This window comes from Poecile atricapillus, chromosome 9 (genome assembly GCF_030490865.1).
Source record: "Poecile atricapillus isolate bPoeAtr1 chromosome 9, bPoeAtr1.hap1, whole genome shotgun sequence".
Lineage (NCBI taxonomy): Eukaryota > Metazoa > Chordata > Aves > Passeriformes > Paridae > Poecile > Poecile atricapillus.
The window spans coordinates 13302703-13591060 of record NC_081257.1 but is presented as its reverse complement, the minus strand read 5'-3'; the positions used below and the strand labels follow the sequence as shown (position 1 = coordinate 13591060).

Below are 288358 nucleotides of genomic sequence, written 5' to 3'. Positions count from 1 at the left end.
GTGCAGACGACCCAAAAACCTGATTCCAAAAAGTCATTGCTTCTTTTAAGCCAGACTCAGAGCAAGGACCCCAAGGACTAACACCGTGCTGCTGCCCTTCTACCATGGACTCAAAAAGCACATTTCACACTGGTGCAGCTCCCCATGCAGGGGCTAAGAGAGGCCATGGGAATTATCAGGGAGGCACAGAGGGTGCTGTGAGACAGGAATTCGAAGGCACTGGCACCACTAAAGGCTGACCTGCCCTCCTTCCCTCTCTGTTACAGCACAGATTGCAGGGAGGACACTCATTTGCCTCTTGCCCACATGGTAGCCACCAGCAGCCATCTCAGAGTGCTGCCTCCATGCCGTGAAAGCACATTGGCACAAACACCAGGGCTGGCTTGGAAAAGCAGAGGGTGAGCCCAATCCAAGCAAATCTGTTTGCAAATGCAGAGCGCAGCAGCAACATGCTGGCAGAGCTTATCCAGCATGATGGGCTGAGGGACACTCCCACCACACTAAAAGCATCTCAGTCTGTAATTATTAAAGCAGAAAACACAACAGATGCAGCCTGTGCTTCCAAGTCCAAGCTTTTGCTCCCTTGCAACCCAGGATGTTGCACTCTGAAGAGTTGATTCAGATTACTCACTCACCTAGAGAGGCCAGAAGTGCCGCCTCCTCTGAAAGAGTCAGGAGAAATCACACTTGCTGCCTATTTTTTGGATGGATCAGCTTTAAACCAGGCTGAGCTTACCACCCATGCCACACACAGAAACTCTGGAGGGTGCCAAGAATGGTAATGCAGAAGTCAAAAAAAGGAAGAATGGATAGAGAAAGGAAATATAACATTGTTGTAACTCTGCCAGAATAACATGCTGGTTTAAACCTATCCTTGGACATATTTTTATCTGGGACATCATGGGATACAGCCAGGGAGGCAGGGTTTGAGGTTGGATCCTTTGTGTGCGGTTGCATTAAGACTAAGATTCCCACTTTATTTTGATTTAATAAGCTAGTTAAAGCATGTTAACAAAATTAAAAGCCATTATTAAAGGCAGATGTACTGGTGTACAAATAGCTAAGCATCAGCTTTGACTTTAGATGATCCACAGCTTCAGTGCATGCTTCTAATAACCAGCTGTCACTTACCAGAGATGTGGTAACTCTTAGTAAATCCTAAATGGGCATATGGATGTTACATTTAAAGTAGTATTTTCCTCTCCTCACTTCTATCTTTTCCCACAGACAGCTGAGCCAACTCACAAATTTCCTGCATCATTTTTTTCCCTTCATTAATGGGATGCATGTTGAGATCAGAAGGGCCAAATAATGACCTGCCTTTTTTTTTTTTTTTGTTTACATCCCTTTGGAAAAATCATCCATATGATGCTGTGTGTGTCAGAAGAGTTATAACACATCCCAGATGCCTCGGCACTAATTGCATTTTTTATGCTCGAAGCCACCAAGGTCCCCTGAGAAGCCAATCAACCACAAGCCCAGTTTGTCCAGTGCTGCCATGTTCCTGAACAGCTTTGCAGTAACAGGCTGGTGAGCCCAGCCCTTGGAGGAGCCACCACCACCAGCCCAGCACAAACACCTCCTTCAACACAAAATGCACGTTCAGGGGATCCAGACACTGGGGCATTGATGGGCTTGTGAGAAGCAAAACCTGGTTCTAGGATGGGAGTAGGGGAGAAGGGCTAAGAGAGAAAATCAATCTCACTTGCAAGGTTCCAGTAGGACTACTGTCAAAGTGCCAACAAATTGAAACAGTGCTTGAAATCAGGACTACACTTCTACCATCCACTATTTTTCATATCTTTTGCTTTTTAACTGAGTTAAATGCACTCAGGAGTGCAGCAGTCAGTACCTTCCAGCATTGTGGTCTCTACAAGATGCCATCAGGGAGCTGCCTCTGCCCAGGGTCAGTCACCTGCACCAGGCAGGACATGATGCCAGCGGGCCCCACCACGCTGGAAAGCTTTGCCTTGGTCCTTTTTCCATGAGAAGGAGCTGACACCCTCCTTAGACTCTGTTTTTCCTGACATCAGCAGAGGAAGACAAGGCTTTGGACACACCACAAAAGAGCATCTATGAATATGTTGCTGTAATAGAAACAGACTTTTCTTGCTCCCCACAGAGATGGACAGCTGGACTGACTGCCCCAGGCAATGGTCACTGCTGCCCTGGGAAGTGGAGGAGAGCATCAGGGCACTTGCTCTCCTCTAGGTGCTGCTATCAGCCATAAACACAGGATATTTGTGGTCTAAACCTTTCCATCCTTATGTCTGAAGGTCCTGTACATTGTGCTATCAATCATTCAGAGAAATATTAAACTGCTGGAGAGCTGACGATATCATTTGCTATGTTCATTCCCTTGAGGATCAAGTGTCTCAGCGAGAGCAGGAGCTGAGTCCAAATGCAGAGCCTCCTCTATCCCTGATCTCATTACAGCCCTGCTGCTTCCCCAAACCCCTTTTCCCTTCAGGTCTCTCTTCCCACAGCATTGACCACAGCTCATAAATAAATAAGTGCATGGATTTTTTTAAATCAGGTTGGTGGCGAGCAGATGTTGAAGATGAAGGGGAAAGGAGAAGGAGGAAGAAAACAAAAACCAACATATACAAACAATTCAAACACTGTGAAATGTTTAACAACATGTAAGTCCTTCAAACCCACAAACCCCTTGGTCCCTGTCCCTGGCTGGATTCACTAATAGGTTTTTACTGCCAGTGCCAGTGTGGAAGGCAGGGGTGTACAAGGACCCAGAACCCTCTGTTTTGCCTCCAGTTATGTGCCAAGTTAAAACTCAGGGGAAAAAAAAATCAACTTAATCCACAGTCATTTTTTTAATCCTGTGCACCTTATTAAAAGCAAGAGGACAAGATAATCCACCCACACTGATAAACTGGAGGCTGCTCATTCCCTCTCCAGAAGAAATCAGTTCATGTTTTCTCCTGACGATCCCAAGAGGCTCAAGTCCAGAAGACACGGACAATATACTACAGAAAGAGAAAAAAAAAGTTAAAAGGAAGGTAATTATGGAAAAGGTTGAGAGGAAAATGTTTCTATAGTGCTGCTGAGGCCAAGCAGGAGCTGTCCATGCAGCAGGAGTTGCTGGCTCCCCACTCCTGGCCATCAGAGAATCACACTGGAGAGCTGTGACTGGAGCTGTTAGAGGATGGGCAGCTCCAGGGATTGGGCACCAACAAGCTACAAAAAAGGCTGAAGGAGACAAAAGAGACTGTCTCTCCTGCTGTGCAGACAAAGAGGCCAAGGCTGGCCAGGTCACACAGATGGGAAGAGCTGGGCATGGGGGACCTTGATGTAGGGCACTGACTCCACACTTACGTTCTCATTCCTCGCTCTGTCAGGCTCCCTTAGGCAGGGATGGAGGCAGTTCAGAGGGACAAACACACTCAGTCGAACACAGCAACTCTGCAAGTTGACCCCAAGTGATGGAGAGGTGTCAAAAGCCAGGAGGAACAACAAACCTGGTGGAGCAAAAGTACCATTGTCGCTGTTTCCCTCAGGAAAGGGGGAAAGAGGAGGTGTAAGGTCAGCAATGCTTCCACAATGTGATGGATAAAGACATATGACAGGATGGAAGAAGATAATTTTGGACCACCACCACTTGGACAAAAAAAATAGAAGTAGCTCCATTAGGAGAATGCCGAAAGTTTGGATGGACACTGAGATTTCTATTAACATTATTAATAAAAAGAGAAAAACTATGAAAAATGCCCCCTCTAGGAGACTAACTACAAAAATAAACCTAAAAATGCAACAGTAAAACTTGCACGTCCTAGCTACAACAGTAAAAGTCTTGAACACCAAGAGTAGATGCACCACCAAGACATGATTGTGATTTAGACTCAATATTTGTGAATGATAAAAACAGAGTGGAAGAGACAGAACCGGGAAATAGCCTTGGACAGACTGATTTATTTAAAACTCATGCCTCATTTTGATTTATTCTAAACAGAAGAGACAGATAGACAACAGCAGAGTGCTGCCTAAAGGTTCCTGGTTTCAAAAGGGCAAACCTAACCTTGCCTATAAAAGGTAGGTTCAAATGTCTTCGAACTAAAGGCAAAACTCCCTGGGGACTTCACCCCAAACACAGAAAAATAGTGAAGGAGTAAATCCTGAGTGGCTCCTAACTTCCTGGAATGAGTAGAGCAATGCAGATAAAAGGAATAAGAAGAGAGCTAAGAAAGAGAGATGATTAATCAGCAAAGAGCAAAGTTTTAGGGGCTGAAAACAGAAGAGATAGAGTGGGAAATAGCAAACATCAAAGGAACTAGGCCTGAGGAAGGATATTAAATAGTGAAAGGTTCTCTGGTCATACAAACACAAAGGTAATAAAGACAGAACAAGCAGTGCTGTGATTCAGTCTGTGGGAAGAGAGTTCACAGGAAATCCAGGTGAGGTCCCAAGACTAAGTGAATTCTTCTCAGCAGCTCTGGATAGTGACAATAATTACAAGCATATGAATTTAGCTGGGTGACTGATATGGAAAATGTACTTACCACAGCTGAGAAAGAAGTGAAGATCCAAGATCTTCTTGTCATCAAGCCACAAGGCCAGGTACCTCACAGCCCGAATTCCTGGAGGAACTATTCCATGAAACAGACAGATTGAGAGCAAGGGCTTCAATAAATCCACCAGTAAGGAGGTGAAGAACATAAAATGCAGTACCTGTAAGCAAGAAAGATGAAAAAGCAATCTGAGCATCTGTCACCCACAGCCATGCAAAAGGGAGGGAGCAAATCCCTGGCAGGGGGTGAAATGTGAGGGTTGCTGGACTACCCATTTGGGGTTTTTTTTATTTTTTATCTCACTTTTTTTGTTTACTAACTGATCTTCTAGATAAAGGAAAATGCACATTTTAGTGAATCATTTAATGAAGGGCCATGATGAGAAGTGATTTGTTGTGATAAAGAAGAAGAGGCTTATCCCAGGCTCTGTAGAGGCAGAGTAGGATTTGATGGAGGTGCAGCCGTGGACAAGGAGGGAGTACAACTTGCAGGGAGTTTGACAGTGGAGTTCCCTGCAGAGACATCTCAGAACTTGCCCTGGTCAACAATTTCCCTACTGAGTCCTTAACTGAGCTAGCCTGTGACAAGCAGGAGAAACCAGGGGAGACAATATGGATATCACAATGGAAACCCAGCTTGAGTATGGCTCAATCCCTGAAGCAAACCATGCAGTTTTCAAGAATTTCTGCTGCAAAAGGGGAATTCATAAGTTGAAAATGACTGAAGAGGAAGACTTTGATTGTAGGAGTCAATCACAAGCTGATTAGTGAGATAAAGCCACCAAGCAGGTAAATTTGATCCTTACATGTGTGCAGGGGAGGGTTTCCAGCAGAGGAGGGCGTCTCTCAATTCACAACTTAAACTGGTCAGCCACACTCAAGAGCTGCAATAGATGTACAGAAAGGCTGTCAGGATAACCAGTGGATGGAAAATGGTCCAAGGAGACCAGGTACATGAACTTTTTATTTATTAGGTTGAAGGAGATGTGATTTCTGTCTCCATTCCAACTGTAGTCAGTAAACATGGGAAAAAGCAATGGTGGTAGAAGGGTGACATAAGTACTAAAAATATATCAGCTAGAAACATATCTAAGCTCAAAATTATGTCTCACCAGAATAGGGAGGCAGCTGGGGCAAACAATGAAAAAACAAGGAGGAAGTATTTTTAAGATGGCTCCTGCTAGGAGTATGAAAGGGATTTTATGAGGTGGTTTCCAGCTGGGAATTTGGCCAAAGTACTGGGGTTAACACACCCACTACTCTGAGAAGTACCAAGGGATTTTCAGCAGCCCAAAATTGCCAAGACCTTGGTTTTAAATCTCCACTGCTGAAATGCAACTATTTATTCAGCGCAGTTCCACTTGAGCAACTATGTGAAATGCTGTTCTGAGACTCTCAAAAGTCTCCCAGGGAGCAGGCAAAAAATATATATATTTTCTGTCTAGAGCTGTTTCTCTTTCCACACTTCTGTCCCTCTCATCCTGCTTCACCACTAACAGGATTTGCTTCAGAGCAGCCCAGCTCTCAGAGCCAGGCAGCTCCCAGCCCCTCTCCCTGAGCCTGTCACACCAAGGAGACATCACCTTTGGACATTTGAGCACAAGTAGCAAGGTTCTGGGCAGCTGGGGAAGACATCGGCTACACAACAAACACCTCTGTGCCCCTCCTGGCAATCAGAGAATGAGTTCAGGCATCACAGAGTATTGTACAGTTTAGATATGTCCAAGCAATTCCAGCTAGGAGCAGATGCTTTCAGAGCCACTCAAGGCTTTCTCAATAACACAGGTTTACTTGAGCTGAAAGAAAACTGAGCCATCTCCATCCTAAGCCAAATGAGAAGATACCAGCAGCCTCCATGGTTCCCAGGTAGCAAAGAGCTCATTTTATCAGGCACCATGTCTTTATGCCAGCCACTGTTTGGGACACCCAGGTGTTCCAATGCCTGTGTATAATTTTTTATGAGCTCAATGCATTGTGTTTTCTTGCAACAACCACCAGACTCTGCAAAGAAAGGCTGATCAGCCAGGGCTCCCTGTTTTGGGGGGAGCAATTTTTGGGTTTTAAAACCTCATCCCTTCTTTTCATCCCTGTTATTTGTGCTGAATGATGCAGGTGAAAGGCTCCACACCAAAGCCTGGACATGAAGCAGGGAGCACTACAAGTCCTGCCCTGCCAGCAGTGACCAGCATGCACAGCACAGTGTGGAAATGCCAAAGCACCACAAAAGAGCAAACCTGAGTGCACTAAATCCTCCTCCAGCTGCTTGTTGTTCATCCCTTGCTGCTCAGTTTGGCAGCAGGGCTGAGCCAAGAGGGAAGCCCAGATGCTGGGAACGGGGCATCAGGCAGATGGGCGCTCTGCAGTGGGCTCTTCTTCCCACAGGTATTTTCATGCCTCTGAGCAGAGAGGCGGATGGAAGCAGACGGAGTTGTTGACACACACAGGTTTAGCAGCGATACCTCCTGTTCCTCTGAGCCTGTAGCTTGGCACAGGAGTGGCAGGTCAGTCCCTGGCACAGTGACTTCAAAGGTTGCCAACAACAGCTGACACTTACCTATCCTGTTCCGTGTCCCCAGGAAGCACCTTTCACCTTCCTCAGCTTTGGGAGGCTGTCCAGAGCCTAAATCACAACAGAGAAGGGCCAAGCAAACTGCATGGGATGGTGGGAGAAGTGTGCCCAGTGCTGATCTGTCCCACCCCACAACCAGCACTTCACACCCACGGTGAAACCAGGCTGCCACTGCCAGGCCACACACCCCACACTGCCTGGCACCCATCACCACCCCAGCCCCCTCGGAAAGGGGCCAGGAGGAGCCCAGGCTGCCCAGACACCAGTGGTCCCTCTCTCGCCCTCCTTGCTGCCCCCTGCACACACACACTCTCCTCTCCTCCCCTGCCCTTCCCTGCTTGTTGCACGAAGGGCGTGCTTGACCTCAATCTGTCTGCTCGGATTAGAGTGCGAGCTGTTCCCCTCTGCCGAGCACAGAGCCCCAGCAGGGCTGCGAGGCCACAGCTGCCACGGTGGCTTATTCCAGAGGGGCTCAGCCAGGGCTGCCACCGTCACAGGGCGTGGGGACAGAGGTGAGAAGGGGCAGTGCTGGCTGTACCCTGCCACAGCCACCGCTCCCAGCTGCTGGGGGGGACAGGAACAATCCCACCAAGCTCAGCTCGCCCTGAGTAGTGGAGGTGAAGCAGAAAGGGTTAAGTGGTAAAGGAGAAATGGGGGCTTCTTATTATAGTGGAGCGGAGATGGTTGCATAGGCCAAGATCCAGCTGTAGGGATATGGATCCTTTGGGTTTGCAAAAGTGTTTCTTCAGAGTACTCCAGACACACTCACAAATATCACAAATAAAAGTAAATAAAGGTAAATACAGAAAATGCAGCAGGGCACAGTCTTTGGCTCAAGGCAAGTGACTCAGCATGGCTCAAAAGAGCTGCACTCTACAACCTGTTCCCAAAATCAGAGTAACCTCACTCAAACTGCTCTCTGGGAGGCATTGTTGCCCATTACATCCCAAAAAATAGGCTGGTCAGGAGACAGGCTCCCATAGGAAGCCCCTTTGACTTCCCTGCATCTTGTCCCATGCCACAGGCACCTTCTGCTCTGGCAGAAGTCCAGCACCACACCAAAGATGTATCCAAAGGAAGGACTGGAGAGAGGTAGCAAAGTCCAGGAAGGACCAGAGGGAGGAAGGAAGGTGCCTTCCACCACCAAACAGACAAAAAGGACAGAGACATTTGCACAAGAAGCTGACTGGTCAGTCTGGGAAGAAGCAGGAGGGTGACAGTGACTAACAGTCCTCACATGCACACAGCCCAGCAAACTGTTCAGGAGGGAAGGGCAGCAAGCCCTGGAGGCTTCCACTGTGTTGGTCGAGGATGACAGGCCAAGTCTGACAGCTCTGTGTGCTGTCACCATCTATTGTGTTGCATTCCCTGAAGGACAGCAGGGCCAACACAGTGCCCAGAGCCCCAGAAAGGGCAATACCAGCCAAGAGCTGTCCCCAGCTGCACACACCTCTCCACATCAAGCCTCTCTCCTCTCTTTCTCTTAGGAGCACCAACCAAAGTACTTCCCCCTGTTCAGAGAACAGGTCTGCTGGCAGCCCCCAACCCATCACAGCCATTTCTGGCTGCATCAAAACCAGTCCTTCAGGAGGGACCATCATATCCAGGGCCAGGGTGGTCAATATCCTGGCAACACAAAGTTTCACTGCAGGGTGAAGGTTGCAGCCCATTGTACTGCACCAGTGTCCTGCACCACAGCAGGTGATTAACAGTGCTGGGACTGAACAGCAGCCTTGGACCCCTGACCAAGCCCAGAACTACTGGCTGTGGGGTTCATTCTGCTTACTCTGCAGAGCAGGGTCAGCTGAGAAGTGTAGATTTAGCTTGTGAAATGTCTCAAAAGCTCAGGTACCCAAGTTAGACATTTCCAGCCCAGCTCTACCCAGTGAGCAGAAGAGATATCAGTGCTGGAGGAGAAGCTCTAAGTCTTAGTTGTTTTGTCTGTGCCCAGAACTTCCAAGACTTTGTCCCATCCAGTGACAAAGACATATCACAAACACACAAGCTGTGGCTAAGATGCACATATCTCACAGAGGATGCCTTTCTGCATTCCTCCTTTGTAGGTGTAGAGGAAGGGATTACAGCTGACCTCACCCCAATAAATCACAGTTGTACTAATTACCAAAGAAGAGGAACAGCCTTGCCACAGCTATGACTAATAAAGATAAGTGTGACAAAGGGGGTGGGCTGGCTGGTCAGGGAGAACCTGGAGGTAGGAGCTCTGAGGAAGAAGGAATGATCCAGAGAGACAAAGAACAAAATAAGGAGGGGAGTTGCTGCTGAAGATCTGCTATGTGGTCATTCTGGCTCTGATGGAGTTAGAGCCTGCTGTTGGAGCCTGCAGTCATAGTAGAGCTGGGTAAAGCCTGCAGTCAGAGTCTGCAAACTAACACTTGCAGATAGAGTCCAGCAGGAAATAACCAGCAGTCAGAGTCTGCAGTTGGACCCTACAGTAGGAGCTTGCTGTAGTTAGGGTCAGGATGGCTAAGCTGTAAAGAAGAATTTCACATTGTTAAATGAGAGTCCGTGTCTTGACTCATTTCTATGCCTAATGAGAGGACTGCTGCAATACTCCTTCATTTTGTCTTGCTCTGTCTATCACCCAGTTTGGATTCACTGTCCACCAGACACATTGTTGATAGTCCCTAGGTGGAAATCCCAGCTGAGGGAATGATGGGTCCAGAACAGTTAGGACAATCCACACACCACCCGTTCTCTGCTCTCCTCCAAGGGGAGAAGCCACCAAACGCTCTGGAGTTGCAGCTCTGCAGGCAGAAAGTCCAGCATGTGCCACCCTGGGACTGCACAGCTCTGCTGCTGCCTGGCCTGTCTGCTCTGTCCCCGCAGCCACTGAAGCTCAGCCAGCAGCTGGGGGGTGTGGTGACACGACGGTGACATGACAGAGGCCTGGCTGCCGTGTCCTGGGGCATCAGCAGCAGCGAGACTGGCATCCCTGCAGCTGCCCTGATGGCTGGCCTGACTGTGCTCTCCTTCCTCTGCCCCCTGCCCTGCCTAGCCCACAACCCAAAAGTTTCCCTTTATTTCAGCCCAGTGACACAGAAAAACAGCCATCAGGATGGGGGGAAGGAGTCAGATGCCAGCATGGAGAAATCCTCCAAGTCAGACACACAAACAAGCCCAAATCACCGCTTCTCATGGATGTCACAATAAGTAGCACAAACTGTAGCTGCAGGAAAAAAATCCAATAGACACCAATTAAATGCATGACTTGACTGCCTCTACTGTGGCAGCCAGTGGTGGCTTGCTGGTGGCAGCAAAGTATCACTGGTCACTGCTGACACTGCTGAGCTGCTGCCTCTCCCAGGGGATGCCAAGGACAGTCAGTCTCACCGGTGTGACACATCCCTGTGTGCCAGCTGGCTTATTGCCAACTACACCATGAAGTCACTTATGTCCTGCCTCAAAAACAGGGGCCTGTCACTCTGCCATGACCCCTAATCTCCCTGGAGTATTAGCAGTGGATGAACCCAGTGGTAAAAAAACTCTTTTAGATTTTTCAGAGTCTGGGGTAGCACAGATGAGGGCATGTCTGTTGTTGCTAAGCAAGATGCTACAGGCAGGGCCAGCCCAGCAAAGGTCCTGCCACACCTCTTGACTTGACAGAGAACGGGGATCACCCCATGACAGAAATATCCAGAGCAGCTGTTGGGTAGAAATGTGGGACAGCCAAGAGAAAACCCACAGCCCATCCATGAGTCAGTTTTCCCCTGCCTACCCACAGTGATGCTGCCATCTGCTTTAGACATCCCAAAGACAACTCTGGTGTGATAGCCACAACAGCACAATGCTGTGCCAGGCAGCCTGGCCACAGCATTCCCAGCCACAGGCACTTCCAAAAACCAGCCCTTCTGGTGCTGGCAATCGGGCACCAGCTATCGAACTGCAGCTACCCTGGGCATCTGCATCACACTGCAACAGGTGCTCTTCCTGGGGGGCTCTGGGCCCCAGTATTCTCCATGGAACTGGTGCCTGCTCCGCTGCAGCCTCTGCTTGCCCTCTACACTGCACCCCTGGACAGGAGTATTCGGTAAATCAGAGCCACGTCTGCGAGAAATGCACATTCCTCCTTTATTTAATCTGCAGCCACTAGAGGGTAATCCAGTCCTCCGAGTTAGAACAGCTCTTGCTTTGATACACTGGGCAGCAGGTAAGTGCCTGAACCCCAGCAACTAATTACCAGGTGCCTTTCAACAGCTCCTGCCTCAATTAGCATCCGTGTCTCCATGGCTAGTCAGAGAGGCCTTCTGGCTACCCGAGCCAGTGCCACACGCTCGGGTGCAGTTGAGACTGTTTCTTCCAGCTGGCTGATGCCCCTCCTCCAAGCTGATTAACAAGAGTACAAGATAATAACAGAAATAAAGAAATAACATTTTAAAAACCCACCATAACCCTGAAATCTTCATTAATTATGAATTTTGCATGGCAACTGTAACTAAGAGAGTCTCCTCTGAAACTGATGTTCAAAGAACTTCATATCAAATCTTCAAACAGTCGAGAAGGTTCAAGCTACAAAGTCAAAACATCTGTTGCTTTCCATGCATTTTTCAATGGGGAGATCAGAGAGGAGGAAAAAAGTGTACAAAATAATCCTGGTTCTGCTCTATTATTTAAATACAATGACGGTCTATGATATACACTCTGTGCAGAGAGAAAGAAAAAATTAAGTCAGAATGTTATACAGTTCTACCTATTGGAGCCAAAACTATGATATACTTCAATTTGCTTTAAATTTAGCCATTCTGGGAAATGCTGCATTAACAGCCCTTGGGGATGAAGTCTAAAACAGGAAAAGAAGGGCAACTTCTCCAGCAGAAACAATGCACTCACATTCCCATCCTCCTCCCAGTGCCATGCAAAGACTGGCTGTAGTGAGGAAGTTTTGAGTCAAGACTATGGGGTGCAGCTCCCAGTGACACATATGCCACCTCACTTCACCCCTGCAGCCAGCAGGGAACGAGCAGAAAGGATTGTCCTCTCTGCTTGTGGGAAGCACCGAGCAGGCAGGACCATCTCCTAAATCTGCTTTCAAAACATACTCTCTGCACTCAGCTTTTTGCCCTAAGGGCAGGCAGAAATCAAGAAACTGGTGCCTCTTCACACCTGACCAGTTCCATCTAGTGAGGTCTTCACTAGACCCAGCTGTGGCATTTTTCAAACTTTTCAGCTGAGCAAAAATAGCATCATTTTAGCCCAAGCCAAATCTTTCAAGCAATAAAAACATAACCAACTTTCCCAATTTTTTTCCAAGACTTTGCAAAATATTTGGTGTCACACAGGATCGATGTTGCTTTCAGTATAACACTGACATTTTTTAGTTGAACAGTGAGAGGAAATTTCTAACAACATTTGGATTGAAGACCTCAATCCAACACTCGGCACAGAAACCTCTCACCACAGTACCCTCAGGAACACAACCCAGAAGTTCCTGCACTTGTGGTGTTTCCACAGCTTTCCCTGGAGCCCCAAGCATTGCTTCATCATAGGACTGATCCCTGAGGAGAGAGTCTTTCTTTAAATGGGAAAACTGGCATCAGCTTTCAAACCACGTGCTTTTGGGGAATGCTGCTCCTCTGAGAGTTAATGCTGGAAAAAACCTGGTCTGTCACAGGTAGGTTCATCTAATGCCAGGAGCCAATTAACAAACTTCAAGTGAAGAGCTGGACATCAAGGACATGTGTAACATGAAGCTGGGAACGGCTTCCTGGCTCACTGCATCAAATCCCTGCTGTCACAGACACTGTGATATACTATCCTTTAATAAACATAAAACTCCAAGCTTTGGTTCAAATCCCCCAAAAATGGAGGTGGAATGGGGCATGAGAGAGAAACTGAGTGGCTCCCAGAAGCCTTGTGAACCAGAAATTCATGTCTAAACCCTCCTCCTGCCTCAGACCCACCAAAACTTTCCTCAAGACACAGTCTACCCCTACAACTGTGGCAAAGGTGAGAGTTTCCTGCACTCATCCCTTCCAGTAGAAAGGTGTCAAACCCCTTCAAAGAGGCTGTTTCTGCCCCCAGAAACTTCTTTCAGCCTCTGATCATTTGGAGGCAGCTGAGAAATTCATCTGCTGCTGGCTTAATGCAGGCAGGGATGAATTATCAAATGCTGCTCCTGAAGGCATGTAAAACGTCCTAGTGGCAGCCACACTGAGCTCCTGGCCATCCTCTTGCTTCCTGTGTAATTTGTCATTTCAATTTGGGCCCCAACAGTTCAACAGCCCTTGAGGCTTGGATGGGTCAGAAAGATCAAAACAAGAGGAGGAACATGGAATTAACATTTTCAGAGAGCTCTGTCCCAGCAGCTTTCCCAGCTCCCATCTCATCCAAACCCACCTGGGCCCCAGGCAGCTCCTGCCCTGTGAATCCCATCAGGTTTTCTGGGTCCTGCCCATGCAGCCAGCCAGCAGTGGTCAGAAGTGAAGGCTGAAGCCAGTGCAGAAATTCCCTCCTCCCCAGGCAGTGTGTTTCAATTACCACAGCACGGGCTTCCAAGTGGATTTATCAAACTGGGCCTATAAAGAAAATTGAATAATCTCGTGCTTCAGACCTATAAAATTTAAGTATTATACTTGAAAGGACTTTGACAATGTAATAAAGATGGAGAGTGAAGGAAAGGAGTGAGATCAGCCAGCTCCTTGTTCATGTGTTGTAACCAAGCCCCTGGCTCTAAGGTGCCCCTCCATCATGGGAGGCTTCAGGGCACATCCTGCTGTGAGACTGCATGATCTGGATGGAAAACTGATAAACTCTAAAGTATAAAGGTGCTTGAGCACCCAGTTCGTCCAAGACTGTTTTCCTCACTGCTGAAACTTCAGACATCTCCAAAAACTGAAGAGTGCAGGGGGAAGTTGGAGATAAGTGAGACCTTGGAGTCAGATGTTCTTCCAAAACAGGATCAGTGAGCAATCTGGTCTTCACCTCTCCACTGAGCAGGACCAGTAGAAAGGGGATTATATTGCAATAAGATTTTGGCTGGTCAGAAGAAAAAAACATATTTAGTAGAGGAAGTCCTGTTTGATGAGCACAAACATATATTTGTTCCTGAAAAGGGAGTTAAGGAATATCACACCACAGTTTAGGATGGGGAGAACACTGATGCATTGGGCAGGTCCAACATGAGATCTTTCATGATACTAAATCACATGAAAATTGGGATGCCAGGCAACATGAAACACAGCAACACTAATAGCCTTTGGGAGTTCTGCTCCGCCCAGTTCTCCACACTAAAGGTCCTTCTTTTTAACTCCATCTCTGACTGTAACACTAACCCTCAACCAGGGTTGTCTTCCCATTCATCCTGATACTAAAAGTGAACACAGGTTCCTCCCTACAGTTGTGTTCTGTCCTTCTCCCTTTCATTCAAAGGGACCTCACAAATTTTGGCCACTGTAACAACATGGTACTGGGATTAGCTGCAAACACCTCCTCCCTCCAGCAGAAAAAACACCCTTACCCTGACAGAACTATTTTCATTGTTTGATAGGAGCAGTGGTAGGAACAGTGCTCCAAGTTTTGCTTTCCCAGTTCACTCCCTGCCCTTCATCAATCCCTTGTAAACTACACTAGCTCTGGAAACAGACAACCTGCAGTGATCATCCAGACAGGATCTGTAACCCCAAATGAGCAGCAAACCTCAGAAAGGGCTGAACTTCTTGGCTCTGCCTCCATCCTACCTCTCCAACACTTACGTGATCCAAGAGCATTAATCCAAGAAATGTATCCATAAAACCTCCTCCCTGTCTCCTCCCTGACACAAACACATGGGAGCCCACCTCTCTATACCATGTACAACTAGCTGGTAACTCTGGAGTAGCCTGCTCAGATTCCCAGACTGATGATACGTGTTGAGCCAGCTCATGGCATGTGCAGTCTGTTCCAGTAAGCCCCATTTTGGCATGAAGCTGTGTCCCCTGACAGGACACCAGCTGAGGGTCACCTTTCCACCCATCTGGGACACATGCCCAACCTCCCACTTCACAGCATGGGGTGTTTCCCCTGCTAAATCAGCACCCAGATCTGGGAGCTGGTGCTGGTTGTAAAATCATACAACCAGCCTTTCAGAAAATTAAAAATAATTATCCAGCCTATTAATTTACCCCTGTGATTTCCCATCACAGTTAAACCCCTCTGGCCATCGGCTGGAGCTCAAGCAGACATCAGACCCCTCTTCCTTGCTTATTATTTACTCTCCACTCGCTGCTTTTCTTCTGCCCCAGTGACTCCACTGTTCACACATCCCTGCTCTGCCTTTAACCCCATTTTCATTTAGGGTCTGATTAACTCTTGATGCTGAAGGTTTTCACCATCAAAAGGCTTTGTTTCCATGGCAACTCCTGGGGGGGATTATTCAAACCAACGGGTCTAGCTAGCACAGGGTCAGCAGGATGGAGGAACCCCCAGGGATGCTCAAGTCCTGCTCCACAGTGGTGACTGTGCCTCCTCCCACCACCAATTACTGCAGATGAGAGCCAAAATCCTGCTGCCCTCTTTAACTCTCTCTGCGTTAGCACTGGCTCACGGACATTTTTCCCTTCCTTTTTTTTTTTTTTTTTTTGCACCATGTGTCACTAATTTTACTCATTTTCTGAGTTTGTCTAGAATAGTAAAAGATTTGATTAGAGTGTTCCCGGTTTTAATTGTAATTAGGACAGTCATTGTACGAGCTATAAAAGGAAATTGGGCTACCGCTGAGTGGAAGAGCCCCTGAGAGAACAGGAGCTGTGAAGGGAGAATTTCGTTCATAAAAAAGGGGGAAAAAAAACAGTTTGAGGAAGAAATAAAACTCCAGCTCAGGATAGTGTGACAGCCAAAGTGGCCCAGGCATCTGGGACCATAATCAAAGCACATTTCCTGGGGATTTCAGTGTTGATTGTGAGCGGTTCCTTCCCCACTGCAACCTTCTGTACGACCTTGGGCCAAGCAGCTCTGCCTTCATGCCTCAGTTTCCCCCACAGGGACTCATCTGGGTGGTCTGTGAGCTATTGGCTTATTTTACAATGTGCACTGTGATCCCTTGTGAAATGGGAGAGGTGACCATTGGAATAACCCATTCCTTACCGTGTTAGAGGCACCACAGCTGCCGAGGGACAGCTCCTGCAGCAAGGGGACAGGAGATGCCCCTGGCTGGCATCCAGGTCCCCAGGATGGACACTGGACATATCTGCTTTTTTCCAGCAGAGGGAGGGAAAGGCCCATTGCAGCCCATCACAATGAGGTTACTGCTAGAAGAGCAGCCAGAAGCAGCACGTGCAGTGTCACATCAGTCACCACCTGAAAAGCACCCGGAGAGGTGCAACCCCCCCCACACACAGACAGCATCACCCCAGGGTTTGCCAACCCAGTGTGATGGCCACCTGTGCCAGAAACAGGGTGGTGAGCCACCAAACCATTGGGGAGCAGAGGAACAGGCAAGATGCCTGCAGCGATGTTTCTCAGCTGACTTCACTGTATGGAAAAATTGTTCCTGACAGTCGTGGCCAAGATTCCCAGAGGTCATTGTCTCCAGAATGGTCACTGGACCCCACTGCCACCCCCTCTAAAGGGGAACCCTCTGGAAAGGGGCAGCTGGCAGTGCCCAGAGCCATGTCACCTGCCCTCTGCCCCATGGCTCTGCAGGGGGGCAGCTTGCTGAGCCTGAGCTGTCAATCCAGTGCAATAAAACTCGAGACAAATCTATTTTCCCCCTTCCCCCTGCTTTAATTCCACCAGGGGAGATAGTCTTTTTCCTGAAGCAATAATTTGCCTCAGTTAAAAAAAACCCACACAGTGGAGCTCTGCTCATGGCACATTAATGTGTATCAGCCATCGCCTGCCACCTCCTAATGATCCCACCTCCGATCCGTGCCCAAAACTGTGGGCTTTTTACCACTACATTTAAAGCAAAGAACAAACATAAACCAGTTGCCTCCCAGTGTGGCCGCGATTTTCATTAGTCCAGGCAGGGAGAGGAAGGGGTTGTTGCTCTGCTCAGCCCTTACTGCCTTCAAAATTTATGGATTTTTTTTTCTTTTTTTTCCTCTTCCCAGCAGCTCAGAGGAAACTTAATCATCACCTCTGAGGGGGAAGAAACCCCCCGTCGTATCCTTCAACTTGCAGGGTCACATGATGCTGCTCTGGCCTTTCCTATGCAATGTCTCAAGACAGCACATGGCCTGGGACTTGCAGCCCATGCTAATGTTCTAGCTGAGTTTTAATTTCTATTCTATTCAATTCTATTCTGTTAATATACATAGTTATCAATTCTATATATACATTTAGATTATAGACTAATAATCTCCAGTGGAAAGTGGCTGCTTAAGGACTCCCCATATTCCCCTGAAGATGTGGCAGATCCCTTTCCTGCAGGACTACAGAGCTCAGGGGGTAATGAGGGACAGCCCAATTAGCCCAGCGGCTCTCTTCATCTGTGGGTCTCTGGGCCAAGGGGCAACAGCATAAGGACCAGGACTGCCCAGAGTGACAGTGCTGAAGAGGAAGGGAAGGTGCAGGTGGCCTTTGCTGGAATTTGGGGATGGTGGGAATGGAGGTATTCCTGCTGACCTTTAGGCTAAACCTGAAGAAGAGGATGAATCTAAAGTAATTTCTAATGACTCTAGGTTTCTGAGCACACCAGTGGTGACACCAGAAGCAAACACGCTGGGGGATATCAGTGGCAGCTCAAAGAGGTGTTGAACCCCCAGGCCAAGCACTCATTTCTTTCTGGAGCAAAGGTCACTAAAGGCAGGAGGAGCTTTACTGATGCCCGACCCTCTCACCACCGGCATGTGGCTGTCCATGGCTGTGCCTAGGGAGATGAGTGTGTCCCTGTGCTGCAGGCCATGGCTCCCCATCTCCCACACCCACCACAGCCCGAGGTGACACATGGCACTGAGCACAAAGTCCTGCAGGAGCAGAGTGACCATCTGCATGTGCTGGCCCCCACTGCGTGTGTAAGACAAGCAAAGGATTATACAGAGACCCAAAGGCAGGACAGCATCGTCTCCCAGGGCAGGAGGATGAGGAGCAGCACAGGGAAAGTACAAAACCACGGTGATGGTGAGGGGATAGAGGTTTTTGTACAAAGAGCCCAAGATGAGACCTTCAGACTCCACACTGGTGCCCTGGGATGCGCCACTCACGTGGAGCACGAGTTTGGATGAGATGGTGGCAGGGGGGTTTCCAAGACCCCCAGGTCAGCCAGGGAGGCCACAGGGTGGGCTGCCTCCACCTCCAAACCCCAGCCAGCTCCAGACACATGAAGACTGCTGCAGATTTGCTGGATTAGCGCCATCTCAGGCAGCAGCAGTGTATGATATTGCTGGAAGGTTCACATTTTATCATTTAATCAAATAAAGTGCATTTGTGGATTACACAATCATTTGCAGGCCTTGATAATCTTTTTCTGGTTAGCTCTGCACTAGGACTGAGGAGGCAAACAAAGACATTTGTAGCTGTCGTTGGAGGCCCTGGCTTCCTGCCAGAAGCTCTTACTCGTTGGGAAAACTGGTGCAATTTGTATTGAAGAATATCCTGGTGATGGGGAAATACTACATATTTATTTATTTATTTATTTATTTAGTCAGCCAGGAGGTTTTAAAGTTTTTGTTCCCTGGTAAAATAATAGAACAAATTTTAAAATAAAAATCCTGCTTGCAAAGGGCTCAGAGTAAAGTACCAAAGTGTAGCAAGGTCTTTTCAGGGAGAGACCCTCATCTCTATGACTTTAAAAAAGCAATGAAAGCCCCACCTATATGTTGTAGTGGACAACTTATTTATATACAGTTTCTGTACCCACCACAGTGCTCACCTGTTTAATGCTCAGCAGCTACCTGCTCCCACGTGGCCATGAGGATGGTGTTTCCAGCACAAAACTGGGGAAGATGAGGATATTTTTCCCACTGCCCTCAATTAAATCGTCCCTGAAACCTGACCAAATTCAGTTCAAATGTGATTTTCTTAAGCATTTGAAAAGTTGGTAAAAAAAAAACTTTATATTTTTTAAGATAGAAAAACAAGATCAAAATAATCTTTGTTTTATTGACACTATGGCAAAAATAGTGGATGTTTAATACCTGCCAATGATGTTCTTGCTGGAGAGTATGAAAACTGCAAGAGAAAACATGAAAAACATCCAGTTTATACACACACTAAATGCAGAGAAAATATGTATTCAGCATCCACAATACAACCAGCCCTGCCAGGCCAATCCCTCAGAAGACAGGCCCCAGGGCAGGAGTAGGCTAAGGAAACAATAAAAAACAAAAAGTAGCCTAATTTGTGTGACTTTGGTCTGTGTGCTGGGGTCCTGCTGAGGAGTCCTGGCCCAGACCCCACAGGCCAGGGATCCACCCCCTCCTCTCCAGGGATGTCTCCCCATGGCCACCCAACATTGCTGAGGAAGGTCCCCCTGTGAGGAGGGTGCTGAGGTGACGGCTGCTGCCCTGGGCTTCCCTCCTGGTGCTTCCCCTTGGGGCCCTGCAGACACTACAGTGCAGTTTGGAGGTTCCCAGAGTTGCAGGATGACACAGCTTTAAAGACAAGGATCAGGAGCTAGAAAAGATCAGGAGCTGGAAAAGATGTCCCTGCAGCGTGCAGAGCCTGCAGAGACAGGACTGGAGCATCACCTCACCACCGTGTGCTTCCTCCCAAGTCCTTGGCTGTCACCCCATTATGTCCCTACGGGAGGAAGGGCCAGGGTGTCCAAGAGGTAGAAGTGAAGCTGTCCCAGCCCTGCTGGGCTCCTGTGGATCCCAGTGAGTTGCAGAGCAGTCAGGCAGGTATCCACCTCTCTGTGCTTGCAGCGTGGCAGGTTCAGCTCCTCCGTGTCTGATCAGCAGCTCTGAGCAGTTTGAAAAGCAATGAGTAAAATCAAATGGTTTAAAGCAATTTAACATGAGCCACCCAGGAAAGGGGCTGCTGGGGAAGCCACCTAAATCCCCCTGCAAGCATCTGGAGCTCCTTTGGTGGGTGTTAACAATCACAGCCCAGGACCCTCACACGTGCACATCATGATGCTGTTTTGCGTCACATCGCCCTGGCACAGCCACGGATTTGCTCCCAAAGCTGCCTGCTCCATGCACCCACATCACCCCCAAAAACACAGGCAAAACACCAGCTTTAGCAAAAATGTTTAATCTCTCCTTGATGCATGTGTTTATTTACAAGTACTAAATCTGAAGAACATTAAAATAGGAAATAGCAGGATATTTACACGATCAAAGGGCGCTTGACCAGCCGCGCTGGCCTGTTGCTTCAAGTCTGAAACAATCACAGAAAGGGAATCAGGACTCTGGAGTGTGATTTCTTTTTCCCCATTTAATTTTCTGAAGCTATAAGAATTCTCTGCCTCTCGCCGGGTCCGCCTTAGGTTTCCCCCGCTTTCTTAAAGGACAGCTTGTTGTGCGCTTTGGTGGGGAGAGGGTGAGCCTGGGGGGTCCCCCCACCTATCCCCCTGTGCCCAGGCTGGGGCCAGCTCTGGGTGTGACACGGGGCTCCTGCTAAGGGAGACACCTCCAGGCTGGACTGCACATTTTTTAACCCCAAACTGAAGCGAAAGGCAATGAGAGCAGGGAGGGACCCCCTTGCTTGCAGTGGTGGGGGATAAACCCGCAGGGTCCTGCTGCCTCTGCTGGGGAGGCAGAGCAGGAGTGCCCAGAAATGCAGGCTCACAACAAGGGATGCTTCTCCATCTCACCCCACTCTGGGGCATGGGCTACACCAGCAATAAGAGGAGACTTGTGGATGCTTCCCAACTTCTCCACACCTTTCCCCCCTTCCAAGGCAGGGTCTGACAGGGCCAGTTCTGACCCCACCAGGCTGGTCAAGGGAGGGTGGGCAGCTGCCTGGCACAATTAAGGACGCTGGGCATCATGCGAAAGGCAAAGGTAGCACCAAGAAGCGCCAGAGGCTGCGGGCAGCACTGCAGTGCCCACCTCACTGACCACCACCCTCCCCATTAGAGGCAGCAAGGGGATGCCCGACTGGTGGGGAGCTGCTGGGGCATCCCTTGGTGGAGCAAACTGCAGACAGCCCAAGGGTCTCCAGGAGGAAGCCAACAGGAACCCATCCCTAGGATCACACCACGGCAGTCAGCATCACCAGGAGGCTGGAAGAGCCAGGTCCCAGCACAAGGGGAGCCCAGAAAGTAGAGACACACCACGACACTGCCAGCCTGCCCAGCATGACCTCCCCAGGAGCCTCTCTGCTGCCCAAATCCACCTCAGACCCACCAAACTCATCTGTCCCTCCAGCCTGGCCAAGGGAGCACCCACAGCACTGGTGCTGGGAAAGCAACAGGCAAACAGACCTCAGCAACCAACAGTGCTGCCAGCCCTCTGTTACGGGGGAAATCTTCAGGGAGGTGTTCTTAGAAACACAACTCCATCCCCTGTCAACCACCACAAAACCCATGTGCTTGGCTCCCTCAGCAGCAACCAGAGCTCCCCAAGACACTCTTACCACTGCAAGAGGCAGAACCCACACCAGGCCTGGACAGAGACCTCAAAGCCATTGCTCCCCTTCCATCCCACCTCAGTGATCACCGATGCATGGCATCATCCTCCAGGCAATATCCAGGACCTCCACCAGTACCACGCAGCCAGCAATGCCACAAGGAAGAAGTTTTGCACCAAAAGGAGCTGCAGGCAACCCTCAACCCCATCACAGCAGCAGTGAATTCTACAAAGGGACCCTCGGAGGCTTTTGTCCCACCGGAGAACCCAGGGAGATGCTGGCAGCCAGCAGTGGCCCCAGCACAGGGCACACAGCTGTCCTTTAAGGCTCTCCAAGTATCACATTTGAGATGTGAACCTCTAAAGTCTTTCTTTTTGCTGTTGGTTTTTTTTTTTTCCTTTTGGATGAAAAAGTGGCAAATTAATTTCAAGTTAAAAAAATAGGTAACAGGTCTAAACAAACCTCTAATATTCAATACTCGCAGTTTCTTTGTTTTATGGGTTTTTTTCTTCTGTTTCTTAAAAAGATCAACTCAGACTAAAATCTAGCACAGTCATGCAACAGCCCACAGCTCTCAGAAATCCAGCGACAGCTCAAGGTTCGTAGGTTTGGGAAACAATTATAAATTCTTTTTCAAACATAGTTTTGCTGTTGTGGTTGGATTCTTTTGTCGTCTTTTTTTTTCTTTTTTTTTTTTTAATCAGCATCTTCTCTCCTTTCCCTCCTTATTAAAACAAAACAAAACCAAACAAAATTACAACATAATGAGAGATGTGCAGGCTTCAAACGATTGTTCTGCATGGTGAGAAAGGCTTGGAAGTTCCTTCCAGACCATTTGGTATCCTTTTTTAATTTTTTTATTTCTTTTTTTGCAGTGGTTGTTTGTTTTGTTTTAACTGGCTGTGTAAATTCATCTCATTTTTATATTGGTTCAATTCTCCTTCAGTTAACTATACAGCACCCCACTGGGGCACGAGAATTAGATTGTAACCACATATATATATATACACACTTTTATTATTTTTTTTTTTTTTTTAATTAAAAACTTCATTATTTCTCCCTCTCCCCCCCTTAACTTGCAATTTAAGGGAATGGACAGAAATCAGCTGGGCTTCTCTCCACTTGGATTTCAACAGCCATCCGCTCCTGGCAGAGTGTGGCCCCATGTGCCATGGCCTGGGCAGTGACAGGAGTTCTCAGTACAGAAAAGGAAAGGGTTTTGCTCTTTTTTTTTTTTTTGGAAGTTTTTGGTCACCTGCTGCCAATCAGGGCAGCATTCAGCACCTTTTCAAATCTGGAAAGCACAAACCCACAAGGAACTGACATTTCCAAGGGGGAAGCTGAGGAAGAGACCTCAGGTCTCCAGCAAAGCCCTATCAGGGCAGAGGCAGCGGAGGGAAGATGGGGAGACAGCATGGAGAGAAAGGGGGAGAAAGAAGGAAAAGACAGAAAGAAAGGTCAGTCTTGGGTGGAAGGTCCTGCACACATTTGGGCTCCCCAGGTGGAAGAGCAGGTGCCAGCCCCATGGCAGCCAGAATCCCAGTCCCTCCATGGGCTGGGAACCCAGGGAGTTTGCTGGGGATCCCAGTCAGGAGTGCAGAGGGGCTGCCTTCCCTTTCACTGGGGATCTGCTCTCTTCCCCTGCATCAGCACAGGAAGATGATGGGGAAAAATAAATGTAGAAGGGTTTTGTTGAGGTGGCTCCAGTGCCAGAGAATCTGCCACAAAAGCCAGGCTAGCTCTCTATCAACCCCCCTGACAGCCCCCAAGGCCCCACAACCATCCTCCACCCCGCATCATCCCAGGACAGGCAGGAGCAGGCAGCACTGCCCAGACCACCCCACGGCCACTGAACCGGGAAAACAAGGACAAGATCAACAAAACACCGACCATCCCTCAGCAATCACCCAGGAAAAGAAAAACCAGCCTTGGGATCTCCCTTCCTCTCTGATTTTGACCTCCAGAACCACTCAGCAGCATTAAAATAACAGCATCTATCCAGCTAACAAAACTCCCAACTTTTTTTTCTTCAATTTTTTTTTTTTTCGCACTAAACAACATTCAAATAAAACATGGCACAGGACATATTTTAGAAATATCAAAGCTCAGGGATTTATCCCTTTCTTGCCCACCCCTAAAGCCCCAACCCCAAATCTCCCCAGCACCAGTCCTTTAGCTTATCTCTTAAAATTGTTTTTTGTTAGGTCATTGCAAAAAATTCTGAATATTTTTTCCCCTCCCATTTTTTGTTATAATTTTTTTTCCTTTAAATTAAAAATTTTGTTTGTCTCGTGTAAATTGTGCAAATGTAGCAGTTTACACTAGTGGCAGAAGGCCAGAGAGAGAGAGAGAGAAGGGGGGAGAGACAGAAAAAGAGAGGAGGAGGAGGAGAGGGGGTGGACAGCTGGGGGGAAGGAAGGGAGAGCAAGTCAAGTACAGTAAAAATAGGAGCCCACCCACCCTCCCTTCACCAAAGTAACAACAACATCCAAACGCCTTCCTAGAAAGCCCCGCGGTCCCGACCCTCCTTCCGTGTGGGCTCAGGGGCTCTGCCCAGGCAAGGGATGCCCAGCAGGTCCATGGGGCAGGCCAGCCCCTTCTCCTCCACCCAGCATCGCCTCTCTGCAAGGTCCCTGCTGCGTCCTGCTTGGACTGGGGGGTTTGTCTGTGGGTCAGGGAGTTCTAGCGACGCTGCTGCTGTCGTCGGGATTTGTGGTTTTTTCCGCTAAAGCGCGAGGTTTCCGTGTCCGTCCGTGGGAAGCGTGCGGAGGCGCGGCGGCTGCCGCGGGCCCGGCCGCTGCCAGCCCCAAAGTCTTGTGCCCACGGCTGCCGCTGGCCGCTCCTTCCTCCCTCCTGCCCTCCGTCCATCCGTCCTGCCGCCCCCGCTGCCGGACGCCGGCGCCGCCGCTGCCTTCTCAGCTGCTTAAGGCCATTGTGTCGATCGCCTGCTCCAGCTTACTCCGCAGTCGCTGCCTCCGGGCCTGCTCGTCCTTCTCCAACGCAGCTAAAATCTGGGGAGAGAGGTGAGGAGAGAGGGTGAGGAGGTGCCCACCTGCCCAGAGCGGCTCCTTGTGGCCAGCTGGCTCTTTGATGGCATCAGGACACAGGGACGTGGCGCCATGGGAAGTATTCTTGTGCCCCGACAGGGCTGAAGGAAGTGCAAGGTGAAAGACATCCCTGTGAGTGGTGCCATCCACAAACCGAGCCCACTGGGACCCCCAAAGGGTCTGCAGTAACACCAGGGACCTGCCTGACACTAATGAGGAGCCAATTTGCACATGGGGAAAGGAAGAAAACAGTCAAACAGAAGGTGAATCCCAAATCCAAGCCAATGACACCTCCCCACGACATCTGCAACAATCCTGTCACACCCCAGGGACGCAGGGGTTGTGTTTCAGAGGCCACAATCAAGCCATTAACTGGTTCCACATGGACAAAAACACCAAATCCACAAGGCTTTAGGTGCCACCAGTGTTAAAACCTGTCTCATTTCATCACAGCTGGGGGCAGTGGGGTGCTGGAGGGGGACATTAGATAGATGCACCTGCAAAGCCTGGGAGCCCCCAGTCCTGCTCAAGGGGTGCAGCCACAGACACCTGAGAACGACTTTCCTCCCTTGAAATCTTTTCTTTAAACAAGCTGCTGATAAGAATGACAGACTGCAGCTGGAGGGACAGTCCCCTGCCCTGGGCTAGATGTGACCATGCCCCCAGGGCTGAGGAAGGACTGGCAGCAGGAAGGTAGAGGACGAGACTCAGAGTGGGGAAAAGGGAGTAACAAAGTGTAAAACAAAGGGGCAATTGCCCTCCCAGCAGCCAGGAATCTCGTCTCACTAACATGATGCCAGCAGAGCAGAAAAGCCGATTTAAAAAAACAAACCTGACAGAAATCTCATCTCCTCGGGTGAGCTAGTTGAGGGAGCAAATTTTTTGCAATTATATATCAAGGCATCTGTCAAAGGGGACTTGATTAACCATTTCATTGGCTGCATAATTGGAAACAAACTGTTGTATAATTAATAGACTTACTAGGAGACAGGCAAAGTCCATCAGGAGCCCTACAGGTAACTTCTTAATGGGGAATCAGCTCCCTTTGATTAAGAGCTGCTGCAGCGCTGGTGAGTTGTGAAAAGGCAGGCAGAGTGTGCTGGGGAGCATCCACCACACTGCCACAAACAGCCTCTGACCATCACGAGACTGGGTCTCCCCCTGGCTTTTTTGGGGCAGGACCAGCTGCCCCCTGTCTCCTGGGGCAGCCAGAGATGCCTGATGGGGAGTCTCCTCCCAAAAGAAAAGAGAAAGCTACATCTGGGCACCGGTGTAAACTCCCGAGGAGGGGAAAAATCACCAGCAAGAGTTGGACACATCTGATTTACCTCCCCTGGCAGCAACAACCCAGGGCGGCAGCTGGACTGGCAAGAACTCATAGATTCTGCCACAAACCTGCTACTGGGGACACTCCCCCTCATCCATCTGCACAGATGCACTCAGCCCTCATGCTACACACAGAGTAAAATATCTGTAGTGACACTCACACGAAAATCAAAACCCCACATGCCTGAAAGGTGCCTGAGCTGGAACCTAATGAGATTGGTCAGAGAAATGAAGGGAAGTATATTCCCCCTACCTGCCTTCTCTGCCTCTCCCAACCAGACAGCTGTATATCCTGGAATGCTGAGGTGCCAAGTGATTCCCAAACAGCCCATGCATTTATTTACTCCTTTCTTATCTCAGACTTATGGAAACAATGCAGTCAAAGGAAACCTGTGCTGAGTGTAGAGACACCCAGGTTTGTCACCTGCTGTAAGGAGCCAGGACCACTGATTACCAAGATGCAAGTACCCAAATGAAAATTAATTATGATTTTCATTCACAGCCAATGACAGCATATTATTGCACTGAACAACAGGAAAAATTATTCTCTCCCATTTTGCATCAAAGAGGGTGCAATCGGGCTGCATATAATTGTGCTTAATGAATGAAAACAAACAAAGGGAACAGCTGCGATTTATTAATCCCATTACAAATAATAAAAGAAGTTCCTGAGAGCTGTGAACACACTTGTGATGCTCAAAGAGCGGGCAACTGCAAGACACTCAACATATGTCAGGCTGCTGTTAGCAGGCAAGAAGAGGACCCGTGCCCCTAAAGAGCAGCTCATTAATGCCACGGGTTCATCTCACATGGTCCCCTCCATGCTCTCACCCAGGGCTTGGAGGATTTATTTAAGGATCGTGGGACTTCTAGCCTGGAGGAAGCGAGCACTGGCTGATGGCTCAGGGATGATTGCTGGACCACAGCAAATCTAGCTCTTCCAGACTGCTCCACTTTCACTCATGGTACCTGCAGAACTGTATGCAAACTGTAAAATCCCAAAACCCCTTCAAACAGGGGCCTCTGGGATGTGCCATCCCAAACTGTCTAAGGACTGGCATAGAGGTCCCACCAGCATGGTCACCAGTACGTGGCCACCAGCTGCATGGTGACCACCACACAGCATCTACTCAAGAGCCAGGAAAGCCAGGATCTCCTCCTCCCTCCCGTAAAGCACCGAGTTCCACAGGATATTGGACACCACGATCCCAGTGCTGACCTTAAAGCCAGGAGCCAGGTCTGCTACAACCTGCCCATGGACCCCTTAAACTCACACCTCAAAGAGGCACTGGGAGAAGCCTCTCAGGATTGCTGCATGGTACAACAGTGACCCCATTTCTTCTCCTGGCTCTGAGTGAGAAGATGTTCTGGCACTCTGTCACCTAAATTAGCCATTGTTCAAATGTAGTCATCAACCCCTTTATTGGGACAATAAAACCTGTTCTATCGTGCTATGTGTATAGACCTATATTTTACTGTAGTTACGTATTTTATTGCTTTAATAAGATGTAGGCTGTGGATTTGAGCAGAGTTTTGAGAAATTAATTTGTATAAATTACAATAGAGGAGTTCCTAACCATCTTTACTGACATTCACAAAACAAGCACTGGAGAGGCCACCACATTCTCTAACATGCCTGGAGAGAGGAGCCAAACACCACCTGTACAGTTCCACAGCATTGCTACACCACCATGGTGCAGGGTTGGTGACAGTGGATAGGGGAAGCATACTGAGATAATGCTAGGAACTCTGCAGCCTCATGGAGCTCATGTGCCAAATGTGTCAAAAAATAGGTGTCTCCCACATTACTCACTGCAGAAAATATGAGGAATGAGTACTGCCCACTCCAGCTCTTGGCTTCACGCCTCCCAAACCTTTCTTTCTCCACCAGCCCAAGCACAGACATAGAATGTGCTATTATTCCACATTTCATGGTGTGTTTTTCTATAGGAAAAAGCAGGGGACTGCAGAAACAAGGACAGAAGGACCCAAGTGGCAGCTCAGGCCTGACTCTGCCTCACCATGTCTTACCTCATCCTTGTACTTGGTGATGTAGGAGTAGATCTCGTGCAGGGCGCTCATGCTGTTGAACTGGCTGAGGTGTAACCGCGACTGCTCTGCCAGGTATGCGCTCATGTCCTGGTCACTGATCGCTGGCATTTTAGCTATATCTGCATAATATCTGCCAGGGAGGAACAGAAGAGTGGGTCAGAGGTAGGCACAGGCAGGAAAGGCCGGGTCCCTGCCACAATGCTCACAGAGAAAAGCAAGTAAAGAGCACCTTTCCTCCAAGCAGTGACATACAATACAATACAATAATAACAACTGCTCACTAAGAGGTCTCTGAGCACTCCATGGAGCAGTCAGCACCATTAGGAATGTGGTCCTGATGGAACAGCACCCAGCTCAGTCCAATTCTGCTCACCATGCTGGGAATGCCAAGTAATGTTGCTCTAAGGGATTTTCCACCCTCTCCTAAACTATACATTTTTAGTTACTGCTTTAAAACCATGACACCTACCCATCCCATTGGCACGTTTTGCAACCAAATCACATGCACCAGGACCCTCCACACCTGCAGCAACACACAAGGTTTTGCTTCCTCTCTCCTAAGGTCTCCACATACCTAAAGTCAACAATGCCCTTTTGTATTCAATTAAATACTTGGGGTGTGAACAAATGACAAGGTGACATCCTGCCCCTGCAGCAACACACATGCTGTAGTAGTGGAAAAACAGAATATCCAACAGGATGTTCATCACAACCCTGAGAGGACAAAGCTGCAGCATCCCATTACAGCAGGAGAGTTTCACCAAGCAGACACACCAGTGGACCGGCTGCTGAGGACTTTTTGGAAACCAGGGTTATGTCCCCAGGCCTAGTTTTAAATGAAACCCTGCCCACAGCAAATGAGCTCTGGCTGCTCCCAGGGAGCAGTATTACCAGCATTTCCACCTGGAAACAGAGTGCCAGCCTCTCTCAGGTTTGCTGTGCTCCTCATGACTCCTCACTCAGTGAAGTTTCTGGTACAGTGATTAGCATCATTAGTGTCATCAGCTGAACGCCGAGATGGAACACTGCTGAAGCACTTGGCTAGGAGCAGAGGGCAGCAAGATCACTTGAAAAGATGAATATGAGGATCCATCCCACTGTACTGAACTCAGCTAGTGATAAACTACTTGGGCAGTTTTTACAAAGAGGCTCATTCATACCCAGAATGACGTAAGATAATTTCTGGATGCTGCTGGGAGAGCAGCGGCCTGAGGCGAGGACCTCTGACTAAACCAGGCATCTCCTACACCCCTAGAGAGATCACCCCAGACTGACATTTCCTTATGCAGCAGTTCCACGTTCCAGGTGTTATCGTGACACATAGGATGGGAAGAAACCATCATTTTTCAATACAAGTGTGCATGGCTCACATGGACCAAGATTCCAGTCACACCATGCATCTCCAGAGGACACCTGGGACCCCAGAAGTAGTCCCCTTGTGTTTCCCAGTTCCTAAGCCCTTCCCTGTTCTATTCCTGCCTCAGATTGGCAAGATGCCCTTTTTTCAGCTGGTGCCTGAGCCACAGCAGCAGTCAGACCTGTGTTGGGACTGGCAGTCCCACTCAGCCACCCCCACACCACTCCCATCCCTCCTCTGCAAAGCTTTGTGACTATAACTGTGCCAAAAGCCAGAAATGCTGATTATGCCATACATCCCTGCAGCAGAGGAACAGTAGTAGACATAGTCACCCCCTGCACAGGACATATCTGACCCCTGCTCATCTGCCTCTGGGACCATACTGAAGGTAAGCAATGGCAGGAACATCTGTCACCACTGAGATGTCCCACCTCCTCCCCAGGGATGCAGAATGTCTAGACCAATGTTTAACTCTGAAACAGTTTTATACTTTTTTCTTCCAGGCACATACACAGAGCTGAATATTTTTGTCATGGAGACGGCAAGGTCAGAGAAATTCACCTTATGAAGCTTGTGGAGTTCCTATGGGACCCCACTCCAAAGCCCCATCCAGCCCCATGCAAAGAACTTCCTCCTATTACAATGCAGCTCATCTCTCATCTCAGGCATCATATTTCAGGGGCACCTTTCCTTCTTATCCAAGCCCTAACTTCCTCGAGGGAAGACAACTTGTCTTTGTACTTGCCTGCAAAACAGCAAGCATGCTGATGGTGCAACAAAAATATCTGTGTACAAGGGAGTACCCAAGGATGATTTAGGCTACCAAGTTCTACCCTTACAAACTAGAGAATATGACATTTACTGTTGTCTGGACATCCTTCATTTAGTTCATTCTGTATTTGGTCAAAATGCTGAGAAAGGGCCCTCAGTTAAGAAAAAGCATCATCTTTCACCCAGCCCATCATCACAAAGGAAAAGTTGCATCAGTAACCTGAAATCTGCCATTTTTTAAGTTTTATTTTTTAAGTTCCATTTCACAAGATGGCAACATTTTAACTGTAGCTCTATTTGGAGGGCTTTGGAGGACATCTCCTAGGTTTCTCTCCCAAAAGGATAAAGCTAAACAGCATTATGCCTGAGTGTATCAATTTGCAATCAGTCTCATTCAAACCCTGAACCTTTAACACTACATTAATTCAGCAGGACAGAGGGACATCTCAGCTAACAGGGAAGGTGGAGGGTGTTGGAATGTGTCAGGGGACCTGCTCCTCTCCCTGCTCCTCAGCACAGAGACAGCAGCCTGAGCACTGGGAAATGATAATTTTCAAGCATTTCAACAAAACCTGTGTGTATTGTTGTGGTACAAAAAAGACACTTCTCTAGTCCAAGGCTGAGTTCTCACCGCTCTTCAAAAGCAATCAAGCGAGATGTTAGTAATTCCCTAGTACAGACCAAGTTTTTACAACAGAAAACATCAGACAACCTAATAGCAGAGGTTGCTTTTAGCACCCCTTAAGCAAGTCATAAACAGCTCCTCAAAACAGTCATTGCAAACTCATTCCAGAAGACAATCATGAGAAAGCATCATCCCCCAAACAAGAGGATCACCTTCTGCAAGCATTAGTACAGTCTTGCTTCAGTCACCTACCAAGAGGAGCCCAACAAGCCACATCCCCACACCCATGAGCATCCACTTCAAGTCCCCCAGGCGAAGCAAGGAGCTGTTGCCAAGTCTACTCACCTTTCTACCCAGCTCTTGTAGTTGGGGATGTCCTTGGCATACAGTAGTTTGTTGGAGGGAGAGTCCTTTCCTAGCTTGTGCTCAGAAGTTGAGCAGGAGTCCATGAATGTCTGAGCCACCACGGATAGGCAGGCATCAGTAATACTGTTCTTGTGAATGTCGAACACAAACTGGGGGTTCTTAATCACATTCACCCAAAAACGTAGAGGTAGACTGAGGGAGGAAGGAAATAGGAGTCAGCACCTGAACCACACCCTGCAGGCCAGCTGGCACATACATGCACCTCCAGTTGTGGAGAAGGAGCTTCCCATGACCAGAATTGGGAAGGTTGCTTTTCCCAGCTTTCCAGGGATGCAAACATCCTGGGTAAATGGCCATTCCCCCCTGCCCATCCCCACAAGACTGCAGTTCTCCATGAAGAAATTCCTCAGCACTGCCAGCATCTCCAAAGGTAAACCAGGGCAGTGCAGATCTGTGGTTTATCCAAGGATCCACTCACACCGAGGAGACCTTGCTGAGCCCATGGGTTAAACCAGACATGGTCCCTTTCTCTTACATTAATAATCCTTTTGAAGGTGCTGTGTGGCATTTCACACATCTCCCGTGTCAGAGGAGGGAGTTAGCCAGACTCCTCAAGGGATTCATTAGTGCATTTAACACCAGAGGAAAATTTAGGTGGCCTCAGATGCTGGAAATAAAGCTCTCAGCTATAGGAACAGCAGGTCTCCTGGCGAGCCATCAACTGGTTGTTTGCTGCATACTGACACATGTGCCACCCTCCATGGCTCCCTGTCCCAATCCTGCTGCCCCTCTCCTCTCCCAGGAGCAGCTCAGAGCCTCCCCCATCAGAAATCCTCCCTGCTCTGTCATCCCCAGCACCTACACTCAGTGAATGGCTTTATCTTAAACAAAACACACTTTGTTCCCCAGGACTTTCTTAATGAGGGTACTGGGTGCATGTACATATTTCATTTGTGAAGGGAATGGCCTGGAGAAATTAGCTCCACACGTCGAATTAGCGCTCAGAGATAAGCACAGGCATTAGTATGCAAGAGCCTGCGTGCCCAGCCCCTGAAGAGTGGGGCTTTTTTCCTCCCTTGCCTTTCACTCCTTCTTTTAATATAGGAAGCTGAGTTATAAATCAGTTCCAAGCGCTTCCACGCTCTCACATCTCCATTTAAAAATGTTTCTTTTCCTGCCCTGCTAATTGCAAACAGTTACTGAACTACACAAAAGCGATTTGGCTGCCATTTAACAAATGCCAGACACGGGGAACATACGTACCCATCGCCAGTCACAGCAAAATCAGAGAGATGAAATCGGTGAGGCAGCAGGAATGGAACATGCCAAAGGGGGCTAAGGAGCCAACACCTGCCACAGCCCCAGCACCCGGGAGGTCTCATGAGCTGCCCCGCCCCAGTGCTCAGCCAGGGATGAGCAGAGCAGGGGCTGGCTCTGCAGGCAAGGGCAGGGAGGATGTGCACACAGATCTGTGCTGACTTTGTTAGGGCATGGCTGAGTGACAGCAAGGAGTGTGGAAACACCTTCAGGACAGCAGAGATGAGAATGGGGGCTGGCATCCCTGGAGGAGCCCGGAGGATGGAGAGGCCAAGGTGAGATACGGCCCTCAGCGACTGCAGCCATCAGGGAGGAGCCTGGTGCTTGGGATCTGGGGAAGGGCTGAGGGAGCACTGCATTCCTGGGATTTTTTCTGCTAAGGAAGGCATGCAAGGGATTTACCCACACCAGAAATACAGAGATATGGGCCTCTCTTGTCCTGGATCATTTCCAGGTACATATTTCTGCTCCCTGTGGGAGGGCTTGGAAGCTGTGATGTTGTTAGCCCACCCCCCAGTCCACTGTCCTTCTCCATTACCAATTACTCTTCCAGGTGTGCCTGACATCATAATCATTGATCTGATGCTTATCAGCTTGCTCATCCAGGAAATCAAACATGTATTTGATGGCGAGGGGCAGTGCACTCCCACGGTGAGCTGTGCTAAAGATGGTCTCAAACAGGTCATCCACAAATTTCTGCAGGGTGCCCTGGGGAGAAGAAAGAGAAAAGGGCTGCTCAGCAACACCCCGGGCCAGCAGAGAGGTGAGTCTTTAACTAATGGTCAGCCTCTAAACCAATTTCACTTGCATTTCTACACCTGAAAGAGCAGCACAGTACAGTCTGTGTAACCCTACTGGTTCTCAGTGGTTTATACTGGGAAACAGACACTGCAGTGATGAGGTATCTCCTTCACTGTATGATCTGGCATGCTAAAAGTATACAAAGAAAAACACCAGACAAAACAAAAAAGTGCTGTATGTGCTGAGGGAAGTGGAACATGCTGCAATGCCAAATGCCTGGGGCAATCACCCTTCCCACCTCACCAGTTCTGCAGTTTTACCCCAAACACCAAAGAGACACCTATCCCAAGGCATCTCTGCTTTGCACACCAGCAGTTGCTCAAGGATACAGGAAACAGTAAAAGCAACAAAAGGTGCAAAAAGCAAATAAGAAAATCCACTCAGGGGATATTCACCGATGGTTTCAACACACAAAACCTTCACCTCCAGCTCAGTAAAGAGACCAAATGAAGACCTCTTCCTGAGCTAGAGCAGGAGACTAACAAAAAAGCAGTGCTTACCACTTTTGGACAGCCCAAATCACTACCCCTCCCCACTCAGATTTCAAAAGCCAGGCATTATCTCTGGGCCATACCTTGGTGGCTAACAGACGGGTCAGGTAGATCTCGGAGACCATCTTGCTGCCCCGGTCACCCTCCCGCTGGTCCATGTGGTCATGGTTTTTCACCAGGTGCCAGAGCTTTGTGCCACTCTCCAGGTCAGGGGTGATCATGGGGGTCCGTGAGCGCAGGCTGTCGGGGCTGCTGGCTGTCCTCAGCATGCTCTCTGCAAGCACAGGGGATGTTCCTACCCTGCCACCTCTGCCTCACCACCAGCCCATCATTCCCCTTCCCTCCATAGGAGCTTTGGGATTCAGCCTCTGCAGCCACCATGAACTGGGAGCTCTGCTGTGACCAATGTGGCATTTGGCCAGGACAGGCACGTGTCCCCATAACAGGGGCCAGGATAACCATGGAAGGAATTCTGCAGAGCCTGTCCTGCTCCCAGCACGCAAGTGCCAGGATTACAGATGCTTCCTGTGCCAATCTGAGCCGATCACACTATTCCCTTCCAAACCAAGGCTGCCACACCTGCCACCACATTCGTGGGAGTCTTCAACTCTGCTCTTTTAAGTGCTAAGTGCCTCTGTGCTTATTTTAATTAGATTTCAGGGGAATAAAAGGGAAAGGATCCCTTAACAGCAGCCATCTAACATTTGCCTTTTTCCCCTGAGTCCAACACACTGCAAAGAAAGATGGCTCTGAGGGCACCTGCTCCCTCTCCAACACTAGAATAAATAGCATTGTGCAGGAGAGCTGGGGGTTTGGAGGAGTTAGTTCGCATGAGTTACAGTTACAGTCACTTGCCCTGTGCCCTGGTCCACATGCCCAGCCCAGTGCCACATCCCCTACCAGCCCAGAGGAGGATGCCCATGTGCACTCACCATATCTGCTGAGGGACTTGGTGAAGGTGGAGGAGTTGGAGATGTTGTACGCTGAGTTCTGCTTGGGCACCAGGGCTACCGAGGAGCCATCCGTCACCTGTGGGCAGAAATGGGCTGAGCAGGCTGCCACACCAGAGAGACACAGGGGGAACAGCCCCAGCACGGGGAGAAACCAGCCCCAGAGGGATGCAGTTACACTGCCACTACCCAGGGACATCATCTCCAGCAAAGGAGCCTGACATCTCTGTGACAGCTGGGGGAAGGGGCAGAACAGGAACACACCAGAAAGCTCAGAATGAAAATGGTAGAGTAAGGTCAGAGTGGGAAACAGCCTCTATGAACCCTGGAAATACCCCATTTTAAAGGACCATAAACATGAGGTGCAGGCAGAAAAGTGACTGCAAACCTCCTGGCCATGGCCCCAGAGAGCTCAGCTCAGGCCCTGACCAAGCTGAGGAGGGAGAAAAGATACTCAAGCTCAAAGCAGCTGGTGAATGCTCAATGTTCTCCATCATGGTCAGCCTTACCTGGTAGTGGGCCAGGGTGTTCAGCCTCTTCCAGTCATTGTCAATCTTTGTGGTGACATCTTCATCCTGCAGTATGATGCGGGCCATCCTGCCCTGCCGCCACTCTGCCCCATTGGGGAGAAGGACTCATGGTTAGTGGATAATAGGAGCACAAAGCTAAGGCAAGGGTACAAGCACAGTCCCAAGGTATCAACTTAGGAGGCCTCTCACCCCTCCCTGAGCTCCAGGGCTGATGACTGGATGTGTTGGACAAATCCAAGTACTCAGGGAAAGACAACATCAGTTTGACGCTGATGGCTGTTACCTTTGCGCCTCTCCATTCCCCTGTCCCCCCTTTAAGAACAGGACTATTAACTGCTCTCAGCTACTGCTGGCCTCCTTGGATCTCATGACACCTCAAGCCTGCAATTCAGACCCCAGAAGAACCAAGGGGGATCTTCTCCCCACCCCCTCCACCCACAGTCTTTTGTGCCAGGGCTCCCCACACACAGTTAGTGCCACCAGCATGGAAGAAGTGGAATGAACAATATGCTTCTGTAGGATAGGTTGATTTTCCTGCCCTCCACAGATTTATTGGCACTCCTGCTCTTAGTCACATCCCTGTTCCCCACAGGAAAGTGCTTGGTCTCTCTCTTACCCAGGTCCATGTCTCCAGCTTTGGGTCGCTGGGAATAGGGCACACCCTTGTAGACAGCATCCAGCAGCTTCTCCTTCACCTGTGTGATGGTGTCGCAGTTCAGCACCTTGACAGGGATCTCTGGGGCGTTCTCATTCTCAGGGTTCACGCAGTTGAGGGTCTGCACAGGGTCAGAAAGGGTCGAGTGAGAGGCTGTGACACACTGGCTGCAAAGGCAAGTCCAAGGACACAAGGCTACAGCTGTTCACAGGCCGTGTCTTCTCACCTCCTGAGCTGCTGTGGAGTTGTAGCCACACGGCACATTCCTGCTCCCCTTTCCCCTTTCCTCACCTCTCCCTGCCCACTCTCAAATCTCCAATTCCCAGAAAGGAAGCACAGTGTCAGTGAAGGAATTCTGGGCCAGCAAACCATGTCCAGGGCACCAAAGCCAGTTGAGAATGAGCAATGCCCAGGCACACCCCACTCCCCTCCCAAACCATCCCCATGGAGACTGAGCTGCAGGTGAAGAACCAGCTGCAGGCTCAGCCAGGGGAAGGGTCTGGCTTATCATGTAGCTGGACAGAGGACATGGCTCAGAAGGAACTATCACCCATCTCCTGCAGTAACCTCAAAGCTCTAACTTTGATCCCCACTGAACATGAGCTACGGGCTGCTCCATATAGCACAAGCTCAACAGCATCTCTCACCCAAACCTGCCATTGCCAGGGGTTTGCTTGGAAAGATATTGAGCAGGATTCAGTTCGTTTGGCTTCCTTGGACCCAGGGCAAGACCAAACCTTGCCAACGAAATTCTCTGTTTCTGACCTTGTCTGAGATGGGCCCCATTCAGACAGGGTAAGAAGCACCCCAGGAATACTGGAGAGAACAACAGACAAAACTCTCTCTAAAAGTATTTTGTGTGCCTCCAAGATCCTGTTAAATAGCTGGACCTGACAGTCCTGGCAAGCATCAGTACCACTGAGGCTTCTGCTTGCACTAACCAGCATTTTGTAGTCAATCTGCTGCCGGATGAGCTTGTCCTCACTGAGGGAGTAGCGAGCCTCTCCTGTGATGGCATCAATGGGTCCCTTCTCCATCTGCTGCTTGATGGCACAGTAGAGCATGAAGAGTGGTTCTCCAGCACATTCCTGTGGGACAGGGGGATGGAGGAGAGGAGAGAGAGGAGTTAGAAGGTGCCAGGCACCAGCTTTGCCTTTCAAGAACCACCACCATGCCAGAAGTTTCCTGTGGCCCTGCAGCATCAGTCCCCAGACACAGCATTATAAAGAGTCTCCATCCCTTGCTCAAGACTGCAAGGAAGAGCATCCATGGTAAAATTCATCCTGTGAAGGAACTCACTCTCTCCTTCCAAGCCCACTGGAAGTTGTTTGTCTATCAACCTGTAGGCTCAGATTCCCAGAGCTGACAAACACTTCCAGGTAAATTCTGCTCATTCTGCAAGCCAAAGATGAGCTAAAAAGGGTAAATTAAGGTCTACTGAAAAGCAGATTGATCTGGGGACCTTGAGTACAGGACACAGTCTGACTTTTGAGCTGCTCCAGAAAAGAGAAGCACGTGAGGACCTGAGGAAAGGGCACACTGCAGTGGGACAGCCTGGGGGCTCTTGGTCAGATATCATGATGCAGCTCTGACATCTGCCAGGAGCCCAGTCTCACATGAGAGAAGTCAAAGGAGGTTTCTCCAAATGACAGCTGGGCACAGCCAGCCAGACCCACTGGAAAGGAAAAGCAAGGGAGCAACCCACAGGCAACCCTACCCTGAGTCTCCAGGTGATGGAGGGGACCAGGCAATGAGGTTTCCTGCAGTTAAACCATGTTTGACCTACCCAACTCCACTACCAAAGCCTTGTAGTCAGAGCCAGCTTTAGCTACCAGACAGAGCCACATCAGCATCTATCTCATAGATGTGAGGAAGCAAAAGGGAAACTAGGCCACTTCCCCCTAAAACATACTGGATGCTGGATTCGGAAATACTAAAGGACCTGCCAAGGCTGGAAGCACCAAACAGCCTGGAGCCAGGATTTGGCATAGCAGGACTGGGAGTGGACACCTGTTCATAACCCAGGGCCCAAACTTGTTCCCTGAGCTGCATCCCGATACAGGCATTAGCCCTAAGGGAGAGAAAAGAGTACAATGGGAACAGAGAGGATGGAGAGAAGTCCCAGCAGATTTTACCCCACTAGCCCTCATCCCTCCCTCCCGGCCGCCTCACAAATAAATTGTACTTTGGTTCAAAGTGCGGCTGCTCTCCCTGTCACCATATGCTGTTAGCATCTCGTTAGCATCTGCGATAATTAAAGAGACAGCTGCTAACGAGCAGGAACAGGCATACATCATCCCCAGACCTTCCGACAACACGCCTGTCTTTGAAATTATGTTTCATTTGCTAACTTGGCTTCATTAAGTCAGCTTGGAAAAGTGAGAGACCCAAGTGGGTGCTAGGCTGCACATCACCGGCTGCCTGGCAAGGCGAGGCTGGCTGCAGAGTGGTGAGAGCCCAGGGGTCCCAGGGCACTCCAAGCCTACCCTCTGGTTCTGGTGGAAAAACTTAAGTTGCCTTTTTTTGGTTGTTTGCAAAAGCTCCTTATGAAAATTCCAAGTCTATGGAAGTGGTATGGATGGAGGACAGCTTGGAGCAGGACTCCTGCTTCTATCTGCCATGGTCGTTACAGTCTCAGCCCACAGCTTTCAGCTCTCCAGTAAGGCATGGCTGCTGCCCCCACATCTGCAGCTCTGTACCCATCTCTACTAGGGATTCACACCAAGTCTCTCCTACACTGGCTTCTCTGTCTGTTCCTAGTGTGAATCCTACTCTCAAAATGCAACACCTCAGTCCCAGCCTCACTGTCCCCACTGGCTCTTGACAACCAGGGCCAAGGTGCTGCTGTGGGTCACAGCTCACTGAGACACTGCAGATGAGGATGGTTTAGGGATCATCTTTGACAGAGACCAACAAAATGAACAGGGACCAAAGAAACCAGTGCTGGGCAGTTGACTGAGTTGAACTCCATCAGATGAAATACAGGAGACCACTGAGATGTGGCCAGCTGGTCCCTCAGGTTGATGAAGGATGGCCTGTCCTCCAAATGTGACTGTGCCCACATTGCCAGCCCTTATGCAGTTTGCTCACTGCTGGGGACCTGACTGAGGGGAGCTTTGGGGGCTCTCCATGGGAGCCAAGCTGGAGGAGAACAACTGCAGACACCCTGTGCATGCCAATGTTGATATGCTGGGAGCAGGCAGAGACAAGCCAGCTAATTCCCAAACTGTCTTATTGACTAGATCTAGCTCATCAGGCACCTAATATTGTGCATTTTTCAGCACTTGTCTCAATTTATCCATCTCCCTTTCCCAGAGGTGTCTCATTAAGGGTCTGATAAACGCTGCTAACAGGGTCCTCCTGAAAGCACCAGCCTTTGCTGGCTCCCCACACAGCTGGCCCTGGACATGAGGGCCTGTCCTGTGCCTGTCTCCATCCTGCACCCCAGTGTATCCCTGCCTGGGGCAGGTTTGCTGAGAGCTGATCCAGAAGCTAGGCACGTGGCTGTCTGCCTCATTTACATGCACAAGTACTGCTGGTTGGGGCACTTTCCCTGGTAGCAAACTGTCTGCTGTGATACTCTCCCATCTACTCATGGCCCTCTTCTGCTTTTGCTACCACCTGTGATTCTCACTGTCCAGAGACAGGTGAGAACAGCCTCGTGGGTCTCCTTGTGGGACTGACCCAGAAGAGGACATGAGCACATCCTCAAGTCTCTTCCAGTTTAACTCAAGTGACTCAAGCAGTGGAGTTTCAACCACTTCCCAAGGAAATGAATCCCAGTGTAACAAATTGCACAACCAGCAAGTTCACCTCTGTGTACGTTTCTTTTGTAATGTTGTACCTAGATCAGACCTTTCTCCTGCTGCTGCCACCCAGAGACTGGAGGTGTTTTCCCATGCCTAAGGCATGGTATAGCCAAGGACTACAAAGAGGCATTGTCCTGGCTCCACCATCCCCACACCTCTCACCTGCTACTCCTTATCCTCAGACTTGCTCCACAACTGGTAATGTCCCCAGAAGCCTCTCTGAAGGGGGACAAGGGCAGATGCAGGACATTGGTGGTACATGAGCTAATCCAAAGTAGCTTCTGAACATGGCCCAGTCCAGCCAGGGACAGGTCAAGGATGCCAGGTCACACACACAAATTCAATGTCCCCAAAAACTGCTGTGGTGTTCGTAGCTGTGCACTGCACTTTGCTCAGCCAAAGCATAACCCTGTTCACTTCAAGGAGCCTTGATGTTTATCCACAAAGAGAGCCACTCCTGCCTGTCCCACCAGGTTTATAGAGCTCAAAGAGCCTTCTGCCAGTGTTCTACCCAATCCCACTGGGTACTGCTGATGCAAAAGGGCCCTGCTGGACAAAGCCCTGGCACAAAGGGGAGGTGGGAGGTTTGACATCTCCCTATGACCAGCACAGCTCTTTTCCTCTCCCACCCCTGGCAAGCAATCTCCAGCATGCTAGATAGATTTTTACAGATCCAGGCTATTCCTCGACAGAGGCAAAAAGCCAAGTGCATGTAAGTGATATTATAAATCACCTCTCGTTGACGATCACTTGAGTTCTGCTGAGACTCCTGCTCACTCTCATCACTTGGCTGGAAATAGTTCAAACCCTCTTTATCTTAATGAGGGATGAAATCCCACAAAAACAGCTGTGTGCCACCCAGCCTCACTGCACCGACACCAGGCTGGATCCCAAGGAACAGCCCTGCTGCCTGACAAACCAGTGGCAGGCCTGCAGGCACCGTTCACCCATCGGAGTCATCCCAAAGCTGCAGCAGGACTGAGCCTGGGGTCCACGTGCTGGAGCTGCTGCTGTCATCTGCATGGAAACTGGTGCAGCTGTAGCAGGTGGAAGCACTGCTGATGGAATAAATGTTCTCAATACTGGTAGATGTTTTTACCAGTGGTAAAAACAGAGCTTACACTGTGGCATCCTCTTCTGCAACCCCGGTGAAATTGGAAACAGGTGAATTCAAGCTAAAAGGCTCTGCAGCCTCATGCATGTGCAGTGGAGAGCTCTGTCCCTGGCTGTCAACAAGCCCCTCAAGGCATCCATCCCCATCAGGGCACCTTTGGCAGGGGAAGCAGCAGCAGAAGTGGAGATGCCTGCAGGAAACAATTCCCCTACCACAGAACCTCAGTGTTGGAGATGAAGGAAAAGTAGCAGCATTACATGAAGAGTGCAGCTCAGCAAACTACAACTCAAAGAGGCAGAAACAGCCCAAATCACAGCCATGCCTACAGAAGGATCAGCTCACAGGGCTTTTTCCTCCTGAGTTACACAAGCAAAGGCAAGAAGAGAGGAATGGGGACCACTCCAAGAACCAGTTTAGTTGCTTCAGATTTATCTTTCCTCAGGGCACCATTGTTAAAATCTCAAACCCACTATGCATTAAGCAATCCAAATCTGGATTTCATTTCCCAATTTCAGCTATTTCCCAAAAAGGATACCAGAATCACATCTCAGAAAACCAGGATGGAAACAGAGATCTGGGAAGCAATCTCTGCTGTGGGAGGGAGCAGCAATGCTCAAGAACATGTCAGCTTGGATTTTGGGTAGCATGCTACCTGGCCCAGCAAGGCAGGAACCACCTCCCTGTCCAGACTGTGCCACCCTTCCCAAACTCACCTTCAAAAACTTGTACAGCAGAAACGTGAACCAATTTGTCAGCATCTTCTCTGCCACCGACTCCGTTCTGTAGGGGAAGGTAGAGAGCAAAGCCATCAGCAGAGAATATTAAAGGTCTCTGATCTCACCCACTGCCACTTCACCCTTCGACTGTAGCTAAATTATTTTTGGCTTTAAAAGGCTTCATCTGGAAAGGAGGTTCAAAGCAAGGAGCACAAGCAGACAGCACAAGCTCTGCTGGAAACTCTGCCCACCAGCAGGCCCCCAGGAGAGAAAAGCAAATTTGTCTCCAGCATGTTTGGAGAGCTGCAACAAGTCAAGCTCAACCTTGTACCACTAGGGACACCAGGGGATGAGAAGCTTTCTGCTTCTCCCTGGTACCTTCTACTTCAATGAACTTTATTTCTTCTACGATGTCCTATTGGAACCAGGCAGATCTCCCCACAGGAGGATTGTATGAGGCACCTAAGCCAAGTACAATGTCCCCAAACCTACCTCGAGCTCCCCAGTGAAAGTACAACCTGAAGCGAGGGCTGAGGTTGCAATGCAAAGACAGATCTAGCTGGAAGCCCCTTTTCCCCAGCTGGGAGCTGCTGTTGCCTTCTGGTCCTGCAGAAGTACTGCCATTGCCCTGACACAGGCCACCACCACTGGTGACATGGGACTTCACTGCAACCCCTGAAGCAGCCCTTCATCTCCAAAGCACCGAAGTCCAGAGCCCATAGGAGAGCAAGAGGACACTGACCACCACCAGTCCACTGGTACATGGCCTTGGTTAAAGCCACCATCAGATTTAGGTCCGGAAACTTTGACCCAAATATGTTTTTGATCAAACTTATCCTCACTACTAATTCAGCTGAAAACAAGGGGATTAAAGAAGGAGGGAGTAAGAGCAGTGGTTGGAAGCTTAACCTGTTTTCCATGTACTTTTGGAACACAGACACTGTGCCAGGCTTGGAATTTAACCCTTCCATGCCTGCATGGTGAAGTTTAGGGTTGCTGTGTGTCTCCTTGCAGTGGAGTGGTGATAGGAGTTTGCAAGAATACAATGCTGCACCCACTTTCTCCAAAAGAAATTTAAAAATGGAGCCATGCCTCTCAGTTTTTGGATATGCAGTTAAAGGAAGCAGCCAAAGCTGCCTTGAGAAAACCTATATATTACCCCTAGTTTCCTAAAGCACAGTTCAAATTCAGATGCCACTGTGCTCCAGAGCAGCAGGGAAGGTCCAGGGAGTGGCCCGTGTCTGCTGGGGACCATGTACAAGAGGGAGAGCAGGATCCCTCAGGATGGGTGTGAAACGTGGTGGGTCCCAACAGAATGAGGGCCCTCAGGATGCTGGTCCTGCAGGATGTGCCACAGCAGCAGAGAGAAGGACATGGAGGCATGGAGGGAGCCGAGGGTGACACCAGACCCTGGTGAACCCTGCAGCCCTACAGCTGCAGCTTAACATGCCTGTCTCGGCACAACACCTTATCTCTCTGCCATAAGATTAAAACTCCCCTTAACATATCCATTATTTTTAACATGGCCTTCACTCCTAAAATCTTTAGCTTATCCACCCATTAATTACCAGATCAGCCACTTGCAAATGCAGATGGTCCTGAAAGCACAGGCAATGCTAATAACCTCAGGGACATGGATGCATTCCTCTTGCACCAGGGAAACAAATACAAATGATTGACTCAAGAAATAAAATCCAGAAGGAACCAAAATGTTAGAGCCACCAGAAGGAGTCCCACTGCCCAGTTCCATTCACTGCCCAACAGCAATGCCATGCCCAGCAGATGGGCCAGGATCTGCTCCCAAAGACCAGATGGCTGGGGCAGGAAATCTACTTTCCCAGAGTTTATTCAAGCTGACTTGGTGTCATATGGTCCATTCCAAGGTTTTCTCTTGTGCTAATGGGGCTTAGCCCTTTTTGCCCCTGGAATAGCACAGCCCTCCTTAAACCATTTGAGGACAGCATTACCTGAGCCTTCAGGGAAGGGAAGGCTTCATGTCCCTGCCAGGAAAGAATAATCCACCACAGGGAACAAAAAAAGGGAGCAGGAAAGGGACATGGAGAGAAAGCCAATGGAGAAGTGGACCGCAGCTATTCAGCAGACATCCTCCCTAACCCCAGAAAGGACCTGACAAGCCCATAATGCTTATCTGAAGTGCCACCACTCAAGCTCTGGCGGATGTTTGTCTTTATCCGTGATAGAGCCAGATGCCACAGCAATGGGGGGATTATCCAACAACCAAATAAATAAATAACAGCTCTCCCCAGTTAGATCAATGCTAATCCAGTTGCCCTGGGCAGTAAGCACACTCTCAACACCCAACAGCAAGGCTAATCAAACAGATAGAGAAGCACAGCTCTCGGCACCACTCACTCTGCACCGTGGCTTCAAGAACAGTGTCTCTTTGTTAAATATCACTCATGGAGGCAGAAGCAGGGCCCTGGCCAGGGGACTTATCCCTGTCCTAGCTGCAATGGCCCTTGAGCACTGTGGCTGGGGACTAGCAGTCTTTGGGCACTGGTGCAGGCTGGGCTCTGCCCCTGTGCCGCTGCCACGGCTCAGTCACTGCTGCTGCCGGCCTCCTCATGATGTCTTTTATTTATATTTTATTGATTTACTTCAGGGCTGGAAACGCATTCTAAATATTTCAGTGAACCCTGGTGTTATGGAGGAACGATTGGAAGAGAAGAGCCTAAGAATGCAGTCAGGGGAGAGGGATGGGGAACAGCGGCTGGCACGTCCAAGACCCACCCCACTCCCCGACAGCCATCATCTGCACAACACACTGCTAATGAGATGCTTTGAGATGTTAAGGGCACCCTTGTGATGTGATAAATGAAGCAGAGAGAGCAAGAAAGCAACGTGCCTAACGAGATGGGCAACACGGATGTAACTGGGACCAGCTCACACCTGGGTCTTCTCCAGGTGTTTCTCCAGGGCCAAGAGTACAAAACCTGACAGGCTTTGTCCAGCCTGGCCATGCCATGAACATCAATTGATCTTTGAAAGATGCCTGTGCTTCCTGAGCTTTTCTGGTGCCATGCCAGCCCTGTGCCTCTCAGCCATCCTTGCATCTCTGCCAAAGGCTGGTGGCACCAGGCTGCTGGAGGTGCGGATGGGGAGGCAGCGCCTGGCATGCAAAGGGAGAAGATGGCACGGAGAGCCTCGAGCTAAACCAGCGAGCTTATTAATAGTTTTTGTTCAGGACTTGGTGTATCTTTCAATATTCATCAGCCCGTGATGAAGGAGAGCTCAGAGCTATCGTTAAATATTGATGGGGCAGGCAGACTCACGGCAGGGCTTGGCAGGCTGCCTCCTGCTTGCACTTCCCCCGGCCCTGGTGAGACTCCCAGCCTGCAGAGATCTGAGTGACTTTCCCAGGAAAACCCCCGTGTGACTGGCAAGGCGGATAAGCCCTGAGGAGACAGCAGGGAAAGGAGGACTCCTGGCTGCTGCCCACTCAGCCCTCTCAGGCAAGGCAAGAGCTGCCCCACATGCCAAGAAATGTGGAGGACCACCTGGTCAGCTTCCTTCTCCAGGTGACCTACAGCAACACACCACAGTGCCTGACACTAGCATGTACCCTACCCACACCAGCTGCACAGCTGGTGAGCACCTTGCTCTCTCCTTCCCAGGCAGCATGAGCTCACACAAGCCAGACTGGAGTGAGAACAACCCACAGCTGCTCCTGTCTTGGCTGGGGCCACGTAGTTCCACATCCCTCTCACACACAGACAAGCAAGAAAATGCTTGACCACAGACTCAGTGCTCTCACTGCCACGGCCAACACCAAAGCCATCGCTGGTGGCATCCCCAAAGGACACCAGCTCTTGTCACTGCACTCAGAAGTGCCTGGGCACTGTCCCACAGCTCCAGCCTCTCAAGGGGACACTCACCTCCGCAAGAGCAGCTTGGGGTGGTTCTTGCTTTCCAAATTCTTCTCAATAAGGTCAGACAGGAGCTGTTTCAGCACCCCTGTGGCATACTCCATCTCGCCCTGCAGCGCCGTCATGATGAGCGAGGCCACGTTGCCGCGGTCCCGCATGGAGAAGCTCCGTTGGGCCTCCAGAGTTCGGATGAAAGTCAGCAAGAAGTGCTTCTTGTTCAAGAGCTGACCAAAGAGGGTCAAGGACTTCTCCACATTAGCCTGGACCTGCAAGGATAGAGCAAAGCTGAGAGACAGGCATGATGGGGAGGGTGATGAGAAGGTGGCTGGACTGAACCACACCCTCAATCCCAAAAAAGGAAATTATGAAAAAGGGTCAAAAAGTAGCTGGCCTAGGTCTCTCCCTGCTACCAAGCTTCCCCTTTGCTGATCAGTCTCAGTTCTTTCAGGAGAGTTATCTAGTGTGTAACACCCCAGTATCAGATTAACACAGTCTCAGGGCATCAATGTATATATATATATGTCTATACAGACACACCCTTCCATACAAAGACTCTCTCCCACTTGTGTGCAGACACATAAACACACTTCCCTCCCATAAACAAACACTCTTTCTCTCCCAAGCACACATACAAATTATAATTTTCAATTTCAGCTAACAAGCAGCTCACTTCCACCCAAGTCACTGCAATATGTGCTTTGGGTATTACACAGAAAGCAAATAAAGCCACAAGCCTGAGTTCTACCAGTACCAAACCTGCCTGGTCTGGGGGGATGGATTTCAGATAGGGAAATAATAGCAGAAATCTGACTGTCCCACTGCAGACACAGCCTAAAACAGTCCCTTTACTCATGAGACATTTGAAGTTGTATTTCTGGCCATATTTGGCCACGTAGGACGCAGCAGGGATTCAGCTCTGATGTATTCACACCTGCATTGCCATCAGCAGCCCAGCTCTGGCCAGCCCTGACCACATTTGTTATCAGAAATGAATATTTTTACAATTCTCCATTTTCCCATTAGAAAAGATAGTTTCCTCTGAATAAAAGCCTTCCTGTGATAAAACGTAATTTTTTTCTTTAACTTCCCCCTTGTCTTCCAAATTGGGAGAATGAGCATAAATTTTGCTTCATGTCGGTATTTGGAGACAAAACAACACTTTTCATTTCAAAACACCAACTCAAAATGAAGAACAGAGTTTTGACACATCAAATCATTTCACTTCAATCAAAACTTTGGATTGGTGCTCTTCAGTTCAGTGAAATTCCTCGCAGTTGTAACTTCCCTCTCCAAAATACTCTTTCCTGCTGAACAAAAACCCGTTTCCCACCAAGTCCATCAATTCCAAGCCCCTGTGTTCAACTTGCTGATCATTAATAGAAATGAATGAACAATACTGAATGAAATATTTAATCAGGCTTAAAGTCTCACAAAGCAAGCAGCCTCCCCCTAAGCCCTGCAGAGGAAAGGAGCTGGTACCGGTGCTCACTGTGGATTAGCATGTGCGTGAGCAAGCGCCGCTTCCTTCCGTCACTTGCAATAGCTAATGTTACACTCTGAGTAAAGAGACAAATAAAAGCAAACCTGATTAAATTATATGAAGCTTACACAACTCTAGTTGCTTTATTTAATCTCTTTTGGGGTTTTTTTTTCCCCTTCGCAAATTTAACCCCTTGCCTCCCAGGCCAGGCTGAGCTGGTGTGCTCTCAGGCAGGATATTTTGAGTTAGGAGCTGGAAGTGGACACAGTCCACCCAGCCTGCCACAAGAAATGCAAAATTCCTCCTCTGATACCCTTTTTGATGCCCTTTCCACTTTCCCTCTTTAGAGAAAATCTGTAAGAGCAAGAGCAGAGGTGAGAGGATCGCCAGGCATCTACACAGACAGGAAGGGCTGTGCCCCAGGGAGACCTACACGCCTGCTTTGGCTCTGAGCATCCGGAAACCTGAGCTGCAAGGGGAAATCCATGGAAACAGGGTCCCCACCACCCTCCAGAGCTGGGATTAGGGGCTGGGGAAACAGAGCAGGCAGAAGGCCAGGGCCCACGCCGTAGCCATGCTGGCGTACAAGACCAGCACGTGCACTTGCAGTTGGTAAGAGCTTGTTGTGCTGTAATTAGTGACCGTGCATCTTGCACCAGGGCCAATTACTTCTCCTAAATACATTGTGAAGCCCACGTCGACATTAATTACTGTGCTGGGTCAGCAGTGAGGGGAAGCGAAGGTCACCCCCCTCCTTCCTCTAATCAAGAGTGGCCTCAGCAGCCCAGCACACGAGAAGCAATTGCTGTGCAATTGTATGCACTAAATTATACTGAGGTGGGGAGGCCAGGAGAAGAGAAGGAGCTGGTTTGGGGAGCAGAGGAAGGATGCCAAGGATGGGCTCTGCATGGGGAAATGGAGCCAAACAAGCAGGCGATGTCAGACAACCCTGCTAAAAACAAGCGACCGGTCAGGCATCAAACAAACCCAATTGAATAAAGCAAGTGCTGTAGAAAATGACAGCAGCAATGATATTAATATAAATATTGATATTAATGTCAGAGAGCACAGTAACCATTTGGCAGCCGGTCCACATCCGCGCCGGCTGCCACGTGGAGAGATGCACCACGCCGGGCCAGCATCCAAGCAAAGCATCTCTCCAGCCCCAGGGCACAGGGGCTCATGCAGGGGACTGTGCAGGGGCACATCCCCAATGTGAAACACTACAGAGACAGACAGACAGACCCACACCTCCATCTCTTTCAGCACAGGGTGGTCTTCTATCCCCGGGAAGAGAACCCGCATGGCGTAGGTGCGGTAATCCAGAAAGGGGATGCCAGCCCCATCCAGGTCGTTGGTCAGCTCGTTGATGTCTGTCTGCAGCTCAGCAAAGGCTAGGGTCAGAAAAGCAGGATTAAACAATACATCCTGGAGTCTCAGCACACAGCACTGGCACTCAGCCCCTCACCACACCCCCAGCACCCCACGGGTGGACCCTCCCCAAGGCATGAATATTCTCAGCATTTCTCTTCCTGGCAGGCTGTGATTGCCGTCCCCATCTCACAGATGGGAGAAATTGAGCTGCAGAGTGTGGGAATGACATCCCCAGAATAAATGAAGTGGCAGATTTGGGAACAGAACTGCCAGGCCCCAGGGGGGTCAAATCCCCCCTAACCAGCACTTGCAGCCTCCAAGGGATTCTGAGGGCAGGGGAAAACAGCAAGGTTTGAACAAAAACAGAGCTTCTTGGGGAAGCCTAAACCACAAGATTGCCCTCATTTCTTATTGACCTAAATACTACTTGAGAGAAGAGCTTGAACACACCCACCCTGGAACCTCCCGATCCCAGCAGAGGCAGCTGTGACTCCCAGGGGAACATGATCCAGGGGGGTCCTGAACCTTTAATTGCACCTACAGGGAAAAGCTGATGGGAGAAGAGTCCTGGAAATGCACCAGGGAAGGGGGTTGGGGTGGGGGAGAAAACCCTCAGAAAAATCAAATTAACAGCACTTTAAAGGGAGCTGAAAGCCAGGCAGAGGACTGCAGGCTCGTCAGCCTGATGAGAAAAAACATACCGTCAGCTTGAAAGGCATGCTATCTTATCTGTAACTAGCGGGACTAGAAAAGAGAAAAGGCAGGGAAGAGATTGTGCCTTTTAATTAAAAGCAGATCCTTTTATCTGCCAGCTGTGGAAGACAAGACACCATCCCCTCCACCAGCTCCCTTCCCTCTCCCTGTCACCAGTGCCATCCACAGGCATGTGGAGGGATGGGGACTTGGGGGAGCAAAGGTTTGTCTTTCTTTCCCCTTTTTATTATCTTGTTTTCGGTGCCTGCTTCATTCGCAGCGTCCAGGCTGGTTGCGGCTGTGGCTGGCAGGGTCGAGGCCTCTGGAGCCAATGCAGGAGGATAATGGGCAATTAGGTTTTATCAGCAGTATCATACAAGGAATTCTGTCCAATTTCACAGCATCTGTCTGTCACATAATGAGAGATCCACTGCCCACTCACAGGAAGCCTTCGCTACCCTGCTTACTCTCTTTTCTCCTACTTCGAAAAATAGAGAAGAACTTCTTAACTGGCAAAACCCCCAAATCCCACCTAAAATGAGTTCACTTCCACTGACAAAGCAGCTTTTCCCCTTCCCATTCCCTCCCTGAAAGGCAGTAAGGAAAGGGTAGGAGCTCACTGAGCCTTGGAGCAGTAAGAAACACCCAAAGGGATCCCTCACCCTCTTTGCACTCCAGGGCCACCCGGGACTCCAGGTTGTCCATCTGCAGCTGGAGCCGTTTCAGGGTCCGGTCAGCATCCCGGGACTTGCGCTTGTAGGCGATGAGGACGATGATGATGATGAGGAGGAGCAGGCCGCCGCCGCCGCCGATCCCGATGATGGCGGGCAGGGTGAGCAGGCTGTCTGAGTAGATCTGCAGCGTCCCCGGCGAGAACTCGAACCCTCCAGCCTTGATCTGCACCATGGCAGGGGAAAAACGGACCTGCTGTCAGGGAGTGTGTGCCACAGGCAGCCCTCCCTGCTCACCATGCTGGGAACTGGGACGTGACTCCCAGCCCACAGCATGAATGATGTGGACAAATTCAGGTACGGCAGGGGCTGGTCCAGAGCAGCGTGAGGAGCTTTAATGGCATGCAGCACTCATGCTGCCAGTGCACGTGGAGCAGGCAGAGAGTTTGATGTCTCATTCAAACATTACAGTAACAGATGGGATGGGATGTAAAGCGAGTTTCCCCGTGGATGGGGAGCCTGGGGAGGATTGTGCTGGGTCCCTTTTAACATGGCAGAGTCCTGGAGCGCAAGCACTGCTGCGCTACAACCCCACAAACAAAGGAGCCTGCCTTGCAGCATGTGCCAGCACTGGGGGGCAGAGGTGGGAATCCCCCCTGCCTTGCACCCAGCACCAGCCAGGGCACAGAAACACCAAGCTGAGTGTGCAGGAGAGTGACAAAGTATTTAGTCCTACCAAGCATGTCATTAGGAAGAGGGATGCCTAGGGAGCAGGAAGATGACTCCTGAGGATGCTCCTGCACGTACACCTACTATCTGGTCCTCATTCAAGGATGAGCACACAGCAGGGCTGGTGCTGGGATAAAGACTGAAACTCTGAGACACATAAGGCACAAGGAGCAAAGGCACCGGTGTCAGCACTTACTGTGACTTTGTGTTGGCCAGTGAGGTTGGGGGACTCGCAGAGGAGCTGTGTCTCAGAGACCGTGAGGGTGCAAGGAGTGTCGCCGATCAGCACCGTGTAGTTGAGGCGGGAGTTACCAGCAGCTGGTGGGAGCAGGTTCCTGCCCTTTGAGGGAACAAGGAATGAGACTGTCAGTTCTCATGCAATGGGGAATGTTTAAAAAAAACCCAACACGCGGCAAAATCTTTGCTCCAGGAGAGACAAAATGCCACCTCCACAGAGGGACATGTCCCTACCTCTGCCCCCAGGCACAGACTCCTTACCTTGAGGATGAGGGGAGAGCTGGGCTTCAGCTCCAGCATCCCTGTGGGGCTGAGTGGCTCAAAGACAGGGTCTGGGTAGTAGACAAAATTGGTGGTGTTGATGATCAGCAGGGCCTGGACGTTATCCATGACAAAGCCGATCTCATCCGGGCGGTCACCAAGCTCCGGAGGGCTCCGCACGGGGTTGTCAATGGAGGGAGCGTAGCACACCATGGTGGTGTCATTGTAGACAGTGCAGTTCTGCAGGAGGCATGGAATGAGGTCAGACTCACTCCCAAAAAGGTGGTCAGGATCAGACTCCACAAGGATCTCCTGACAGCAGCAGCTCTGGACACAGTTTCAATTTGGAATCTCCTATTCTGTTCTATCAACAGGCATCACACCCCACCCCAGGGCAGAGACAGACTCCTGGATGGATGTGGAAGGAGGGGCAGGCAAGATGTCACTGGGGATGGGCTCTTTCTGTCAATATCCTATGGATGTCCCCCAAACTTCCCACCAGTTTTGCATGCTAAGATCTCAACCCTCTCCTGAAAGCACCTGTCTGGAGGCTCTGCAGAGAGATTGGTGCCTCTCTTTGAGGCAGCAGCCCCTGGACCTCAGCCTCTCCCGACCATCATACTTGAAGGGCAAAAGGTGCATTTTCTGCCCTGCTTTGCATATAGACAATATCCCTCCTCTTTGTGCTCTGCTCCCAGCCCCAGCCAGCACCACTTACATTCTCCCTTTCAGAGCTGCAGTACTTGGCCCGGATCCTGGGCTCTTTGATGGTGGCCAGGTTGGTGCCAGTCACAGTCAGCAATGTCCCACCACTAGAGACATGGACACAATGGGTTAGGAAAGGCAGCTTGGCACTGGATCCCCAGATCTAGGAAGGAAGCAGCCCTCATTTCCAGCCAGATGCCCATCTGCCCCAGCCTGGATGAGCCATGCCCCAGGAATCTCTTATCCCACCCATATGTTGCATGGCTGGCAGGACCTGGCAGGCACTAATGGCAAATCATTTCAGCTGACCCAAAGGCCAACTAGAGATATAAAACCTGGTAATTAGCACTGACATCCCACCCTGTGTGAAGGTTTAGGGCCTGAAGATGGTTCCCAAGCTAAAGCATTCACAATAGGAAAGCATCCCAAGAAGTACAAGTTCCTCTCTGCCACCCTTTCTCCACCACAGAGGCAGTGGGTGACAGGAGAGGCTGAACTCTGCCAGGTTTTCTCCATGACTTGGTGTTAAAAGTCTCTTGGTCCCAGAGACCTTGGCCATGCCCCTGGGGAGCTTGCTCCTCCTCAACAGCCTGGGGGAGGTTTCCCTTGGCACTAGCTCTTAATGGATTCCTTCGCCTCCTCTCCAGCCAATTCAAACCTTTTAGAAAAATATGTAAACATTTCAAAAAATCCCCCGATGGGAAATATTTTAATTTTATTTGCTGCCGCCAAATGTCAAGCTGAAATTAAGCAGATCCAAAGCACTCTCTGCTCTTGCCCCCTGCCAGGCTGAGCACTGTAGGCCAGGAGTTAGCAGGGCCCTGGTGCCAAGCCATTTCTCACACTCCTCTCGCCACATCTCTGGAGTGCAGCCTGGCAGTTATCTCAGCACTGAGATGTGCCCATCAGGAGCGGGAAATCCATATGGGAAACACTCCGCCGTGTATCCCACAAGCTCCTTGCAATTCACCTGTTGATGCTCCATTCAGGATCAATCTTCTGGATGGTGGGGTCCTCTGTGTAGTTGTACTTCACCTCTGGGTTGCTCAGCTCTGCCCGGTTGATGTTGATGAGGATGGGGGAGCCGCCGGGGGTGTGCCCCGGGGGGGTCCTGCACCGAATCTCACGGGCACTTCTCCTGAGGCAGAAACACAACCTGTCAGGGCTGGGCAGGAGGGAGGCCAGGGCAGCCAGGGGCCAGGGCTGCCCAGGAGCCCCCTGCCCTGGCCCCTCTCCCCTTCTGGAACAGCTGGGGGGTGAAGATAGAAAGGAGAAAAAAAAGAAAAAACAAAAATCCAAGAAATGAAACAAAAGGCAGCCAGGAAAGACTGAGCAGCTCCTGAGCGTTCCCATCGTGCGGCGGCTGCAAACAGCAGCGATTAGGGCTGATAACCAGTAATTACCGCAGGAAAATATTTAAAGAGCCGCTCCATTATCATCCCTAATCTAAAAATTATCCACTTCATGCCTCAGGGCTTTGTGCTTTTACAGAAAAATCTCTGTTCTTAGGGCTCTTCCTGCAGCCTCTGATACACAGAGGTTTCAAGAGGAGACACCTCTGGCCACCCAGGGGGTTTGGCTCCCATGGTCCCTCCTGGCTTCCTAGCCCAGGCTTCTGGCTGCTGCTCTGTCTGGGTGTCCCACCACCTTCAAAGGTGCCTGGTGCTGATCCTCCACCACCCTCTGTGTGTCCCTCACCATGAAAAAGCACAGGGCCGTCCCCCGATGGTCACGGAGACGTTGCTGCCAGCATTGAGGTGGGTGCCTTCGATGGCGATCCAGGTGCCACCAGAGAGAGGACCCCGGGCTGGGACAACACGGGAGAAAGTGGGTGTCTGTCAAAGGAAAAGGGCATCCCTGGAGTCAGACAGGCTGGGAACTGAAAACCACATCCCCAAGCAGCTTCAACCAGGTGACAAGGCCACAAAGGAGAGGGACCTGTCAGACAGCAGCTGGGCATAGTACTAAGGCCTGGCAGTGCCAGCAGGACAGTGGGGAGGCAGAGCAGTGGCAGCCTTGGAGAAATCCAATCATCATGACTCAATGTCTGACCAGAGAATCCCTGTCTGCCCCTTGGGAATATTATGGCAAATTTTCCAGCTAAGCCACAAAACCACCCAAAACCACCCAGCATCACCTCCCTCTTGAGGTGACAGACCTGTCCCCAGCATGGGGCTTACCACAAAGGTGAAGGTCTTGGGGGATATGGCCCGGTAGCTGGGCGTGCAGTCACGGATGCACACTTCTACCCGTGCCTCATGCACCTTGCTCAGGCTGGCATCTCCGATTTCACACACAATCCTAAGAGATGAGAGTAAGACACTCTCAGTGTCACCAAGACACTCCCTGTGCAAAGCAAAGGTCTTAGATGCCAGCAGATCCATGAGAAACCAAGTATCTGGCAGGTGACACTGCCAGCCCTCAAAGAAGCTTCCCCAAAGCCTTTGAAGCTCTTCCCAGAACAACCATAACCAGCAGGTACTTCCCTCCCAGTTCAGCCCAGTCAGCTCTATGACTTTTGCAGCCACAGGCAGCATTTGAACACCATCACTGCTGTCCCAAAGCCTCCTGAGGTGATTTGGAGCACACCCAGCCCTAGCCAGGCACTCACTGCTCGGCGCTGATGTACTCGCTCTCGATGGGGATGCACACCACTTTGCCCACTCGGACACCCCAGCGAACATCTTCAAACTTCAGGCCCAGGTTCTCGCCAGTGATGGTCAGACGGGTCCCTCCTTGTCTGGGGCCAGTCTCAGGGAACAACTAGGAGAGAGCGTACTCTGTCACAAGGATGCAGAGCCACAGGGACACCTCGCTCAGGCAGGCTGCAGCCCAGGCAGCTGCAGGATGTGTGTTGCAAGGAGCAGACAGGTGATGAGAAATGCCAGCACATCTGTAAGTGGCCCACAGAGCAGGAAAGACCTCTCCAGTGACAGCTGTATCCACAAAATCCCCCCAGGAACAAGCCAGGAGATGTGAGATGTGTCCAAGCAGAGGGCTGCGATATGGACACCCTGCTACAGACACATCCATCTCCTAAGTGATAAGGACACAAGAGTTGAAGGAGACAGGGCAGCACCAGCCACAGCTCCAGCTGAACTGGCAAGGAAGCCCCAGGATGTGCCTGGCTTTTGGCCAGATCCCAGGTGCCCAGGGATGAGATTCCCATGTCCAAGATGTTCTCAAAGGAGAAAACACCTCCAAAAGGTCCCTGCAGAGGTGAAATGGCAGGAAATGTGTTTCTCTTCACCAGCAAACCCTTTGCTGAGGCCAGTTGGGAAGGGACGGGACCTCACCACAGCACCACGCCTCATTTACCAGGATGATGTCCAATAAAGCAGACAGGTGTGGCCTGACAGACAGTGGCAGAATGAGGGATGAACAGAGGTATGGGCCCTGTTCCAAGGTATGTGGGGATTCTGCCTCCAACCAGGCAATTACAGGCAGTTTTACATCAGTGATTGCTGGCCCCGAGGTCAGGTGCCCACCTGTAGCACTAACTGGGATCAATGTCAGAGCTGCAGTGGGCCCAGGGACACAGCTGGGCCCCCAGTGACACAAAGACACATCAGAGGAGAAGGAAGCTGCAGGCAGCAGGGGAGGGAGAGGGGAATGCGGTCTGGGTCAGTCCAGGAAGAAATCACACCCTGACCCAGGGGAAGGGATGGTTCTGTTGTAGGTGATGGCCTCCTCTGCTCTCCTGGCAGAGATCCTCTCTAGCACTGGCAGGCACCTCTGCCTGCACTAAGCCCAGCTCCTGGACAGGTTCAAGCCATAACCAAGCACATGTAAGCTCCTTGCATTCTTGGCAAATCTGGGCAGCCTCAGCCCTGGGGCCTGAGCCAGATGGATCCTCCTCCTCCTCCTCCTTCTTCTCCTCCTCGTGAAGAGCTCATTCCTAAACATCATCTCCACAGCAAGGAAAAGCAGATGAGCTGAGGGTGGGAAACATGCAGCAGTGGACACTGTCCACATTGTCAACCCTGATGGACCGCATGGAGCCAGGGGCTGTTTCCACACAGTCCCACTACAGCCACTGCCACTGGAATTAGCTTCTGCCCTCTGGATTCACTCTGGGCTGGTGCCCTACAGCACAAACTAACTCAGGACAGGAGCACCCAGTCCCCTTGCACAAAGGAAGGACATGTCCCAGGCCAGTATCAGAGCCAGGACTAGTGCCTGAGCCCTGGGTCATGCTGAGGCAGTCACAGCTCTCTATTTACACAGCAACAAAACCCTCCAGGGCTGTGGGGAACCACTGTTTGCCTAAACCTTGTTCAGCCCCTCCCAACTCTGGGATTGGAGCTCATTCTAGCAGCTGCAGCCAGCATCAGGTTGGGTCTTCCCCTGAAAAAAAGCTCTGGCAAGAAGCGGCTGTTTGTTTGGTGTTTCTAAATGAGTGTTAAAAGCTGCTCCGGCGTGTTCGATTCCTCCTCCTCCGCAGCAAAGCTGACAAGGGCCATGCGTTCAGGGAGGAAGGAGCCCGGGAATGAAATGACATAGTTGGCCCAGCACAGGGAGGTCACAGCTAAACAAGGTGTGTGGGAGGGGGGAGCTGCCAAGGAGAGCAATAAGTGCTCAACCCCCCCTTTCCCCCCTCCACCTCCGGACCCCTGGCCCCAACAAACAATGTAGCTTTTCTCCTAATTGGTTTCATAGGGTCTTTTTACATCAACAAGCAAACAGCTCCAGTGGGTTCAAGCAGCTGGCTTAGTCTCAGCTCCGGTGACCACAGCATGGCCAGGAGGTGCAGAGGCCAAGGGGTACCCCCTTCCCAAGGGAAAGGATGTCACTCTGAGGGTCACAGTGGGCACTAGGCAAGACATCACAGAGGTTTGGAAGGGGTTTGCCCCCACCACTGAGCAATCAGTAAATGATCCCTCACCCCAAGGTGAAGAATCATGGTCATCTCCCAGCCCAGCCCTACCACCCATGAAGACACCTATGCTCCAGTGAGCTGGGCAGGAAGGAGGTTCCAACTCCCCATGAAACCACTGTAGGAGACTCTTCCCCACTGGCCTACGCTGCCCTCTCTGCATTAGGCTTTCCCCTGGACCATTTGCAAGCACGCCCACAGCCCAGATGTGGGACTGGGGTAGTGGGAGGCAGCAGGCAAGAGGCAGGCTACAGGAGCAGATCACACCAAGAGCTACTGCACATCCGCACCGACCGCCACCTCCCAGGGCACTAACGCAGAGCAGCGCCAAGGTCAAACCCACCTGCTAACAGATCTGTTCCTGCTGCACCTGCAATTACTGTAAAATTTCATAATGATTCAGGGTGAGAGAGTTGTTACCATCAGCTCTGGACCAACTGCTGTTCCCAATGCTGGGCACTATCAGCTGCTGGGAAGCTGCTGTGAGTGGTGTGTGTGTAAATGCCTGCAGCCCTGCTTACCTGAACACAAGAGGACAAGGGCACAGCTTACAGCAAGGCCACCCTGGCCATGACCTGCCCCACAGCATTCTCAACTCCTATCATCCCTAGGGGTCTGGATTTGGGAATTTCAGCCTGAGCACGGTGGGAATCTGACAGGGAGCCCTGCAGCTCTGCACACAACAGCAAACCTCCACGTAGGGATGCAGGCTCTGAGGCTCAATCCCACTTCCTTGGGAATGGATGCCTTCTCCTGCCAGCACCCCACCAGCCCCGGGCAACTCTGCAGGCAGTACTTTTGAAGGCAGGGCTCTTTGCAGGCAGGGACGTGCCCAGCAGGGCTGTTTCCCCCTCTCTCCACATGGCTGCCACCCAGCACACTGCAGGGCCCATCCATGTGAGAGGCAGGCAGCACACACTGGGAAAAGCCAAAACTCTCATTTCCAGCCCTCATCAGATAAGGCAGTGAAACCCAAACAGATCAGATCCTGTGCTAAGACTCCAGTAATTAACACCATCGAGGCACGCCAGACGTGGGTTAGCAGAAGGTATCCAGCTGAAATACCCACCAATCCCTCCTTGTGAACCTGGATCCCAGCCCAACAGACATGTGAATATTAATATACACAATCTTATAAGCAAAGGTCATAAAAGCTGTCAGGGAAATGGGATGATGATGATGAACGACTGGCCCCAGTGCACGTGGCAACACAAGAAGCAACGTAGAGCTTCCCTGGATCCCTCAGTCATGTGCAGGAGGGGTTGGAATTTTGGAAATGAGCCAGAAAGCCCAGTGCATGGGGGTGGTGCAGAAATGAAAGTGGTGATAGAAAACACTCAAGTACTAAACACGGAGTAGATCTGGCTGCTGTGAGCTGCTGCTGGAGAGCCCCATCCACATCCCCAACTCCATCCCCCATCGCAGTCTTTCGGCACAGGGCATCACCGCCCACCCTTCCCCACATACCTTGGTGATCTTGGGGTCGGTGCAGCGGCTGTTGCCGCTGCTGGCGTGCATCCAGCTGTTCTCGTAGGCCAGGCAGTGCTGGCGCAGGGAGCAGCGCCGCTCCGACACGCACCAGCCGCACTCGAAGCGCGGGTCGGCCTTGAGGCACAGCCCGCAGCTCTCTCGCAGCGCCGAGCACTTGTACAGGTGGGCTGCAACGGCAGGAGGAGGGCAGGGTCAGGGTCATCCCGTGGGCAAAGGTTTTGGGGGAAAAAAGGCACCTGCTCTAGTTCCCTCCCACCAAATCCCAGTGGGACAAACCCCCACAGGCAGGAGCCAGCAGCACCCTGGACTCAACACCAAAGCAGAGTGCCTCCCAAAGCTTCTTGGAAAAAGCCCTTGTTTAGAAACCCATCAAAGCACTGGTGCAAACTGTGCTCAGAGCCAGGTGAGGGGGCACTGGGCCAGTTTCTGTCCCATGCCTCACTCACCCTGGATGTTCTGGGGGTTGTCAATGACGAAGTTCCCATTCCAGACCACAGACAAGTTAACGGGCAGGTCACTGATGTCATTCCCTTCATAGAAATACTGCAGGAGGAAACAGAAGGAGGCAGAGCCTGTTAATTACTGAGGCAAAACATCCTCGTGGTGTGGGGCATAGAGACACACACAGTCCCATTACATGGATGTCTCCCATTAGCCCAGAGGAGAGGGATGGGGTCCTGGCTGGGACTTGCTGGCTAGGAACAAACAGGTCTGGCAGCCACTCATCAAAGCATCAGTCACAGCACATGGAACCAGTGGGCTGGACTGACAAAAAAAGACAAAACAGCAAAACATAGGGTTTGTAAATAGACCCAAAGCCCATCAACTCAAAGGTCTAAAGCTACTGCTGCTGGAAGAGAAAGAAACATATGGTACCTCTGCAGCACAGATGTACTTCTCCCCACAAGGCTCCCAAGCCCTTCCCCATGTCCTCCCCACTCCAGGGATGCTCAGTTGGATATTTGGGATTATGGTCATCACTAGTGAAGCTTGGGGAGGACAGGCTGGGCACATCACAGGAGTGGATTCAGTAGAGTCACCCCTGACAGCCAGTGGTAGGATGTCACAGTCCCCTCCAGCCCCATCACCCATAACAGAATGACATAAAGCTGTGGCCATATGGCTGTGGGTGGGACAGAGCCGAGGACCACCTCAGTGCCACACTAGCCCTCAGAAAGATCTCAGCAGAGACCACTCTTCCCCTCCACACCACACCCCCAGATGCCCCACTCCCAGCTCCACACTGTGCTTGGACATCAGGACATCAGCTGCACTCCATTTCAGGACTGGGACCACCATCCTGAGTTTCCATGTAGGAAGGTAACACCAGGGAACCCTACCCCTCCAGCCTTAGGGGACCCAGAACTCAGGCCCTTGGACCTGCTGCTGTCCAGACATATCCACCTCCATTCCTTCTTCCAGCCTGGCCAGTGCCTTCTCCCCACCCAGACCCCTCTCCCCTGCCTCAACATCTGAGTCCCAGCCCCAGCAGCACCATCAGTATTCCCTGCAAAGCCCCTGCATGCAGACAGAGAGGTTTAATCGATACGGAGGCAGGAAGGCATTTGGAACCATCCCTGACAGCTAATGACCTCCTTCGGCAAGAGATTCCCCGCTCCTCGCCTGAGAAAATGACAGGCGTGTCAGGAGAGATTAAATGAATGATTCATGGGTTGCTGGAGTTTGTTAGAGAGCAGCGGATGCACCGGCAGTGGTTCACCCGGCCTTGGGCTGCCCACAGCCCTGCCACCACCTCCAGCCAGTCCAGCACCACCTTTCACAGCCCCAGCCCGTGCCAAGAAAAGGTGGCCTCAGCATCTCCAGCACTGCCTCAGCTGCTGCCCCACACGGGACCCTCTGCAGTGGGTCTGTTCTACTGGATCCCTCCACAAGGCCCAGGTATATGGCCCATGAAGGAGGCCAGTGTGCCCAGGAAAACAACACTTCAGTCTTCTCACCTGACCATCAAAGCTGGTTCCTTCTGTGCCGAGTCTTTCCCAGACAGCAGTCCAGCATCAGACACAGCACCAAAATGGGGCACGCACCCAGTGTGAGACCCCGCTGTGGCAACACACCCCTCCCTCAGCGCTACAAAGTGCCAGTGAGAGCCAAACCTGGCCCTCCATTACAGCTTTTTGGTGGTGATCCTTTGTCCACGAGCCACCTCACCCAAACGCAGGGTGGAAGACCCCAAAGTGCAGCCCTCCCCAGGGAGGAAGGCTGCTGCTGGTCAGCTGTACACAGCAGTTGTCAGACATAACACACCCAGCTGCAAATCCAACAGCTCCATCACCATCTCCTCTCTACAGGTAGAGACCCCAAACACAACCCCCCAGACACGGCACCTCTCATCGTATTCAGACGTGCTCAGACGGCCTTCACCACATCTCCACCACGCACCACCTACCACCAGAGCCTCTCAGCAATGTTCCTGCCACCAGGACTGGGAAGATGAAGCCAGAACTTGGCTAGGAGTCCAGATCTGTTCACCTTGCCCTATCCTACTCCCACCCAAGGATATCCACAACAGAACCACAATGAGGAGCTGGCCAGACCCGTAGCAGTGAGCAGAGACCATTCCCTGGCAGCAGGAGGGAGCACATGCTGGGGAGGGTGGTGGCAGCGCCAGAGCAGAATTTAGCTGTGACGAGCCACGTGGCAGCGTAAGTGAAATTGGCATTTTCAATTTGTACTCTGACATGTCTCATTTGGGGCCCTGGCATCTCGGGAAGGCATCCAGCCTGCAGCTGTCCAAAACACTTATTTGCATCTCTCTGCCCCGGCTGCTTTTGGAAATTAGTTCTTCTGGGAGGTGGGTTGGAGGAAGAAGAATAGGGGGAGAGGGAGGGAGACCATTAACTCTTCATGCACCGGTCCTGAGACAGCAAGAGGCCAATTGCATGAGAGACTGTCTCCCTCTGGGAAAGGACACAGTACTGAGGATGCTGACTTTGCAGTGGCAGGGAGCTGGAGCGGACAGTGGGGAGCAGGGGGAGCACAGGACTGTGTGAAGGGAAGTGGCAGAGCAGGAGTCATTGCCTCAGCTGGTGTTCAAAGTGTGGGATCACCAAGGGAACATGGTTATCAATGAAAAATGTGTCCTCTGCATCTGTGTGTCTGTCAGCAACCTCTAACCTGCCCTGCAGAGACAGCAGTGGATCTGTGACCTGGATACTGTTCCTGGTCCCTGAAGAATGCTGGAGCTGGAGTCAGGACTTGGCTGCACACAGGCAGGGGCTGCAGCTGCAGGGGCTCTGGGCTTGGCCTCCTGAGACTTGAAGATCCATCAGATCCCTCTCTAATTTCCAAAGCATCTTGTATTTTGAAAGGTGTTTCCAAAAGGCCTCCTCACAACAGCCCTTGTCACAGTGTAAGCACAGAAGTGGCCTCTCCACCCATGAGTACAGCCACAGCCAGAGAGGCAGCAGCATCCAAGTAAAGCAGCAGCCACCTTCCAGCCCTGAAGGTCCCACAACTGGTGGGGATCAGTCAGGGGGTGCTTACCAATCTATCCATCCTATGGGGTCCAAAAAAGAGCTCACAGACAGCCAACAGGTTCCATCACACTGGCTCCTCCCTGTTCGGAGCTAACATGGTGTTAAACACCCATTAAATACTTAACTGTTATTAATCTCCCAGTTAATCAATCCCAGTGGCTGGCAGCAGACTGGGATGAGCAGCAGGAGATAGGCCAGGATGCGTGTGAGTAGGGGGATGCACCTACCCAGGCAGTCCTGCCATCAGACCATCTTTCACTCTATAAAGGTGCCCAGGACCCCCAGCTGTGCCAAAGGATGATTTGGCTTGGCAACTGCCATGAGAACAAGCTATGGGAAAGGGATGTTTGCTCTGGGAGCAAAAAACAGGCACAGCCTGAGAGCAAACCAGTGGTGCCCAAAAGTGGTGTGCTGTGATGCAGCACAGCCCACAGAAGGGGATGGGAGAAAAGATGTCATCAAGTGAGTCAGCAGCTGAGATGAGAACTGCCTGGCTCCTTACCTAACCCAGCCAGCCTCCCTGTCCCTGCCTGAAGAGCTTACAAGGCGAATGTGGAAGAGATGACAGAGGATGTTTCAGCCCCACCCACCTGGATACTGGTCTTCCCAGCAAGGATTCCTTCTGCAGAGCTGCAGTTCAGGCAAGAGAACTCCTTGCTGAGCTTTTCTCAAGGCTCTTTACCCAAAACTTATCTCAAGCATCTTCCCAAGTAACAACCACCAACCTCATGTTCTTTTCACGTCTCTGATTCTCACATCCACCCTGCCCCCATGCAGGGAATGCCACCAGCCCTGCCCACAAGGGCTGTGGCTGTCACATGCCCTGAAAGTCCCAGTTTTGATTCTAGCAAGCCCACTGCTCACACACCCACCAGCTAGCAGCAAGAGGCACTGAGAGCTACCCAGTTTCCCTTGGGATGAGAGATTCAGCACTGAGAAGGTGCCTCTAGGGAACCACACAGGGGACAGCTGTAGCTAGCATGAAACACCCCAAATCTGTGGGCAGATCACACTAAGATGCACTTTGGGATGCTCCTGCAAATGCCATGCCAACTGGACTAGGCACTAGCCCTTCCCATCACAGAGGAGGCAGGGCAGGCCCACAGCCATCACACCTCTTTCCACAGTACATCCATCCCTCTTCATCCACAACCTGCCCAGCCCATCCCTGGGGAAGGCAGCAGAGGGGCTGTTCCTCTGCAAGCAAACCCCCACATCCAAATTTCCTGTGCAACCCCCCTCACTCCCACATGCACCATCCCCCTGGGCTGCATTTCTGGAGGAGCGCTTGGGCTGCAGCTGTGTCCTATTTTTCTGTAGTTGATGACCTCAACTCCTTCCCCGCACTACGGGGACGGCAGTAATGTACATCGCGTCTCGCCAGGGCTCAACTGCAATTCATCATTATTTTATCTGCTGGAATTTAATTGGATCCTATCAAACTCTCCTGATACTCCCTTTTCACTTTAAACACTGCTGCAGGAAAGATAAATGTAGGCACCGCTAGGACAGAGCGCGGCTTTGTTGGCGAACGGAGCTGGGGCTGTGGGCTCCAATCCTGCTTCCCTCTCCATGGCTGGTTAATTAGAGATACATATACTGGAGGTGTGCAGTGCTCAGAACAGGGCATGTGTGTATGATTTATGTTCCTCTATAAATATACCCTGGGCCGAGTAAAATACCGTCATCCGCACAACAGCACAACTTGACAGTAATGCTCAGCCTCTGATTCTGCATCTCCTTTTTCTCTTTTCACATGGATCTCCTCCTTTCCTCCCCCATCACACACAAGCTTCTTCACCTGGATTCCTCTTGCCTCAAATCTAGCATGGTATGAGAACCCAAGACCCTGGGAATATGTCAGAGCAACACTCAGGTTCTACAGCAACAAAAAAATACCCAGAAAACAAATCTGAGAGGTCTTACTTCACTCCCCAGCATCCACACTTGGGGCTAGGCTTCAGCATCCACACTGGGGTACCACACGTGTGCCCACCCTGCCAGCCCAGCTTGCTCTGCACCCACATCACTGTGTCCCAGCAGTAATGCTCACTCCAGGGTGAACATCCCAACCCGAGTCTAGCCAGAGGGCAGGAACCTCCACAGCCACAGCAGAAACAGTGGGCAAGGTGGGCTCTCCACGCCAGGGCCACTGGTGAGAAAGGAACCAAAAGGGAGCCAGGGAGGTGACACAGCTGCTCCTCACCATGTGGGACTCTGGTTAAAAAGAAAGGGAAATAACTGAGGCATGACGCTTAATTTAAAGTGCTGAGCTCATGAAAAGGGGATCAGGGGTTCTTCCTATTTATACATTTAAAGGGAAAGAGCGGTTCTGGGGATATTTCAGCCTGAAGAGGAACATTTTAGAGAGAAAAAGTCAAACCCTTGACAGTGAGAAACACCTGTAGCCATTTTGCAAAGGCCAGGACTAAATCAGATCAAGTCCAATGTTACAAGCATTAGTGCAGATTCAGGACTGGGGCACTTTTCAACTGCAAAACTGTTTCATGTCTGCAGCAATCAGGAGGATGAACTCTGTGGAGGGATATCAGATGGGAAAGAATAGGCAAATGCAAGAGGAAAATGAATCTCAGTGGCATCAACCTTATGCATTAAGACAGGTGACCATTTCTCCATCCTTGGCTGCAAAAAAGCAAGCCTGGAAACGTTTGCCTCCAGAAGATTAAAAGCAATCAATTCGCAAAAATTACTTTATTGGCAAAGATCTTAATTTTCTTAGTTAGGCTTGTCTTTCTTTTTTGCATCTTTACATGTGGAAAACCATTAGGGCTGCTTTCCTCTTCAAGAGCAGAAAGAGACCAAAATGAGGAGACAGAAAAGGTTCTTTCAGCTTGGTTTATGGCCTGGGATGCTGGGGAATACCAGAGCTGGTCTCCTTTGAGTTTGCCAAAGATCTATTGGGTGTTTCAAACGATGTTTATAGTCAACACTCAGATCTTAATGAATGGACTGCTGAATATTTAACCAAGATGTCCTTTCTTCAAAGTGCTAACAAGTCATTGGAGTTTGACAAGCACTAAAACAAAAGACAAAGCGTTTTAAGGGGTTTGACTTATTATGCCTTCATTCACCAGTGATTCAAGGAAAGCATCCCTAATTCCACAGAGTATTTAACCTCTTGTTTAGATCCCACTGAACTCCTGGAAACACTATGTGCTTAAATGCCTTTTGGCATCCATCCTTCACTTGCTGGCTGGGAAGTTGTCATCCTTTTCCTATTTCTCTCCTCACCAGTGTTCTCCACACCAAAATCCTAACCCAAAGGATGAAGTGCAAAGGAAGAAGCCATTGGGCCATGGCTGGGAGAGCCTGAAGCACTATCAAGCAGCCAGATGGACTGCAAAAAGGCACGAAGGAGGCAAACACCACACAAGTGTGAATCTGAATCCCCCACACCATAATGCAGCCTGGCTCAATGCCCTCAACCATTAAAGCAGGCAAGCAGACCTTGAAAGCAAAGCAGCTTCTTTCAAGTCAAAACTCTCTTTTTCTCTTTGTGAAGCTACCCTGCACCCAATAGCCACATCTCCTGCCCCAGACTGCAGCCCCATGGAGCTGCTTCTATCTGCTCCCCGTGCACCTCACAACACCACACACATGCCCTTCTGACAATCTGTGCTGTTTTCATGGCATCCCTGACAATTTCCAGGTCAAACATCCACCGCTGTCAGCCCAGGATAAGGCGCTGGTTACAGCTGTCCTATCCCTCTGGAGAAGAGCTGCAGAGGCCATGCAGCTCATGGCACCAATCCTGTGCTGCAACCACAGCATCCCTTGGGAAACACAGGGAATGTGCTTTAAACTCTCCCTTCCTGCCTGACAAGTTGAAACATATTGGGGAGAAATGAGTCCACATCATTCAGAGCCTCTCTGCAAGCTACACCTCTGTTATGTAAAAGCTCCCCCCTGGTGCAGGCACCTCTCCCCAACACCCCACAGGAGCCATCAGGCTGCTGCTGTCAGCACTGTGCAGTCACAGCACTTCCCTACAGGGAGCATCCTGCAGCACACACGTCCCAAACTGCTTTGGAATAAACTCAGACAAAGCCCACACTACAGAACTGGGCAGGAGATAGCTGCCAGCTCCAGGCAGAGGAGACCTGGCAGGAGGCTGGATTGCCTGCATAGCATCTCTCCAGGACTGCTGCCCAGGGCAGGAGGCAACGGCTCAGGATGTTCCTCCTGTCCAAAGGTTCTGCAGCCCTGGGATCACTGGAGGAGGGAGGGAGCCAGTGCTCATCTTCAATGGCTTCTAAATGTCACTTGTGCCACCAAAGGGAGCAGGGATCGGCACTGGTGTTAGGCTGCAAATGAGCTTTCACAGTATGAGAGATGAAAAACAAATTTTAAAAGGATTAAATGGGAGAGCAAAGGGAGGGGGTGGCTCCAATCAGATGAGGGTAGGTCAGTGTAGAGCACAGCGGGCAGCTGAGGAGCTGAGCAACAGCAGCTCCCAGTGGGGCTATTAGCACCCAGAGTGGCTTTGTTCATGGGCCCGGTGCACAGCGAGAGGCACACACACAGCTCACCCAGGGCTGCTAAACCCCCTCCCACTTAGGGGATAAGGTGCCTGGAGAGGGCAGAGAGGGCAGAGATGCCTGCAGGAGAGAGCCAAAGTGACAGGGCTGCAGGGGGCAAGGACACAGAGGCAGGAAGCAATGCAGGGAGCATGGTATGGAGGGCAGGGAGGGGAAGGAGGCAGCTGCTGGTCATATCAGGGATGGAGTCAGGGATGGAGAGAGGCTGCAGGGGAGGAGGGGAAGCACTTGCAGGGCTGGCAGGCACAGCTGCATGTGGAGGGCTCCAAGAGTGCAATGGGACACAGAGGTGTTATCTCCTTCCCGCCTGTAAAATGGGATAGCTCGTTGTTGGGGGGGCCCAGCACATCTGGGCCCAGCTGGCTCCAGTCCAGGCAACTTTCTTCAACTTTGCAAACCCAATTTCCTTGGAAGTGCTCCTAAAGCCTCGTGGCTTCAGCATTGATCCTATGGGGAACAACCCCAAGCAGCCTCCCAACACACCTGGGGGTAGTGTCAGGGAGCCCCCCTCACATCCCACAAGCAACAGAAACCCCCATTATCTGCCCACAAGAGAGAAAAACTGCCCTGGGATGGTCCTGGGGCAGGCAGGAAGGAGCAGCCCACAGACAGGGGGAGCCAAGGAGAGCTGCTGTCACACTCACCGAGGTGTTCTGGCACTGGATGCTGGTGCTGTTGAAGCGCAGGGCAGTGACGCGGGTGGTGCTGCCGGGGATGTGGAAGATGCACTCGTAGTTGCGCTGGCCTGACTGCGGCTGGGGCAGGTTCTTGGCCGTCAGGGTGATGGGTTTCACCACACCCACAGGGATGTAGATCTGGGTGGAAGGCAGGATCTGAGGGCAGTCCTGCAAGGAGAACAAGAGGCAGATGATGAGACGGGAACACTGTACAGCCTCCCCCAGCACCCCTGTGACCCTCTCCTGGCTGACAGGCTTGGCAATGCACTGCAAAAACACCACCCTGAGCATGTGCTTGGGAAAATCCTCATGTGCAGCAACCCCAAACCAGCATCCTGTGCTTGCTCTGCCCAAAGCCCTGATGACAGGAAAGAAGAGCACAAAGGAATCTGGTGGCAGGGCAGTAGAGTGTTTCCTACAGCTCAGGTTCATTTAGGTGGGAGGTGGGGAGAGGATCCATCTCTGGAATCCATAACCTGCCACTGCAACAGCAACACGTGTTTGGGCTGACTGGTAACAATATGGACCTCAATGCCATCACTGCAGCCAGTAGGTTTTCAAGTTAATGCCCAGTTAATTGGACTGTGCGTTGTCAAGATACCTGCTCAGCCCTCCTGCTTCCCTTACAGCCCCCATCCCCCTTCACAGGTGGAGAGAAAAGCCTTTTCCCTCTTTGATACAGCAATGTGCTCCTGCAGTGTGGCAGAAAACCTGCTCTGCAGCAAATTTTGCTGCTGCTGCTTCTATCTGCACCAGCTCGAAGCAGTGTCACCCCACCCAGCCCGGCTGCAGGCTGCCCAGCAGACAGTGACTCCAGCCAGAGGATGTTGCTGAGTCTGAGCTGGAGAGGAAAGCACCTCCCTGCCAGTCCCTGGGGAAGGAGACATTGGGAGGGCAAAGCACTCCACTTTTAATAGCTGCGGGCTCCCAGCTGCTCCAGGGGAGCTGGTGACTCTTGTGCACAAAGCACAGGGGAGCAGGAGGGAGCAAAAATAAATGAGCTCAGGCAGCAAAACAGCTCTGCAGCCCCGGCGGGTAACACTTCGGCAACAGCAGCCTGATGCAATCCCACACCGGCTTTGTGGAGCTGGGCAGAGGTCTCACACCTACAGCAGCTACTCTTGGGAGTGTTGGCTTGAAATAACATCGAGAGGGAATAGCATGTGAGCTGCTTTAAAAACAGAAATGCAGTGGACGCAGCTGCTCCACTGCTCTCACAAAGCTTCCAGTGGCCACAGTGCGGCTGCAGGCGCCCCAAGGCCACCAGCAGCCATGTGTGGCCAAGGCTGTCCAGCTGCCTCCTGCCATCCTGCAGCAAGCCAGGCCAAACCTTGCAAAGTGCCAGGCTTTATCTCAGCCAGTATGATTAATTAACTTTCAAACAATGCAGAGAAAAGAAAAATAAATTGTTTCATTTAGTGAATCTTGACAGAAAAATGCAACTACTTTTACTCTTTGGGTTTTCTGTTCTTCACAAGTCTGTATTCCCCAAAAGCACAATTTTCAAGAGAAGAAACTATTTATCTCCAAAACATATGAAAAAAAATAAAAGCTGAGAGGAACAGTAGTGTTAGTCCCAAACCGGAGATGGCAACAGGGCTGGGGCAGTCTGGGGATGCTGGGCACTGCTCTGCCACCTCCCTGCTCCATATCATGGTTGTCACTCTGCAAAGTGGGGCTTCAGTTTCCCTCCACGCCCCACAGTGGGGAGACACCTCCATTTCCATGGAGTGTCCCCATGACTGCATGGTGGTTGTTCCCCACCACTTCCCAGCTTGGAAGTGCTGTCAGAAGAAGCAGCCCTCACCTGCTTCATCTCCTCCACATTGCAGGGGGACCCCACGGGTGGCACAAGCCTTCCCCACTGGGCACACACACACTTGCCAAGCATTAACTCCTGGCTCACTCTCCAACACTTCCATCTCCTCTTTTTTCAGTAATTGCTGCCCAGCTGGGGTGGTGGGTAAGTCCATGCCCCCTGGCTGGGCTCAGCACGGCTGTTTGCAGGCTGGTGCCCAGGGAGCACAGCAGGCACGTGTGTCCCTCTCCCCACACAGGCAGGTGGGCTCACTCTGCTGATTCGCAGTTTGAGCCGAATCCCCCTATGATGTCACACGCTCCACATTTGCCAGCAGAAGTGTCTCATCCAGCAAAAATGTCAGCCTGGGCCCAAACAGGAAGCACCTGGTGCTGGTGGGCGCCCAGGGTGCCCGGAGGGGTGGGGGTACAAGGACAACTCATTTCCCCTATGAGCAAGTCCAACTGCTGACACAACTTGCTCTGGCATTGCCCAGCACTTCCATCCCTTGGGAACACTGCACAGCCCACAGAGCTCTGTCTCCTGCCAAAAATAGCACCCCCCAGCAGAGTCCCAGGCCCCAGGAGGAGGCAGTTATGAAGGCATGGGATAAGCAGAAAAGCAAAGCCCCAACTAACACAAATTGCCAAACATCACACAAGTCAGATTTTCTCCATTAAAACCATTTTTCTAGCTGGATGGGAACATAACATGGGTGTCCAAGTTTGTCCAGAGAGGTAAGAGCTTTAGAATCACACTGCAAATGCTGCCATTTGGATTTCTCTGCAGCTCTCAGCTCCAGCTGCAAGGCTGTGCATCAGCAGAGACAGGATGAAGGCAGTCTGGGACTGGGCCTGACCCCAGCTCTGAGGTTCCTTCACTAAGTCCTCAGCCATTCCCACTGATGGGGAATGAAGAACAAACGCAAGCTGAACCTGCTTAATCTGAACCAACACACTTGTTCCCCACACTCCAGGAGCCTTTCACCTTCCACAGCAGCTCTGCATCAGCAGGGGCTGTCTCAGAGGAGCAGCCTTCTGGGATGGGATGCTCCAATGTCCATCACTGACCACCCTTTGGCCACCACTGCACACCACAACTGGAAAAAAATGAACAGCAGCCTGTGCTGCTTCATCACCTCTTCCCCAGCCCTGCACCCCCCCCAGCAAAGCCACAGAGAACAATCTCCAGAGCCCAGCCTTTAAAGCTACCACAGCCAGTGGACAGGGACATCCTGACTGCTGTCACCATCTCCAGGTACATTTATGTGAGTGGTGACTCCTACTCATGTCCCATTCCAGCCCTGCCACCCCCAGAAATCCAGACAAACATTCCTGGCATGCCCAGGACAGAGTGCCATGGCTCACTCTGTTTTCCCACAAAACAACCACTTTCCCACCCAGGAAGTTGTGGTGAACTACCCGTGGGAAGGAGCAGAGACAGAGTTACCCTCTGCATTTCCTGACCAGTGCCCACCACACTCCAGCCAACACAGACAGACCAAATCCTGCTTAAAATAACCTTCCTGCAGTGAGGATGGGGCTGGATGTCTACCATTAACCCGTCTGGTGGTGCCATGGGACTGGCACGGAGCCCCCCCACCTACCACACCACCCTGCTGGGGACCAGGATGGCCATGGATGGGGACAGGATGTCTCATCCCAGCCTGGTCATGGAGCCCACAGTCACAGCTGGCCCGAGGGATGCCTCACCATCCCTGCTGGGAACTGCTGAGGCCACACCAATGTGCAAACACGCTGAGCCAGGCAATCCAAACCTCAAACTAGGCACTGCTCCATTTCCCAGTGTGGCCAAAAGGTCTGCTGGGGGACACCCTGTTCACACTGGGGAGTGACACAAGCTCATGAGCAGCCAGTCTGTGGGAGAGCTGCACATGACCCAAAGGCACCACCACCGTGGGGTACAGCCAGATGCTGTGGGGTTCACCTGGCAGGGAGGGGGCAGATCCCATGGCCTCAGTGAGGGGAATGGGCAGACAAGAACTGCTTCCAGCGGTCTGGACACCATGTGTCACATTTGCAGAAGCAATGCCAGGGCTGGCTGGAAGTGTGACCTCAGGAGCGGGCTTCTGGGATGCCTGAGATAGGCAGACTGCTCACCAGATTTCTTCACAGCACAAGCTAGGAGAAAACAGCTTTTTCCAACATTCTCAGGTTAGTAAATTCCCCCAGAGGCAGCAGGACCCTTCCCCTGGGGCCATGTACAGTCAATGGGAAACCCAGAAAAGTTCAACTGGAGCCCCCTTCCAGAACAGGGACAGAGTTTCCTTCCCATAACTCTCCCTGCAGGATCCAAATCAGCATTTACTGTAGAGCCAGCAGTGGCTTGACAGACCTCCATACTCAAGCCAAGCAGCCAGCGATGCCACCACAGGCTGGGGACAGCAGGATGTCCTGCAAACACCCTGCTGACAGCAGGTTTCCCCAGTGGGTGGCACGGATGCTGCACAGGATGAACTCCCACGAAGGAACATGTTCCTTAGCAAAGCAGTTGAGATGAAGAAGGCATGAGGTACAGCAAAACAGTTTGTTTTACTGATTTCAACCTTCCCCTCTCTAAAAACAAGTTGTTCTGCAATGACAGTTCAAGCTTGCTCCCTCCTTAAACATCAAAGGAAAATGCTTCAGCATCTCTGTTTCTCCTTTCATTCAGCCAAAAGTGCTCCGGGCTTCAGCCAACTTCCCAAGCTGCCTCTCTGCAGCCACACAGCCTCTCCCCACCAGCACATAGCTCCATCAGCATTTCCCTTTCCTCCCTCACTGCTCCTCAGGCAGCTCCAGCACCCCAGGAGAGGCAGTGGGAATGGTTTATGAAGGAGTCTGCCTTCTTCTAAACCCTTCCCCATAGGGCAGGGGACCACGACAGGAGCAGAACAGGCGAGGGGAGCAGTCTCACACTGTCTTACCTGAGAGAGCTTGACACGTCCCTCCAGGAAAGAGCAGTCAGCAGCGTTGTGGGTGCAGATGTGGCGGTACTTGCACCAGTGGCAGGGGAAGGAGCCGTTCACGCAGGACAGGCAGCTGCAGAGGCAGAGAAGTGGGCAGTGTTAGGGCAGCATCAAGGCAGAGTCCAAAGGGACATTTCTTGGGATGCTTCAGCAGGACAGCATCCATAGGTGGTCCTGTACCTCAGGGTGGAAAGGATCCCTTATCCATAGGGCACAGCACTGGGAGGGAGACGCCTGCACAACCTGAACCCCTGGGCCTTGCCCGTGGCAGGGTGGGCGGATATGGTCTTTCAGGCACTGCAGGATTTGTGTCCCAGCTAAAGAGGCCACGTTCCCTCCTCCTCTTGACAGGCTGACCCTGACTGCCCCACTCCAGCAGAGGCCGAGCTCCAGACTTTGGGAGCTTTATTTGGGTTCACTGAAAGGCGATTTTAGCAAGAGGCAGCAGAACAAGGGCTCTGCACCACAGGGGAACAGGGGAGAAAGGGCCAGATTAATGCATGCTCATTGAGAGGAAAATTACAACTGGCGAAAGGTTGGGTCAGATTAACATTTCGGGACTGTAGCGCCTTTCAGCCGCTCACAATAGGTTGTGTGTGACCCCCTCCCTCAGCCCCCCCCGGCCCAGCCCTCCGCAGCCGCGCGTGCGTTCTGTCTGTGCCTTCCACCCCTCCTCAGCCCCAGACGCTTCCGTCTCCCTCCCCAGCCTCCTTTCAGGGCTCTTTGTGCCAGGCATCACTCCTGCTCCCCCCTCCCCATCTTTTCTGGGGGTGTGCTCAGAACCCAGGGATGCCAGGAGCCCCATGCTCTGCTTTCCTCTCCTCTTAGCAATGAAACCAGCCCCAGGCACCTGGTGACTCTCCCCAAAGCAGGAGGGGACACACAGAGTCCCACAGGCATTCACAGGAGTGGCACCTCAGCAGCCTGGTTAGCTCCCCTCCCCAGCCCCTTCCCAGGCATCCCTGTTTGCAGGCACAGGCCATCCCACAGCTGGAGGGAGGTTTTTGGGGGTTTCACCCCTGTGAGGATGGAAGGGGCTGAGCCCTCCCTGCCTTGGTGTCTGGGGGAGCATAGCAGACAGGTCCCACCTTTAGTATATGAGCCTTCACAGGGTGGGTCTGCACCAGGCATGGCTGTGCAGCCCAAGATGTTCTCCCGTGGAGGAGATGGGAGAGTTGCTGAGACATAAGCTAAAAGGCAGTAAAATTAATCAGCCTGGCTTTAAAAATATAAAAAAAAAAAAGAAAAGAACAAAAAAGAAAAAGAAGAAAAGAAGAAAAGAAAAGAACAAAATAAAAGAAGAAAAGAACAAAATAAAAGAAGAAAAGAAGAAAATAAAAGAAGAAAAGAAGAAAAGAAGAAAAAAAAAGCAGCAGCACTTCCTAGAAGGCTCATACCTGCTCCTCACTGATCTGAGCATCAAAAGGATCAGGCCCAAAGCAATTATATTTAAACAAAGGCAGGCTCTTTCCCTGAACACAGCTCTGGCAGGAGGCAGGCAGCCCTGCCCAGCCCAATCCTCCTCCTAATCACAGCTACCTCTCTGCCTCTACCCCTGGGAAAGACAGGAAAACACAGCATCACCCTGTGAGGCAGCAGAAAGACAATCTCCCTGGAGAAGATATCCTCGGTGGCAGAGCCTGGCATGCCAAATCCCTCACCCTCCAGCAGAATTGTCACTTTGGAAGTGTGGGGACCTGAGGGAACCAGAGGGTGAGGGCAGCTCAGGGTGCAAAGACACACCCAAGGCTTTCCAGGACCAGGTCTCCCGGCCTGCCCTGGGGTTTCACACACCATTACATATACAGCAAGAGCTTCCCAAATCCATGCGCACACACTAAGGAAATATTTAATTAAGCTGCTTGCAAAAGGGGCTGGAAGTCATTTCCATGTTTCGCTCACATTTTCACTTCCAAATGAACAGCCCTTTTAGCTTTACCCACAAATATGCTAATTGAGATGCTCCTTATGCAAATATATGCAATTTTATTTCAGCTGCAGAGATTCAACTTAAAAGCAGAGCCACAACCTCCTATCTCTGGTTGCTTTGATGGAGGGAGGTGCAGAGGGTGGGGGGAAAAGGGAACACAAACAAAGGCAAAGGACAGCTCCTGCCCTCCTCCAGGCAGGACCAGTGGACAGAAAAATCCAGGATATGGAGGGGCGGGACAGGGAGCATGCAGATTAATCCTCATGAGAGTAGCACTGAGAAGCACAAGCAGCCACAAGCCACATGCTGGGGCCCAGCTACCAAGCTGCAGCACAGCCTCCCATGAATCACCCCCACCATCTTCCAAAGAAGAGGTTTTCCAGACCCCTTCAGGGTCTGCAAAAATACTCTCCAGTCCCCTTTCCACCACCTCACAAGGCATCTCAAAGCATCTGCGTGAAGTTCCTGATGCAGCCCTGTACCCCAGCCCCAACAGCTGCAGCTCCACTTTGCAGTTCTTCACAGTCAAAGCCAAATCTTGGCTATTTCAAGACCCTCCTCACCTGAGGGTCTCCTTTGCTATTTAATTACTGCAGGTCCCAGCTGATCTCCTGGTCTCCACTTGTCAAAGGATCTCAGGTCATCCTCCATGTAAACACTGAGATGCATGGTTCCCCCTTCCTACTTTAGCCCTTCCAGTTGCTTCTACCTAAACTGAGCCCTTCCTAAAGCCCCATCCTCGGCAAAGGTTTCAGCATTCTCCCTTCTGCCAAGGTTCTCCTTCTGCCATAAGGACATCAGATGCCACTGTGAGAGCACTCACCACACACACCTTGCTCTGCAGCATTTCTGCTGCATTTAGAGCCGGTCCAGGTCAAAGGGGTAAATCAGCCCCTGGGTGCCAGCACCACGGTGAAACGCTGTTCACAGCCTGCCTCGGTCCTGCTAGCCTCAGCACGGCTGTCTGAGCACCACAGCACCCTGCAAGCCCAGGACAGGAGCTGAGGCAGGATCCCTGGCTGCTGGTCAGGCTGGGCAGCGTGGCTGGGGCAGTGTCCCAGTGTGTCCATAGCCCGGTGTGTCCGTGTGCCACTGCTGTCTGTTCCTGGCACAGGAGCAGGTTGCTCGGCAGCATGATGCCATCTGTGCCGTCTCTCTCCTTCCCACGGTCAGGCACTCTTCCCTCATCACTTCTTGCCTAAGAGGCTTTCATCACTCCTGGTAATTAGAGGGAGGCTCTCCTTCATGTGTTGAAGTGTTCCGCCTCCCCAAAGCGTGCCAGGAGAGCAAGAAGCCCAGCGAGGCAGAAAACCGATGGTGGGGGTGCAGCACTGATATGGACCCACAGCTTGTCCCCCATCTGCCTCCTCCCCAGCCCTGCCAGGTGCCAGTGGAGATGAAGCCCAGGCGAGGCAGGGAAAGGGGGCCAGACCCACTGCCTCCTGATGACCTCGTCAGAGAGGCGTGGTACCAGCCTCAGAGCAGCATTTCAGGGTCACTCTCTGCACAGTGCCCCATCCCAAAACAAGTCCAGGCTCACTGCTAGCCTGAAACTTCCTCCAGTCAGGGCAGGCAACAAAGCAGCTCTGCCCAACTTTGAGTGCTCCAGGATCAAAGCCAGAGCCTCCCCACAGCCCTCACGTTTGCCCACATCTCACCCCACAGCTGGGCCAAAAACTCCCATCACTGCTCCCCTCCACTTCCCAAACTTGGTCATGCCAAGCTAGGGAAACACCTGACAGTGCTGCAGAGAAGCAGAGGTGCACACAAGGCAGAAGGACAGCAAAAATGCCTCTCCAGGGTGGGTACAGAGCCAAAAGCATCACTATAGAATGAGCCCAGACCCAGGGATAGCTTCAGGGACTGATGCCTCCCTGAGTGTGCAGACACCTCCAGTGACCACGGAGAGGTTCCAGCTGTCTCCACACATGACACAAAGCAAAGCTGTAGCTGCTGGGAAGTGTGGAGAGCCAGCAGTGCTGGATCCAGACTCCTCACTCACTCTCCTTTCTGCATTGCCAGCCCCAGGCATGCCACGTGCCCAAAGGAGCCCAAAGCTCTTCATCAGACTGAACAGCAGGGGCAGGAAACAAAAACAGCATCCACAGGAGTGAGATAAGCCTGAGCAGCAAACACAAGCGGGACAGGAGGTGTGAGCACTGCACACACACAGACACTGAGGCTATTTCTATGGCGCAGCACGTCCCTGAAGGAAGGAAGGACATGGAGTGAAGGGCAGGGAGAAGGAACAGGGGGAAGTTGAATGGCACCAAGAGCAGAGCAGGGGAGGTCCATTAAGAAGGGAAATTATAAACACAGTGTTGATAAAAACAGCATCTGTGCAGGCACAGCACAGCCGCCTGCGAGCCCCCCGACTGTTCCTCAGATCTCCTCTTGGCAGGAGGATGCATCCTTAGTGAATACTCAGCTCCAGCACAGCCTGCATCTGGAGCAGCAGCTGTCAGGGCTGAGGGGCTGAACTGCACTGCTTTGGGCTTCATATCCATCTCTCTACCCTAGGGAGAAGGGGAAATCCTGAAGAGCAGTGGAAGCAGATGGTCAGTGTCCCTCCAGCCCCTACACAGACCTATAGGCAGCTTCCTCACTGGTGCCCAGGAAAGGCATGGGGTGGGAGTCAGCTCTCACCTCCCTCCATCCCTGCCCATCTCACTTCATTTCTGCCCTTCCTTTCGCACCAACCCAATTATTTTCCATCCCTGTCAGGTTTTGCCAAGGTCCTTTCTGACAGGGTGGTCCAGAGCATCCACCATCACACTGGAGGATGCAGAACCATACCCTGAGTTTTAAGTTAATTCTCTTGAAAGACACTTAGCTGAAGCGCTAAGACCAGGCTGTACCAGCCCCCTCATTCACAATATACGTGATATAAACCAGGTTATGCTGAGCTGTCTCTGGGGCCATCCTACAGGATTTTCCACCTGCCCCAGCCCAGGAACACACAGGGATCTGTTACCACCACACAGCTCAGCCATGAAAACTCAGGTACACTCGCTCAACTGCTTGCAGCCATCTGTGCATGCCTTTGAAAAGAAAGCATCTGTAAGCATCTGGAAACGAGCAGCAGTGGGCCAACAGAGGAGCAGCCACACCATGTGCAGGCAGAAAGAAAGGCTGCAGAGAGGAGCCCAGTGGCACAAAGGCTGGCATTGTCCCACGAGTGCCAACAGGGGCCTTGGCCACCAGAACAGCCCTGCCCTGCCATACCAGCACAACCCTACTGCTCCCGACCCTTGGGACATGTGTTAAAATCCTATTTACTTAATGAGGCTTACAGGGAAAGCCTGACCTGTGGGATAGAGACACAGCAGAGTCACATCTCTCCAGCTTGGAGGAGTTAAGAGTCATTTGGCATGTCTGCCCTTGCTCTAGCCTCAGAGTAATTCAGCACCCTGCAGCTGATGGGACATGGGTATCACAACTGCCACTACACTGAGGTACAACCACAAGGCTGGTAGCATCATGACCACCTCCTGCACTGGAGAGAGGTTTCCAGGATGCTCGGATTCCCTCTTGGAATCAGGCTTGCTGATATGATTTTCCCCCTTTCCCTCTGCAACCACCTGGATTTTGGCTCCCACATTGCAGTGGCAGGACGTGCTGGTGATGCGCTGAGCACGTTGGTGCTTGAAAAACAGCAGCTCTGCAAAACCTGCCCACAAAATTGAAGGAAGCACCAAAGGCTCTCATCTTCTTCCCCATCCCACTCCACTTGCCAGCTCCCTTCCCAAGCCACACACTCCAAAAAGCCAAACCACAACAGGATTTATGAAACAGAATTTCCAGAGGAGAAATCCAGCAAGGAAACATGGAAACAGCGGGAAGAAATAAATACATCTTACTATTCCCTGGAATTGCTCACTAGCTTTCTGTGAGGATTCCCTACTCCCCCTCCTCGCCGGCAAGCTCTGCCAGAGGCAGGCAGGGAACCTGGCGTTACATCTTTATCTTAAAAGGGGACTCATTTCCCCACAAATGCTTTGAAGAAGGTGTTTAACTCTGACAAAGACAACCTCAACATCTGCCCGTGCACGCGCTGGACTCGGGCTGATTCATTACACGATCAAAGGTGCCAAGCGGTCTTTCAAATGCCTGCACTTGATCGGTGTCCCATTGGAAACCCCCAAGGGAATCCACCCAGTCCCTGCCGTGGGGGTTTTCATCTCTTTCTCCCCTGCAGGAACCAGAGTCTGTCCCCAGGAGCTGCAGACCAGCCTGTGGGCAGCCCTGCTCCCCTGCTGTGGGCTGGCAGCAACCCTCGGCCACCCACAACCCCCCCTGCAAGGACCCCGTTTCCCTGCATCAAACTCTTGGTTTCCACTGCCCTGTTCAATGTCCCCACAGCTCAGCCAAAAGCATCCCCTGCCTAATGCCCAAGCTTTTAGGAGCAGGATGCCCAAAAAACATGCCTGAGCCCCTCAGGAGCCCTGAGTAAAGCTGGGACCTCCAGAAGCTTCCCAGGTAACTCCTGGAAAGGAATGAAGCCCCAGAGAGGATGCAAATTCCAGATCAGGGCTCCCAGGGACCCTGCACGAAGCACCACAGGAGCCACTGATGCTGGCCTGTGATGGGGACACACAGGCATAAAGCCCTGCATTAATAGATGGGACAGCTTTGCAGCTCTACCTGGAAGGCACCCCCTCTGCTCAGAACATCACAGACAAACATACAGGCAGCCCAACGCCCTCTGTACCCTCCTCTCCTGTAGAAGTGATAGATAAATCTTCCCTTCTGCAACCCCTCCCCTGACCACGCAGGTTCCAGCAGTCCCTGAAAATGCATAGGAAGAAGACCCCCAAGGTGGTAAGAAATAAGAGAGTCAGGATGCTCATGCAGTAGCAGGACCAGCCCCACAGCTCGCATTCTGCTGATGCCTTTCCAGATGTCTGCTGAAAATAAGAAGGGTCAGACTCTCCCTGGTGCACATGGTGGAGCTGCACTGGCTTCCCTTGGAGCTACCCCAGCTGACATCAGCAAAGAGCTGCCTCACTAGCCTCCCATCTCTCCACAACCATCTGAAAAATCTCACTCAAACACTTTGTCCTCAGCTGAGAAATGATTTGACATGCAGAACTCTGCCTTCCAACCTAAGCAAAGCCGTTCAAATATAAAAAGAAAACATAACGCACAATGATCAGAGATTTCCACAGGAAAAACATTAGCCTCGTGGAAAAGCATATTGTTCCTAATACAGAATTTATAGGTATAGACATATAGATTTTCCTCCACAAAATATGAAACCTGGATCTGAAAGGCTATTAACTCCAGAGAGATCCATTAAGGACGCCTGTCTGCAAATGGTATTTAAAAGTATTGCATCATCCCAGGAGGTATTGTCATGTTCTTTGGCTGCAGGTCACATAGTTAAAACTACCTCCAAACCCTAGAACTCTTGACGTAAAAAAAATAATAATGTTCACCAGCTTAGAACATGGACTTTTCTATCAGCTTCAACTGGAGCCCATAAATATTAATGCATCCATAATTAGCCTTTTTAAATAATGCATCCAAAATTAAACATCAACGCAGCAATAAATCAGTCAGGCTCTTTGTTGTAGGTTTGTTTCAGGGGGGGTAGGGGTTTCTTCCCCTCCTGTGTCAGGCACATTAAATAAAATGCCAATTCCCTCACCACCTCTTCCCACCGGACCATTGATTGGACCAAATCTGATGCCATTTGTACTTAAAAAGTCATCTTTCTTTCATTTAGAAAAATAAAAGCCATATCTGCTTTTTGATTTGCAAAATACTGACATGCAACCAGCCCGAGCCAAAGCTGAGCTAATGTTATTGAAACCACAGGACGTGAAGGGAGACAAAGCTCATCTCAGAGTCAAGGTGAGGTAGAAAGTCAAGTTTGCAAAGTCTCTCTTCCCTCATCAGCACAGTGCTCCCAGGAAGAGCCCTATCCCCTGTGCAAAGAGCAGGAGGGAAGGAATCCCTGTGATGCAGAAACTTTGCAGGGGCTCTCCTCTGAAACATCCCTCCTGGAGATCACTGCGGGTGGGTTCCCAGCCAGGGCACCTGCATCTCACCTGCTCTTCCCGGATCAAAGTGGAAACTGAACAGGCTTTGGAGGAGTGAACTCCAGCAGAGCCCCCAAGTCAGGCTCAACACTTAGCAAAAAGACATCCAAAAGAGATTACTTGGAATTTTCTTGTCTATAATGACTGATCAGCCAGAGTGCCATCATCCATGGGAGATGGCATGAGTTTCTGGCAGAGTAATGAAATCTCTTGCATTCTTGAGCTCCAAATTCTTTGCCCAAACACACCCCAGCATCAGCTCTGATGGTGCTACAGCACAGCCATCCCCCACTGCTCAAGAATACTGTCTGCAGCTCCTCATCAGGAGCTGTGGTTTGAGACTTTAGACACCTTGCTTAGACAGCACATTGATAATCCACACCTCCTCTATTTTATCAAATGCATATCTCAAGCTGTCTAAAAACCCTTACAGGAGTAGATTTCACAGCAGCCTGACAAGAAAGCAAATTCACAATTACTTCCAGTTAGGAAATTCTTGGGTAAACACCCCAGGACATGTGGCATGTTCCATCCCATGCTGCTGTAACTTTCCAGCTCCCTCTCCAGCAAGCCTGGGAAGCAGGTACCATGGCAGGAAAGTACAGGCGTCTCCTTTTGCATCGCCAAGTCACTCTTATTAACTGCTTCCAGGAATAACAAGACACTTGGCGTTTTCAGTCACATGGATTGATTTCTACAGTCTGCAGTGCAGTAAACTTGCTTTTTCTTCCAAAGTTTTGCCAAACCCAAAGCCCTGTTTTTACGTGAGGTTCTGTCCTGACGCTACATGTTCCCACACACCCAAACCAACTGTGGGTGCTCTGGTCACCACCCCAGTTTACACGGGCAAAAGAAGGAGGTTTCTCACTGTAAACACCACTGTACTCAACTGCCCTTTCTTCTTGCAACACCAGCACCCACAAAGCTGAGAACTCTCTCTCCCAGTCTCACACCATCCCACAAATCTGTTCCTGGAGCCCTCCCATGAAATCCAGGCCACTTACGACTGATGGACACTGCAGTTGTAAAAAACAAAATCCACCGAGGCAAATTTCTTCCCTGTCTCCTTGGATTTCAGGTAGAGCTTCACCACTCGCTTGTCCCCTGCAAGAGACCCAGGCAAAAAAAGACATCAGAAATGACACAGTGCACAGCCCAGCATTCAGTCCAAGGCTTGTGACAGGCTGGAGGGAGCTGGGCATCACTACCTCTGTCCAGTTAATTAACAAAATCCACCAAGTGTGGCAATAAGAAGAGAGTGTTCATCCACCCCCATTCAGACACCTAAGAGGCCAGCAGAGCCCAGGTACAGCTCTGAGCCCCTATGGCTAAACACAATCTGCTGGCATGGAGACTGGGCCCTTGGGTTATACTGGGTGTACTGAAGGAGGGCTTAATAGTTTTGTGGTCAGGAGAATATCCTAGACCCCATGGCCACATCTGCCCAGGAATGTTCACTGATGGAAATAGGATCAGAGTGCCCAGGAGTTGTCTGCAAGTAAAATCATAAAGTGGGTTGAAAGGCACCTTAAAGATTATCTAGTTCCAAGCCCACTGCCATAGGCTGTATCCAAGCAGCTGTGTCCATGGCTTGGAGGAGACTAAAGACCCAGCCTCCCATGAGCAGCAATTCCTTCTCCTCCTATATCCCAAGAAGCCAAGCAGGGTTCAGATCCTGAGACTGGGATCACAATCATGGGAGGACTGTCCTCCTCCACATCTGTCTGTGGGGAAACACATGGGACAACATTTGTCTCGGGCTTTTTTCCCACTCTGGGGCAGAAGCTCACCGCGGCCCCTGGTGATGGGGATGACGTCCTTGGCAGAGGGAGAGCTGCAGTAGATCTTCCCATCCTCAATGCGGCTCTCTGACTCGGTGAAGTCTTCAAAGGAGCAGTTGACTCCTGCAGAGAGGTCTGGGACATTCCAGGCCTGCAGGACCAGCTAGGGAGGAGAGGCAAGAGCATCAGCACAGAGAACTAGGAAAACAGGCTCTTCTCTGTCTGCTATGTGTAAGTCTAGCCAACAGAAAAGAACAGGGGGTGCAATCCCTCCTCTGCCACCCACACATGGTGGGGAGACCTGATCTGGGTTTTTCCAAGGGAGCCCCATGCATGTACATCCCTGCTCAAGCAAGGAGCACAGGTTTAAATGGGTTAAGAGCTGGAATGACTCACAGCCTCTGTCCTCTGCCCTTGACATACCACAAGCCTTTATGCCTCAGCTCTCTGGAGAGAACAAGAACAGCATCAGGGCTGAAGTATGTTGCACAGAAAGGCAGAAAGGCACCCACTCCAGCAGAAGCGAGGAGGGGAAGAATCCACCTCTTCCTTCACAAAGTCATCCCCCGGGTCAGCAGTTCTCACTTTACAAAACGCTTGCCTTATTTCTAATTTGAATTTTTCACAGCTTCCAGCCATTAGTTCTTGTTATGCTTTTCCTTGATAGATTAAAAAGCCCTTTAGTCCCTGATATTTGCTCCTTGTAAAGGCACTTATACTCTGTAATCAAGTCACCTCTTAATCTTCTTTTTGATAAGCTAAGCAGATTGAGCTCTGGAAGTCTCTCACTGCAAGGCATTTTCTCCAGCCTTCAACTCATTTACATGATGTTTACGGGAGTTTATCAGTCCCTCCCTTTGAAAGCTGCACTCCAGCCCAAGCAGAGCATCCCCGTGTCATCCACCCCAGACCTCTGTGCAGCACCCTGCCATCAGGATGGAGATAATTACCCCAAGAGTGAAAACACTGCCCAGCTCCTGGCTTCATCCCAGGAGCATCAAGAGCCCGCAGTGAGGGCTCAGCACCATTTTCAGGACACCAGGTGAACCTCCATCCATGTCTAACTTTAGACTTGGCAATACCAAACCCCAATTTCTCTGCTAAACAGCCCCAGTCAAACCAAACTGCTCTGAAGGAGCTTCACCCATAGCACCCTCCAGTCCCAGCACTCCAGCAGCTATATCACATTTATCTCCACGTTAGCAAAGAACATTTACCCTTGCAGAAGTGCTTTCCAAACTGTTTCCATCCATTGACAATTTCCCTCTCACGAGAACTTTTTGAGATCTGTCACGGAGCCAGCTCTTAATCCACTTAACACGTGCTTTATCAATATTGTATAATGCTAATTTTTAATCAGAACGTTGTGTTGTACCAAGTCAAAAGCCTTGTAGGAGCCTAAAGACATCACATCCCCACAGTCCCTCTTCTAATTTAAGTCATAAATTCACCAAAGAGCAAAATGGGGTTTGTCAGACACAAACCCACGTTGACTGGCATAAATTATATTCCCATCTTTAAATCATTGTCAGGTGTATTCTGCACCTGTTCTTTTTCTTTTTTTTCTTCTAATTCTGAAGTAAAACTAAGCAGTCTCTATCTATCTGGTCCTTTATGCATCTGAGAAAAAAAATGAGCACCTTTTCTGTTTCTGGAGTTTTTCTCAAAGTTCAGTTATTTATTACAAAGTCATATTATTACATACATCCCCAGGCCACAGAACTCCTTGGCCAACTTTTTTAGGATTCCTGAGTGCCAGATATCTAGACCTGGAAATTTATTGCTAGCATATGCTGTTTCTTATTCTCTTCATGGTGCTAATGGCCTGAAAAATACTTCAGGGAAGTGCCTCATCCTTTCTGCCTGCACAAAGAGAGAGCAGTGAGTTGAGCATCAATGTCTCATCCCAAAATATCTACTGCAGGCTGGAGTCAGAGACAGGCTATTGAACTAGAGCTAGATCACTGGCCTATGAACAGCATTTCTGATGGTCATGCTGTCATTATGGAGAAATATTTATTGCTCAGTTATGTCATTTCTGAATAATCATCAACTGGTTTATTATTCCATCAATATGGAGCCAATGTCCCACCTTCATCAATGCCTCGCACTTTGCTCTGTTTTGTCTCAGACCTCTCTTCCCCTTTTTCCCTATTCATCATATAGTCATCAGTTATTTTTAATTGCCTTCTGCCTGGCCTTTGCATCCAGAGGGTCAGGAGGTGGCTGGGGAGGAGTCTGAGGGAGCAGAAGCGTGCTCTTACCGGGACCTCGGACATGGTGACCGAGATGTTTTTGGGCTGCACGGTGAGCTGGACGCACTGCTGCAGGTCGGAGGCGAAGCGCTGGGGCTCATCCGCCCGCTCACACCGGTCCTTGCGGGAGCAGCTGCAGGGGGATGAAAGCACCACGGTGAGGAGGAGAATCCCCTGGGGTCCTGCAGGGCTTTGGGCTGGCACCAAGGCAAACAAACCCTTTGGCACAGAAATGATGCCCAGGTAGGGACCTTGGATCACTGAGGCCTGTACCGGAGCTCTGCTCTCCCCTGAGACTTCAGGAGTATTTTATATTCAGTTTTTCTTATTGGCACAAGAATGCTAAAGCCAGGAACCCATGGGCAGGATAAGCAGGCCCAGGCAGCAGCTTCACCATGCATGGATGCTCCTAAGCACAGCCTGGACACCACAGGAGGGGATGACTGACCCCTTGGACCATTCCATCCCTCAGCATTTTGGCCCAAATTCCAAGAGGGATGCCTTCAAGGAGACCAGCGGTGGGGACGGACACATTTAGTCAGCTGTAGGTCACTGGCACAGCTCCAGGGACAATGCTGCTGTACTCACATGTTGTGGAGGACACACCAGCCACAGTGGGGGTCCCGGGAGCCCAGGCACAGCTCACAGCTCTCGTACTGCTCACAGCTCTCCACCGGCACACGCGTCACCTGTGGGCAACAGGCATGGAGTGAAGCGAGTCAGGCTGCTGTGTTCACACCTTGACACGGCACAGACAGACCCAGCACAGACTCTCCCGGGCCTGTTAGTGGGAAGGCAGGAGAGGGAGCAGGCTGAGCCCCTCGCCATCGCCCACTCCTCTCCCAGGCCCAGGCAGCGCATTTGCAGGCAGCACTTCCACCTTAGAGAGACTTTTACTCCAAACAAGCTCCTTTCATTGTTGCACCTGCGTAGTATTTGAGAGTGGGCTGGGCCAACTCAGCTGCACATCAGCTCCCAGCGCCAGCCAGGCACCCCATGGCTGCTGCAGCCCTGCTCTGAAAGGGTTACCAGTCTTTTATTAATTGCTCCTCCAGATTTGATTAAAATCCCCTCATTCTCCAAGCCCTTCGAGCTCTGTTACAACTGTTCATTTAATTACTTTCCACCAGCACTCTGATAACACCCAGCGTACTAGGGAAGAGAGTGGGCTTTATTAAGGAGAGGGGAGGAGAAGAGGGGGGATAGGGAGGGGGTTCCTGCTTGCCTGCCATGAGGAACCTGCAGCACCAAGCAGCTGCCCATGCCTGGCGTACTTGTGCCTCAGTTTCCCCACTGCTCCCACGGGGCAACACTTACTAATTAAAATTTGTAAACTTCCCTACTGAAGGCTAAATCTGGGGTGTTCTCCCTCCAAACCGCACAGCAGAGCACAGGCTCAGCACGATGTCTACAGGGCTGGGATACACTGGCCAGCCAGGCCCCTCAGGGTGGTGAATATGTAATGTTCCCATTTGTTTGTCCCTGACATTGCTTTAGGTAGGTGGTGGCACAGGGTACCCCCCAGGGCAACCCTGCACAGACAAGTGTCAGGTCCCAGCAACTGTGGTGGTCCCTGGAGGAGATCCCCAGTCCAGGTCAATGCAACTGCCCCCTTGACATCCACTTCTCCAACATCTGTCCTGCAGAGGGGAAGCTTGGCTGAACAAGCTCTGGGACAGAAACAGCCAGGGATGGAAACACAGCCCAGGACAGCTGCATGGAGAAGCCCAAATGCAAGCTCTGCCCCACCTGGAAAGCTGCATGTTTCCTGCAGCAGAGCAGAAACCAGAAACAGCCAGTGGGAGGATGGGGAAAAGAGCTCTGCTGTCCCCTCAGGACTGTCTAGACAAACCTTCGTTCCTGCTCCAGCATCCTTTCCCCTCCCAAGCCCTCGGGCTGGTGGCCAGGAGACTGTGAGGCTCCCAGCTCTGCTTGCAGTCCTGCTCACACACGTAACTCTGGCTGGGCAAAGGAGCAGAGGGGCCAGGAGACACAGGCACAGCACACCCCAGCACCTGTGTCACCTACCAGGCATGGTGTGCTGACACCAGACCCAGAAGATGTCACCACCATGACAGGAACCCACTTCACTCCCTCCAATTCAGCCCACGGATGGATGAACTCATGCCAGCAGCCCTCCAACAGGTCATGGATCATGCAAATACTCATTAAGACAACCAAAACTTCCCATCATGTGCCCAGACCACACTGCCAGGATGACAGCACCAGATCCAGATTGGGTCTGTACCTCCAGTTAGCTCAACACAAGCAGAGGCAGAGACCAAGGAGTGCACACCAGGAGCCTGGGGGTGCACCAGCCCTATGTCCCCTCTGCCCTGTCATGCAAAAGCAACTGCTCCAGAGGACAGAAAGCTGTTTACAGCAAGGAGCTCCTGCTGACCCGCAAAATCCTTGCTCAGGAGGGGACGGCCAAAACAAGGAGGAGGTTTATGGCCAGCCACTCACAGCAAGGAAGGGTCAGGAAGCCCTTGGTCCTCAGGGACCATGGGAATTTCAAGCAGCTGCTGCTAACAATTAAAGCCTCAGGACAGTGTTTCTGCAGGGAGGAGCTGCCCCAGAGTCCCTAGGCAGCTCCAACCCAGGAAGCAAAGGGCAGACCCCTGTAGAGAACTGCCCAAAAGCCTTCCCAGCACACAGGACTGTAGACTAGGGCTGCAGTGTGGGCTGCCAAGTCAGAGAGGACTGCTGACCCCCCCCTTACCTGTTTCTCAGTCATGGCATAGATGTGCTGACGGTCAGGGCTCAGCACCAGGTCTCGCAGGATGGAGCTGCCTTCATGTGCCACAACATTCTCGTACTGCAGAGCTTGGTGCTTCCTCTCAGCTGGCAAGTCCACGAGGATCTGTGGGGAGAGCAAGGGGGGATAAGCATGATCCCTCACACACCCAGGATGTGGGATACAGAATGTGCCCCATTAGGGACACCACTCCTCCACCCTACACCAACATGGTGATTCCACAGCCCCTGCCGCACAGCGAACTATCAGCTGCTCTGCAAGCATCTCAACCCTTTCCAGAAGGCCAAACTGCAATCCCTCCTTCACTTTACTACATTTGTCTGGTGGATTTGCACCACATTCATGCTGATGGCATTCATCTCTCTCCAGGGAGGGAGGATGCACCCCTGCTTCTCACATTGCACCCCACTATGTGCTGCTGCTCAGCCCCAAAGCCCCTCCAAGTTGTAGCATGGAGCAGATGAGTCCCCAGCTTGCAGCAAAGCACCAAAGCCCATCTTGCCCCAGGGGTGCTGAGAGCAGCTCACACATCACAGCACTCCAAACCCTGCCAGGCAGAACGCTGCAGCACACACAGGCTGGGCTCCCATCAGCCCATCCATCAGAAGAAACACTTGGACTCGTGACTGGGGAAGTCAAGAGGGTCTCAAGGAAGTTGGAGGTCAACAGAGGTTCAGAAAGCACCTTTGTTCTCTGAGCAGGAACCTGGTGAAGGCTTTAATCTCCTTATGGCTCACAATTACGTTAAAGCTCTTCCTAAGCACAGTGGTTCCTGGCTGTCCTGGCGATCAGCGCAGCAGGAGGCACCACGAGGCTGCAGGCACACAACCACACAGGGCTGAGCTCACCCTGCCACTTGGCATACCCTGACTGGCACCTCCACGAGCTGCAAGGATTTTCTGCTCATGCCATTACTTGTGATAGCCGCGGATTTGGGCTGACCCTGGCACAGGACAGCCTCAAGGGGCACAGTACAGAGAAATGCTCAGAGGGTCTGATCTGCTCTGATGGGATGGGGTGGGGTGGGATGGGATGGGACGGGATGAGATGGGATGGAGCCACACCAGCCAAACATTCTGCAAAAATCCCAACAGTAGGCAGTGAAGCATCATGCCCAGCAAGATGGAGCAAACTACTTGTGATCATCTCCATGCTGGTGCTGACACACACAGAGACCTCGTCCAGCATCCCCATCTGCAGGACTCAGGATCCCCCCACAGGAGAGGGGAAAATCGGCTGCTTGGAAGCACCCCCCAAGTACATCCCACAGCCCTGCCCTGACTGTCACACCCACTCCCACGGCCCAGCACATCCATGAGAGCCCCCTGTGCCCCATGGCAGCCACCTCAGCATCCCAGCCACCTCACCCCTCCTGCAGTAAATTGCCGCCAGCATTTGCAGAGTTTCCAATCAGGAGGATACGGGCTGGGAAAGCAGGATCCCGGTGTGCAGCTGATTAGCATGGAAATGTATGCGGCTCACAAACAAACCGGGGCCCGTTTAATTAGAGCGGCGCCTTTGATTCACTGCCAGCCTCCTGCATGCACCAGCCCCGGATTATTTTTAGGCAGTTTTACAAAACAAATGTATTTAATTAAGAAAGAGACCCCTGAGCAACCAGAGAGAGATGAGTCCTGCATAGCAGTGAGCAACGGGGCTGCCCTCTCTCCAGGGATGTGACAACTGGGCTTGCAGGGCCAGGCTGACTCTTGGGAGCTCACAGCACAGCCAAAAACCCCCTGTACCTCCTTCCACAGGACTATAGAGCCTTCACCAAAAGCCAAAATGGTCCTGGTATTCACCCACCTTCTCAGCATCCTTTGCTAGACCCCTACACAGACTTTGCTCCTCATCAGCCCCACACTTGGTACCACTGTATATTGGGGAACCCAGAGGTGCTAAAGCCTCTGCCTGCTTTTCTTGCAGGGGTGTCTTTCTGCCCAGGTCCAGAACCAAGTTTGTTCCTACTCCAAACAGATCAGAGGAGGTCAAGCTCCAGACACCTGTAGTATAGGGCCATGTGGTACCCTGCCCAGTGGTGTCCCTTGCTGCTGGTACCCAGCATCCCCCCCAGGGCACAACCCTGCCTCCCCACATCTCCTCCCAGCTCTCAGTTCCTCCCCTACAAAGTCCTTCCCAAGCCAGCTCTGTGGGGGAGAGCAACAGGGAGCACCCCTTCCACTCCCCAGCAAGGCACCATCTCCCACCTCACTATGGCAAAGTGACAAACGCACCTTTCCAATCCTTTTATGGGCCACAGTTGCGGCACAGAATAATCGATACAGTTTTACCCTGGTTCTAAAATAGATCTATGGCTGGATGTTGCGCTGGCAGTAATTTTTAACTAGCGGGGTAATTTCCCCATTACATTATTGCACTGTGCAGTGCTGGGAAAGAGAAAGAGATGTATTAAAAAAACAACAGACATGAAGCACTTCCAGTTAATTTGAGGCTCCAGGAAGAACCTAAAAATACTCTCAGTAGTCAAACGAGGCTGGAACCCAGCCTGACACACATCAGGATGTTCTGGTGGGGCCATGCACACACAAGAACAGTTCTCTCCCCCAGTTAAGGACAATCTGTGTTTGGGAATCAGGAAAATGAAATCTGGAAGACTTGGTAATCAAAATGTTTTCTGGTTGGCCAAAGTGCAGGGCACAGAGGGAGATTGTAAGTTAGCTCATGGTAGGAAAATGCATCCTAACACTCCTCTCCAGCATGAGATCACAGAACCAAAGAAAGGTTTGGGTGGAAGGAAGCTTATAGATCATCTGGTTCTAACACCTCTGTTCCAGCTCCCTGGTTCCATTATACCAGGTTGCTCAAAGCCCCATCCAGCCTGGCTTGAACACTCCTGGGGGTGTTCCCACCCCTTCCCACAACTGCCATGAGCAACCTGTGTCAGCAGATAGACCCCAGACTCTCCCCACAGGACCCAGCTGCCCAGAGCACCCACTGCTGTGCAGACAGAGGTGGGAACCCAGCACCAGGGCCTTTCCAGCAGGATTAGCCCAACACGAACCTACCCACCCCGGCCAGCCGGATAAAGATGGGCTGCTCGCACTATAGCATGGTGGAACAGCACAAGGAATGCACAAGGAGCCTCTCATCTCCTACAGAAACTGGAAGGGGCCACTTTCCTCCCCCTCCCTGGACCCGCAGTGTAGCTGGGAGCAGGGAAAGGGGGAGAGGATGCAGTTTAATCAGAGCAGACCCCCTCAGAAACACACTCCTTCCTGCCCACCCTGGCTGCCTTCCCACCCAGGGGAAAAGACATTTACCATAAATAAATAAATAAATAAATAAACATATTAACCTTTCTCCTCATCCTGATGCTGATATAATTACCCAATACTAATAATTACTCGCACTAATTTCTTGCTCAGGATTCCTGCCCTTGCTCCTGCCTGCCTCAGGCTGGCTTCAGGCAGCAACTCAGTGGTGGTGCCTTCTCCCAGGAGCTGCAGGAGCCCCAAGGGGCTACTGGCTCCCGGGGCTGTACTGAGGCACAGGAGCAGGAGTGAGGGTGGGCTTGAAGGGCTGCTGCCTTGTTAAGGACATGGGGAAGACCAGAGGCATGAAATGATAAACTCCCTGCCTGGGGGAATCATCTCAAAGCAAGCCCAGAGGCTGCTCTGCCAGAAACCCATGTGCACACCCTCCCCACCCAAACAACGAGCCCACCCCATGGGGCCAGCACCCAGCATAACTTCAGTCTAAGAGGGGTTTAAGACCTGCACCCCCAGAAGCTGAGAACCCTGTCAAAGGAAGGATGAGGGAAAGGATGGGGTGCAACACTCCAACCCCTGGTGACCCCAGTGCAATGAGTGACTGCACACCCCAGCTGGGCATATGCAAAGTCCTCTCCCAAGAGACCAAGAGAGGGTTCCTGGGGATGGCTTTGTCTTGCCTGGAGAAAGGAGTTGCCATCCCATACAAGGCTTTGGGGGAGGTAAACACATGGCCTTTGCTATGAAACCGCTCCTTCCACTGGAAGGAGTTTCTCCCCTGGGCAAGGTGCCCTTCAGGCTAGTCTAGGTGAGGAGGCACTTCCCCACTGCCATAACCACTGCTGACGAGCCAGCCGCCAGGAGAAAAATCCCCCAACATCCCCAGGGCACCAGGAATGGGTACAAGGCAGAGAGAAGCATCTCCCCAGAGCCGACTTTTGGAAAGAGGCAATGAGAGGAATGCAGGGCAGCAGCCATGACCTGGCACCCACCCAGTGCTGGCAGCGTACCCAGAGGAGGACTGCACTGGAGGACAGGGCTTTACAGCTCAGTCTGGGCCAGGGACACCAGGTGGAGAGGGAGGAAGCACAGCCAGAGAGGGAAGGCAACTGCAGACATGCCAAGGCTGCTTTTGGATTTAGCACATGCCAGCAGAGATCTGAGCAGGGTCTGGGAGGTGTTTGGGTGGGCCACTGGCTCCCCAAAGGACCAAAACCACATTTCTGGGGGCCCACAGAGAAGGTCCCCAAGAGACCCAATCTGACAGGGAACACCCCTAAGCCCAGCTCCAGGAAGAGGGGGCTCTTCACTGCCCCACAGCCAGTCTTCCCATGGGCCCTCCCACCCCAGCCTTCCATCTCCCCACCTCCAGGCTCTCAAGCCTCCACCCTGGGTCCCGAGCGGTCCCCCGCAGACCCCTCCTCCGGGCAGGAGAAGTGCTCAGCCAGGCTTTGTACTCTTATCTGTGCAGGGCTGTGATTAATTCGCAGCGGCTGGCAGCAGCTACAAGAGGAGGGCGCTTTTGCCCGCCTGCCAAACTTCAAAGGCAGGGACTTATCTGCCTGAAACACACTCTGCAGCCTTTTCACGGGGACCCTTTCCAGTTCCACGGGGCTCGCACGGTACTGACAGGCAACGCGAAAGAAAGGCTTATTTATGGGAGTGCATTTCAAAGCCTCCCCTCTTCCCTCTCAACACATGCTGAGGGAAGCAGAGAGTTCCCCAGCCCCAAGGATCTCCACTGGGGACAGAGATTAAACAGGAAGGGACAAGACACGGCTATGAGGAGAGGATGCTGGAAAGAGGACCCTGCCCTAGCTCTGCCCATGTCCTGGTCCCCTGTCATCTTACCAGTGAGCAGCTCTGTAGCACATTGCTCAGCTGGGAGGAGGAAGATGCTTTGTCCTGAGTGGAAGGCAGAGAGCAGCCCCAGGAGTGAAACCTTCCCCTCCCAAGGCCATTGGTGCTCACAGCTCAGGCACCACGGAGGCCCCAGGCTCCCACACCCAAATCAGCAGGTGCACATGTGCCCTCCCTGAGAGCAGGGCCGTGTGAACACCCCCAGCATTCTGCTTTGATTTTGGCACCATCGGCATAGGATAGGCCAAATATAACCAGAAGAGGAATGGGTCCTGGCAGAGCTGCCCCTGCAAGCCATGAGGCCACCTCCCAGAGGCAACAGAGGGCCTATGCAGCCTGGCCACATCGGGGCAGAGGTGACAGCTGCTGCACAGTGTCACAACACCACGCTGACAAGCCTACAGCTGGAAAAGGCACATCCCGTGGCCAGCCAGGGGGGCTCACAGGGAAAGGAATGGCCTTGGCAGGTCAGCCTGCACAGCCCCTCCTGGCACATGGCTTGGGTCCACCCCAAGGCAGTAACACAGTGTGGGGACAGCAACACCACCTGCCCCTCCACATGCCTTTCCCCAGGACAAGCAGCTGCCACACACACACACACCCTTCTCCAGTTTCCAAAGGAAGGGAAAGGATTTAAATTAAATTCCTGAATCAGCTGCTCCAAGGAGATGCACTTTCTTCTTCCCTTCACCCAGAAAAGTGCAACAAAAGGCAGGGACAGGAGCAGCTGCAGGGCCATGGCATCATCTGTCCCATGGACACAGCCTTGGGAGCTGGGGGACACTGGCATGCTGGGGGTCAAGAGCAGGGAAGTCAAGGCAGCGGCTCCTGCTCCCTCCCACTGTATTTCAGGTTACCAAACATCAGCATCCAGGGTGGTGAGGATTTGCCTCTGGCTTTGCTCAGGTAACCAGGGAATTGCCATCAGGAGTGCCTAATGGCTTATGCCATTATGCTCATGCTTTACCAGGGCTAACTCTAGGGCTGCTCTGTGCCATGGGGCAGGAGCTGAACACCCCGCAGAAGGGTACGGGCAGCCAGCAGCAGGGCTGTGGGGATGCATCTTGCAGGGGCTTGTCCCAGGGCTGATGACAGGATGGGCCCCACAGAAACATCCCAGCTATGCAGGGCAGGCTGGCAGCTGACACCCCGGGCTCCCCCAGCCGGCTGGCCAGCCACCTTCCCTGCCACCCTGCCAGCTGCCTGCGCAGGACTGCACCAGCATCAGACACACGCCCCCCGCCAGACGGGCAGGCAGCTGTGGGCTGCTCGGCTCTGGCAGAGCTGGCTTCTGCCCTCTCCACCTCCTCTGCAAGAGAAGGTTTCACTGACCGCTCACACAGGGCTGGGATGCTCCTGCCTCATCACTAACCTGCCCAGGAGCAAGGTAAGCTGCCCAATTCCATCCAGTGAAACCCATTCACTTAATTAAGATGAGTACAAGCCAGGCTTTTGTCCTGGGCCCAACATCACCCAGAGTTGGAGAATGTTGGGACTTTAATCATATTGGTACAATAAAGCAAAAAACAAGGAGATACTTAACCTAAATCAAAGCTCAGATGCTCAGCAACAAATCCAGCACCTCACCGAGGCTGGCAGATGTGACACAGGTTCACCCAGCTGGTTTCAAAGCAACTGTGCTTATCAATGTTCCCTTTCAAAGCCAGTGTGTCACCCCCAGGCAGGATCCTGAGCCCAGCCATGTGGGCTGAGGACAGACACACTCACTGCACCTCTCTGGGAGGTAGGGTGGGAGCTGGGTGAAGCACTGGCGTTTGCCATAGGAAAGAGAAGAGAGAAGGAGGCAGGGCAGCAACCCAGCAGGCCCCCAAAATGCAGCAACACCTTCCCAAACTTCTCAACTGCCTTTTCCTTTCATTTAAACTCATTTCCATCTTTTCCTCTTGTTCAGCCACCCACACAAGTGGTGCTCCACCATGCTAAGTGGGCTCAGCAGAGCCAGTTATACCAGCACCAGCCCACGCGGCACAGCACAGGACTGACCAGCTCCGTGCTCACCATCTGCAAACCTTCCCAAAATCTCTCCTGACCAGGTCTGCTAGCATTGCTCCGTTAGCAGGATGGGAAACACAGCCCAACACACTGTTCCAGCAATTCTGACAGAATTAAGACACTGTCAGAAAAATCCTCCCCATCTTTCTGTACCAAAACTGAACTGCTGGAAAGAGGGAGCAAGTGCCAGGATAATGCACAGGAGAAGCACCTCTGGCAGAGTCAAACCCAGGTGTGGGAGGGACTGACGGATGGTGAAGTCACAATGAAGTGGTAGGAGGAATTACAGGATCCCACTGGGAGCCACACAATGTGTGATGAGTTAAGGCAGTTGCCCCACTTTCATCCCAAATGAAGTCCTAGGTCCCATCCCTGCCAGCCCCCAGCCCCACGCCCCACAGCAGCTCCGGCAGTCTTGAGCCATTGATTTCTCAGTTTTGCCCTTCAAAAAACCCTCTTGGCTCAGAGCCCAGTTCATATCGTCTAGTCACTCAGGAGCAAAATATCTCTATTATTATTGCAATTATTTCCCAATCAGCATCGCTCAGGGCTGAGGCAGTCAGAGGGGCCCCCAACAAGCAAATCAATGGGCAGGCACTGCCCTGGGGCTGCCAGGGACCAGGCAGGAGGCACTGGCAGCTGTTGAGCGGCACAAGGGAAGGGGGATGGGGGCCCCAGGGACCCCTCCATGTGAAGCAATGACCTGGCAGGGTGGCAGTCTTTGCTGACCCCCAGCCAAGCAACAGTGATGGAACTTAACCTCTGCACGGAGAGGGCATGCAGCCACCGAGCCTGCACGATCTGGATGCTCCTCCAGGGCTCTGCCTCCAAGGCTAAAGAGAACTGACAGGAATTCCAGGGTGTCCCTGGGGGCAGCATGGCAGCTGCCAAGGCATCAGTTCCCCGGGGAGGGAGCTACAGTGCATCTCAAAACTACACCTCCAGCAACACAGTGCCTGCTCCCATTCCAGCAAAAATATCCAGTGAAACCCCAGCACCACATCCCACCAAAGAAATGTCCCTTGCAAGGGAGAGGAGCACAGGCAGGAAAGACAATCCTGCTTTTTCTCAGCCTTGGGAAGAAAGGAAAGAGCTCTAGAGGTAGGAAAGCCCAGTAATAGGAGAAGGAATTTTAGCCTTGCAAAATGGAAGGTAAAGGCAGGAAGAGCACAAAGCAAAATGCAACAGGGATCTTCTCTCTGCATCCCACTGTTCTCCATGTAAAAATAAAGCCCTGGGTGACAGCAGTGAAGGGCAGAGCACATCATAGAAATACCGGATTATTTTTTCTCCTGTTCATTAATTACTGTAGGCATCCCAAGAGTCTCAGCAGGCCCCAGGCATGAAAGGCATGAATGAAGCCATGGCAATGTGTCACCCTCCCAGCTCCCACAGGATTCAGGCTGCACGTGACCAGCCTGGGGCGAGTTAATACCTAAACCTTCCAGAGAAGGCCCTGGGGAGAAAGCTTTCACCTGAAGGACTCAATACTGAGTTTTCAAGACAAAAGCCATCTCTTCCACTACCAAGGCACTGGCTCCTCCAGAGATCACATGGGGACCAGCCCAAACCCTTGGCTGCTGGTCCCCTTTGACATCACAGCAAGCAGAGCAGACCCAGAGCCACCATCCCAAGCCTCTCCATAGCTTAGAAATTGCTATTTATTCTGCAAATCAAAATTATTTACCTCTTAATGATACTGCTCAGCTCAACAGGGCAACATAAACTTTCTTTCCTGAGCTTCTGTCAGCTTCTGCCCAGATATGTAACCAGACCAGTATAACCTCAACATGAATGCCAAAGGCTTGTCCCACCACCCTCACCATCCTGCCCACCTGGGACATGGAAATGATCAGGCAAAGTCTCTGCCTGTGGCCAGGGACTCAAAGCCTTGCTGCCTGAGAACAGGAACGGGGACCACCCCATTTCCAGGGAAAAAAAGCAGGGAGGGAGTAACAGGCCTTCAGCAGGGCCATGTCAGGGAGGAAGTATGAGCTTCCAGAGCTGCAGTACAGCTGGAGATCAGCTGGATCCCTCCTCCCCTCTCGGCTCCAGGAAAATAGCTTCTTCCTTCCTGGTCCCTAAACACCACAGCAGCGAGAAAGAGCTGCCTGAGGACTAGCCAGGGGCTGCTGGCCTTGCAAACAGAGGAGCCAGTGGCAGGAAAAGCCCACAGAGCGGAAGCAGAAGAGGGACATACCCCAAAGGAGGATTTGTTTCAGGGTACTCCCCCTGATCAGCTCCCCTCCCACCCCAGCAGCCCCGCACACACATTCAGCACCAGTCAACCCCTGTTTCAGTGGGACTGCCTGCACAGGCACAAGGGCTCATATCTGCATTTACCCATCCATCAGATTCCAACACCTTCTGCAGCCCCATCTCAGCCCCCCACTCATTCAGCTCCAACCACATAAGTGCACCAGCCACTATTTCCACTGCATGAGAGCCAAAAGCCATTTCCTGCAGCCAGGTAAATATTATAGGTTCCTATAATAGGAACAAAATCCACTGCACATTCACCTCCACACAGGGAGAAGGACAACACTGATGGCATGAGGGGTTCAGCTTCACCCATTTAACACCAGCTTTGATCCCTTCCTACCTATCAGTCCTCTTTTTACTGCAGCTCTGGGCTGTCCTAGTGTTTTATCTCCATGGACAAATCACACCAGACTGCCCAGGAAAAGCTGATAAGCAATAAACAATCAGGGTCTAAATATCGCAGGGCACAGTGACATTACATATTAGGAGCCAGCACAGGCAGCAGGACTGGGCATGCAGAATCTCTTACAGATTCAATGACAAAATCATACATTACACCATGGACCCCATGTGAATGCAACGCCTGCCATCAGGAGAAGACAGAAAGTTACAGCCACACATTTTTTCAAACTTTTGTGATCAACAGCTCCACTATCAACACGGCATAATCAAAACTCCAGGTCCTGCCTTTCCTCATAAAACAGTCCCTGCTCCAAACACAAACACTTTCAGGATTACAGAAGAAATCCTCCAACATTCCATGGCCAGTGATCCTGGTGATAACAGCCAGCTAAGCCTGGCTTCACACTAAGTACACCAGAGTGCCTGCAAAAATTTTGCTTGCAATAGACTTAGACCCTTTTACTCCAGCTTGAGCTCTTGAAGCTAAATTCCCTGGTCTTCCTTTTTGTTCACATTTTAAAATTTCATTCCCATACTCTAAACTTCTGCCCCTCCTACAGCATTTCCAATGCAGAGAGCCACATCCCTGGCTACACTAGACCCTTCTATGCATTTCCAAAAAGCCAAGGGAAAGCTATGGGGCCATGGCTCCCCACCATGCAGAACTCAGACCAAAGAAAACCACTTGTCTGCAGTGGGCTCCCTGTTCAAAATCAGGATGGAAATTAGGCCCTTCAGCCTGTGCATCAGAGCAATTTCGAACGAGAGATTGAGAAGATTTAAATATAGAGATTGCTTTCCCTAAGGATGCTGCTCAAGATATTTAAGAGCTCAGGTTTTACACAGCATGGATTTCCTTTGGAACTGATGCAGAACTCCCTGCTCTGCTTCTGCAGGTAGCAGTGCCTTCTGCAGGCTCTCAGGGAGCACAGGGTCCTGTTGGCCAACACAGAGCCCATCACTGACCACAGGGTGGTGTGGCCAGAGGGGTGCAGAGAGGCTGGACCCCACCCTGAGCTTTCCAGGTGTGATAGCACTCAGCCACAAATCATCATGACCTCAGCTCTTGCAGGTCTGTGCAATGGGAAATGAAGAGCCTGGCTGTCTCCTTAACAAATTCCTCCTGTGAATGCAGGGCTGCTCTCTGAAAGCCCAGCTCTTGGTAAGACCAGACCAGAACCACATGCCACATTCAAAACTAAGTTCTCAGAAGATCTTCAAGGAACACCTACCACCCCCTCCACCATTCCCAGGGGATCTCAAACGGAGGTGCTACCCACCAGGACTTGCCAGCACCTTGGATATGGAGCATTCCCACACAGGAATGCAGTTGACACTTGGCAGCCTGGAGAGAACTGGGCTGGAGTCAAGAATAGCTGGACCTTACCAGCCTGGTGCTGGAGGGAAAGGAGATGGGGACAGGCAGACCGCGCCCGGATAAACAGCTTTATGCCGAGATGCAACCCTGGCAGACACCCATCACATGCCTGAATATCTGTAAATGGAGGCCAAGGGGTGGGAAATGATGTTAATTAAAGTTTTAATTACTGTAACCAAACAAGTAGTATAATTACTTTATTCTCACAGAGACTTCAAACTGATTAAGGACCACGTGCACAATCTTCGGGTTGATGCAGTTTTTAATTAAACGTGCCATCGAAGATGGTGAGGGGTGGGCAGGACGATGGCTCAGCCCTTCCTGGACCTCCAGGGACCTCATGTGAGGAGGGAGCCCAGGCTGGCAGAGACACGTGGGTCAGCAGCAGACAGTGCCAAAGGCAGCTGCTCTGGGAAGACTGAAGCTGCAGGGTTCACACCAGTGTCTTGCAGGCATAGCTCCTCTCCTACACATCAGCCCTCAGCTTCACATTCCCCCAAAACATCTACCTTTACAAACATTTCCAAAACAGCCCCACAAGGGCACTGAAAATATTAATAAACTGGTGCTGCCAACTGGAGGGAATGATTAAAAAACAATTTTGCAAAGGTATCTTTTTCAAATAATAATAATACTAAAAGACAAAGCAGTAGAAATTAAATTCCCAGTCCCCTACCTCAAATAAATAGTATCAGAATTTGAAATGAGACATAATTACCCCAGCAAGGTTAAAGCCACTAATGCACACGGAATACAGAATCACCATCCATCATAATCATATCTCATATCGCAGCCATTATTTATAATTAGGAGGTACAGTTTAAAAAACACATAAAGACGCCCATGCAATGCAGTAATTCTTCTGTTATTGCTCCTGGAGGGCCAATCCTGCTCCGATTTGTGGAGTCCAGAATCAGGCAAAAGTAATTCCCTAAAAGTCATTTCCAAAAATCTCCTCTCATGGAAGGGGAACCCACCTCAGCCCACCCGCAAGCCATGCTGGCAGCAGTATGGCACATCCAAGCTGCACTGGGTTCCTCCCAGCCATTTCAAACCAAAGTGGGTTCACAAAGCATCCAGACAAGGATTTACAATTTTTTTCCCCAAATGTCAGTGTGGGAAGAGTGGAGCTGAGCAGACAGCAGAGCCACAGCCTGGCTCAGCAAGGCAGGGACATGCAGACCTGGTGGGCTTTGCCTGGGCTTTCTGCTCAGCTAGGTGGTTGGGGTTTTTTTACCTATTTTCAAAACCACAGAACAAGTTATAGCAAGAGCTGGGAAAACCAAAAGCTAACCCTAGAGCTGCTGAAAGCTGCCCTCCTTTGAAGTGTGGGCTTTGCAGTCTGCCCCCATGCCCCAGTGAAATATTAACAAGCTTCCGGTGAAGCAGGAGGAAATTACGCTTAATATATTCTGGGGAAGTCCGCAGACAGCAGTGCCTAAGCAGCAGAGCCTGGCTCTAGAGGGACCTGCCTCCAAATCCCTTCTCCTGCCAGCAACAAGGAGCAGCCAGTCTGCAGCCCTGCAGGGACATGCAGCAGCTCCATCACACACACAGGTGCTGAGCAAAGCCTTGCTCAGTAAAGCACAAAGCCCTTGCTCAGAAAAGCACAAACCCATGGACACGGTGGGGTACACAGCTGGTTCTGAGCCCCAGGAGTCTGGGAGAAGTGGATTTACACCCTTTGATGACAAAATAGAAAGCAACAGTGGTTGGGCACAGTGTCCTGGGGACATAGAGCCGTGATGGCAGAGGTGACAGCAAAAGCGCAGGTATAAGGACACAGAGATAAAAAAGGCATGAGCATATGTGTGTAAATCTAAGGTACAGTGTTTTTGTGGATGGAAAAGCAAGCTGGGATAAGGACAGGGAAAAGCTGAGGCACAAGTCTCAGGCTCAAGCGGCCCCAAGGAGCTCAACCCCCAGCAAGCCAAAGCCAGCTCGCCCCACCAGTCTCATGACTCTTACTCACAACAGAGCTGCACTTTCTCAGAAGTTTCATTAAGCTGTAAAACAAGAAAAAAATAACAGGGAAGGAAAAAAAAAGAAAGCCAGCTTGCAGATGCACATACAAACACACACCCCCCAGAACCCAGGAAACACTTTCCAAATTAAAGTTGCTGTAGAGAGCAAAACCTCAGCAAAGTTTTCAGCCCAGATCCCATTACAGGGGGTGCTGTGTTCCTGCAGCACAAGAGGATCAGAGGCACAGGGAGTAGTTGGAAGGAGGACACAGTCAGAAAGAGGGGCTCTGTGCAGAGCAGCATCGCCCCACTGCCACAATGAGGGGAGAATAACCCTTTTTGATGTTCAGACACTGTGCCCACCTTGCCATCAGCTCTCTGGGGCACACTGTCTTCTTGCATGGTGAGTACCAGCCTATGCACCTCATCACAAGGATTGACCTCCAGAGCTGCATACAGGGGACACAGGGCACCTCTTGGGCCTGCCCTGAGCATTTTCCAGCTCCTCCTCTATTTCAGACAGCCAGTGTACCTCCCAGCATGCCAAGGACCTGCAGGCTTGCAGGAATCAATAAGTTTGGGGAAGACCACTTTGGGAATGCCAGAAAGGGGATACTGCCCATAAGACTATGGAGAAGGAATAGTGCTAAGCCAAAGGGGAGTGGGTCATGTCCCTGCAGCCATTGTTTCCCCGAGCCCTAAATGGTCAATCAGCAGAGCACCAGGCTCTGTGTAATATCCTTCAGACATTTCAGCCCTGATAGCACACACCAGAAGGACTTTTAACATCAGTGGAGGCTGAGTTTACTGCAAGCAAAAGCAGCAGAGAAAGGAGGAGGTGCTTTGCAGGCTTGGGCAGAGGATCACTATTTGCCCGTCCAAGTGCTGAAAACTAATCCCCCCTTCCCCCTTTCTATCCCATTGAAAACTTGACAGAACCTCCTAGCGCTCTGCAGTTGAAATTGGCAGGTCTTAAATTAATTGACTGCAATTTTACACAACAACATGTTTAGCTGTGAGCTGACCCGCAGCCCACTTGGCTCGCCACCGCTCCCCAGACACTTTTCAAGCAGCCTCCAAAACTTCATAACACATCGAAGGCGAGGCGAGCAGGCTGCCAACGTGACCCTCTCCCTGCCAAAAGCCAGCCCTGCCTCCCCTCGCCCCCACCCCGACCCTGCTCCAGCTCCTCCGGTGTTTTCTCCCACTCTTGTTAATGGCTCGTTAAATTATTCTTGTCATCTCCGAGGATTTTTGCTCCTTGAAACGCTGAGGAGCACAGGGCAGGCTGGGTTACGGGCCCGCTGCTTTACCATGGAAACGGCAGCCATGGGACCAATGCAGGCAACAGGAGTGAGAAAAGTCAGGGTGGTTTTTTTATTTCAATCCACCCTGACGTATTCCTGTTCTCCTTCTGCTTAATACCCCAAAGGACAATACCCAAAGCTAAAGATGATGATGCAGTGGCAGGTTTGTGATATCCCCACCCAGGACTGAGTACTTGGGGTAATGCAAAAATACACAACCCCAGCACCCAGGAACAAGAAGATGCCTGCAACCCACCTCCCACCCACCCAAAAACCACCATGGTCCTCTTAGAAGAGGGTCTTGGGGGGCACCATCCCTCATGTGCAGCCTGCCTGCGACCGAGCCCCCAGAATTTGGGGCTGGTCCTGGCTCGAGGTCTCCCAGCCCTTCTGCCAGCTCCTGCGAGATGCTGCGGCTGCCTCGGCCAAGCACCCCGGTGATGAGTCAGCCCCAGCTCCCAACCCTAATGCAATCCCATCCCCAGTGCTGGGCAGGCAGCTTTCCAGGGCATGTCCACAACATGAAAGGCATGCTCTCGCCGCACTGCTGCGTTGAGAGCTGGAGGAGGAGAAGAGAGCATCGCTCCGGCTCTGCCGAGGACTTGGGTCGAGCAGCTGACGCTCTGCAAAAGCCAAACTGGGGGTGGGTTGTTTGTGTGATTTCATTGCTTGAACAAACAGAAACATCCTGTATGTGATTAAGAGCCTTTATGAAAAACACACCAGCACTGAACCCCACAGCTGGGACCAAAGGTATGGCTGTGGCTGGAAGGCAGCACGCAGCAGGGCTCGGCCGCTCTGGGGTGAGCAGAGCTCCCTGGCAGGTTAACACAGCCACAGCACCCCAGGGATGTTTCAGACCATGCACAGAAACAGACATCCCCACTAGGAAATCACCTCCCCCATAAAATGTCAGTTTTTCCATGCCAACCTCCCCATGCTCTAGGGAGCAAGAGGCACAGCAGGGTTACTGACAGCCCAAAAGCTGCAGGCCATGGCTGCTCCAGGAGAGGCAGCCAAGGCTCTAACATCACTCTGAAGCTTTAATTCTTTCCTTTATCACCTTCTACCCCAGGATATCAAAGCACTCCACACGTCTCAGGATTGTTCCTCCTTTTGGCTGCAGGCATCACCACCCACAGCTGGCACAGAGAAGAACTGGGCAATGTAGGCAGGAGAAGGGAACTGACCACATCCACCACCTCCTCCCTTCCCCCCCACCCCGCCCCAAAAAAGGGAGAACTCCAGCTCCTGCCAAGAACCAGGACTTGCCTGGACTTGTGCAGCCATCACCTCCACAGCCCCTGCCCTCCACTCCAACAGAGCTGCCTCGAGGGAGCCACGCCAGGAAAACACATGCTTTTGTTTAAGGAGCACAGGCTGAGCAGGGAAAAAAGCACTTAAAGTTACACACTCACACACCAAAAAGAAAAAGAAAATTGAAGTTTTGTAGTTGTTTCTCTTTGGCAAGATTCAAAATAGGGTAAGGCTTTTGTTTTGCTGGGAGGCTTTAAAAAAAGTGTATTTTATCCAAATCATCCTTGAAACATTCTTGACATTTATTACCAGAAACTTTTCCTCCAATTAATTGCCTCTACACAACTATCATTTTCCTGATGAAAAACAACACCAGAAACTCGCAAGCTATTTAAAAAACATTTGCTCTCTCTCTGTTTCTCCCTGGTCTTGAGCATAAACAGAATTCAGGAGGTCAGAGGGGTCAAAAACAACAGTTTTGACTCAACAGTCTTGACCAGTGTGAGCTACCACCCATGGCAGGGACACTAAGGGCAAGACCTGGAGCTCAGTAGATACTGCAAAAATGCCTCCGGTCCTCAGGTATGAGGTGTCACCTCTGGCTCCAACTCAGAAATGCACAGTGAGCCAAGTCTCAGCTGAAAAATCATGTACTTGGAGATTTGGGCTGTGTTTCTAGCCATGGCTTTCATAGCACAGTGGTGAGGATGCTCACACGAGTGTGACAGCACATGAAAGGGGGAACCAAGCCAAGCAGAGGTGAGTGGAGATTCTTCCATCGACAGCCACCCAGGCAGATAAGGTCTCCGGGAGTACCAGAGCTGTTTGGATGCTCTTTATCACTTCCACTTCTGAAATAAAGCCCAGTCTCATCTCAGCATCCCAGGAGGGCAGGCAATGGGCAACAACAACATCAGCTGCATGAGGGGTGAAAGGATGAGGGTGCAGAAGAGAAGACAAGTCGTGATGCTGGACTCCATGAAGGGAGGGACACAGATGTGCTCTGCCTCTGGGACAAATGGCTAAAGAGCAGGGGGACATGCTCAAGGCACAAGGAGCAACACATCCAGCAGGGACCACAGGTGGTGGGTGCCAACCCAGGCTGTGCCAGCCCTGCCACAGCCTCCAGCCAGAAATGCTGATGTTGCCATACAGCCAGGTTACCACAATTTAAGGAGCACACCTGCAAATGGGCAGCAGCACCACATCACCACATGGTGTGCCCTTAGCCACCAAGGTGAGCCACACTCTGAGGCTCAAGCAAGCACATTTACCCCTCCCCATTCCCTGCTTCTCCATCCCCATGCCAAAGGCAGCAATTTTTTTGCCCTCTCTTAAAACAAGAAGCCCCTGGAGGAAGAAGCCAAAGCTCACACATCCTGCACCAAAGCTGACTCATCCCCCTGGGAGAGTCCAGGAATCTCATTCCCAGGTTACGTGCTCCAGCCACAAGCTCACACTTTCCCACTGGCAGATTCAAGGAGGGAAAGAGAGGCAGGAAGGAAACTCCCAGCTGAGACAGGGAGTGTTTATCTCACCTACTAGAAACACATATTTAATTTTAAACGTTGAGCGTAAAAACAAGATCCCTTGAGGCTCATAAACATACCAGAAAGAGAAGGAGAGCAACATGGAGTAATCCTGGAGAAAGAAAGGGAGAATTCAGTTTGGGAAGTTCCCATCCCTCACACAGGGTGGGGATCAGCTGGCACAAGCCATGCATGCAAGGTGCAGTTTTCAGGGGTTTGGGTCTTTTTAAAGGACTCTGCTTAGCTCTCAAATAAACCATCACAGGCGTCACCCTCCCCCAGGAAACCAGGGGTGGTGGCAGTAAGCCCAACCCAATCCAGTGTTTGCATCCAGGGGGGCAGAGGCTGCTCCCCTCCCTCTGATAAGGAAGCTGTCAGGACTAGATGCCTCCAAGGTCCCACATCCCACCATCCTCACCAGGGATGCTGAGCATTTCTGTGTGGCTGTCACCAAGACACCCACTTTCCTTAGCTAATTACAGATGCAGTCACCCTGGCCAAGACACAGACCTATTTCTGGAAACTTTCAAAGAAAAATAAATACATATGCAGAAAGAGAGAGACACACATGCGTGCACACATCAAACTGCATCATATTTTCCTCCATTAATTTTTTCAGTTGCATTCTGCTCAACAACTACCAATTAATTTTTGACAGAAAGCAAAAATTCAAGAGAACAGCCAGGCGCTGACCCAGCCTCCAAGATCAGCAAGACTGCAAACTGTTCTACAGACCTCAAGCTTGCCCACAAGCAGCTCTGCTGAGCCAAACATCCATCCTCAGAAGGATTTGGCTGTCTTTCAGTAAAAATTTAGTTTTAAGTCCTGCTTGAGAGGAGCATCAGCAGTGACACGAGTTTAGTGGAGCTCAGGTTTTGATTGGGGTTGCTGCTGGGAGGGTTGGGAGGATACAGAAGGGACAAGGGAGGACTGAAGATGAGAAAAGCCCTGCTGGATACATATGGATACTGTGTCCTTCAAGGCCAGAAGCACAACATGGGTTTCTCCAAGGAAGTGACATCCCTGTGTCTCCAGCTCCCTCCTCCCTGAGCTCCACCAAAGAAGAGCCACGCCAAAATCTCATGTACATTTAACACCATCCCTTCACCTATCCCTAGTCCAGCTCCCACTGCCACAGCTCCAGAGGTCCATCATATCCAGCAAGGACTACAAGCTGTCCCTAGAAAGGCAAGGAAACCCCTTACCTCGGGAACTGCCTGCCCACGGAGCAGCATTACCAGCATTAAGCCTCCAGCTACAGCAGCACCAGGTTTGCTCTGTGGATGCCAGCACATAATTAAGATCTACAGGGCTCTGTCAATCAAGGGGAGAAAGAAATGGCAGGGAACCCTCTCCTGGGACCCAGCAGAAGCCCACGCATTGCTGGTGCCAGGATGCCCAGGGGATGCTGGTGGGATAGCACAAATCCAATCCACCCCTGGAGCAAGCAGCCAGTCTCTCCACCCTCCAAACTGCCTCTTCTCACCTGCTTTATGAACTGTAAACCCCCCCCCAAAGCCAAGCCTGTGCTCTCACAGTGCAGAGATCTTTGCTAATCCTTGTTCCAGAGGGAACAGCCTCTCAATAACCCATGGGATACTGCATCCCAGGGCAGCCCTGGAGGGAAGAGCCAGCACTGCATGCATGGGAGATGGGGTGCTATAGGGTTTGAGACTTCGATCTGGCCCACTAAGAGGGCCAGGGGGCAAAGAACCTTTCCAGGACTCCAGACACAGGGAGGAAAAGCCCAAGCAAAGCAGAGGCTGCAGAGGACAGGTCCCCTACTGCTCCAAAACATTCTCATCAACCCTTCCCTTCAGGCCAAACCACGGAACTTGGACCCACCAGCTCCCAGCCCACACTGCAGAGGCATCAGGGAGCAGCCTGGGAAAGCTGTACCACAAGAGCACACACGGCCTGGAGGGCAGTGGGACAGCCCTCCTCTTTTACCCTGGAGCACCAACCTTTCCCAGTCTGTTCCCAAAGAGAGAGCAGGGTGGAGCGGCATCCCCACTACTCCAGAGCCACGCACAGCCACGCTAGCACACAAATTGCTTCATTAAATGTCATCGCATTAAGCCAGTTTCATGAATTTAACATTGTCCCCGGACTACTGTTTGCTTGAAAATTAAATTATGGCAACATTTGTTGTTTCAACGAGTCTGTCTGTCAGGGACCAGGCTGGAGGAGGAGATGCAGGCACAGGCAGGGGATTAAACTCCAGCAGTCAGGCTCCTGTGGACATGTGGCTTCAGTGAAGATGGACAACACAGCCACAGCTTCCTTCATGGGGGTGGGAGAAGGGAAGAATCAAGCTCACATGTTATTTCAACAACAGCCAACCGTGCCAGATGTGGAGACATGAGCCAAGCTGCCTGGAAAGGGAAACTATCTCTGTTTTGGTGCAAATAAAGGCTCTGATCAGCCCCAGCAGCCACTGGCCAGCACAGAAAAGCATCACCCTGTATCTCTCAAGGCACCATGGACCCTGGCTGCCTCCACACGAGAAGCTCAAGTTGGCAGTCCAGGGCTTCTTTGATCTTTCCAGATTACAAAGCTTTGCCGCATACAGGAACACTCTGAGAAATTTCTCATTTATTCTTCCTTTTCCCTAGAGCAGCTCCTCTCTGCAGTATCAGAGAAACAAAGGTGACAACCTTTCGCTTTGTAAAGAAAACCACCAAACGAAGCGGACTATAAATAGGACCCAAAACTGACCTGCATCCCCAGCCAAGGGGAATGAAATGAAGACAAGTGAACGAACAGCTTCAAGGTCAGAGAGACTTTTTTATTTCCCCTTCATTCAAGGACTGGTAATTTTTATCCACGCAGGAGAGCAATCCAAAATACATCATTAGGGTTGTAGCTAATAAAAACCACACTGTTTTTTTTCAGCCCGGTGTTGTTTCTTTTGCCCGTACAGTTTTTGGTGGGAGGGAACTGCTTCCCCCAGCACCTGCTCTAGCAGCAGAAGCCCTCCTTGCATCCCTCTCCTTGCTTTCCAGGGCTGAGCACCCTGGTCATGCCAGATCTGTCCCAGCACAAAGCTACCAAACGATGCTGCCCTCAAGAGCACAAAGCGTGGACAAATTAAAGCACTATCACATTATCCTGCCTTTCTCTGCCAGACTGTAGGGATGCTCCCCACTACTTCAGCCCATTCTCCGTCTGCAGAGAGCCGGCTTGTCACACAGCACTGGCTCTCTTCCTTCTCTCCAGCTGCTAAATGGCATTAAAAGAACTAAGCATCCATTAAATAAAACTTTCCCACTTGCTTCCCATGTAGACAATTGCTCTCACTGCCACGGGGAGGTTTCGTGCTGGCAGCTGGTCCACAGGTTCACAAAGAGCAGGGAGGTGCCAGGATCAGCTCTGGTAGCACAGGTCATCCAGGGAAAGCACCGGAGAGAAAACAGGACATTGTCCCAGGGGTCTGCACTCTCACCACCACCCAGCACCCACCCCAGCTCCTTTATTCCTATTTCACCTCACACTGCCGACCCCATGCAACACCTTTCTGCTGCCTTCCCCACCAGCCTGCCACTGGCATCCTTTCTCCTGTTCCACTTCAGAAAAGCCTGTAATTAACAAGGGCAGGGGACAACAAGAGGCCGAACAGCAACTCTCCCAAGCAGCCTGGGACTGACACCATCCCCACCTGGACTTGGAGACAAATGACCACCCATGTATCAAAGTCTCAGAGATGGATTACAGGATCCAGCAGCCACTAAGGGGCAGCTGGAGTTCACATCCTGCATCCCCAAGTGCCATACCATACCTCCACCTTGCTCTTGATCTTTGATGGATTTTCCTCCCAACCCAGAAGGGAAAAGCAGGGAGGTCAACTCATGGGGATGTCTGACCTTCCCCACGGTCGTGTCTCTACCTGAGGCAGGGCTGGAACACGCAGAGACCCAGACAACACTGGAGCTGCCTGAGTTCCTGCTAAGCACACACCCTCCCCTCGTCCAGCAGGCCAGGGGCTGAGGGCAAATTCCTCAGGCACCATTAAATCTGGGTTAATGGGCCTGTACAAAGGCCAAGCAGGACACCAGCACTGCCCTTTCACACCAGGCATACCGACAGTCCCTGCCTCCCAAACCGTAGCCTTCTGGATGAGCCAAGACATCCTCCCTTGCTGCCTTTGGTGGGAGGTAGGGGCCATTCTCCCACCTGAAAAGCCAAAATTAGTCAGTGTTTGTGAAAGTCAGCCAGTGAATAGGCACAATGGCTCCAACAGGAGGGATCCAACAGAGCTGGGCCCTCCCAGCTCATTTCCATTTTAATGGCCCGGCTTTTCCCCCTGCCCTGTCCCCTAGGGGCCACCACAGAGGTCCCCAGCAGGAGGCACAGTCCAAGGCAAGAGTCGTGCTCCCCATTCTTCCCAGCAGAACACAGGTCACAGACAGGGGCCACAGCCCTGCGTTCAGCAGCAGAGATGCAGAAGAAAATGCTCAGCAGCTTCATGCTTCAGCAACTAAACCAACCCCACCAGCTAGGAGGGAAAACCTACTGCTCACTGCTGGCCCTGCACACCCCAAGCCAGACCATGCACCCTTTTTCCTAACAACAGCCCCCAGTGAGTGTGATCCAAACATTTATGGGGGCTCAGCACCCCCATCAACGACCCCAAAGATCGCTCATCTGCCTTGTTCTTCCAGAACCGCAAAGCCACAGCCACCAATGCCTTACACAGCCCTGCAACAATCGGGGCAGGACCAGCGAGGCACAGTCACAAACCCTCGCAGGCTCTTGCTTTTTCCTTTCCCAGCCTCATTTCCACAATACTTCCAGGGAGGCAGCCCCTGCCAGGGCACGGGATGGTCTGCAGGGAGTGACCAGCTGTGAAGGTGATGCTGTGTTCGCTGGCACAGACCCTCCAGCTCCTGAGCAAACCCTTCAGGGCAGCACCGACCTGTCCTGAGGAGCTGCCAAGCGGCGTTTTGCCCTCAAACCCCTTCGCAGAATGACTACACAAGCCAGGTTTGCACCGGTACTTCTGAAGACACGGGGTTTTGGGGATCCACCTCCATCCCCAAGCCTCCTCCGGCTTTCACGACGTGCTGCTGCCCAGAAGTCACCTTGCCTGAGAGCGGTGGAGCCCGGCGGCCGCGCTGCCGTGGGGCGCGGATGATGGAAGGGGGGAGGCACACGGCTGCCTGCGGTTGCCCGGCGCCAGGGAGAGCAGAGCCCTGCACCGTCAGCGCTTTCAGCAGCGAAGGTTGGAGCAGGGCTGGCTGCTGCTGCCTCCCGGCTGGCCGGGCGCCAGGCTCCCAGGCCTCGCTCACCTGCCAGCTTCGCGTGGAGAGAGCGGAGCAGATGGGGGGAAGGAAGAAAGAGAGTTGTGGCTTGTGAGTCAAAAAGCCTGGGGGCACGGAGGGTGGAGGGAGCGGGCTTTGAGGGCAGTGAGTCCCCGACACTTCCTCTCCTTCCCCAAGGCTGTATGAGCATACTGGAGCAGCCCTTGGAGTGTCAGGAGCCTGGAAATATTCATGTCCCTCCATCCTACAGGAGCAGGAACCCCAGTGTCATTCCCCTCCAGGAGTCACCCCAGGACGAAGCTGGCAGCTGCCTGGAGCCACGGCCTCGCCGCCCCGGCAGATCCCAGAGGCCAGCGGTTCACGATGAATTTCTAATTGTTTCCTCCAACAATGAGACATCCTGTTCAGAGCCGGGCGGCGCAACAAAGCCCAGCGCCGGCGAGCAGGGCCCCTTCCTGCTGAGCAGCAATGGGGCGATGCCGAGTGCTCCCTGCCACGAGCAGGGGCACAGGAAGGCTCCGCTGCCCCCTCCCCACCACCCCATCCACTTAACACGCCCGCTCTCCAGCCTCCACCTTGATTAAAACAGCTTAACGACTCCAGCAAGAGCTCTCGAGGGGGCGGGGAGCCGCCAAGAGGTATTTGATGGATTCACTTTGGCAACCGTCGGCTACCTTGTCATGCCAATAAAATTATTGCCATTGAGTGGGGAGAGGCGCGGGCGCATGCTCCGAGGAGCACATCTCCCTCACGGGGCTGAGCCGGGCGCCCAGGGGGCTGTCAGCGTGTGGGGAGGGGGATAGGGGTCTGCAGAGGATGGGATGGGGACGGAGCAGGAGAGGGCACAGGGAACAGGAGGAACAAAAGGCCCTTGTGCCGGGCAGCCAGCTGGGAAGAGGCAGCAACACGGGCAGGAGAGCATTTCCAGGGGCTGCACAGGGGACGGTGCCTGGGGAGTCCTCAAGGGTCACCAGCTGACACCGCCAGGGCCAGGGCAGGGTTCATGCCCCAGATCTGTCCTGTGTCCCCACACACACACCCCAAAAGAAAAGCCGGCCAAGGCACAGGCAGTAAGTACGGTAGCCAGCAGCAGGGTCCCGAGGCGGGCCAAGCCTTCCCGCACACTCCGGGAGCCAGATTTCACACGCCGAGACACAAAGGGCCCCTTTTCTGCCAGAGCTGCTTACCCTGAGCACCAGGCAGAGGGTGATGAGAAAGGATCCATGGGGACAGGGACCAGCAGGGTGGGCAGGGAGCCTGATGGCTTCTCCCAGCTCACGTGGACCATGATTAGGTAATGCATCACACTCAGGAGGCCAACACATGGGGGCTTCTGTGATAGAAGGGAGCCAGCAGGCAACAGGGAAATCCCAAAAAGGCCCCGGTCAGCAACTCCCTCTCCCCACAGCACCTATTTTCTGTTTAGACACACCAAGGCTTGTGAACACACTGAGGCATCCTTAATCCAAAGCTTTTAGAGAACTCGGGGGAGGTGCCTCCACAGGCTGTCAAATCTGCTCCCCCAAGGCACCATCATCTCCCTGCCCACAGGACAGGGAGCTTCAGGGGAGCCCCTCAACCCTCTCCAGGCCAGGAGAGGAGCACTATGTCCTGCTGTTAGGGATGGGGATAACCCACTTAGCATGAAGAGTTTATTATTAGTAGTACTATTGGTATTATTATTAACAAAGAAGTGAAATCAAAGCAGCCAGACACAGGCCCAGTTCAGCTGTGCTTTCTGTGGGAGAGAGTAAACAAGCTGTGGCAAGCACAAGCCCTGGGGGGGAGCAGATTCCCAGCGGAGGCAAGATGCGTTCATGCCCAAGGCCAGCCAGCTCCAGGACAGAACAGGGAGCTACAGGGATTGCAGTGGTGACTGGGGAGACAGAAAATCCTCCAAAAATGAGAGCTCAGCTGGCTGCGAGGGATGTGTAGTCCGATGCTGTCCTGGCTGGGATGCACTGGGATTACTCTGCCCTGTAACCACTGCCTGCCTTATGGATCTCCAGTGCTTGGATCCCCAGCGGTGCTGGGTACCTCCTGTAGGGATGTGGCAGGAGGGACAGCTCACAAACTCCCTGTTCCACAGCAGCCAGGGACAGCTGTGGGCAGGGAGCCACCGGCTGCTTTGAGAGAGGAACTCAGCTCATCCCCCCAAAAATAACCAGACAGCACCCAAAACTGGGTCAACCCACAAGGGCTACACTGAGCTCAGCAGAGCCCCAAGGCAGTGCGGTGTTTGCATAACGAGGAGCAGATGGCAGTGAAGGAGGGCAGCTGGGTCTGTGCTGCACCTCCCAGGATGTCCCACTGCTCCAGCTCCCAGCCGCCAGCCCAGCACGGAGCAGTTACTGAGAGGGGGTTGCATCATCAGCACACCCTCTTCCATATCAGCCTTCTTCCCTCTCTCCGTACAACACTTCCAACACACCCAAAATCAAGTCTTTGGCATACACAGCTCAAGAGCAGACATGGGTGCAGTGTCAAACATGCCTTTTCAGCACATGATTGAGCGCTCCCATTGCAATCATACACACAGCTTCCTATCCACCCACAAAAGAGAAAAGACAACATGGAAAAATTATAACAGCCCAATAAAAATATTGCCAGTTGAGGACAGGTGGTTTCCAGGAAAAACCCAAGCATTAGGATGCAAGCCTCATTTCCCTTTTAAAAACATCCCCTGATATTCCTGCTGCAGCATGCTCATGGCTCACGTCCCCATGTCACTTCCCATTCACAGAACTCTCAGACCATAGGGTGCAAGGCCAGGTCCCTGTTTGCCAGCTCAGGAGTACAGAGGAAGTGGTTCAGTGCCAGCTCTAGCAGTGTTGGAACCCATCCCTGCATTGTTCACCTGGGCATGGCTGGAATTCCCCGAGAGCCTCAGTCCCATGACTGCTGGCACGGAGGATAGCGAGCACGTGGGACCAAAGGCTTTCCAAGCCTGGCCTCTCCACATAACTCGGGATCAGCCAAAGATAACCGCCTGCTTGGTAATGCTGCCGGACAAGCGGAGACTGGGCTGCCAGGGGTTCCGCTGCTGCAACCCACTCAGCGTGCCAGGGGTTTTGATCTCCATCCCCCTGGTGCCTCCACATCCCAGCCCACAGCCCCTGTCCCACAGACAGTTTTGCAAACCTCACATTGCCTGCAAGATCCTTCCAACCCCCCAAAGTTGGGGTCTCCTTGCAGCTGTGATGGCAGCAGGTGCTGCCCAGCACCCTGCCCACCCGACAGCAACTGCTGGTGGCAGGGCTGGGGAGAGGCTGCAGGACAGTCACAGGCTCACACGGCTTTTGGGGGGGACAAAGGGAGGCTCTGTCTGCACACAACAGTCTGGACAAATGCTGGGCATAGGAGCTGCCATCCAAGGAAAAGCCAGACGCGGCAGTGACTCTGACCTGACCTTACCCCAGCCCAGATGGCGAGATCGGTGCCCCTCAGCAGAGCAGCATCCATTACAGGACTTTTGGGGGTGGGGAGGGGGGCACCCAGCTGTCAGTGCAGCCCTTCCTCTCCCAGAGGAGATGCCAGGGCTTCTGGAAAGGGCAGGGGGGCCAGCAGGCTGCACCAAGCCTAGTGTGGGTGTTTGCCAAGGGGACGGTGGGAAACACCTACAGCTTAAAAGCAGAGGGATTGCAGCCACTGCTGAAGGTTGCACACTCCCACACCCCCACACACATCCCCTCTGCCTGGAGGAGCCACCTTGGCTACACCCTTGCTGAACCCCTGCCAGGTATCACATCTCCTGGCTGGGGACACATTGGTTCCACTCAAAGCCAGGTCAGCAGCCCCTCCCTGCCCTCCCCTGCCTCCGGCCCTGGCAGCCAGGCAGCAGGATCAGGTAGCTGCTGAGGCAGCACTTTGCCGGGCAGCCAGGCAGCCCCTGCCGCAGGAGGGCTGGGCTGCCCACCTCAAGGTCACTGCAGGGACAAGGAGAGGACCTCGTGGCGCAGGACTTGGAGCCTGCAAAGTGCTCCCATGCTGCCATTAGAGAGCTCTGCAACACCAGGGGATCTGGGGGCTCCAGGTAAGATACGCCTATAAAGCCTACACAGCATTCCAGCATTGAGACCCATCTCTTGAGTCTCATCAGTTCCATGTCCTCATGCCCTGCACAGCCAGAGAGCCCCACCAGCTCTTTGGGGCGCCAAGTTTAAAAATAGGAAAAAAAAAGCTTGAGAAAGCCCTGCAGGGAAGGAGCACACTCAAGCCACACCTGGGCATCAAGGTCTGCCTGCAGTCATGCAGCCCACACACCACACACACTAGCTGACCTCTTCCAAATGGTTCTGAAGGTGCAAAAGACCAGGGAAAATCTGAAAAAAGCAGTTAGAAGAAAAATCCAACTTGCCATCTAAAAACTAACCATCAGCCCCTCTAGGTAACTGAGGAACTAGAGTGTCGTTGTGCCTTTTTGAACTCTCCTCCCACGTGCTCCTCCCTTCCCATCCCCATCTAAAAGCTCCCATCTGGAGCCCAGCGGCAGGAGAAGCAGGCAGCAACCTGACACCAGTCCCTCTGGATCCCTCATCGATCCAGAAGGGAGGATGAGCTGCCTCCATCCCGACAGCCCTGCAGCCGCTGTGCACCCCTCCAAGGACTGCAGAAAGACAAACAGAAGATGTGGGGCTAGAGAGGACCCCTCCACCCTGCCCCCCACCCCAACATGTGCTGCCCATGCCCCAAAAACACTGCTAATAGGCAGGGGCACAGGAAGGTCTGTCACGGGTCCTGTGGGAACAGGGGCAGAGTGAGAAGGACATATGGGGACTACACAATGGCATCCTGCTCCAGATTCCTGCCCCCTGCAGGGCACCCTGGCCAGCACAGACCAGGAGATGTAGCAAAAATGCAGAATGCTGTGCCCAAAACAGAATCTTGCAAGTCACAGAGAGATGGGCCAAACCCCCCAGCCAAGCTCTGGTCCATAGCAGGGACTTTACCAGGACCTTCATGCGGCCTTTCCCTGGCGGAGGATGTGTTAATGAAAGCTGTGTTTACACAGGGCATGTACAGCTGTAATTATAGGCATGATGTTATGATAACAGGAAATCCGTGCCCTGTGGAGATGCAGGCAGAGAAAGGCACGCATGGAGCTATTTGCTAATTGCCACCAACAACCAGCCTTTTGTGCCCTGCTGGGGTACAGGAAGTGAAGTCTCCCCCTCGCCAGGCTGGAGCCATCAGCACCCACCTCTGGCCTGCCTGCCCAGGTCAATGACAAGGCCAGATGGACAGAGCCTGCCTCGTGGCAGCCCCAGGGTAAGCCCACCTGCCCCCAAGATATGACGGGATGGGCTCTCATCAGCCATCAGCAAGGACTCAACTTCCTTATGTCATAACCCTTGCAAAAGGAAGAGGTTTTGTAAATTTGGTTGGCAGAGAGAAGCAAGGGGAAATTACCCCTCCACTGGCCCTTGACACAATACCCTAAACACATCAAGTCACTCTATTATGGAGGCCCAGCCCAACCTGCACCCCACAAAGGGCCAGCAAGGCGAGTGGCCATCCCTCCCCATCAGCATCACTGAGGGCTTTCCTACCTTTTTGATCTTCCCACTCCGTGTGCCTGCAAAGACGACAGTTTGTCCTCTGTAGTCATAGGCAGCCACCGAGGTCATCCCATCCTCCTTGTCCACAAAGAGTGGGGTCCCCTCGATGGTGACAGTCCCTCCCAGTGGCTGGTTAAAATCCTGGCCACAGAAATTGTCGTCGATCTGCAGCGGCTGTTGGAAGAAAGCAGAGGAGAGATGAGCTTTTTGCCAATGCCTCAACATGCTGGACCTAACAGATGGCAGTCAGCCATCTCCCACCTTCACCCCACAGCTACAGCACCTCTGGCAGCCTCCTGCTGCAGCCCTCCCACCGCACCAGCCAAGGGAAGGCATGAGTTGATATTTCCCTAGCGTTCCCTACACACTGATGTAAGGCACTTGGGACAGATCCACTGCATGTAGGCTCTCTCTGCATCTGAACAGACTTTGCAGACCAAGACCATGGCTCTCTGTTCCCTGAATCCTACAGAGCAGCACTTACAAACACAGCAGGAGCCACTGGAGCATCCCTGCTCCCCCCTCCATCCCTGCCAATGCCATCTCAGACACATGGGATGCCAGCACAAGCTCCCCAGCACACACACATCCCTCTCCTCCTCATCCCTAAGCACTAGCTTAAAAAAAACCAGCTTGGCAGCGATGCAGTGAGGCAGGAGGGGCTGAATCCTGCAACCCAGCCTTCCCCCAAAGACAAAACACTTCCCAGACAAGGCCATGCCAAGGCAAACAAGTCAGGGCTCCTGGAAGAGCCTCACTTCACATAGCAAAGCCTCCAGCAAGCACACTACCCACCTGCCAGCCCCGTTCCTCCTCCCGCAGGAACGTCTTCGGGAAATCCCCACATTCTTTCTGTGCTGCCTTACCCCAGACAAGGTGCCTGGCTCAGCCAGCTGCCTCCTCAGTTCAGCAGGAGCCCACAGATCTGGGAGAAGCTTTTGCAAGCTTTCCCTCTGCTCAAGGAAAGGCAGAAGGAGGGCTGCACTGGCCTCTATCCACTCTTACAACCATGACAGCAGGGACCTCCATCAGGACAGTCCAACGATGGGCAAGGCAAAGGCAAAGGGATGCCCCTGTGAAAGCTGAGATCCAGGCAGGGGAGTGGGACCAGGACCAGATCCACAGCATTCACCCCCACCTCGAGCATCCTCACCCTGACCTGCTGAGCAGAACAACAGACCCTTGGCCACAGCAGTCTGGCCTGGGGGGCACATGGGGCTCCTAGTGTTCCCACACAAGGCAACAGCCTCACATGGTCACACAGCACCAGCAAAATCCCCATTCTGTCCCAAGCACTGAAGGGCTTTGCCAAATCCCCAAGGGTGGCAGCAAGCCTGGGTGCAGGAGGGTAAAGTGGCAAGGCAGGCACAGCTGACAGGGAGACAGCCTGCTCCAGTCACGGGATTCTTCTGCTTCACAAGGTTCCTTATATAATTTTGAATTTAAAGGGGGAGAGGTTTTTTGGCAAGCAGCAGGCTCCAAATGCATGCCAGTCCCCAAGGGGTTTTAAATCCGTATTGCATGTGTACAGAGCATATGGGAAAATGCCAAGCTCCACGTATGCAAGGGCACTACAGAGCTCTGTAATTCCCACTCATCACTGCCTGGGAAGTGAGGATCAGCCCAGACTGGCTCCCACCAACAGTTACCTATGTGGAGGGGAGAAAACACAGTACTTTTCCGTGCTCCAGCACAATACACTTGCAGCTACAATGGCACAGCCTCCCACAGCCATGGCAAGGCTGCTCACCCTCCTCACCATGCCACTATTCCAGCTCCAAGGCCAGTGGTCTCACTCCCTGCTGCAGCAGGAACCCAGTGCTATGCCAGCCTTTCAAAAGGGAAGGACCAGTCACACTCAGCCCACCAGGCAGTCTGGAGATGCTGCTCCCTCAGTTACTCTAACTTCTGTTTTTGGGTGTTGAGTTAATGTACAAAGATCAACTCCTTCCCCGCCTGACTGTTGCTCATCCTTCCCTGAACTAGGGGAACTCCTACAGCCAGTCATGAAAGATGCGGGGATCCCCAAAACAGGAACAGAAGCACCACGCATCTCTGCAACCAGAAGAAAAAGAGGGAAGGGAAATCACAACCTCTCCACTCATCCACTGAATGCCAGCCTTGCCCTCCTCTATCACTTGGCCAACACACACACAGCATCCTCCTATGCATTACAAGACTAGGAATTTTAAAACAGCAGATCCTAGAAAATTATCTTCCTAATCACAGAGTGAGATGCGAGTGATGCTTCAGCCACAACACAGCTCCCACCCAAGTATCTGGGATTTCTCAGGTGCTTTGCTGGGGGAAAGACTCTGTCCCCCACAGACCAAATAAACCCCAGCACCTTCCACCCAGCCATCTGCAGTAGCAGAATGGTTCAGGGCAATGCCACAAAGGTATTCAAGCCCCGGCACCCCTGGGTGCAGGTTCTGCTCTCTCTGAGCTTAATCTGCTGCTTCCCCAACCCCGTGGCTGCTGAATATGCAAAAGGAGAGATGTTTATGGTGTTTACTGCTCTCTGCTTTGTCTCAACATACTCTCTGGGAAATGACAAATACAGCTGCGCTCTGGGACCGAGGAACTCCCGCCGCCGCCATGCCGACACCACCTCGATAAATAATTACGCCGACAATTAGCTCATTAACGGCAAGCTGCCTCGTAGGGGAAGCGCAGGCGGCACAGAGAGGTCGGGCCAAGGGCAACAGTGCCGGGGTTATGGAACCCACCGACATCTCTGGCTGCAGCAAGAGGCAGGGCAGAGGGACGGAGGGCAGGAAGGACAGGGGGACAGCTGTCCCCCAGCCAGTGCTGGCAGGGACCGACTCGCACCACGGCACGCGAGGGCCACTGACCTTGCAGCGTTTCAGCCTGCGGATGCTGGGATCTGCAAGAGACACTGGGATCTGCAGGAGGCGTTGGGATCTACCCACTCCTGCATTTGCATGGGCTTTTGCAGGGACCACAGCCTTCAGCCTATTGCAAGGACGGGGTGTGGTGTTTCTTTTGGGGAGGGGTTGGGGTTTTTTTTTAATCATTTTTATATTTTGTTTTTATTTCTATGCTTTTCTTTGGCACCCCTCTCTGTTGCCCCTGGCTCAGACACCCCAAGGCTGCTGCACAGTACAGCACAGCAGTCTTCTCTGTCACAGCACTACTTTTTCCTCTCCAAAACAGGGTCAGGAAATTTGGATTTCCTGGGGAAAGGGATTTGAAAGAGGGGGAAGGCAGCCCACAGCACCAAGCAGGAGCGGGTGTCTCCTGATATGCCTTGTCTCATTGCCTCCCTTCAAGCCCACTTACGAAAGCAATGAGGGAGCAGACAGCACGACAAGGCTCGCATCACTCAGCATTATTAATTAGCCAGTAATTCGCCAGTTAACACCATTATAGGCTCACCCCATCCCCCGTGCACCTCCAGGGGCTGTGATGGAGGATGTGGAGGGATGCAAAGAGCCAGGGAGGAGGTTACAGGAGACTGGTACTAAGTGCCAAGCTGGGATGCCAGGCTTTTTGTGCATTAATCGCTGCTCAGGAATAATCCGAGTGTGGTACAGTTTGTTACCACCTGCATTTCTCTGGCTGCCCCGGAAAGGATTTGGCTTATCCTGGCCCACTTTCAGCCAGTTTGTCACCAGCCATTGTTCTCTGCCAGCAGCCTGGGCAGCAAGACTTACTGAGGAGTGAAAACTCAATTTCTCCCTGGGGTAGCCCAGGGGTAGCAGCCACATCCTGCTGGCTCCAGGCACTGGCTCTACCCAGCTCAGGAGTCAAGGGCTCCAGAAACTCTAAATAACTCCCTGCTGCAACATCTGCACTCCAGCTCCAGCCCAGTGCCCTTTCCCAGCCATACTACACCAGTGCTTGTCCCCCCCAGCTTGGGAACAGGAGCACTGGGCAGATATGCTGAGCACATCTGGCCACAGGCACAAAGACCTCCCAGCCCTGCACAGGGGAAGAAAAGAGCCTGGCCACACAACACCAAACCCCTCTCAGTGAAACACTGGGAGCAGCAAAGCCTCTGGAGAGGTTCAGGGGTGATTTAAGCACTGGGCCTGGCACAGGGAAATAGCTTAGGTGCTTCCACAAAGTGCCTCTGCTGCGTTTGGAAGCCCATGCTCAGGTCTGAGTGCACCAGTGTGAGGAGCAGCCCTACAGAGCCAGCTCCCTTCCCGTTCCCACTTATCACTGGATCCCAGGAGGGAGAGAGAAGTGGGAAGAAGGAATTCACTCCACTCACCAGCACTGAAGAGGAATCACTAACATCTCCTGAGCTATCTGCCAAGCCTGGTAGCCTCTCCTCCCAGCTCCAGCACCAGATTTGGAGAACCCGAGCTACGCTGCAGATCTGGGGATGAATATCCACTGGCCCTGCACTGCTTGGGAGTGCAGTGCTGACAAAGCCTCCTCCAGCATGGACCAGCCTCAGCTCCTTACTGCCATGAAGGAGCAGAGCAAGAGAGCTCCTTGCACATTCCTGTATGGATGGGGTCTAAATCCCAAGCAACTACTGACTCGAGCAATTACATTTTGCCTCCTTAAAAATAAAAAAAAAAAACAGCATGTCCTTTATTTTCTGGCCAGTCCTCACCATCAAGAGATCCATCACTGCCAAGACCCACCCTGGAGGTGGCTTTACTTTATTAGGGGCACAGAAATTCCTGCCAGAAAGAGGGTACATACTTCCAGTGGTCTGGTTTGGCCTGTGCTCAGCACAGCAAGGACGTGAGGGCTTGATGTATGATCCAGGCACTTGCTCCACTCTGCCTGGCAGCTGGAGAAGGACTGGGACAGAAAACACCTTTTTCACCTGGGGGAGGATGTCACTCCCCAGCCCAACCTCTACAAAAGCAGGAGCCTCCCCATCGTGGCACACATCCATCCACCCCACCTGCAGGACCCAAAGAGTACCTTGAGATCCACTTACTCCCAGGGGCTGGCCACCAGGTAGCAATCCCAGGACCACCAGAGTTTAAAACCATCCTTAGAGTGCAGGGAGGCAGAGCACCCTCCCCAAACCCACGGCGTCAGTGGGGCACTGGCAGAGGTGAGCCGGGAGCGCGGGAGGCAGCAGTGAGCAGCTCCACCACCAGAGCCAGCAGCTGCGCGACCCAACAGGCAGCCGTGTAACGATTTCATCATTTTCCAGCAAAATTGAATTAGTTCAAAGCCAAAATCTGATTTGCGAGCCCAGCGCTCTTGACAGCAAACCCTTTACTTTGTCAGGCAGCTGTTAGCTGTCTCCTTCAGAGCGGCGGCGAGGACGCTGGGAGAGAAGGCAGGGCTGCTCCACAGGGACCCCCCTGCCCACCTGCCTGCGCCAAAAGCCCTGCTTGAGCAGAGCAGGGGGCTTGCTGATGGGTGCTGAACACCAACAAGCCAGACTTGGGGGAGGTGGGTGATAGCAGGTGGGTCAGGACCTTCACCAGACCCTCCCAAACCCGCACACCAGCAGCCCAAGCGGGCCTCAGCCCCATATCTGACCCTACCTGGGGCCTACCCAGCCTATGACCTCTCCATCACCTGGAGTTGTAGCCTCCAGCAACTACTGGCGGTTTGTAACACTGCCCAGAAAAGAATGCAGTAACAGTAACAGTTCAATGAGAAAATAAACCCCAAGAGCCAAGCTGGGAGGTCCCCTGCCCACCACCACTCAGAGGTCCCAGCTGAGCAGCCAAGACCCCAGCAGGGAGCAGAGGCAGCCAGGTGAGAACCAGGTGGGAAAACACCTCTCTGGGGACAGGGGGAATGCTCCCTCAGTTGGGAATGACTGTTCCAGGATAGCAGCACTTACCTCCTGCATCTCTGAATGACAGTTTGCACTGATCACTCCCAAAAGCCACCTCACTGACAGCGCCCTGTGCCCTCCCAGCACCCCATGGAGAGGATGTGGTCCCTCCCTGCTGAACATCTGACCAACTTCTGCTGGGACCACCAGTCTCCCCACCTCCCTCCATCAGGTCTGTGCTCCATGTCCTGCACATCCTGCTGCTTCCAACACCTTCTGCATGGCCACTGCCAAGCCCCAGGTGACACAACACCCACAAACCCCACACACGCCATCTGCAAGGGACTCTACAGCAGAGCTGCAGCAGATGCCCTGAGGCCTGAGCATACCACCCTCCCAGCCCAACTCACTGACACTGCCCAAATCCACAGTGAAAACACAGCTCAGGTCAAACCACTGGGAAAGGTCCAGCCAGAGACCACCACCAGAAACCAGAAACAGTCTGGCTTGAGTAAAGACAGGTGGGAACTCACCGAGTTGATGCAGCCCAGCTCCTTATTCAAGAGCCAGGGCAGTGAGAGCTTCCCTTCCCCTCTGTAGCATGACTGGATACGCTCCTTGATCTTATCCTTGATCTTCTTCAACGTGAAGAGGCAGAGCACAGACTCCTTGGGAGGCTTAACCCTATTTTTCTGGCCCTGGGAGAAGATGGTGAAGAGGATATCCTCCTGCTCTGAGATGCCCAGGTACTTGGCCAAAGCCTGGCCAGGCTTGGTCAGGTAGGCATCCTGGATCAGGCGGTACTCGATGCCGTCCTGCACGCAGCCAATGGGGAATTCCACATAGGAGTAGAACTTGGGGTCATCCACACAGAGGCGGACGATCTTGGAGGTGAAAAACTGCTCCCCCGTGGAGTCGGGAGAGGTCAGCTGGGTGTCCAGCTGCAGGGTCAGGTAGTAAACAAACTGCTCACTGCTGAAGCTGTAAATGTAGTAGATGTCAAAGGTGGGGAACTTGGAGAGTGTATCCGAGGGGATTTTGAGCTGTGAGGAGACAAACTCATCCTGGTAGACAAAGCCAAACATCTCCGCGTTCTCCTCGTTGGCCATCAGCTTGCGGCTGGAAAGAGTGGGGAAGTACTCTGACTTCCCATCAATGGGCGTCCCAATGAAGAGCTTGTTCTGCCCGTTCAGCACCTCGATGATGACACCAGACATGGTGCCCGACTCGTTGACACTGGAGAGGTAGTGCTCCTTGCGGTGGTGGGGCTCACCCAACTTGAAGAGGTCATCCAGCCGCAGGAACTGGCAAATCCCCTGGGAGGCACTGCCGCAGGCAATCAGCCGATTCCCCGAGTAGTCCACCAGCAGCAGTTTGTTCACGTTGTTGGTGGTAACCAGCCCGTGTGGGCAGGACTGGACACTGGGCGGAGGGTAACACTTCTCATTGTCCTCCACGGGCCCCGTCACGTGGGTCCGCAGGAGTGTGAGGTTATTGGAGAGCTTGTAGATCCGATTGACAGCCCCCACGTAGACCTCCCCAGTTTTGTTGTGGACCACCAAGTGTGTCAAGCTCCAGTCTGTAACCAGGAAAGTCCTAAAGGGAGATTTGGGGCTGCCTTCCGCCAGCGGTAGCCAGGTGCTCCCCAAGAGCAGCAAGGTCCAAATGTGGATGGACAAGTGGTGCTTGAGCCAAAGGAGCCACATTGCAGCAGCTTCACATCCAGCCAAGGCCATGCCCAAACCCAGCCACAAAATAAATAGAAACAAACCCAAACTAAAGGGATGGGGGAGGGAGGAGGAGCTAACGGGATACAATCTCCTCTGCTTCCGCTGCGCTCAGCAGTCAGGGCATCGTGGGCACGGCCAGTCCAGTCAACCCTAGAGGGAGAAAGACAAGAAAAGTGGGGTTAGGAGGCTTTCCTGCTGTCTCAAGCATGTTCCACCCCACCCAGAAGACTGCTGCTTCACATTTTCCTTGCAGGTAGAAGAGACCTTGACCTGCCACCCCAATCCCACTCCATGGCAGTGCTGGGAATGGATGCAAAATCCCAGTTAGCAGCGAGCACAGCCCAAGCCCCTACACAGAGGAGGATTTCAAAAGAACCTTTTAAAGGAGAGAGCCAAGAGCCCTGGCATGTTGCTCACCATCCTGCCACCTGCCTGCCAGGAGGGACATGGTCAAGAGGGGTTGGAGGGAGCACACACACGGAGGGGCATGGCAAGGACAAGCCTGTCCTTCTGGCACTACTATGCATTAGAAAACACAGGACCAGACATGAGGCAGTTGGTTTGAGAGGCTCCAGAGGGACAAAGGGGCACACGCAGGGGGGATGGAATGCTCTGCTCGCTGCTGTGCCACAGCTGGGGTCACCAACATGGAGCATCAAAGCAGCAGGGGGCCAGCCAAATACCCCACACCAGGGTGACCTTCACACCCCAGCAGCAGTGAGGAGATGGCCACAGGAAACAACACAGGCCTCTGCTCTCTGCATCAGTTCATCAGCCCCTCCATTACACCCCATCCCTGTCTTCTCCATCCACCCTCCCCACACAGGCACAAGCACCCCTAGACTAACCTGGGTCTGTGCAAAGCCCCCTGCCAGCACACAGCCCATCCTACTATCACAATTCATCCACCCCAACTGGGACCAAGGTACATGGCTGGGGCACCAGCTCAGTTTCCCAGCCAATGCAGACAAGCTGCTCCAAAAGGGAGTGGAGGAGGAGGAGAGCCTCTTTCTCTCTCTCTCTCCTTCCTCTCCTTATCATCCATCTCTGACTCAGCCCAGGACAACCTCCAAGAGGATCCCCAGCAGGGAGTGGCACAAGTAGGAAATATGGCCCGCGGTGACATGCAGCTCTGCCAGATCCCAGCCCTAGCTAGGCAGGGTGTCAGAGGGCAGCCAGTTGCCATATCAGCAGGACTGTGCAGGGCTGAACACAGCCCCAGCCTCAGCATCCTGCTCTTGGCAGGGCTGTGGGACCCACCAGCTAGGCCACATGCAAACCCTGGGGGGCTGCATCACCACCGAGCCAGCAGTGAGCTATACAGCAACCCCAACATTCCATTACAGCATCCTTCACTTCTGCTGCTCCCCTCCCAAGCCACAGAGCCAGACTGGGAGAGATCCAAGGAAAGGGAGAAACTGGTTTTCCCCTTCTCCAACTCCCAACACACACAAGAGCCCCCTCTCCTTTTTCAGGACAAGCCCAGCCCTGGCCACCCCTGCCAGCTCCCCTGAGCCCCAGATACACTGGGCAAAACTTCTGCATCATTTCCAAACCCCCTCTGCAGATCTGCCTCTGCCCTCAATGCCCTTCACCCTGCTCTCTTCAACTTCCCAACATATCCACCTCCAAGGCAACAGTCCCAAGGGACATTTGGACAATGGCACGTGAACAGCACTGAGACCAAATCCAGGAGCCACAAAACTCCATGGGTGTGGAGACAATCAAAGCACCATCCCCATGGTCCTAACCACCCATTCCTACCACCTTTTTCAACACCGGGAGCCTCCCAGCAGAGTAGGTAGTCACAAAACTGTCAGGGCAAGGGCATTCCCAGAAGACACTCACACTGCCCAGAATCTTCATTTTCCTGAGATTGTTAGTAAGATAATAATAACAAGCACCCCAGATCAGAACTTATTAGCCCCAAACCACACTGACATGGAACTGACTGACACTGTCAGCACAAACCCACTGGTTAGCCCAGAAAGCCACAGCCCAGCAGCTGCAGGCATTGGGGTTTCCTCAAGGAAACCAGAGAGTGGTTTCCCACCCCAAGAAATCGTCACAGCTGTCACCAAGCCACTGTGCCCATGTAGCTGAGCCCCTCAGGAGCAGCACAGCGGCTGTCTGGCAAGGAGACCAGCACCAACACCAAATTCATGTGTCAGTGATGTGCCAAGGAGAGAAGGAATGGGGAAGACGGGGAAGGTGACAGTGGGAGATTGGTGCAGCCTGGGGATGCCACCCAGAGCATCTCCTGCCAGGATGAGACAGCACGACAGGGAACTTGCTTTCTTGGTGCATTTCTATGATTCACTGCTTCTATTTCAGGAAGTGGGTGAGAGAACTAGAGGTCGAGCTGCTGCCACAAACCAGGGCTAGAAAGCCCAACAGGAGATTCCCAAATTAACGTAGGGAACTGCAAATCAGAAGTTGGAACGAGAGCAAAGTGAGGCAGAGCTGGGGCAAGCTGAGAGATGACACTCTGCAGAGCTCCTCTGAGATTTCTGCTCCTAAATATACTACAGCAGCAACATCTTGTCCTAGTGACCTGACACCAGTGGTGGTTTTGTCCAGTCCTGTTTAAAACCATCAGCAAGGATTAATAAAAATAAAACAGCACAAATAGTTAGTTTGTCTGCTTTCTTCAGGATTCAGTGGTATGGGTTCCTGAACTTTGGATTGAAGTAAAGCAGGGCTCAAGCCCACTACAGTGCAGGCAGCCCTACCCTGGAGCAGGGGTGCCAGCACAGCCCCTGCTCCTTGCCCGTGGGAGCAGCAGCCAAAGGGCATTTCCTTGCTGTCACACAGCCTCCAAGTCTCATGGCAAGGTCACAGTGCAATTAAGGCAGGGCAGCTCCTCCACTGGCACACTCTTTAAACCACAGGGTACCCAAACCCCCTGGGGCTGCATTCAAGCAGCACCTCACCCTGGAGGGACCCAGTGCAGGGCCACCATACGACTGTCACCACCAGGAAGCAAGACCTGCACCACAAACACGTCCAGTGCAGTCCAAAGGCATAGAAAACCCCGAGCAGATACCCTGGAGCCGAGCCCTGCCCTGTGAAACAGGTAGCAATAAAATAATTCACCCCAGCCCGGTTGCATGCATGCCAGCTGGGAGAGTAGGAGCACAAATACACCCGGCTGTGCTGCTGGGCAGCAAGTGATGCAGCGCAGAGCATCTGCAGCACTGAACATCCCCAGGGCTCACCCCACAGCAGGGCCACACCACAAGCCAGACGGCACCACAGACTTGTGTTTTGATTTACACACACACACACACACACACACACACACACACACACATATATTTATATAAGGGAACCCACCATCAGAAGCAAAGCCAGCACAAGAGCCAAATCCACCCCACTCCCCTTCATCCCCCATTGGAAAGGACATTTGCTCACAGTTTCACCTCAAAGTGGCCTCACTGAGATGGCTGCAGCCACTGCAAGACTTGGATAGGGGTTACCCACCTCAGCACTCACACATCCCAGCTGCCAATGAGCCTTTCAGCAGCAAGCCAGGAACATGCCCCAGAGACACCAGTGCCCCACTTCCCGGCTGCTGGAGAGGTGGCATGGGGCAGCAGCACTCATCCCCCGAGGCTGAGAGCTCTCTGGTCCTGCAAAATGCCCAAAAACCTGTGTTTGGGATGGGAGATCACACTTTGGGAAAACAATCATCACTTTTGATAGCACAAAGCAGGAGTACTGGGATGGAAAAACTAACCTTAAAAGGCAAAGACTGGACAGAATGTTAAGGACCGGCTCTCCACTCATCCAGGCAGCAAGTCCAAGAGTCAGCACTAGCCTACAAAGCAGCAGCCCTCATGGGAACACCCACAGGCAGAGTTTAAAACATGCAGACAAGCACAGAGGTGCATATCTGGCACTCACAGACCCGCCTGCCATCCCTGCTCTTCCATCAACAGGACCCCAGCAGGTTCACTCCTAGCAAAACACCCCAAGAGCTTTTATAGCCTTGCACTTCTGCAAGGGAGGTTGGAGGAGAGAAGGCATGGGATTGAAAACCCCCAAATAACCAACCCACAAAAGGGTAAATGGCATCTAAAGGGCCTTTACCTGCAATCCCTCCACGTCACTTGCTGCTCTCAGCAATAAGAAACAGTGAAGAAGAAACCAGCTACAAGCTGCAAGTAATTAGCAAAGGGGAGAGAGGGGAGATTATCCAGGGGAGAGAAAAGCCTTCAGGCCACAGGAGAGGCAGCCTCACCATACAGCTGGTGTATTTTTAGGTTCATCTGCCTGGGAAAAGCCTTGCAACAATGAGGAAAGCCTGGTGGTGGTACAAATTCGAGCTGCACTACATATGCAATTGCTGCAATGGGGCTAAACTTTAACTCCTTCCTTCATTGCATACAGTCATTGAAAAGTATTCAGCTGGGGTCCCTCCCTAGCCAGTGAGTTAAATCAGTAAAAACCTTATCCTGGCTCAAGCCACACCCTGATGAAATCAATGGCAGGCTCTGAAGCTGCCCCAATGCCCCAATCTCCATTACTATCACCCAATCAAGAATATCTTCAGCATCTTCAGCTTCCTCCCAGGCTCCTGCCATCTCTCCCAGGAAGGGCTGAGGACCCCATCCTGTCATCCACCCCAGCCTCCACTCCTGCCCTGCAAGGATCTTCTGGGCAAAGAATTCAGCCTCTTTTGTCCTGAGAAACATGACAAGGAGAAGCAGCCATCTACTGCCCAAGGGCTCATGAAGCTTGACCCTCAGCAAAAAGGAGCATAAAAGAACAAGCAGTGAGGAAATTAAATAGCATTTCTCAAGTGCGCAATTCCCCTTCTCTGGTCCTCTGCAAGAAGTCATGTCACGCCAAGAACAGCTTGAACTCCAGAACAGCTCTGGAGCCACTTCATGCGCTCACCACCAAGAGACTGCAGGCTGCCCTGCAGAGAGCCCCTCCAAAAAGGGCTCACAAGCATTTCCGATATGGAAACCCAGGCTCCCTGCAACCACAGTGTCCCAAAGCAATGAGGTACATGAGGACAGCCTCAGCAGATCCTGCCAGGAAACCAGGCATGGGCTGAGATCTTACACATTTCCCAATTCTGCCCAGCTACACCAGAAGTGAGTCAGTGGCTGTCCTCTGCCTTATTCCCACAACTCACCTGGGAATCACAACCCATACAGGACCCTACAAGGGCTGCCAAGGGGCTTTCTGCTTGCAGCCCACATGCTGCATCTGGACCTCCCAGAAGGAGAGTGTGACCCACCTTCCCCTGTACTCCCTGCAGCCAAGAGAGGAGTACACAGACCTGGGTTGACTGATGCCTGGAATGGAGACCAGTGCACAGCCTGTGGGTAATCACCCACACAGGACACAGCTGGCTGATTCCCATCCTACTTCAGGAAGCTTGTTCATCAGCATACACAGAGCACAATACCTCAAATCTCTCTGTGCCTCTCATCATCCACAGACCCCAGCTCAAGGCACCAGCCATGGGACTGTGGCTTCTTACTATCAACACCCAGGTCAACTCAAACAGCAGACCAACATGAATTTTGTCACCTCAATCAGGACCAATTAAAAACATCTTGCCCCCATCTTAAGAGCAAAGAAGTAAAGACCAAATTCCCTGAAGGCCACCTCCCCCTTTGGCTTTGGCCCACACACTCCCAGACTGATTCTCATAACCCATCAGTCCACAGGCCCCACATAAATGTCCCAAAAACTAGCCCTGCTGGCAGAGGTCACTTTGGTCCAGCTGTACCCACAGAGACCCAGAAGGACATCCACCAGCAAGGTCTCTCAGTAGCAGAGAAGTCCAACAAGAGATCCTCTGACCATCAGCATCCTTCCTTTGTCTCATCTCATTCCCTGGAGCACAATGCATCACTCCTCCCTCCCCAGCCTGCTGCTCCACATCCCTCAGTGGGCCAGGGCAGTCACAAACACAAGCCATGATTTTACCATCCCCAGATCAATGCCCCTCTTCCAGCCCAGCCCTCCAACCTGCATTTTCACCTCTCTGTCACAAGTGCTTCCCCCAAATCCCAGAGGGAATCTGGAGAGCTCCCTCTTTGCAATGGAGCACTGCCACAGCAGGATTCCTGGTTGCTGGATCCTCTCTACTCCAGCAAAGGGAGGTCATTCTGGGGTTGGTTTAATCCCAGCTAAACTGAAATTCCCATGCTTCCGCCTGGCCCCTTGCTGACACCAGCACTTGTGCTGTCCTGTGGCGAGCCAAGCACGACTGCCATCACATTAGTTCTGATTAAAACAACCACAAAACTTCTCCAAACGACCTTTCTCAAGCCATGTGTGCTTTTCCTTCCCCTATCAACCTCCCATCCTTCCCCCTCTGCTGTTTCAGTTATGCTGCCCCAAGAACCACAGCTGGAAATGGCTCAGGTCCTGGCTCTGCTTCCCCTGCAGAGTTCCCAGCTCAGCATAGCCCCATGTTTTACTTGCCCAAGGTGAAGCTGACCCAGGAGAAGTGAGATATCCAGAGATGGCAGAGCCTCACCTGGCAATGGGACAGGCAGAGACAGGAAGAGGAAAAGCCCAAAAGTCCCCCCCACAGCAATACCACCATAGGGGAAACTCTTCTGAGAGTCCAAAAGAGGCTTCATCCACAGCACCATGGGCAAAGAGTATCTGATATTAACAGGGAGGTGCCACAGCAGTGGCTGTGCCCATGCTCTGCCTTCCTATGGGCAGTGCCAACACAGCACACCCCACCCAAATTCACACAGCACGGGTCTCACCCACCAGACCTGGGCAGAGCACACTTCAAAGTGTGCCCAAGAGCTGCTGGCTGGGAGGAAGAGCAGAGCAAGGCTTCTCCTCTTCCTGCAGATCCCAGCTGCAGCCCCAAGCCATGCTGGACACAGGTGTCACCTTGTGTCATACTATGGCCTGACGCCATGCATGAGGAGCTGAGATTCCAACAGGCATCAGCACAATGGATCGGCTCCTTCAGTGCAACACCGAGAAGAGGTGGCTGCTCGCCTGTGCTGGGAGGTCTGTCCAAGCACCTCTGCCAAAAACCCACTTTCTGCTAATGAAGGTGGCTGGATGGCAGCTGCAGCAAGTGCCATCACCCCCACGGAGGGCCAGGGAGCCACAGGAGGCACAGCCAGTGGGCCAAGAGAACCTGCTCCGCTGGGAGCTGACGCTCCCCTGGCACCATCACATCCCTCCCTCCCAGCTCTCTCCCACGCAGGCATGAGGCTATGCAGGACCTCTCCACATGTGCCAGCAGCCCCACGGGCAACTCAGCCGTGCTGATAAGGAATAACAGAGGGAGCCGTGGAAGCTGGAGCTGCTGTCAGTGTCATGGGGATCGGCAGCGGCTCTCCTTCGGAAACAGGGCTGCCTTCCTGCCTTTCTCCTCCCCCATTTCTTCCCGATGACATCAGCCTGAAAAACAGGTTCTTGACTTCAGCAAGGCTCATCGGGCCGATTCTGGTCCCGCCAGAGAGGGGAGAGCCCCCCCTTGACTCCAGAAAGGAAGCAGCCATCCAGGAGCCGGACACGGAGATAAGCAGCAGCGGGCAGGCAGGGACCCTGCCAGCATGCCAACACTTGTAGGAATAAAAACCATAGAGAAGCAGATGGGGGTGGAGGGAATGCGACACTGGGGAGCAGACATAAATGTTTTACAGAGGCCGTGGCAGCTGTAAGCTGGGGCTACACCCCGGCCCCAACACTGCTCTGCTGCAGGGCAGCCAGATCTACCCAGAGCAAAAGTCAAATCCCAGGGCAGGTTCCCATCTCACTCCAGCTCCAGGGCCCAACAGCAAGCCCTCAGGCTGGCCAAAATGACAATACAGGACTCAACACTTTCCAGCAAAGCCTTCTGAGGGCCACAAAGCTGGACACGGACCAGAAGGGAACACGATCCTGCGAAACATCCTGCCCCACCAGCCAAGCTCCAAGATTATTTTTAAACTCCTCCTAAAATATTTTTGGGTTTTCCTCTTCCCCTGTTGAAACTAACAGTCTGCACAGGAAGAGCGAAGCAACCGCCCGTACACAAAGCCCACATGCACAAAGCAAACAACTTACTGCCATTATAATTACCTGTGATCTTATCGGCAGCCCTGACGGGGTCGGCATTCGCAGAAGGAAATGTGGATTTCACATTGTGCCACTTGAAACGAGTGTGACCATCCTTCCCCCCCGCCTGTCCCCCAGCAACACCCGCTCGTGCCAGCGCCGTGGTAAAGTGGAGGAGCAGCCCTTGGATGTGGGGCTACGTACACAGGAAATTTCTCCCCCTCATACAGGAATCTGCCTCTTCTCTTGCCAGGAATTTACTTCTGTGAGACAGCCTGAATATTTTGACACACAAACAGTTGTTTGACTGAACACGTAAAGCAAAGGGACTCACAGGACTCCTACAATGACACCAAGACTTTCCTGGACGGGGGTAGCATCAGATGTGTATCTGCAAAGGATCAGGACACTGACACTACCCCAGAGGTGCTCAGAGCATCCAAGCTTCCCAATAATTTTGGGAAACCATCCCCACTCCCAACCCCTCACATGCCAGACTGCATCTCTGCTCCTCCAAACTCCCAAGAAAACATGAAGAATCACTCAACATTTATCAGTTCAAAACACATGTGCAATTAGCAAGATTTTTTTTTCCTCCCTCCAGTATAATTATATATGTTTTAATGCAATTACCACCCCTGTATTTTGTACATTAAACAGTAGGCAACCCAAGAAAGAGAGAGGCTTTTATTTTTCTTGGCTTTGCCTTTCTGAAAATAATACTATTGCAAAATAACTCCGGAAGAAGGGCTTATCTTTACCAGAAAAAGAGGGAGAGAAGATGAAAAATGGGAAGAAGGAAGGAGAAATCTCCCAAAGAGAAAGCAGGGACTACAGTGTCCCTCCATGCTGCCCTCACCCTCCAGTCCCTACACATACCTATACCTGGAAACCGTTCCCGATACCAAGGACAGGACTCGGAAACAGCCTCAGCCTGTTCACCATCGCCGGCAGAAAGGAAAACTGAATCAAGCAAATGGTTGTGGTTACTCAAGCTGGGGTCATTAGCCGGATTAAAGCTCCCAAGCTCCGGCCAGCAGCACGGAGAGCAAAGTGCAGTTAAACTGCCCAAATTGGATTACCAGCGCTCCCGGGTCTCCCTGCCAATTTGGCTGGCAGATTGCGGGATGCTCAGGATGGGTAGGTGGGCAGTGAGCCCCGGGGCTGATCTGCAGGCTGCCACTGAGGAGGAGAGATGAGGAAGAGATGGTCCTTGCACAGCACATCCCCCAGAGCCATGCAGCCTGTCCCTGGCACCCCTGGCATGTTCTCACCTCGGGCACTTTCTCTAGCAAAATCCCTCACAATCTCAGCTCAAGGAGCAAAGAGGATATCGCACCCTGGCTCGCACCAGGCCCTGAGTTGACCCCAGCAACAAAAAATCTCCTCTGTGCTTCAGGCAGCTCACGAGGGTCTCTGGCCCCGGGCACAGACCAGCACACAGCAGCCAACAGGGCAGGGGTGGATTTGGCCCTCATTACACCAAGAGACCATTGGGATAGAGGAATCACCCAAAATAGTCCACCTTGCACCACACAAGGCAACTTCAGAGGAGAAAGAAGCAAAAGTGTTCATGGAGTGTAAGCCTGATGATCTAGATGTGGAGCTTTTTTCCAGGCTCAAACATCTCAGCACACCAGCAACAAAGAGGAGGCGTGCCAAGCCTTGGCTAAAGGGAAAATAAACTTTGAAATGTTTTTCATTCAGGTTTTTAAATGGTGGCTTCCACCCAGAACAAGGGCTGGAGGCAGCCACAGAGTGCTCAGGGAAGCAAGGCAAACAAGGACACCTTCCTGTGTCTGGCCACGCACTGACAAACCCATGGGAAGGCGTGGGTTTGGCTACACCACATGCCAAGTGCAGGGCAAAAGAGCCAGGACTGCCCATGCCTGGCACTGAAACCATCAAAACTTACCTATTGTCTGCAGCTTTTCTCATCCATGGTGCACAAGATGTTCGCTCAAATGTGACTTCGAGCACAGCAGGCAGACCGTGTTGGGGTATCTACACGGCTTCCATGCTGCACCCTGGGGAGGACTAAGAGGGGCACGGATGAAGCTGTGGGTCAGAGCACACATGTTCTCACCAAGTACAACATTTCTGTAGTGGGATGTTCCTCATAGCTCTGCATGGAAGCTGGCTGTCTCCAATCTAAAGCCAAACCAGCCACCTCACCAGCGGATGGTGGCCAACACTTCATTTTGCATGAAGCCACGGCACCCAGCACCTTGCTGGGAAATGGGGCCCCAATCCAAACTCAGAAAAGGTAAGGAGTCATGGTCCATGCTGAATCAGGCTCCAAATCACTCATAATTCACAGACTTTGGGCCTTCCTCTACACACATGGTATATCACCAAGCCATTCACTGGCCAAACCCTGGCCAGGAACCCTCTACTCACCAGTTTCTTCCACATAGCACACAAACTTGAAGAAGATATTCATGGATCAGAGACAGCAACAACCTAAGTTCTCAATACACACATCCCACCAGTTCAGATCAATTAAAAATTCAAGCTTGCAGGCAGTGAGGATGGTATTATGGGCATTGCAGTGACCCATGCCCACCCTCCTGTTGCTGCACAGAGACACACCAGTACCTCTGCTGTCCTGGCTCTTTCAAGGTTCCCCTTCCATTGAGCCAGAGGTGCCAAAAACCATGACTGACTCCTCACTGAAGACACAAACCACCAAGGCACCAGAACACCTTACACAGAAAGGCAATTCCAACAAAGCCCATTGGGACTCGGCAGAAGCCCGATCCAGGTACTGCTGGTCCCGGTTTGCAGGGAGCCGGTGCCGGCAGCACCAGCCTCTGCTGCTCGGAAATTGCCAGCTCAGGGCCGGGTCCGGCTCCCACAGCAGTGAGCGCTGCAGACAGGAGCAAGGCAGGCAGCAGCGAAGGCCCTGACCCACACTCAGCCTAGAGAATAAACACATCCGAGCTCCCTTCATTAAGTCCGATCCCAGGGCCAGCTCCTTGGCTTTGTTCAGCAGAAGTCAAACGCGGCGAAGCCACGGAACTAGCCGGCCTGGCGTGACACTCGCACGCAGGGAGCAGGGCAGGGGCGAGCCCCGGCTGCCGCCGTGGAGGAGGGGAGGCAGCCCTGCCAGCATGCAGCAGCGCCGCTTTATTACCCTTTTCCATTTCGGCTGCGCAAAGCCCCGCTGAAACACACTCCCCGGGAGCCGCCGACACGGCCCTCGGCCCCGTCTCCAGAGGACTTCGGAGTTTGTTTGTCTCTCGCAGGGCACTGCCTCGGTCGGGGAAAGGGCTTTGTGTGGCGGAGCACAAGGGCTCTGCTCCGCAGCTCCGTGCACAGCCCGAGCGTGCACGAAGGCGGATGCCTGCGCTCTGCTCCAAATCCGATGCTTCTATTAAAAAAAAATAAGCCAAGAGGGGAAAACTCTCCCCGAGACGCCGCTATCACCACGCTAACAAAAGCAACGTCGCCAAAACTTTAATCTTCGGGGGAGCAGCTGCAGAAAGCCCAGCCACCCACCGGAGCAGGAGCCAGCCGGCCCCCGGCGCTTGCTCCCCGCAGCCCCTGGAGAGCAGCGAGCGCATCCAGGCTTGCCTCTCTCGGAGGAGCGGAGTCGGCAGCCAAAGCCACAGGCGGATGGGGAGCACCCGATTACACGTATGATCGGGCATTTTGAATCCAAACTTCCTTACCAGCCTTCCTTATAGCCCCGTGTCGCCACGCCGCTGCCGGCACCGGCATCCACTGGAACCAGCAGATCACTGGGCGGCGAGCGGGAAGAAGAAAAAAACCTTCCCTCCTTGCAGCCACTTAAGAAATTATCCATGCATCCTCCCAGAGGCATCTGCCCCACCGCTTTTCCTTGGCTTCTCCACCTTTCCGCCCTGTTCGGTCACCAGTGTCTTGAGAGACAGACATCGAGTCACTCATTTTACCCACTGAGTAAATGGGTAGACCCTGGGATTGTTCAGGAAGCAATTAGCCGCTGTTCAGAGGAAAATGGTGTTTTCAAATGGATAACCTTTGATGTAGTCAATAGCCTCAGCTCCTCTTTTTTTTTCTTTTTTTTTTACTTCTTGCAGCCGCACACAAAAGAAAATAAAAAATAAAAAAATTAAAAAATAAATCCAGCAAAAGGCTGGTAATTCCCACCGGCACAGCTCTCGCTCAGCAAAAAAGGATTTTCTCGCAAGCTGGAGGAAAAGCAGCTTCGGGAGGCGGCTCATCTGCCCAACTTTTCTCCCCTCCGTGTCCCGGAGCATACGAGAAGGATCATGAATATTCATCCCCCCCGTTAGCAGGTTCTGCTTTTGTTTTGTCCTCCCCAAGCAGGAGCCAGGGGGGAGCTAACAAGTGAGGTTAATGCCTGTCTTTTCTCTCCCATCCGTCTCCTCTTTAACCAGTGACCTTCATGTTAAGCCCTGTTTACACACCAGCCCCCCTCCCCTGGCTCCCCCTACCCCGGCGCTCGGCCAGAGGCAGAAGGAAGAATCTTCCCGCAAGGAAGACAAGGGAGGAGAAGGCGATTGCGGGATTCCGGGATTTATTTCGGCATGCCATAGAGATTTTGCAAATCCCTCCCCGATCGCACGCCGGAGCTGCCGTGTGTGCTCGCCGGGCAGGAATGGGAAGGGGCTAAGGGACACCGAGCGCGCAGCCGGCTTTATTCGCCACCTTCCACGTTCATACGGGCGGCGGGAGGCGCGCACCGGCGCAGCCCCGCACACAGGTACCGCAGCCTCCCACGCCTCGCTCGGAGGTGCCCAGTGCTGCGCTGCCAAACTACAGCGCGACCACAATAGTAACCATCATAACGAGGGCGACGGCAGCCATCCCACCCTATTCTATCCCATCCCATCCCGCAGGGCGCCCACGGCACCTCCCCGTCGGCGGCTGGGGAACGGGGAGCGCGGCGGCGCTGTGGGCTTCGGGACGAGCCCAGCCCGGATGCCGCTCACCGCGCCCCGGCGGGATGCGGGGATGTAAAGCAGCGAGAACGCGTGAATGGATATGGGATAGCACAATGCGGGGATGGCAGCGGGGATACGGGGCAGTGCGGACACAGGGATGACAGCGAGGATGCGGGGCAGCACGATGCGGGGATGACAGCGGGGATGCAGGGCAGGGCAGATGCGTGATCCAAAGCGGCGAGCACGGGAAAGGCTGAGCCCGGCTCACGTCCCCAGCAGAGCCGGAGCCGGGTGGGCAGCGGGGCGGCGGGGCTGGGGCAGCGAACGCCGCCGAGAGCCGGGCGGGAGGGTGCAGCGGGGAGCGAGGGGAGGAGGGAGGCGGCCAAGCCCAGCCGCTACACCGGGCAGGGAGGCACCGCTGGCCCGAGCAGCTCCGAGCGGGGAGGCGGCCCTCAGCCCGTCCAGCCCGCACCTGCCCGGTCCCCGGCACACACCGCTACGAGACCCACGCGGGGCGTGCGGCGGATAAAGAAAGGGGCTCGGTCCCGGCGCGGTTTTGTCCCCCCGCGGGAGGCGGCTCCCGGGGCGCAATGCGGGCTGTCCCGGCGGCAGCAGCGCGGCGCCGGCCCTGCCCGGCCCAGCCCTGCCCGGCCGCCGCGGCCCCTCCGCGCCCCCCGACGGGGCCGCCGTGCCCTGCCCGGGCCAGCCCCGCGCCGTCGCTGCGGCGGCAATAAAGCCAAATTTTTTAGGGGGGCAATAAAGCCGAATCCGCATTATTTTTAACGAACCGACCGATCGGGCACATCGCGCCGCGCCCGAAAGTTGCAGCCGGGTTACTCACGGCTCCGGTCCCCGCTCGCCTCCGCCGTGCCAGCCATAATTGCATTCCACACCAAGCCGCCCGCCGGGCCGCCGCCGCCGCCGTCTCCGCCGCCACCGCCTCCTTCTCCTCCGTCCCCTCCTTCTCCTCCTCCTCCTCCGCGCCCGCCTCCCCCCGCCGCCGCCGCCGCCCGGGGCTCCGCCTCGCTCTCGCCGCCGCCGCTGCCCCGCATGAATGGGACGGGGCGCGGGACCCCGACGGAACGCCGCCCGCCGCGCGCGCCCCCGCCGCGGCCGCGCGCACGCCCGCACCGGCCGCGCGAGGGGAGGGAGGGGAGGCGGGGGCGCGCCCGCGCATTCCGCCTCCAGGGGGCGCCCGAGGCGGGGAAAGGGGGCGGGGAGGAGGGCGGGGCCGCCCCGCCCCTGCCCGCCCTTAAAGCGGCGATGCCGCCGGGGAGGGGCCCGCTAAAAACGGTCACCGAGTGGGGGCCGCCGCGAGGGGCTGCGGGACAAGGAGGGGATGAGGGGCAAGGAGGGGATGAGGGACGAGGAGGGGGCTGCACCCAGCTGAGCGTCCTCGCCCGCCGCTCCCCTGCACCTCGTTCCCCAGGGCTGTCCATTCAACATCTTCCCACTGGAATCGCATCCACTCCGCCAAAAATTAAAGTTACAAAAGGGACGAAAAATAATAAAAAACATCCAAATATATTAATTACAGGTCTGAAGGGGTTGTTTGTGTTTTTTAAGCACGCTCAGTATTATCCACTCTTGTAACCTTCCCCTACTTTTCCCTGTCACCATGCCAGCCACAGAGTCCCTTCCCAGAGACAGCAGTGCCACCCTGCCTTTCCCCTGTCCTGTGTTTGCCTAGACCCTAGTGAAATGCTCCATCACCTCTCCAACAGGGAAGGACCTTTGTAAAATCAGGAGGAATAAATGGTGTTTGTCATGAGGACCTCCGCAGATTTCGGAAGAGACCTTTGGGATGGAAACCACAAGGAGTGGATCTCTCCAGACCTCCCCATGAGGAGATGGAGCTGTAAATGTTTCTGGTTCACTGGGACCCCACCACTTGCTGCAGCACAGGGGCAATCGGTGCAAGGTGGCTTGTTCAGGCAGGTTTTCTTGGCTGCAAGCAGCCAGACCTTTAGCCCCACCAGCTCTCGACACAGGGACACTTTGTCCTTTAGACACTTTGTCCTTTACACACCGTGGGAGTCTGGGAGCTGCCCCATCTGTGAAGGAAGGTATGTGCTCACCTTGTGCAGGCACACATGGAGATGTCCTCTGCAAGATCCCAGCAGGTGTGTGTGTGTCTACAAACCCATAGGAGCTCCTTGCCTTCTCTGACAGGAGGAACTGAATTCCAAAGCTGTGGAGAGCAGCACAGAGCACTTTGGGAGAGGACATGAAAGGAGAGCACAAGGCACAGGTGAGACTCAAGTACCAGAACAGAGCAGATAATGAACCTTCAGAGGCTCCAGTGAGAGCAGGGAGGAAAATAGAGGAGACAAAGGGTGATTTGGTTGAGTTCAACAGCAGCGCTGCATTCCCCTCAGCACCCTCAGCACCTCAATGCTCACACCTCACTCAGAGCCCACCTGAGAGCAAAGATGATGTCCCTGCAACTCGGACAATAAGGTTTTCTTCTCATTTATCTCCCCATCCAGCCCTCACCAGCATTCATTTCCAGGAGACCAGAGGAGCTGAGAACAGGCCCGTTCCCCCAGGGCACAGCATCAGTAGCTGCCATTCTCCCACCTCTTGTTTGTGCAGGGACACACATGGGGCCCAGACTTAAAAGCTTTCCAGACAGAGAAGACATCATCAAGCTCTGCCGGCAGGGAAGTGGCTGGGATTTGGATCGCTTCCCCCAGACTGAAAGAAACACTTCTCCTTTTTTTTTCCTCCCCCCCTTCCTCCAAAGAGCCTAAATTTAGTGAATTCCTTTCACATTAAAAACTTGTCAGGTATTCACATCCAAAGAGGCTGCTGCTCCTGTCTCTCAGGGGAGTTACCGAGACAGCAAAACCTCTTAAACGAATAAAAAGAAGGGAGAGATATTCAGGCAGTCTCCCACTGCTGCTTTTAAATCCACTCTCCCAGGGCTGGTGCCGGCACACCTTGGTCCCCTGGCTGCCATCTCCTGCCACAGAGGCAAAAAGAGAGGGATGAATTCTCCCTCCCCAGAGCTGGACTGAGTGACACAGCAGTACAGAGCCCTGGGCCAGTGCTACCATTCCTGGGTGCCCCTGGGATAGGAAACTGGAGCGATTTATTTCTGCTGGAAGATGTGTTTGTCCACATACACACAGTGAGTGACAAGGGGAACCAAGGTGAGAAAAGAACAGGGAGTGCACCACCAGCCCCTCCCTGATACACCAAGGGCGGCCCAGCCCTGAGAGAAGGGACTAAAAAAGACCGAAGGAAAATCCAAGAACCACCATGCCCGTGCCCAGCAAGGGTCAGGAGGGAGCTGGCAGCGGGGATCCCGGGTTTGCCCTGGGAGGGAAACAGCCTCAGGCTCGCAGTGACCCGCAGAGCTCCCATGGCTGGTCCCAGGGCTCACTCCACACCGCGCCCAGCGGGCACTGGGACACGCTTGTCACTCACATGGCTTCCCCCCATGTCTGGGTACCTCACCCCCGCAGAGAGACTCTCGTTATCTCGGGAAGCTCGGCCTTTTATCCTGCCTCCCAGGGGGCTGCTCTGTTCATCCACAGCCTCCCCGCTCATCCTCGCCGCCCCCCGCCAGACGCCGCGGGCTGACAGCCTGGCTGTGCCCCGAGGACAGCGGCTTGAGTGGCACCTCAAAAGCACTCCCGAGCTCCGCAGGGTGCTGGGAGGAAGGGCTGGGGGCAGAGGATGGCTCCGGAGGCAGCTGGACCCAAATCCCAGCAGTGAAGGGTGAGGGGTTCACCCGGCTCCTTCTCATCACCCTGAATGCTGACCTGGAGCTTCTTACCCAGCTTCAACCAAAATCACAGCGAGACACAAACTGTTCTTGGGGTGTCTGGGACACTTTGCCTATGTTACCAGAGAGACTGAGGGGCATCTTGTTCTCTAAAAGCAGCCTGACAACTACTTTGTCAAAACCAGAAACTAACTGGGAGAGGATTAGGTCACTGGAGAGAGATGGGGAGGGGCTCTTCTACTCTGCTCTCCCAAGCTGAGCGCTGAGGGACCAAAAATAATCAGAAAAACTCACAATTTTTCTACTGTTTGCAGTTTTTGTTTACTAAAACATTCTGATCAAAGGCAGAGTTCTACAGAGTGCAGGAGTCAAGACCGTGTCACTTCCCTTGGTTATCATCCACAGGTAGAAAACTTTTCAGAAAATGAACCCCCAAGAACCTGCAACCTCCCTTTAAACCCCCTGCACTGAACACACAGGGATGAGAGAAACCCAGTGGCCCTGAGCCCAAAGGGTTTTAGGCTGTGAAATATGTCTGGCCCAGAGAACAATCTGGAATCCAAACGTGGGCTTTGGGGACCTTCGCAGCCAAACTCTGCAGCTCTGCCCAGATGGTCCCAGGCTATCCCCCTGACGGGCATGGGCACCAGGAGGGATCCACTCTGCCCAGATGGCAACAATGGGGTTTTTTCCCTCCTTCCACCCTCACAGACATCTTTGCTAATCCAGCCTCAGGAGCAGAAAGGCTGAGCAGCCAGGCTGGGGAGCAGCACCGGGTCTGATCAGAGGGTTTGTCAAAGTTTTCCAGGAGGCATCAGCAGCTCTTTAAGCTCCTTGACAGCCAGGATAACAAACTGTGTCTGCAGAGCTCTGGGGATCCAGGGTGGAATTAAAATGGGTAATGAATAGAGCCATTTTCCAGGGGATGGCAGCCGCAGAGGCACGAAGGGCAGTGGGCAAAAGGTGCTGGAGAAGCACGCGGGGGCACAGGTGCAGGGTGGCACAGGGGCTGTCGCCAGGGTGGCAGCATTCCTTCACTCCTGGTTCTGCACAGAAAGGAAGGCACTTTGCTGTCTGCCAGAAGGGCTTTCATCCTCTGCCCGCTGCTAGAGGCCCCCTCCGGATGACGGGTGTCCACAAAGAGGCAGGCAGCCCCTTCGTCCACCCCACCATGCTCATGTTCCTGGGAGTTTTCTGGCAGAGGCCTCCCTGGGCTGGCAGCACCTCTGTTCATTTCAGTAAGAAGAGGATCTTGAAGGGGATCAGGAGAGAAATTAGTTTGGGAATAGCTTTGTTTTCTCAGACTGTCCCACTGGCAGGGATGCACACCTTGATTTGGGAAGAGGTTTGATGGGATGGGTGCTGGGAGCTGTGTGAGAGGCTCTGGGGGCCCCTGCCAGGTCTGTGACAGGAGACTGGTCTGGACATCAGTGCCAGCATATGGGAGCCAGGGAAGGACACGCAGCCACAAAGGGGAAGACAGACACCCGGTGGGATGGCTCACTCTGCTCTTCTCCAAGCTGATCCCCAGCTCCCAGAAGACCTGCCCGCCCCAGGACTGTGTATCCACCAGCCGACAAACCAGGCGCGCACCAGCCCATCCCCGGCGGGCAGGGAGGTCCTGCAGAGATCCCCTCTGGCCATACCTGCTCCGGCTGAGCTCCTTCCCAGCTCCTTCATCCCTCAGCCCTGTGACTCATGACGGTGCTTAATTAGCAGGATGCCTGATGCAGACACCTGTCAACTCCTCTGAGACAACCAGCATTTCACATTAGCTGCCCCCGGGCTGTTCGGCAGGAACAGCTCGCTCTCCTATTGATATTCCTTCATCTCAGCCTATTTTCCAAGCCGTCAAGCTGCCATCTCAACCCTCCCAGGCCTGGCAGTGCTGGGGAAAGCAGCCTCATGTCCATCAGCTCCTAGACTTTGATCCCACCTTAGAGCCACTCAGGAGTGCTGGAACCACTTTGTGCTTCCCCTGGCAGCCCGACATCCCCACCCAAGGTGCACCAAGCACAGACTGAGTCAGGGCAATGTTGAAGATAGGGAAAAAGTCACTGCCCCGTTCCCCAGGCCCACAAAGTCTCCAAGATGCACCACCAGGGATGTGGCATCACTGCCACATGGCACAGGGACACCCATCCCACCGGGAGCCACGGCAACAGCCAGTAGAAGAGACACTGGGAAACTCTGTGTCCTTTGGAGCACTCCTCCTCCCCTGCTCTACCACAGCCACTGTCCTGCTGTTTATCCCACCTGCTCCATACCCTCCTCTGCCAGGGTCAGCTGAGGACCATTTCCATGGAGCAGATTCACCTTCCCGCTCACTCTTAGGATCATGTGTCACTGTCCTCTTCCCAAAGGCTTTCTGGTCCTGCAGCAGTGCAGGGAGCAGAGATTCTGTGCTGAGCATGTGTAGGCACAAGGGAAGGCTGCAGCAGCCCCAGAACATCCCCCCTGCATTTCATCCATGGGGAGAAGGCAGAAAATGGCACTATCAAGACCGAATGATGCATCAGTCAGACAAAACTTCAGGCCATAGCTCCCTCCACTCCCAGGTGCCAGGCTCCATTTCTAGGATGACTGGTTTCCCCATGACTCAACTCAGTGGAAAGATCAACACCAAATCCTTTAAATTCACCTCTGTCACATGGAGCAAGTGGGTGGCCCTGAGACACCAAGGAGTCCCTTCCCTTTCTCCAGTACCCATGTAAAATTAAAATGGACAAGGAAGAAGCTGCTGTAAATAATGCATCTGTGGTGCACTACACAGCTTCAGGAGCACATATTCATTGTCTAGTCTTATTTAAAGAAACCCAGCCCTGCCTGAGTCATTAAAAATGTATCCTGGTTTCAGCTTCATCCCATATACACTCACCACTGTGAAGCAGGTGGTTCAGTGGCTCTTTTCATGCCTGCCCTCTCTCAGCTGGGCCTGGGCAGCCCCATGCTGTCACAAGTGAGGCCTCTGGGTCACATGAAAAATTCACACTCTTGGCATCAGGCGTTTTCCATCCCCATGCTCCTGCTCCTCCCTCGCACCTGGGCCCGAAGACCCACTCTGCTGCTGCCTCCCAGCCCCAGCAGCATCCTCCGAGCTAACAAGGGACTCTGACGAGAGCTGCTAAGCCCTGGTCCAGCCACTGCATCCATCCCACCATTTTTCCATCCCACTGCCTTCTCCCCATCTCCCTCTGGCCAGTCTTAGTCCCCCATCATGTATTCCCCTTGCTCATACCCGGCATCTCCTCCTCTCACGGATCTGCAGCACCCCTGCAAGGACAGACAGGCACCCTGGGGTGCTCTCACTGGGCCAAAGGCAGAGCCCTCAAACCACACTCAGCCCCTCCCGCTGTTGGAGGGAGCTCTTGGGTGACCACGAGTGTGTGTATGAGCACAGCAAAGCCTGGAGCAGAGGCATCATTCACAGCTTGTGGCATCCTCCTTGTCTGGAGCTCTGAGAGTGACACACAGGGTGGGATAAACTGGCAGCATCGCTCAGGCACACAGACATCCACCCATGGGAGCACAGCCAGTGCCTGCCCAGGCACCTCCTGGATCCTCTGCATCTCCCCCGCCGTGGAAGAGCTCCTCCAGAGACACCGCAGGAAAACCTGGGAGACTACACGTGCCTGCGACATCAGCAATTAAGGAACATTAATTATAATAATAATAATTATCACAAAATAGCATTTTTATGGCACAATATTATGCTGAAAGATTTACAACATACCGAATCATGAAATTCGTAATTAAAGTTATTTTAGTTTCTAATTTTGCTTTAATTCTATTCCAATAAAAGATAGGATAAATATACCTTAAAAAAATCTGCAGAAACCATTACTTAAGACAATTTTCCTATACAGGGATGTTATATTGCAGCACAAAGATCCCTTGAGGAGCACCACAAACCTTGGTGAGGAAGAAATGTTCAGGCTTGTGAAATACCAAGCACTACAAGCCTCACCCTGCCCCCCCAGGACACTGCAGCCTGAGGGGGGTACCTGTGGCCTCTTGGCTTGAGCTTCCTGGCCATGAACCCTCCTGATGTGGGTCTGTAATTCTCTGTGCTCCTCCTGTTTCTGGGGTGGGAGGAACTGGAGAGCCTGGTACCCCCAAGGCAGCCAGAGGAAGAGCAGAGCTGGGTTTGTGCCTCACATCACTGCCAGAGGAGTCTTGGTGTCACTGCTATGAGCATAATGGTGCTGGGATGGAGCAGGGATGTTTCACTGCTCTGACTTCTGTCTGTGCTCCTGTAACACTCGGTAGGAGAGAGGGCACAAAGACAGGACCCAAATCTCAGCCTTCCATGGAAAAAATATTATTGACTAAAGTGGTTTATACAGAATTGAAACCCAACCAGTAATTGTTTTGTTGAAAGTTCATCACCACAGTAAGAAAAGGGGGGTGGGGAAAGGGGAAGGAGAAAAGGGAAATTCTTTTAGACATGGCCAAAGTTCTGTGTCTTGAAAGAAAGATTACCACTGTAAAAGGGTTTTTCAGTTTCCTTTTGTGAACAAACCCCATAACATTAAGCAAGTCAGAATCAGAATAGAAAGCCTGATGCTTACCACAGCAGCCCACTCTGACTGCACCCTGTCTTGCAGCACAGGAATCCTGAGTTACAATTGTATCACCCCACTCCAAGATGCATTTTAGAATCTCAGGTTCTCCACTCAAAGTCCTTTGCTGAATCCACACTGTTGTAAGCCTGCTGGGTTTGCAGCACCAGCTGGACTCATTGGGTTCAGCCATCCCCACCCTGATGCCTCTCTGCATTGGGAGACCTGAGGTCACCATCAGCTGGCCCCAGATCCACTCGCCTGGGGGCTGTGCCCCACTTTCCCTGCCAACGTCAAATGGCACAACAGGAGGGCAGGGAAATGGATGAGCTGATGGGCTTGGGAGACCATTTACCTCCAACACCACCCCCATGCACCAGGCAGCCCCGGCTCCACCCCAGAAAGAGCCATCATGGGGTACAGGCATCACACCCAACCCGCAAGAGCCAGCACGGACCAGCTGGCACATCATTGTCTCACAGTGGCTGTACTCACCTGGCCTGAAAGCCAGAGGATGTGCCACATCCCCTCGCCCACAATGCCATCCCCTCCTGCTGCCTTCAGGGAGCCCCCTCCTCCTGCCCCCAGCTGTGGTCTAATGCTGGGGCAGCTCCTCACAGGGATGGAGCAGCCACAGGGCAGGCGAGGGACCTTCCAGCCCCTGCCCAAAGCAGTCAGCACGGCCGACTGCCTCTGAGCCCCGCTCCACAGGGAGCCCCCCCTGGGACTTAACTCCTCCATAATTAATTTAAGTGCCTCTGTGCTGCCCACTGGGCCTCCCAAGCACAGATTACTCACCTCGCTGTGAACGCAGGGAACATTAAGAATGTGTCCGGAAGATGAGAGGTCTTGGCTCCCTGACAGCCCCTGACTGATGGCTGGTTTGGGAGGCAGCTGAGGCAACACCAGTGCTCAGAAAAGCAGCAGGTCTGCCAGAGGGTGATCCCAGCACCCACACTTCCAGATGGCTGGGAGGAAGACAAGAACTCCCCAAAAGCTGAGCAGGAATGGTGGGGTGTGCATTTGAGGGAAGGGTGAAGGCTTTAAATAGAAGAGATGCCCATGTTGCCAGTAAGGTCTTTAATTGATTCTGGGAGAGTGATTTCTAAATTACATCCTGACGTGTACGCTGCAATCGATAAATGCATTAAGGAAGGAGCCTGCATGCCCTGGGCTGTGCTGCCCCACACCATTCCTACAGCCCAGACCCTGCTCCCTGCCCCTCCAGCCACAGAGGAATCCCTGTGAGCAGCAGGGCTGGGAGCTGCAGCACCTGGGGATGTGCCCCACAGCGCATCCCTCTCCAAGCAGCCTGGGAAGGATGCAGGCATCCCAAAATACTGATTTTTCCAAGAATTAGTGCCATGGTTTGGCAGCAGAGACAGAGTGCTGTACCAGGATGGTGCTTCCACTGCAGCCTTGAGCTCCTGCTCTTTACCCTGCTCTCCATCTCCTGGGTACTTCTTACAAACCAATTCAATCTGGAAAACCAAGAGCAGGGCACAGTGGTCCTTTCCGTAAGGATGTGCCAAAAATCCTGAAGAGTTTGGCTGCCTGCCTATTTTAAGATGACAGATTTAGGAAGGGGTTTACCATCTTTAGGAAGAGTTTAGTGATTTGAAGAAGCTGCCTGGAAGTTCCTGCTCTGCCTGCATATTCCCCTGCCACATCCCTACTTCCTGAAGAGAGAGATGGAAGCTAGGAAAACAAAAGCAAATACAAACACTTCAGCCTATTTATTAGAAAAGTTTACAAAATGATGAGTGAAAGACAGCTAATGATGCATCGTATAGTTAGTGCCAGGGAAAACATTCTAAATTAAAGTCCTCAAATATGAAAAGAATCAACATTTAATAAGACAGTTAATGTATGTTATTTAAATGTCACTTCATTATTAAAAGTGTATATTTTTTGAGGTTTAATAACCATGTAATTGAGGCATCTTTTCTATAGTTAAACCTTAGCAAATATGTTTTTCATAATTAGCCAGTGTTTATTTAACATGCAATAACCATCCCATTAAATTTAATGACTTCAATTAATAGGTACAAAGGGGCCTTTTTTAATGTCAATATGTATTCCTAAAGCCAGTTCCCAACACGGTGCCATGAGGAAGCTCAGCCACCTGGGGGTGACCAGGGAGGGCAGGCCCCTGAGCCAAGCCATGGGGCTGTCCTGGTGCCTCATTGCAGGAATGGGGACACGGGGGTGGGGAGGGGGTGCTGGCTGTCCCAGTTTGGGCATCACAAAGAAGGGGATGGCAGTAGAAACCCTGTGGAGACACAGCCCATCCTTGCTGGCACCTCCTCTCCCCACAAGCCCTGCTGCTGGGAGTGAGGCTGAAGGGCAATGTCTTGGGGCAGTGAGGCAGCAGAGGCTCAGCCTGACATGGCCACAGCTGAGCCTTGTAGCCCACATTAGAGACCAGCCCAGGGTAAATTAACTCCTTTAATGAACCATCCAGTACAGAGTTATTAACTGGCTCGTAATAAACCCCAGCACAACACTGCCTGCTGCAATCCTCCTGTGCTGCAATCCTTCTGGGCTCCAGGCTACAGAACCCCACTCCATTAGCAAGGAAATCCCCATCCTGAAGACATGAACCACTTCTAGAGCCCCTGCAGCTCCCTGGCCCTTGGCAGGGGCTTTGCTGTCAGCTGCCAAGATCCCTGCACCACCATGAGACCTCCCTCAATCCTGGCAGGACCCCCAGATGCCTCTTCCCCATCCTTTGGGCCCCTGCTCTCCCCATGAACCTCAGCCCACATGGCAGGGACTTGGATTTGTCTGATGGCAGAAGCACACAGGAAACTGAGCAGGTGTTGCCACATGTGGCAAATGGAGAAGCAAACTCAGGAGCACAGAGGCAACCCTTTGGAAAGCAAAATCACTGCTTGTGGGAAGCAGCACACCAGAAACACATCACCTCTGTGCTCTGTCAAAGATGCTGGAGTACAGAGCCATGGCAGCCAGTCCCAGGGCAGGCTGCAAGTGAGGTGCTGGACACCAAAATGCCAGTGGCCAAGGCCAGCAGCCATCAGGGCCCCCTGGCTTGCCCTGGGTGCAGCTGGGAGAACCCTTGTGCTCACCTGAGCCCCAGTGGCCACCTCATCTGGGGAAGTGATGCCAGCTGCAGGCACCAGGTCAGGTCACATCCTCCTGACTTGCAAGCCAGTGAGATGATGTTAAGAGTGCTCACAGCAGCCAGGGGACTCTGAAGAGGTGTTTGCAAGCTCTACTTTTCTTATCCAGTAGCTTTGAGCCAGGACAAGACTTAAGACACACTAAATCCTTGAAGGCAAAGGATTATAGATTGGGTTATACCTCTGACTGTGCTGCCTAGGCTCAGGGTGACTTGGATCACCCCAGGACAGAGATTGCCAGCTCTAGAAGAGCCAATGTCCCAATAATACCCAGCACATGGCCCTGAGGCTTTTCTTGCACCCCCAAATTATTCCTGCCCCTTCCAGCCTTTTCCATTAGGACATGACAGGGGCTCACCATCTCACTGCCTCAGTGTCCCAGGCACCTCCTTCCCCAGCTAAAACCCTCTGAGGCCATTCGCAAGGAATGGTCAAAACACATCAAGGCTCGAGCAGATTGGGGAAGCATATGTCTCCACACATATCCCAGGGCATGGAGAGAGATGCCAGCAGCGCTTCCAGCCTCTGCTGGGCAACACACCGGCTGCCGGCGCTCGCCTGCCCCATGTGCACCGAGGCAGCAAGATTCAGCAGTGATCAGTGAATGCCAATTAATTGTGGTATCGGTATTTAAGGGACCCCATTGTGACGAGGCTGCCATGAGCTGGCTGCAGCCATCTGCTTCCCTGGCCTGGGGACCCCAATGCCTGTGGGGGATGGACCAGTGATTTCTGACTCCCATCCTCTCCTCCCTGCAGCTTGGCTGGGTAGCCTGGTCAGGATGGTTTGCAGAGCCGATGGGGTTATTTAGAGGCTCAAACCAGGCACAGGCTCCCATCGGAGCTGCTGCCAACCTGCGAACAGCTGCCTGCACCGATGTGACCATAAATTACCCACGGAGCCACTGGGGACCCGCACCGGAGGGCAGCGGCAGCGGCTGCAGCCCCGCACAGGAGCCCGGAACAGGCAATTAATCCTCGTTAGCAGCTTGACAGGGAGATGGGCTCGCTGGGTGAGCGGCACGGGGTGGCTGCTGCTCCAGCAGGGCTCTCTCCCCGCTTTTTACCCCTCCTTCCCCACTGTCGTCCTCTCTGCACAACTCCTCCTTCACCTGTCCCACCTCCTCCCCTCTCCTGCCTCTTCTAGTTATCTGTGTTTCCTCCTGTCCCTCTCCACCCTCTCCTTCCACCTGGCCCACCAGCACTGTGCTCCAAAGTTGCTCTGTAGAGCTGCTCCCATCCCTGGGGTGAGGCTGGTCCACACTCGGCTCCCACCAGATGCCCAAGACCCCGGGCCACGGCCACTGGGACTTGGGCATCCTGTGCCACCGTCTCGGGGACCGGGACCAACCTTCCGGCTTTCCAGGGAGTGAGATAAACCCAGGACAAAGCACAAGGCCACGTTGAGGGCCCAGAGCCACACTGCTGCAGGCCAGCCCGCAGGGACACGAGGCTGGCTGGGCACAGGCAGAGTGCAGCCCAGCCAGGACAGCACAGCAATGCTGAGAAGGGACGTGACATCCCTGAAGCAAGCAAATGCCGCTTCTCACACAGCAGATGGCAAATCCTACAGCAGGGAGGGGAAGAGGGGTGCCCATTAGCACCCCCAGCTATCGCCTTAACTCTGCTTCTCCCTTTTCAGGGCTGGGAGCCAGCACCAGGCTCCCAGGCTCTCCCCTCCACCACGCTCTTCCTGCCAGCTCCAGACATCCCCAAGGACACCCCACACAACCAGGGACCAACTTCTGACTCGTGTCCCCAGCCCTCTGCACCCAGGCCCATCAGTCATTGCTTGAAGAGGAACCACAAATCTGCAGCAAAAACGGACCCTGACTTTAAAGAAAATAACAATTCTAGAATAAATAAATAAAGAAATAACAAGCCTAAGCACAAGTCTGCTTTTAAATTCAAATGTGCAATATGGCCCAGAGCCTCAGAGCCAGAAGGAAACTACAGATTTGGGCAAGGAAACAGAGAATATTTCACTTCAGCTCAGTCCAAGCCGTCATGATTTACCCAGCAGTGAGGGAGGTGGGGAGAACGCTGCTCCCTGAGGGCTCTGCAGCTTCAGCAGTCGCTCCCCTGCTCTCCACCCCCAGGCTGCTGCCCCTGGACTTAAAAGGTTTCTCCAGACGCTCACATCCCGCCTCAGCTCCCCATCATGTCCCACCTATTACACTTCAGGGTGACGGCTGTGCCGGGATGGGGAGTTCTCCCCGGGGCTCGTGTTGGAACTTCCAGGTCCATGGACATCATAGTCCTGCCCTGCTGGGACCCAGGAGCCTCCAGCCCCAGCATGACACCAAACAGAACCCCACGGCCAGCCCTGTGCAGGGTTTCTCTGGAGTCACAGACATGCCACAGTGGTGGCTGTACAGCTCAGGCTGGACACTTCTAGGGCAGCAAGGCCAGGACCTTTTCTCTCTCTATACCTACCTGAAAGGAGATTGTAGCCAGGTGGGGATCAGTCTCTGCTCCCAGGTAACAAGTGACAGAACGAGAGGAAACAGCCTCAAGTTGCACCAGGGGAGGTTTAGATTGGATATGAAGGGAAATTTTTTCACTGAAAGGGCTGTCAAGCATTGGAATAGACTGCCCAGGGGGTCTCTCTCTCGGGCAAGGAAACAGGGAATATTTCACTTCAGCTCCGTCCAAGCCGTAATGGGCATCACCCAGACCGTGTCGGGAGCCCGTTCCATCCCCTCGGCACACTCGGGGCGCTTGTCCTGCACCAGGCGGGCAGCGCCCGGCTCGCCCGGGACCCTCACGGAGATGCACTTCGGGCTGAGCAGTCCCGTGCCCGGGGCACCCGGGACCCGCCCGACCCCGGCCCCGGCCCCGGCCCCGGCCCCGGCCCCGGCCCCGGCCCCGGCCCCGGCCCCGGCCCCGGCCCCGGCCCGATGGAGCGGCGGCAGCGCGGGCCGACAGTGCCACCTGCTGCTGCTGCTGCCGGCACCGAGGGACAGACCGGGGGACGGAGCGGAGAACGGAGCGGGGGACAGACAGGGGAACGGAGCGGGGGACAGACCGGGGGACAGACCGGGGGACAGACCGGGAGACGCTCGGGCCCTGCGGAGAGGCTCGGGGCGCTGGGGGTGCTGGGGACCGGCGCAGGATGCCCCGAGCCAGGGAGGCCACAGGAGGGGACAGCGAGCCCCGAGCAGGGGGAAAAGTCACCATAAATCCCCGGACCTGTTTTCCCACCGTCAGCAGATGCCCGAGCCTCAGCACAGTGCACCCCACGCTAGGTGCGAGGACAAGGTGGGGAAGGGCACAAGGGACACAAGGGTTGTGCCCAGGGCTGTGTCTGGGACGGAGGAGCCCCAGGACCCCGGGGCCACAGCCCCGAGACGCCGGTGTGGATGCGGTACCCTGGCCAGCCCATTCCGACAGCCGGAGCCCGGGAGTGACCCCTCGTGCTCCGCACAGGGAGGCTCAGGGCAGCTGCTCCCACTCCTGCTGGCACCGAGGATATTCCTGGAGCTGGGAACAGGAGCTCTCCTGAAAACAACACAGCTTCCCCTAAAACCATAGGGACAATACGATCGGGCATCACCCCTGGGCAAAAAGAGCAAAGTGGGGTGCAGGATCGGCTCTTGAGGAGTGTGAAGGTGCGTGGGAGGTGCCAGACACAGCGTGTCACCGTGTCACCCCATCCCCACACGCAGCTGCCGGGACATTATGGCCCTGACGCAGTAATCCAGGGATATAAAGGCTGTAAATGCGGTGACATCCCCACGCCCCTATGGCACACGCACATCATCCACGGCAAACGCAGAGAGAAAGGTGCGGACCAACCACGGGGTGTGGGGAAATCTGCTTCACAAATTACCGTTAGTACCAAATGTCCCTTCTTATCAAGACTGGACGGGTATTCAATTTTCTCTTCAAACGCCTGCCTTCTGAAATGGTAATAGAATTTCAAATCTAGGGGAAAAGGGAGGAGAAAAACTGAATATGCAAGGATTAACAATGAGAGAGACAAAGAAAGAAATTATACCAAAAAAATATAGTCAGAGCCTTTGCAGGAATTAATTAAATACAAAGAGAAAATTAAGTCTCATGCTTAGGAGGGGGGGGAGAAAAGGGATATTTTCTGAGTTTAATTAACCTTTTTTTGCCAAGAACAATGAAGAGAAAGGGGGAAGGGAGGGAGAGGACAGCAGAAACTCCTAATTGTTTCGCCTTGCAGGAGATAATTACAGGAGCTTGCCAGGTTGGGGTCTGCCCATGGGTTTGGGGTGTGTGGGTCTGGCTCGTGCATGTCCTGTGATTGTGTGCACATAATGCTCATTTGTTGGCTCGGATTGGGACATAGATTGGGAGGAGCAAAGGCAGAGCTGGGGGGAGCCATGGTCCCCCAGATACCAGGAAGCTCAAGGAAGGAACGTCTCCTCCCAGCAGGGCCATGGGGAAGGGGGGAGTGCTGAGCATCAGTGAGAGGTGGCTGGTGGCCATGGTGGCTGCCAGGGCTATGAGACAGCCTCCATCCCCACTCCTAAATATTTTATTTGCAGGTTTGATATCTGTGGTGCTCAGAGGCATCACTCACAGGGTGACAGCTTTGGGGTCTGATGGGGTTTTGAAGCAGTTGCTGCAAAATTAATGGTCTTTGTCACCACTGGCCCCTCCTGGGGAAAGTGGAGAATCCAGGCAGTGGCAGCAGGATGAAAAGTGACAGGACAAGGAAAGGAAAGGTGATGCTGATGTTTGCATGAGCACCTGTCCCCAGGTCCTTGCCCCACTGCCTCTCTTCTCTACTGCTGCCCACGTGGGAGCTGTTTGGCCACAGCCTGGACTCCAAAAGATGGGAAGTGACATATCTGGAGAGCAGGACCTCCGTGAACATTACCAGCAGCTCAACACTGTGCCCAGCTGTAAGGAGCACATTGCCTCTGGGCACTGCCGGACACCCAGGCTGACACCTGCCAGCCACACAGTGACAGTCACGGCCACTCATGGAACCAGGGATCAGGAGCGATGGAAACGGGCCCACAGGCCTCCCAAACAAGGGGGGATGAACAGCACCATCCTCCTCCTCTGGGTCCCAGGGCTGGGGCTGCTTGCCAGGAGCTGCTGCTGGAGGAAAGCTTTGGGGCCAAAGTGCTTCCTGCAAGATGCCTGGAAGTGCTGTTGTGAACAGGTTGCTTTTCACCACTTCCTTTTGACCCCTTGGTGCCACAAGGTCTGGAGTAGGACCTGTCTCACTCTAACACCAGCTGGTGAGGCAGAAACTTCCCAAGGACTTGTCACATATAACATCTTTGGGCCACTGCCCACGGAGGCGTCCTCTACCCCTGCATCTCAAGCTCTCCCAGATCAGTGCAAAGCCCTCTCCTCACCTCCAGCCCCACCTCACCATGGTCACACCACCACCCATCACACATGTGCTTGGGTGGGCGATGGAGAAGCCGGGGTTCTGTGCTCCTGGATGAGGATGCTGGCAGCAGAGCTGGTCTTCCAACAAGGACCAGCTGCACTGAAGTTTCAGTTGGATAACAGAGGAAAAAATACATCATTCCCAGGCAAGCAGCTGCTGAAAGGCAGAAGCTGAAGACATAGACCTCTGCAGAGGTCTGGCCTTGCCAGCAGAGCATCACCCAGGACAGGCTACAGATTATCTGGGAAGCAGGACAGGGTGATTAATAAGTTAAAATCAACACTAGCAAGTGTTTATTTAACAAACACGACTCCTTACCTGTCCAGGAAAAGACTGCAAAATTATTAAAGAGTCTTCAGTGTAAATTATTCTCGGTATAAAGATTGTTTAAATTGCAAGCTGGGAATATTACTGTGAAGTGTACAAGGTATGTGGTAAATTATGTAACCTATTTATGTAATTTATAAATTGAGTTACATAAATTAGCTACACCAGGTACAGCATGAATGTCAAATTGTATTGTGACTCAATTGTCACAATAATGGCTCAGCATCAGATTAGCTTGAGGATTAATCCAGAGAGTACAAAGTCTGGATGTTACAAATAAATAAATATAAATATCAAACTGTACACTAACAGCTCAAACTAGAAAGTCATTAGCATTAATAAAGTGCAACCACTCAATTACTTGTCAGGGGAAGGAAAATGAGGCAGAGTCAGCAGGATCAGTTTGCTTTTCAGTTTGCACAGATGTGCCCACAGTCAGTGCCCTGCAAAGTGCTTTGGGGAAGGCAGAAGGTACCTAAGGCTTCTCCAGAAGTCCCTGTTTCACTCTTTGGGTAGGGAGTATCTCTGTCAACAGTAAGGGGCTACAAAATCACTGATGACTTTGTATTGGGAAGTCTGGACTAAGAGCACTATTACACTACTTGATACACTGTGCACAGGTCCATGGAAAAGTCCATTAATTCATTGTACAGTTCTGAGACTCACCTGCCATATTCACTAAACCAAATTTTCAGGGCTTGGAGATTCCTTAGAAAACCTGAACCAAGGCCATTAGTTAAGTTCCCAAGTTAAGAGTCAAAGGTATGTTTTCAACCACTCCTTTTCCCTGAGCACTTCCTCTTCACTCCCATAAACTACTTAATCCCCAGGGTTCAACACAGGAGGGAAAACCCTGGGCTAGGTACAGCCTCTTTTGACACACAGACACCATGACAGGGAGGGACTTCTGCAGTCAGCAGGTAGAGATTTGTAATAGCTTTAAAAAACTGGAAAAGACTTTGGGGAGAATATGTGGGGATATATAGCAACAAGAAGAAATATTGCAGACTGGTTTATAAATTACTTAACCCTGAAATCTAGGGCTGGATGGAAGGGATCTAATTCTTGTCAACCAGATGGAGCAAGGAGAGCACAGAGAGCCAGGAGCTCTCCCCAGGGAGCCTTGTTCACAGGGTAGCCCTGTGGGCAGGAGCAGGGCTGAGCCACCTTTCATGCTTTTTGCAACATGGTCCACATTCTCATAGGATGGTGAAAGGCTTCCAAGTTTCAGAAGTTTTCACCTTGTACTCCTCATTAAAATCCAATTTTCTTTCAAGTTGAGAGTGGCAGAATTCTGCCCTCCTGAAAGCAGCTGTGACTATGTTTTCATCTGCATACTCAGGAGTGCTGCAAGGTCTGTAGCAGTGTTAAAGCTCCCAGTCTCAGGGGTGACTGCAAAAAGATCTGGAGCACAATTCTCTTGAGTACAACTTAATAAAACCTCCCTGTAATGGGTGTGCTTGGTTTTTCCAGAGAGCTGAGTTTGGACCTCCAATCCCACAAGCACTGGTTGGCAGTGACCAAGTTCACAGCCAGAAAAATGACATAGATCACCTTAAATTTATGGTGTGCACATGGGTATCATTTTTCTGTGCAATTCCTTGCAGTGTTGAATGAAGTTTTTTTTACCCAGAAAAAAAACCCACACTTTGAAACATCAGCCCATCAGTCACAAAGAAGCAAATGTATCTCTTTCTCCTGATGCCACACTTGGATACTGTCACCTCAGCGTTGGATTCCTATAACCTAGAGAGATCTAATCACATTCATTGCTGCAAAGTAGCCTCAAATAAAACTCCTTGAGCTTTGGATCAGCAGTGAGCAATACAGCACCACCTGCAGCCTCAGAAGAGGACATCTTTGTTTTCTGAGAAGTGAGGAGCCAGACTCTGCTGGCTGAGGGTACTTTCACACAGATAATCAGCTTAGACTCTGATGCATGAAGCCCCTTCTTTATCTGTTTGGCCCCAGACTAAAATGGCAACCCTTTCCTTCAGATAGAAAAGCTCCTTTTTCCTAGCACGGGCCAGTGTGGCCAACCAGCGGCTGGGTGGAACCAACAGCTGGCACTGAGGTTTCACAGCTGGATATTAAATACATTATTGTGGATATTCCGTTTTATAAACCACCCTCCACATTTGGGAATGTAAACTTCAGGACGCCAGAAGGTACTGTATAAAAATAACTAGAATGGAGTCTTCAAACAAATGGATGAGTACTTTCTCTTCTGTAACCTCCTTAAACTTAAAGACGCCACAGCACTGCACAAGCACCTGATTTAAGTCTGGAAGAAGCCCAGCACAGAGATAATTCTACTGTTTTCAGCTTACACTCTGTTTGGACACCTCTGTGTGCCTCCCACAGCACACTTTCCACTGAGATGCAGCGACAGAACTGTACTTGGGAGCAGATACCCAGTCCATGTGGCCACCACAGATCCACAGGGTGATCCATTTAATGCAGTAAATTCCAATCCAAGGAAGCTGCCAACAGCTGGCAAGAGAGCTCTGGAAGGTAAATAGTAGAGGGGAAAAGGTCCCAACACAAAATTTCCTTATTTTCCTTTGGAAAAGAAAAATAAGTAAGTAAGGATTAAAGGGACTACAAAGGCTGTTTCAGTGAAGCAGTCCACAAAGAACAATTTCTCTGCCTTTTGTAATGTTTTATTTTGGCTGATATGATTTAAGCTACATCCTGAACCGGCATTTCCCCTCTGTGTCATTAAGAGCTGCAAAGCTCCGTTGCAGTCACTGGCCAGGCTTCTTCAGCAGTTGAAAGGCTACTAAAGGAAAAGTAAAGAATTAATTTTTAAAAAGCCATGTTCACACATGGCTTTATCAAATGGCAAGAGTTCAAATCTCTCCCTTGGTTCAGCCACTTGGAGGAGGACTGCAGGCAGCACTGGCAGAGTTCCTGTTTACTTGTTTTATGATGGTTGTAATGAGGAACCCATTAAATTAATAGCCGTGCTTTATTTTTAATGTTATGTTTAGCTAATCCTGACTTACAGTGGCACTCCCCATTCACAGAAAATAAAAACCAAACTCATTATGACGATGGACTCCACCACCAAGAAAATGGGTATGGTGGGATGTTCAAGAGGTCACAGGAGGGGAAAAATAACATCCTTTTCATTCCTCCTGAGGGAGTGTCACTCATGTCCTCCACTGCTGGCCATTAGAGAGATTAACTCAGACAGTTCAAGGACTAAATAACACAAAAGCTTGCCTCACTGGCAAGGAGATGCCCACCCAGAGACCCCAGCAGAGCTGCTCATGTACAGATACAGAGGCAGAAGGCACAGCTGGAGTGACTCCAAACTGTTTTCTGGTCTTAAACACTGAAGGTAACTTTTTAAAAATTCTGTAGAGCAGGCAGTTGGAAGTGTATAGGACTGAACTGCACGCACCAGTTTGCCAAAAATGTTAGCACTAGATGAGAATGAAGACAATTTACCCTGCAGCTATCACCCCAATATCATCTCAGTATTCAAAAAGGATTTTGAAACTAAGCTTTCAGGGATCCATAAGGAGAAGAACAGATTCTAACTCCTCAAAAAGATCCAAGTGAGCCAAAGGGCTTTGTTTCAACTCATGTCAATTAGCAAACCTGCTCCAAAGATACCAGAAATTATTTTTAACACACTTTCTGAAAACAAAGGAGGAAGCAAAGTAGGAATCCAAATGAGATTCCAGGTCCCTGCTGCCTCTTCTCTGACACTCCCTGGGGCAGCAGGCCTGCCATGCAATAGCTCCCATACAGAACAACACAGGGCAGCAGGAACCAGACAAGTGCTATCAACATCTCATAGCAAATGGCACAAACAAAATGGCTGGATAAAGCACAAGCCATTCCAATGAGGGCAACCAGGGAGAGCATCTAATTTAGGCCATTCACAAGGGGAAATCAGCTACAGGAGCAGTTTGTTACTTAGCCCTGAGGGAACAATTGATTTCAACTCGGAAAGAAAAGTTTGTGTGCTGTTCTCCCTAGGAAGACAACAGAGGAAAGTTTCCTGCCATGCTCTGACCTCTATAAAAAGTCTGAAAGAACACGTGTCATTAAATCCAAGACACACTTTTGACAGGGAGCTCTCCTGAGACCAGTGGCTGCTCCATTTGCTTCCTCTGGCTTTGCCCCAGGCTGCAAAACTACTACTCTGCCAGCACAATTACACACCAGAGTGGGAGATGGAGGGGCAGCATTACCGGCCTGAACAGCCTCAGCTCAAAGGTGATACAGCCCAGTCACTTCAGTCCTCATCAGTCTTCATTCCCCCAAGGAACAGAGAACAGGGCAAGTGAGGGGAATCCAACACACACCAAGAGCAGAGTGATAGAGCTCACAAAGCAGGTGAGTCAGCTCAGGAATATCTCATCCAGATTTGGACAAGGATAAAACCCACATGAATGGGAGCAAATGTGGAGTTACATGTGGCAGGACACTGGACAGCCCTTCAGGCCTCCATGGGCTCCCAAAAAGGGCTGATAACACTTAAGTGCTGGATGCAACGGCCCACTGGGGGGGCACAAGACAAGAGAAGAAAAAGGTGGTCTGGAGACATATACAAGACTGGCAGAGAGGGAGTCAGACACAATTTATCAACAAGTTACAGACAAACACTTTTAACCAGTTTGGGAATAAAAAATAACAACAACTTGAAAGACAAATTGAAAAATTCTGCTTGGAAAAGGAGCACACAGCATGAGATCACAGGATTCAGCAGACTATAAAATAGGAAATGAGACTTACGCTTCTCCCCCTACAGCTACACAAAACCCTCCTACATAGATTACAGACACCCTTGGCAATTGCCTTCCTCCTCCCGCCTCTCCTGTTATGGACAAGGCAGAGCAGGTAGCTGCCTAAATGCAGAGAGGATATTAGATAAAGCATCTTGCAAAGTCAAGTGTGAAATATTAACAACAGGAGGCAATGGGTTGAGTTTTTATGCAAGATCACAAATTTGGTGCTTAGAGCGCTGGTGATGTTCTCACACATTGGAATCTCAAAGTGCTGCTTGTTGAATGTTTCATTTACAAAGATACTGAGGCCTACTGGAAATTTTTTATCAGTTCTGTTATTTCCTGTATCTTCTCTAACTTCTCTGGTTTTGTTCATTTCCCTTCCTGCAACGCTAAGAAATTATGCATGAATAAAAAGGTTGTTCTTTCCATTCATCTGACAAGTTTTAAAACAATTCATACTCTTAAAGCAGGCACTCTGCAAGCTGTATTTTCACATGAAATTACCACAATTGTGAGCATTGCATCCGAATCACTGGATGCATTTGTACACAGAATTACCCAGTTTGCAGAGAAGTGCAATAACCAGGCAAGCAAAATGGACATGCACTGCTCAGCTGAAGGGAGCACTGTGCCCAAGCTGCTCCTGGCCATGGGCAGGTTTGGTTTTAGTTGGTGAAACAGGTCACAGATATCCCTGGTCACAAAAGTGCTTCTTTCTATCCAGCACATGCAGCACAGACAGCAGCGTGGCTGCCTCTACCCCACCTCAAAGTTGCCTTTGGAGGAAACTGCCTCTAATTCAGCTTCCACAATAGATTTAGACCTTGTTTATCCTGCTGTCCTAAGTTGTCCATTAATGCCAGCTGTGGTGGTAGCGGTGTGGAAAGGACATCTATTCAACACTGGACACCAGGCTCCAGGAATAATGATCTCTGCCACTCTGGAGCACAACTGGCACCTGCTGTCACAATCTCGCACAGAAAAAAATTGCTCTGAATATCCAACAAGCAGTCAAGGAGAAACATACAAAGAGGGAGCCTAATAGAAGGTACAGGGCTTCTTCCCTCTTTGAAAGGGCCTTGGTACTACAGGGGCAGCGAGGATGAGGGGGAAGAGAAAACCTTCAACCCAAGAAGCTCTGTTATCTGCACATTTTTACTTGGATAGCAGCTGAGACTCTGCAACTGAACTTCATCTTCAGCAGTTTCCTATTGACATCCCTGGTAATCATATTTTCCCCCAGGCTCACATGTCTGAGCTGGTGATTAGGGCAAGAGCAGCAACAGAACTGCTGCTGGGCACTAGGAAACACCAAAGGAACTGCCTGAAAGGCATTTGGGACCACAGTCCCCACAGACATGATCACCAAGAAGTTTGTAGACATTCAGCACAGAGTAAGCTACAATTAAACCCAACACAGCAGGACAGAGGAGTTTCTCATTTCAAGGTTGTGCCACAAATGAATGTCTGTCCTCAGAAACTTTTGGAGACAGTCAGGCAAGCCAGTATTGAAGTGCAGTGAAAGGTAAGAGGTGTATTTTCAGCTAACAAACAAGCAGTGCAGTCCCTCATCTGGAAGCAGTGGATGGCCTTCGAGTGCCACTTTGTCCTTGTTGGGCTGCAAACAGCCGCAATGCACCTGGCCAACATTAGCTGTAGCTGTTACATTTATGATTTTATGGCTGATATTTTCCCCCCCTCCCCAATTGAGTCCACTGTCTGAATGATCACATCTGTTTATGTTCCACAGACACCTGCGTATCTTGAGATGACAGCAACTCCCTGAATGCTGTAATCAGTTATTTCTCAACAGAGGAATTGCCAATTTGGTAAATAAAGCTCATTATAAAAGAACATGAAAATGTATTACAGTTGCCTAACAGAGAAAATTGCCCAGAGCCGCCAAATAATCAGCCCTGGCATGACAGTGTCCCCCAATTTAGGGCAGCTGAAATAATAACATGCAAATTACTTATGCCAAGGCAATGCTGGATAGGGGCAAGAGGAAAATGAGGAAGAGACAAAATACATACTTTTCTCTTCAGACCAGTAATAATTTCAAACCTAGTCGGGGCAGACCTTGCTGCTCTGAATCTCTGCCTGCAGAGTCAGAAGTTCTGTGGCCAGCCCAAGCAGATCCAAAAGTTGGCATGGCAGCAGCAGCAAAAGCCCACACAGTCCTGCTCCAACAGATCTGAGGGCTCTAATTGTCCTACTTTGTTTTGGAAAACTTGCTCCTCCTCACTGGGGGACAGCAAGTTTGACCTACACAAAGATGCAGAGCTGGAATTTTTACAAGATCTGAGGCTAACAGAGATAAGCCATGCGTAAGCAAACATCACTTCTGAGGATGAAAAGTGTTGTGGCATCAGCTCTCAATAAGAAGGAAAGGCATTTTGTTGCTTTAATGAAGATGTAAAGCACTAAGTTGCTATCTAAAGAAAAAAGAGACGAAGCAGAATATAACACAGAAAACAATTCTCAGCCCCCCTCATCCATTTTCATAAACACTGCATTAAACTCTGACACGACCTCCAAAAATCCATGTTCACATTCTTCAAAAACTGTCAGATACAGTCAGAGAGGACAGAGGAAGCTAATGCTGCCAGACAGAGAAGCTCTACCCAGAGAAAAGGAATCAGGTTACCAAACTAGACCTGCTCCTCTGGTTTGCTGACAGGCCTTTTGCAATTCCACCACGCCTTCCTCTAGGAGAATAAGATTCCAGATGTACCCAGATTCCTCCATTCCTCAAGCAGCAGGTTCAACATCGAGCACAAGAATGAAAGGGATGGTGGTTTATGGCAGACACAGCAGGAACTGTACACAAGAGGTCATGGAAAGAAAGATAACTTGGGCTCTGCAGCCAGCAGGTAAAGGTTTTTACAGTATGATTCCCTGCCACAGGTTCCCTTCAGCCAGGACTTTGCAACCAAGTACTTTCAAATAAGCCAGTCATCCCGGGACCAAAACGAATAAGTTTTGTGATTTATAAACTGTGACTTAAAATACTGCTACTCCTCACACACATTTGGAGTTTTTGTTGGCATTGGCAGTAGGCAGAAAACAGCAGTTTACAAACTCATGGGACTGAAAGTATCTCACAGCACACAGTGACTGTTAAACACTTTATTGTTTAGGAGGGAACCTTGGAAGAGAAGGAATGTGCTTGCTGCTGTAACCAATGGGAGCATGCTAGGAACAGTTAATCCTAACAAGCTGCTCAGGGTTACTTCCAAATACTTCAGACCTCCTCTCCAGAGCAAACAAACAGAGGCAACAGCTCTTGAAACTCAGATGTAGGTTGGTGAAACCAAAGTTGGGACTGGGTGAACCAGGTTTAAGTTGGGGCATGACTCCAAGCTACAAGATGTGCTGAAAGCACCTGGGGCCAGCACAATTCTTTACATCACAAAAAAATGAAAAGAAATCATAGCATTCCCCCCCTCTTGGGACCCTTCTCCCAACTCCAGAAACATCCACCGAGACTGATACATGCAGGCAGTTAGAAGAGGAATCATGTTGTATTGTCTTGGTCATGGAGGGCAGAAGGCACTGGTTTGGGTCAGTGTCTGTCCAGGATGATGAGGCTTCCAAGGGCGTCGGTGCTCCTTGTCCACTGCTCTTTGGCGGATGATGTTTATCCAGAATTAACTAACAGCTCCTGGAGGAAAAAGGAGACAAAAGAAAAAGGCAGCAAGCTAGTTACGCAGCTCTTGACATAGGAATGTTGCCATCAGAAATGAAAGAGTAGCATTGGCAGGGTGAAAATCCCACATAAAAATCATCATGTTTCACCTACTGTAAAACACAAGATATTTAAGGGGAGAGGACTGTGGAAGCAAGAAAGCAGCTCATGATAACAAAGGTAAGGCTGGTTCTGTGATCAAGAACACATGGTCAGTTGCAATGATCAGGACTGTAAATCCATTGGCCTACAGTGGGAGAGAACAGCTGTGGCTCCAGGTAAGCCTTGGAGCACTGAAGTCACAAGAGTAAGTGTAGCCACACACTAAGTCCTGCCTCAGCAGGACACAGGAGCACTTGGATTAGCTGCCATCAAACACATAGACACAGACACATATACTCCCCCCACTCTCTCATCCTGGAACAGGATCAATATAAGAGCACCAGAGAAGTGAGAAGAAAATGGGGACTTAGAGACCACCCTAACTCCTGACATATCTGACAGCCTTTATGCTATTAAAACCCTAACCTACCTAAAATTCAAATCAAAATCACATGTGCTTTGTCCCCACAGAAACCTACTAAGTGGTACCTCCTCAGATCCTGCAGGTTTCTGCATATGAGCTGTGATTATAAGACAGAAAGCTTCCAATGTTTTTAGGATGGAGATTTCAAAATCTGCTGTGGTCTCTTCATATTTTTATCTTATCGCATCTATAAAGTCAAAGAAATCAAACCAACAATACCATCAGCAGTGGATGAGAATACACATGACACCACTGTAACACCCCTCCCCCTGAGGATCTGAGAAATCAGTGTTGGATCCCACTCCACAACGTGGGCAATCAGCTCTCCTGCAGCAGCAATGGCGTTGTTGTGTCAGCGCTACAGGAACAGCACAATCACAGAGGGCAAGCCCATCAGCAGGCTACTCTTTTCTTGTGCTCTGCATATGTGCAGGTCCCTTCTGCAGAGCAGACAGCACTGATCCATGTTAAGAGGACCCAGCTAAAGCCAACTAGAGAAAGACAACTGAACACTTCACTGCATACAGTCTCATTGCCCATTTCTATTAGGGCTGTACTTCAGCTCAGCTCTACTCTCCAGATATTTGCTTTTCTGAGGAGAGGAGCTGTGCTTTCTTCAGTGTGAATCAGAATGGAAAACATCACAAAACAATGATGGTGAGGATGTCATTCGGGCTGCTTCTGCACAGCAGGCTGATATTGGCTGATACATGGTCCATGTAGACTGAATATGCTGGCCTTGAATCTCCAAGGACAGCCCCATCTCTGACAACAATGAACCGGAAAAGCTTCAAAGGACTCAAGAATAAAGAGAAAATTGTTCACCGAATTATTAAGACAAAGGTTATGCAGAAATCTGACAAATGAACCATCAATAATACTCCACTGACTCTAATTTTCCAGGTAATTTTTCTCATCATTAGTGACTTAAAAGTTATGCACAGAGCAATATATTTTAAAAACTCCAATAGCACTCACTGAAATTGCAATGAATGAAGCAGTAACAACTCACGATCAATTTTGCAATGAAGTAATTTGCTGTATTCACATTGTAACACTTCAGTAAAGTGTCCAGGAATGCTACATTTTGTGAAAAAAAAACCAAAAAACCAACATCACTTCTGTGGCTACTCGGTGGTTAACCCTTCTGTGTTCTGGTTAAACCTTTTTTAAAACACTTTTAAAGAATATCACAGTTGGACAATTTCATGTTTAAAATCATAACTACATATTTCAACCTCATCTAGTTGCAGGTGTCTCTATCCATGGCAGGGGGGTGGAACTAGATGATCTTTAAGGTCCATTCCAGATGAAACCATTATATGATTGATTCTATTATATTTTTACTTATTTCAGGAGAAAATGAAGACAGCCAGTTCATAACCTCAATGAATTCTTTCCAGCCTAACCTACCCACATACCAGGTATGCCTATGGGTCCAGCCTCCCAGAACTGATGAGCTGAGAGACACCATATCTCTAAGACTAAACCCTCTCTTTGTCCACGTTTGAACCCCCCTAGCATTGCAACCATGCCAGTGCAGACTTGGCACCCTTTCATTTTGTTCCAACCTGGAATCCTCTCTGAAAGATGCTACCAGGTTGCTACAGCACTTACCTTGAGCAGAAGGAGCCAGTAAAGGGAAGGAGAAGCTTTACCTCTTCTCCATGCCCTTATCATTGCATATGCACCAGACAAGGTGAATATGCAACAAGTCCAGGCAGTTTGGAATTGCTGTTCTCACATGACAGGATACTCCCAATTAATGGAGTTGAGGCTCAGACTGAGAAGTTTTGGTGCCTCCTCATAAAATGACTGTCCCACAGTTGGCATTAGCTGGTCTCTGCTGCAGGTCTTAGAAGAACAAGTCAGGAGATGAGCAGCCTTGGAGAGTGCACTGCACCCCCACAGTCTGGTGAAAGGGAACAGTGCCCTTCTTGCATAGGGAGGGCACGACATTTTTAATGCCACTGCCAATGCAATCCAGGTAGAGACCAGATTCCAGTCTTGAGGAGCTCCAGCCCAGCACCTCTACATATGAAAATAATGTCCATAAAAAGGCAAATTCCTCACAAGCAAAAATAGGAACGGCAATCTGTTCAGTCCTGACAGCAAGTCCAGCTGGAGGGCATATAGCACTTGTTTTCTCCCATGCCTCTCCCAGCAAATGGGACCCTCAAGCCACTAACTCACGTTCTTCCACCACCGTGGCACCCTGCTCAGGAGCTAACTGCAGTCAAAATGGGCTGCTTAGCTGACACAGCCTGCCACTTTGCAGCCCCTGTGGGAAAGCCAGTTGGTTTCCAGTTCTGGTTCCAGTTGAGTGAGGAGAAAGGGCTGAGCTCTGCAAGCAGATCTGCTCCACAAATCCCACCCCTGCTGAGAAGGGAGTCCAGCCAATGCCAATGTCCTTGTCCTCTAACAGAGCTGAGGCCTTGGTACCCAGCACCAGGGCGAGCAAGTCTCAGCAAGATTTTCTAATGCACCCGTTCCTCTGTCCTGTTCCTTCTTTCTCAGTCTGCATCCCAGTGCAGAAGCTCAGGGCTGCCTGGTGAATCTGCAGCATCCTCTCTACCTCCCCCAGCAACTGGCCAGCTCTGTGCCTCAGCTCTCAGCCTTGCTGGAGGCTCTCAGCCAGAGGAGGAATCTGCCTCCCTGAAAAGCCAGACCCTGAAGAACTTCCTCTCTCAGTGTTTGCCAGAGACGTTGTTTGCCAAGCCTCAGCTGTGTTAAGACATATTTATTTAACCAGCCGTTAGTCTCACAGGGCAAACCCTGCAAGTTTCCTCCACCATGTGCCTTGCCTTTGTTTTAACATCCCCTTAAGCAGTTGCACCGCAGTGCTCACACACATGGGCACTGTGTAGCTATGAAGAAATCAGAAAGCAGATCCCCATGATAAATGACTTGGTGCATTTGGAGTGTCAGTGACAAAGTAGAAATTAATCTCCATAGTTCCTAGTTCCCTGCCGTGTGCAGGCAGCTCTCAACATCAGAATACCTGTTGGCAGACAGCAGACCTCGGCAACGTGACCACACAACTTTTTCATCTCAGTGTGGAAAGTGGCACAAACAAAATACAAAAGTCCTGACCTGCCCTAAGATGGGTGTTCAAGGCCTTTACACTGGATGAGGCATTTGTTGCAGGGCTATTAGCACCCCAAAGCACTGCCAGGGACATTTGAGTCACTTTGGTTTGATGTATGCTGTAGGTATTTTTTGGTTATGTGCAATTTGTTCTGTTACACTCAGAGTATTGGCTATTTTGTGGAGCAGCTGTGCTGACTAATGGATCACAGCACTTCTGTGCCATATAGTTATTGCACAGAAAAGCCTCTCTGTCTCTCTCATCCTTCAGGAGCCCAACAGTTGCTGTCCTTGGGACTGGAATAAGGAGGGCCGGGAGCATGCCTGGCAGCAACAGAAAACATTAATTCAAAAAGCTATGAAGAGAGTTTTGTTTTCCTTCTTCTCTGTACTGGTGTTAATAGTTTTGCAAAGCAGGGAAGTTCACCCAATGACTTCTTGGCTACTTCCCCAGATGGTGTCTTCAAAGTTGGCTTGACAGCAGAAAAGACACTTTTCAAAAAACTCACCAGATGCATTGTCAGAACACCCCAGAAAGTGCTTTCACGTGGAAGTCTCCTGGTCTACATACCCCACCAACAGAGTGCTAGGAACAGAAACAGTCTTTCTGGTTTCCTCCTCTCTCTCCTTTGGCTCACAAGAGCCTAGACACTGCTTGCTTTGCTCTGCCTTGACACCTCCCCATTGCTCTGCATCACCCGAATGCAAAGTTATTTACCAGCACAACTAATCTCCAGCTGTTCTGAGACTCACCTGTTTGTTCATGCATTATAACATTGATTTCCTCCAGACAATTGTTCTGATCATTGTTCTAACTCGCAGAGAGCTCCTGTCATTAGCCTTGCTTAACAGGAAATATTTTGCCACTGACTGAGCAGCTCTGCAGTCAGCAGACTGCATAAAAAATCATCCTGGCTGGGGGGCTGCATCTCCCTGCTGAGCTGGTAACCCCCGACGTCGCAGTAGGGAACAAGCTCAGTGCTTTTGATTTTGGACATGTGCTAGAAAAGAGCGGAGCCAGGAGGAGCAAACACAGCTCTGCAAAGGGCTGCTGCTGAAAGGATGACTGCTAATTAATCCACATACAAACCGAGGGCAGTTTTTGCTCAATCGATGTTAATTGCATTTAATCTCATTCTTGCCATTAAGAAAAGCCACCGGGCCAGGCTGATGTCGCTAGCGCCTGACATGTAGATTCCACCCACGTTTGGGAGGCAAGGCAGGAGGAGAAAAGTAATGGAAAGAAAGGAATAACCCTTCCTCAACCCCTTCTGCATCACTGCACAATTTCATCTGGTCTGTTCCATTATTTAAACAATTTTTGTTTCCCAATAACATTACAGAGGAGCTCAAAGGATGAAAATCAGACATAGAGCATTTCACTACTAGTTATTCTTGCTCTCCTGGGCACCAGCTTAGAGCTTTGCTAACCTGCACAGCTTGGGCTGTTGTGCTTCTGTAAAGGACTGAAATACAGAAAATCGCTTATGTGAAGTGGTGTTTGCTTTTTAGTCCTGGCCTGATCCCAACAGACCTGCCAGAGCCCCTCAATATGACCTACAACTGCTGACTGCCACCCTCCATCAGCTCTGCTGAAATTTTTCTCCTCACCTTGCTACTGAGTACAACCCCAGCATGCACCAAAGCACACTGAAGCCTGTCTTTCTCTAACAAAACACAAACTAGTATTTGTTATTAAACAACCTCTGACCAAATTTGCCTTGTAAGACGGAACATTTTTGAAGCCTGAACTCCCCAGGTAAACTGACAGTGCATCCACCAGTGATCTGGCTCTGATCTGGGGACTGTGTATCTGCCTAGCTACCTGCTTGGGAAATGGGAACAATACTCTTGCCTCTGCAGAAATCAAGCCTGGGGACAGAGGAGCAGCTCCTGTAGCAGAGGAAGCCCAAGGTGGCAGATTTCATGACTACTGGCTTATTGCTTCTGTGAGAGCCTTGTGTTTTTCCAAATCAGTATCAAGAACAATAATAATCAAGCCCAGTCTCTGTCAGTGCCTTTCCCCCGAGGCAGCACACAACGCTTGCCCAAAGCCAATGCTGCAGTTTATCATGGATTTTCTTTATCCCTCAACAAGTGTTAATCCCAATGCCTCTCGCTGCATGAAGTGGACATATCACAAGTGCCATGAAGGACTGGCTGAGTTTTAAGTGCTCTGAAATGGCTCCACTAGACTTGGTCAAGATTGCTTTAAAATCATTTCCCATTAGGACTGTGACCCTCTCTCTTTACAGCCAGTGTAATGACTGTATCTCAGAGGAAGGTAATTACATCCCGCAATCTGTACACATCAGAAACTGCACGCTCCAAACACGACTGTGCCTTTCTGGACTGAGTGGTAGAAGGCAATGCAGGAGGGAAAGGAGATAACACTGGACACCCCTCCATCCTGCAACTAGAGTCACCCCGAGTGTTTTGCAAGCCTGTGGATTAGCCCCTGGGAGGGATAAAGGGATCCAGAAGGCACAGAGTGTTTCTAAAGCAGAACAATGACAACTTGTACAAATCCAGCTCTGGTTTTGCGAGGATTAAAATGAACTTCACCCAACTGTGAATATCCGCTTCCAGAGCCAAAAGGAATGGAAAACCATTTACTGATGCAACAGTATTTCATTATTTCAAACCCTAAGCCCAACACTTCCAAAAATTAAGGAGAGGCAGCAGTAACATTATTTGCTGGGGGACACTGGCTGCAGGGGCTTAACTGCTGAACTGCCAAGCTATGCTCTGGGTACAGAGTGATGAAACAATAGACACAAATATTGGCAACTTCTCTATACTGTCTTTCCTGCTCTTGCTAACAGCCTCCAGAATAATCAGTGGGAAAATAAAAGGAAAAAATAACCCCAGAAGCCAAGAGGTTTTGGATTAAGTTGTATAAATGACCTGTTACCTCCTTACACAAGGAAGAAAGAAATGCAATAAATACCTGCAAAGCCACCTCAGTATCTTGGATTAAATGGATTACAGAAATGGAAAGTACATGATGCAAGATGTTATAAAACAAGATGCCAGGGAAGTGCAGGAATTTGAATCAGGCTGGCAAATGATCCCTGCAGACTATTGAGGAAAATTAATAGAGAGAAGGGGTAGAGAAAGGACACGGTAAGAAGACTGACTGATGAACACTGCCGTTAGGACGTGTAAATTCAGGATGTCAGACTTCCTCTTAAATCTACTTCAGTCCTGGAACAAATATAGCAAATCCTACAGTGCTAAAAAGCACTGGAAGTAGAAAAGTCAGATGTGGAAAGCCTCATTTCAGGATAGGTTTCCCCTGTGCATCCCTCAAGATTGAAGTTTGTGACTTTAATTATTCCTGGAACATTGTGTATATAGGGATTCAATGCAGGGATTACTAGCAGGATCCTTGTTATAAGTGCCACTTCTCAAACAAATTACACTTCACTGGATGTCAGCAACATACACAAGAAAACAAATTAGATAAAGGCAGCAGGACGGCAAGATACAGGTCTGGTGCAAGGAAATTTCACAAGGTCACCCAGAAAAATAAAGGCACTTAGAACTTAAACTCCTAGAACATTTCTAATTCCCCAGTGCATTAAAGCTCCATGTGACCCAAACAAAGCCTTCAATACACCAGTGACTCCACACAACCTGAGACCAAGCCTAGCTGAGACGTGCTTTATTCGTGAAGAAATGCTACCAGGGAGCAGGTGGGGGAAGCAGGAGACAGAAGGAGCAACCCCAGTTGTCCTCCCAGATCCTAGGGATCATCCCATCCCATTCTGCCTGTTCACAGCCCCACACAGACAGATGGGAGAAGCCAGGGAAAGAGGATGTAATTTTGTTTGGAGGAAAATATAGCAGCTCCTTGGCTGCAGGGCTTCTTCACAAGCTGATCCCAGATTTGCATACTGCATTTTGCCTTTCCAGAACTCATCCCGGGATGTATTACTAACCTGCACTAGTTCTAATGAGCATGTCTTTAACTCCAGAAATTCTCATGAAGATGGAAGCACAGGAAAGTCGAGTCCTTGGGTAGAGTGCAAAGAACAGCTGAAAACACTTCACCTCAGGAATGGCATTGTGCCTCTGAGATGGGACCTCAACGATGGTTGTTAAATTCTCATACTGGGGATTTCACCAAGTGCTTGCCAGTGTTACTAAACCCTGCAGTTTTCTTGTGCACTCCAGGAGGGTGAGCAGTGCCTGGAGTGCATAAGCCAGTCCTAGGCTCTACTGTCAGTCACTTCCCAACTTCTTCCAGCAGCTGAAATAAATCCCCATCTCAGTCTCCCTTTCTGTACTTAAAAGTAATGCCACTTACCAACCACACAGAGGTATGATAATTATTCACCAAAAGAAGATGCTAAAGAAATGCAAAAATTCAGTTCTCAAGGGATCCATTCCTCTGTACAATTTGCATTTAAGCTTCAGAGGAAATCTGGTGCTTTATCTTGTTCCTTTCTGTCTTGCTTTAGCAGGCTCCTGCTCTGGATAAACAGAATTCCTCTTTGGGTCAGGGTATCATGTCCTCATTTAAAGTATGGCTCAATCCTGTCTAGTCTGGCTTCATACACCAAGAATGGAGGCAGGCAGAGACTTCTCCAGATATCCTTTTTCTATGCCTAATTCTATTTTTGTTCAGTGATACAGTGAAATTCCACACAGAAGTATTATGAGCTTGACTGGCTTTATTTGTTTAACACTTCACATTTTCATTAAGCTGTTGCTACTCGGCAGCCAGTAATTTTATTTGTGTGATAGCTGTATTCATCTCACCCACATGGGTGTAGATGTCGCTCTCCTTTTCTTCTGGCTGAAGAGGCAAAAATCAGCAATGATAGAGTCAAGAGAAAACAGGGAATTCTCAGGTCTGTTTGCAGATAGATATGAGGTATGACTTCTACCTGTTTTTGTGAAACACCTCCCAAAGACTAGGGGTGCCTACAACTAAAATTAAAAAGAGGAAAAAAATTATTTTGGAAGAATACCCTCCCCTACCCAGGTACAAACCAGAAACTGAAGTTATTTCAGCAGAACCAGCCCATTTGACTCAGCACTGAATTCCCCTTATTGAAACTTATTGCTGACTGAGCATTTACAGTATTTGAGTATCAGATTGTAAAGAATTAATTATATGTCTAACCCTTGCCAATCTTTAAGTATCTTTTAAATATCTGGTCCCAGGAGCTGCAAGACCTGATTAGATCTCAAGGAAGAAAAGTCTGGTTGGCTGGCCCTCACCAAGCCCCAATTAGACAATCTTTCACCAAGTTCAGACAACCAGACAGAGAATTACCAACCCTTTTGAAATGTTTATGACTTGAACCGAGACAGTCAAATGACTGAGCCACACCTCTTGGACAGGTTTCAGAAGCCAAGAAACACTAAACATTTCACTGTGCCACTCCCCTTTGACAAGATCAAGGAGCAGGGAAGCAGTGGGTAGGGAATCTGCAGTCTGGGCTGGAGAGCACTGGCATGAGCCATGGATCGGAATGGAGAGGCTGTAACAGACTGCGAGGCCAGAGACGTTCAGTTATGAGATTAGATGGAGATGCCCAACCACAGGCACACCCAGGCAGCACCTGTGGGAAGCTGCAAGCTCAGCTGCCCTGAACATGGCACTGTCACAGTCAGTCCCTGGGCAAGAGGGATCTGCTCTGAGTAGCTGCCCACTGGCACCCAGCTCAGGCAGTGCACTTAAGGGACCAGCAGATAAAGTGTCCTACAGCCTGAACAATGGATCTGAGCAAGCAAAGGGGAAATGGTGAACACTGGGAGATGCATCTCGATTTCTCAGTGTCTCCTCCTGAGTAAACTCTAAATCTTTCTTTCAAGATTAAAAACCTTTACCAAGTGAAAAACAAGCTCAGCATTTCTCTAGCTCCATCCTGTACCCATCCCTCTTCAGAGGACACCCCGGTAGAATACCAGATGCTGGAATAAGCCACAAAAGCCCTCTAAATAATTATCTCCTATCACCTCCTCTGCAAATTTATAGTCCTGCATCTGTGTCAAGACAGAGACCTGCTTCCATCTGTCTAAAATCCATTCTTTACAGAGGATCTGAAGGTGGAATGTTTAACGTTAGCATTTGAAAACGTATTCAGAGACTGGAAAAGAAAGTGACAGTTTTTAAGTGTGCTGTTCAATTGTCTTGTGGACGTTGCTCAAGTGGAGGGGGAGCTTTGTATTTTTTTATAATATGACAAATGATGCCAGTCCCATCTTGTAATTTTCCTTACTGTGCAGCATGTCTGCTCATGATAGATACCAGTGCAGCTGCTTAGGTGTCCCTTTATCTGCTTGGAAAGTATTGTCTGTTTGGAAGCAACTCAACCTAAAACAGCAGCCCCAGAGGGTGAGAGTGAAGAAGAGGGAGGGGTGCGGGGGAGGAAGAGACAAGGGAGTTGTGGACTGGGAACACATTCATGCTTCTCCTGTAAAGATTCTGGAAAAAAGCAAGCATCATATTTAGTTTTAGCTACATCCTCTCTTCCCCTCTCTTAAACCATTCTTTTCTACTGTCACTCAACACCTCTTTACATTCTCTTCCCACAAAGACCCTACCACTAACATACATTTAATTTCACACTTGCAACATGTGGAAACAAAGCAAGCCCTAAACTGCCTTCTGCAAATCTGTGCCAGCACAGAGGAGCCTTCAGGTCACAACCTGAACAGCCTGCAGTTTAAAGGAACATTGAAAATAAAACCAAAACACGTAAAGGAAGGAGAGAGAAGGAAGAAAAAAAAAAAAGGAGGAAAGAAAAAAGAGGAAAAAAAAATCAAAAAGAGTATTTATACTTTGTGTTTAAAGAGACTTTAAACAGGAACTTGCCAATTTTCTGTAACCAGGATTATAAGAGAATAAACTCAAATACTTTGTCCTTCTGCAGAGCCCTCTGAGCTGAATTTCACTCTCTGCAAAATGGCCAATATAGAAAAAAGCTCATAAATCCCTCTGACGTAAGTAACTTCACATTACTCTTGGGGAAACAGAGGCAGAGACAGATTCATTAATCCAAGTAAATGAATCCATGAAGCAGTCTGAATTTCTGAATCCCCATAATATCCCACACTAGAAACAGCACCCAGGGCCCAGCAATTTCCATGCCATGTTGCCTGGCACAAGCAAAGCAAGAGACTTGAACAGATAATAATGTTTTTAGAAAGGAAAAGTACAGTTATTAAACCACACCTGCCCTAGCCAAGCAGAAAAACTCACATTTTGTTACTTTAAAATACCTGCCATCATTTCACTCATTGCATCATTAATACCAAAGACCAAGGTCACATCTGTAAGATGCTACCTCAGAAACCTGCTGAGTAGCAGAGAGCTGCACAGCCTGTCTGAACAGGTGGGTACAAATTCCTGTGGCTCAGCACTGTCAGAGTTAGCCTGCTGGTAATACTCAAGGCTAGCAAGGTTAGGGTTGGTTTGATCTGCCATCATTATTCTGCAGCCTGGGCATATCCTGAGAGGATCTTGCTACAGGCTGGTACTCTGACTTACCACGTACAGTTTCCATGTGTGCACAGGGAAAGAAGGTCTTAAAAAGCTGTTTATGTAGTTACATGTGCATAAAGAACTTTAAAACTAGCACTGAATTAAAGACTTGATTTTTAAGACAAGGCGCTGTTCCTTAAAAATCATCGTGTTTTTTGGTTTTGTTTGTTTGGTTGGTTGGTTTGTTTTTGTTGTTTTGTTTTGATGTTTGGTGGGTTTTTTTGGGTTTTGGGTAGGTTTTTTTGGTGGAGTATGGTTTCTTTGTTTTGAAAATAATAAAATTCCACATGTAAGATCTTGTCAGATGAGCTCAAATTGTGTAAGGTAGTTTTCATTACTGTGACTTAGAACAGGAACTTGCATTCAGGAAGCTCAGCATTTATTGTCTCCCCAAATTTAAGTTGACAGAAAGAGTGTCTGCTCCCACAGGCAGAAAGCTAATTTCACCACCTCTTTTCCACAGTCAGTCTCATTCTCACATGTAAATTCTGCTAACAGCTACCAAAGCACCACCCTGCATGATGCTGACCAAAGACTTCCAAGCACAAGGCTCTGAACTGCACAAACCAATCCTGATCCCACTGCTGCCTGCCTGGGAAGGAAACAGTGTGCTTGCACACACACTCCCCCAGCTCAGCCAGCATGGGGAGGGACAGGAGGGTCACTTGATTTGCAGACAGCTTTTCCATTACTTACTGCAGTGTTTGAACAGCCAACCTGCTCCCCCTTCGTCTGCTCTGTGGTGGCCATTTCTCCAGAGCTGCCCATCATTTCCTTATCAAGTAGTAAAAACGTAGGATCACTAGAGACACAGCTCAGCCTTGCTGAGATTTCATTCTCTCAGCGGGTTGTAAATGCCCCTATAATGTTGGCTTTTTTAATCTTGTGTTATTATTACCCGCGGCTGCCATTCAGTCTGCAGAGAATAAAGCGCCCAGGCTTTCAGGACCCACACAATGGTTCTGTGCATTTGCCAGCGGTTGGGCAAACAATAACTCTGTGTTTCAGCTTTATTGGAAACCTTTCTGTTGTGGGAGGCTGGCTGCATGTGTCCCTCCGCTCAGGCGACGCAGAGGTGCAAGTGGGTGCCTCTGAATTCATCGGTGATTTAGGAGCACGTGCCTTGGCGCTGGCCCATGGAACCAACCTGAAAGTGCACAGGCAGCTGCATCCTGCTGTGAGCCCAGGAACGACAGACACAGACCTGCAGAGCCAGTTGGTCTCCTCTAGATCAGCTGGGGAGTCCCAAGCTCTAACAGGGCCCCTCTGTGAATAATTACGTTCATCTCCGTGTAAACGGTGTTGCCAGCTCATAGGGAGGTGTGATGATATATGACATAACTGTGAAAATGTCAAAACACCGCTACCCTGAACCATATTCTTACAAGAAATCTTGGCTTCCACTTGAAATTAAAGATCCTGCTGCTTGCAAGAAAGGCTTGAAAGCTGGAACAACTGAAAAGCACAAATTAGAATGCAAAGAAAATTTGAAAAATGCAGGGCTCTTCTAATTCAGGGAGACTGATTGTTTTGGTCAGCTCATTATTGCTTGCAGGGGACACTGCAGATGTGTGAACTCTTAGAGAGCTGAAAATATCCCTTCACTCAAGAAAACAAGCCCTGTTGCAGACTCCTCACATACTGAAAAGCTAAGAGGAAAGTCAGAATATCCCACAAAACCGCAAGGTTTACTTGTAAAACCATTTAGAAATACACTAGGGTTATTTCATTTATCTTCTGGTTTTAAGCAATTGACTCACATTCTCATACCAATTCTGTCTAGGCAGGAGGGTTAGTTTATTGTATTTTATTTATTCCTTCCTTTTTCTTTTTTTCAATAAAAACACAGAACTAAAATTCTCATGTACTTATAAAACTTAGGTACAACTCCACAAAACTAGGGCAATAGAAAATGTGCCAAATATTTCAAGGCTTGGCAACAGCGAGCCTGCCTGTCTCTCTGTGGCAGGAGGAATGTCTGTCTGTCTCAGCCAATGTTTCTGAGTAGGAATGTCTCATCCTGATAGCCCATGTACATATAAAACACCTATACTGTCAGCTCTCCAGGAAGAGACCTTGACATTTTGCAGAATACCACATCCCAACCCCCTCCTCTTCTGAATAGCAGCAGAAGGCAGAAAAAAAAACTAGTAGATGGGAAAATGTAAGAATCAGGTGCTGCCTTCAGCAAGGATTAAAGTTAAAATGGAAGAGGTAGTGATGAAATGAGCACAGCCAAGTCACTGGAATTGATGCACCAAGGAACCAACTTCCAGGTTTCCCAAACCTATGGCCACAGTTGGCCTGTCCTACTCCCTCTCCTGTGGGCCAAGAGAAGAGAGAATTTGAAGGGGAAGAAACCAAGGCTTTGCTGTCTTAAACAAAATAAATAGAAGGTGCATGGTTTCAGGAAATATTGCATTATTGTCATGGTATTATGTGCTTCATGTACCTGGTGAGAGAAACTGCAAGCCTCATTCTGAGCTCTCACCTTACAGCAACTGGGCTGGCACAGGCAGGTGAGCTCTGCTCTCTGTGGACGCAGAAACGGGATTGCAATGCTCTCTTCCTGAAAAGAGTAATGAGGTGCCCAGAGAGCCTGCCGAGGTGTCAGAGAAACTGATGCTGATGGACCCTTTGCAGGCCAAAGACAGATTAAGAATAACACAATACCAGCATAACAGCACCTTATCAACATCCCCGCGAGTGCTAAGAAGTGAATTTGAGCGAAGGCTGTGACACCTGTCTGCATCACAGCCCTGCTATTACTGCCTTCCGACTTCCCGCACAATCCAAGTGTCCAAATGGCTTTGAAGCAAGAAGCAGCAAGACAGGAAGGTGAATCTGAACTCTGATCAGCTGTCTGAAGAGACAGTATGAATACCTTACATTTCAGTAACACTTTTCATCCATAACGAATCTGAGACATCCATTGAACCTCCACACTCCAAACCACAGAAGTAATATCTGCCCAGGTAGAGATGGGCAAATAAACACAAGTTAAATGACTGTTCAAGGTTGTCCAAGGACTACGAGAGACACACGTCTAGCAAGTAGATTACTCTTCCCTTTTGAAAGGCACACAGACACACGCACAGGGGATTGAAACTGCCTAGCCAGGTGTGGAGCCTGCTGTGATCAACACAGCTTCACTGAGCAGCAACTCTTCTCCATGCTGTTTCACTGGTGCTAAAATGTGAAAAAGCAAACCTTTATAACAGAGTTCTTTCAAACAGCTGCAAAGAGGTGTGGGGATTTTGCATCTGGGCTAAGTTGCTACAATCTACATATCTTATTTGTTTGCTAGTTATTAAATTACCCACAAGCCATCAACAATTCAAGTCTCTCTCTGAGAGGCAGAGATTAACTAGGAATTGCTATGCAGAAATGCTGCTCATCTCTCTCTCTAGTGAGATCAGCCTCATGATGAGTTGCGGACATTTGGGAACAAAGGTGAGCCTTTCTGCAAGAAATGAGAGGCACAGAAAGATGGGAAAACGATGCTACAGGGAGAAGAGGATTTATTTGCAAGGCAAGAATCTATCACGAATAGTTTCACACACACACTGCAAGCCACGGACTGTGACCAAACACACTCGTGTATCTGGAGCACAGGAAGCTGCACTTATGTCCAAGCACTAATGCAAATGACATTTTCTGTGAAAGACAATGAGGCCAGTATGTAAATACTAATTTAACAATCTAGTTGACAAAGCCTCAGCTGATCTATAAATAGCTGGTTTATTAGCAGGTGATGCTGAAGGCAGCTATCCTGGCTCCATTTCCCACAATTCCCTGTGCCATCTTGTTTTTATTGACCCCGGAGACACAAGGACTCTTAACTGTATGCAGCTCACTCCTCCATCGCTACCTGCAGAGTAGCTACAAACACTTGACAACACAATACATATTTATCAATGCCCTTACACGACAAGGATCCTGCAACACCACGCACACAATGGCTCCCAGTGCTCAATTAAAGAGAGCAAATGGCTTAGAAAAATAAAAGAATCACACAGCCTTGCTTTTAAACAGGAGGAGCTGGTCATTCAGGTGCCAACAGGCATTTAGGGAATGATTGACACAGAGCCAGAGCCGGGCACTGTCCATCCACATTTACACTGTGTATTGGCAAACTGAGAATCTAGGATGGCAACACCTTTAGTAACTCAAGGCCACCAAAGAAGCATTTTACCATCTCAAAACAAGATGTCAAAATCCTAATCTTTTTATGCTTCATGTTTCATTTCATCAGGAATTATTATTTTATAGTACATAATAAAACTTACAACTCTTTACCACCTCCTCAATCTGCACATGCAGGAGTCCCTTCTTTCACAGAGGCACAAGACAGCTATTTAACAGCAGACAGCAACACCAGAGCCTAGGGCCAGCAGGCAAGAATACTGCATCCTGGTAAAATTGCTGTGCCATTTGGAGCAACACACCAGAACTGCCCTAACTGCAGCATGGTCGGCATCCATGGAAACCACACGAAATATGATGTTTTAGGCTATTCACATGGATTTGTAGATATTCTCCAGGAGTGTTCTAAGGCTTCAGTCTTCCTCTTGCTGCAAAGAACAGTGACAACATACTTGATGAGCTGGGCTTGTAAATAGCGAGATTGAATTAGAGGAACAGAATAGACTTTGTTATCCCTTCCTCCCACTTGCTTCAAATTTCTAAAGAAACCTTCCAAATACAAGAAGTTGCTGTGTATTTCACGGCCATATGATAAGCAGGAGTAAAAAATTTAAAAAAAAACACAAAATCAACACTTATTTTTTCATAAAGTCCATCATATTCTTACAGCTTGTATAGTGCAGGCTCCAGAGTTTATCCTGAGAGGGAACTTACTGTGCCCAGCCCTGCACTAACGTCAGCAAGGGCAGAGGCTGCTCGTGACTGGGAGGCTCACGCTCTCAGCCCTGGTACATCCCCTGCCCCACTGCTGCACCCTCACTTCTCAACACTGTCCACTCAATGAGGTGACAGGAGTTTCCAGAACACTGATTTGGTCTGCCACAGCTCAGCAGATCCGTTCCAAACGATCGCAGTGATCTGTGCCAACGGCAGCACGGTTCCCTATGGAGAGGTCTTTGGATAAAGGACTGCTCCTTCACTTGTCTTAACAACAAACCTTTACAGTTTGGTTTTTTTAAAGTTTTATTAAACACGAGGGTTAAACTCATATTTATATGATTGCAAACCTGTGACAGTCTTACAGTTGTTTTTAAGACCACCAAGGACTGTGAAAAAGTAACTTTTCTAATTAATAATTAGTAATTTTCTAATTCTAATTAGTAAGTTCACTTACCAATTTGTCTTTTGTTAGTGAACATATTTCTCTTTTCTAGTATTTATAGAAATGAGATAGAGGAGCTTGACTTAGCTGAAAAGAAAGTTAAAATAAAGGTGCTCTCAGAAATTCTGTGGAATTTAGCAAGAGAAGTGATACATTACAAAAAAAGAAATCAGTAGTTTTCATTAATCAATTAGGAAAAAACCCAGTATAATAACAATTTGCAATGATCTTGACAATATTATTTAATAAAACTGTCATAAATCTAATGGCAACAGACACAAGTACCAAAGAAGAATTGAAACATTTTACATAGTTCAGTAAATGTAAGATGCTGCAACAAGGTGTCAAAACAGCCTTCCCAAGAGAATCCACACAGTTGCTGTTTCCTTTGCCTTTGATGTAAAGCTGCATGTAAACCTGCAGTGCCAAACAACTCAAAAGAAGCTTGTTCTATCCCTCAAATCTCTGCATTTCCTGTAGCTCTGGCAAAGTTCCTGCTTCCTTTGGCTGTTGTCTCCTTTCTGATCAGCATATCCATTGCCCAGATCCTTGATTCCACACCCCAGCCAGTTGTATTCCAGGAGCAGTTAGCAGCCAGCACCCAAAGAAAACTTTAACTAAGTTTGGCTCTGTCTGAAGCAAATTTTGAGCAACTGGAGCACAAATGAAATCCAACTTATCCACAGTAATTCATTCTCCACACTTGTTTAAGCATGGTCACTCACCGAGGACAGACTGGCAGCCTTCTCTGTGGGCTGTGGATTCCACTGCACTGCCAGAAGCTGTGCTGAGACAAGTCCACATCACACGTCAGTGAAGATGGACTGCACCCTTCAGCTCTGGGATGAAAAAATCAAACTGCTAGATAGGTTCTCTTCCTTGCTGGATACACTGATTTTTAGCAACGGGAAAAGCCAATTAAAGTTGATAAAGACACATTCTCTGCTGATTTTTCCTTACTGCCCACTGCTCAGTGCTGGTATAATGGATAACGTTCTGCCTGTGGGTGTATTTTCTAAGATCTGTCAGTTCTGACAGCATTTTGGCACCTGGATAACTCAAGATCTATACTGAGGGTCCAGGAATGCACTATTTCTCAGTAGCTGATGGGTACATTTTTCAGCAAGGCTTCCCTAATTAAAGGGCTGGAAAGAGATGGGATCAAATTGATAGGCTTTGCAGTCAGATGTTTTATGCTTAGTTTGATGAATTATAAATCACCTTTTGCAACTTTCAGAACACGTGAGAAGAACACGTAAGAGAAACTACAGCAATATGTCCAGAATATCACAGTGTAATTATTTATTTTCAAATTTTACCTCTGTCCCTATGGCAAGGCTATTAACGACATACTCAAGAGGAGCAATGCTCACTGAAATAAAAAATAAAAACATCAAAAAGAGAAGTGAAGCTTTGAAATGGGATGCTGCTGGTCTGGAGGTACTCCCACAAGGAAGTGTTCTGCCCCAGGTGGGACAGAAGATGTGTCCCTCCTCCTTCAAGCATCACTCTGGGCTGGGAACACCGCCTGGAACTGAGTGCTCAGCTCAATCAGCCACATCCTCTGGCAGACCAGCAGGAAGCTTTGCCTTGTCCTCAGCCATCACAGCCTTGTGTCAGGGCTAGAGAAACCACTGTCAAATTAAATGCTTTGACTTCACTCCCTGTAAAACTGCATGAAGACACTGTATTCTGTGCTGGTTTCGTTGTCTCTGTCAGAGCCCCTTCCCTATATACAGTGAAATGCAACTCCAGAGAGGCCACTGGCAAGACCTTTCAGAATAACCAGTTTGTTCTGGTTTTAATGGGATCCTTAAGTACTGAAGTTCTCTTTTTTTGCAGGGTGTGTGTGGGTGTGTGGGGGTGTGTGTGTGTGTGTTTGTGTGTGTGTGGAGAGGAACAAAAAATACCCCAAACCAGGATGTGAGAGCCCAGTATCCCAGTGTGAACATTCCAAAGTGCCTTGCTGTCAGTGGTGTTCAGAACAGTGCAGACTTTAAACCTATAGAGAAGATAGTCACAGAGTAACCATTTGGAATAGGGAGAAAACAGTTGGTAATTTAAACCATGAAACCAAAGAAATACAATACAAAGCAATCAGGATGTGAAAAGCACTTCCAGGCACTGAGAGGTTAAAACAATTATTTGAACAGCTGGGAAAATTAAAATGGTAAAATAATAGCTACCCTTCAAAATTCTACAGATGCAAAGAGACTCTTCAATGAATAACTGATAAAGGGGAAAACACATTTTAAAAGAGAAACTGTTTCACGCATGAAGGTCATATAAGTAACAGCTCCTCTTAAGAACCCGGATTTCCAGGCTTGGCAAGAGATGAAGAGCTGAGGTTAACACAGCAGCCTTTTACCTTGAGGGACCTAGGGTAAAATCCTGAATACTTTAAGTTACACAAGAAAGTGACTTTGGGCATATTCCTTCTACTGTTTTTTTGGAAAAATACCTAGTCTGTTCCCCACTGTAGCAAAAGCAAGGTCGCGGGAGCATGCTGGAATTGTTGTAGCAGTTTGTTTCCTTTCCCAAGGAATTCTTCCAGCCCCAATGACTCCAGCAAATGGTGCAACCAGAGCCACCAGTTAAGGTAGTTTAACTGCTGTTATCTAGGGCTCCTCCAGATACATAACCTTGCTCTGGCACAAAGGTGGTGATATGTGATTTTTCAGGTAAAAAAGACAGTCTGTAACAAGTAGCTTTGCTATTCAAGAAAGGTCTAACTGGAAGAATAATGCCAGTCAGGATTGCAGTGTGTAAGCCACGGTGTACACAGTGCTGCTCATCAGGACTGGGTACACAGAGAGACACACATCCAGGGGACCCACAACTACAGCAGAGCCATCTCCAGGGCAGGGAGGAGCTGAAAGAACACAGCCAGGGAAGGTTTAGCTGCCACTTGGCTCCAGCTATCCCTGTAGGCAATGGATCCTTTCTCTCTACTAGCTATTTTAAATCAAGAAATCAAAAACTTTCAGCAAGTAGAGAAAAATTGACAACTGAATATGCAACACTGTAGAGAAGAAATCGGCTGTACAGTGCCAGCTCTTGTTTCCATTCCTCACCCACCGCAAATGCACAACCTCTTCCACATAAACACCGTGCAAAATGTTAAAAGGACAGCAACTGAACACACCTCATCAGAGTCCAAAAACATGGATCCTTTGGCAAAAAAATGCAGAATCAGAACAGAAGGCCAAATCCATCCACCCCAGCAGTCAACTCTTGTATCATTCACACATATCATTTCACCAGTCTGCAACTGGAAAGTCTTAACTCTTACTTTTTTCTTTCTATCTTTTACTTCTAAAGAAATAAATTAGACAGCATAAACATTGAGATCCTCCTGTAAGAAGACTTTTTCTCCAATTAAAAGTAGGTTTTCCAGGACGATTTGGGCATTTCTGAAGGTCTAAGGCATAGCCTCCTCATCCTTTTCTCTTCAGAGTAGAGCCTACTCCACTCTACCCTGAACACCATCAGCATATTTCAGTTGACAATCATCTGGTATTGAGCCCTGATGCTGTCAGGTGTCTCCTCTGATGGATTAGGCTGCTCATTAGGCAAGGATACTAAAAGAAAACATGAAGACTATGAGCCTGCAACCTCCCTTATACAACTTGCTGCAATTACCTTGAACCCTTAGCTACTTACACCAGGTTTGACCACTTTCAGGACCATAAGTGTCCAACAAGTAGCAGAAAGGAGTAGTTGTGCCTATGCCAAACCAAAGTAGCCTGTGCCACAGAAAGTAACACAGCTGACAGAAGGTTTTCAATAAAGATCTTGATCTTCCTATGGTCCCAAAGGAACCTGTGACACATTTTTACAAGAGCCAGGGCCCTGGTATTCTGCCAAGCTACATACATTTTGTCTAAACTGAAATTATGATTATAGCTTTAATTCAATATGCTCTCCTTCACTTCTGATCCTAATCTGCTGGCAGGAGCTGTTGGACCAGTAAGCACCTGCTTTTTTTTGCCCTTTAGGTGACTTCGTCACTGTGCTGCCTGAACAGATGCCAGCAGCTAGAGCTGCACAGCAAAATCATTTAGGAAGTTCACCAGCTGGGTACAAAACCTGCCCTAGCAGAGCTCCTGATCCCACTGGGAAACCTGCAGATCCATCTCTGGTACCTTGTCATGGCACTGGTTGTGGTTAGAACATAGAACTGGAATACCTCAGCTTGTCCCTTCACTGTGCCAGCATGATGACCAGTCATCAGTCTTTTACTTGCCCAAGGTTAAACAGCATCCTGCAGAGCTGCTGCATAGCTGGGTAATGTACTCTGGGGTTTTTCAGGGTTCAAAGAATGAAAAGAACTGAAAACATTCTGACAAAATGCAAAGAACTTGAGGTAGAGAAATAAGGTGTGAGGCTTGCAAAACACCCACCCTTTCTACCCTCCTTCCATGGGGTCTCTGATCCTTACCCATCTTTCCTGCAGTCAAAGTCCCCTGTGCCAAGCAGCTTTCATGTTCAGTGAGGAGTGCAGGAGGAGCAGGGAGATGCAGAGGATTGCACTATGTCCTTATGAGCTTCCAGCACTCAGAACCCAAAGATTTCTTTTGCTCCTCTGATCAGCCATGTTCAGATGCATATTTAAAAATAAGACAGACACTGAACTCTGTCTTGCCCCTTGAGGGAATTGCAGCCTCCTCTTTCCAAACCGCCAGTTCAGTGCTGCAGGGAATAGGCAGCCTGGTGTCAGCTCCAATATAGGTTTTGAAATGAAAGGAATGCAAACGAAGGGGACAGAAGAGAGGCAAGGAGGGAGGGAGAAGGTGCAGAGACACTGGAAGGAAGCAGGTGAAAAAATGAAAACAGAGGGGAAAGGAAAAATCTGAGCCCAGACTAGAAATAGGTAAAAGAGAAGGAAGGAGGAGGAAGAGGAGGCAGCAAACCCAGGCAATAACATATCTGTAGCTCGCTTGTTCAGACTACAAGAAGAAACCTACACATGGCCAGAACTGTTCGTGCTAAGTGGTGAGAAGGAGATAAGTGAGCCACACATAAAATATATGTAAAATACCCACAGTCTGAGTTTTAATCACAGAACATCACGGAAGAGTTTTGGAACAATTTGCCTTGCTTCTAGCTTGAATATTTGCTATGCACTCTCCTGACCTCATAGGGACCAACCTCAGTGCCAGCATGGCACTGCAACAACCTGGAATTCAGCACACCACAAAAAAAAATCAACCAAATCAAAAATATAATGGATAAAATAACGTGGAAGTGCTATACAGAACTTGATTCTGGTGCCAGTGAGACAAAATGGGGATTCCTGAGCCTTCATGTTTCCACATCTTGCACAAGAGGGTTGGCAATTGCTAGTATTTTTAAGCTTAAGAGAAGGATTCCAAGCAGCAAGCTCAGGGAAACAGGTTTAAAAACCATAAAAAGATATCGTTGGTCTATTGAAAAAAACCCAAACAGATAATCAAGTGCATACCTAGATGTAAACTTGCAAATAAGAAATGCCAAGTCAAAAATCAGGAGGGCAAGTTCTTACAGCTCTACAACGTGCACTTCCAGAAACTCATTGGAATTTCAGTGGTACTTGAGAAATTCGTGCCAAGATCAAGAAATGCTTCCAACTGCTGATTCTGAAGCAATTATCAAGAAGAACACAAGCCTTGCCTGAGGTGAAACACACAGTATGGTGTAAACCTACCATCCTGCTGTCAGGATGGACCAGGTACCATGGTACGCACAAATCAAAATTGATGCAGCCAAGGAAAGCACCAACAGAGAGAGCAAAGCAAAAGCCAAGGATCACAAGATAGGACCCAGATGAACAGTTACAGCCTAGAGGCTTATGGAGCAGTTCAGAGCCACTGAAGAAATTCTCTTGCATACCTGGCTGGTGGGTCCAAACATCAGTTGGATCCAAACCTGCTGGGAGGATTAACAGCTACAGATTAACACATAATCCTTATAACCTTTTATCCACATGACAGTGTACCAGACATCTGTGCCTTAGAAGACTCTTCTCAAGGGAAGGTGCCTACTTCAGCCTTCAAGCACCACAACATCCCTGCTTTATGTTGTCCCTTAAGAAAAGCTTTTCATAGCAGCAATGAAAGCTTTTTGCACTGAACAGCTGGAACCAAAGTCAAAGCACAACGTGGCAGTTTTCTTGGCTGAACAGGGATGCCATCAAAGCTGAGCTTCACAGGAAAAAAGTCTGTATTGACAAAGGTTTGAGACAGTGGTTCAAGAGTTGAAGGGAGTCAAAATTACAATTGGCAGGATTTTCAAGAGGAATATTTTGAACCTTATCCTTCTGCTACAGCTGGCATTCAGAAATTATCTCCCTTACTTCCTCCCTTTAAATATTTTTTCCCGTAACACTTATCAAAGCCACCACCTTCTCAGCAGGAACAGTCAGGACTTGTCAGATCTCCCCAGATGCTGAGATTAGCTAGCTCTCTTCTCCATGTGGGAGCTCTCAGATCCCACAACTTAGTGAGGCAAGGATTTGGACTTGGGATTCAAGTTTTCATGAGGGAATTTCTGTTATTATAGCAGATCTAGTTCCAGACACAGCCACTGTGAACCATGTGACAGGATATGAATCCTCTTCTGTATATTCCTTCTGTGTGATCTCCCTCTTCATTTCTTCACACCCCCCTTTTCTCTACAGTATTGCAGCACTTCATTGATTCAACACAATCAACAAGAGAGCATGAAGGCAGAGGCAGCTCTCAGATTGGAACAGCTGGTTTTCTTGATGGCATCATGTCCCAAAGAGAGGTAAGGAATCACAAGAAAAGAGACTGCTTATTCTCAACAGCAAACAACTCCAGACCAGAGAAGAAAGCACAACCCTGCTGACTGAGAGAAAGGCAGCAGTGGGATTTTGAATATATTTCACACTCCTTGATGGATCATGCTTGAAGATTTTTGTGGGGAAGCAGAGCTCAGAGGAAACCACGCTTCAAAGCCTATCACTGTACTCAAGGGGCCTATGAAAACTTTATAAATATGAACCCCCGCTATCCCGTCCAAAGCCCACCTGCAGACCTGCTGACACAACCAGCTCTGCCATGCTCCACAACCACTGCATCTCCCTTCCACCAGGATTTGGAATAAGCTCCTGCCAGCCATGCCAAAACAGGCTTAATAATAGATGGACAAGGATGACCAGTGGGGACTGAAAAAAACCCAGTCAAAAGTCATTGACCCTGTGAGCAACCTCTGAACGAGCTGTGACAGCACAGCCACGTCACAACCAACAACCACAATGAGCACTCACATCAGTGAGCTGGCAGACCTTAGGCTGTTTCATTCACACACAGTTGCCTGTCACACCAGTCCTTGGACACAGGACCACAACACTGTGACATTTCCTCTTCCCTCATCTCAGCTGCTGTCCTGCCTCAACATAAAGCAGCAAAAGCAAGCTACTGAGGAACTGACAACTGCCTGCTCATCAGCAGCACAAAGTGCTGAGGCCAGCAAGGATCTGCAGTTGCTCTGATCCCCAGAGCTCAAATTTTCCAAGCATGAAACATTTGCTTGAACAACACAACAACTGGTGAAGGAAGCAAGACCACAGGCTACCTTAAATCCACAAACCCTTTTCTTTTTCCAGGCTGCTCACACCTAATACTCTTTTATCTCACCCTAAAATAACAGAACAGGCCTTAGAGGATCAAGCTATAAACTTTTGAAAGCTTTCTGTAGACCTTTCTTGCAACAAGGACTTTGTTGCCATTTCTCAAAAGCAAAAAAGGAAATCAATACTTAGACAGACACAGCATATTCCAAAGGACAATCTTCTCAGTTGCTGCAGTGAGTCTCTCCAATGAAGGTGATCACAATGGTAGGCAGAAGTTAACCCCTCAAACATTCAGGCAAGCCAGAGTCTTCAAGCAGAAATAGGTTGTTCATGAGCAGCCATTTGGATTTCTCCAGATTCATGTGTCTAAGTTTCTCTGTGACCAAACTCACGTCTCATAAAGAGTGAGTCAATATCCTTTCCCCCTGCACAAGCACCACTGGGGTCCCTTCCCTCCACCTAATTGCCTGTTTTCACAAGGTATACAGGAACTTATTACTTCAGAGCCCTTGTGCTTCTGAGGAACACCACTGCAACTCACCAGCAGGTTTAGAGTAAGCAGAGTGGGACATAAACTGGGCTCATGGATGTGCAACATGGCTATGTGAGTCCCACTTCCTTAAGCAGGGTAAAGCTCCAGACATGGCTTGGAGGGAGCCCCACATTCAGGAGGAGTGCTGGCACACTGAACCCAGGACAGTGTCACCCACGTCACCTGAGCAGGCTCTGCCCTGCTCTCCAGGGTCTGCTCTGTATATGGCAAAGCTCCTACCAGCATCTGTTCAGTTTTTATACAAAGCAAGTCAGGGCTCTGCAAGGCAGTACAACATGTTTGTTAACATTTCAGTCCCTCAGAGAGAAGTTCTCCTTTGGCTTTGTGTCAGCCACCTTTGGCTGTGTCAGAAAACAGTGCATAGCCTGCTCTCTCAAGCAAAGCCGTTTGCCTGTGCAAAGGTTCCCAGCAAACAGACAGGAGGCTGCAGCTGAAGAAAGGAGACCTGGGATCACTGCACACAATCTCACCTTTTATTATTTAGCCACATTTACTGAACACAGTCTGGCTCTAATCCGTCAGTGCAAGAAGCCTGTTAATACACTCACCTGCTAGGAGAGACTTTCCTGTGTTTTATGGGGTTCTATTGTAGCAAATGTCAAAGCAAGAAGGCACTAAGAAGTGTCTCACAGCCTGGGCTGTGTTGGGCTCTTTCCCAGCCAGCACTCATCTGATACTGGATTAAACAAGGAACTTGAGAGCATTCTGTTGTCTCAAGTTCACAACATAGCTTTGTGTGCACACAAGCCACCCATCAGCAGCTGCAAGAACAAAGCATGACTTTCACTTTTAATGGCTTCCAAAATGCTTGTTGTTTTTGAACCAAGTGGCAGCCCATGTGCCTCAAGACATTTGATAAAGACTGGGAAGCAGGAACTGCATTAGATCATTACACCCAGTCTATCTTCAGCAATGAACCTGCTTCTGCTCCAGAGGTCAATCTGGAGTCTACACAAGCTGTAGAGCTTTAAGGTTGGCTTTTGCAGAATACAGGGATCACTGGTGCCATACAAGGTCTTCACAAAAATTCCTCTAGTGCACTCCAGCTCTGTCACACTGCCTTCATCATGTCAGCTCAAGGTACACACAGCAAGGAACACTCCTACCTCGATCACAACACCCAATACATTTTTCAGTGGCTGTCTACTTTTACAAGATTTGAGAAGATTTCCTGAGCCTCAGAATACTCCTAAATACACTTAGGCTTGGTACCAAAAGATAAAATACAACCTTGATGTGCCACAGGAAGTTAAACAGTACTGACAACACCCCAGGGGCCCCAAAATACTACAGAGCTTGTTAAATGATGGTAATCCTAAGCAGGCCACAGTTAGCACCACTGAAGAACAAAAGTTTTCAATAGTCCCTGCTGATATGACCTGAGGGAAACTCTTGTGTTCAAAGCCACCTGAATCCATGAAGAGACAGGGTCAGAACACCCAGAGGATCATTAGAATTATCCATATAACTTCCCAGCACACTATGTTTAGCTGCAGTCAGTGCCTCAAAAGAAAGATACATTTCCTTCCTTCTTCCACCCATGAAAAGTAATCAGCAGAAGTTCTCAAACATGGAATTAAGATGGCATTGAGATGGGACAAACAAATAGTAATTCAATCTCCTTTTCAAATCCTTTGGAGAGATCAACAAGAATCTACATTGTATCCATAACCAGAAACTCTCCTATTCTGACAAAGAACTTATTTTATCAAGCTATCAAGTAGGTAACTGAAACACAGTGTATTACTTACCCTACTGCATCACACAATATAAAAACCTCAATTCTTTGATATTTAGAAACTTGTTGGTTTTGGTTTTTTTTTAATCTTATGCCAATATACTATTCTAAATTGCAAGGTTCACAGTTCTATCAGCAAAAAGTCTCTAATGTTAAGAGGTTTTTTTAAACAGCAGCTGAGCAGGGGCCCATCACATACCTGGGCACTGCTTGTCTGAGCCCTTACAGGCAGCCAGAGAGAACCCACAAATCAGTTCAGTCCTGTATCACTCTCCTATTTCCACAACAGTCAGGAGAAAAAAACTTCAAGAACAGAAAGGAGGTGCTTTTAATTTAACATCTAAAGAAGAAAGGTGTGTCCTAGACAAAAACTGAACTGCTTCAGTAGCTGTGTCAGGGCACTGCATGGTACTAAAAAGAGAATAAACTCAGAACAACTGCAAGTCATGAGTAGGAAACGTCCTTCAGAAAATAAAACAAACGTAAAAGTTTCACAGCAGTTTGGTCTGAATGCAGGAAGAAAAGACGTTGCAGCTGCTATCATCTCCCTAAATTTTAAGCTTGCTTTTTGTCCAGTTATCTGATTTCGTGAGGATTTGTATTGTGAACAAAACTTCAAGCAAGCAGAAAGAACATCTGAAGATCCAGGAATCGGTACAGGTACAAGCAACTGTAATGAGCAGGTACCATCTCCCACCTGGCAGGACACTGCCATCTGCCAAAGGCTTGCACGGCCTGGACATGTGGGTGCTCCCTTCAGTTTTTAATGTAGTGTCCATACTTTACGAGTCATTAGAATATTTCAAATCATCCTCATCAGCAAACTCAAAGAGGAATCCAGGGAAAAAGCAAATTATTAAAAACATCCTCCATTTTCATATGAAATACTTGGACCAGGTTGGGGTTGAAGTACACACTCCACAGAGAGGAAACTGGAATAATCAAAATGCACAATTCAACCAGTTCAGGAGTTTAAAAAAAACCTAAAATTATAATCTTTTTTCACCAATGTTAAATTCATTCTGAGGGAACTAGGTACCAGCTGGGACACAAAAATGCTGCCAATGTAGTGGTGATTGTTGAGACCTCCCAGTCCCCCCAAAAACGAACAGTGTAATAGTGCTTTATTAACAGCCCAAACCAAGAAACCCTGAGCTTTCTGTTCCACAGCTCAGTAAAGTAACCCAAGAGATGAGCTCCTCAGAAATATAAGCCAAGTCCTTGTGGGCAGCAAACGTGGACTGATTAACCCAAGGGGAGAGAATGCAGAGGCAGATGGGCAGAGGTAATCAGAAATGACAGAAAGATAAGCAGGCAGAGGGCAAGCAGAGTGCTTGAAGGACAGAGGCAGAAGAGATGAAATTTCATAGCATACAGGTATTTTAAAAGTTAAATCAACAGCTTTCCAATACCATTATTTAAAAAATCATTCCCCCTAATATATGCAGGAAGCCAGCTGCTTGTGAAATGACCTTTAAACCCTACGTACCATGCCTTATTAGACTAATTCAGAGCTGGAGGTTGGCTGATCCTGAAATCCATTTATACAGGACAAACAGGCATTCAGCAGGGACAAGGAGCGAACACATTGTCAAAATAATTTTGTCTGCATTTCTGCATGCATACTCAGGCTCAACACAGTAGAGCAGCACTTCTCCAGCTTCAGAAATAAGGTACACCAGACATTGCAGCACCACCCTAACTCAAGGCTTCTCTTCCTTCTTCCCTCACATTACAAAGGTAACAAACTTTAACAAGTATTGTCTTTCTGGACAGCTTTTGTGAGGTCTTCTGCAGAGGTCTTTAAGAGCCTTGCACCAACTCTTAAAAGCCTCAGTAGAGGCCTCTAACCAAAAAAGATGTTATAACCAGAAGAATGTTTCTTGCCAGAGATGGAAGTATCAGTAGTGGAGCTAACTCGAACATTGTACTCGGAACACTGTCTTCAACACGTCTTGCTCCTGTATTTGAAGCTCTGGTGTCAGAAAGGTTTCTTCAATTGGTTTGCAAAGGTTTAGCTAGGACTGAAAGCTTTAAATTGTTTTGGAAGCATCACGAGTATGTCAGGAAATATCTCGAGACAAGGAGGCCTGTTGGGCAGACAGACAGTGTCACAGGCGGGTGAAAATCACAAACAATTACTGCAGGCATGATGCAGAAAGAAACTTTCCCTTGAAGTTTGGATTTTGTAACAGATGAATGCTCCACAGCCTTAGAAGAGGAGGCTCTGTGGAGAGAACAAACACTACTAGCAAGCAGCATCAGGGCAACGTCTGCAAATCTCCAGTATGCCACAGTTCTGAAAAGGATTTGCTTCCCACTAATAGGAGGGCTCATCCATCATTCACTAACTTCCAAAGGAGGGCTACTTAGAGCAGTCTTGCTTGCTTGGAAGCAACTCTTCCAGTTGAATGGGACCAGTGCTACAATAACCCCTGCACACTGCCCACACAGACACATTCAGCTGAGTGGTGAAGGCTGTAAATCCCACTAGTCCTCCAAGTACTCAGCCCCAAAATCTGTGACAAAAATCTGATGGATGGTGTGTGGAGACTGCAAACTGCACACAGCAGGAAACCATCCTGTGCAGACTACGATCAACAAAGAGCATAACAAATCTTTGGTTTCCCCAGTTTGTCATCAAGGCTTTGGCATCTCTGATAAAATTTCCCAAGTTATAGCCAAGTTGTCAGGGAACGGATCTAACATTGTACGGAAGTTATGGAAGTCAGGGCTACTTTGGAACTTCCTGGGAGACTGAAAGCACTTGACCACTGACCTTGTGCTTCTAACCAGCAGTTGCTATCAACAGCAATTTTTGTGGATCTGTTTCAATCTAACTTCAGCAGCAAAACACATAGTTTAAAAATTGGAAATAAACTTCTTTCTGTCCAAGACTGCTTGGTCATCAGTCTCGTGGAATTAATCTGAGTAAGAATTTCCACTTCCCACTTGCCAACAGTGCTACAAATCTTTTGTGAAAGAATCTGGCATTAAAACAGCCAGATTTATCAGAACAGTCTCTCACCCCCAAGCAACTATTTTCCATACTAGATAAGCCTGACTGAATACAGGCTACAGTTCTCAGGAAAATGCTGCCTAACACACCATACAGAGAACACAGAACTAAAGAAACATTTGATCCATGTAGTCCCACTAATTTAAGCCTAAAGAGAAATAATTTTTGAAAAGAAAGTGAGAGAATACCAAGACTGAAATTTTTATACCGAAGTCTAATCAGACTTTTCAGATACACCCACTCAAAGACCTCATTAGAGCATCATGTCAGCTAAGATGTGTCACTCCTGACCAGCTAACTCTTATAGTATTTTAATATATTATAGTATTTAGTAATTGAAAAAAAAAAATTTAGACTGTTTTTAAACACTTTCAGGCAAACTAGGTTTTAAACCAAGAACTGTAGCAAGAACACATTTTAGAAATAACAAAATACCAAATAATTCAACTTCAGAAATTGTAATGTCATGCTGCCTTTTTTCCCTCTTTACAGAAGTTGTTTTCAAAAATCATCTGTAAAACATACTATTTAGATTAACTTTGCCAGTAAATATATCTGAAATCAGAACCATCAAGCAAGAAATTAGACTCAAAAGCAATTATGCCTCACTGCAACAATGTCAAAACCCCCAAACAAATAAAAACCAGAAAACAAAAAATAAATGCACAGGAACTGGGTGTTGAACTGTTATAAAACAGACTGTTTATGAGAAGAGAAACGCAGTCAGGAGTCCTCCTTCCAGATCAGGCAATGGATACAAGAACTTCAGAGGTGAAGATGATGTAGAATATGGACTAAGAATCACTGAAAGAGGAGCTCTGAAGCACAGCCAAGCAAGTTTTAAACTTATTTCTGTTCAATTTCTTCAAAAATTATAAACTTGAGGAAGTTTAGGCTTTACAGGGACTACAAAGAGCAGACAGAGAAGAGAATTTGTTTGTGTGGGTTAATAAGTGCTTACAACACACCAGGCTGTGGGGAACATCAGAGCTTCATGTAGTGCTGAGACACAGAGTAAATAAAGAACTTATGCCTCCAGTTTCATAAATACTAGGTATAGGCAGCAGACATTTCCATTTTAAGTAGGCCAGCATTTACTCTAGAACATGACTCATATATTAAGATGGTAGTTTATGTCTTTTCAGGCAGCTCTATATTTTTAGTTTATCCACCAGTGAACTCTTGAGGATATGAAGTGTTATGTATAGACCCAAGACTCGCCAGAACCTACAACTGCTGCCTTGAAAATCAAAACAATAACTGTTTCCATCCTTCATAATTAGAAGCAAAATATGGATCCTCTTCACCTTTGCAAATACCAGGTCAGGGTATGCCTGGGTACAGTTAATCCACTGCTCCTCTGTGTTTACAACTAAACAAACAGCAGCTGCCTGCAGCTTGCAGCTCTCCTCCAACTCCCTTGTGGGGGCCATTTATTGAGCCATATACTCCTTTGATAGTGTTATCACCACGGCATTTGCACAAATAAAGGTTGAAAGAGAGGAAGATTTTTTAAAAGAAGAGACAATTTCCTTTACAGAGAAGGCAAGAGGAACCCTTCACAGATATATTTGCCTTGAGCAAGGACTGACTGACAAAAGGTAGGCAGGACAGCCACACACCTGGCTGAGGATGGCTGGGCACAGCATCCTCCAGACAGGAAACACACAGATTTATCTGAAACTACAAACCTGAATTCCAGAAAGCTCAAACAACCCTAAAGCCTTTCAAGTCAGATATATTGCATTTCAAGCATTTCTATGTGATAGATCTCCTCAATGAGGCTTCAACAGCCAAGATTTACCTTTGCAGAATCCCAGGGGGAGGAGAAATACTGGCAGTTCTTAAGTACAGATACAGACCTTGCTATACCTGGTCCAAACTTTCTTTCTCCAGGCACACACACTGACTGGTCCTCTCTATCCTGATAAGTACACAACCTATCTATGAAGTACTGTGAAACCCACCAGAACGGAAACAACACTTTAGCAAAAGTCTGATGGTCCAGAATGATCAAATACCTGATGGCATCCAAGTCTGTATCTCTTAAGCAGAGAGAGATCCAAGTTGCAGAAATGAAAGCTCTCAGCAGGCCACGCTTCAGCAGGATCAAGAGTGCTTGAGCAAAACTGCTCCATCAGGATGGGACACTGCAGAAATACCTGCAGCATCCTCTCAGCAATCCAAGTCCCTGCCCACAGATTAGAGACAAACTTCCAGCAGAGTTGTAATTCTTTGCTTTGTGTGCCAAAAGAGACCTGGGTTTTCACAGAGATCACTTGGAAATGTAAACGCAATAAATTGACCGCATTCCTTTTTATTACAGTCAAGGGCAAAGCAGAATTCAGATGACTCAAGGTTATGTTAAAAGTCTCCCTTCACTGGAATTCAGTCAATCAGTATTTAGCAAGGGCTTGTTTGCACACAGCAGAGTGACTCACAGCAAATGTGTGTGGATTTCCCCTGCACTTTCATTACAAACCCCAAACATTCATATACAGAGAAACTCACCAGTTTATTGCATTGTAATTTCCTTACATAGACAAGCCCTAAAGCCTTGACAGAAGTAGGTTTACCTTTGTCTGTTATGAATAGCAGATTTGTGAGAAGCTGGACACAGAGCAGGGAGGAAGAGTGCAGGATTATGAATGGCTCCTAGCTCAATGTATACAGCTCCTACTGACAAGGGAATACATGTCTGAGTACATGGCTCCTGATAGCTTGGTTTGGCCAGGAGCTAGTGCACAAAAATTTCACCCTGGTCCTTCAGTGAAAGGCACCTAGAGACAGTAGGGAAACCCCAGAAAAGAAGGGATACATGCTCTTTACTAACAGACATTTCTCTGCACACAATTACAGAAAGCGTGCTCTGTTTGAAATCTCAGATCATGATCACCTGAGGCCTCATTTTCCAAGTGGCAGCTGCTTGGAGATTCCCTGGTATAACCACCAATTATGTAACAAAGTAACTAAAATTTGCCTTCAATTCAGATTTGCCTATTGGTGTGAACAGAATGCAAGGGCAGCAGAATGGGTCTGCTGTCTCAGAGCAACACTCTGAAAAGTTCGCATGTGAGTGCATATTTGCACCGGGGAGGGAAGCAATTCACTAATAGGACTCAGACTTTTTAAAACAAAATCATTTGGTTTCCCCTTCCAACTAGACCAAAACTAAGGAAATACGCAGATTTCCACTGCCCACTCTCTTTTTCCTTCCACACCCCCTTCTGACTGGCACAAGATAAAACCTTGGGGAAACAGCAGCAGCAATTTTCAATTCTCATTATCTAACGGCAGCAGTAGTTCTTGGTGAAACTTGCGGTCAATAAACTACAGGCAATTTTGAAAGACACAATGGGAACTGCCCCTCCTACAGCTGTCCCATTATCCCAGCTTTTATTAGATTTAAAGCCAGTGATTTTTATGCTGTAGCTCAAGTTCTGCAGAGCCATGGAAACAGACCACCAGAAAAGATAAAACACTCCTAAATTAAACACCCTCTAAAGTCAGAGAACTTCCACATAAGCAAAGCATGGGATGCAGCAAGGAACCCAGTGCCTAAAGGGGCTAATGCTGCTGCACTGAATCAATGGTGACACGACCAGAACTCAACATTCAGGATGATATAAATGGAAAAGCTCATGAGCAGGTTAGGCAGGGCAAGTTCAGAGCATACTGGCTACAAAGGCAGACAGCCAGAGCAGGATCCTGCTCCCATAACCATGAGCAATCCCAGAACAGGCACCAACTTTGTAGTCTACGCTCTGGATATGCCTCACAAGAGGCACAGGGAAATATTCATCTCTGGCTGGCAAGTCAGCTGGCCTGCTTCAGATGACTCTTCAGAATCAGATGCATCTTACTCTACATATGCCTATTTCTCTCTGTTGACTACAAGAGATAGCCCAATAGCCAGAAAACAAACAAAACAGGTAACAATAGCTGTACCTCTACCATGCACTACAATAAAATAACCTGTTCCAGGAAGAGGGCCTGTACAGGAAGCCATTAGAAAACACATTTTAAAACTTACTGAATGATTACCTGATAAATTTGTTAATGGGGCAGAAATAACTGAGGGTGTATCTCACCTCCTGGCTCAGAAATGTGCACAACAGGCAAAGGAAAATGGGTGTCCAAAGGAACAGTCTCAAACAAACACAGTAAGGGGGAAGAGGCCAAGAATTATTTTCATCCACTGTAAGCTGTAATGTTCTAGAAATCTAGAACTTGCTTTCTCTGAGTCTAATGCATACCATGCCCTGGAGACATTTTTACCAGCCATCAGAAGGAACTTGCAGAGAACCAGATGCTTCATTAAAGAATATTCAGCAAGCTTTATAAAAATCTGTATTAAAAAGCAGAACAAATCACCACCATGCAAGTGAGCTGAAGTTACACATCCAGCATTGATTACATTTCCTCCTGCACTGGAAACAAATGGTGTTTTAAAAAAAAAAAGGTAAAAAATACCCAACAAATTAAGAGATTCTGGCCTTTCTTTCCCACATTCCTCCAACCTGAATTTCCTGAACGAGGAATGCGTGAGACAAAGCCATTTGGTATAAGATGCTAATTTAAACTTAAAGAAAAATAACAGCTTAAAAAGGGGAAGGGAGGAGGGAGTTTTAATCCTACATGATAAAACAACAGCTTGTGATTGCTACAGATATCTCAGGAGTCAGAAGAGTCAGTAAGAGCAGTGAGGCAAATCGTCAGGGCTTCAGCTGTCCTGGGACAAAAGGAAATGACAGAAGACATATTGCCTTACAGAAGTTGTATTTGAATTTGTACTTGCAGAACCCTCTGGTGCCTATCTCTAGCTGCAAGGTGTTAGTTACCTATTCCTTAGTCTCTCAAGCCCCTTCCTAAAACATAGCAAGATTTTCTGCCACACTGTCATCATCCACAACAAATTAATGTCCTATGCACTTTGCTTCCAGGTAGTTTTGAATAATAGTGGGGAAAAAAAAAACCTGAAGTTCATTGAAGACTGTGGGAACAAAGACAACCAGACAGCCCCCAGATTTTGGTTTATACAGAAAACCTACCAAAACCTCCACCAAATCCAAAAAAGATCCAAGTCATTAGGATCTTTCACTGCCCTCTGCTGTTACCAGTCATTTAGCTTCCAATTTACTCTTTAATAATGTTGGGCTGGGGCTCGGGGCTGGCAGCATCCCAGCCCCTTTCTCAGGCGGGTTGGAGCCGCAGCTTGCAAATATGCTGAAGTTTAATGCAATCTGTCTTCTTTGGTAATCACATTCCGCCCGCACTGCATGCAATAAAGATGTATTGGTAAATGCATTTGCTAAAGATATACTCCACTGAAAAGGCTACAAGCCTGATTTAGAGGAAGCAGGAAGGATAACAGAGGCTGGCAATAGATGCACCAATGCTCTGCACACAGCAGCCAGGGGCATGGATTGTGCAGCAGCAGCACAGGCACCACTTTACTTTAAAGCTGAGGAAGAAAAAGAAACCACATGTTTTGGGAGCTGGGGACTTTGGAGATATCAGAGAAAAGCCCTTTCCTTGGCAGCTTTAACCTTGCTGATTTGCAGACATACAAAGACCTTCTTTGTAAACAGGAAGGAAAAAAATTCCACTAGGACTAGCAACAACATTTGGTCTAATATATCCTGACAATTTTCCCATCTCCTTCTGTCGGGCTTCTTCAGGGAGCTGGCTGGCAGCTTGTTTCATGTTATACTTAAATCAGGCATACAGCTTCCCCTTACAATGCTAATGGAGAGAAAGATTGCTTCCATGAAATATCCACCTCTCCCCCACCCTTTGCCTTAGTAATCCCATGAGAGAAGTCTCAATTTTCTATTACCATCCTTTTCCCTACATACTCTTTATTATATTCTCAGCACCTTTTGGAGAAATTTCTACTGTCAAAAAAGCCCAAAAAACAAAACAGAAAAGTCTGCCCTTGAGGGACACCTGACCCACTGAATTCTCACATGGCCCAGGACCATACCCTAGTTGTGATGTCCTAATACTTCATTTTCTTTTCCCCTTCACTTGTTTCAATAGCCAGAAATTCTTCCAAGGTACTGAGCAGCCACTGTCCTAAGGCATCAACAGAACCTACTGGGACTCTGCATCTCAGAAGGAAGAGCCATAAGGCTTCCTGGCCTCCCACACAAGATGAAGAGTTTTTAGGAGTGTGGAATTTTCTTAACAGACAGCAGCTTTGCCCAATACAGAACATTTCCCCATGCAGCAATGAAAAGAAGCAAGACCTCCAGCTGCAAGGTCCCATAAAAGGAGATGTTTAGAGCCTGTTGAAAATGTTGCAGACTGTGCCAAAATGGATTTACTTACTGTTTGCAGTATACAGCATCCAAGAAGATAAAAGTAGGGAAAATCATTGATTGGCTTTGAAACCTGGGAGCATTGGTTCTACCTTTTTGGTGGCAGCTCAGTACAACAGGACCTACTGACAGGAATGAAGTTGGGACATACCACAGTGTGACTGGGAAATGTGGAATGAATGTGGGGAAATGGATCCCAAGGAAGATTTGTCTCCTATGAAGATTGCAATTTGTCTAACAGATACCACAGCTCTCAAAAATGCAAACCAAGACAGCAAGGCCAGCCAGTACAACAGAGAAGCTTTTGTTACCTTCTGAGCTGCACTAACACAGCGCTGATATTCCTTCGCCAGCTCCGAGCATTTGAGCACTTCATGTTTGTTTTCTCGGTAGCACTTCAGAATTTCAGACTGCAAGTTTGAACAGACAGGATCAGCGTTCCTCCTCCTGCAGGGAAAACAAGCACAGAATGATGCATGAAGAGGAGTTTTCAACTGCTTACTACCACTTTGCCAGCAACACACATACTAATTTTATGCTGGAGTCATGTAGTCCGAATAGAGAAGCTGGTGGGAGAAAGCTGGTCAAATGACCAACAGTGTCTTTCAGCTGAAAAATCCAGGGTACTTATCAGAAAGAAGGAACGTGATCTTTCTTAGCTAGTGTAGAAGGCTGTTTCACCCTTACATAAAACATCATCTCTCCTCTGCAGGCAGGAGGAAAAAAATCCCCAAGTCTAAGAATTTCAATGATTTTCTCAACTCACACTGGAAATCTTTGGCAGACCTCAAGAATCCTGGCTGAGCCTGCACTAGATCTGTAACAGTCTGACAAGGAACTGAACAGACTTGTTGAATAAGCCACCTCAATCTATTGAATTCTCATCTATTTAAACACTACAAGAAATCCAGCATGGTTGGAAGCACTGCAATTCTCCTAGTGACTAGAAAAAAATCCAGAATAATAGCAAGACCAGATATCTGTTTCTTTGTATTTCTGCAGAAATTAGTACTCATACTCTGCAAATGGCATTGACAGTTACCCAAGAACAATTAAGGATGATGTTCTTTTACTCTAATGTGCATGTGTACATATGGCACATCATCAGCAACAGTACCAATAAAGGGGAAGGTCGTTGTAAAACAATCCCAGTAACAATGGCACAAACACAGTAACAACAGTGACATCAGCTGCACAGACAGGCAGACACAAATTGCAGGCATTTGCAGCACCATGGCCATTGTACATTTTACCAGAGAATAAGAGAACATATGCTTAGGTGTCATAATCCTCAGATGTCATCTCCTAAACCATAAATCCATTTAATTCCTTGCATTTCCTGCCCCAATATGCTTAGAAATCTGTGCCCAAATATCAAACACACCTCTTCCTTTCCAAAGCACTTGATGCTATAGGCAGATATTAATGCCATGCTATGATGTATTCATTTCCACAGTAACAACAGGCACTCATTCAGCAAAAGGGCCTCAGAGCAAGGCAGAGAGAGGGAAAATATGACCTGTCCCTAGGCATGTCACAGTCTCTCAGGTGGAAAAGATTTCTAAGAAACAGGAAATCTTAAACCAAGATCTTCTGAAAGCTTTTGGAGAGCTCAGATATGAGTTTCCAAATCATGCACATCTGTGTAAGGTGCTCAGGAAAGAAGTGGAAGGACCAAAAGAAGAAAAATTTTGTCTTTTCCTTACCAGCAACCTGGGTGTGCTCTCACAATAATTTGGTTGAGATATACTCTAATTGATACTTCTTCAGTCCTCAGTCTTACTGACAACATAGCTGGACAGAGTAGGGATTTATCAGTATGACAGCCACGTTCTACAACACTGAGATTTGGATCAGAAACAAAGATACTATACAGACTTCTTTTTCTACCTCTTCACTAATCTTACAGTTTTTAGAAGAAACTTATTCCATGTACAGTCCCTAAGGGCTGGTGTTCATTTCTAATTTCTATGTTATATAGAAAATCACCTTTAAAGCCTTGAAAATCCATATTCTAAAAAAAAAAAATCTTCAAATTTTGGGATAGAAAAGAACCCAGAGAGAGCTTCAGAAACTCATAATGTTGGCATTTTGCTTTGTCACTAACTTTAATATCACTCTAATCAAATCAGTGAGACTGTGGAAATGATAACAAACAATACCAGGTCAGGAAATACCACCAAATCCCTCAATTCATTGAAAAAGTTAAGACTTTTAAAATTAGTTCTTTTAAACTCAGTGATGTTAAACTGAAGGGCATTTTGGAATTTTCATATAGAAACCTGGAAGAGCTAAAAGGTACAGCATACCACAAACCAGTTTGTATTCATCTAAACTGAACAACATGGTACAAACATCTCAGAAATATTTAGAGGTTGTCACTGTCAGCAGGGAGAGCTACAGGAATTGTTTTTTGTGTCTTTCCTATGGCATCAGTCTTCACTGCCTAGAATAAATATGAAGTTAGGACCCACCTGTGGGCTCACACAGTGCTGCAAAGTCTGCAGTCCTCTTCCTTAACAGACCCCTTGGTGCTCAGCCCACAGGACTATTTAAAAGCCACACAGTGGTGAGCAAGAAGCCACAAAAAAGAGTATTGTTACCTAAAGCCTAACAGAGGAAGGGGACCAATCAGCACAAACCAGTATGCATTTCCCAGCAAGTACTTAAACCAGCATTCCTACACACCACTTCCCACAACACAGGGAGGATTTATTTGGTAACGTATACCCAAAATCATAACAAGATTATTCTCCTTTATTTCTTCAAAATAAAACCTCAAGCTGTGGTTATGCATCAATTACACCAGCATCTCAAAATAGATTTAGAGACGTTAATCAACAAATTGTAAAGCTGGTCTAGGTAATTATCAATACAAGTTACTGCAGAATCTGGGAGCACACAAGTTATCCACACCCAGCAGATTAGCTCTGGACTGGAAAGAGGTACCTGAAGTGCTCTGGTGAACAGTTGCTTGAGATGCTTTCCTCCCTGCACAGTGATCACAATGCCTGCCCAGTCTGAATCAAGGGATGCCACTCTCCTGCTCACATTAAGTCTCAGCTGTAACATTTCCACAGCAGGGAACTGCAGCCCTATACACACACAACAGCTGCACCTTACAGGCTTTCCTCATACACATCTGAGACAAAAAGGAATTAAACCCACAGCCTCCAACTACAAACACATCTGTAGAATACAATGACATTGTGGGTAGAGTTTTAAAGGAGGTGGACTTTCATCAGCTATCTCCCTTCATCCTCAGTCTAGATCAAGGCTGTTGGCACTAACTAATATTTAGAAAAATTCATCTTCTGGACATCTGACCACACTGCTCCTGATGTGTCACTGAGGGTTTTTACCATTATTTCTCATATGAGAGAGAAGGAAAACAGTGGAAAAGGGATGAGGTTTGTATATACAACCAGAATTTTTGAAGCAGAAGACTCCTATGCTTTGACCCTTCTCCTAAAGTGGGGCAAAGTTTAAAGCATATGTCACCACCAAATAAGGCAGACAGTTGGCCTCTGTCTAAAATAAAATAAGCTGCAACTGCTACAACTATTATCAAAACAGGTGTAAGAGGCTCATTTACAGCAGCTAAAAAAAAGGCAGGAGAGAAAGCCTGGGCTGGAAAGTGATAGCACAATATCTACAGACAGAAGTATGGAAGACAAGCTCTGACAATACCTTGGAAATAAATACATGCAGGACTTACAGAATATGAAAGATTAAATCAATAACACACACTCTCATCTGTTAAAGGAGGAGGAAAGGAGAAAGGATGACAGGTCGGAAAAAGGAAAAGATGGATTTAGAAATAAAATTCATTAGCAGTGCATCCCTTATCACAGAGAGGAAAGAAACCTTTGCCTTGCCACTGCGCAATGGGCAGGAAGGCTGCACACACATGAAATCCATGATTTCAGAACTTCCTCTCTACCTCCCATGGAGAGCTTTAAATCAGGACTTTGCCTAGAAAAGAAGGGAGAGGTTTTCTTAAAATGAAACAAAGGGCATCCTTCTCTCTACTATCCCTTGAGGTAAGACAGAATGAGCACGATCTTGCTGCATTTTGACACCGAGAGTTACCAAATCCTTTCTATCACTACATATTCCCTTTACTTTATTTAATAAATGAAATCTCATCAACTTATCCTTCTTCTATTATCACTGCTGACATCAATCTGATAATATTGGCTTGGCGTGGAATCGTGCTATTATATGTCCTCTTGATATTTAATTTAAGAGAAACGTCTGCAGTGGGGTGAATATGTGAAGCAAGCTTTTTATTACAGGCAGCAGTAAGGACGCTGGGAGTGAATTAGACATTCATCTTAGTCAGGGCCAATCTAGTGGCACAGAAGAGGTTTTCTTCTTAACCCTCTCCTAACTGTTCAATAGCGGCAGGTAACAGCTGCTTCACTCAATAACTGCATTCATTTGTCTTGGCAAATTCATTCCTACATGGATATAAAGCCATGAAGAAGTACAAAGTGTCTGGGAGGTTAAAGCAAGGTTCTTTGAGAATTTCTATCATAAGCACTGCGCTAGTAGGAAAAGTGCCAGTCTAAATGTCCATCAATTAATGAAGAAGCAACACAGTTTCCAAAGACAAACACCCAAACTCACTGCAAAAAGCAATTAAGGCCGTATCATCAGCACACAGACCCAGAGACAGAAGGTTTCAAACACAGCACTATGGCTACTACTTAGGTGCTGCTGACAGGTTTCCTTTTTGAAAGAGTTATAGTCTCAGTATTGGAAAGCAAGGGAAAGCTGGAAGAGGTCTGTGTATCTGCTGGTCCTTCCACCAGCTGAAGATCAGACTACCTGAGCAGAGATACAACTTAAGTGCTTTAGGAATTGGCAGCTCTTTAGCCTAGTGCAAAATCAGTAATTCCACAGTGAGTAACACACCCTCACTTGGCTTTTCTGGGAAGAACAGCAATTCCAGATGGAGTTAAGAGCAAGATCTTCTTTTTACATTTTACTCTGGGAAACCATTCAAGATGAACAAAAAATTCAAGACAGAGGCTGATGGTGTCTAAACTCATACACTTCAATATCTCTGCTCGGAAACTGATAAACAAAGACACACAGGGTCCCTCATAAAAGCCAACTTAAAAATAGCAGCTCCAGCTGCAAACAGTAACCTAAACGGGCCATCATCCTGGAATTTCTTGTGGGCTACAAAGTTCAATGACTGAATTAGCTGCTTTCTGTTGCATTATTTGACTTAGACCAGTGTTTGAACCAACTTGAGCAAACCACATTAGTCACCACAGCACAGACAGCCCCAGACACCAGCAATGAGATGCATGGGCAGCACTGCCAGTAAATCCCAGGGCACACAGCAGCAGTTTCTGCATGTTGGGAAGGAATCAGACACATCACATAGCTGCTTCGTGTGTTTATATATCCAGGGTCCATTACACACATTTCAGACTAAGCTCAGTGATGCTTTGGTCACATAAATGTGGTGTGTTGCCAGGCTGCACTATACATATAGAAAACCCAATAGGTGGTTAACTGACCTGTAAAACTGCAGTCTCCCTTGGGTAGCAGTTGGCTCTGATGGCTTCTCTAACATGTCAGAAAAATTACTCCAGACAGATGCAATACACAGCACATAGAAAGGTTTCTTTCTCGCTCATTATTGCATACTTGACATTTACAGCAGAAAATTAAACACAATTGAAGCATTTCATTCACATATAACAAACTCATCAGCACAGAACAAACAGCCAGACAAGCTAACTTTCAGCATAGGCTGCAGGATGCTGCACTATCACAAAGCAAACACTGTGCCCTCACTACAAGCTATGGGATTCCCCGACCCTGCATGTCAGCTTGGTAACATGGTTTGAATGGAAGAGGTAAGAGCTGTGCTGCAGCTACATGGCCAGGGAAATAAGAGATGGAAGAAGCTTAATAGATTATCCAAATGTCTACTAAAAAACCAGTAATGTTTATGCTACATAACCTAGCACAGTGTAAACAAACTGCATGTCTCATGAGGCTAAACTAATGTGATCAGGAAGGAAGTATTTCTGATCAGCCTCAAGTATTCAAAACACTGCTCCTCAGGCTTTGCCACTGATCCAGGTGGAATAGAAAGCTTGCAGAAGTAACATACTGTTTAGAGCAAAAGGGTACAGACTGGAAGGTGAAATCTCACGACAATTTTCAGAAGAACAGGGGTGCTACATCCAAATTTCAGCTGAAGCTGCTATATTCCTGTCTAAATCCTTGTCACATGCCTTGTCACACTCTCAGCAGCACACTCCTGCACACCTGCAGTATTTCCCCTCTCTCTTTCTCCCCCTTGACAGCTGCATTTCAATAACAGGTCACCCGACTCTATTTTTCTATACATTGTTCATGAAGCGCCTAATGAATGAATATTTTAAAGTATTGTGAGTTTCTGGGTGACTCTGTGATCCTACAAAATTTGTCACTCAAGTACTTCCCAATCTCAGTCCCAGTTTTGACAGCTTGTTTGAAACTGCCACCCAATTCCCCAGTGGAGTTCATGCACTCACTGCACCCTTGTTCTTCCCAGGACAGATACCTCCTTTCCTTCTGATCACAGATATGCAGAAGCTGGTCTGAAATCTTCTGTGCAAATAATTAGATTCTATCACTGAGAACAAAAGTTACCACAAAAGTCCAATTCTCAAGTGTCAGCGACTTGCTGTGTCACTGTACTGCATTCAGTAGAAACAGCCTGCCTCAACCACATTTCATTCACCAAACAAAAAAAAACAAAAAACCAAACAACCCCAAAAACCCAAACTCTCAAACATACAGATTGATGTCAAAAGTGACTAAAATCTAGCAGTTTTCTGTAACAACCTCTAAATTTGGAAATCAACAACTTCTTCGTTTCAGTCATGAAATTGATTGTGTGCAATCAGTCATGCAAAGAGATTGTGTGACCCATGCAATGCTGGTTCCAGATCTCCATCTGACTTACTCCAGTGTATCACAAACTCCCCTGTCCTCCTACATGGTTTATCCTCCCAAACAAGTGATCATTTCCCATTTGATCAATGGGTCATCCTGAAAGGCTTTGACTTATACTTCATTGTGTTTTGCCAAATGCAATTTCAACCAAATCTAACTGGCTTCCTTAGACCCCCCATAAGCTGCGAGCGCTGGGGTTGTGGTGGTGGTGGTGGGTCTCTGGAGGAGCAGAAGGGTAGCATTAAGCAAAACACTGTACTAAACTATATAAAATAAAATTATCCTTATCTTACTGAACCTGCAAATGCAATAACTAATCACCCCTATTAGCATTTGGCATGGCAGATGGCAAGTGGTTTAGAATAATGAGAGACTTTTCCCCACAAGTGGATAATTCCAATGTACATTTGGATGTAAATTCTTTACTGATTATCATGGTAGAATACTGAGCTATGAGACTGCCAGTTTGGAAGATGAAAGGAAAACTACTGCCTCTTCCTTCATTTGCCAAGAGACACAGAAGTTAACAGAACTGGATCTCCTGCCCAAAAAGCCATGCACCATTTTTTCCCAAAGATGCCAAGCTACTAAAAGTTGACTAGCAAAGATGAAGAGCCTAAAGTTAGCAGCAAAACAGTCTCTGGAAGCCAAGCAGGAATGAGTCAGAATCTTGTTGCTGGAAGGAGTTCTCTGAATCAGAAAGGAAGCTGGCTCAGCTCCCACAAGGCAGAAAAGCAATATAGCAAGCAATAACTGAATCTGAAAACAACACACAGCCCAACAAGTGACCCGAATAGGGATTTTCTTTCTTCAGATAAAAAACACCATCTAAAAACTGGTTAAGATCTCAGGTCAGGAAGGGAAGGCGTGCAGTCTGTAGAAGATATACAGCACAAGCCCTAAGAATATATGGGTTGTGACAGTGCTATAATGTCTGGGAATTAGTTGGGGAACTGCTGGTCTACTAAATACCTTCCCAGAAAGTTTTGTAAAGAAAGTAACTGAAGATGTGATATGCTGATTTCATATTACCACAAGACATGAGGGACAGCAGGTTCAGTAAATTTCTCCTATGTGAGATGATCTTACAATAAGGTCACACTGCAAATGAAATGTTCTTTTTTTAAAAGAAAACCCTGACTACCCATCTGAACAGCAGCTACTTTTCCAAAATGTCACTGAGTGTTGAAGTAGGTTCCCATAGTTTACTTCATGCCACACAAAGGGATGACAAAAATATGAGTCCATTAGTACAGTCTGCACTGACAGAGTGGCATATCCTGCCAAAGGTGCCAAAACAAATTTAGAGAGGAGATTGAAGCTGCTGGTGTTAAAGTTCAGGTGGGATCTGAAGCTAAACATTCACCTTGTTCAAAGTCCCCTTGCTTCTGCCCACATTCTCTAATCTTCAAAACCACAGTGCCCCCTTTTACCAAGCTGTGCAATTCCGAACACTGACTCAGCAAAGATCCCCATTAAGCAGGTACTCATTTCTCAGAGAACATCAATAATGGTGTTTCAAAGCAAGCACACACAAAAAGTCTTAAAATTCCATTTTTAAGGAAGGATGGGGATTTTTTGGATTGTTTGTTTTTGTTTGTTAGTGAATATTGTAAACTCAAGAAGTCCTCAGAAAACAGAAAAAACCTTTATAGAAAACAATTCAGATAACATGGTTCTAAGTCTGGAGAACAGTACATGAAGTCCTTAGGTGCAGTGAGCCTGTGCCTCCTGACACTGCTCCAGTGTGCTGCTGGTGGTCCTTGCAGACAGCACAACACTGACCAGTTCTCTCCAAGGAAAGAATATACATCCAAGTGCTTCTGCCTTCCAAATACCAGTTTTTTGAGTCAAATTAGCTTGAATTGTAGTTGGTACGGTATGTATATGTCTCAGATATGCAAGCAAGAGACACTGCCAGGACTAACAAGAAAAATACAAGTATAGAAAGAATCAAGTCTATCAGGGTTCTCTTACAATAAGCTGAGTATCCCTTAGCCTAGAAACCCATTTTATCAGAGTGACCTCATGAATGATCAAAATCACATAAATAAATGAATAATAAACTGAAGATACTGAAGCCAAATTTGATGGCAGAGATGGCTTTTCTCTTCTATTAGGGAGAAAAGGACTTCAATCTCTCATCAGCTCAGCATGAAACCCCTTCCACCAACTTCCTCCATGCAGATGAATCACCATGATGCAAGGTGTCCACAGCAGTCCTGCCACAGTCCTCATTTCTTCAGAACATAAAAATATAGAAGCTCTGACCTACACAACAAATTATTTCACTGAATTTCCCCTGCTGGCACTTGCCTTTGGTGTCTTCTACCATCCCTCCAAGACTTCAGGAGGAGACTGACTCAACAGTAAGGACACAGCGTGTATAATCCAGAATCAGGAATACAATTACTGTTCAAAATAGCAACATTGCCCTTGAAATCAGTTGCAACTGAATTAATGACCAGATTGTTAGAGTGTTACCTCAACTTTGCCTCAGGCTGCTAATTAGCAAACAAGTCATTAATTCGCTGGTAACAAGTGGTTTCTCAGGCATTATTGCTTCTGACATCTTTAATTCACCACTCTTTTTGGAAAGCTTCCCCAGACAACTTTAACCTCAGTCCTTTACAGATCAGCCCCACACTATTACCACCAGCACACTACACCACACACACACTGAAGACAGAGGCAGAAAACCACAGCAGGAATAGGCTAAGCTGGGTCATTAATTAATATTCATGACACCTTTCCCAACTCAAGCCAAGGGGAAGTGAAGGCCAGAGGCACAAAAAGTTCTGGATTTTGGTGTGGATCTGCCATTATTTGTAAAAACACAATAAGATACTATGAAACCTGGAGAAACCCTGCTTTCACTATGGTACACATTGGAATATGCAATTCCCAATGTGAAGGCAGAGATCTGCTTTTATTTTCACTGTATTCTCTGCAATAAAGAGCTGTGAACTGAAATATTTCATGTCCTCTGATGCACAAAGTATGACTAAGGTTTGTTTTAACAGCTGCACAAATACCCATGCTTTTGAAAACAATCTGGATTTGGCCTGCCAACAAACCCTGATCTAAGAGCTTTAGAAAGGCAACATTACTACAGAAAACAAGTGCTTTTTGTGTAAAAATCGATAGCAACAGAAACATCCCTAACAGCCTACATGGAGATTTTGGCACATCTTCCTTTGCTATTCGAGTCTTTGCTATTCAGATCTTATTTTATAAATGCCCAAGTTCTACCAACATAGCGGTGTAGAAATGCTCCTGCAGTTTTGAAGAGACACCAGTTTTTCAGTGCAATCTCAGTTCATTGGACTCATCTCTCATCACGCATGAGAGGAAACACAATACTGTGAACATTAGATTGAATGGTACTCATTTTATTAACTGGGCAAAACAAAAATCTAATTTAGAAGCAGCATTTTAGTAATCCCCAAGAACTGAACTTCAGAAAGAAGATTCAACAGCTTGGATAAAGTACACAATCTAATAAATTTTCAAGATTTAAAATTTAGTTCAAAAAAAGAATAATCTGGCCCAATTGGAAAATTTATGCAAATCCGCTGCACATATTCAACTTCTATTTCCACATACCATATTCCTAAAGCAGTAGGGGAATATATGTTGCTATGAAATCAATGCACTGGTACAAGTAGCTGATTAACAATAGTCCTTCCAGAATTCATAAGGAAAATGTTTACATGTTAAGGTAATGAGCGAAAAACTTCGTGAAGCAGAACCAAAAATGATCAGAAACTTTTTCTTCCAGTAAAATGCACACCATGTAAAATGACACAGTCAAAATTCTCCCATATATTTTTACCCTCTTCTGAAATAACTTTGAGGAAACTCATGCATTATAATCTCTTAGAGAATATTTTAATTTCTTACTAAGAGCAACTTTATAAAAGTGAGAAACCAAAAAGCTTTGACTAATAACCCATCTCTTTATTTAAAGATTATGAAACAGACTCAGTGCAGACAGAAGAAAGAACAACTAGCACAAAGCAAGCATCAAGGGAAGAACAGTGATGAAGCCAAATAATTTTGCTGAAGGTATCATCATTGCAGGGCACAAAAGCACTATATTAAGGTAAGGCTATGGATGAGCTTCTAGCAATAATCAATCTCTTATTCCTGAAAACTCTTAAATCCCTGTTGGAGAGGCCCTTAATTTCAACACTAAATTAATCATTTATCTAATCTAATCTAATGATAGAAGAAATCTCAGAGCAATTTTGTTTGAAAACTATGATGTCTTTACCCTTCTCTTTTGGCTTCACAACTGTCCATATAATAACTTTTTCAGACCTTGTCTCCTGGGCACAGGTCTCTGTTGAAATACCCAAGGCCTCATGGTAGACTTCAAGATTAACAAACTCAAGTATCATCACATAACTATTTTATAAACTTTCCATATCTACATAAAGAAACGAAAAGGGTAGTTTCTCTAGGTTCCAGTTGATCTTGCCATTCTAACTGAGGGGCCATCAGCCTCATAAAGTCTTGTGCAATTCCATAAAATCTTCATTTCCATGAGTACTGAAAGCAAGCCCTGTTGTCAGCAGACAATTCATCTATGAACTTTCTTTCCCTACCCTCACTGAGTCAGTGTGGTTTCTTATTCCACATTCAGCCAGGAGGATACTTACTACTTGCTGGTTTTTCTAATGTAATCACCTTAAATACTCATGTTCATTAAGTTTAAAGATCTTAGGACCATTAAATGAAACTCTTACATTTTAAGTCCTATATGGGGTAAATCTCTTTGGCAGTTTCTCCATTGGAAAGCTGCCTTGGATTCACAGCTGATCTCCACCAGGATAAGAAACTGACATTCTTTATGCACTCCTTGATAACAGCATAAAGCATATGCAGTCCTCTCAGCACAACATGCAAAGCAACAGTCATCAGTAAGCAGCTTCAGAAACAGTTCTGAAAACTATAGGGAGATCTCAGAGGGAAACTCAGCTTCAGAACAATTTTATCTTTTAACAGCTTCCTAATCCCCTCACCCGACTCCTGCAGCTTTACCTTTTAGAGTGACACCCCCACCCAGGCCAATTCTTGCATTCAAAAGTAACGACTACAAAAAAAATAAATTTTTAAAAAAGTGATAAGACAACCTTCACAAAAGAAAATAAATCACAAAAAAAAAACCCCAAAAAACCAAATCAACATTTTGAGGATAAATCTAGAGTGCTGCACTAAGCCATAACCTCTTTACTGATGTTTTTTTCCTTCCCCTTAACAGATTCAGGGACTGTAATAACATTTAATCCTCAGAAGCTAATCTAAATGTAACACTCAAAAGAAGACAAAGACAACGCAACAGAAAGAAAATTTGGCCACTGCCTTTTGGGAGTGCTGCTTTATCCCTGGAGCGAGTGCATTAATAGAGCTTGGAATGAAATGCCATTTTATTCTCTGTAGCAGGGAGGGGATTAGCAAGTTGTCTTCTCTAAACCCAGTCTGAGTCATGGCTCTATGAGCACTGAGAAAAGGATGTGGAACGAAGGGAAGGGCGGGGAGCACTGGCTTTTTATTTACACGCTGCTTCCTTTGTGGGTGGTTACTGATGTGCGCAGTTTGCTAAACAGGGAAAGAAGACGGGGGAAGTTCTAGGTCCCCTGACTTTAATTTTCTTGGTTAACAAAAGAGAAAAATAATAATGCACCAATTATAACAACATAGTTGAGACAATATGTCCATGGCAACTGTCCAAGTCACCACAGCATACAAGCAACAAGGGCAAGTTGCTTAAGGTGCTGAAAGCTGTGCTCAGTGGTGTCTTGTTGCTAGGATCTTTTTCCTGGGAGGAAATAAAACAGATTGGACAGAGCCCAGAACAAAGGAGAAGGAGACACTCTGATAGGAGGTATGTGGAGAAGAGAGCAGGCTGGCTTCAGGTGAAGAGACGAGGAACAAAGTCCATTGCACAAGTCAGGCCATGCAGGCATCAAGCCTTGAAGTGCAAACCAAGAGCTAATGACTGTGTCAGTGAGTTAATACGAGGCTCAACAGTAAGTACTTCACTTCTGGTTTTATACAAAGGGAGATAGGAAGGTTTACTTGCCTACCTCGCAGGCATGCTGTGAAGGATCACTGGTGGAAAGGTGTACAATATTCCTAACTCCTGCAATGCTTGACAACCACTAAGGAGTTGAAACAGTCCGTAGAACACTTGACCACTTGTGCAGAGCTGTAAGTGTTGATAAAAGAATTTAAAAAGTCATTAAATGCCAAGAAAACACTGGGGTTTTGTTTCAGAAACTTCTTCTCTTCGCTTCCACATGGACTCTGAAACGGGGTACTCACTGTGGAAAGAGCCCCAGCCCTATTTCCCTTTTCCTCCATCAGTTCTGCTGATACACAGTGGCAGAGGAGAACAAACACAGGGCAGATTGATCTCACAAGGCTCAAGTGCCAGGAGCACGTCTTCACAGTCTAACAGGGGTAACAGAAGCTCGGGAAGAGACACTATGGTGAAGGATACGGACTCTTTGCAGGTGAAGAAAATGCCACTCCTGGTTTCTTTTCCTTAAGGAGGCATCATAGCCCAGCATTGGAAACAGGCAGGCCTGTACTTCATTCATACTTTGGCTAATATTCTATTTCACATAATTTTGCAGGAGTGTCAGTTTATTCCTGTGAACCAAAGAGGCAGATCTGCATAAATCAGTCTAACCTATCTTAGAACCCACTGTGCTTGTATGTCTAAGACAAAAGTGAAAAACAGGATGCGCAAACTATTCTTTCCACTGAAGCCAAAGGATCTTGTAGGTTATTACCATAAACAGGCTGGAGAAAGACTTGAATGTAAGATGCCTAACAAGAGAACCTCACAACACACAGACTTGAAGTCCTACCAATAAAGCATGGATGCCAGTGTAGGAAGGAACCTTCCCCTGACCCCGTCCCAGCCATATCACAACCCAGGTGTGAGGCACAGCACTAAGACTGTTTGTACAGTGCGTTGTACACAAAGCAACAATCTGAAAAGAGTCACTGCATGCTGATGGAAGTGACACACTGCAGGCTGATGGGGGAAAGCAATGATTCCTCCTGCATGTACAATTATCAAAAGGCATTATCAGTCCCAGTTCATGAACTCCAATGCTCAGCTCAGTGCAACCCTGGCTGCTGCTGGCAATTTCTGCTGTAAAGAACTAGAATGCATGATATTCAACGTCACCCTCAGTTTCACTCTTACCACTCATCTTGTCCCTTTTCAAGACGCCCCCAGGCACATTACTTTTTCACAAAAAATTCACATTAGGGCAGGTGGCTCTTTTTGCTGCAAAGAAGACAGCCCAAGGAATCTGTTCCTTTATAATGGCTCAAGTTCTTATTGCCATCAAATAGCAGAACACTGTACAATGAGACCAGAAGCCAGGGACTGTTAGATGACAAAGGCTCAAAGAAAAGGGAAAGAAACCCTTAAGAGACTACAAGTGCACTTTCTGAATCTTGAAAGAAATAATTCATTAGCATTTGTGTTGGTCTCTGCCACTAACCTTTGCAAAACATGGTTACATTCCTGAGTTTCCCACATTACCAGTCTTCGTTTCCACAAGAAACAGAACAGACCAAAGGAAAGGGAAACATCAGGAACCAACCTTCAGACTACCTATGAAAAATAAGGTAGTTACAGTCTGTAATAGTAAGTGAAGAACATAATACCAGGTCCCAGTTGCTTCCTTTACCAAGTCACAAGGATGAATCACCACTACACAAGTTCACAACAATTGATGACACATTTGCAGAAGCAAATCCAAGAAATGATCCAAATGATCAAAGACTATAAGAACATTATATCCTATGATTTTTTAAAATTTTATTTTAAAAGAGATTTTATAATTCTGCTGCGAACAACAGGATGGAAATGCAAGCAATGTGTTAGCTGCCTTGTTTTGGCTTCTTTAGCAACTTATTGCTTGACTGTCCAAACAAAAATGTGAAATTACAACAGGTTATGTGACGCTTTGGCAGTCAAACATAATTTTAAATAAAGACAGCACAATATACTGCACACCCCACTAATATATTCATCACTACTATATTATCTATTTATGCAATTAAGTATTGTAGAGTCTGGATTGGACCCAACCGGACTACATATGCTGCTACTTCAGTTTATTGCATGTTGGCCAACTGTTTACCCAACTGAGATCTGAGTGCTGCTCTTGACAACGTAATTGCTTTAGCCTCATTAATATTAAAGAATTATAGAAAATATTTTTTCTTGGGCAGCTGTTAGTGTATGTGGAACAATTAGTTATATAACACTACTGGCAAATACAAATATAATTTAAACACTATATATACTCATGGTAAAAAGGCAACATTAAAGGGTCCACTTCTTGTGCTAAGGCCAATAAAGAAGACCAGAAAAATCATTGCACCCATTCTACGAAAGCATTCATGAAAATTACAACTCTAATTTGAAACTAACAGGGATGAGATTTAGACTGTTTACCTTTTTTTTTTTCCCCCGGGCAATTAAAACTTTTGAAGTGGTGCCATTCTTCCTACCCCTCTGCAGCAGCCAAATCCTACAGTGTATAGGTTAAATACAGTGGGTCAAAGTTGGAACAGATTAAACATGTTCCATTGCTACTTTGAAAACCCTAGGACCTATTTAATATTAATTTTTAAAGTCCCTCTCTTCTCCCTCACCCTTCCTTGCAAGATCTATCAACTTAATACTAAACTCCGTTAAGCTTGGCACAGAGAGGATGCCAGCTTACACCTCCTCAGCCCCCTCAGTACCTGACAGGAGGTAACTTCACACTCTGTTTACAAGAACATCCAGAAACTACACACAAAATGTTATGAAATGCAACTGGAAGTGCTGAAAAGAAAAAAAATGGCTCCTCACTTTATCTGCTCCTCTGCCTTGGCGGCTGCCTCCTGATACTGCTCGGATGTCAGCTTGTAGATCTCTGCATTCTGAAACAAAGAATAGAATGCTCAGCTCTAAAAATTAAAGGCGTCTCAGATCTTATCTTGTCACAAAGTCATCTTCTATAATTAATAACAATTTCCAACAACAAACAGAATATTCAGTTCAAAGAACCCCAGAAATACTTAAGAGTCGATTTTATTCTCAGCAAAATGCATCAAGGCTATTACACATCCTTCATTCCAAGGTTCACCTTTGTGAAAGGAAAGAGGGGGAAAAGGTCACTACCAACCAACCATGAGCTTTGGCTCATGTATTCCATGTAACCACAAAAACAAGGTGTTTCCAGCACAGTTATTTTGAGTTTGGTCATGTTTTGTTCTCTCCTTTCATTAATTGCTGTGAAGTATCTTTTAAGTTACTGACATGCAAGTATCAAAATTGGCTGCTAGCATTGGAAAATCCATTTTACATTTCAGTGCTTCTACTTATGTTACTTATTCTTTAAAAGAAAATTATGCAGGCTGCTTCCCTTTTAACAACACAGGGAGGCGTATCAGGTCTCAGCCAAGGCGCTGCCAAACAGAGTCTTGAGTGTCTTGCTGCAGGGCTTAAGAGGTTTGCATTAAAATCTCCTGAACTTGCACAGAAAGAGTTTCAGCTCACAACTGCTCAGTAGCTAAGTGCAGAGGATGAATTCCTCCCTCCTTTGGGCTGCACTGAGGAGCCTCCCAGGCACAATCAGCAGGAGAGAATGGCTGCACTCCCCCAGCAGCTGCACTACAAGGTCTCGTGTCACTAAACCACTGATAACGCTGCTTTAGGCAAAGCTGCTGGACTCCACTGGCAACTGCCTCACTCAAAGCTCATCTGCAAGGCTCTCACTCTGAAAAGGCACAAGGAGAAAATATGCAATAATCAATCAAAAAATGTGACAAAATGGTATTGAAAGAGAGGACAGCTATTCATTTAGGGCCAGTTCAAGCTGCTATCTCGTCTCTCCCCAAATTTGGTCATTTTATATAGAATATTATTCTTGCCCTTCTTCATTTATTTTCCCATAAATGCAGCTGTGGTCCTTCGCAGGATGAGCCAACATAGTGTTCAGTGGTTGGAAAAAGGAAAAGACAGATATAACTCAAGTTCTATTAGTGGTTCTGCCATTTGTGCAATCTTGGGCAAGTCACCATTTTCCACCTGCAAGTGAGGGATAACAGCTGCCTGTATCTCTGAAGTTGTGTGAAGCTCAGCTAATTGGAAGGTTTATAAAGGCTTTCAGAGCCTAGGCTTCAAGGTGCTATATTTAAGCGTTTTATCTCTGGTGCCTGATTTTATGTTACATAGCAAAAGAAACACAGAACAGATTTTGCTTTTTCAAACTTTGACCTAGGAGACAGATTAAAACTGAGAAACCATGGAGGACTAACCACTTCAAAATGCATTTTACCAGCAAATTACCATTAATGTTTTTGTTTACTTATTTGTTACAAAGTGGTCAAACTTCAATGCTATTAAATCCATTTTTCTCCTTCCTATATTGAAAAGTTCGGCTTTTAATGGTGCCTTTTTCTCTGGCCTGTAAACAGACCTCATGACTTACAGCTCCCTGCTGTTACTTATTCACACATGAAACCACAAGACCTGTGCTTCATTAATTAAATTTGCCATTAAAAATTAAATAATGTGAATAAGTAGATGTAAGCGTTATCTCCATTGGGCTTCAAAGGTCTCACCGTTTCTCCAATTACTACCCAAGCAATTTTCATATTTCATACTGTCTGATTTCTCAAAGGGACTGGATCTGAGATATTAGAATGAGAGAAACTGGGAAAAAGAGAAAGCAAGGTACCAAATTTCAGCATTTTTCAGGCAATAGGAAGTAGTCCCGTCAGATCCCATTAGCCTGCAGCACTCTGCAGTGAAACAGCAGCGGGAGAGGAAAACAGGAACAAATATGTTGTACGTGAGACCCAGCACGAGGTCGCGTTTAACCCACCCAAAGAAAGGAACAACAGCCAATGGAATCATTTGCTGGATGTACTGTCGATTAAAGTGGTTGTGGCACAACCTCACCTAGTTTATTAGAGAGACTTCAACTGCCCAGTACTTCGGTCAGGTTCATCTTCAACAACATCAACGATGGACACGGACAAAAATAGCTGGGAAAGGAACCCAGGCTTTAGTTCTGAATTCTAAAGCCGCTAAAAGCAGGCAAATGAGAGCCTGAACAGAGAGGCAAGAATCTCAGTGAGGGAAAGGAGGAAAGACTTGGTTTCAAAACAACCACCAGGTATCATGCAAAGATTGAGAAGGGGCACAGAACACCTTCAACCTGCAGATAATGCTACTGAGTTTTAAAAACAAGAAGGAAACATCTTTCCGTGTGATCCAACTGGGCCTCTTGCTGTTGGTTTAGACCTCTCCCCCTCAAAAACTCTAAAACCCAATAAAACAATATTTCTAATGCTATGAATCAGTACCTTTAAATGCTTCCCCAAGTAACAAAAACAGAGGAGCTACCATTTAAATCTGAGTTTGTTCAACGAGCAGATTTTTAAAATACATTTTTCTTGGCCTTAAGATCCTTTCCAACCTTGGGAAAGTCACATTCCTGTTGTCTCAAACATTAAATGAGCAACAAATGGTCTAAACGGGCAAGAGAAGGGCCTTTCAGCATGGGCACAGGCACAGCCGGTTCTGTGATCCGGGGCTTCTACTAACAGAGAATAATTCCCCAAGTGTTCTCACGTGTATTACTTCAGACAGAAGATCTGCTTCATTTTCAGAAGTTTACCCACCACACTATGGCAGGAGAGAAAGTTCTAGTGGCCTAGAACTTTTGAGGGCTTTATAATACAGTCACAAACGAGGAGCTATGCTAGGAACCACCCGAGCACTTCCCCCAAACTTCAGCAGGGTCACCTCCACACAAGGGCTATTCAGCAGGATCAAGGTGTGGTATTTGCACTTGAAACAAAGTCTGAGCTGCCTGTAGTCTTAGTGAAGTCCTTTATCTTCATAAACGATATTCAGTGGTACAGTAAAAGAGAGAACATTACACATGAAATTACAAGACATGAACGCTGCTTTTAATTTACTTTCACAATATTTGATGCTTGAGATAAAATGGCAGCTCACAAAGAAAAAGTTGAACATGAGACCTCAACTATTATTAAATAAAGCTCCTGGCAGTCTTAGTTGCAGAAATAAGTTTAAAAACATGACCAAAGAACACCAAAAGGGCTCAAATAACAAAAGACACAGAAAGAATGAATGAACCACCTAAAATGTTTCACTTCTCTCAATAAAGCTGAGCCTTAGGGGAGTCAACTTCAGAACATTAGAGCTTTGTCATGTGGGGAGAGAGCTCTCCAGAGAGGACAAACAAACTAAGCAAAGAAATGTTAGTTTGAAAGATTTTTCACTGCTATTAAATGATGGTTCGTAGCAAATAATAAAAACACCAAGAAGTTGTAAAAATACATAACCAGAGCCTAAAGTGCAACAGAACCACTTTCCTTTACCCTGCTGTTTTTCTACAACAGATTTGCTGCTATACCCTTGCTTTCCACTCTTCCAAAGCACTCTTGTGCTAAAAATTCCCTTCCAAAGGGAATCAATTTTAAAACTTAGAGCTAAATTTGGAGCAATTTTAATTCAGCATTCCTCCTTGGCTGCAAACATGCAGAGAAACTCCAGCACTCCCTACTACACCTCTCTACACTGCCCAGGCCCTTTCCAGAACATACAGCAAAGAAAGTAAGAAAACATTATACCAGAAGACTGAGTTCTCAGGGTTATTTCAGGAGGGAAAGTAATTGAAACATAAAGAGAAAACCCTGCCAACTCATTCTCACACTGACATTAAACCACATTCCTTACAACTTCAGTGAAACATGTGCTACTTGCAGTAACATGTAAAACAGAAAACTGAGCAAAACAAGCATGAGGAAATTGAAATTAATCAGATTTTAGGTGAAATTATTTGTGAACATCAAGCAGCAGCATTAAAAGCCTGACACTGGGACAAAGATTTCTACATCAGGTTCAGTCTGGGTCAATAGATTGGAAGGTGCCTTGATTTAAAACCAACAAACCCAGCCACCACCACCACAGGTATCTTGAGATATTCTGACACCTCAGAGTATAGAAGCTTGTCAGTGGTCACAGTGTTTAAAGATACAAAGAGGATTAACAGCTGTTGAAATGCTGCCAGCCTAGATGAATGCCAGTGATAGCTCTGATGAAACAGAGCAGGGCAGTGGAGGCCTTGACAAATGCTGCGGAGACAGCCGGGAGATTAGATGGTACAATCTGCCTCGTACCTGACAGACGTGTTGCTTCCATCCTGCCTGACATCCACGCTCACCAGCTTGCAGCAAAATGCCTTTGCAAGCCCCTCTCAAACCCAAAAGAGCACAAGAGGCAGTGCTGTGAGCAGGGCAATACGTGGTGTGCCCCACAAGGGCACCGCAAGTTTCTGAGAGAAACAGGTAAGGAAAGCATAGATTACTTCTTACATATCAAGTGTCAGCTGGAAGACATTCCAATTCCTGCTTCCAGCTGCTTCTGAAGCCAGAAATAAGATCTCACACCATCCTGAGAAGCAGCACAACTGTGGCCTGCCTGCATGCTCTTGGGGACAGGCAGCACACGCATGCCCTGGATGCAGCTGCTGCCACGAGCAACTCTGGGAAGCTCCAGAGGAACCTCGGTCAGTGCCCAGCTTCAGGAGCCACCTCTGCTCCCAGCAGTGCCTCAGGGAAGCAAAGGTACACCCAGGCTCCCCACACCTCAGCGGGTCGCTGCTTCACACGCACTGCAGATCAGGCTGTTCATTCTCACCACTCGCAAGTCTCACGCAAACAGCTCCTAACAGATTTGAAAAATTACCCCATGTACCTGCATCCCTCCCACAGGTACAGAGGCAGATGAGCCAAACCAATCTGTTCACTGGATGACCCTATGGATGTGTTAAAATCAACCCACACAATCAATCACTGCTATCAGCTTTGCTCCTAAACAGGGAGTTTGGGAATTTCAGAATATGCTGCAAAAAACAATCTCTTCACCTCCTGAGCTCACTCCTCTGGTGTTTCTGCTCAGCCCATTTGCTGGTATCAGCAAGCAGTTAGCTCAAAGAGATCATTCACATTTCTTCCTTCCCATCAAGTGCACATAAAAATAAAAGCCAATTAACGAGGAAGAGAAACATGCCTATAGAGCATATTACTAGAGCACAGAAGTTAAGGGTTAAACTGCTTTTTTGAAAATTCATATGCTTTTTTTCTTAAAAGGTAACAGAGAAAAGATGCAAGGAACTACAAACAGCTTGCTGATATGGGGAAAAAAAGATTTTTTTCAGCCAAAGCCAACTTCTAAACACAGCTCTGTTGTTTGCTGTTCATGTGTGGGTTCATCCACTCCTCCCGCTGAGACCAATAATGAAATGAGAGCATTGAATTTGTGTCATTCTATTCTTTCCTTCGGCAATAAGCTGTGAGATCATAAATTTTGGATTAAGATTCAGAGAAAGCATAAAGAGAGTAGTGTCCACAGTAAGAACACAGGCAAGTTAAACTAGTTAGGAGCAGAAGTACATTCCTCTTTGAACAGATTTTCTCATGTCTGCAATATTATCCTGAGTTGAAAGCAAAGTATTAATTCTGTAGCGTATCTAGAAAGCTTCTCAAAGATAAAATCCCATGGAACACCTATCTCCACAATGCTTGAGGGAGGCAGAGCTGGGGAGAAGGAACATGGCTGGGTTTATCCTGCAGATAACAAACTAGGCACAAAAAGGTTAAGCTACAGTCCCTAAAGCACAAGGTGACTCAAATAAAAATTCGGATCCCAGGACTTCCCAGAACCAGGGTCCCACACCGAGATACTCCATCTGAGTGAAAATGGGTTTACAGACCCAGGCTGTGATCCCACACCTCAGTCAGACTGTCTGTGAAGGTACCCTGGGAAGAGTCTAATTAAAAACAGGTATCCCACAGCAAAATGGTATTAGGGACTTCCAAAAGCTTCAAGTGCCTCTTTGGAAACATGCAGAAAAGCCTCATGTTATCTTCAAGTCAGAAAGGCAACCAGCAAAAAAGAAATTATTTCTACAGAAACAATTAAAAGGGGAAGAAGGAGAAAAGACAAAGAAAGACTGCGTTTATATGAGGTTGCTTTAAAGCACACCCTTCTGAAAGACTACAAACAAAGCATTGCCAATTCTTTAAACAAACTCTGGAAAGCAAAAGCAGCTTCAAAGAGAAAGGCCATAAAATTCCAGCAGGTAACTCAGGCTTTCTGACAAGGACAGCAACACCATCGTGAAAGGCCCAGATTAATGCCAGTACTGCTGTAGGGGAGTCTCACCCTGCTCTCCTCCCAGCTGGAAGTTTAGCTAAGATGAGGAATTCACAGTAAATGCCCAAATCAATTACACCTGACAAGTGCAGGTAAACAGGCTTCCCAGGCATCGATTAAACATCAAGAGTTCTCAGCATCTGCTTCAGAGAAGTCCTGCACGTGGCTGACGTGCGCAGATAACGTGGTGCCCATGGCATGAAGGGCACAGCACCGCCTGCCAAATCCCAGCACCTGTGCTAGGCAGCTGCACAACTCATCCTGCAGGGGTACTTGGTCCTACCAGTAGATCCACCACACTATCAGCATGAACTCCAAGATCACAAGATGCTGCTTCAAACAACTGGGCATTGTCCATGAGAGAGTGACAGGAAGAGAGAATCAATGCTAAGGGAAACAGAGAAGAAAGAAGGAAACTGCCAGAATATCAAGAGTGCTAAGAAATGCAGGTGGAACTTTCACTCAAAGGCTGACCAGCACTTTCAAGGGGGAATAAAGAGGGGAAAAAAACCCCATCAAACAAAATTGGCAGCCATCAAATACTTGTCATACAATAAAAAAGATATGAAGCACATTCCCCTGTCAGGCCTGTCACAGGAGCTTATTTTGGGAAGGAAGGAAGGAACATTTTAACTAAGGTTTAATGCTGTCATGCCAAAGCTGGTATTTGACAGAGCTTCCAACAAAACTCCCACCACCTCGGACAGTCATGCTGCAGATAAAACTTCCATCTTTCTCTGCTGAGAATATCCCTGAGTCCCATTTATAAACTGCAGCAGCTGGCCCAGTTAACAGTTCCTGTCCCAGTTTAAAAAAAAAAGCTAAGTTAAATTCATGACCCCATCCTTTTACACAACAGGTAGCTAAGGAATGCAATACACTGGCTTCCCAGAGGAAGGCAGAACAGTGGAGCCCAAGGCAACAGGATGCCAAATTGAGCTGGAGAATAGTGAAGATAATGCATCACATCCATACACCTGCATGGGTAAAGGAACTGCAGGAAAGACAGTCACTATAAGAAACAAACAAAAAAACAGTGAAAAACAGAAGTAAGCCAAAGACTGGAAGTTCCACCCCCTCCCAGGGTTTTTCCTCTACCCCCAACTACAAATTATTCTCCATGTGCAGTTTCCAGTAAATCAAGCTTTGCTAAATAACCCCGACATGTGTGGGGCTGAGAACCAGCCAACAAGCAATGATGAGATGTCCCTGGAATGATTAAGGAAAAGGCAGACATCTCTCAGGTTACAAGGAAGCCTGTTGTACTCTCCCCTTGGTGCATATGCAATGCTGCAAGCGCTGTTCTGAAACCTCTGATATTCAAAGGCTCATTTGGTTGACAAGAAGCCTGTGGATTCGTGGACAGATTGTCACACAAACTGTCAGGTTTTTAGAGAGACTATCAGACCTCTCTTTGCCTACGTTATGGAGCACATCAAAGACACAGAAGATGAACCAGACACAGACTGCACAGATCTGACAGAATGGTGGGTGTACATATTCAGAATACTGTACTGCTGGGGGGGGAGAGGCTTAATGTGAATAATCAGGGGCTGAAAGTTCCAGAAATGTGACAGTTTTTGGCAGCAATTCCCATCTTTGCATTTATTTATCGAAGGGAGAAAAACTGCCATACTAGAGGCAAACTTGAGAGAGGAAGAAAAATTGTATCAGCAGCAATTTATTTTGCCACTGTACTTTTTCTTTATTACTATTACTCCCAGAGCATTTTCTGAAGATATTTGTATTTTCAGTCAAGGTTCTCTTACTGTGCTTGCAGGCTCTCTTCCCATTTTATCCAGTAGGAGAGGCTGGTTTAACGATTACAGCCAAAAAAGACCGCTAGGACTTCACAGGTCACTGTACACAGTTAATGACACAGACAAATCCACACTTTCAGAAGTGCCTGCTGGCTCGTGGATCTGTCTGGAGATGCTCAGGAGCTCATTATTCAAAACTTCAAGCTCAACTTACAGGTAATCAGCACATCTGAAGAAATACACTATACCTGGACAACCAAAAAGGGAAGAGACAAAAGCTATTATAGAAAATACTAACCTTAAGCATTATGGTTTCACTTTTAAAGTGGGGACAATCACTTATCTTCCAGTGAGCTAGAAGAAACCTCAGTTAATGAATACCTGTAAAAAGTTCCCAGCTCCACAGTTCAAAAACAGTATTACAAAGGATAATTTTATGTCATTCTCCCTTATTAGTGGCAGTTGGACAAGCATTTTAAAGCACCAATGTATTTCACAGGTGGCAAAAAACGTTATTAAGCTATTACTAAAAAGAAATATTAATTAGTATTTAGAAAGGAAAATAAAATATAAAACAAAACATTCATAATAAGAAAAAGAAAATAGATTAACACAGATTCCTTTGGCCTGCCTTTACAATACCACTGTCACATAACCTCTAGTACTCCCTGCAAGACATCAGTTATTCCAGAGAAAGGAATACTAGTATCTTTTTATATGTATTTTGCTATTCAAAAAATTGAAATTCACCACACAGCAAACAGAAAATAAATACAATGTTTATCCTAAGATAAAAATAAACCACAAGGAGGACAAAGGAGAAAGGATGGCAGAAGGGATAAGAAAGAAATCAGAAAATATTTGTAAGCAATTATTTGACAGTCTCATTCTCTCTGCTTTTAGCAATCTTCTCTTTCACCTGTTTTTTAATGCAGCTGTTTTGCCTCCTCTAAAGAGGCATTGAAGAGATGCAGCTGGCAAAGAGGGAAGGCTCCAAAGAGAAGCCCAGAAGGACCACAGACCTCCCATCAATAAAGAGAGGCATTTTCACAGCAGAGCTATTAAGCTGTAAATATTAACATGAAAATCAAACACCCACAGAGAGCAGGAGCAGCCACACAACTCCTTCATTCCTGTACTCTGGCAGAGACCACTCCAAACACAGCCCTGGGGCAGGATGTCACCCATGGCCTCGTGCAGCTTTTGGGCACCACCAGCTCAGTTGTGGTACTTTCACTACAGAATCCAGGCAGGGGAAAGGCAACAAGGCAGGTCTCACTTTTAGCCCATTCAACAATAATAGGAATAATTACTTATTAAACCTGAAAAATCTCACAATGCCTTGCTGCCAAGGCTGCTCAGGGACACAAATGGAAGAATGTCACATGCACAGTGTACCACACACCCATAGATGCAAGCTAAGTCTACTCAGAATTTATCTCTAAACACAGTCTCTAACAGTAAGGATTATAGAATACAAGCACCAACAGACCTTGAACTTGGCATTAAATGGAAAAGAAATATAGGTAGTCTTAAAGTTCCAGTAGAAACATTTTGGTATAAGCATCGTAATTATCAGGGGCTTGTCACTGTAGCTGATAAACTCTGTAAGAAAATAAGCGTGGGAAACAGTGTTTTTATAAATATATATTATTTTCAGGCTCACAAAAAAAAAAAAAAGTATCAGTATTTCACCTATATCTGGACAAGACCAAGCAAAAAATTCAAGCTCTTCAAGTGGACACAGTTTGAGCTCAGACAACAGGAACACAAAGAAGGGACAGCTTTTGCTGGGGAACAACAGGAGGGAATAAAAGCAAACACCACAAACACTTCAGACCTGGAGGTAAATCCTCTCTCCACAGAACAAATGAACACACAAACTTAAAACCCAGCACTGTTCTGCTTTCAGCCAGTAAGAACAAATGCTGTGTTCCTCTCTGGGACGCCCTGTGCCTGTCACAGAAATTGATAGTTAGGACACCATTATGGGGGATTCTTTTTTTTTCTTCTTCCTGCAACAAGCCCTTGTCCCTAACTGAAGGAAGAGTTATCTCAGTGCCTCACAAATGAGTGATTAGCCATCAGGCAGCAATGGTGTTTTGCTGCTGCGAACGGAAGCTGCATCTCAACAAACGACCTAAAGGTGAAAGGTCTCATACACTACATTTAATTCCCTAAAGAGCCAAAGGAAATTCTGCAGTATACATAGCTATTATGAAAAATGAGGTTAAAAAATGCATATACATGCTCAGACAGGCACACATTTTTACACACCCATGTGAGTCGTCTTCTCTGATCAAGAGCCACAGTCCAGCCAGTTCAAAGCTTGCTGCATGTCAGGGCAAATTAGATGATTTCTGTCTACTGTCCAGTACATCATGAGACATCTCTAGGGGAAAAAAAAAAATCCACAACCCAGGCACTCCTCAACTGACCCAGGCATGCAAGCTCAAAGCAACCTTGCAGCTTTAAATTATGAAAGAAAAAATTTGGCTTCTGTTCAGAAGAATGGGGATGGAGAAGAAAGGAGAAGGAATTAAACTGGTTTTCTTATTAAAAGACCTGAAATGCAGTATTTGGGAAGGAAAAGAAAAGCTAGCTCTTCTCATAAAATAACCTCGTTATTACAAGCCCTCTCAAGCCAGAGGCTTAGAGCTTTATCTCAGCTTCCACATTTTCTTCTCCCATCTCTTGCTTCTCTGTGGCCTCTTGGAGATGGGCACAGATTCAGCAGCCTCTCAGTGTGTCCCAGCTCTGTGGCCATTCTTCTCTGTTGCTGTCTCCTGTGCAGGGCAACATCTTTTACCTGCTGGCCACTCCACTGCTGAACACCTGCCAGGGCAACCTCCTCTCCACACTCGTCAGGGTTCAGCTCCCAGATGGTTCTACTGCATCTGAGATGTATATTTACTATTTTTAACTAAAACAAAACAAAATTAGCCATGATTTCATATTTATTTACAATGGGGCTAAAATGCAAATGGGTGAGCCAGGAAATCTTCATTTGAGACAAGGTGTTTAATGGCAAACTACAGCTGGGATCATCCTTGGGGCAGCAGGATGTATGGGCAAACCACCAATTAACCCCAAAACCAACCAAACAAAAATCCACCCCTCATCATCATGGAATCAGGAGATTCTGCGACAGGCAAAGCAAGTTTGCAGCGGCTGAAGACCTCACTGCGAGCCTGATGGTGCACATCTATTTAAAAACATTGAACATGTTATTTACAAGCTTCTTCTGAGTCACCCTGGTCTCTGGGGAACGTGCATTATATGTTCAAGAAATTGGAGTAGCTCTTTTATTTATGTTTCTTTAAAATGACTGGCAGATGGGGAAAAAACCTTCAGAGAAGTGGCCCCAGGCTGTCATGAAACATGTATTTAACACACCCACAGTAAACTACTAAACACTTCAGAAGGTACAGCCGCTGTAAATATGGAGTAGTTCTTTTTTAAAGTCTGATCTTTGGACTACTTAATTCAGCACAAATTTGAGATGTTCTGGGGAGTCAATTTATAGAGTAATTATTAGCCATATTTTCCATTAACATAATGACAGCATATTCTGTATGGGCAGAGCCATAATTTTAAGGACCTTTTCAAAATGAATCCCAGTGTTGGCTTTATTTTTAAGTCACAACAGTAATGCCCTTTTCCTGCCACATGTAGAAGGACCACTGTGAGCTGAAAAGAAATCTCAGATTCCCCAAAGTCAGGCTCTTAGGCAAGTAAATTCCTCACACAGGGAAGTTTTGTCTACCTGAAACAATTTCCCAGACTAAGTCTAAATCTGGAATATCCCAAGAGAAGCACAAGCTTCAATCATTGAAATCCCAGCAGACACACAGAATCCAGCCTAAGGTCTGGAACATATTTAATCAATTCACTGTGCTAACTCTCTACAGCTTCATAAAATAGCCAATAGTGCAATAACAGGGCCAGAAATTAATTGTACACTGGCTGGTGAATTACATGGAAATAACAGGCAGCACTGGTATTTATTGCAGCAGGGTGATGTAGTTGCTGTTGAGGTACAACTGCACCTCAGGAACAACAGGTGAGAGACAGACAGTGTGTGTGTCCACACCTGGGGGGGTAGGGGGGTGTGCAAGTGCTGCTTTCCATTAGAAAAGTAACACTGGTTTTACTGGTAACAGTGTTTTCTATGTAAATATACATACACACATTTATAAATACCAATCCTGCTTATAAACAAGCATGTAAACAGCACAAAGAGGCGGGGAATCAGAAATTTAAACTATTAGGCAACGAGAGAATGAATGAAATTAAGGGAAAATTGGGTTGAATAAAAAATGCCAAGGGAGGGTATCAGAAATATTAGATAACGGGGAAAGCTCTCAGAAGCAAGACAAAAGAACCTCTTGTTTTGCTCTTTTTGGACTAGGCTTGACAAATGCTCCAGTGTTGAGTTCTAACAAAGAGACAAGATCACATTCTAGGTCTTTTTGTTCTGCCTTTAACAAGTCTTCATAGTGATACACTGATGAGACCAGATACCAGATTGTTATCTAAATTCAGCTGCTAAATTCAGTGTTAAGACACTAAGTTCAAACCACACGTTGCCACATTTATTTCACAAGTCGAGCCTGAGGATGGATTCCTCCAAGATGAAGCAGCCCATAAGCATCATTCTCTCCCTCTGCAAAGATACTCTAAATGCCAGGGAAACAAAATCACCGTAAGGCTCTGACAGTTCACCCTTCAGCACACAGACTGCAAACGCATCTCTGCACTAATCGTGCAGGCTGAAGAGGAAGCAAACACTTAGCTGCTGTTTGCATAGAGGCTGCTTGTAATTTGATGTAATGTACTGTACAGCAGTCAACACATATTGAAGAGAGAACATACACACTGCAGAGAAGGCATAGAGGCTGTGCTGACATCTAACACGTTTTAGTTACCCTATTATAGATGTTCTTTGAGTTCATCAAATTACCAATCAATTTATCTGATCTCTAAAAGCTGTGTACTGAGGTATATTAACTACTAAACTTCACAAGCTTTCAGCAAAAAAAAGCCATTAAATGGCTGAATTGAGCACAAGGTATGGAAGTCAGTTTGTGTGTTGGCCACCAGCAACAAGGAAGGAACCTCTCCCTGCAGACAGGGAGACTACGAGGAGCATTAATCTCCTCTGAAGATGCTGTTCAGCCCTAATGGATGCCTGCAGAAAGCAGAAATCAGGGATGTTGCCCTCCCTGTTGTGCACTTACCCCAGTGTGACATTTAATGTCCAAGAAAAACTGAAAAGGAGGAGAGGGTGGAAGGTTGGAGCTGGTTCAGATGATGATTTCACGTTTGCTCCCTTTTCAGTTTGCTCCAATTCAGAAATCTAATTCACTCACAGGACAGCATCTTCCATTCTCTAAACATCAAAGGCTGTGCCCTGGGAGACTGATAGAGCCACTGCCACCTGGGAGTATCATCCACACAGCCCCAGACAGGCAACCTGAGCAACTGGAAGTGATAGGAATGATTTGGATGGATCTTGTCAACCTATTTCAGAAAACTACACTGGGGATTATTCTTGGGTTCAGAAGATTAAATCAACAGTTTGATGAACTGGGTGCTTTGCTGTACTGCTCTACTGACTTGAAAGGCAAACTGCTTTTTTGGATTATAGATGTTGTAAATTCAAAGAAAGCATTAGTGGGTTTGTGAGAGGAAGGGTTTGCAAGAAGGGCTCGGGATGAATACAGAACTGAACAAATTAGATAAGAAATGAAAATGAAATTGTAAAGAATATTGTAAAGTTCAATTATGGAGATGGGGACAAGAAATTCTTCTGAAAGAGAAACACATCTTTTGAGACCAGAAGTTCATTTCACACTAGCTGTTCTTCCTACAGATACCCACAGCACTGGCTAGAGCAATAAGCTGGTAGCTGGCAAGACTGTGACTAGAGGCAAACAAAGCTGCCCTTACACACATGGCAATAGCTCACACACAGCCCCAAGACATTACAGGAGAAAGCAAATGGTGTCAGTGACACCTGCCAGGACATATAAACTCATTTATCAAAGGGCACTGAATCTTTAACTCCTGCTGAGAGTGCAGAGGGTTTGGTTGGAGATAACACCTGAACACAGCCTGTTTTTCCAAAGGTAGGCGAGTGATCCCTAAGTCTCATGGATACAGACAAGCCTGGCATCCCAACTCAAGGAATTAATTCCTCATCCCCATCAGTAGAAATCCCTTCCCACCTTTACCAGGTGACATCAGTCTGTGCAGCCCCACAGAGTCTGCTTTAAATTGATGATGAAGATCAATATGAACGTATTGTTCTGGAAGGCTTTTTTTTTCAGGCTTCTATCACTCCTTTTCTGCAGAAATTTCTATTGAGACAAGTTACCGGCCATAAACAAGAAATGACAGTGGACTTGCATGTAGGGGTGACCTTGGCACAACAAACTGGGAGACAGCTCCAAGAAGAAGGATCAAGGCCAGTAAGAATAACAAACAAAAATAACTTTGCTTCCCATTCTTTACACATCCTAAATGCTTTACAAACATGAATTAAATGGGAAGTACAAGGGCAAAAAGAGATTAATTTAAACAAACCAAACAAGATGAATGCCACACACAAAATTACAAGATTTGCGAAGTCAAGCAGAGAAAAAGGTGCAGTCAACCTTATTAATAAAAAAGGTATGTATTCAATGCATTCCTTTCCCACTTGCACAAATACTCTTCAGCTTATGAATACCTCTTGTGCTACTTACTGCTCTCAAAAACTACAAGCAGAAAAACATTGCATATTAATGCACCCAGTGCTCACAGCAGTCCACAGCCGCCTAACAAGAGATAACGTGGGAGCCGGAGCTTAGGGAAATCCAAACAAAGAAGAGGCATCATCTACAGCAAGGAGTTTCATTTTATCTTCCAAGATTACCTTCAGCCTTTCTCTACTGTTTCTCACTACTCCAAAGCACTGCCCGTGTTTTTGTTGCAGTGTAGCACTACCCTTAGCTTTTGTCAGGTTAAACTCAGCAAGAGGCCAAATAGCAAAAGGAGTCAAATAAATATTTACTTGGGACAAAGTATACTATTAACATGCTAAGTGAAATCTCCTGGCATCTGAAGGGTTCCAGGAGAGACTGCACTTTTCTCTTATGATACTTTTTAAAGGACGTTTCTACTACTTGGAGAAAGAAGGACAAAGCATACACAGAATCCCTAACAAAAATCCCAGCTCTGAGAGTATATATGTTAACTATTTACAATAAGCTCCCTCCATCTCCTCCCTGCTTCTCAGCAACAAATAAATGCATGAAGAAAAATCACCTTGAGCTTCTCAAGTTGAGTGTGTCTAAGGTTCTCCCTACAGATTACTAGCTTAACTCTCATTCTTTCTACCCAGAGGAACTCTACAGTACAGAACCTCATTCAAAACAGTTGAGAGAAGACACACATTTTATGAAATAATTCAAATTACATGGATGAGAGTAAAATTACTGAAACAAGTCAGAGTTAGAAGTTTAACCACTTATAACAAATTAGTCAGATCTCATTACTGGATTACTTATTGGAGATTAGACAGTCAAACTGGAAACACAGGTGTGGAATGGAATGTCTGTATCACCAGCTCCAACCCTGCAATCACACATCATCATGTAAGAAGCAGTCATTTCAAAGGAGCTTTTCCCTCTCATTTTCCTGATTACCAAAATATTCCAGGCACTCCAAAACAAAAATATACTAGTGACCCAAGAGACAGAAACACAACTACAACAATCAGAGTTAAAGTGAGGAAGATGAAGGGTTTTACCAGTGTAATGATCCTCTGCAAGGAATTTATTCAACAAAATTTGATTTAAAAGAAAAATATCTAAGAAGCATGCACCACTCTGCAGGCAGAACAAAGCCCACCATTCCTTCCCATACACACAACCCCTGACAAACTGACAACGAAGGGTGCAGTGGGAAGAATATTCCCAGCAACTAATCCCAGCATTGCTTTAATCCCAGCACACCCACTGTGTATGTTCAAGTCTGCACACAAAACAGCGGAATGCTGCCAGTAGCAGCAGCATGTGGCACTCGCTCAACACAAGTCAGAAGTGCAAATCAAGTGTCAGGCACTACAAAGAAACAGAGAACCAAACAGTGATTCTGACACAGCTGTCACACATGTTTCACAGTCCCCCCGTATCTCCAGCACTGGGCACACTGTCCTGGTTCACAACCCTCCAAGGATTACATCCATGAGGAGAAGTTCCAAAAATGACCAGTCAGGATGGTCAAAGCATTTGGAACAAGTACCCCAATAAGCTTGCTTTGATCACAGAACGGGTCAGGTTGGAAGGGACCATGGTGGGTCCTCTGGTCCCACCTCCCTGTTCAAGCAGGGCTGTCCCAGAGCACATGGCACAGGATTGTGTCCAGATGCTCTTTGACTGTCTCCAGTGAAGGAGACTCCACGACCTCTTTTCCCAGCAGTTCAGTTTTTACAGTTATCCATGGACATTCTGTCACAGCCAGGACCAGCCTACTGAACTAGATGGATCCTCACTGTGACACAGAACAGCTGCACTCATGTTCTCATTTCTTCCAGTGCTTTAGTAGAAGATGCAGGGGAAAATCCCAGAACCTGAAATACTGCAATTATTTTTTCATACATGCCTTTCCCCGTGAAAATTTTAATAAGACTGTCTGGAGAAACTGAGTTTCTCAAGATCCATTTGAAATAAGGTATATCCATACTTCACCTCATGCAAAACTAAAGGCAAAGCCTTTTTAGCATTTTTATAGCTTTACTGTTTCACAACACTTTGCCCTCCCATTATAAGCTATTCCATCATATAGATGGAATACCTGAGATAGATGGACTAAATAATTGTTTCAAACTCCCAAAAGAGAAACGGCTATTAGAAAATGAGCAGGGTTTCTCCCTCCAATTCTGTGCTCTGTCCAGTAGATTACAGTACTTTTTCAGAGATTACAAAATAAAAGGATAATGCATTCACACAATCTGCTGCATTTGAGGGAACTACTGAGTTCAATTCTGGTCAATACATCTCAAAGACAGAGCTGCTAGGGGGAAAGTGCCAAAAGACAAACAAGTAGAATGAGAAACCTGGAAAAAATCATTCACACAAGCAGAGGCTGAAAAGGTAAGGACTGCTCAGTTTAATGGGAAGGTAAAAGAGGGAAAAGAAGTCTACAGATAATGAATAATGAAGAGAATTTATTTTATCTCTTTCACATAAAGGATATTAAATGCAAAAAAATTATTTTAAACTGATAACAGAGAATTTATAGAGTATATAAGTTAACCTTGGCACATACTGCCACATGATGTTGGAGGCACAGAGCTAAACAGAGATACAGGAAAAACGCCTGAGATGCACAGAGGAACAATGGCAGTAATCCAACTTCCAGTGAATAAAAATACTGAATGAAAATAAACTTTTGAGCAGCAGGGCATGTGTCTGCCTCCAACTGACAACATTTAGGAAGACTCTTCTCAAAGCTGCTCTCTGAAAGTTTTCTTTGTGGCTTTGTTTTGCCGATGGTTTTTTTTCTTCTTCCTTCAAAGCCTTTGCAAACTGACCAATGTCAGAGGAAACAGGACAGTCTCCGTGTTTGATTCACTGAGCAGCTCTTATGTTGTAAGGAGTATGTAACACAATTACTTTTAGCATCCTACTGGGAATGTACTGGGTTTTTAATATCAATAGTTCAAAACATCCTTCAAAAACAAATGTCTAAGTCTCCTACTGCCGAATTCTGTTATCATGCAGAAGTGGGGACAAAACCAACCTGGGTACAGCAGAGGAGGAGAGAGGGGAATTCCTGATAGCCTGATCCTTAGAAGGAGAAATTTCAGCTTGCTAACTCCACACACAACCAAACACCTCTGAACTACCAGTGACCACACTTCAAGTGACCATCCCCTCTTAAAACAGCAGAGAAAGCAAAATTCTATTTCAGAGCTCTCCCCCACCATCCCCATACTGAGAGCTTTTTTCTAATATTGACACACACAAACACAGATATATAAAAATATATCTAAGCCTGAGTTGGAAAGCTTTAGCACAGTGGAAGGGAAAATAAATAAATAAATGTCAAGGTCTGCGTGTATTCAACAAATAAAAGCAGAATTATATAAAAGCAACAGCTAATAAAAAAGATTGTTCTGTGCTGCATTTTCCATCTTTCCAACCATTATAGGAATAAAATTATCCTCAGAGAAGATCAAAAACCTTTTTCAAAACTAATACAATTAAGCTTTATTACACTGTTTCAAGTACATTTCTTACCTTTCCCATCTAGCCCCCACCACCTCCCACTCCAATCCAGACTAACTGTTGGAGGTATTCTTCTATTTTACTACCAGCAAAATGCTAGTCTTTAAGGGTCAGAATCTATCCAGTGTTTCAAGAGGAAAGAAAACCTGTTCTTTTTATCTACTTGCTTTTGTACACATAACAACTAGAAGATAGTTTCTCTGTAGCTCTGCAGTTTGAATAGGACTACGGGCAGCCCACCTTACTCCCCCCAAGAAGATCCTGCACTAAAATATCCATCACATTGTTTATAAAGGTGTTCCTGTAGCAAGGGACACGGACTTGAAAACACAAACTACAACAAAAGATTTCAAAAAGAGGACAATGAAACCTGGACACAAACTTCTCCCCACTCCACTGTCCATAAAGGACAGACACAGAGGTTTTCCCTGTAATTTCCGCTTCATGAAACCAGATCCGGAGAGAAGAACATAATAGAAGCAAACAGCATGGGACCAAGAAATTGCAAAAATTCCCTTTGCGTATGAACATATGGACAACTGTGATAATTAGAACGATAGCTGCTAGATTGTTTGCAATTTCACTGAACAATCCCCATTATCTAGAAATAGAATTTAAAATACGAATGCAACACCGAGTGGTAGTTTTAATAGTTTATTTTTAATGAATTGTACGGATTAAAGTGTTGCAAAATTGTATCATGCGAATTTGCTCACAGGCATGTTTTACTACTGATAGCTCAAAAAAATGCAGCATGGACAGTCATACAGTAGGAGGGAATGAAAAGAGGAATAGATACGCCAACAGCTTCCTACCGTTTCTATAATCCACAATTTTCCCATGTTCCATACTCACCAGCCTGCTACATGTTGGTAATAAAACTGATTGATTTCTCTGACTCTTTACAACCCACCCTTTTCATTGTTTGCATTTCTTTTTATTCACATAACACAACTACAAGTCGAATGCATGCAACTCCCTGTCAGGAGGCCTAATGGCTTCAAATTGGAGAAGATTATTCTCCACATTTATTAAAAAATAAAGACTACTTATAACATTATTTCATTTTGCCAGGAAGTGAAGAACACATTAGTTCATAAGGAACAGCATGGCTGCTCCTATTTTTATGGCATCAATTTTTAAAAACTCATCATAGTAAACAATTAAACAGAGAAGCAAATCCCACGTTTAGGGGAGAGATTCAAATCCCTAAATGGATTTTCAAAGGTCATTTCAGGCTTAAAAGATGCTTGACAGTGTCTCTTTAAATCACGTTCATTTCAAAGGCTTATCCAGCAAGAAGCAGGCAGTGTACTGCAGCACCACTCTTTGAACTGTTTTGCTCCCCAGAGAAAAATTAATAATACAATTTTAATTCATATTTATAGCAAAAATTTATGTTGTGGTGGTTGATTTTTTTTTTATTAAGGAAAGGATTTTTAACAAAAGGAATAAAAAGCAGGGCACTTGCTTGTTTTTTATCAATTTAGCTTTCACCTAAATCCCATGGTGAAAAAGATAATAGAGTTTGAAATACCAGAAATCTTTTTAAAAAAATCATCCAGTTAAAAAAATCTTTATCTTCAAACGCAAATTGCTCAAAAGATTTGTACAGCTTTTTCATCACTTGTATGAGGGGTGGGGGGCAGAAAAGACACTGTCAGCTGACAGTTCCAGGTTGCAGCACAACAGATCTTGGTTCTCTATCTTTTGGATCCACACAGATCCATGTCCTACCCCTACAGGGGCCAGTAATAAAGACAACTCAGCCTCACCTTCTTCTCAATGCGAGCCAACTGATCTTTATAGAAGGCCTCTTGTAACTTCAACTCTGCCTCCCTATCTTGCAGCTCCATAGCCTGGGAAGGACAAGAAAACAGCATCAGTAGAAGAAATTAAAAATAAACAATGTAGTCCAAAGAAAGCACATGAGATGCAGACTGGAAGGAACTAAAAAAATCACTACTCAGGACTCGTGCATGGGATCCCCATCAGTGGAACTACAAACCTTAAGAATTGCAGCTCATTTTGGATTATCCCCTGATGTTTGAAATGCTCTTATTATTAGCATCATACTCGAACTCAAACCCTTGGTTTTACACTTCTTATTAAATGAAAACATATAATCGTAGAAAGGTGACACTTTCCCATTCCCTTTTTCAGAACTCCATCTTATCCATGTCTGTTTTTCCATGAATCACGACAGCTATTACTCAAATGTTTTTCACCTTAAAAAAAACCCCAACAAATCCCCTCAAATCCTCCTCTTTATAAACCCTTGCCCCTTGGAGTGTCCAAAAGCTTCTAAGGATTAAATACTACTCTACAACAGACATACATAGGACTATCCAGATAATTAAGTACTCTCTCCACATGCTCTCTATGCATTCCCCATCAGCACCCTCACAGTTCCTCTGGCTGGTGCTGCAGACTCAGAGGGGAGATGGCTGTCAGAGAATATTTCTCTTCTATCTTCCAAATTATAAGCATGACACTTTCAAAACAGTAAATATGGTATTCATCAGCTAAACAGTGCTCAATTAAAAAGTCTGTGTGGGCACAGCAACAGCTGTAGCCTTCAAGCTCCTTACAGCCAGCATCTCCTCATTATATTCCCACCCCTAGATTCTAGATTGAACTAGCATTAAGAAAACATGGCATTGATGGAACTGAATCAAACTTCTGAAGTTTAAAAATAACAAGCAACAATAGCAAGGAAATATGGCAGTTGTTCTTCATCCCCTATCCCACCTCAAAATCTCTGGGGCCACGGAAGTTAACAGCAGGCAGAAGACCTTTCAAAACCAGAATGATTAGCCTGTTTAACATGGACACAAACCCTGCCAGTCCACAGCATCCCAGCAACATTCTCTTAACTTCTAATGATGGTACAACCACAGAAAATGCTGGTCCAGCATGATTAAGCAGCTGGGACAGCAATATCCCCGTGGGCTCAGACTTGTCATTTTACGGCCAAAAGCCATTGCTAACAAGAAAAATTACATCTGAAAGCAAGTTGCTGTGCATGTCCCTTTTTCTGCTCCCCTGCTGATGGAAATACAGTGGTATAATAGGGTTTAGAAGAGATTTTAATCTAGGCAGTGAGGGTGGTTGATAAGCAAGCAAGAAAAGGATTATATGAAGAAAGACTGTAGGGGTGTGGTGGTGATGTGGGTTTCTTTGTTTGTTTTTAAAGAAAAATAAATATTTTGGTTTCCATGTTTGCTGTCCCAGAAAACAGGACCAGGATAAAGCACAAGCAGTAGAGACTCGTATCTAAATCTTCTCTCTCTCAAAGGCACTTGATTAAAAGCAAAATCTCTGACTTTGCTTTAACCTATAGCTGCTATATTACTTCCCACCTGCAAACCAGCTGGAATAGGATGGGGAGAGGGATGAGAATGAGCTGCCCCACACATGCAGCCTAACAAAAGAGATATCACAGCAACAATAGGGGCACCAATGGGTACTTTTTAAGTGCCAGAACTATAACCATTTTCTAGTAAAGGAACCATAGCTGCTCCTCTGAACCCATCTTCTACATAGAAAAGGACTAAGCAATTTCAAATAAAATGAAACATGTAAGAAGGTGGGGTGGTCTGGTGGATGAACAAAGGACCCTAATTCTCCTGCAGGTTTTCTGCATAACACCCATAAAATCAGATTACTCCACAAGTGACTTGTATTTCCTTAAGGGGAAAATAAGCAAGGAAGAGGAAGAAGAGTAAGACAGTACTGACCCCTCTGCATGATTTAGATGGAAGGTGCATCATATGATGGAAGAAAAAAAAAGAGAGTCAAATAATGAATTCTTATAAACTCAAGAAAGTTTCTGTTTAATTTAAATAATAATGTATCAGTGCTAGTCTCCTGGGATAGTTGATATTCTGGAAGTACAAAATCAATATATATAACAATACCAGTGTGCAAGAGGCTTTATTCTGTTTCTGGAACAAACCCTCACATTCACTCAGCTTTCCAACCTGTGAGTTTGCCTGGCATCATCCACCAAGAAATCTATCACATTTATCCTTACAACCCCTCTGCAAGGGAACACAAACCAAACACCTAATCTCTCAAGTAGGGTGCTGAGATGCAGACACGTTAGGGGTGTACTGCTCTGCACAATGATGACCCACGGACTGCCAAGCTGACCCCACTGGAGCTAGCAGTGAATAATGCCTCCACACCCATGTACCCTGCAGCAGACAGACATTCTGTCAGTCACCTCCCCAGGGTCTTGCAAAACTGAGGTTAAAGAATCAAAACTTCTCCCAGCTGCAGACTATAACCTCAGAGTACTCCCCATTCTTCCCCATAAGTAATTTCTCCCATATTATTCCCCACTGCTCCACTTATCACTCATAATGTATGATGAACTAGGGGTTACAGAGGAATGTTGTACTTGCAACACAAACACATTTTCAATGCCTTGCTTGTTTTCAAGAGCTGCTGCTGTTCCAGTGCATTGAAGTATGCAGAGAAACACTCTATTTGTGACAGATCTGCTTCAAAGTTGCTTTCTGTTTCCCTCTATCCCCAGCTGTTATTACTAAAAACTTTAGTACACTTTATGATGATGTTTGAAGTACAAACAGTATAGTAGAGCATGTGTCATCTGAAATATTCACTGTTCCAAACTGGGTTAGGCAACTAGGGACATTTTGAACGAATATAGGATATTTATTAAGAGTTCCTCTAGTCCTGCTGCTTATTCCCTACCTGAAGTCAGAAGCTTGTGATGTCCCAGACAGAACTGGCTGCTATGGAGATGATTACAATTTCACAGGGGATTGAGATTGCAAGTGCCAAACAAAGCATCAATACACTTTTTGAAAAAAGGCCTTTAGAACTAAAAAAAGGAAGGAGAAGGGAAAACATGCATGATAACACACTGATTTGAAAATTAGATATCAGAAAGCTGCATTTCACTTCCAAGCTGCACAACTACACTGGAGTTTGAACATATTGTGCAAGAGGTGACCAAAGCCCAGAGACGACACCTAAGATGTGTAGAACACAGGTAGTGTGATATCCAAGAAGTATGAACACAAACAGGGAAGAAAGAGCATATTCAGCTATAGAACACAGGAATGCACCCAAAACTTAGAAAAGGGAATGTATTTATAAAAAAATGCATATGCAATTGGCCATTGCCCTCTGTACAAAAGCTAGGTATAAGATGTATTCAGGAAACGCTCAAGAATCCCCTGCGATGGTGTCAGAATTTACAAGGATTGCATTCTTACAAAAGGACAGTGAAGGCATGCTACCAACATGCTGCTACAGCTTCCATGAGCATGGATCCATGGACTGGTTGGGTGCCCTTTCAAATTTTCCTCTGCTTTATCTTCACATTTTTTTCTGCAGCCCAAGGTTTTTCAGGTTATCTCAGTTCTGCCTTGGACAGTGACAAAAAGCCAGGGCAGAGTTATGTGATTCTCTGCCTCCTTCTCTCCCTTTATAAAGTAACCCTTTTAGAAACAAACAGTGCAAGCACATTTCTAAAGCTATACATTATATACTGGCTCAACTAAAGGAATCAAGCACTGGCCAGGCCAAAAGAAATATTTTACAAGCTCCTAATTGAGGTAATGAAATATTATTGGTTCATTCACTATGAACAAAACCAGACACTCTTAGCCTTGTCCTGAACTGACACCATGCCACACATCAGACCGTGCAACTGATCTAGAGCTGGGCTTCACTCTCGCTATAGCCATTCCCAGATTAGCTTTGGCTTTGTCTCTCCCCAAAATATCACCAGATTTTTATTATTTTTAATCACAGTCCCACCTCATCACCCTGTTAAACATGAAAACAAGGGCAGAAATCTGTTTGGGAAAAAAAAAAAAAAGGCTTGTTGGCAGGGTCAGATGATAGTAAGGAATGCGGCACCCAGGAATAAAGTGCAGTGATAGCACAGCCCACAGCTGACAGCCACCATCGGCCTCTCTCTATTCTCAGTACTGTTTGGGTTCTGGGATTTGGGAAGAGGGTATGGAGAAGACTCTACTGGAGGATAAAAACCCAAAAACTCTCTCTCTGCAAAGGGCAACTCAAGCTAGAAGGAAAAGTCCAAACCTCAGCCTATAAAGTACTTCCTAAAAGGCAAGTCACAGCACTTGGCAAGATTACTGCAAAAATATTTATCTTCTTGGCAAAGCACTTCCACCACTCACAGACAAACTAGCAAGATGATGCCTAGATAATCAGTCAGCAGCAATCCAGGCAAATAAGCTACAAGGATAAAGGAAAGGATCTCAAGTCTATCAAATGCCTAGTTTCTACATCATCCTGTCTTTGCTGAGAGGAGTTATCAGCTTCCCCCAAAGGTATGCGGTTACATCTCTGCAGCAGCACAGCAGAGATGTTTTGGCTGGGCACCTCAGCTTGCCACACTTCACAACTGCAAATTCTAATACCTCGTGCTTTCCCAAGTCTCTTCCAGTCCTGGTAGCAGTCCAGGTGGCAGGGGAGAAAAACAAATGCTATTAAGGACTCCAAGATGAGAAGAAGGAATTGACAGCAATTCACTAAAGAACAGAGCTAACTCCAAAATTAGCTAGCTGGCATGTTCCTGGCCAAGTCTAAAGGGAATGGCAGAGCTGAAAGGGCAACACTGAAATAGTCAGAGGCAATTTGTGTACTTCATGCCCAAGACTGAATAGCAGACCTTTACAGGGAGGCTTGTACCAAGTAAGTAGCCATAGGGGAGCCTTGACTCAACCTCCACTGGCATCAGCAGAAATATCACTATTACCGTGGAGCTGCAATCACTGTTCCAGATACAAGGTCTACAAAATCACTGGCTTTTTGTCCTACCTTTCATTCTATTGAAGGCAGGTGACCAGGTTCTACTTTAGAAACCAGATGAAACTCATGGCCTTAAAAAGCAATACTGGTATAACCTTCATTTCCTCCTGTTTCTGCTGCTCTCTTAGCCAACAATACACATCGCCAGATCAAGTTTGGTTTCAGCAGCTGTAAGCTACACAAAAGGAACCAGTGAAAATCTTTATGGAGGAAATAATATGCAATTTTCTAGCTGAACACCTTTTAAAATGTAATGACAGAAAATAAAATCCTGCATCTGTGCTCAGCAATAACAATCTGTACAGGCGCAGTAACAACATGACACTTGGAATAAGCAAGATCCAGACAAAAAAGAGAGCTTACCCAGGCGTCCAAATCCACAGGCTTGGAATAGAGTGAAAGATAGAAAGGAAGGGAAAGAGAAGAAAAAGAGAAATCAGTGATTTTTGGAGGCTGCCTGCTGCTGTGCAATATAGCTTTTAGGATGACAAGTTTAGAAAAGTTCCTTTAAAATGACAAGCATCATAAGCAATGCAGTGCTGTCCCCTGTTGGGAACTGCGCTGTTAAAGCAAAACAAAAGCACATGCACCCCCTAAACCAAACCCAGAGCAAAGTGCCCACAGCCTGCTGCAGGACCTCCATGTAGGGTGGGAACTAAGCAACGGCAGCTGGGACACAGCCAGTTCCAGGGAGCCACGCAAGGTGCTGCACAGTGTTAGAGATGATGATACACGACATGCACCAGTGAATGTGACAGCGATGGGCAGACTCAAAAGGAGGTGGTCAACAACTCTTCCACTTCCAATTATGTGCCAAGAACAAGTAATCTTTTAAAGGCCATTTTTGAATGCACAAACTGACCAACATAGAAAGTAATTTTCTTCCATGGACAATTTCAAAGAGTGATTCCGAGCAGAAAGCCAGCTGACTGATCAGGTTCCCAACCAGATTCCCCTTCATAGCCAACTGAAAACCTCTTGAGTGAACAGTCCAAACCTCTGTCAAAGCTACATTGCCTCCACCTGCTCCTTCTTTTGTCTACAAGTCTATTTAAGTGTGCAGACAAGCAGATAAAGCAGCCTGCAGTACTGCCTCCTCTTCATTTGTTACTACTTTTTACTTACACAGTAACTTAGCAGCAGGAAAGCAAGTACAAGATGATAAACATTTCATGCCCATAACCACCTCCTTTTGAAGCCAAGGCATTTATGAGACAGGCACAGCTCTCATTTGCTGTCAAGGGCTGCAAGCCTTCCCTGCCTCTCAGGGCTACCTTCAATCAGCAGCATATTGGCTAAGCATGAACTTCAGAATGGCTGGCCTTTTTTCATTATGATTATTTATTGGAGGGGAGTTGACAGGGCACAAGGAACTTTCCTCTTGGTCATAGTTCACTGCCAGAGGGAGCAGATGGTTGAGGGTAATATTTTTATGGGATCTGCCATCATTTTAATGGCACAGAGTGACTACTTCAGGTAACTGAGGGATGATGTGTTATCAGATATGCATGTCGTCCATCCTCATCCTTTGCACCAGTTCAGAGAGTTGGAACTGAACATCTACATTCCAACTGAGGGAAGCCAATTCCCCCCCACTTTCTGCAAACAGGCTTGATATAGCAGCATCAAGTCCTTGGCCAAACAAACCAATACACAACAGGTGTTTACTGGTAATCACTGACCAATCTTGACAGAAACATGATTTGAGTAACATTTTTCTTCCTGATGATTTTTACAGTCAGGACAGATGCGCTTAATTTTGTTTTTACATTTTAGCAATTGCAAGTCTGTCCATCCTCAGCAGATGGACAGGAGGAACACAGCACTCTTCATGGTGCCTGCTATTATTTCAGCAAGTAGGTCATGTACACCACTAACTCTTTACTGGATGTACATCTGTCCTCCCTGGGTGCCTGAGCCATGAACTGATACATTCCTGGTGGACAAACATTTGCATGACAAAATACACCGAAGGTAGTAACTCAGTGGCACTGGACGGGCTGAGAAGAGAGAGCAAGGAAAAGGAACCAGCACTATCACCAATATGTGCCCAATAAGACACAATGCACAGCAGCAGAATTAGGGCTTCAAGAGAATTTAACACTGTTACTAATCACAGAGCATCTCTTCTGCATGTACTGCCAAGGCTTCTAATTCTGTCAGCCTTCAGGAGAGGAAAAAATTATTACTCCAAGAACAGGAATAGATATCCTCCTCTGAATGGAAACAGGAAAATTAGAATGTGTAGTAGTACAAATTGCTGCATTGGAAAAAAAAAATCTGACTAAATAAAATACACTAATAAAATAGCACAAAAAGGAAAACTCAAGAGGGCTACTGGTTAAAGTTTTGCTAACTTCTAAGCATGTGCCAAGATCTCTTTGCAGACCTGCATTTACCAGTTTTGATAACAAGAGACACAGCCTGTCCATTAATATTTTTGAAGTTTAAGCAACCCATTTAATAAACTAGCAATATCTGGTTTCCTTGCTTCCTAAATGAGCTTCCAGCTCCCAGATGGCAGCTTACAAGTTTTATAATTCCAGCTCTGGGATACAAGTCATCTTTCAACACCCTTGGTCAATACTTCTGAAAGGTTCTGCTGAAAAGGGGTTTTTCTTCTCTTCCAGGTAATCCACTGGACAGGGACCAGAATAAATACTGGACTTAATTGTTTGAGGTCAAAACCCAGTCAAGATATTCCTCCTAACTGTATCAGAAGCAAAAGGTTACTGAAACAGGATCTCAGGCCAAACCAGCAGCCTCTGTCCTAGGGATTCATACAGACACCTGGGAGAAGACTCTGGCTGGATTTGGAAACAACATGAGTAATACATCTGTGCTTCTGAAAAATTCACATTTGAGCATTGATTATTCAGGCAGGGGGTGCTTCCCACATACGTATCAACAGTCCAACTTCCAATGGAATCAAGAAAACAGCACTAAAATCGTATTTCACTCAAAAGGGCAATTCCCAGCAACATCTCCCAGACTCACTACACTACATCACCCTTACACATCATTCACACCACTCAAGTCTGTCACACTCTGGGGAAATGTAAAAATGGCAGTGAGCAATCAAAACACAGTTTTGTGATTGGCAGGGAGGGAGGAAGGATCAGCACAGGGCAGCAGCCTTTGGAAGGACAATGCCTTTGCCACCTGACTGGAACCAGCTTTGCCCTAAAGTCCATTTCCTTGCCATAGTCAATAACTGTCACAGAACAGATTTCACTGCAGTGCAGATGACTCATGAATCCAGACTACCAGCTTGGTAGAGATCTCCTACTTAAGAACTCAACACAAAGTATTTTTAGGGGCACTGCCAGCTTCGGGAGCGGAAGATAGAGTGGGAGATGCAAGAAATGAGAGGCAGCAGGTGCCCAAAACCCAAGACAGCTGTTGGCAACAACTTTTGCACTCATGTCAGTATCTGAAGAACTCTGCAGCATATTCCAACATCTTGATGACCAGACTTCTTCACTGAATGAGCAAACAGTCATTTCTTCTTAAAGCAATAATCCAGCTCTAAATTTATCATGATCCACAATGACAGAGGAATTCAACTATTTACAGAATATATCTAGACATGCAGTATCCACTCCAGACTCTTCAACTCTTCCAGTTTAGTGAAAAATTAAAGCAGTATCAATATTAAATGTCATAAGAGTCTGAGATGTAACCAAATGACAATGGGGAGAGAGAAGAGTCACTGAACAGCAATCAATTTTGAGGAAAGGCTGTGATGAAATTGCTTAACTGTAATGCATACAGACCATACACAATTCTATAAACATAAAGATGGGAAGCAGCCAAAAAACTTTTGCCCTTTTATGATTCAGGGACAACTGCATCCTAATACTTATGGCACAGCTAAAAATAGGTTTGCAGTGGTGACCATTCATGGTTTTCATTTAAAACATAATTAAGAGAAACCTATTTTATAAACCCCAAAGTAAACCATCTGCTTTCATGGCTTGCTTTAATACTCCAGCCCATTTCCACATTCTCCTTTTCCCATCACACTTCTATACATGCATACATACAGTTTTCATTTTGTAGGCAGCCAACAGACAAGGCATTCAATGGTTTTAGAAATCTTGCAGAGGATAGGTTCTCTAGAGATGTATGCTCCAGATGCTTATTTCTGATAGTAGGTGAGTCAACAACTCGCTCTAAATTTTTACCTTCTTGCTGAAATTCCTACTCTGCCTATTAGACTTAAGAATCTCCAAGTCCCTAACCAATTTAGAACAAGGAAAAAAAAATCAACAACTAAAACTTCATGAAAGGGCACCATGAAATTCTGTATTAATTATGACTTCCTATCCCAGAATATATTTCAGACTGAGTCAATGAGGTATTTCTCGTAAAGCTAAAAACAAAGGCCACTCAACTCTTCTTGGATTATTTCTAGCTCATAATCATTAATGTAGACTCCCATTACACTAGCCTGAGGGTGGCATATGGCTTTCTAGGGATAGGACAGACGGGGGAAAATAACAGTTATGCATGCCTACATCCCAATCTCATTGCTGTGCCTGCATATGGGGACAGAGTTCTCTCTTGCCAGATTCCTAAATACCAAATATATTAGCTTCCGAGTCAAACATAGTACCTCACACACAACCACTGTTTTGAGAAAAATCAAGATGGCATTCATAATCAACCCATGTGCCTCCAAGCAATAAAAATTATGAACTCTGTGTGTTCAGAAGGAATTCCCTTCCCACATTTGCTCTCAGACACTACACACAATTTTTACCTGCCCCTGAACAAAACAGGTATTTATAGGCACCAGACAATGGATACAGGCTAGCACAGTAAAACAAATACAAATTTCCTGCCACCAGATTAAAACCCTATTTTTTTAAAATTTAAAAGTTATTCTCTCAAATACTATACAGTTTAAAAGAAATGCAGTTGACTTTGGGGCTGGTTTTTAATACAGAGAGACTGTCATAATTACATACTTGAGTAAGAAAATTCTTGAAAGCCTTCAGCCATGGTCATGCATCCTCTGTCTGTGAATTCTTCAGCAGGTAGAGAATCAGGTGCACTTTCAAACAACACAGCTTGTTTTTATCCTTTTGATAGCCTTGAAAATTTTCCTCTTCTCCCTGCTCTTTCATCCCAGACATGCACAAAGCACACCTTACACAGCCTTACAGGGTGAGTATCATTCTGGGGGCAGATTCCAAGCTACCAACTTGCCAAGATGCACGAAGAAAATACATACAGTAATTAACATTTAGTATAAATTGTGTGGATTCCAAAGCCTTACTGGAAGGACCACATAAAGCATGAGGAGACTCAAAATAAATGGTCTGGGGTAGTCTACATACATAATCACACTTGCAGTAAGGTGTTACCTATGAATAAAAACACACGGAAAGAATAATCAGAGACAGCCCAGGAAATTAAAAGCATAAAAGTGAGGAACTTGATCTCAATCTCCCTTATTTCTCCAATCACTTAAGACACAAAGGCAGTCAGCACTAAATTTCCCTGCAACCAATTTTGAAAGGTACCTCCATCTTTACCTGCAGCATTCCCCTACATCCTAGGCCACTGTCAGTGTTATGAAAAGCCTGCCAATTAAGTTGTGGTTTTGAGCTACAGACAAAATGTCCACTAGAGACTCTGATTCTTGCTTCCAAAGCACTTGCAACCCATTGTGTGTTTTAGGAAGAGAATATACTGGCTCTCAAACACACACACTCTTGGCTCCTCTCAAGGCTGTGATAAGAGAAAATGCTGCAAGGTTGCATCTTTTAATGAAGTCCAAGTATATCATAATGAAATCATCTGCAAAAAGAAGAGTGTAGATTCAGCAACAACAAGGATTTCAGGCTATTGTAAAACTGCATTCTTTATTTTCACATTGAAATCTCCAGGGCATGATTTTATCAAGTGCAACTCACAAATCTATGTCACCGCCAGCAAAATTTTGATTTCCATTTGATAGGAAAGATTGCAAAGAATAGTTTCCCCATTGTGCAAGTGCTTAATGTTTCTAAAAACTATAAGAATTCAAAGCTGATTCAATGACCATTTACTGGGCAATGCAAAACACTCTTGCTTAAGGCAGATGGCTTGGAAAATTCAGGGTAGGAGAGCATTTTCTCTTTCTATGAAGGAGCAGTACCAGAAGTCTATCAACAAGGATCACGAACCAGGTCTATGTGGAGAGTGGCTATTGTCAAGAAGAAGGTGGCGTAGACAGGGTGCAGCAGGAAGAGTTAAGCAGTTTGAGAAACTTTCCTTAGGAAAACGTTTTGATGTCAGTGAAGCTCCTGAAGCTCAAAAACTATGTCACATGCTAAGGAACTAGAGAAGTATTTATTTATGGACCTTTTAGTCAAAAGCAAGAAGCTTGAAATTTAGATTTAAAATAGGGTATGCTCTAAATATAGCATTCAGATGACCTGAGAGAGCCAAGATTCATGGTCCATGAGTTTGCAAATTTAAAGAGTCAATACAACATAGTATCACAGAATACTAAAGACAGATTGCTGTATTTATTGTAGTAGATACTAGTTACAAACATATCTCCACTTGTTTGCTCTGTAATTATAGTTGGGACACATACAATCATTTATTTTCTGTAGACTTCTTTTGTATGTTACACCCCCAAAGTCAATGAAAGTAATTTTAAGAACCTGTTGATTGATTGATTTATTGATCAAATAAGTTGGCCAGCGCAATGGACTGGAAATAACCAGACAGGCAAGTGATCTGATAAATATTCCTGGAGACTAGTCACTATAGGCACTGAAAGCAGAAAAGAAACCCTTGAAGGCAGGTTCGAACTTCTTTTAGAATCTATATTAACAGTTGGGCATAAAACTTCATTCCTTATGCAGGCTTGCTTGGTCAAGTGCACTCCCCAGCCAAATGTTTGAGATAACTCTGCAGATGCCAGGGTTAGCTATCAAATTCAGCAGAAGCAATTGGTAAAAGCACAGGTCCTATTACCAGAACCAATGTGAGAAGAAAGGGGGGTAGGGGTCTTACACATAGTTTTAATTGGGAAGCAAATACTTCTCTCTGACCAAGGGCATGATAGAAACCCAGGCAGCAGATCATCATTCACAGCTTCCAGTGCTGGCAGCTGTTTTTTGGTGATTCTGTGGTCAGACTTCACCAAAGCTCTCACTAAGTAAGAAGCAAGAAGCAGATCATGCCCCTGGCCAGCATTGAAAACCACAAACTCATCTATCAAGTATTCACTGAGATGGCCTATTTTTAATTTTTTTTTCCTGTGGATTTAATTGCAATTTAATGAGGTTTTCAAAGAAACATGTTGGCAGCTTATCATAAAACTAAGCTGAACACATCTTGTACTCCTTTTACACTGTCCGCTCAGTTGTGTGAAGAACTGTCATCCAACTCAAGTAAGAAGCAAATTAGGCTTTAACTCCATTGCACAGGAGTTCTTCCTATGAGCAAGAAGAAAAGCACACTAACAAAGCAGGAGGCAAAGAAAAAGCTTTCACTACCACTATTATTTGTACAATACTTTAGATAATCTTTTGGCACTGTGGTTTTGGGGAGTTTACATTTCTCCCCAAGACAAAGGAAGTAAATGTCCATGGATATCAATAGCTTCTTCCACAAGCATAAAATTCTAGCAGGAAAAACACACATTCAAGTTCAGCCAAAATAAATTAGCCAGATCAAATTCACAATCTCTCATAACCTCTCAACATTTCTGAAAATAAATGCCACACTTAACAAAACAACCTTTAAAATAAAAACCTTAAAATGTCTATTTATCTCAGAATATTATCCTTCCTGCCTGTCATATATTATATATTACATAGGTATAAAATCAAAAGAAAAATCCACTCAAAGAAACCAACACTCCAATGCTCCCTTTTCCATATAATGTTTGTTATACACCCACAGAGATCTTAAAACATTTTAAAGGATCAAGCTCTCCTTCTCATTAGTACCACCATCACGTTGTTCTGAGCTGTGGACATATAACCTTTTGCACCTTTTCACTCTATTGAATCAATCTCCCCTGGCAACTTCTGGTGTGGCACTCTGCTCCTCATGCCTCCGGCTCCTCTTCCCTCACTAATTCTGTGTTCAGAACTGTGAAGCACAAAATTAGACGTTTCAAATTAAGCAAGGAGAGAGAACGAGAGAACCTTATTAAATCAACATTAGCATCAGAGTGTCTTTAAAAGAGAAACTCAATTGCAAAATATTACTTGTCTCTGTAAAGCTCGTTACATTGACAGAAATAAAGCAGGCAGCAGATGAAGTGACCTTCCTCCATCCACACCTTCCTCACCATGCTGGTCACAGAACTCAAGCTGTAAATACAGGATCCTTTTCAAACCACAGCCCCCAAGGAAGAAAAGCCTATCTTGAACTCACAAGCTTTGGAACTGCCAAGCAAAAAAAGACCAAGTCTACTAACATCATTTTGGGGAAGAAACATGGACACACCAAATAGGGTCCCAACACACAGAAGCAGACTCCCTTCTGCTTCCAAGCTTTCCACAACACTGGTAGTTCTCTCAAGTCACATTAGGAGTTACAGCCAAATCTTCCTTTCTTGCAACAGACAAAGAGCCATTGCAAGTATTCATTTCCATTATTAGTCCCCAAAAATCAAAACTATTGACATGATGGCAATGATCAGCATATTCTGTTCCAAAACACCTCAGCTTCCTGAATCCAAACCTCTAGTTGCTGATCCAGTTCCCTTAAATTCTTTTTCAAGATAAATCACTGGAGTATTATACCATTCCCCTGTGAAGGACAATTAGACATGTTGTTAAAGACAGAAATCACCTCTAATACTGCATAGTCTTTAAATATGACTTTTCCTTGGCGTTTCTTGATGAAGAGTTGATATTTGCACCTTATGTCAACAGAAGGAATGTACACACCTCACACCACTGAGCAGCAGGCTATGGATTTGTCTGTTGGGTGCCATCTAAAATGGGAGTGTCTTGGCAGTGTCTTCTAGGAAGGGTTTGCAATGTGTGCTGCCACAGTCCTACAGAAACAAATCCTACTGAAACAATTTAAGAACAAAAAATACATATTTCAAAAGTACTTCAATTAATTAAAATCAATGTTCAGAGTCCCCATTCAGCTAGGAATATTATCCTAAGGACAAGTAACATGAAACTAAAGCTCAGTTTCTGATAACAAAACAAAGCTTTCAAAGCATTTTTGGGGAAAACAGACACTACCCAAACAGAAATAGAGACCAAAGCTTTTGATTTCTCTAGTCTACAATGCAATGGAAACTTCTGTATCAGCCAGACATTATTGAAAACTCTGCATTTTGCAAACAGGTTTTTAAGTGCAGACTCCGTAGCAATAAATGGCAGTTTGGGAAGCCAGAGGTGCTGGCAGTTCTGATATCTCTTCAGAGCAGTCATGAAAATGACCACTTCCTCATGTGATAACCACACTTACATGCCATCAGCTAAGCACTGGACAAAGCAGTTACTACACTGGTAAAGACAAAGTGCACCAGGGAAACAGCAAGGAGAAGGAGGCTAAAAACAACACCCACAAGAACTAGTGATGAAAAAAACTAATTTGGTTGTTAAAGCACTATTAGACATCCCTGTTTCATAAAACAAAATGATTCATTTTCACCTCAAAGGGCAACAGTTGTCATACAAGATTGCTTGGAGCCTTCCAAAATGAAAGGCGATTTAACATTCAATTATAAAAGCTGAAAAATGGGGAAAACAGAAAAGCCAGAATGATGCATGGAACCTGCTGTCCTAGGCTGGCTCTTGATGCTGACCCAGGCTGGTAAAAAGTCTTTACCAAAATATACTTAACTGCCTGCTAGATGTCTTCCAGGAAAGGACCACACCAAGCAAAAACTGGAAGCACTTTTTTCTGTACTCTGCTGCATCTAATTCTTCTCTAGCCTTTCAATGGCAGTCTGACACAGAAGTACAACAGCCCTCCTGTTGCCTGCAAGTCACATCTCTTGGATTTGAAGGGGTTATCACATAGTGCCTTTAATTCAACAGGACAATAACTACAGTCATTAACTAAAGTAATAAGCTGACATTCACATGCCAAACACTTTCAGATCTTTAGTGCCTCCATTCTGAAAAATTTTCAGGAAACAATCAACTTACACAAACCACACAATACGTAGAACTAAAAGAAGAACAAACAGGGGAGATAACTTGCGCAACTTCCACCATTTAATTCTGTTTCTTACAAATCATTAGTCATTTTGGTAACTCAGCATATACCAGCCCCATGAGCAAACTATGAGAAAACTTGGTATTTAAAGTCACTTATAACTGAAAACTTGGAAAAGCTTTAAATGAAAGGCAAATCTTTAAAAAACAAAAAGCATAAAAAACCATCAGATGGTTCTGAAAGGCTTTATTTTTGTTTACTAAAAACACACCACACTATTCACCTTCAAAGATCTCAGTGAATATCAACACATGACAAGACTTTTTGATATAACTACTATTCCAAGAAAACTTGCACAAGCAGGATGCAACAATTTGTCCTGATTCATGCAGAAAATACTAGACAGGATCAGGACTGATAAGAAAGACCCAAACCGCAGAAGATTTTCATCATCCATGTATTCAAGCAGATTACCAAAAGGAAAATAGTCATGGTGTACTGACGCTTGACTGTTAATATCCTTCCAACAGGGCACAATCAGAAAATTATCTCAAAAGATCCAAGTATAATGGAATGAATGGTTACACTCATTTGAGATGAAGGGAGAGAGCTGGAGCAGCAAAAAAACACAATCCCTATTTCATTCTTAAGTCTCTAAGGGATTCAAGAAGCAGCAGGAATGGTGGAAAGCCATCCACCAAACCAAGATAACTTGTATTGCTTGCGGTGATTAACTCACTCTGGGTGTCAGCCTGCCACCTTCTACTGTCAGTGTGGAAAATCCAGTGAAAGCACTGAGAGGATTCTGAAGAAGGGAACAGAAACACTGGAAAAGAATATGCAAGACAGACACAAAGCAAAGCTAAGAATCATAGCAGCCTTTCTTTTCAGTAATAACTACTGGCTGCAGCACTTGTCCCACTTTTGAGACATCAGTAAAATGGACCCGTCTCATCAGCGCTCACTTTTTCAAGCAGCAAATCTGGAATTAATATTCACAGGTTCTGTGACTGACATAATTGCAATTTAAAAAGGGCAATTAATCATCAGCCACATTGGTGGCTGACTTGCCAGGCTGGGATCTTTTCTCTCCACACCTGCCAACAAACTCAGAGGAGGCAAAAGCATCACGTGCGCACAAAGCCAGGAAGTGCCGTTCTCCCTCTTACCCCAACCCCAGGCTCATGGGGTTTGTTACTATTTTTTCTCCTATGCCTGCCCCACTGGAATAAGTCACCCACCCTTTTCTGCAGCAGTCTCCTCACAAGGACCAACCAATCTCCCTTGCCATGTGGATAAGGAAAGCTTTTTCCACATTGCATCTCACTCATGTCAGTCAAGAGTAAGGCAATGGAACTCCATCACCTCCACCATGAAGTTCTCATCATCTCCCTGTTTTCCTCTGCATTTTTGCATAAACTAGAATTTTTTTTTTTTAAGTGGCATGTCAATCCCAGTCTTACTTGGAAAGTGAATTACAAAGGTGAGAGCACAGCTCCAGAGAGTCAGATAACATAGGCAGATGATGGAAACATCAAACCCTGGCAAATGGATTTTATCAGATGAGTCAGAAAAGCCACTAAGTCAATGTTTGCTCCTGTGTTCCTATGGGAAGGTTTTCAGGCAAGTTGTAAACAAAACCAAAAATCCAACAACCGTTCTGGGTATCAGTTCTGTCACTTTAAATTTTTTCTATCACCCATTGCCTGATATGAAAGGTATTTCAACCAACAGCATTTAGAGAAGAGACATTTGGAAATTTGTCAATCGTGTTCAGGTTCCCAGAAAGAAAGGCCCAAGACTAATTAATGTAGGGTGAGTATATCACCTCTTCAGGAAGTACAGTTCTTCGTGAGAGGAAGAAAGCCAACCTGACCACCATATTATGCCAGCCTACATATTTGGGAAGTACATAAACCACTATTGTGGTAATTACCACAGAAAACAACTATCAGATTGAAGGTAAGATTTAGAGTTTAGCAAGCTGCAAGGTCTTCAAGTGACATACTTAACACTGTGTCCTTGGGCCAAAGAAAATACATAACATACTTCTAGGCCAAAGGAATCTTGCTCAAACAGGTGCCACTGCTGCCAGCCAGGTGCAGTAGAGACTGAGAATGCATGTTGTAACACAAGCTATACGGTCCTCCCTTCCTCATTCCTGACAGTCAGCAACCAAAAATTGCCTTCATCGTAACAATACAAAGGAAAAAAATTCAGTGCTTTTGTATGGGAAAAAATGTAATTTCAATCCTAATAATTCAGTCAGGATAGAAGCTGGAGCACAATTACATACTGCACGTCTTGGCCAGAGTTCCAAACAAAGGTAGTTGGCAGAACATCTCTGCCAGCAGATAACAGCAACAAATGGCCTCATTTCCATCTATTGTAAGATAATACATAGGTTTTGCTTCCTCATACCATCCTCATTTCTATCTGGTTCCTCTCAAGATTTGCTCTCTTTTTGACACAGGCTCCAGGTGTTCTTCATCCACAAACCTCAGCGCATCATTGCAAGTTAAATGAGGTGTCTCCAACCCAGCCCTCTCAGCTTTGTGAAACTGAAGAAGTACAATTATGAGCCCCCTCCGGCTTTTTCTGCCTTCATTTTGCAAGGGTTTAGAAATCTTTTAAAGATCACTTTATTCCCAAATAGACCTTTACCTTTCAATGACACAAGTATCATAATGCCCACATAACCTCTACTCAGATTGGGCTGACCTTGTCCTCTCCTTTAACAAAATCACTCCTTAACAAACAAGCGTGTGGTGTTAAGAAACAGCAGGTATTTCACTCAAGTATGCATCCTCTCCCAGTTCAGGAATAAATACCCTGAATCTCTGTTTCCTCACAATGACTGGCTGGATCAGTAATTTTTACTGGGCTCTTCTGCACTCTGAGAGGGTGTTTACCAAAAAGAGTCAGTAACAAAGCAGAGAGGGGGAGAAAAAAAAATAAATATAAATACAAAGAAGCTTCCTTAAACACAAACAGGGTTCTTGAGCTGCTGCCCAGTACCACTGATGCTTCACTTCTTGCATTTCTTCAAAAGAAAAACAAATACTTATGCTTCCAATTTTCCCAACACCTGTAAGCTTAATGCTTCCAATCAGCACTTGTTCACATCTTTATCTTCAAGCCAGTATTATGAAGTTTTGATAAGCTTTTTCCTTCCCAACATCTCTCACTCCACATGGATAAAAAACCACTATCAGAAGACTGAGACCAAAATCCTTGCCACTTCTATTGCCTACACTTAGCAATCAGCAACTGTCTGAGTATTGTGAGACCCAAAGCACTGCCATGTATTACACACTTATCTCTGCAAAACCACCCTGCACAAGCGACAACTTCCAGGCAGGGGGAAGGGGGAGTTGTGTGGCTTTGTGATAATTAAAGCATAGACGAGTGTCACTGCTGTAGATAATTATGCATTAGCAGGAAAATTACTTAATGGAATTAAATAAACTAAGCCAAATGCTTTGTTTTAAAGGGAATTTAGGGTCTGCAAAAGGTGTCCAACTGACAGCCCAGAAGAGCAAGAATGACAGTCCTCCATCATTCACAGAAACCACACAACCCCAGCACAGCCTGGCTTCCACCTCCACCCAGGTAAAAGGAGAGCAGAGGAGAAGCTATGGAAAATTTCAACCTTCCCAGTCAGTCAGACTCTGATCTGTCTGATGAGCACCCACACAGGGACCAGGCAGTCACTAAGCAGAGAGGAACAACTGACTGGGGTAATTTCCTAAAAAAAGAAACCAGCTCTGACAAAATGGGTTAGTTCAAACCACAGCCCAACCCCACAAGCACCCATGAGAAAAAAAATTAATCAGTGTCAGTACAGACAAGACTCCAACCAACAACAGAAACAACAAGCTAAGTAGGTACATGTGCCACAATGAAACCACCTCCTCCCATCAAACCCACAAGGCCTTTCCCCATCCTCTCCTCTTACCTCACCCATGGCCCACCTACACACAACTCCTACCACTGGTCTCATCTAGACGGCTTCAACAGCATCCTCCTGCTTGTTAGAACAAGGACTCTCAAGGTCAGTCAGAATTTATAAGGCAGCCATTTCATCTTTTGTGCTTCTCTGGCTACATTCCTTCCTAAAAGATGCTGAACACTGGAGATTCTGCTGTGTCTGAAAGCCCTGCCAACACCAGGGCCAATTAGAAGTTTCAGGATGATGCATATTAAAGTTATTATGGGAGGCAGTTATGCAGCCAGAATAAATCTTAACTGAACCTTTAAGTGGTTTTTATAACTTGTTTCTCCTTCTTGAAAACAGATGAAAAGATACAAATCTCCTGCCTAAGAATCTGCAGGAATTCCAGTCAACCACCAGCCTCTCCTCAAAAGAAGATTTTGTGCTAAAAGCAATAATTCATTTCAGCCAAGGCCAGCTAGATCATCGTTATGTTTTTAAACTCCAGATTACTCAAATCAGTCAGAAACTTACCATATCAGTGAAGACCACCTTTACAAAATGCTACCTTTATGAAAGCACTGAAGATACGTTTAAAACTTCTGCAGAGAGAAACTCCATTTTTCTTCACTATTGGCCTTTTCTGTCTACACAGTCCAATTGCAGATAGTCAGAGCCAAAGTGACACAGATGTAATAGGAAATTTTTACAGAGCAGGCTTTGGAGAGTATCTCATTAAAAGGCCAGCATGTAGGTCAAATCAGGGAATCCTAAAGAGAATCTGAGGAATGGAGGCAGCAGTCTCCATTTTAACAGCAAACACGGGATGTCATTAGGACATCATCTGCCACTCTCTTCCACCACTTCCAAAAACCAAACTTGTTCTCAACAGCTGTCATCTACCCCTCCAAGAAACACTACTGGAAAGCTGGAGAACAAAGAGAAATCAGAGGTGGCTGAGAACATACCACACCATTTGTGTGAAATCCTGCACTGTCTTCACAACAACCTTGCCCTCCCTTCTGCAGCCTGAACATGCAGCAATGTCACAGGTTCTAGATCTGTGCATTAAGCAGGAAAGAGAACCCCAGGCAGCATGGTCAGAAAATAAAAGACAGAAGCAGATTGTAAATTATGTCAGTACACAGTGGCCTCACAACTCCAAATGATGACAGACAGGGGGCAATGTTTTTAAATTGAAAGAGGGCAGGTTTAGAGTAGATGTTAGGGAGAAATTAATTACTTAAAGGGTGATGAAGCACTCCAACAGGTTGTTGAAGCTATGGATGCCCCATCCTTGGTAGCGTTCAAGGCCAGGTTGGATGGGGCTCTGAGCAACCTGTTCTAGAGAAGGACATCCCTGTCCATGTCAGGACAGTTGGAATTTGATAATCCTCAGGGTCTTTTCCAGTCCAAACCATTCTGTGATTCTACAATTTCTGTAGGAAGCAATGAACTTCAAAAAGTGTAGCATACACTCATCCTGCAAAATATTATGGTAACTTCTGGAGTACCTAGAGTTAGAATGAAAACAAATAAGCAAAAACGTTGAGACATTTCATTGGTATGCAAACAATTTGAGGGCTCAGCAGTTCCTGCTCCACCCCTGGAAAGGAGACTTCATGGGTGTCCCTTCAGTGCCACCTTCAGGAAATACTCACTGCTGCTTTCCAAGTGCTCTCGACACTGCTGGAAAATTGTATGAACTCAGCAAAGGCATCATCACTGGCAGGCAACTGAGATGCACATTAAAAACATTTTAGTTCCAAAATAAGGGTATTACAACAGGAATCACATCTCAAAGAACTGTGAAGCAAAACACAGATGTGCTTGTTGCAAGATAAATACACTGAGCAGCTGCTGGACTGAGCAGTGGGTTTGACCCCAAATAAGAAATGTAAATCATCTCTGAGATTCTGCACGAGGCAGGTGATAGATTTTCCCAGATCCCATATTCAAAGGGATATTGATGAGGATATGCTGCTTATGGATTGCTTATCAGACTCCCTTTGCACCACATCTTAAAGGCTTACTTGAAAAGCCAAAAAACACTCTCTCTCAAAAATAATTATAAAAACCAAGCTATCAAAACTGCTTTGGTAATGAAAGTAGTAAGTTCCATAAGAATTCAGAGTCAGTAATGAAGTGAAAAACATAATGCATGGGTCAAAAAAGACATTCTAATATCATTTATTTATTTATACACACGCCTGCACAAGATGTACCTTAAGCTTCTGGACAGTATATTGACTTAGCAGTAGATGACATGAATTTTCAAGGAGGAAACTTAGCTCCCAATCACTCTGCATCATAGCTCTTATAATAGGCAGATGACTCGATGACCTGCACAGTGAAGCCTAACCAAGCTCAACAGCAACACCTGCTGGGAAACAAGCAACTAGAGCAAATTAGCCTGATTAAATGAAAGTTTGTTACTCCTTCATATAAATGTGAACTTTCGCTACAGTTTTAGAATGCCCAATAAGATACATTTCTTGTACAAAAAGCAGATGTAACTTCTAAACAGATATGTAAGTAAAAAGGTAAAATTTTTCCTAAACTTGCGTGTGCATGTGGTCAGAAAAACCGACCATCTACCCTTACCAGCTCACCAAGATACTCCACAGCAAGACACTGAAATGAAGTGGGATTAAAATTCCTCTTTGCTGGAGAAAATCTCTTCTGTCTAGCTAGTTCAATCACACCTGAAAACACCCATGATATGCCTTAAGCTACTGTCTTTCCTAAGGGAGCAGCCTGCACTTGCAAGGCCTGAGGCAGGGAAGTATTTATCAACCACATTAGTCCCATCCACACAGAGGAGAATGGCAGCTAGGACCATTAGTGCTCCTTTCCCTCCAGGTACCTTACCATATTCCTTATTAAGCTCAGAAAAAAAAGCCTGCTGCAGCAGGATGAGACTGGAGCATAAGCACAGGTAATGGTCCCACCTAATTCTGGGCACAAACTGACACTCCACACAGATCAATTATAATGAAAACTCTTATTTTTACACCAGATGCATAGAATTTGATGGACTACTTCTAAACTAGTCAGAAAAAAAAAGAAAATGCAAGTGGTTGGCAACAGCTTCAAGGTTGCATTTAGACGTTCAGCACGATTTGGAACAAGGGCAGTGACCTGAGAGGCAGCTTCAGAACAGCCATCAGATGGGAAAGGGTGTTGATGCATCCCACTTCTGTTCCCAGGAAAGGAATGGTATCAAAATCTTATTTGAGCATGGAACCACCTCTTTTTGCAGATCACTGTTTAACAGGAAATAACAGGCAAGCAGGTTTTTAACAGAACTCTATGATAACCTTCAGTAACACAAAGCTTTGAAAAATTACACTGCAAAATGCTGAGTCTTGAACAGGAAACAGCACAGCAGCTGGGGAGACAACTTTTTAAATTATAGAAAACTATAGGCTGGACTGACGTTCATTATCTTTAAAATTGTAGCTGGCTTTGCAGTTTAAAGCTCTCATGCTTTTTCGAGTTTTGTACTTGAAACAAAATTCTTTTACACTGAAAAATTAGGAAAAAGGGTTTAAGAAACATGCAAGCTTATTTTCAGCTGATATAGTGATTGCTGTTATTGTTGTTGCTTTGGGAGGAGTTTTTGTGATTTGGGCTTTTTTTCAAGGTGCTGCTTTGTGTGGTTTGTTGTTTTTGAGGGTTTGGTTGTTTTGGTTTGGTATTTTTTAACACATCTTTATTTCCAATCTCCCTTTCTCCACATTTAGCTGTTACACTAGGAGAGAATACCATATGAAAATACAAAAATGAGTGATTACTCAGGTCTTTAGCTGGTAAGGGAACAGCTTTAGCAAGGAACCTTTTGTGTATTGGAAGTTTGGAAGCCGGGGTGGGGTGCAGCCAGAATCTCAGCTTGACAGTGCCAATTACTGCTACAGCAAGATGAACCAAGGAACAAATCCATTCTGCTCAGAGGATGGAGAGAAAAGAAGAGACATGAACCTGTATCTTTGAAAAAATAAAGGGGCTTGAAATCATCCACCAGGCAGCGAACCACTTTTTCCACGGAAAAAGCATTAAGCCGAAGATGCAGTGAATGTAAATGGCAAGCTCTCAGTCCTAATTGGAAGAGCACTGGTTACTTAACAAATGTATCCTTAGTCTAATGTTCTATTCAAGTAAATATTAAACTTTTTTAAAGCTTTTTTTCTTTTGGGCAGTAATTATACATAGCCCTGCTCAGGCTGTTTGATCAATTTTTACTTGATTCCTACTGTATTATCCTTCAAGTTTGCCCATTATCACAAAGTCTTAAAGGGCTCTAAACCCCTACGTAAAGCACAGACAGGAAAAAAATACAGCTAACTCTAATGCCTTCCCTTCTTCACAAGCCTGCAGGTGTTCCATTTTCATTGTCTAAAAATCAAAGTCAACAGCTTATTTCCTTTCCCTTAGTACAGTCCCTTTTAAGAAGCTACTTTCAGTCATGTTTTAGCCAGCACTCATAAATAATATAGATAATTGCAGATGGTCATAGCAAACAAGCAGAGAAAGTATACAGATACAGTACAAAGGAAACAATAAAAATTCTGACGTACTCCAAAAGCAGAAAGAATTCCTGGCAAATAGAAGCAGCTGCATCCAGGTCATTTTTTTAGTTGATGTATGGCAATCAGAGAGCCAAAAATAATACAGGGACAGACTTTAGACAAAGCTACATAAAGGGTGCTGGCAGCTCAATTCCCTCTGCAGGAACACATTTCCTGCCTCACTCTCATGTGCAAAACACAGCTATTTCTTCCCCAAAAATCTGCATTAGGAAGGAGGAATACTGGTCATAGAAAGATAGGTTCAAACCTGCTGAAACTCCAAAACAGATAAGCAGCATTCAATTAGGATGGTATTATGCTAACTATTATAAAGAACTCTGAGAGAGTCCACCCAGCCACCCAAGAGTTAACATCACGCATTTCTCATCAAAACCTCTTCCAAGAGGTTAAGCACACAATAGACTATCTAAAGCAGAGCTAGAAAGGCTGCTTGAAATTCCACACATGTGCCTCAGCAATGTATTTCTATTAATGTCCAGTGTGTGTCAGCGTGAAGATAAGGTACCAACATCATGTCCAACCAGCCAGCTAGAGAATGGGACGCCGTGTAAAACATTGTCTGATGCTCAGAATCCCAGAGAACAGCGGTGTTTGCAATCTCACCCGCTGCACACGTGCCTGATAACACCAACAACGAGGAGAGGCAGCAGGAGCAAACCCTCCTGCAGCTTTGGGAAAGTAAAAAGATAGAGAAAGAAGGAAGCAAGCAAGAATTAAAATAAACATCAGCAAATTGGGGCAGGTTTGAGGATGTCCAACTGTAGCAGAGAGAGTAAACAAACTGGAAAAAACCTCAGTGAAACTTAGTCTTTGTATCAGCTCACTTTAAATGTTTTTTAAGGTGAGAAATAAAAAGTTACATCAGTGCTTATTTTGATTACTCAGACCATACCATTTAGACTCAAGTTTGATCTACTAGTTTGATCTACAAAAGCCATTTGTACTGGTACTTGTGGAGGACACTGTATTTGAGGAAATAACCCATTTTGACCAGGATGCACCTGCTCGGTTTGGGCCTGGCTCTGGCGGCTTGAGGAGCCCACGTGTTACCACGAGCAGCTGGTGTATGGGAACCCACTGGAGAATCCATGCCAGTTGTGCTGTGCACTGACAGGTGCTATCACACTGATACATTCCAGCCCACCAGGAATCTCCCTATTAGCTGAACAGTTTGCTAATTTAATCTGTAACTTACCTACGCTTGAGAAAGGTAAATTGTATGTGGATGAAGGGGTGGAATGTAGTGATTCCAAATGGGACACCAAAGTGCATGGAGGAGGTGGTGATTCACTGAACAGTTAAGATACAGAATGGCCTTTGGGCCTGTCTTGTGCTGTTTATGCCCCCCTCAATGAGCTGTTTATGCCCCCCTAAATTAGAGCAGAATTCTACTACCCCACAGTAGTCTGACAGTAGAATAAGAAGACTCAGTACTAGTTTTGCTGGACCAGCCACAGAAAAATACCAACTTACTATTCTCTTATTTCTTTATTAATTGAATATTTTGCGGTTATACATAGGGGAAAATGAAGGCTAATCTTATATTTTACCTCTTAAATGATGAAATGGCTATGCAGTAACCCTAAGAACAAATGAATCTTGACAAAGTTTCTGTGGAGTATATAAACTCGACAGACAGAAAAAAAAAAGTGTGAAATATGGGCATGGGAAATTAAAGGCAAGACTGGGGAAGTAGGCAGCACCACAGACAACTTCAATTTGTTGCAGCTGTTGGATTTTAAAAAAGGCCAACCTTGTGATAAGGTCTCTTAGCTCAAGAGACTACAAAAATGAGAAGCTCAAACGACCATCAGCTGCTGAAATCTGCAAAAATTCTCCAAACACAAATTAACCTTCAGTCAGGAGATAAAAGACTAGCTGCAGAAATTGGAAGTTGTTAAAAAATGTTATAAATGTTTGACAAATCAGAGCAGCAGGAAAATAAGCAGTACATAAGCATAATCTTACCCTTAAGCCAGGTAACATCTTCTTCCCTAAAGAGAAGAGGAGGTTCACTTTTGCATTGGCTATGTTTTTACTTTCTGCCTTTATTGTAGTGCACATTCTCCAAAATTGCTTTAGTTAAATTTAGACCTCACTGATGCTCCAGAGAACAGAAGTTATTAGCTTGCTGGAGGTAGAAGATACGTAGATAGATCCTCACCATGCCAAGTTTAAATTTAATCCAAACCTTTTTAAAGTCCATCATTTAACACTTCAAGATTATTTTCTATAGGGATACCTTAAATGTTTAATGTTTTAATGGTTTCACAAAGTAATTCTTTCACTGAAGAAATATATCCACTTTCATAGTAGAGGGTAGCAGACAAAGAGGAGCCAAATTGTAGGGAAAAGGAGGGATGTTCTGGCATGAGGCTATAGAATAACAAACCACTAGTTTTAAAGTCTCTACATACTAATATATTTTCTTCAGAAGAAACTCTGGAAGAGTGTCTCATTCTTGCTCTCACAGCAAGAATGAGAGGGATACAAGGCACAAGGACTGAAACTGTTTAAACCCCCTTAGTCAATAGCTTACAACATTTGGTAATAAATCATTAAGTCTCAAACCTAAAAATATATCTTTCCATTTGTATCAACATATTTAAAAGGCAGCTTTATTCAATTAGTGAAAGAATTAGCTGTCAATTAGTGAGAGCAATCAAAAAAAACTGCATTGCAACTTCCATCCCAAGACAGTGTCACTCTTGCTAAACTAGTTAGGAGCCTGGGCAGGTCTGGGTGTTCAACATACAGCCTGTGAATACTCTGCAAAGAGCCAAACCACAGCAAACCGTGTTCACAAGGAGGTGCTGCCCCCACAACTGGTGTCACCCACACTGTAGGTAGGAATGAAGATTTTAATAACTAAATGCACGACTTATTTTTTTAAAAAAACATGAAAAACAATCTGAAAAAAGGTATCTTTCATAAACACATAGATACCAGTTGCTAACAACTGCAACATAAACGAAAATCAAACTGAATGAGTTTTTTCCTCTTTTTCCACTATTGTTTAAAACAAACCTCCATATTTTCAGATTTCAATGTTTTCTGCCTCACCCATAAAAAACTTCAATAAAGAAGTATCAATAGAAAATAAAAAGCCAGTCAACACCAAACCTCATGTGTTAGCCATATCCCCTCCCAGAACCAATCTATTTTCTGCACACAGGTTTACAGCTTTAGAAAGAGAAGGGTTCAGCTCAGTGTGCTGTGTTTTAGCTGTAGAGCAAACAGGACCTAATAAACTGTCTCTGAGGTGAGCAGTTTCCAAGCCATAATGCAAAGCTCACAGAGACAATACCTTTCATTACATCAACTCAAATAAATAGGGAGCAAAAAAAAGACAAGTTCTGACAACAGAGACATGACCTCAAAACCAGCAGTGTCACTTCACTGATGACCCCACACTGCCACAGCTCCAACAGACACCATGCTCCTGCTGGGCCTCATCCTGCAGCTCGTCACAATGGTAGGAGATTACGCACAACAAAACCCCAGTTAATCCAGAAATGCTTACCTATGGCTAATCAGAAAGTAAATGAAAGCCTTAACAAACTAAATCATGTTCAGCACAGCTTCTAAAAGAATCTTCAGTAGTTGCTCAGCTGCATCTACAGCTGACATTGATCAACAACAGTGGGCAACTCACAGCAAAAAACACCACAAGATTCACTTAAAGCTTCATCAATTACCAGAAATATAAAGGAAACTTTCCACAAATGGGCTGATTGGATCATTCCTCCATCCCTACAAAGTGAAAAAGAAAATATCTGATCGCTCCCTAACACCAAAATTCTCCTCCATTGTACCAATCTATGAACTGGTTGTTTATGCTGTTTTCAGCAATTTTAAGCAGTTTTACCTCCACATTCTTTGAAACTGGGAAGAAAACATACCAGTTAAAATGTCAGCAGCCCAATATACACTAAATCAAGGGTAGAAGTGTCCAAAGTATGCCACAGCAAAGCTCAAGAGTTCAGAATGCCACATTCACAAGGTGACACCATTATCAAAAACCACTACTTGATCAAAGGCACTCCCAGTCATGCATTCTTCCTTCATCCCATCTTTCCTGAATCAAGAACAGGAGATGAGAGGCTCTGAAAAACAAAGAGATTATATCTGGGCAAGAAATCATCTGAAAGAATTCAACAGCCAATTATAATCAGCTACTGGAGCAACCTGAAACAAACCCATATCCTTCTATTTTCTTTCATGCCCATTTGAGCCATGCTAGTCACAACAATCCAACGCTGGAACCACCAGAAAGCAAAGGCTGCCAGCCAACAAGCATGATCAAAACACTGAGAATAGTAAGCCATCCATCATGGACAGCTGGATAAACTTTCCAGCAATTATGAATTCTCTGCCCAGTCTGTTTTCACGCAGCAACCAGTGCCCGTCAGTCTTGCCTGAAACAGTTGGTCATAGTGCAAAGTCCTACCATCTGTCCTACCATCACCCTGCTTCTGAACTCATTCTTTCAAAGTGAGAAGGAAGATGACGACTTTTGGTCAATAACTCTGACAAAGCCATTATCCTTGGGGTATTAAATGGGGAGATAAGAACTTCAGGGTTTGCACAAATCATATTAGTTCAATGCTCAAATCCGGGTAATGCTTCTTTTCAAAGTATTAATTTCATTTATTCTATTTGCTCTCGCTCTGTCCTGATAACACAAGTGCACATGGCCTCTAAATGAGATCTTCCTATTTTATAAGTTATAATCCTCCCTTTCTAGAGTAGTAATGAGATGTTTTCACTTAATCGCGTTTATTCCCCCCCCAGCTTCTGCTTTTATCCATTCCCATTCCACATTGATTTGTCTTAAAGGTTTCAGAGAAAACCATCAGGCAGAGTCCGAGGCTCCAAGAGGCTCCCAATGCATATGCTGCACATGCTGTTTAACCTTCAGAGATTACAAAAGTAAAAAGGAGGGAAAAGGGCATCTTTATTTGCAAAGTTTCCTTTGTTGGTAAGAAGAAGGAAAAAAAAAAAAAAAGAAACCTGAAAAAACGGAGAAGACATTTTGATTAATTGGAAATGAAAAAGGAAAGACTTCACACTTAGGGGAATGGTGAGACTATTCACAACATAGTCAAGCAATTAAATAACTTGACTGACAACTTTGCAAGTTCCTCATGCTAGAAATAGAAAATGATTTAAAGATAGCTGTGTTAATTCTTGGGTATTTCACATGAGACATAAGGCAGAGCACCAGCATTAGTTAAACACCCTAGGCCTTGCTCTGAAATACTGTACATATAATCCTTGTTGTGCTGTAAGTACCCACAGCATTAAATTATTCAAAAAGTCCGCTCAGCACCATGATCCTGCAGTGCTGCACAAACAAAATATTTTATCTCTAATACAAACTGGGGAGAGTTCTACAGCACTTTAGCACACTAGTTCCATTTGAGCCAGTCCCCAGGGTTAATCAAAAAGCCACATTCACTCAAAGAGCAAAGTGAATGCTGCACTATTACTTACCGAGCTGTTTGCTTCTTAAACTAAAGCTGTACAGAGTTTTACTCAAAACCTAAGGTAACTAGAAGCTGAGTACCTTCTTCAAAGTCATTAAAAGAAAAGATCAAGACAAATATGTAGAACAGGACCCAGGCACTTAACTCTAAATCCCTCTTGAAACCAGCACACTTAAAGGAGAAAAAATTAGCAAAACAAAACACACAAACCTCAATAAGATAACAATAAATTTTAATCTGCACCCTGCCCCATAAACAATCAAGTAACCAGCCCCAGAAGCTGACCACAAGTTCCATATCAAAGGTTAATTCTAGTCCACCCTCTCTTTGTGTGCACTATATAATAACACTGAAGTGCTTATAGCAATATTTCCAATAATAAAAGTCAGTAAGTGAAAGCCATAAAGAACAGATTAAATGACAAGCAACATCCAGCACAATTACAATGAAATCACTTCACACTACAGCTACGGTATCCGGATTTATACAAGTGGACATTACAGGAGACTGTTCCTGCACTGCTGCAGACAACAGTACACGAGAGGGCTACTAATCACTGAACTATTGATATGTTAAGGGCACAGGGCAGTTCAAGATCTTAAGGCAAATACTGAAAAAATGAATAAAACTTTCTGATTATATGTGGCATGGTTTTCAAGTTTTACCAAATTAAGTGCTGCTTAAGAAGCAAATTATTCATTTGTTATTTCTTTCATGGGAGTTGCCCCATTTTTAATCTCACTTCCCTAATAGGTCACAACAACAACAAAAACAACCCTGGAAGTTTCTCCCTTATAAATGTAAGCAGATAATTTCCACTGCTATCTGAACCTGGATTACCACTAGGTACCTTGAGTTCCACTACTGTCTTCTACCTGAAAGAGAAAATTGACACAAGACATGGATGAGCTGCTCATATCCAGTATTTTCCCCATTTGCTAGGGCTAAAAAACGGAAGAGCAAGAAACACTCAAGTTCTATTCATATAAAAGGGGGATAATACTAGAAGATAAAGGACAGACACGGTTTGAGTAGGATTGAGTCGATACAATAAGGTAACCATGCCCAAAAGGAAACTGTAGCTGAGATAAAGCAAGTCTGATAGGGATCCCAATAATTTAAGTCTGGCCACAACAGTTCCTGCTTAGGAAGATATCTAGAAGCTGACAAACAATAGTTCTGCCCTCATCTTTGCAAGGACAAACTAGACTATCCCATTTTTTAAGGATCCTAAATTTATGATTGATCAAGAGATAGTTAAAGAGCAATGAAATTTAACAGTTTCTCATTCTTGCACCACATTCTGGGCTAACATACCATGGTCACTATTTATCACAAGGGAACCCTAATCAGATTTTTCCAGAGCATAAATCTGGGTATGTAACACTACAGGATTAAAAGTTAATTCAGATAATAGAACAGATTTGTATGTGAGCAGTCAGGTCCCAACTCATTTTAGTGGTGTCCTCTTTGCATTTCACAAATATTGCATGACTCTGCTAGTCACATTTCTTCAGGCTTACACTCCACCTCATTGCAGGAGGGCAGAGCTCTACTTTGAGCAAAGTCACATCTTCAGATTGGAAAACAAATACACGAACTTCTTCCCCTTGTTCTTACAGAGGCCAGTTAATTGCATTCATAAAGAGAACATTCTCTTTCTAGTGAAAAGAGAGTTAATACTGCACCTGCTGACCCAGATGTCCTTTGCAGAGGAGCAACAGTCACCTGCCTCACATCACTGCTCTGAAGCTCAGCAATGATCCAACACCCCATGGTCAGGATACAATCTGCCAAGAGGAAATTTCCTGCAACACAGCAGCCGTTCACAAGTTATATCTATCTAGGAGAGCAATCTCAGACACCTACCAATCCATTCATATACAAATTTTATCATGGAGACAAAGCACACTTGGGTCCAAAACCACAAACAGACCAATTCATAGAAGAGAATTTCCTTAAAGACTATTAACCGCCAAAGTGAAAATACAACCTCTTGCTTTCAAAGCCTCTAAGTCTTAGAAAATCAGAATTTGCAAGGGTAAAGGTGGGAAATACTGTTATATACCTGCTCTGTTCTCATGCTCCCCATTAGCAGCTGCTAGGGATCACTGTCAGAGATGGGCTACAACTATAAAGACATTTTCTTTGAACCACTTTCACCATTCTTATATAAATTCAGTCCCCAAAAATATCTTATAATATAAACCTTTAAATGCTTCACATTTTGCCTGCATTTTTTTATATATTGAATGCCTGTTAGCATTCACTGCTTAAATCAAGCACTTATTGGTTAAGCTACAAATCAGTAGGATGAAAGAACCACAATAAAGACTATCCATACTCCAGTCTGTCCTTTTTCTAAACCATCCTTTCAGTATGCATCAGGCAAGAATTCTCTTGGTCTAGTTCTCTCAATAAAGTTTTAACAGTCCAGTCTAAAAGAATGGGCAGTTTGATCTCACTGTGGCAAGCATGGCCCCACCTCGCTGTCACACCCTGACACCACTGCAGGTCAGGAAAACCTGGCAGTTCCAGTAAGACTCTGCAATGTTTACAGGCAGTACACTGTTGCCATTGGAATGGCAGTATATAAAAGAAAACAATATAAAATAGTATCATGTGAATATTAAGTCCCAATGACAATCCCAGTGTACTGTAGTGACTGATAGAAACCTTTTGTTCTACTCAGCCTCATCTCACTGTACTTCTGCCTCCAGCAGTGTTCTTCTCAGCACTGGTGTGACAGCAACCCAATGGGTCATCTCCACAACACCAAGGTGCCTGACTAATAGTAAAAGCTGCAGCAAGAAGTCCCCAGAGGTAAGTCTACCTGCTGGGCAGGAACAAATTGGTTTGGGAGTCAGTAGTGTATCCAAAAAAAGGGTTTGTGCTTCCCGGTCCCTAAAAATCAATCCTAGACCTTCTTCAAAAGGTTACAATGACAGGAACTGTCAATTACATTGACAGTTTCATAACAGTTCTTCTGTTATAAAAGACTCAAACAAACAAAGACATTATTACTTTTTATTAATTTGTGTACATGCACAATTATACCCTAGGAAAAAAAAGAGAGCAAAGTCTCAGCATACATCAGGTCAGCAGAATGTCATCCTGTATTTATTGAAAAATTGATTTCATACACTTGAGAGATCAAACAACAAGGACCACGCATACACACAGACCGTATTGTGTGTTCCCAGCACAGCCATTGCTCATGCCTTGGCAGCATGGAGTGACGTGCTGCAAGTGGAGCTTGCAGCTGCACTGTGAGCCAAATGTTAAGTGATGAGTGAGGTGAGGAATGTTTCAGCCCAAGTTTCTAAGCTCATCACACAAGTGACATTAAATGAATCCCCTCAAGCAGAGCCATTTTAGCCTATCCAGGTTGGAAACATAGTGGGGGGGTTTGTTACTCACCATCTGGGCTGTTCTCTGCCTCTCCTCATTAATGCTGTTCCTTTCCTTGGCCTCACTGGCTGCTTCCCTTTCTCTTCTGGCCAGATGGAGCAACTCCTCTTGGACCAGTGCCTGTTCTTGCTCATACCTGTATGAGCATCAAAAGCAGAGAGGTCATCAGCAGACTTCTGGCAACAGAGTCATGGCTTGTCATGGAGTACCCCTGCTTAGAGCCAAAACACAAATCCAGAATCTATTTGACACAAAATCTGCTCACAATCCCATTATCAGCAGGAATTCAAAAGCACAACAAACTTTAAATATGACCCGCAATTCTAGTGAGGTACAACTCTGGCAACAACAACACAGCAGCACATAAGCCTATACTTCATTTATATTTAGCTCTATTAAGTACTTCATTATCACCTGAAAACAGTGAAAATAGAAAGCAGTTAGCCAGACAAATAGATGCTGCTTTGGAAAAGATCAAGGGGCACACAATGATAAAAGGAGTCAGCCTGGCTGACAATGCTGCCCTTTGGCTCTTACACAGGAAAGAGAAATCACACAAAATGCATGCAGCAACACCACTAAAAGAAGCAGCCCTGAACTGAAAAAGGCTTTAAAGGGGATTCTCAGGCATTGAAACATAATCATAAAATAAAATTACAGAATTGTTAAGGTTGGAAAAGATCAAGTCCAATCATTAACCCAATGCCACGTTCACCACTAAACCAAGTCCCCAAGTGCCACATCCATAAAAATATGATTTTGAATACTTCCAAGAATGGTGATTCCACCACTTTCCTGGGCAGCTTGTTCCAATGCCTGATCACCCTTTCAGTGAATAAATTTTCCCTCATACCAAACCTAAACCTCCCTTGGCACAACTTGAGGCTGTTTCCTCATCTTGTCACTTGTTACAGCTGGGAGAAGAGCCAACCCCACCTGGCTACAATCTCCTTTCAGGTGTTGAAGAGCCATAAGGTCCCCCCTGAGCCTCCTTTTCTCCAGGCTAAACACTCCCAGCTACTGCCAAGGAGACTTGTGCTCCAGCCCCTTCCCCAGCTCCACTGCCCTTCTCTGGGCACACTCCAGCACCTCAATGTCTTTTGTGTACTGAGGGGCCCAAATATGAACCCAGGATTTGAGCTGTGGCCCCAACAGTGCCCAGTGCAGGGGGACAATCACTGCCCTGGTCCTGCTGGCCACACATTGCTGATACAGCCAGGATGCCACTGGCCTTCCTGGCCATCTGGGTTCATGTTCAGCCACTGTCAAACACACACTCATTATGCTCAGACTGAAGTAAAACACAGACATATGCATACATAGATATATTCCCAAATGAGCTAAACTACTGTCTTTTTCAAGAGCTTCACCTCACCTCCTGTAGAGTTCATGCTCTGCAGCAGAGTCACTTGCCTTTGGTGGCTGAATTCCTAGAAAGGAGAGAGAATCCTGTGACAACTAATAGTACTACAAATGTAGTCCTTCATCACGTCATAAATTATTTTAGGAGAATTTAGTATTATGCATCAAGAGAAAAAAAAAAGTCAAGAAAATTTAAGTTTGATGGATAGAGTTTGAATTTCTGAAACAGAGACACCATCATTTTCAAACAGGCATACTGAATAAACCATGCTACAGAAAACTTCTGTGTGAGAATATTAACTCCTCAAACCCTTATCTACACTGAAATATGACCATGGTTGCAGACCTACTTTCCACTTCCTTCCTCTAGTTCCAGTAAGTCTTCCTCTTGAACTTCTCTCCTTGTAATTACAAGGGATTCCACGAGTGAAGATGAAATTATTTGATGGAGTTCATAAAGCTAAATCTACATTCAGCAAAGACATAGGCTGACAGCAAACAAATCCCTAAAAATAAAGGCCTAGTTCTCTAACTTCATTTTAGTCCGGATGCCTCAAACAAATCCACATTGCTGATATATATCAACAAAGCCTATTTCAGAACAAGTAGAAATCAAATAGTTTTCTGACCTGTAAAGACAATTTCAGAAACCAAGTTTTCACCGTTCACTTAGCCAGCTGTGCTCAGACAGGTTATCTTTCCCTATGAGCTTCTTTTCAAAGAATAAAAAGTAGTACTTCCCTCACCCAAGCACAATATACAGCCTGCATATGTAAAGCAGACAACAAGGCAGCTTGCCAGAAATGAAAGGCAAAATACTTCTGCCTTATTTATTGCACGTTCATCTGAAATGCTAGAAATGTTCCCAGGGTGACATAGGCTAACCAAAGAGCTCCTCTCACAACAAGGCAGCACTGAAAAACCCTGGCATCCTGTGTAACATGCAGTGGCAGCACCACCCTGACAGTACCTGGAGATCTGGGTCTCACTCCTGCAGCCAGTGAAGATGGAGCTGTGCCATTGGATGCACGGGGAGACTTCTGGAAACATCTTTTACTTTGAGGGGACCCTTTCATCCGGTTCACTACATCTTCAGTGAGCTGAAACACAGAACCAGGGAAGACATTAGCCGAGTCAGTTTCTGGTGTGTATTTCAGTGTGAACCTCCCCGTTTGTTAGTTCCCATGATACTGCAGAAGTATTGCCAGATACCTCATTGCAATGTCCCTCCAGCTCAGTCAGTCAGCACTTATATGTTAACTTCACATTTTTTAAACCTATACCCTATCAGTAAGTGACAAAACCTCCAATCTACTGCCCGACCCTAAAAACTTCACTAGACAATCTTCCACAGACACCAACAAAGGTGGAGAGCTCCCCTAAACAAGTCAACCCTTTGTATAGAGACAAATTCACCAGAAGTGGAAGGAAAGAAATTAAGCAGGTTTAAGTCCATCTTTTCCTCTTCTTGCTCCATGCTTGCTAACCCAGCTCAGCAGGACAGGCATGCTGCAAGCCATGACAGAGAACAGCCATGCAAACCTCCCACTCATATAAGGCTGCAAACATTTTTGCAATCTCAGCTTCATTTTCATTCCCTGACTTGGGTTCAAACCCATAAAAAAGAAAGAAAAGTTAACTTGAAGTTTTCTAGCAATTTAGCCCAAAAGACCTCTCACAGTACTGTTAAAATCGACCCTTTTCTCCTGCCAAGGTCAGAGGGCCTGGCTGCAGAACAAAACTAAATAAGGCTGTTCCACCACTTAGACTTCCCACAGTAGAAGTCGTATTTTGAGCTATACCACTACTGTCCAACTTAACAGTATTTTTAATACCTTAATTTTACATTGCTATCATGCCCAATTCCTGATTTTAAAGACACAAATATCTATATCCTGTAAGAAGAAATTAGGCAAAGAGAATTTTACCTCCATCAAACTCTTTAAGAAGGAGATGGGCACAATCTTACCTAACTTTTGTCAAATAATTAGTCAAAATGGAACGAAAAAATAAGTAGCCACAGCAAAACACACCCTGTAAGTTCATTTCTGGCAGATTTTAGGGGGAAATCACATAAAAGTATCAAGAAGCAAGAGCAATGAAAATGATGGTAGTAATAAAAAAACCCCAAAACTAACATGCAAAAAAACAAAGAAAAATATTGAGGGGAAAACACATTCCCTAATGTTAGCACCACCACTCTCTAGGGCTCGTTTCCGCCATACACACTTGTCAATTTCCGACCGAAAGTCAAGCAGCAGTTTCCCCCTGTCGCTCCCTATTTGCAGCCGCTCTTGTGTCCCGCCTGCTCACACGGCGGCGCTTTGCCCGGCTCTTGGCACCACGAACAAGGGCAGAGCTGTCTCCTCCTGGATGCCCTCAGAGCCGCGCAGCGCCGTTAGCATCCAACCGCTTGCAAAGCACAAGGCAGGGGCAAAACGAGGTCATGAAGCAGCGAGGAGGGAAAGAGGGTTGGGAGCAGAGTTTGGAAGTGAAAATAAAGACCTGGTGTGCCCCGCTCGACAAAAGCCATGCCCAGGCCCCCAGCCCTCTTTCCCACCACTCACCAGTCGTCCCATCACTTCTCCAAACCCCTATTCCTTCATCCTTCAGGGTTTCCCTCCCCTCCTCCTTGCTGTTTCCACCACTCATCCGTTCCAACCCTGACGTCCCGGCCAGACCCTTCCCCAACCCAGCTCCCTCCGCCCCCGGCCCTGGCAGCCTCCCCGCCTCCATCACCCGGCCCCAGGGACCCCAGGGCCGCCTCACCCTGATGCCCTGCAGCACCCGGACTTGCTCCCGCTCATCCACCCCGAAGGACACCCTCCTGCCGCCGTGGCTGCTCTCGCAGCCGCCCATGCTGTCCGGGGTCTCCTGTCCTCGCCGCGCCCCTCTCCTGCACCGGCTGCCAGCAGCGCCGGTACCCTCGCAGCGCCTGCCAACGTACCCGCTCCCCATTGGCGGCGGCCGCGGAGCGGCCAATAGCAGAGCGCGGTGCTGGCGGCGGGGCGCGGTGCACGCTGGGGGCTGTAGTCTGTGCCGGGAGCGGCGACTGAGTCCCGCTCCTGTCCCGGTGAGCCCGCCCTCCACACCGCCCTGGCAGTGAACCCGGCGTTAAAATTGCCCCTACAACTCCCACTGCTACACGTCCAACTCACGGGGCTTTCCCCAGGTGAGGAAGGATGACCTCCGGTCAGATACAGCAGCTGTGCTGGGGCAGAATTCACCTGTGCCCCTTCCAGCCTCTCTGCTCCAGCCAGACCTGCCCTGACACACGCATGGGTGGGTCCTGGTCAGGCTCATACAGTCCCCGTTACCAGGCATGGCTGATCCATAGCCTAAACCAAACGAATGAGACAATGCAACACAGAGCAGCTGGACCAAGCAATAACAGCTTTGGAGAATCTTTTTCAAACAAGCTTTCTGCACTCCCAGAAATATGGGCCAGTTGGTATCGATGTGCTACTTATCTACTCAGCACACTACTCCTCAGTAGTGCATGGGAGCAGTTTTAACTGTTTAATGCTGCTTATTCCTCACTGCAGTTAATGTGGCAACCACAGCTTTGCCTCAGAGTGGGACTTGGGCCAACATTATGGGAGTATCTAGGACTCCGCACACCCCAAACCTCCCCTGGATATCCAGGCCTCTCCTAGAGCACATTCCTGGAATCAGGAATATTTTGTTAATTGTGCAGTACTGTGTATGCTGGAGAGTTGGCCCGTTGCTTGAGCTCTCAAGACAAGGGCACTGCATTGTGCACCATGAGCTGTCTGCACCCCAGAAACTCTGCACCCAGTCAGGCAAGAGGTGCAGTGGCTGAAGGTCCCTCCCACAACACCCTCACCTGCCTCCTGCTTGCTTCTCATCTGCCACCTGCTCACTTCATTTGACAGCACCCAATTTTTGTACTGAAAGAGTCCATGAACAGATATTCCTTATTCACCTCTTCTGCCCTAAGGGTTTCACAGGCCAGCACCATTGCTGACCCCTTTCTCCTGCCGGCGAGCCTCTTCCAGGCTGGCGAGTTCCCAACCATGTAATTACTCCTCCAGAAGTCTTTCCATAACTGTGATTACTCCTGTCATCCTTCCCTAGGTCTTTTCCAGGTGTACATTCCCAGCCAGGTGGCAGACATTACCTGAAAAGATCCAGGAAGGAGAGTGGACAAAGGCAAACAAAACCACATCACACCTGTGTCCATGCCTTCCTGACATACTTTTTTTTTTTTTAATCAAGTTTTTTCCTCCCCCATATGTCTCATTTGAGAAATAAAGCATTTATGCCAAACTTAATTTTATTTATTTTACAAACAAAAATATACATTTATTCTATATTTTCTCTCTTTTCACCACCCCTCACACATAACACACTTTGCTCAAGAACCACTTTAAAGATGGCCCAAAGCATTATATTTACATAAATACACAACAGGAGGAAGGTCAGTCCATGACCTAGTGCAGAAGCTCCTCAGCAGCAGAACATGGGACATTCCAGAAATACTGGAGTCCTGCCAGCAAAGGACAGGATGGATGTGTTGACAACCTGCACAGGTGATCCGTCAGCACTGAATTCAGATGGTAAAAAAGGCAAATTCATAACAGGCTCTTCACATCACCAAGGAGGGCAGCTAAGTCCTTTCAGTCAGGATGTTGAAAGTAAACAAATACTCCTTGGGATGGAAAAGCAGTTGCTCCTTTAGTTCTCAACTGTTTTAAAATCTTCATCTCTCTTGACTTTGTCCAAGGCCCATGGAAGCTTTTCAGGTTCCCCCACTCTCTCTAACCAACAGCAGCTGGGGATCAGTGTTGTAAGCAGCATTAGGAGCAGCAGCACAGCAATACAGGCATCACATCATCCATCCCTTTTACAGCAAGCAGTCCAGTGTGGCTCAGGCCGACTGACAGCAGTGATAGGGGAGCACGGAACACTTCTCTAACGTGGCAAGGGCTCACTCGGCCAGCTCCTCATCCAGCCCTTGCAGTCATTGCATGAAATGGAAATGGGAAAGGCTGTAACCTACAAGAAACTACTCAGCTCTAGCACATAGACAGATGGAAGCATTTTTTTCCCCAAAAGTAAACAAATTCAAAAAAGGGGGTGGGGGGTGGGAGGGTAGGGACACAGTTTGTTTTCAAGGTGCCAGTGCTACGTAGAGGCCTGCAGGGCAAAGTCCCCAAGCAGACAGAGAAGCTGCATTGCTCATTAACAAAAAAGATAAGCAAAGGCCTGCATAGTTTTGGCAACCAACATGAACTTCATGTTCTTACCCATGTTTTCTTTCTCTTGGTGGGAACACCTGGTAACAAACACCACCCTCTACCTGCTAATGATCCAAACCAACACCTCCATACTGCATCTTGCTAACTCCTACCTCAGTATTCCTCAGGAAAAGCAGTAAGGGGCAAGAAAGTCCCCAAACATTGCAAAATTCCCTCTTTCTAGCATCCCTAGTAGAAAGTTGCTTATAGCAGATCTCCACCTACCTGGAGGACTCAGATAGGAAAGCACCCCCAGATCTAGAGGAATACACATCTCCATCTTTGGAAAGCACAGGATAGCCCAGAGACCAGACTGATGCAGCCTTTATATGAACAGTTGCTGGATTGGAGCACCATGTCTTGAAACTACATGCCAGACAACTCAGTCAACACTAGTCCCTCTTCCAGCATGGAAGATGTTAATAAGTTAACAAGTTGCAGAAAGTCTTTAAAAGGACCGCTCCCCACATGCACACACGTAAGTATTTTCAACATATCAAGCCATAAAACTTACTCAGACCAGCATCAGTCTGGGGATCTGAACTGCAATGTAAGGGAAGGACACTACCAGACACATCCATCTCCCACTGTAGTACACCAACTTGATTCTAGCACACCTAAGGTGTTTGAGTTTCCAGTCACTAAATTCTGACAGTTTGGACTCATCACACATTTCGGCTCTGCCTCAAGCACCTGAATGTCTCTGGAGCCTTCATCTGCAGAGTCACCCTCCTCCTTCACAGCACTCTCTGAGCCCCTGCCAAAGCCATGAAGCAGGGTGCAGATGGAAAATGCACCTACCTCACAGTTTTTACTCCTGGAACTCAGCCCCCTTTCAGTGTTGTTACTTAGATTTTCCTGTGAGCTTAAATGCACAGAACTACAGCCTCCACAGACTGCTTCACAGCTCCTCCAGCTCAGCTAGACAGCAGCACTGTCTGTCCTTCTGTCTCCCTACTGTTCAGTCACTTCACACCCATGCTGTGAGCTACCAGCCTTCCCCAAATGTTCCCTGGGCACAGAGAACAGTTCATGCCTCTTCATACCTCTTTTTTCCCCATACAGTGAGAACATTCCTTTTAACCACTAGCAGCTCCAATTCACAATTCTCATCAGTGTTAGCTGAGCGACCAGCTTCCCTCATCAGACACTATCACCACCTGTGCTGTTGCATTATGACAAGATGCAAGCAGCTGTGCTGCTTGAAAAAGCCCAGGAAGACCACCTTTGGTTTCTACTACCAAAATCCTTCTATATATGTACAACACAGCAGTCGAACTAGGACCCTTATCCCTAAACACCATCCCTCTAAGTGGAAGACAAGTGCTTTCAGTCACCAAAAAGGAAGAGGTGCCAGCCAGGGCTATCTTCTGGGTCATATTCACATCTGGAACGTGGAGGATTGGGAAAGTTCAGTGTTTAAAGGTTTATGAACAGAACTGCTCTACACTGTTCTCAGGTAGAAACAGAAAGTGTTCCTTCCAAAAGGGTTTGGGCTGCCAACTTAGTTCCACAAGAGGTTTTGGAAATCCTAAGGACAAGAGGAAAGCCATGGCAGGTAGCCAAGGACAGATTTCCAGTGAACATCCTAACAGCTGTGGTATCAGGGAGTATGAAAGGAAAGGAATGAGGCATCGTGTGATTCAGGTGCCCTGCCTCAGGCATTGATGGACTTCCAGCGGTCACTGTCTATGCTGTTGATGCTGCCCACGTGGTACGGCATAGAGGCCACATCGTCCAGATAGGCTGTGGTGTCAATCTGAGTGCTCGAGTAGAACCCAGAATCCATTCCTTCCTTCTTGGCAACAGCATAAGGATGGGGTAGGTGTACATCCACATCCTCAGGTTCATCCACCTGACATTTGTAGGAGAAAAGGATCTTCGGTTCAGACCTGGAGAGATGAAAGGTTTAAAATGTATGTTTAACCAGTGTGATATTACAGCCACCTATTCTTAACTGAAACTCATCAGCACTAAGAAATCATGGATTCAGACCTTAAACACTCTTTAAATGAGCTTTTGGCCTAGCAATTTGTGTCAGAACAGGAGTACACTTCAAGTTCTACCTGTGTACATCATGAAAACCAAAATACAAACACTTGTGCATCAGCAGTTTTTGTCTTTAACTCCAGACAGTGCTCCCTTCTAACTTCAAAGGGGTGCAGAGGTACATTTTTATATTTTAAAAGCACTTTATCGTCTTATATATTTTAAAACCAGTTATTTCAAAGCCTCCTGTTTCTTGCTAATGACCAAACAAATACTAAAGCCTACACTAAACCGCTCATTTTCCCACCAAGCTGCATTTCCTGTGAGTGGCCACACGGCGGCGACCCCGGCCTGAGAATCGACCTCCCCAGGGCTTTTCACTGGTTGATTTTTGGGCCCGTGGTAGTCTTCGGCCAAGAGTTACTGAACCCCCACATCCTTTCTACAAATCTACCCCAAAACCCACCCATTTAAGATGACCATTTAAGCTCCCCGGGCTCAATTCTTCCTTTAGCTGTTAACTTCAGCAGAAAAGCTTTGTACTACACAGGATGCTGACGCTGAAGAAGTGATCCTCTGAAATGTGTGAGGAATACAGGCATCAGCTCTGCTCTGCATACAAAGGAGCCCTGCATAGAAGTGAGCAGCCCTGGGTCATAGAAATTCCTCAAGGAAGAAGTTAAGACTGGTTCTTTAACTGATGTTCTAGTTTCTGCCTGTAATGTACAGATTTAACGCACAGATTGAGAGAACCTGAGTGCGAAACACTCAAATGACAATATATACCCATCTAAACTCCTGTTCCTGGCTACTCACCCAAAGAAACCTTTCAGGAATGCCACATAGATGAGAGGTGCAAAGAAGCTGAAGTAAAGGAACGTGGTAGCATCAACACAGCTGTCAACAGCAAAAGGGAACATAAAGGGATTTAGCACTCAAACACAATACAGTAACAACCACTCACATCCTCCCAAATGATCCAATTTCCCTCCTAAGTGTCAAGAGATCTAGAAAAAGCAGGCTAAACAAATTTAAACTGATGCAAAGTAACAGCAATTGTATCAACATGTGTCACTGCTTCTAGACAGTCAGAACCATGCCAAAACCCAAAGGTCTGACCAAGAGCAGTCTCACTGCTCCCAGAGTTGACTCAGATGTGACACTGATCCCTGCAGAATGAGACTCCAAGTATAAGGCTGTCTTCATATTTCTAGCAAACAGACTATTTCCTCTCTTATTCTTCTAATGGCCAGACATCAGTGAATTCACACCATTATTCTCACTCATCACCTCAAGACAACTGCAGCACACACAGCTCCACAACCTCTACACTGGGGAGTTTCCTGATTACTTAGAGGTCTTTTGGCATGAAACAGAACCAAGAGGTTTATTCCTTCTTAGGAACACAGCATAGGTTTGTTTTCTTGGGAGAGGCAGTGTTGAAGGACGCTCAAATAGAACACAAGATCCAGGGCTGCAGACCTCCTCCCACAGTGTACATACCACAGTCCTTCTATGATATCCACACAGAGGAGGGCACTGCCCAGGCCCTGCACCAGGTTCAGCAGTGCCAGAATGCCAGCATAAATATAAAAACTCTTCCTGGCTGTGGGAAAGACATGGACATACATGAAGCTCAACCTCAAACACCAGACCCATGCAAATCTGTTTGATGGAGATGCCAAATCCAACAAAAGCTTCTCCCCACCTTGTCTCTAAGAACTGCTGAAGAATTAAGACTGCATATTCCTATCCCATGCTGGCAAGATTGATGGTGGTATAATGTACAAAACTGGTGTTTAAACTGGTATAACGGACTAAACCATACCCTTCTGCATGTGTGTATGCACACACAAGATGGGTTTTGAAAGCAAGGTTACAGCAACACATGTAAAGATTTAATTTGCAAGCATCTGGAACCAGTGTCAGTCACATAATTGAATGCAAGAAAAACAAACAAAGGCAACCCCACTGAACCAGAAGCTGTGCCTTTCCAATGTACAGCACTAATAAAACGGCTTAGAGACCCCAACAGGAGCAGCAGTGTATTTTGGACACCAGGCAGATCAGGCCCAGGACCTGTGACTGCAACATGGGACATACATATCCCCTCTCTCAGGATACCCACATAGGGATGTCAACAGTAGTCAAAGAATAGCTCAGTACAAACACCTTAATAACAGCTTCGCAAAACAAACAGAATTATATTGATAAAGTAAAAGCCCAGATAAAAATTGTTGAGCAGCTCCCACTTAGCCTTCCCTTCCCAGAGGATGACTAGCATGCACACTTTAACATCATATGTACATTTCAAAGGAAGCTGTTATTAAGAAGCCATTCCTTAAGGTTCTCAGAAGATTATATATTTACATTAAACCTGTATCATTAACTGAGCAGTAGGTCTTGTTTTCTTAATGTAATTGTTTAGCTACTAAAGTAGCAGTGTAACTGCTCTTACTCTGCTCTCCAAAAAGACACAACATACTAATTTTTCTAGGGATAAGTTATCAGTCCTTTGCCATGTTATCTAAACTCTGAGACATGGAATGCACCTGCAGCACAAACACATACAGGAACCTTTTACTCCCACCTACGCTTCATCATGATGCTGTACCCATTTATACTACAGAAAACACTACAGTTACCTACAGGGCAAAGAAATCCGGTCTTTCAGAGGAGTTTTTGGAAGAATCACCACCAAGGAATAGACCTGTTGAGACAAAGAACTAACAGTTCCATGGCTGCTTGGCAACTGAATTCAACAATCTTTGCAGGGATGGTGTGTGGTATTATGCACTCCCTACATGTCTCGGGGCAGAGGCACAAACCCTTAACATTAAACACAGCTCAGATGTGAAGGCCCCACAACTCACCTCCATCAGCATAAAACAGCTGAGAAACATGGGAAGGAAGAGCAGCTGAGAAACACGGGAGGGAAGAACATCTGAGCTCAGCTGGAATACAGCTGCCCCAGCTTACACCACTCCCATTGCACCTTTATTGCTTCAGCCTCCCCACCACATGAAAAGCATCGATGCCACGCTGTAGGAGGCAGGAGGGGGATTAGGACATTATTGTACTCAAGTCGTCCTCCTTGCTCCATTTAGAAAATACAAAGAAGCTATCAGAGTGCGTAACATTCCCAGAACTTACCAGGAAGAAGAAACAGGAGCTGGCAAGCCAAAAATGTCTCCCTCCATGGCCATAGATATTGAAGTCTTCTGCTGAGAGGTGGGCATCAGGATACAGGATTTCCAGGGTGCCCTAGGAGAGAAGCAGCATCAACATGATTCTTTTACAAGCAGTATCCTCACTGAAATGCCTATTTGGACAAGGGACACTATGCTTAAAGTCCAGAGAACAGCTGGCCTGCCCCCCTCCTGACCCAAACAAGCCCTGCCCTGCTTAGACCAAGTTACACTCACACAGAAGAGGAAGAAACTGAAGACAAGAAGTGAGGAGAAAAGGAGTGGCAGGAACCTGCAGCTGAAGGAAACTGGCATCAGGGACACTACAGAAGAGAGACCGAGGTGGACAGGGGATGCAAGCACTTGCATCACTTGCAAGCACTGTCTGCCTAAAATAGACCAAGAGCTTCATTTCCATCTTTAAAGTAGACCTTTCTGCTGAAACAGCCAGAATATAGTCAGTTTGGGAAAGGACACTGTCTTGTTTAGGAGCTACCCATACAGACAGTGGAGAGAAAAGTGCTTGTAAGCACTACTGAACCCCAATATAGCTCCAACACTTGATACTTTATGAGGCTCCTCCAGCTTTATCATGTGGTAACGATCAGCTCACTGCCTCTGCAGCCAAGAGCCTGGTCCCAGAACAAAAGCCCTATGTGTTATTCTGGCACTGTCCTGAGTATAGAGACATGGGCTGACCACTGACATGCCGAGGAGGAGAACAAACCCAGACACAGATTGCATTGTTCAGGGACATGAAGACATGCCTAATAAACTGAGCCAGCAAGCCAGCTGCTAGTCTGAAGAGAAGCAAGAGCTCTCAGCTCTCAAAGACTAAGCAGACAAGGACACTGCAGTGCCCTTACTTGGCAAGCACATGGTTTTCATGGCCCTTGAGGACAGATCCAGAACTTGTGGCTCAGGTGTGGAAAACATCACTCTTGTTTCAAGATTCACTAAACAAGGCAATCCATCCAAACCTCATCTTATTTCTTCACCTTATCTGAGCTACTTATGCAGCAAAGAAGACAAGCAGATACTATCTGCTTATACACTGCCACAAGCATTCAATCTTCCTCCAAAACCTCATCCAAAGAGCAAAGCTGCCACTTTCAGATAGGAATCACACACTTAACTGCTTAACTTCAAGCAAAGTTCCTTCTTTTGCAAATTCTTCTGCTTCAATGTACTCACCTGGGTGACAGAATATGCCAAAGACAGCACAGTGGTGATTGCCAGCACACGTTTCACGCTTGACTTGCTCTCCAGGTGACCTGTAATTATGGGGTATGGAAGTGACTCAGGATGTAATCCCAGCACTGCTTAAAATCAGCTCTTTTCAGAACCAATAAAGGAAAACACTTGTATTTCCAGAGGCCTTCAAGGGAAGGTTAAAGCTCACTAAACCCTGTTTGGAGAGTTGAGCTTTTCACAGGCAAAAATCCTACTTACAAAAAAAACTATTTTAACTTGCTTTCCTCCTGTCCACACTAATAGAAACAACTAAGTCCTTCTGCTGGGGTTATAAGGAAAAAAAAAAATAAAAAATGAATGGCTCCAGCATCAAGTACACTGAGATGTTATAAAGCTGCTTCTCAGGGAGAAGAGTTGATGGGAGGCTAGGGTAGAGAAATTTGTACTGGAATATATTGAAGTAGGCAATTTTCAGAAGCTCTTTCCAATCTAAATTATTCTATGAGCCCTCAAAAGATGGAAAATATATGCTGATCACGTGTCCCACTGACACGTTCAACTGTGACACCCACCCTCTCCTCTACCTTTGACCCACAGGGAGAGGCATTTTCATTTGCGTAACTGATAAAAGTAGAATTACAATTGCAGGTATAGATAAAGCATTTGAATGCAGCCAATTGGATGCAAAAGGATCCAAAAGGATGGATCAAACCAATTGAGGATATGATGAAGGGGATAGAAGGACCCCCAAAGGGACCAACTTAAATAAAATGGGGCTCAGGCAAAGATCAGACTTTTGGTCTATCTTGGCATAAAGTTCTTACCTAAGCTGTACATTCCATCATATGAGTGCAGAACAAACCAAGCACATGTAAACCCTTAAATCACACAAACCATAGATCTGTAAGTATAATCAGGCCTTCAGCCACTTCTAAGTAAACCTCCAAAATTTTCCCTCTGTATTTATTCCATAGTCTCTTCACTTTACAGAATCAGCATATACTTATAATGCAACCTCTGTGGACGGAAAGGCAATAGGAGATATTCAAAGCACTCAAAAACCTCCTGACACATACCAAAGGCAAGGCCTAGAATCACCACACTCAGTTCAATTGCCAGAAGGAAGAATCTTGTGATCTCCCACAGGATCTGAGGGAATAACAGAGACCAGATAAACATGATGAGACGGAGCCAGGAACCAGTTTGAAGTTAATATAGCAAAACTCCAGGGGACAGAAGCCTCTGAATAGCTGGTCATCTCCACAAACCCTTCTCATGCTTTGTAGGGATACTGATCATGTGCTTGCTCCAAGCCCTGATCATGCCTGTGGAACAGAACAGCTGTGTGGGAATGAGGAAATAGCAGCTCTGCAGAGGGAAAGTGGCAATGGTTTGCCTCAGTTGAGAATCTGTCAGTTGTTTCAGATGTCTTCTTGCTGCTGTGCTCCCTAAGAGCACAAGCCCATGATGACCTCAAAAGTAAAATATTAACCAAGGCCAGTTCTTAAAGCGGTAGATATGCCTGAACAAACTCTGTATTCTGTCCTCTTCCAAAGGTACTGGACTTTAGATTTAAAGCATATTCAAGTAAAAATCACCCCCCATTCAAGCCTGTCATTTGCAATCTCACATTTTATGTGGTGAAACAAGACCAATAAAAAACAGGTGAGGCAATTTTTCCAAGAGTCATGCAATAAATCGGTGCTAAGCCTAGAACAAGCACCCAGATTCTGGCTTATTAACCCTTTAAGAAGCATTGGGTAAGACACTTCTATTCCCAGCAAATACACAGTGTGTGTGTGTGCACATACATATAAGAGAACACAAAAGAAACATCATAGACAGGATAGGACATGTTTACAGAAAAAACTGTAACTGTCTTTCTACATGATTTCACAGTTGCTGCACCCAGCAGCAACTACGGAGCTGAAGAAAAACACCTTTCCACCTCTTCTTCATTATTCAAGTCCTGGACACACATCTGTTGGGCAGAAGTGAATGAAAAATGCTACAAACATCCAGCCACTCGCAACAACAGCTCATCATAATGCTTTGACAGTAACATTAAAGGGAAAAGCAAGAAAACCACACTGATCCCAGAGAATAAAGCCCAGAGACCTGTACTCTGTAGGTGGCTCCTCTTTCTCTAATAGCTCAAGAACTACAGAGCTTTTTAAGTAACATTTTGCTGTAAGTCAAATTACTACAAAGGAAAAGCACATACAAAGATATTTCCTGTTTGCTAAAGGTTCATCCTGTGCTCAGAGTGGTTACAAGGACATTCAGGCATCAGTCTCAAAAGGAAAGCTGGTTTTATTCGCACTCTATTACAAAAATTTCAACATTTTCAAAGAGCCACTGGAATACTGCAAGAGTAACAAAGGCCAGGTCTTGCCTATCCACTAAAAGTATCTGAATGTTTACCTCTTGAAAAAAAGAATAATTTCATTCCTGTAACAGGAAACTTTTGCTGCCACTATTTGTGTGTCTATTTTAGGAAATCCATTGTTTTACCATCCTGGATGTTGTGATGATTTAGATACAGCTATCAAAACAGGATTCCATAGTAAACGTAACTAAGAGTACTGCAAAAAAACCACATTCTTCTTGCACATATGTAAGAGGGAATCCAGAGCAGACTGCTGTGATCAGAAGTACACAAAGCACAGCCTCTGACATCAGTGTTGCACCTACCTTGTCAGCAACCATGGCAGCATCAGAGGCGCTCACAGTCATGGAGACAACAGCTCGGGCAATGCCAACTAAAGCCACCACAAATACCTGCAAAAAAAGAGCAAAAGTGAGCTCATGTCAAAAGGCACATATGCAGTAGTGATCAGAAAGCCTTTTGCAATATCATTTTCAGGTCAGCCTTCAAGCCTGATAATGACGTGTACTAAGAATTTCCTGTGGCAGACTAGAGTTAATTTCTGGAAAAAGGTTCCTCAGACCCCTTAGATAGGAACAGTGCCTTAGAATTTAGGAAGGAACAATTGCCTCAGCTGTCAGATTAAGCTCTGAAAAGTTCTTTACCCAGTCTTTACAACAGTGTCTTTAGAGTCTTCCCACCCATCATTCCACTGGGGCAGGGCAGGAGAAAAAGAAACAGACAGAAAACATCTCCCTCTGAATTACAAAACCAAATGGTTGGTATGTCTGACTAAACCAATCACATCAGCTAACAGAAACCACTCAATACCAGCTACCACACTACACAACTGTGACACAACTAAACCTGCAGTTCTCTCACTCCATACTGACAATGCTCAGCAATGCACAGGAAAAGACACCTGCAGCCACCAGCTTTAAAACATGTTACCCTGCTGCACAGTGCAACATAGAGACCCCCAACTCACTTCATATACCACTGAAGCATGACAGCTGAGCAAGGCTCAGTTACCCTGTGCTGTCACAGCCATACTATGCAATTAAAAGCTCAGTTAGATACATAGACTTACTCTCTAAGAAAGTGCATTTTTCCAGATAAAAGTCTCTAAATGTCAGGCTGATCCTAATGATGAAGGTAGGTGACAGCTAAACCTATCAGAGAACCAAGAGTCCAAGCTGATTCTAAGGTGGTTGCAGAATGGAAATGACCAATAAGTGACCCACAGATTAATATGTCTTTCCTAGAGGAAGAAGGGACAGCAATGGCATGAAAGAAGAATACAACCACCCCTCCTGGGGTGGAAAACACCATGACAAAACACTGACAAAAAAAGAAGGGTCCCTGAATATAATGGCACTCTAGAGCTGCAAGAAGTCACTAGAGAGGAACACACACCTTTTTGTTCCCTCCCTAAGCAGGTAGAGACCCTTCCCGATCTGTTAACTCCACATTAATCACCAGCTCCACAGGAAAGCATTCCTTTAGGACACAACAAACAGCCAATTTAAAGGAAGTCCTCACAGAACACACTTCCATCCTCATTTCCCAATAACATACTCAAGAAATGAGTATGAAACTCAGTTGAAGCATTTTCCTCTAAGACTGTGTGCTAGATTTGGCTGGGATAGAGGAAATTTCCTTCACAGTTTCTGGTATGGGGCTGAGTTTGGGATTTTTGTGCTGAAAACTGTGTTGATAACACAAATGTTTTCATTACTGCTGCACTGCACTTACACAGAACGTATGACATTTTTTGCTTCTCATCCCACTCCAGCAGCGAGTTGGCTGGAGGTGCACAAGAGGGGACAGCTGGGACAGTTGACCCCAGCTGGCCCAAGGAATATCCCATATGGCATCATGCTCAGCACATAAAGCCAAGAAGAAGGAGGAAGGAAAAGACTTTCAGAGTAACAGTGTTTTTCTTCTCCAGTAACCATTACATGTGATGGAACTCTGCTTTCCTGGAAACAGCTGAACACCTGCCTGCCCATGGAAAGGGGTAAACGAATGCCTTGCTTTGCTTTCTCTGCGTGCACAGCTTTTGCTTCGGCTTATTAAGCTATCTTTATCTCAACCCACAAGTTTTCTCACTTTTACTCTTCTGATTCTCTCCCCTGTTCCAGTGAGGGGGAGTGAGAGAGCAGCTGTGTGGGGCTGAGTTGCTACCCAGGGCATAAAGTCAGTTCACTTTCCTGCCTTTGGTTTATCAAAAGTTTTGTTTTTCAAAGCCTTTAGCACAAATCTCTACTGACCATGTGCATTAATGGAAACATGCAGGAAGGTTTAAATCCAGACTGGAAAGGGATGGTAATATTTTTAAAAGGTTGAAATATTTGTGTGTATACCTGGTTATCCAAAACTGTGCAGAAGTGCAGAACCCCAACTCTTGGCCTGAAAGAGCTAAGAAGACTTCCTAACAAAGATTCAGGTGAGGCCTCTACGTCAGATTTGCTTTTGAGCTTCTTTTTTTTTATAGGTTTTGCCATGCCAGTACTGTATACAGACCAGGGAAAGAGGCGTCCATTTAACCCAATTCAAACACACATTCACTTCCTGTACTAATCTCACTGAGGAAGAGCAATCATATTATGTTACGTACTCAGGAAAGCCAGGATATCAAAAAGCTTCTGAATGGTATTTTTAAACAAATTCAGGTAGGTGCTTAGCTGCATTTATGATGTCCTGTAAGCAGTATCACAGGGCATCACAGGACTGGTGAGAGGAGAACAGCAAGACCTTAGATGTTTGTGAACTGTACTGAATATTCTGTTTCCACCTTAAGAGCTATTAAGAACATCCTCATGTCAGGGCCACTTTGACATGATGTGAAAGAAACTAACAGGGCTGGGTTTCTATATTCCCAGACTAACCAGAATCCTGTCACATCATCATTTTCTCCAGCAGATAAACAAGCTTTTCAAGAGCTTCACAAAAATTATCTTCTTTTCACTATCTCAATGAAAAGCTGGGTTTGTGTCCCATCCTACTTACTGCAAGGAGCAAAGAAAGCATAAGACACTAGATTCCAAGACATCAATGCAACAACAGAAAAAAGGAAAATGAGAAAATGAAATCACCACAGTAGGACAAAATCCAGCAGATCTGGCCCCAGAACATATTAATACCTGAATTCAAACAGTGAAAAAAATGTCTATTTCTTATAGTACACCTTCAACAGAAAGCAGATTTTATCCCTGCAAGAGCTGGTCTAGGCTCTCTCCACTAGTTCAGTGACATTGCTCATGAGTGGCAACAAAAAATAACACTCATCAGTTCAAAGGCACAGAGCAGTACTCACTAGTATGTAGAACGTAGTGAAGATTGGGCTGGAAGTGACCCGGATTTTGGCCCTGGCAGAGGGCAGCTTCCAGAGAAGAAACATAAAGAAAAGCACATTGGGAACCAGGAGCAGAAGATCCCAGTAGCGGACTCTGTAAAAAGAAAATAAAAAAGGTTTTATCCCTTATCTTCAGCCTCTAGAAGGAAAGGCACCAGCCCTGGCCCCTTCTCAACCAAACTGAGACAAACAAAGCTTTTTCCTTTGTTCCAGGGTCACACTGTGGTCCAATTTCCTCCAACTCACCTGGACTTCCCAATGTCTTCATAGAGCAACAACAGGCACTTGTGTGGCACTGTGATGTTCGTGTCGTTGATCACGTGCGTTGTCATCGGAGAGAGAGTTGTCACATTATCCAGCGCTGTCACCAGGGCAGTGGAATGTGTGATGTTGTCAGACAAGGAGAGTGTCATCACAGACATCATGGACTGGAACATCCTGTCTTCCTTCTGGTCCAGGTCAAACAGAGCAAGACAACCACAGCAGAGAAAAAAAGCAATACTAAATCAGTTGTGAGTCACAGCTAAAAAAGCACATCCTTGACATTAAGCCCCTGCACAACTGCTTCCTGCTCGGTACAGCCAATTATCATCATGTCAGAGACTGTATTACACAATGAAATGCCACCTGCCCTAAGTCTGCACACAGCCATTAGGGTGGTCAGTACAAAATCACACTTTTATTTATATAAGAGTAACAAGCACCTTCAAAGGGTGTTATGTGGGATTACACTTGTGATCCTTTGAGCTTTGGCAGATTCCTAGAAGAAATTAAGACTCAACAGCAATACATGGCATCAACAGGATCAGATCAGGAAGTGACAGTCAATAAATCAATTTCAACTCCTGCAAAGAAAAGATGAAGGTCCCTCCCAAAAACCCACTGCTGTTAGCAACTCTGAAGTCGGAGAGCAGGGAGAGCCTCGCATACACCCAACTAAAAGGACTGTACAGTCTTTACCTTCCAAACCCAGCACTGGCAGAAACCAAGATTCAGCATTCTTTTTCTAATCCTCTGCAAGACACCAGAATGATTCCATTTTTGAGCAAATCTCTTCCCACCCTAAAGTAGAGCCCTGACTGTTAAGGTACTTCAGTTGCTACAAGCTGAATACAAACATAGGGTCCAATCTCCCCTCCTGACAACCCCAGAAGAAAGATCATAGACAACCCACAGATGCAAAAATGATAAATCTCTGTCAGCCAACATGCTAAAGATGCACATTGCCAAGGACAGCACTTGAGCAGTCTGTGTGTGTTATAGCTAATCCAGGATTTATCTCAAAAAAAAATCTCCCTGTTTGACTCCAGCCCTGACTTGTGTGGTAAAAACTGACGGCCCCCATGACAGGGCTCAGAAGGTATTTTCCCTTAGAGGTTCTGGGTGAGTCACAAGCTGGAAAGCATCAGCACAGCTCTGTAGCATCTGCTGAGCTTTTAGAGTTCAGTAGCACTTCTTCACAAATTGCTTGAGAATGTCAGTCACAGGCTCTTCTTTCTCTTCAGAGGCTGAGACTCTTCTCAGGTTCTCTAAGGGGCAAGGGAATCACACCACCCTCAGCCAACAAACCCTTCCTTTGATTCATCCTTGCTGACAGATACTCCCTGAGCTGGGATTTTCTTTCGTGACTGCCATACACTGTACTGCACGAGAGACATCACAGTAAATAAACACACAGACAGACCTGGAAGGAGCAGCTTTGTGCCAAGATGGCAAAGCCTGGACCAAAAAATTCTACTTCTAAGTAGAGGTTCCAGCAAACAACCTTCACATTCCAAACTTATCTCTGGAAGTCCTCTCTTCCCTCCAATTTCCTCCTCTGAATTGTTAAAAGAAGGATTTTCTCTTAACAATTTTGCTCCATTCTCTTCCTCTGTAACACCACTACATCTCAGTAGAGGTGAGGCCAAGAACAGTCACCTTTGCCAACACAGAAAAATTTCTACATGATTTTTTAAAAAAACTGGATTTTTTAAAAAAGCTGGGAGAAAGTAGAGAAGAACCTCATGGAGCATAGGCAGAAAAACATTTATCAACTGTGAACCATCACAACCTCCTAGTAGCTATTCTGGGACAAATAACTCCATCTGCCTGTTACACTGAAAAGAACTCAAGTATAAAGCTGTGAGAGATTTACAATAGAAAAACAGCTTCTCATGAAAAGAGCAAACAGGCTTCATTATGTTTTGCTAGAAGCCACCACTATCACGCAACAGCAGCTGCTGATAAGGAGAAGAGCTGGCCACACGTAACAGAACTCCAGTCACGAGGTTTCAAAGGGCAAAGCACAATCAAGCTCACCTCTCAGCCAGGCTGCTTGCTACAGTCTGGTACTTATATTCATCCTTCCCAGATAAAGTGTACACAAAGCAGAGCAACAGAACATCCAACGTGGTAAGAGAGAGCAGCCAAGGCCATCAGACACACAGCACTGTGGTCATGCTTTTCTAATATCCAAGGCCTACGGCAAGGATGCAGAGAATTGGCCCACTCCTGTCCAAATCAACAGCAAAAATCCCACAGCAGCAGGACCAGGAATAGATGGAAAGGATCCAACTAGGGGTTGTCATCCCCAGCAACACTGCTCCTTTCAGCATATTTAGGGCTAGACAAGGCAAAGACAGTAAGTCCAGTCAGCTGAGCATATCCCAGAGCTCACTCGCCACACCCTGCCTCCATGGGACTACCTCCTTCAGCCAGCCCAGACCATGGTGGGTAAAATCACCCTGGAGCAATGGGGTAAAATCACCCCAGAGCCTCATGAAAAGAAACAGTGCTGCTGTTGTGGTCTTCCCTTTTCATCCAGCAGGCAGCTCTGTACACCAGAAAACAAAATAACATGTTTTTCTACACTCCAGATGAAGTCAGGCTGACTTGGTCAAGGCCAATTCCTCAGTCCAGGCCCTGGACAAGCTGCATCTGGACTAAGAACACAGGCATGATTCCTGGTCTGCAGTGACAGAGCACAGGGAAAGGCTCTGCTGCACCTTCAGGGAAATGTTATCACACCAATGCATATTGGTCCTTGAATCATGGCACTGTAACAATATCAGAGCTCAGTGAAATTCAGAACTCACATCACTGGCAATTCTCTGTGCTTTCAAAGCCCATCTACAGAAAGGTGAACTACATGCTGCACAAGTTACAGCTGTAGTAAAAAATCTAAACTTTTTTGTCTTTCTGCCAACAGCATCAGAAAGTCTCTTAAGTACACACCATTATAGGATTAAGACTTCTTATAATACTCTATCTGTGCAATAAAAACTCCACTGAATAGATCCCTGCTCAAATATAACTACTACCTCAGTAACTTAAACGTTAAGTTTAAGTTACTGAGGTAGTAGTTATACTACCAGAATAAACCCCAGAACATTAAAAGTAAAAAAACCAAACAAGCAAAAAAACCAAAAAAATCCCCACCAACACAAGAACAAAAAAGAAAAAAAAATAGCGCCTGTTTTGTTCTCTTCCTTTATAAGAAGTCTCTTCAACCCTCTCTTTTGGTCACAACAGTTGCATTTTTCATTTCACTCTTAGAATTTAAGACAGGGATTTTCCCTCAGTGATTGAGGTGCTCCCTTCCAGTTTCATTCTCACATCTCGTTCCGAACTAAGCTTAAAAAGAAAGGAACTGCAAGGGGAAAAAAAAAAAAAAACAAAAAAAAAGGGGAAAAGGTGAAAAATACCGCAAGCAGAAGTATCAACAGTAAGCCCAAACCCTCAGACAGAGAACCATGGCCCAGAGGTGGATTTCAGAAATGCATATCCCGGGGTTTTTCTGTTTTGGTTTTGATTCCTGTGGAAGGCGGGTGCACAGCACGCAATGGGAAGTGGCAGTGCGCGGTCACTTGGCTCTAGGCTGGCGAGGACGCGCCTGTTATAGGGCTGCTAAAGCAGCACAGCTGGAGACCCGCTGCAGTTCCAGCCCACCCCTCAGCTGGCCAGAGGTGTCCCGGAGGCTGTGGCCATGGGGCTCCCGGGCTGCACTAGGAGGCCCTGGGAGGCCCGCGGCCCCCGCGCAGCGCGGCCCCGCCGCCCCGCTCTGAGGCGCCGCAGTTCCCCTCCCTCCCCATTACCGCCCTCCCGCCGGCCCCACTCGGCTCGTACCCGCCGGGCCCCGTTCGTACCCAGCCCCGCTCCCGCCGCCGCCGCCGCTCAGTCCCGGGGTCCCGGCCCCGCCATCCCGGCCCTGGCGCTCCCCTCAGCCGGGGAGCGTTGCTGAAGAGAGGCCCGAGCGCAGCGCCGCGCAGCCAAGCGGAGACACGGCCGCCACAGCCGGGGCTTGGCGGCCGACCCCAGGGGCGCTATTGAGAGACGGTCCCCGAGAGGTCCGCGGCTGGACCAATCAGAGAGCGGGTCCTGTCAAAGGGCGCAAAAAAGCAGCGGAGCGAGCCAATGGAAAGGGTCGGGAGGCGGGACTAAGGGGGCCGGCCCGCCGCGCTTTAAAGGCGCCTCGTCCCTCACCCACCTGAGGGTCGCGAGCGCGGCGTGGAGCCGGGGGCGGTGGGGGCGGCCGGGGCGGTGTTCCCGGCGCTGGGCGGGTCCGGCAGTCTCGGGTCTACCCGTGCAGGGCAAGCTCTATCCCTGACAGCTCTATCCCTGACAGCTCTATCCCTGACAGCTCGATCCCTGACAGCTCGATCCCACCCCCCAGGCCAGCCCGCACAGCCCCACATCCCACCCGAGAACGAGCGCTCTGCCGTCCTGCACCCACCGTCACACAGCTCCGGCGGGAAACAGGATACACCTCCGCAGGAATTCTCTACAGCCTCTGCATGCAAGGCAGGCCAGTTAATAATTGAGGGAGATCCGATAATGAGTTCCTGCAGGGGAGAATGATTAACAACCCATGAGTTTGGCTTTTAATACGAGTTTAAAGCTGACCGAAGAAACGCGGCGTAGCTTGGACAACAGCTGCTAAAGGGAAACATGATCAATAATTAGCAGGATTTGGAGGTGCAAATACCAGACAAACAAAGAGACTCTTAGTATAGTAAACAAGGAAGAAGCTGTGACAAATGAGCCAAGATTTATTTAGGAAATTAGAGGAAATAACCAGCACGTTATTCTCAGCAGTAAGAGCTGGCTGACAGGGAAGTTTCAAGGAGAATGTTTGTTATCTGAGTCATTGCAAGGACTGGAGCATACATTGTGGCATGGTTTTCTACCTGTGGTTCACCTGTGGCTGCAGGGTTTGCTTCTGAAGGA

General features: G+C 47.7%; 3 protein-coding genes across 15 annotated transcripts; all 3 read right to left on the bottom strand.

Moving 5' to 3' along the window:
* Positions 1–20206: 20206 nt before the first annotated feature.
* On the bottom strand, positions 20207–135576 carry PLXNA1 (plexin A1). 5 transcript variants are annotated; one of them, XM_058844769.1, is made up of 33 exons: positions 135393–135576; positions 125103–125251; positions 120423–121769; positions 114153–114335; positions 86105–86245; positions 83971–84071; positions 83392–83515; positions 81137–81290; positions 80351–80450; positions 71331–71445; positions 66574–66774; positions 58320–58416; positions 57850–58040; positions 54118–54269; positions 53687–53807; positions 53205–53341; positions 52477–52644; positions 51520–51613; positions 50802–51041; positions 50500–50643; positions 49566–49800; positions 48088–48230; positions 45366–45622; positions 41467–41533; positions 36772–36918; positions 35792–35951; positions 35155–35258; positions 34628–34724; positions 33779–33969; positions 32942–33111; positions 31066–31278; positions 27947–28097; positions 20207–24553 (listed from the first exon to the last, which is right to left on the bottom strand). In XM_058844769.1, exons 3-33 carry the CDS (start codon positions 121623–121625, stop codon positions 24458–24460), a joined length of 5697 nt encoding a protein of 1898 aa, XP_058700752.1. In that variant the 5' UTR covers positions 121626–121769; positions 125103–125251; positions 135393–135576; the 3' UTR covers positions 20207–24457. The 5 variants fall into 5 exon arrangements, with proteins under 5 accessions (XP_058700752.1, XP_058700753.1, XP_058700754.1 ...); XM_058844770.1 differs by lacking the exon at positions 125103–125251 and having other exon boundaries at positions 135340–135576; XM_058844771.1 differs by lacking the exon at positions 125103–125251 and having other exon boundaries at positions 135344–135576.
* A 23981-nt stretch (positions 135577–159557) lies between these two features.
* CHCHD6 (coiled-coil-helix-coiled-coil-helix domain containing 6) lies at positions 159558–269950 on the bottom strand. 6 transcript variants are annotated; one of them, XM_058844812.1, is made up of 9 exons: positions 268562–268887; positions 266763–266892; positions 265806–265860; positions 264440–264566; positions 237228–237248; positions 231824–231907; positions 211625–211695; positions 196074–196209; positions 159558–160107 (listed from the first exon to the last, which is right to left on the bottom strand). In XM_058844812.1, exons 1-9 carry the CDS (start codon positions 268748–268750, stop codon positions 160084–160086), a joined length of 837 nt encoding a protein of 278 aa, XP_058700795.1. In that variant the 5' UTR covers positions 268751–268887; the 3' UTR covers positions 159558–160083. The 6 variants fall into 6 exon arrangements, with proteins under 6 accessions (XP_058700795.1, XP_058700794.1, XP_058700796.1 ...); XM_058844811.1 differs by lacking the exons at positions 159558–160107; positions 211625–211695; positions 268562–268887 and adding exons at positions 161315–162511; positions 208824–208945; positions 269739–269950; XM_058844813.1 differs by lacking the exons at positions 159558–160107; positions 211625–211695; positions 268562–268887 and adding exons at positions 161318–162511; positions 208824–208945; positions 269640–269950.
* Positions 269951–270071: 121 nt separating this feature from the next.
* On the bottom strand, positions 270072–287923 carry TPRA1 (transmembrane protein adipocyte associated 1). Of its 4 annotated transcripts, none has more exons than XM_058844805.1 (11): positions 287865–287923; positions 283397–283599; positions 283112–283244; positions 280119–280205; positions 278501–278573; positions 277425–277504; positions 276196–276306; positions 275692–275752; positions 274546–274648; positions 273859–273939; positions 270072–272945 (listed from the first exon to the last, which is right to left on the bottom strand). In XM_058844805.1, exons 2-11 carry the CDS (start codon positions 283585–283587, stop codon positions 272711–272713), a joined length of 1155 nt encoding a protein of 384 aa, XP_058700788.1. In that variant the 5' UTR covers positions 283588–283599; positions 287865–287923; the 3' UTR covers positions 270072–272710. The 4 variants fall into 4 exon arrangements, with proteins under 4 accessions (XP_058700788.1, XP_058700787.1, XP_058700786.1 ...); XM_058844804.1 differs by lacking the exon at positions 287865–287923 and adding an exon at positions 287258–287459; XM_058844803.1 differs by lacking the exon at positions 287865–287923 and adding an exon at positions 287278–287459.
* Between the last annotated feature and the right edge of the window lie 435 nt (positions 287924–288358).

What these genes read in the sequence shown, in the direction of transcription:
- TPRA1 (XM_058844805.1), bottom strand. Translation starts at nt 283,587, where the DNA reads ATGTTCCAGTCCATGATGTCTGTGATGACACTCTCCTTGTCTGACAAC. An exon ending in GATATCATAGAAGGACTGTG is followed by an intron (nt 273,940 to 274,545) that starts GTATGTACACTG and finishes TGCTGTTGACAG; the next exon opens with CTGTGTTGATGCTACCACGT. An exon ending in TTCCTGAAAGGTTTCTTTGG is followed by an intron (nt 272,946 to 273,858) that starts GTGAGTAGCCAG and finishes TCATCTCTCCAG; the next exon opens with GTCTGAACCGAAGATCCTTT.
- PLXNA1 (XM_058844770.1), bottom strand. Translation starts at nt 121,625, where the DNA reads ATGGCCTTGGCTGGATGTGAAGCTGCTGCAATGTGGCTCCTTTGGCTC. An exon ending in CCCCATCACCAGGGGCCGCG is followed by an intron (nt 80,451 to 81,136) that starts GTGAGCTTCTGC and finishes GGTCTCTTGCAG; the next exon opens with GGGACAAGCGAGTGGTGAAG. An exon ending in AGATTGACTACAAAATGCTG is followed by an intron (nt 35,952 to 36,771) that starts GTTAGTGCAAGC and finishes GACCCTGTGCAG; the next exon opens with ACCCTCAACTGCGTGAACCC.
- CHCHD6 (XM_058844808.1), bottom strand. Translation starts at nt 268,750, where the DNA reads ATGGGGAGCGGGTACGTTGGCAGGCGCTGCGAGGGTACCGGCGCTGCT. An exon ending in GGGTGCTGCAGGGCATCAGG is followed by an intron (nt 266,893 to 268,561) that starts GTGAGGCGGCCC and finishes TCTGTGTTTCAG; the next exon opens with CTCACTGAAGATGTAGTGAA. An exon ending in GTGTTAGTGCAGCTCAGAAG is followed by an intron (nt 162,512 to 196,073) that starts GTAACAAAAGCT and finishes TGTTCTTCTAAG; the next exon opens with ACCTGCAGCAGAGACCAGCT.